The 280,272-nt window shown below is 47.1% G+C and overlaps 15 protein-coding genes, 1 long non-coding RNA gene, 1 other non-coding gene and 1 pseudogene across 31 annotated transcripts; 7 read left to right on the top strand and 11 right to left on the bottom strand.

Annotated features, from left to right (window-relative positions):
- The first annotated feature begins 39,304 nt into the window (after positions 1-39,304).
- On the top strand, positions 39,305-168,541 carry cdh4 (cadherin 4, type 1, R-cadherin (retinal)). Of its 3 annotated transcripts, none has more exons than XM_057031406.1 (17): positions 39,305-39,524; positions 40,438-40,549; positions 94,087-94,110; positions 124,018-124,244; positions 129,308-129,490; positions 139,689-139,844; positions 145,120-145,264; positions 150,442-150,614; positions 155,492-155,629; positions 158,232-158,417; positions 158,506-158,759; positions 160,771-160,913; positions 163,181-163,417; positions 164,064-164,297; positions 164,464-164,603; positions 164,935-165,099; positions 165,431-168,541. In XM_057031406.1, exons 1-17 carry the CDS (start codon positions 39,471-39,473, stop codon positions 165,635-165,637), a joined length of 2,778 nt encoding a protein of 925 aa, XP_056887386.1. In that variant the 5' UTR covers positions 39,305-39,470; the 3' UTR covers positions 165,638-168,541. The 3 variants fall into 3 exon arrangements, with proteins under 3 accessions (XP_056887386.1, XP_056887385.1, XP_056887387.1); XM_057031405.1 differs by having other exon boundaries at positions 160,771-160,922; XM_057031407.1 differs by lacking the exon at positions 94,087-94,110 and having other exon boundaries at positions 160,771-160,922.
- LOC130524915 (uncharacterized) lies at positions 78,185-79,354 on the bottom strand. The gene is made up of 2 exons (XR_008950279.1): positions 78,412-79,354; positions 78,185-78,298 (listed from the first exon to the last, which is right to left on the bottom strand). It is a non-coding gene; the product is annotated as an uncharacterized LOC130524915 (long non-coding RNA).
- A 3,261-nt stretch (positions 168,542-171,802) lies between the features above and the next one.
- On the bottom strand, positions 171,803-178,552 carry taf4a (TAF4A RNA polymerase II, TATA box binding protein (TBP)-associated factor). 4 transcript variants are annotated; one of them, XM_057029835.1, is made up of 16 exons: positions 177,770-178,541; positions 176,704-177,553; positions 176,412-176,563; positions 175,841-175,960; positions 175,633-175,716; positions 175,382-175,504; positions 175,182-175,271; positions 174,807-175,019; positions 174,570-174,711; positions 174,384-174,477; positions 174,133-174,302; positions 173,909-174,039; positions 173,577-173,702; positions 173,276-173,332; positions 173,070-173,192; positions 171,803-172,926 (listed from the first exon to the last, which is right to left on the bottom strand). In XM_057029835.1, the coding sequence occupies exons 2-16, from the start codon at positions 177,395-177,397 to the stop codon at positions 172,762-172,764; spliced, it is 2,484 nt and encodes an 827-aa protein (XP_056885815.1). In that variant the 5' UTR covers positions 177,398-177,553; positions 177,770-178,541; the 3' UTR covers positions 171,803-172,761. The 4 variants fall into 4 exon arrangements, with proteins under 4 accessions (XP_056885815.1, XP_056885817.1, XP_056885814.1 ...); XM_057029837.1 differs by having other exon boundaries at positions 177,858-178,541; XM_057029834.1 differs by having other exon boundaries at positions 176,704-178,541.
- A 167-nt stretch (positions 178,553-178,719) lies between these two features.
- On the top strand, positions 178,720-180,897 carry LOC130524087 (protein LSM14 homolog B-like). The gene is made up of 8 exons (XM_057029843.1): positions 178,720-178,936; positions 179,044-179,207; positions 179,269-179,398; positions 179,494-179,685; positions 179,781-179,852; positions 179,941-180,081; positions 180,177-180,306; positions 180,373-180,897. Exons 1-8 carry the CDS (start codon positions 178,810-178,812, stop codon positions 180,524-180,526), a joined length of 1,110 nt encoding a protein of 369 aa, XP_056885823.1. The 5' UTR covers positions 178,720-178,809; the 3' UTR covers positions 180,527-180,897.
- Positions 180,898-182,103: 1,206 nt separating this feature from the next.
- LOC130524088 (dysbindin-like) lies at positions 182,104-188,990 on the bottom strand. Its single transcript, XM_057029844.1, has 4 exons — positions 188,756-188,990; positions 183,061-183,213; positions 182,822-182,965; positions 182,104-182,728 (listed from the first exon to the last, which is right to left on the bottom strand). The coding sequence occupies exons 1-4, from the start codon at positions 188,796-188,798 to the stop codon at positions 182,469-182,471; spliced, it is 600 nt and encodes a 199-aa protein (XP_056885824.1). The 5' UTR covers positions 188,799-188,990; the 3' UTR covers positions 182,104-182,468.
- LOC130524085 (ataxin-1-like) lies at positions 188,371-194,389 on the top strand. Of its 3 annotated transcripts, none has more exons than XM_057029840.1 (3): positions 188,371-188,564; positions 192,136-193,205; positions 193,302-194,389. In XM_057029840.1, exons 2-3 carry the CDS (start codon positions 192,228-192,230, stop codon positions 193,653-193,655), a joined length of 1,332 nt encoding a protein of 443 aa, XP_056885820.1. In that variant the 5' UTR covers positions 188,371-188,564; positions 192,136-192,227; the 3' UTR covers positions 193,656-194,389. The 3 variants fall into 3 exon arrangements, with proteins under 3 accessions (XP_056885820.1, XP_056885821.1, XP_056885819.1); XM_057029841.1 differs by lacking the exon at positions 188,371-188,564 and adding an exon at positions 190,766-190,837; XM_057029839.1 differs by lacking the exon at positions 188,371-188,564 and adding an exon at positions 190,852-191,108.
- Positions 194,390-194,514: 125 nt separating this feature from the next.
- On the bottom strand, positions 194,515-201,138 carry LOC130524086 (bone morphogenetic protein 7-like). Its single transcript, XM_057029842.1, has 7 exons — positions 200,602-201,138; positions 197,354-197,543; positions 196,096-196,244; positions 195,671-195,877; positions 195,514-195,587; positions 195,320-195,430; positions 194,515-195,248 (listed from the first exon to the last, which is right to left on the bottom strand). Exons 1-7 carry the CDS (start codon positions 200,987-200,989, stop codon positions 195,099-195,101), a joined length of 1,269 nt encoding a protein of 422 aa, XP_056885822.1. The 5' UTR covers positions 200,990-201,138; the 3' UTR covers positions 194,515-195,098.
- Positions 201,139-201,461: 323 nt separating this feature from the next.
- LOC130524683 (actin-related protein 2/3 complex subunit 4-like) lies at positions 201,462-227,729 on the top strand. 2 transcript variants are annotated; one of them, XM_057031014.1, is made up of 6 exons: positions 201,462-201,474; positions 226,161-226,280; positions 226,574-226,685; positions 226,794-226,889; positions 226,974-227,144; positions 227,219-227,729. In XM_057031014.1, coding segments are annotated over exons 1-6 (507 nt in total). In that variant the 5' UTR covers positions 201,462-201,472; the 3' UTR covers positions 227,225-227,729. The 2 variants fall into 2 exon arrangements, with proteins under 2 accessions (XP_056886994.1, XP_056886993.1); XM_057031013.1 differs by lacking the exon at positions 201,462-201,474 and adding an exon at positions 225,437-225,590 and having other exon boundaries at positions 226,162-226,280.
- On the top strand, positions 202,004-206,165 carry rae1 (ribonucleic acid export 1). Of its 2 annotated transcripts, XM_057031011.1 has the most exons (13): positions 202,004-202,145; positions 202,522-202,631; positions 202,852-202,956; positions 203,080-203,172; positions 203,252-203,338; positions 203,422-203,508; positions 203,622-203,693; positions 203,784-203,891; positions 203,970-204,076; positions 204,476-204,551; positions 204,846-205,040; positions 205,130-205,215; positions 205,657-206,165. In XM_057031011.1, coding segments are annotated over exons 2-13 (1,107 nt in total). In that variant the 5' UTR covers positions 202,004-202,145; positions 202,522-202,541; the 3' UTR covers positions 205,658-206,165. The 2 variants fall into 2 exon arrangements, with proteins under 2 accessions (XP_056886991.1, XP_056886990.1); XM_057031010.1 differs by lacking the exon at positions 205,657-206,165 and having other exon boundaries at positions 205,130-205,219.
- LOC130524681 (RNA-binding protein 38-like) lies at positions 207,300-215,207 on the top strand. The gene is made up of 4 exons (XM_057031012.1): positions 207,300-207,732; positions 209,316-209,439; positions 209,732-209,786; positions 213,653-215,207. The coding sequence occupies exons 1-4, from the start codon at positions 207,520-207,522 to the stop codon at positions 213,996-213,998; spliced, it is 738 nt and encodes a 245-aa protein (XP_056886992.1). The 5' UTR covers positions 207,300-207,519; the 3' UTR covers positions 213,999-215,207.
- Positions 222,274-225,068, bottom strand: tada3l (transcriptional adaptor 3 (NGG1 homolog, yeast)-like). Its single transcript, XM_057031005.1, has 9 exons — positions 224,990-225,068; positions 224,425-224,672; positions 224,094-224,341; positions 223,912-224,017; positions 223,626-223,761; positions 223,306-223,409; positions 223,113-223,219; positions 222,840-223,031; positions 222,274-222,741 (listed from the first exon to the last, which is right to left on the bottom strand). The coding sequence occupies exons 2-9, from the start codon at positions 224,632-224,634 to the stop codon at positions 222,549-222,551; spliced, it is 1,296 nt and encodes a 431-aa protein (XP_056886985.1). The 5' UTR covers positions 224,635-224,672; positions 224,990-225,068; the 3' UTR covers positions 222,274-222,548.
- Positions 227,730-227,908: 179 nt separating the features above from the next.
- LOC130524676 (6-phosphofructo-2-kinase/fructose-2,6-bisphosphatase 4-like) lies at positions 227,909-236,160 on the bottom strand. 4 transcript variants are annotated; one of them, XM_057031003.1, is made up of 13 exons: positions 235,949-236,160; positions 232,277-232,393; positions 232,096-232,192; positions 231,873-232,014; positions 231,735-231,791; positions 231,537-231,658; positions 231,238-231,445; positions 231,005-231,151; positions 230,815-230,919; positions 230,317-230,446; positions 229,918-229,980; positions 229,762-229,826; positions 227,909-228,396 (listed from the first exon to the last, which is right to left on the bottom strand). In XM_057031003.1, the coding sequence occupies exons 1-13, from the start codon at positions 235,998-236,000 to the stop codon at positions 228,337-228,339; spliced, it is 1,365 nt and encodes a 454-aa protein (XP_056886983.1). In that variant the 5' UTR covers positions 236,001-236,160; the 3' UTR covers positions 227,909-228,336. The 4 variants fall into 4 exon arrangements, with proteins under 4 accessions (XP_056886983.1, XP_056886981.1, XP_056886982.1 ...); XM_057031001.1 differs by lacking the exon at positions 235,949-236,160 and adding an exon at positions 233,142-233,436; XM_057031002.1 differs by lacking the exon at positions 227,909-228,396 and adding an exon at positions 228,789-229,404.
- A 1,546-nt stretch (positions 236,161-237,706) lies between these two features.
- On the bottom strand, positions 237,707-251,776 carry mapkapk3 (MAPK activated protein kinase 3). 3 transcript variants are annotated; one of them, XM_057031007.1, is made up of 13 exons: positions 251,646-251,776; positions 250,049-250,221; positions 247,209-247,343; positions 245,322-247,112; positions 242,334-242,473; positions 242,157-242,221; positions 241,954-242,033; positions 241,747-241,873; positions 241,529-241,604; positions 241,320-241,444; positions 240,740-240,825; positions 240,553-240,633; positions 237,707-238,478 (listed from the first exon to the last, which is right to left on the bottom strand). In XM_057031007.1, the coding sequence occupies exons 4-13, from the start codon at positions 245,592-245,594 to the stop codon at positions 238,323-238,325; spliced, it is 1,209 nt and encodes a 402-aa protein (XP_056886987.1). In that variant the 5' UTR covers positions 245,595-247,112; positions 247,209-247,343; positions 250,049-250,221; positions 251,646-251,776; the 3' UTR covers positions 237,707-238,322. The 3 variants fall into 3 exon arrangements, with proteins under 3 accessions (XP_056886987.1, XP_056886989.1, XP_056886986.1); XM_057031009.1 differs by lacking the exon at positions 251,646-251,776 and having other exon boundaries at positions 245,322-245,605; positions 245,755-247,112; XM_057031006.1 differs by lacking the exon at positions 251,646-251,776 and having other exon boundaries at positions 249,995-250,221.
- Positions 251,777-251,840: 64 nt separating this feature from the next.
- On the top strand, positions 251,841-255,295 carry si:dkey-202e22.2 (netrin-4). The gene is made up of 10 exons (XM_057030998.1): positions 251,841-251,978; positions 252,440-252,909; positions 252,991-253,296; positions 253,565-253,691; positions 253,790-253,978; positions 254,054-254,270; positions 254,361-254,482; positions 254,564-254,632; positions 254,724-254,894; positions 254,988-255,295. The coding sequence occupies exons 1-10, from the start codon at positions 251,903-251,905 to the stop codon at positions 255,122-255,124; spliced, it is 1,884 nt and encodes a 627-aa protein (XP_056886978.1). The 5' UTR covers positions 251,841-251,902; the 3' UTR covers positions 255,125-255,295.
- Positions 255,296-255,489: 194 nt separating this feature from the next.
- Positions 255,490-257,301, bottom strand: chchd4a (coiled-coil-helix-coiled-coil-helix domain containing 4a). Its single transcript, XM_057031015.1, has 3 exons — positions 257,117-257,301; positions 256,640-256,738; positions 255,490-256,538 (listed from the first exon to the last, which is right to left on the bottom strand). The coding sequence occupies exons 1-3, from the start codon at positions 257,136-257,138 to the stop codon at positions 256,186-256,188; spliced, it is 474 nt and encodes a 157-aa protein (XP_056886995.1). The 5' UTR covers positions 257,139-257,301; the 3' UTR covers positions 255,490-256,185.
- A 443-nt stretch (positions 257,302-257,744) lies between these two features.
- LOC130524677 (protein transport protein Sec61 subunit alpha-like 1) lies at positions 257,745-262,241 on the bottom strand. The gene is made up of 12 exons (XM_057031004.1): positions 261,842-262,241; positions 261,003-261,070; positions 260,853-260,918; positions 260,679-260,757; positions 260,393-260,524; positions 260,145-260,254; positions 259,904-260,057; positions 259,663-259,823; positions 259,244-259,441; positions 258,957-259,148; positions 258,808-258,884; positions 257,745-258,702 (listed from the first exon to the last, which is right to left on the bottom strand). Exons 1-12 carry the CDS (start codon positions 261,846-261,848, stop codon positions 258,516-258,518), a joined length of 1,431 nt encoding a protein of 476 aa, XP_056886984.1. The 5' UTR covers positions 261,849-262,241; the 3' UTR covers positions 257,745-258,515.
- A 4,602-nt stretch (positions 262,242-266,843) lies between these two features.
- On the bottom strand, positions 266,844-271,513 carry LOC130523827 (inositol hexakisphosphate kinase 2-like; annotated as a pseudogene).
- A 7,049-nt stretch (positions 271,514-278,562) lies between these two features.
- On the bottom strand, positions 278,563-278,671 carry trnal-caa (transfer RNA leucine (anticodon CAA)). The gene is made up of 2 exons: positions 278,634-278,671; positions 278,563-278,608 (listed from the first exon to the last, which is right to left on the bottom strand). It is a non-coding gene; the product is annotated as a tRNA-Leu (tRNA).
- Between the last annotated feature and the right edge of the window lie 1,601 nt (positions 278,672-280,272).

Below are 280,272 nucleotides of genomic sequence, written 5' to 3'. Positions count from 1 at the left end.
ATTTTTTTCCCCCCCTGCATCTTGGTAAAAGTGTACATGAATTTGGATATGAATATGATCTAACCTGAAAAGGTCTGGCGGATTCTAAATTTGCCTTAATTAACCAGCGATAAAAGTGCAGAGAGGATCATATTCACACATGATACTCATGGTGGCATGTTTTAGCTTATAACATCATAAAATATGTAAAAGGCACAAGTAAACATAATAAACTATATTAGTTTCCTTTTGCCACTGGAAATTCTAATAAAATTAATCTTCAAATTGGATTGGATACAATCTCATGAAAGATGAGCAATAACCTCATCAATAAAGAGAGCATCCGCAGGCAGGTTTTAAGTCTTAAAGGCTCCACTACCTTCAAGCACTCACATAAAACTGAGACAGCATTATAAAAAGGCCCAAATGTTTACTTTTAATAAAAGTTGAACATCGAACATTTGAAAGCACATTGGCCGCGAGTCAGCTCGTTCCTGCTCTCAGTGCTCAGGCACGCCAGCCCACACGTCCCCAGACATTCAATGAAAGCTTTTATCAGTGTCACTTGATCCCGCAGAAGGTAAAAGTAGCGTCGGTTGAAAGGGCCGTTGTGGTTTCGGAGAGAAAAGCGCCTTCTGCCCCCGTTTGTGAAAGCCCGGAATCAAAACAACCTTCTCCCCCCCGGCCGGGTGCAAACTTCAGAGTTATGTTGCATGTTGGTACGTTTGCTGGCGTGATGAATGAACACATTTCAAAAGGAGCAATTATTCTGAAGCAAGCAAACATACCCCAGTGTGGGGTGACAAGGAGAGATTTTGGCAAAGAGCTATATCCCATGCGGCATTTAAGAAGCACAAGCAGGAATGTGCACTTTACAGGTATGGTTTCACTGGCAAATGACAAAAAAAACCCTCTAAATTCCAACCGTGGCACTCTTAACAGGTCTGTTTGTGCGTCAATTCAATTTGGGACTGAAAAGCAGAGACATATGGTGACACAGCTGGCTGCTTTTGCTAATAAGTGTAGGTGGCATCTAGCATCAAGTGGCAAAGGGAATTTAATGAAGGCAGCTTTATTCTAATATTATTTATTTTATTATAATTACACACAGAGATAGATTTCTGAGCTCTGCCTTTGAGCGGTCACATTGTCCTGCCCTGTCTGCATCTAAATCTAAATCTAAATCAAATGGTGTGAGAATAAAAAGGAAAGGAAAAGATGATTTAGGCTGTTGCATGACCTCTGAGCAACTGTATTGATAGAGATTTTATTTGTGGCCCATGACTCACAGATGCTGCTTGCGCTAAAGTAGGGGAAATATATCTTTTTTTCATACAACCTGTAGATGTCTGAGAATATATATACACACACACACACACACACACACACACACACACACACACACACACACACACACACACACACACACAATCACACACAGCAAGGACCAGCAGAGTGCTGAGAAGAGAAGTGAATCGTGAAGCAGTATGGAGGTAGGGAAGTAGCCCGAGGCCAACGCATCCTGATGTCTCCTCTTTAAAGCAGGGAAATGAAATGAGAGAAGTGATGGAGGGAAGATGCCACTCGTCGGCGCCGGCTCTGCCATCTTCTTATCACCAGCAGCAGCCTTTGGCTGGAGGGCTCCACACAGATGAGAGCCGTGCTGGTGCTGAGACCACAGGGTATGAATGATGTATGACAGAATCGAGCTAACACAATTCAGAATAGGCTCAGACGGCTGCAAATCAAGGTTCTGGGAGGGTTAAGCGCTTGAAACGAGCCAGTGTAAGGCAACGTACGGCTAGTGCTTGAGAGAGTTCAAAGGTTAATTGCCTTCTCTGCGGTCTCTGGGGTGCTTCGTTATGTTCTGCAACAGTATTATATTTTCTAAAGAGCAAAGAATAATTCTCTCTTTCTGTTCTTCTGTCCCTTGCTTGCTTACAGAGGTCCAGGAAATGTTTCAGCTGGTGCAGCAATGGTGCTGTGACCGATTTCTGTAGACATCTGTTCAATTACACTTCAGAACCTTCAGATAATTAACTCTCTTCCCTCCGGCTTCATCTGAATTACTATTGATTAGAGCAACTTCTCAGCACTTCTGTGAGGAATTTTACATGCAGGGATTATAAAGTCCTAAACCCGCCGCTCGGCTTCCCAATCAGCTGACCATGAAAGCATGTGTCTAAAGTGAGTTCTTTTGATACATCTTTACAAAGTGTGTGTGGGGCAGTTGCAACTGCAAAAACCCTCCATGGCTGTGCATGGGTAATGTGGCGTTGCACAAAAAGCCCTTTAAATCAGGCGTGCCACCACACAGGTGCACAGTGTTGGGTGGAGTGGCAACAGTAAAAGGTGTTGGTAAATACCTGCTGGCATGTTGCAATTTGGGTGCCAATCTCCGGGGGAAATTGTGTTTCTACTTTTCTAAGGAGCCATTTTCTTCAATTTTACAGATTCCTGGATGTGCCATCTTCTACCTCTGTTCAAGCCTGACAAATATTTAAATAGCACAAATTCGCTGTTAATAATCATGTAGATCAGTAGTGGCAGTGACAGCGCTTGAAATTGGCTTCATCATTTCTTCATCACAAATCAAACCTGCATGTGCCTTTGTAATTAAAAGCTCTACTGACACAGGATTTGCATTTTACCTGTGGAATTGCATGATACGAATGTACAAGACCCCTTTTCACATTGGCAACCTTCAGGCAATAATGGACACAGCCTCTATTCATGCAAGGTGGTATCACAATAAAGCATATACCTTTCTCAGCCCCTATGCAAGTGTGCCCCCGGTAGACCGGTCCAGTATGGAGTGCGTGTTCGTGTGTGCGGATGTGGTCTGAAGTGACAGCCAACTGTATTTTGCTCAGAAGCTGCAGCAAAGCTACATGAAAGACCTGTGATGTAAGAAATGGATTTCTACAGTTGCCATAGCAGCATCCTTTTGAATCATTCAAATATTGGCCCTTACGTTTGAAACGTGGTCTTGATGCTGAATGAAATTATGTGTGTATTTTATGCAGTGCTACTGCCTCGTACAGCAGATGTGGGTGTATCGAAATTCCTTCAGTAAACTGATAAAGAAAAGCTCCAGACAGGCTCTCCTCGCTGAGCGCCGTCCTGTTCCACGACCGTTCCTCACTCCACCTCCACAAGAAATCAATTTGCACCCTTTGGAATTAACTGTGCCCAATTCCCATGGATATGTTTATTTCATTTGCTCCAAATGAGATTATAGGCCAACAGAGTGACCCTGAAAATATCCGTGACAAATCCGTTTTTTGGATGCAGGGCAGAGCCACCGTATAGCTCACGAGGTGGAGCGGAGACACCGTCGATGCACTTTATGGCGAGCTGTGAGGAAACCAGCGGCTTCTTTAATGTGTTTGTAATAAATGAGTTGCTGTTATGATTTATTCCCCCGTCTAGCAGAAATAGGATAAGAAAAATGTGAATGCAGCAGGATCAGTATATAACTACCGTAATTTCCAGACTATAAGCCGCTACTTTTTCCTACACTTTAAACACTGTGGCTTATTTATGTTTTTTTTTCGTGGCGCACTATCACAACTATTGTGAATCAGTCATTCTTACTGACCCTCATCAACGTGGAAAATACTAGAAGAAAAGCATATGATGCAACTTTTAAGTTAAAAGCGATCACTCTGGCGGTTGAAGAAGGAAATCGAGGTGGCGCATGTAATCTTGGCATTACGGTAATCAATGGCGAGAAGGTGGAGACGCCCGCCTGAAGAACTGATCCAAAGCAAAAAGACGACAAAAGCTTTTAGACGTAAAAATCGCAGGTGGCCCGAGCTTGAAAACGTTCTGGAAGACTGGGTGAACACACAGAGAGCAGGCGGCCGCGGTGTTTCCGCTGTACAAATCAGACGGAAGGCAAAAGCAATCGTCAACGCGATGAAAATAGAAGATTTTAGAGGTGGGCCATCGGGGAGTTTTAGATTGTTCATTGTTTGAGTAAAAAAGCATAAACAACGTAATTTGTGTGTAACTGATACAAAGATTTCAAGGTAGCTGCATTACAGACACCGTTAGAAAAAAAAGCATTTGCCGGTACAATATATTTATGTTGCTAAGCAGATTAAATTAAAAGAAAAGTTAAAAAATCCTGACGTGATAAAAATTGGATTTAAGGTCTCTGTATAAACATACAAGTGAAAATAGTGGCTGTTGTTTCTTACCTGTCTGTCACTCCTCAGTGACTCGTCTCTTACGGTAATAAAAACATCCACCGGTATTGAATGTTTTCGATCTAATTTTTCATATTACTACGTGGGACACCTGCGGCTTAAAATCCGCTGCGGCTTGTATAAGTACAAAATTGATTTTCTTTCTAAAATTAGATTATGCGGCTTTTAATCAGGTGCGCTCTGTAGTCCAGAAATTTCAGGAATAGGAATGTTCCACTCAGATCAAACTGCTTGTAACTAAGCACTTCAAGGTTGTTTCCAATGCTGATTGACCTCCGGGTAATGATGGATAGATAGTTTTGATCGACTAACTATGAATTCTATAGGTTACTCTTTGAATGGCCTTGGTGGTGCGGCGCTCTCCAAGGTGCTGATCCTGCAGCGCCATGCCAGCCACATCAGCTGAGACTGCGTTCCAGCGTCTCAAAATAATAATGAATCGGGAATGTCCCCCACGCAGGGGTATAGTTTGACTATTTCTTTTCCTTATTCTGACAGTCCATATTTGAATCTTGCACCTGAAGAAATGTGAAATGAATTCTCTAATACTTAAGCGTGAAAACACCATTAAATGACCACACAGTGATCCTAGATGGGTTTTTTTGTATTGCAATGATATTTGAAATTGCAGTCAACAAATAATCACTCAAAACCAATTCCCCTCATGGAACCAAAGAGACCACTTTCTTACTTTAGAGATGAATAATAATGAGAGTAAATCCCCTCCTCTACAGTTTAAGCGATGCCACAAAGTCTTAGATTACAGTTCCAACCCCCTCTGAGAACAGGATCAAGGCCATGGATCAATTCCTACTTCATTGGAGACCAATTTAAAGTCACTCAGTGAGTGATTCACTCGGCTTCAGGGGAGGATCCACGCGCTCTTGTAATGAGATTCATGCTGCTTCGCCCTATCTTAAACCGCCACTATAGCTTCCTGGTTTCATTTATTTCACACACTCGGGCCACATTTCCCCACTGCATCTTATCCACAATGTGTATAAGATGTTTTTCAATGTTTTATTGAATTTAACTGTGTTAAAGGAGAAAATACAGAAGAGTGTGAGTGCAATGTCATGAACACCTCGTGCACTATGTCACCTGTTACACGGCCTCTCATCTCGCTTGGTGCTGTGGTGTTTTAACCCGCTCCATATGGTGCCCTCGCCTCACCGATCCCTTCTACCTGTGCATCCATCTTTCTGGCTTCTCTGGCTTCTTCGTAAACACTCTCCCTCACGTTTAGGGTTGGCAGGAGTTCAGGAGCCACACTTCCTGGTTTTGTCTTGCCACCTGCCCTGTGGTTTACCCTGAAGAGTGCATCAATACAGCTGTATCACTACAGCTGCCAAGACATACTTTCACTCATTATAGGAGCATCATATCAGTATTCCTTGTTGGCTTTCCTCTATCTAAATGCAATTTGCTTCCTACTAACTCCTTCCTGCTTCATACACTCCCAGAGTTGTTTTGTCCTCCTCAGCACAGAGACAAACCCAGAACTCCCTTAAAATCCTTCACAACTATACCAGCCTGTTTTGTCGTCATGTTCCGATTCCATTGCCCATCAACAATCCCTTAATTCAGCATCACAGCTTCTACTGAAACTTGAGTTTTGCTTTATATAGTGTAGCATTATTATTCATTTAAGTTTTTGTCAGCATTGTATACTAACAATAATGTGAATGTCCTCAGTATTACCTCTATTATTGAGAGCACAGAGCATGACGAATTGACCACTCTTTTATTTGCAGGACTACACAACATTACGGATACTTGGGATTCGCCTCAAGACTCAACTTTCTGGTGGAAAAATGATTGAAATTTTACAAAAAGAAAATAAAAAGGTCTGTGCACTGCCAGGCATTTGGAAATGTTTAAACCCGACGCCTTCCACAACCGGCAGCAGCAGTGGTCCAAGTATATAAACATTATGTTAGCGTTTATTGTCCTTTTCTCTTTTCCTTCCTGTCTTTCATGCCGGGATTTCCTTGCTTTAAAAAGTCTTTGACTGACAGCTGACACACCGCGTGGTGTCACCCTGTGCAGCCTTCTACAGCAGCCTAGTAATTAAACATATTCTGCAAGCTGCAGATTTACTTCTTCTTGTCCGAATATAAAAGGTTTCACGCCTAAAACGATTGGCTGTTTTGATCGGCTAAAATTCCGCCTTCTACCGATTCCGATAATACGCAACCTGGCCAACACCGATGGGCGTCACCAATCGAGCAGCACAATTAGTGTTTCGCCATATTGGATCCTCACCTGGACCTTGTCACATACTTGGATATGATTGGCGCAGAGGAACAGTGTGCAAGAACCTCACACAATTTGAAAACACAATTTGTCAAATATTTAGATGCTGTTAAAACACTGGGATTCCTGCGTGCGCTCATGTGTGCGTTATATGTGCCGAGACCTGCTGAGACTACCCCAGTGCACCCAGAGGGGAGGCATGGGACAGATGGCAGGGAGGGGACCAGAGTGGTGGCTGCCAGGCAGCATTAGTCACACCCATTACTCACAAACTGTGAGCTGGCACACAACAAGTGACCGCCCCCCCCCCCCCGACACACACACACACACACACACACACACACACACACACACACATTCACATCTATGTAGAAAGAAATTCTCATTAACAATTTTCTCTGGAAGAAGAATGACTGCGATTAGACGTGACTGACGGAGCCATGGAGGGAGGCAGGACAAACGAGGGGCGAGACCTCCTCTCCACTGTTTCTGGATGAATCACGGTAATTGTCATCATCATCATTGTAACCTCTTGTCCAGACTAATTCCCACATCATTCTGACAACTTGTCATTCAGTTTGAATACCACTTGGAAGAGCTTGCTTCGAATTTCTGGTTGGGGGTGTCACCTTGAAGGGGAAATCATTAGTATAGTTTGCTTCCTGGCCCTCTTCCCTAATCCCTCTGCTTCCAAACACTTCCTGTGCAATGTTGATCCCTCTGCTCCGCAGTGTGATCTAGGCCAGGCCATTTTCCCCTTTTAGAAGCTTGTTAATGAAGTCACAAACAGGCTGACCCGATGGGATGTGCTCGATCTCCGCTGCAAAGATGGAGGGAGGCTTGAGGAGTAATTGGCAGCACCCTTGTTTCCAGTGTAATTGCACTTATCTAGCGAGTCACCTTCGAGGGTCATTTAGGGGCTCCGGATTAATTGAGCAGAGCATTGTGAAGTGGAGGGGAGCGCGGAGCGGAGCGGCACAGACAGTTGGGCCATTACGCCGGTCGCAACTTTCTCCGAGTCTGGCACATCCGCTCACGCGGGACACTTTCAATCAGTCTGCTTTAATCGCTCCTCCAGTGTGACTAACAAATGCTCGCCTCAGTTTTCTTTTTATAGAAATCTCACTGATCATTATTTCACAGCCTCACTCCCAGCAGCCCACTCTAATGGGTCAGAGAGACCACTTTAAGAGCCGACGGAGCAACGGCAGCACTTTTAGGACAAGGGAGCACGTGCAACACATAGCGGGCTGACAAATTCTTCAAGTGGGGTATAAATTATGAGTATGAGGCGGAATGTCTGCAAGGGCAGCACGGTGCTGTGAGTCCTGTGTGGAAATTCAACGTTTCTCATTGCATCAAGGACACAAACAGAGGCGGCCAAAATAGAAATGAGGAAACCAAACTGTAATGAAAGCCAGAGCTTGGGGAAATGGCTCTAATGATGTGCTAGAAATGGCAGAAATTCATTTTCAAGGTCACTTGTCATGCTGGAATGTGTTTATGGCGGTGACACCGGCATGAAGAAGACGAGGACAGGAACGGACCCCTGGGCACCGAAATCTAAGAAGTCCCGGAGCTTCTCTATATCGGAGCAGCAGGACTGAAGAGTTCCCATTTATAGTCATTTTTCATCTCTGTGTTGTTATTTTGCACTTCTTTTGATGGTATTTCTGAATGATGTAATCGGTTTTTGCAGCTCTTTGCACTTGTTTTGCCTCACTTTCTTGTGTTTTTGTCTCCGACTGTCCTCTAACAGAGAACAATCCCCTGGGTCGTTTCTACAAGCTCAGCCTAATGTGTTTTCATACAAGCAGTTGATGTGGGGTGTTCTTCAGGAGAGCATTTCTGTATCAAAAAGAACTTTACATTCGAAGAAGCTTCAGGCCACAGATGTGTACCTGCAAATGTGACACTACTTAACCAAACTCCACCCATCCGGGGTGATGAATGCTCTTTTGGGTCATATTAGACTGATATAAACAGACTACTGGGTATGACCGATGTGATGTTATTGCTGGGGGGTAGTTTGATTTATTTTCTTTCCTGCAGTCAGCTTTTTCCATAAGCATTTTGAAGGACATTTGGGGTAGGAAAAACTGCTGGTTATGCTGCTGCTGTCTTACCCACCGCTGAAAGTTGGACTTGTAGCTACAACCCTACTGGTTGCTTTAAACCTGCAGGACAGCATCCAGCATACGTATCAATGAGTCCCTGAGCTAATTAAAGGAAATAAGTAAATGAGTTGTGCTTTGTTGCAAATGTTGGCAACATGTAAGCACGACGTGTGCAATATGAAGCACGCTCAGCACACTCAGCACATTTGGATTGGGTCAAGATCTTGATGCTATTAACGGATTAGGACGGGGCCCAGAGTTCCAGTCATGTGCCTGTACATAATTCATCCACAAATCCATGCTCATATGCCGCAGACCTGTCATCTAAGACCTTAAAACCTTTCTTTTCTACTTGGTATCGCTGCACCTGCATTGGCTGTCTTCTCAGTCATAACCAGGGAGTGATGCAGAATAGGAGGTAAATAAATCAGAACAGCAACTCATTGGGAACTGAGATGGGTTGTTGGAGAACACTAAGAACTATGAATTTTTGTGTCCAGCTATTGTTTTAAAGCTGAGGGTTTAATCTACTCCAACATGTTTTTGGATTGATGAAGTTCTCCTTTGTTTGCATCCCTGTTATTTGTTCGTACAGCCCTGTCAGCCCATCCCATCCCCGCAGTTTGAGGAGGGGATGGATGTTGATGGGTCTGACCTTTCCTCCGCCCGCTCTGCCTCGCTTGTCCCCCAATAGAGCGAGAACACGCTTGTTGACAGCCGACGCGTGAGAACAATACCTTTGTGTGCTCATTGTAATCTCTTACTACAACATCTGTAGATTTCTGAGGGAGCTGGCCAATGAAAAGGGCACGTTCGTGTCCTGCCACTTTGTGCAGGACTTAAATAAATAAATAAATAAATAAAAGTGTCGGGCTGAGCTGCAACTGCATCAGTGGGAGGGGGGGAGAGAAAATTGGCTGTAGTAAAATGTCAACATGATAAATCCAGCCTTTACAAGCAGTCTCTGATCCAAACATGCCCATGCCCCAGAATTAATAATCAGACGTATAAAATTGTTTTGGAATAATTAATTCACTGGGGTGTGTCATAGATCCCCACTGGGGTCTATAATTCTTACTAAAAAAAAAATTATGGGGACTATATCAACTGAGTCCTGCCTGGCGAGATGGCTTTTTATTTGCAGAGACAATTACATTTGTTAAACAAGCCTCACCGGACCTCGGGGTGTCGGGCTCCTGTGAACCGGATCAGTCTGTGTGACCTGTGAGGAGCCTCAGATAGATGAGGCTGGAGGTGGGAGGGAGTTGTCTGTGCTTCAGATCATTTTACCTCTGTGTGCTCAGGCTGCTGTGGCACGGAAACACAGCCAGAGTGACACGCCTCACACCTCAGCACAGCTGTCAGACGGCTGGTTTCATCCCCACTTTCAACCATTCCCAAATCCAGCCCCTCTATAAATGTTGGGATTGAACTGTAGATCTTTTTTGCAAGTTAAAGCCTGGATCCCACAAAGGGTTTTGTGTAAACTGGAATAAAAAGAACTTTAATGTATTCTTACAACAAAAACCATATCTGGTAGAATAATAGCTTATATTTTTCAAATATGTCCTCGCTTTGCAGATAAAATGCATGTTATAGCCCTCACTATGCAGCACCAAAACATCCTTGGACTTCTATCTTTATGAGGACTTTCATAGACATAATAAATTCCCTATCCTCTAATGCTAAAAGTAAACATCTAAACATGAGAAGTAAATGACGAACACTCACCCTAACACTGACCTTAATCTAAACCCAAGTCTGACCTGAACCTTGAAACCATCTGAACTCTCAACTAGGCTTATAAAGGGGTGAGGACCCACCTAAATGTCCTCCTTTCTTCCAAAAATGTCCTCCCTCTTTGGGGGAACATGTATTTTGGTCCTCAATACATAACAGGAAAAAGAACACACACACACACACACACACACCACACACACACACACACACACGCACGCACACACACACACACATATACAGAGAGAGACAGAGAAAGAGGGAGAGAAGGGGCGACAGAGAGGGAATAAAATGAAATTGAGGCAATGATAGAGGAGCAGACATCACTATTATGGACAGAATCTTTTCAATTTGCTTTTAATCTAGTTTATTATTAGACCAGGGATATATTATTTAATAATCTGTTTTCATCTCTGCAAAGGTTACAAAGGGTTGTGGGTTCTCCATATTGCCCTCTATAGGCTCAGACAGTAAGATCTATATGGAGCCTAATGAGTGTTCATAGTGCTGCACAGCAGGGGGCAAAGATTGATGGCTTTCATTGAGATACAGGTAATCTTATTACATGGTCATTAATAAAACATCATTCATTAAGTGGAGAAGTGAAACTCCAGTCTGTATTATTGACCTGAAGCGACACCTAATCAATACAGTCGAGGGAATAAAACCTGCACCACTAAAAAAAAAAAAAGTAAAGGAAGTGAGACGAAGCTGTGCCAGATCCTGCTTTTAAGAGCGGTTTGAAATTCAGGAGAAGTTCCTCTCAAAGGAAGAAACAAACGACTGCGGCAGAAGCGAGTCTTCCTCCTTTAATTCTAAAAACAGAACTCTAGTTTGAGGGCTTTAAGTTCAAGGGGTGGGTGACAGATCTGTTAGCGCAGCCACGCTCTCAGAGGGGTTCGGTTCCTCCAGCAGATGAAGGACTGAAGAGAGTTTACCTGCACCAGAGTCTGTGGCAGCGGCAGGTTACCCTAGTCAAGAAGCAGAGTTCAGGAAAAATCAGATCAGCCATTTTACTTCGGGACTCAAGCACCCAGAAAGGAGGATAAACAAGTAAAATGAAATAGAATTCAACTGTTTATCATTTAAATGTGTTCTGCTGCGACAGAATTACCAAGTAGCTGAGGTGAATTAGGGTTGGAGGTAATTTTATGGTTGACGTAGCAATTTTTAACCATCCCCTGTCTAGTCTGAGGGTGCTTCAGAGACATTTTGGTGTGTGTGTGTGAACGTGTGTGTGCATATGCGATATGTACAGGAAAAGGCTGTGCACTAGAAGCCTCCTGTGAAAGAACGAGTGTGAGAAAGAGCCGCAGCGCCGCCGGCCATGCTAACACGTGAAGCTTCTACAATTCGTTTTGTCAAAAGCCCACTGAAAGGGGTGGATTCCAGATTACGCCCCAATCTGACCACAATGAGCCCCTTTTGTGCCGGGCTCATGGCAAACGCTGCCGCTTCATTGTCTGAACTGAGGCGATGACAAGATAAAGCCGGACGAATGAAAGCTACAGGAAGTGATGTCACTAGCGATAAGCAATAGCAGGGACACTATCAGACACCAAGCTACATCATTTGTGCCTCCATCTTTACAAACGGTCTCCCTTTTTTGTCGAGGCTCTCGTGCCATACCAGTTCTTATCTTTTGGCAATAATTAAACCCCACGAGGGAGTGTTTTATGATGGACATATAAACCTATTTAAAACGGAATTAAAGATGCTATCGCACAGACCGAAATAATGAAATGCTTTGGGGAGTCGGAATCTCCCCCCTACACCTCCCCGCTCAGCCCCCCGCCACTTCTCAGGCTCTTGAATTAAGAGGAAACAAGACCTCCACGTTGAAGATTAGACAGAGCGCAGCGCTCGACTGGTTGCACTCGGGGAACTTTCGGTGTCACAAAAGTTGAATCTCTATCATGTCGTTTACGCTTCCTTGTGGAAAACAGGACAAACTCTCAGGCTCCTGTTCACATTATTCTCTAAATGAACCTTCGGATTTCTCGGAGTGAGAACATTTCAATACCGAAAAGTGAGAAGAATTTTAATCACCGCTCCCCGGGATCCATTAATCCAGACCCCCCCCACCCCCACCCCCCCCACACACACATACACACACACACACACATACAGGCCAAGAACAATTTAAGTGCCTGACACACATTAGATTTATTCTCCACTATCATTATATTTCTCCCAAACTAGATTCCCCATAATCGGTCCTCTCCATGCAGGCCTTTCACTCCTACTAGGTCATGGTAACCCTCGTAAAATTTGGTTGGCCGTGTTCCATTAGGCTCTTTCAACATTAATGGCACAGAGAGTTCCTCTCTGATGCGCAATAATGCCAGGCTGGAGGAGGATAGGAGGCAGTGCGCTCCAGAGATAACCAGTATCTCATTAACCGCAGCACATTTAGCTCTCCTGCTCTCTGAAACATCAGGGAGAGCCGGGTTCTGCTGCAATGTTTGAACCACAAACACTAAAGCTGGATTAGTATGAATCCATATGAACTTCCCCACCTTTCCAGGTTAGCGGCAGCTACAGCTTCTCACAAACCGCGACGCTAAATTTATGGTGTGTATTAAGGGCCTCTTAGATGAGTTTAGGAGGAATATCAGAGGTGAGAGTATCTACAAAGACACATTTAATTCCCCTCCAAGATGCCATCTGATATAAAGTAATCTGTCCATTTGGCTCCCCTGATGGTGTCTTACACCTCATGGAGGCAATTTGCGCTGTCTCTGGGCTTCACATTTCCCCAACATTAACTGCATGATTAAAAACTCATTTCAGCCGTAATTCCGCGGCTAAGCACCTTTTTTCCCTTTTTTCTTTCTCCCCTCCCGTGTTAGATTCCCATAATCCTCTCCCGTGACGTATGCCTGCACTTCTCAGGAGCCATTCCAACCTGCTGCACCAAATGCTTTAATTAAGGGAAGAGTGAGAGAAGTGAGAGGAGCAACATCAGGAGATGAGCTGTCACCACAAACGTCTGCTTCTCAGAGGGTATATTTATATATCCGAGCCAGAGGAAGACTCCCCGAGATGCACAAGGACAAGAAGCCGACGTTCCCGGCAGCAGGGAAGAAGTTCCCACTTCAGAAGTTAAACAACGGGCTGCACTTTACGCGCAAGGACAGAAACATCAAAAATTGATGCACACTGGTTTGCAGCGGTGTTCTTTTAAATGCTTTCTTCGAGCAGATGCACCCCCCCCCCCACCCCCACCCGACCCCCCTCCGGCTTCCTGGTTCATAATTTAGTTTTAGCGCATCCTCGAGGCCTCGACATTACAAATATTTTGTTAAAGAACAAAAGAAAAGTTTAGACCGCGTTCAGCGACGCGTCACCCTCCCAAGACCGGTGAGAAAAGCAGCAGCCTCCCCCCCCCCTCCCCTCCAGCTGCCCCGGCCCGGGCCCTCGGCAGACAGAGCCATCAATATTTTCGACTTCTTCCACCATCTGATGTGTTGTTTATCGCCGAGTCTGGAACGGCGCTGAAACGCCTGCACTTCATTTCACTCTCCGAGGCAGGGCGAGGCGTGGCATTTCATCACCGGAGCCCGAGAGACTGTGACGGTGACCTTGGTTATACACTCATATTATTCCTCATGCCACGTCAAAGTGAGGCAGTGCACGTGTTATAAAACCAAAAAGAAAAAAGGTTAATTAAGCGCCGCGGATGGCAAAAGATGAGCCGGGGTTGTCGCTCTGTTCTTTACAGATTTATTTTTCAGATGCAGGCTATGCTAGCTGCCGTATTGATCTCTGTCTATAGATGCAGCACGCCATCACTGTGCAGCAGTTTAGCATCAATAGTTTTCTTTAACGTGGAAGTTTAGTCCTTTATAGCTCGCAGTAATGAAAACATAAATAAGGTCTGCAGGGGGAGAACTTTTGCAAATCTATGTCTGTAAAAAACCTACAGGGAGCAGAACAATGTAGCAATGTAGATACTAAAATACACTGAGAAGTTCGGCGGAAGGACGACAGTAACACTAGGCTGCAGCGTCATGCACACGTGTTGATCTGTGCCCAGAGTTCACCAGCTGGGGCTGCCAGGATGTGAACAATGTCATTAAATATGCAGTATTACAGACCTTTCAGGCGCCAATACAGATGCTTGGCACAAGCCGTTGGCGGTTGGAACGACCCTCAGAGCGGACTGATCTCAGGAGAACGCCATTTGAGTGTGGGTTACACGGTTCGACCCCTTCAAAACGCACGTGAAATGCTAACATTTGTCCGAGGAGGTGGATTAGTTAGCTTATAGTAGATGGATGATTTGTGGCCTGAAGGACTAATGAAATAATCTGTTCAAACCATAATAAAGACACACAGGCGATGATGATGGTTGTTGCTCCTCAGCTCCTCTCATCCCCTCTGGGCAGAGTTGTTTATGGCAGATGATGCAGTGAAGATGTATATTTGGTATTTAATGTATTATTGAATGTCAAAGTACACTCACCTGCTCTGCTGCTTTCAGGTGGGAGGAGCTCATGCATCCCGCGTGCAGCTCCTGCAGAGCTTGTTCAGAGGAAATCCAGTGCACCACTTTAACACGTGCGTTCATTTACATGCACCATAACACACAGAACCCTTTGATCCATTTTCTACGCAATAAATTAATAACACACCTGATGCTCTTTATCTATACCGACGCCTGGTGTGGAGCAGCCTCGCTCCTATCGGGGTGTGAAATGCCGAAGCGTGCAGGGAGCTTTGTCAAAAATAGCCGACGTTTACCGAATTAGGTGGTTCCTGCACATGAAACGTGTTTGGAAAACTTCAAACCGAGCAGCAGACTGGTCCGTGTAACCTTCGCAGGCTGTAAAGCGAACACGGGCGCGATTGGAATCTGCGTCTGGCTCTTGTTTCTCTTAATTTCCTGTGCTATTAGATTGGCTGATGAAAAAAGGGAGAGATGCCATCACTCATGCCAGAGATACCATCAGGCGGGCGCACGTGTGTGTCGGGCCATCAGTTATTGATGAATCTCTGAGGCCGGTGTCATGTTTGTCATGGCGGCTATCGATATCGTGTGTGGAGTGCAAATTGTTTATTGATCAATAATTGATGATATGATGCACAGGCGCGCTGCAAATAACACATTCATGGTCGCAGATAATGTGCTCATTACAGAGCAACATGGATCAACAAGCCGACTGCAGAGAATTAATATTCATCTGTTATTCTGATGGCAGATGAGTCCGCGTCAGATTAAAGTTTAACGAGTTTGATAACATTTTTCATTAAATACGATCGTGTTTTTCGAGATTACTCAAACAAGGCGCGAATTCATTTACCAATTCATACAATTTGGATAAAAGCAACGTTAGCATAGGAATTCTCTGCGGCGCTGCATCGTCTTAGCAGGGAAAACCAGCAAATATAAATAGAATACAAACACAGAAATTGTAGGAAAGAAAGGCTTCATCAGGCAGTCGAAAACTTTTGTTTGAAACTACGAAAAAACATTGGAAGAATCAGAAGCACAGCGAACGAGAACATTTTTTTCCCCCTAGTTCAATAAAATTCATAAACTTCTTCATGAAACCTGATGAGAAATTTAAGGCGGCCCAATAACGCGTCTTCTACCAGTGAACACACACCCACACCCCCACACACCCACACACGCACCGGCTCTGATCCTTGTATTAATCTTCTCCCCATGCAGAAGCCAGAGGAGTCGCAGCTCCTCTGCAGATGTAAGCACCCCCCTCACACACACTCCGATCACTCTTCTGGACTCTCTCCACATTAGGCGCGCTCACACCAGATTAACTTGATTTGTGTTTTTCTGTTCTAGGCAATTAAACCTGCGCATGTGTGTGGTTAAATGAGGCCACAAAAAGTGATTACTGGTATCAATCAGCCCTGCGAGCCTCTGTTTTCCTTTACACGGATGCAGTCAGTGCTCCTTCAGAAATGATCCTTTCTGCCAACGATGTCTAGTTCACATTAAAATCACGACTACGTTATATCTGTTCTGTCTCACCAGTCTGGTCTCATTGTTTCAGTAATTTGGAGGCTTGTCCAGAGCCACAGGCAGGATATCTGTGAAATATAGACAATTTAAACAAATTTCAACAAGAGACAGAGAATTTCCAAGTCTTCTTGTTAATACAAAGTCTTTAATTTAGGCATCTTTACAGATGTAGCTCTATGGGTCAGGTCATTTCAGTCTCCAACTGGTTTCAACAAAGGAAGAGAGATGTTTTAAATGCTTCACACACATGACATCTACTTCTTCACGTACATATCCCAAGATAGAGGTTTCCTGGCTAAGCTAACTATGCTAATTTGCCCAGAGGGATGGATGGATGGATGGATGGATGGATGGATGGATGGATGGATGGATGGATGGATGGATGGATGGATGGATGGATGGATGGATGGATGGATGGATGGAGGGATGGATGGAACACCTGTAAGTGGACAATGGCAATGATAAATCTCCTTTTGTTACCCTCCCCGTTACTCTTCAAAATGGGAGGTTGCGATGGTGAAAAACACTCACGTCAGCGCTAAAACAAAATAAAACCGCAACACAAACGCAGTCACCTCTGCAGCAGAGCGCTACTATTAACGCCACGCGGCAGCCGTGAATACACCCGGTTGCTCATGAAATAAGCAGTGTTAGTTACAGAAGCTTCTGGGGGAAAAAAACAAAAGGGTGTTGAACGATGCTTTTCCTGGGGTGGTGCACAGCGGGGGGGCAATGAGCCAATGAAAGGTCTCTGCAGACAGAGGATGAAGGACTCACTGCAGCCCTCACAGATCAGGATATACAGTATGTATCCAGGGTGCCTTCACTTTGTTGCCAAAGGCTCAGAAATAGATGGAGAACGCTGCAGACATCAGCTCTGCTTCCTGTATCTGATTGTTTGTTTCCACAGATGCGTCATTTTAGGCTGCTGGTCTTGGTATCATGAGCTGTTTAATGTCAACAATGGAGGCTCACCAAGCATAAGCAGCTTGACCACGCACCAAAGGCAACATGAACTGAAGAAGCCTTCTGGATAGAAGGCGAAACTTCTTCAAAAGAGAAAAAAAAACAGTCCAGTTGACCCAGGAAACTACTTCGGATAAAGGAAAACCCCAGAATCCCAAATGTCCCACAATCCTCCAGGGGTTAAAACCTGATCCAGGAGCTGCCACTGTTTGACTGAGGCTCATGACTCTGAGGTCAGCAGGTCATTTAAAGACTTCAGTCAGTCTTCAACCTCCCTCCCACCTCCACCCTCTCCTACCTCCACCTCTCCACCCTCTCCTACCTCCACCTCTCCTACCTCCACCCTCTCCACCCTCTCCTACTCCACCCTCTCCACCCTCTCCTACCTCTCCTACCTCCACCCTCTCTTACCTCCACCCTCTCCACCCTCTCCTACCTCCACCCTCTCCTACCTCTCTTACCTCCACCCTCTCCACCCTCTCCTACCTCCACCCTCTCCTACCTCTCCTACCTCCACCCTCTCCATGCGATGTGAGGGTCTGCAGAGGAACTGCCAACACGATGCAAATGAAGTTGAATACTAATCAACAGGAGCCACCAAGCTAGTTAGCACCGAGCTACCTACCAGCTACTAGTTAGTTAAGTTGCAACACATAGACTCAAAGTTGGCAGCTGGCATCCCATGAAACACACACACAGCCAGTCGCACACACAGACACACACACACACACACTCGCGTGCACACACCCACCCACACACACCCACACACACACACACACACACACACACACACACAGACCTGTATAGATGTACAGTGTTAGCTGTAATGTTTTTACTTTTATTCTTGTTAATAAATGTCTTCCAAACATCCCTCCTGTGTGCTTAATGTTGCACAAGAGTGAATTCTGCCAACCTCCACACTGTCAAGAAAATTCTGTCAACCATAGCTGATTGTTAATGAGCAATTTTGGGTTCTAGTTATTAAGTTATTTATTAATCACAGTGCTAAATTGACATCTCAGTATATTTTATGAGACTGATTTAATGAATTGGGTATCTTTTCCCTTGTTAGAAGGGTGGTGCCCCAGGGTGATGAAATTTACTCACATCCAATTATTGAATAATAAATAATTATCTTGAATAATTATTAATCACTCATGATAGCCAAATCCAGCATTTAGTACCCTCAGCATAGATGTCCAAAAGGTGATTTCTACCATTCTAATTAACTCATCTTTGGACCAGGAGCCATTTTTCTCAGTCAAACAAAAGCTTTTAAACGTGGAAGGAGCAAATAGGTTTGCACGACAATGAGTCAAAGACTTTGTTCTTCTCCTTCTTTTCCATGCTGTCTTCGGGGTATTATCTGGTGTGAGGCTGTCAACGGCAGCGTCTCAGACGAACTGTGCGTGGGAGTGGGCTAAAATCGCTCTCACCCTGGTGCCCGATGAAAAGCTGCAGGATAATAAACATGGGCCGTGCTGGGTTTTTGTTCTGCCCAGTCACATCTGCTCCTTTCCCTTCCCTGCACTGATGAAGAAGTCATATCTGGGTCTTCCTATTGCTTAATAAACAATCACAAGCATGAGCTGAATTGTGTTTGCGGGGGTTTAGCCGGCTCAGATTCCTGTTGGGGGACTTCCTGCATAGCGTTTGGCCGCTACGGTGTCTCTGCTGGGCTTTTCCCTGATTTTTCTAACACTTTGGTGTTAACTGTAAACATTTTCCCTTACTTTGCTGAACCAAAGAGCAATTGAAACAGATGATTAGTCTCTCTGACTCACACACCTGCCTGAGAAATAATACATGATCCACTCAAGAGCGTTTGGGAGTGAACCAGCATTTAATATGTCAGAAGCATGTGACCCGCTGACTTTCATAATAGGACTGTGGAGTTTTTTCCTCAGTGTTGCCGTGTTAAAGAGCTGAGTTCAGCCTCCTGAATTTCAACACTGAGGACGTAACCTCGCCTGAATGAGGCTACGGCTGCTTCATGCTCGGTTAGGTACCTTCCACAGTGGCGTCTGCTGACTAATTGGCATGCAGAGGCCCGCGTTGTGGTGCAGATTGCTGAGGCAGAGGTGCTGCATTAAGATGACGGTCTGGATGCAAGTACTGAACCAGGGCTGAAGTCCAAAGGTCCAGGACGTGGAGGGGCACACGGGCCGCTCAGGGAGAGTCCACAAGGAGTAAGACTGCTTAAACTAAATGGGAACAATAAGTTCACATCAGTTCATCCTTTTCAAGGAATCTGTCTGTCTGTCCATTCTTATAACACACTATTTCTCTCTGCTCCAGGTTACATTCATTGGTCCTTCGCATCCTACCGGCTGCACGTTAAAGCATCTTCAAGCAAGAACCTGGATCCCAACCGCTCCCAGTGCCGCATCTGTGCTGTGATATCACACTGAAAGGTGTCAGAATACGCAAATTTGCTGTGTAATGTGATTTAGATAACTAAAACACGTTAAATAAATGCTGACTGATTCCATTTTACAGATACAAACAGGAGGAAAAGAAAGGAGCAGAGTGGGCCAGTGAAGACTTTGCCATATTTCAAAGCTGCAAACTTAATCCATTTGTTTGGTATCATGTGGGCTGTTAGCTTAATACCAGCTGTATGTAGATTAGCATAAATTTCTGGGAGAAAGGGAGTCAACTGTCAGCTGGAAACTATTTTTTGCCCTCGTTTACACTGAACCGTGATTTGCCGTACATGGTTTTTGAATTCTGTGTAAACTACTGAGATGTTTGCATGTCCTGGATGTGCTGCAGCCTGCAGCCACCCGCGACCTTTTGGCCCTGCAGTTTTTACTGCGTCATATCAGCTCAATGCAGATTTACAATGACTGTTAACTTTTATCCACTGCCTCATACAGTTATAAATTAAACCGCAGTATTTGGTGCATTATTTAATGTAAATCCAACCTCGAGGAGGTTGGATTAATGTTGCTTGGATATACGGGGAGATTTGGTGAGGGCCTTTGCTGAAGCCCCGGGGGTCCCGTGGCACTTTAACGCAGCTTCAATGCGTTAACAAACCAGCTGAGATGGCTCCATAAAAAAAATAAAATAAAAAAAAGCCACTAAACTACAGTCCTGGGGTCAAATGCGTTGGTTGTAAATCAATGCCATAACTGTGTTCTTTTAATCTACGTTATAAAGTCAGGGTTTTTTTTCTCCATTAATTTTCATGGGACTTTTTTTTCCTGCCATTTATCAATGAGGCCTGTGCCAGAATTAGGGCTGTCAAATGATTAAAACTTTTAATCAGATTAAGCGCAGTGTAGCTGTTGATTAATCATGATTGATCACGCTTCAAAAACGTTCTCACTAAATTCAAATTTTCTCGATTCATTAATGTTGGAATGGAAACACCTAAACCTGAACCTTAGAAATACTTTTTTAAAGTTCCTATAATTAATGTTGACAGCCTCCGTAAGGACGTGCATGTATTTCTTTATAGAATCTCAGTCTTCATGAAAAGTCAATATTTTCTATTAAAGTAAATGATGATTTTTATTTTTTGCTATTTGTTCGCCAGGGAGGCTTAGCATACTTAAGAACATTTCCTTTTAATAAAAAAGCCATTTTGCCCTTCAGTCTTCATCTTTTCTATGTCGGTGCTCAACAAGTGGCACCGCTGTTTTTATTAGGTTATCAGGGAAGAAAATATCAATAAAACTGTTTCTGATGTTGGATTTTGAATTTACCCCCAGAATAACAACCAATCTTTCCAAGCTTTTGGTGTTTTTGGACATAAGGAAAGAGACACGGGGCACTGAGAGAAATACTGATTCAGCTGTAATGTGAAAACCTATTTGAACTCTTTGTTGTTAGCGCCCTGCACCCACAACGTGATGAAAACACTCAAATGTTCCCATCGTCATGCTTCCTGTAGGAAGACGGATGCAGCGACCAGGCCAGTTAACTATGACTTCAACCAGTCAGCCACCGGTGGACTGGTTTTTCCAGGGCAGGTGAAATCCAAATGTTAGCAGCTGTCAAAAAAGGCAATAATTGGAGCCCGCTGCACCATTAGTCCTGGCCATTAGACCTGTTCCAGCCTCAGTGTCTGCTGAACCCCTGCAGCCGCTGTCTCCGTTTGACCCAGGGCGCACATTCCACCACACAGCCGAGGCTTTACGACCCGTCTACCTGATGCGGCGTCTGCACAAGAATGGTTCAGCCGAGACGACGGATAAATAATTTAGCCTCGGTTATTGCAACGCTGGTGTTCGGCCTTAACTGCACAAGAGAGGAAAGTTAATGAAAACTGTGTGAGGGGAAGTGAGACGTGAGTTTACAAGGATACAGGAAAATTAGCGGCAGGCAGGTGGAGCCCAGAACAGAAGATTTCTACTAACTCACCTAACCTCTGGCCTAGCTACTGCAGGTGCTAGCATGGCCTCATTGGTGTTTTGTTTGCTTTTCTCACATCCTGTCTCTGTCACTGTAACACAAATGTTGGGCCCACTGACACCCACTTGAGTCTAATTGCAGCTAAATTCTGTTCGCAGGGTCAGCGTCGCCTCAACAGTCCCATCATGCACAAACAAAAACAGTTTGGCTGAATCTGGTCAACCTGACACGCATATTTTTGGACTGTGGGATGAAACTGGAAAAGCACAGAAAGGCCCAAACTGGATCCTTCTGCTGTGTTTAATATTCTATCCACTGCAACCCCAGAGTGTTTGTTAATTATTTAAGGCTGTGCATTGTCTGTATCTTTGGACAGCATTCCCTTAAAACTATGCATACGGCTGAAGTGCCAGGACCCATGTGCTAGGAAATATAATACTAAATAAATGTCAGTGAAAAGTGAAATAAAAGCATGTTTCTTGTTTTATTTTGTGGTTGAACATTGAGAAATGTCATCTGATGTTATGCTAAGAAGAGGACCTAGCATCAATCTGTAGCTGCAGCCCAGCTCTGTTATACAGAATATAGCAACATTTGATTGGTTATTATGCTGATCTGTTGCATATTTACTGGATTTGAGGCTCTTTCCCCTCACGATGTGAAGGCTGACGCCGTTCCGGTGTGCTTCCTCCAGCTTTTCCGTCGGACGCCCACAGTCCAGAGACACGGTTGCTTAGCTCTGCTAAATTGATTGCAGGTGAGAGTACGAGTCGCTGTGGTTGTTTGTCTCTATCCAGCACGTCAGCCGTGTGATGAGGCGGTGACCTGACCTGAGCTTTCTCCGCGTCTCACTCAAATGTCAGCTGGGATGGGCTCCAGCCTCCCGTACCGCTGCACAGTCAGCCTGAATGGATAATGGATAAAATGGATTAGAGTCTACTCAAACAGCTGATGGAATTTTCCTTCCTTTTTTTGGACCAGGAATACACCATCCAAACCTCCAGTTCTGAGGCCATATTGACTTTTTCGGCACATTCCGGTGCGAGATTGCCAGCTCATTCTCTTATTTCCTCCAGCGCTGCCAATACATTCAAGGAAAATAAAGTTTGAGTTGCTGGAACATGGGAGACGCCATGTTTAAACCCCACCACTGTAAAGTACCTCTCATGTTCTGACAGTGTGTCTGCAGGAAATTCAACAAAGAGCGTTAAGATTGCGGAGACTTAAGGGCAGTGAGCTGCCAAATCTACTGAAGGAATACTTGTTTTGGAGGTAGGGGGGTGGGACATACCACCAGAGAGAAAACAGGCCCAGCGAGAGCCAGCCCACGCGACGCTTCAGGATGAGAGGGAAGCATATTTTCTGGATCTGATGAGCGCCAGTAGCACGGCTAGACGTGACACGCTCAATTGGAAGCCTGAGAATAACTTCTGTCTTGTCAGTTCTGCTCAAGATTTGTAGGTTTGACAACCTTCCGTCACTGTCCGGTGTCACCCCAGGCATCAATTAGCCGCTCCGCGGTAACTGCATGCAGAGCAGAGCGCACCCGCTCTCCACGCTCACGCTTTCACGTGCTTATTGGCGCCCGTGCACCCAGGACGGCCGGGGGCCGTTTGGGTTGCTAGTGAATCACCTGACACTGATTCAGAATCTTTCCATTGGTACGTGAGCTCTGTTGTGGTTAAGTTACCTGTTTTTGAGGATAAATCAGTCGTCAGAGGTTTAAAAACACATAGTTGTAGAGGGTTAACTTTGATTGGTGGGTGAACTAAAGCTGTTGAGCTTAACTGGAGTTGGTTTGAGGCTCAGACTCGATCAATCACCATATGGGACTAAATGGTGATTTATCAGGTTATTGACAACGTCAAAACATCACTAATCTTCACAACCAGCCCCTCTCTGCCCTACGCTGAGAGTCATTTCCTGAAAGGCACTGAAAATATATATCAAACCAAAAATATATGAAAACCAAAAACAAGAAAAATGTATTTACAAAACCCTTTGGTAAAGTTGGGTCTGCAAGGCGCCAAAGTCCTTCTCTGATTCCCTGTGTGTGTGTGTGTGTGGTGTGTGTGTGTGTGTGTGTGTGTGTGTGTGTGTGTGTGTGTAGGGGGGGTGGTGGTGTCAGAACTCCTTTTTTAAAGGCTAGGTCCCTCCCACTGGACCATTACAACCTTAATGGAATGTTCAATACAACTAAACTGGTTTTTCCCATGACCATACTGGGTTTAAGTTTCTATATAAATGCACATACGCAGTCAGAGGATCATGACAAGATTTCCCACATGACATAAAGCGCCTGTTTATGATGCATTGGAATGGCCTGAGCCCTTACTCTCAGACAGGCACTATAAAAGGCAGCCTGGTGCCAATCAGGGGTCCTTCCCCACTGCCAGGACCTGGAAGGAAGCGCTATGGTAAGAAGCAGAAACAACTTTATCAAGACGTCACCGACGGCAAAACTTAAATGATAAAGGATGAAATCCTAATTTTAAGTGTGACCTTATTTCCGTTGTGCCACAGGAAACAAATAGCAGTAAGATGGAAAATGTAATTAATTCTGTCCAAACTATCCTGAGCACGCTACCTGAAAAATGTATGTTGAGGATCATCGCTGCCACAATGATGGAAAGATGAATTTATCATTTAAAGGTCGCCGTTTTAAATAGTCCATCATGATTAAGCCTCTGCTCCCTTGTGATTAATCTCAAACTTTAACTATTGACAGCCAAGATGAATACTTATTAATGAATAAAGCACTTCTCATACACATCAAAGAGATCAGCTCATCTGTAAAGTGTTGACAAGTACAGATCATCTGAGATGTACTTCATGTTTACTGGTGTGGTTATTACCCATGAGACCCTGAAGGGAAACTTAATAAAAAGGGTTGAACTGTTTTAACAAGTGAGCTGTCATCAGCCAAGCAAAACCACATGACTGATCACGTTTACCACAGTTTTCACTTTATTTTTCCTGTTTTCGGCTCGAAGTCTGTATCCTTCTGTATTTTACGGCGCAACAGCTGATGAAATTCATTCACTCATGGTTGAAACTGGAGCTGTTTTTCTCGGCACAGCTCAGACGGCTGAGCATTATGTTGACAAGAAAAAAAGAACTTTCAAAGATGATTCCCTGACGAGAAAAGCAAAGCATTAGATTTTCAAAGAGATGTAGATATCAGCACTATTGAATCGCTTGACCAGGCCCAGCCTTTCCACTCACTTACCTTTCATCTCAAGAGCTGGCCGCAAGAAAGAAATGATGGAAGCCTACTCAATATTTAAATGCATCCCGGCCTAACAAGTTCTCGCTTTTATTCAGGTTTGATATGAATATTGAAAAGCCTCCTTCAGAGGCACAAATACTGGTCTGATGACGGCCTAATGGACGATTGCTCAGGTCCGCTTTCTAATCAGTCATCAGTCTGAGGGTAGATGAAGAAACCTCTTTATCACATCAATCACACGCGTTTATCTTAACATTGTAATTATACTGCACTTTAAAGTTACATTGAGTTTAAAATGATTATTGATCCCTGTAAAGAACCTACTGCTTTACAAGAAAAAACAGGCAGGCAGGATTTAAAGTGACAAATGAAGATGTTTATGTAACTTTACTGGGTCATATTTCAGCCTTCCCAGTGAAAGATAAACGGCTAAACCCAAACCATTATTTACTGGTGTTTTATGCGGGGATCCATCAGACTCGCAGCCTTTTGCTGGTGGTGTCCTGGTGTCCTGGTTCTCTCACTCCATCCTGTCCTCCGGTTCAGCATCTGTGGGAGTTTGACTCAACTTTCTTCCACATCCTTGGTCACTGTCAAACGTGCCTCCTCTGTGCTCGACCTCCGTGTTTCCGTGTCACTTGCCTTTAAATCCCTCCTCCGCCTGTCTGCCAAGGTGTCGGGACTCTGAGCCTTTCTGTAATTAAACTTCAGGTTCTTCCTGAAGAACCAGATGCTCCCACATGCCTGAGTTACCCACTAACCCCAGAAGAACATGGCTAGCCTCCACTTTTTATTTCCTCAGCATTAACACTTTCTCCCAGTTAGTTCCGCTCACTCCTATATCCACTGCCTCTGTCAAAATAGCTCTTTAATGATCTGCAGCTCTTTTAAGGCTTCACAGGTTTCAGAAACGACATTTTGCCTTGATCTGCAGCAATTACATATTGTCCAAGCATTTATGGTCTAAATGCTGTGTGAAAAATAATCATTTTCTTTTGAGCGTACATGCTGTAAAGTGCTTGTCATTAAGTGCTCAGTGACCATAATGAGCATGTTACCTTCACAGTGAGACAGACTTCAGCTTCTGGACCGGGCTCTCACTGTTGTTTTGGGTGCTGGTGGCTGGAATAATATGCAGCACTGTTGGGGAGAAAGTGATTAGTTTTCTTCCCGTGCTGTTGCCATAAGAGGAATGAGACGGAAGCTTGCTGCAAGGGCAACCACGCGTCTGCAGTGTGAGCCACAAGTGTGGGCCCTGGTGAGGTTTATTCTTATACTAGCACACGGACATGTAAGATCACAAAAAACGTAAGTGTAAGCGTCACAGGATAAAGCATAAGCGTCACAGGATAAAACAAGCATGATATATACAAAAGGAACATATGAAAATGGGGGATGGATGGTCAGGTTGTCTCCTACTATCCTGAGGTGATAGAACATCAGCTAAGGTAGGTCACAGGGTTCTGGTCAGGAGTGATAATAAGTAGTTACAGCATTGTTATATGAACAGTTTGAACCTAACAAGCACTGAAGATGTTTAGCTTGTAGCCTCATTGAGCTCGCTAGCGTCGCTATAATGTACGACTGGGCCTTAAAGACGCAGCGAAACGTGCAGGAATGGATGGAGCTGCGAGGGTGTCTTGTGCTAACTCCTCCCCAGAAGTCTAAAAATCGCAGCCTTCTCTTCTTCCAGGTTAAACGCCGGCTAAACGAGTGGTGAGAGCGGAGCGAGGCGGCAGCAGCTCCATTTTACTTGAAAGAATCACACCAGAGAGATGGAACTGCAGGGTAATTAGATTTGCCCACATGTTGTTAATAAAGGCTCGGCTGTCGTCTCTGCTGCTCTGATTTCATTTGGATGCATAATGTTGAACATTAATATCAATACCTGCGCTATTGATTTTTCCTTCCCCCCGCTGATCTGGAAAGAGAGGGAGTTTAAGAGCACAGAAAAGAGGGATTCAGTTGCACTGGATTCGATTTAGTGGTTTCATGTCAGCAGTGATATCCTGAAATTCAAACTTTAGTCTGTGGCCCAGTTTAATATCCTTGTCTGAATTTATCGTCCATCTTTTTTCTCTTTCTTTCGTCTCTTCAGGGAAGGGGAAAAAAAGCGATGCATCTCTTTGAAGGAAAGAAAAAGCTCTGATCTCCATCCATCCTTTCTTTCTTTCTTTTTTTTTTTTTACAAATCCCATGCAGCCTCCCCCCACCAGACAACACGGGGTTTGTGTTACGGCAGTTCCGTGGAGACGGGAGGTCAAATATGTGGGTGTTCAATGGAAATAACACTGTGTGTTTTTCCTCGGGGGCCTCACAGAGGGCACCTCTGAAGCAGGGGTGACCGGCGTGGTGGTTGTGGTAATAATCTCCCATCCTTTTCCGAGGGATCAGAGGTTGCCTGCTTAAGAGAATTCATACTTTCTGCTTCACACTTTAACCTGGAGCATACCGAGGCTCGCCGACGGGAAGTGGATGCAGCTGAAAATGCGAAATAATTGGGATTGATGTAAAACTGGCACCTCATTCATCAGAACGCAACCCGATTCCCGATACCTGCGAGCGTTCTGCGTGTCACTGTTAATCGGAAACAATTATAATGAATGGATGTACTCGACGGAGAGTATTAAAGAACAGATGTTTATTAAACATAAGTCAATATTTGCAGAACTCCTCAATTATTCTTCCCCCAATGGGGGAAAAGAGCCAGCATCAATCTGAGGCAAATGAGATCAGATTGAATCGATTACCTTATTATCAGGAAGCTTCGTTATTATCACCATAACTCACCGCCTATTATCGAGCTCTTGCGTCGCAAGAAGAGACAGTGTAAACATGATCAGGACCTAATGACCTGACCGGGCCCATATTTATGCTGTGCACTTGATTAGGTCAGATGTACACAGAGAGGCAGGCTGAGACGAGAGCGGGTATCAATTTCACCCCAGGAACATGATTTCCATAGAGAGCCCTGGGTGCTGGACGCTGCAACGCTCTGATTGGAAGCCATAAATCACCACTAAATGTATGTCCATTCGCGCTGTTTACGGCGATGATCCCCCTTTTCCAGCACCACATTTCAAATATTAAACAGGGGGGTTAAAGGCGAGGAGGGTTCCCTCAAGCAGCGAATTCCAGCAGCAGGAATGTGGGGATTGTGCGCTGATCTGTGCTCGACGTGTGGAACCGCTCGGCTTGAGACGCGTTCCTCCTGCGTGACAAGAGCCAGCATATGAGCCTCCATCCCATCAAGAGTGTGCAGGATGCATCCTTCTGACAGCTCTCTCACTTCACTTTGCACCCCAGCTCCCTCACCGGCCTGCCATTTCACACCACAGAGGTCAGGAATTCTCTCTCTCCCTCTCCCTCCTGCTCTCTCTCTCTCTCTCTGTGGTGAGGAAAAAATGGGGAGAAGCTGTCTTCCTCCTCGGCTCGTGGTGTTTTCGGTTGTGGGGCGCTAAAGAACTCTGACGTGACGTCCCCTACCTCACCTTGCTGCAAACAGGGCCTGATATCAGCTTTGATCACCGCTGCAAACACTGGACAGGCCGTGCAAGCACACCGAAGTGTTACAAGTTCGTGCTTTGCCCAGTATATTTTTCCGTGCGTGTGTGTCCTCCGTCTCCCTGTGTTGCTCAACTGTTCAATATTTATCTCGTCCATTTGGAGAAGACCAACTTGAGGGTGACTGGAGGATTAATGCAAGCCTCAAACAGAATACAACATGTCAGCTTTTCACACCATCTCTTCCCTCCGGTGGCTGGATGAGTTGGTTTTCATGACGGACAGTGAATTTATCGCCCTGGCCCACCAGAGCAGGGAGGAAAGAAAACCACCCCTCTGGAGACGCGGCGTGCTTCTCCTGCACCGTTCAGCACAGACACAGCTTCTGATAAGGCACCAAACAGAATAAGGATGCAGTTTCAGCATTGTATTGTGTGCAAAGATACGCTTTTCATTTTCAATGTTGAGCATCGGAAACAATTTTTTTTAGACTAGTCTGTATATTTGTACTGATACGGGAAAGTGAATTCAACAATGTTTTTCCTGGATAAACTAAAAAAAAAAAACGCTTAAAAAACCGCCAACCTCTTCTCTAACTGCAGCATTTGACAACGCTCTCTCAGATTCCCCTTCTATAAATGTGTTTCCGACACATCTGCCGCGCCTTCGTCGAGCTTAGCTGAAATTTCCGCGCTATTTTGACAAGAGGCTCTATTTTTGCACGCTGAGGCACGAACCTCAGCAGAGATGAATCCTTGTTTGTAACTGGCTGGTGTTTTCCACACAACCACCCTTATCCAAAACGCTATAAGTGGGCGGATGTTCATTTTTCTTTCACACTCTTCATCAACTTTACGCCAATTTTGGCTCTCTTTTTTATATCAGGAGTCTAACAATAAATACAACCAGCCTGGACTGCCGCTTAATTTCCCACTACTTTATGTTCCCATTGCATTTCTGAGTCTGAATCCACGAACTTAAATCAATGAATAATCTAAATATATAATCTAAATGTAAAGCAGCGAAGGGAAACTATGATGTGCAAAGACGCATGTTCATTATCATTCAGATAATCATCTATTTCCACTTTTCATCATATGCTGAAATCTTGCTATTTCAAACTGAACTGCATGATCCCATCCATCCATCCATCCATCCATCCATCCATCCATCCATCCATCCATCCATCATCCATCCATCCATCCATCCATCCATCCATCCATCCATCCATCCATCCATCCATCCATCCATCCAGCATCCATCCATCCATCCAGCCATCCATCCATCCACCCACCCACCCATCCATCCATCATCATCCATCCATCCAGCCATCCATCCATCCATCCATCCAATCCATCCATCCATCCATCCATCCATCCATCCATCCACCAACCCACCCATCCATCCATCCATCCATCCATCCATCCATCCATCCATCCATCCATCCATCCATCCATCCATCCATCCATCCATCCACCCACTCATCCATCCATTCATCCATCCATCCACCCACCCATCCATCCATCCATCCATCCATCCATCCATCCATCCATCCATCCATCCATCCATCCATCCATCCATCCATCCATCCATCTTCTGACTCTTATCCAGAGTTGGATCACAAGGGCACTATCCTGATCTCCTGATTCGTTTGGCCCTTCACCCTTGGGTGGTGAGCTCATGCGAAGGGGAGCCAAGTTTCTTCTTCGGGCTGGGCCCAGCCGGGCCCCACGGGTGCAGGCCAGACCACCAGGCTCTCAGTAATGTGCCCCACTGATCCTGAGGGCTCAGTGGGCCAAGCAAACTCACTCACACTTTGATTTCCTACTTTCACCTTTGCCTAAACTATTTCTTTAGGACCACATGAACATATCCCCCCCCCCCCCCCCCCCGTGGTTGTTTCCGTGTCGGAGCTGACCACCTGCCCGTCCTGTCCCAGGATGCTCCCTGACAGAGAGCAAACAGAGGCTGACAGGTGGCCCGGCAGTGTCACAGGTGACTGCAGAGAGCGCCGCCTTTCTCCTCTCATCTCTTCTTTCCTGCTACCTTGTACCTGCCAAGACCTCCGGCAGCCCCCCCCCCTCCCCCCAGGAAACACGATACCTAACAGAAGTTTCCCTCTTACATGCAAGCTTTCGCTCTTGATAACACATATTGCGCTTTAAAATCCTGCACTGGAAACTGTGCATTCTTCATTGCAACAGCAAATGCTTTAAAATGAGATTAAGAATAAGAGGGCGGAAAAGGGAAAAGACATTTTTTTTTTATCATTACCATTTTTCACATCATCAAATCAGGATGTCTCCCAGCAGGAGAGGGTCTTTATATGCGCTAGCTGTCGCTTGTCTAAAAGGGAAGTTTTAGTCTTATCAAAGCGCAAGGCTTCTCAGATGATCTGCTTTATCTCATCACTCATCCATCCCATTCTGCTGCTTCATTGTGATATGTTCCTCTTCATCTCTCTCTCTCTCTCTCTCCGCTGTTGAATGAGACATTTCCCTCAGCACCCCCTGTAATTGGTTTTCATGTAAATTAAGATCGGCCCGGAGATCGGCATAATTCCACTGCATCCGTGATTCCCACTGCAGGAAAAGTTCATATCTGAATAAACACACAGATGCAGGATCTCCTCTTTCATGGTCCACAACTTTAATAATTCAAAAACCTGGTCTTAGCCCTCAAACAGCCCTTTAAAGGGGCCGGGAGCAGCCAAAATGTCCTCACTTTGCTAGTAAAATGCGCCCTCACTCTGCACACAAGAACACACACAGGATTAATTGGTTGCCATGGAGGTTTTCCTAACGAGGGCTGAAATGACAGATGAAATGCACACATTATACTGCATCACTGTAAAGGTCCTGGAAAATCGTTCCATCTAAAACGGGGAAAAAACCTCTGCTGACTGCGATACGTCTAGCAGAGCCAGTTAAACGGCCCTAAATCAACCTTACAGTGAATTGATGTTTGATCTTCTTCACCCCTAAAGCATAATGGCCTTGAATATGTGATGCTGTCCATTCAGAAAAAGATGAAAGTGTCCTGACGTCTCCGCCCGCGCAAAGGTGGGCTGTTAGCACGGACGCTCACATAGCAGTGGGTAAGATGGATGGGCTGCAGCGGCTGGCTCGTCAGGGGGGAAGAGATATCTTTTCTTCCCCAAAGCACTTTTCAGATTTTACAAGCATCTTTTCACGGTGTCCATATTTCAGAAAAATAAAATAACAGGCCGAGCCTCCCCTGCACCGTTTCCCCTTCACTGCATCTCTGACTATAAAGGCTGCTGTTTGACTCCAGCACTGCTCCTAATGGCATTTTTACTCTGGTACTCTGGAAGAGGGGAGGGTGACCCCTCTAATGGAAGGACTCATCAGTACCTGCCATGGTAATTAGCCGAATTAGCCGATGCCTCCATCTTGGAGGTGACCCCTGTGTTAGAAGAGCATTTCACATGCGGAGGATCTTTGTGGCGGCTATCGACCTCTGGCTCCGCTGTACCCGTTGGCCCTGATGCCTTGTTTATTTCACAATGTCAGTGTTAAATGAGGCCGAACAGCTTTTTAGGCCCAGGTACATGTCAGGATGCTCTGATGCATTAAAGAACCATAATGTTCTGGCAGTCAAACTAATGAACAATCTTCTTAAATGTGTTCCAGCTACTCTGCTGGGTAATAACCTCAAATAATGACAAACTAGCTGAAATGCAGCCGACGCCGGTGTCTGCGCAACAAGCTTTGTACGGGCTCACCCACACAGGTGGAACACGCAGTGACTTTTGCCAGTTTTGCGTAATTCACTCTGGATTTTAGCGCGTCCTGACCTCTCAAGTACACGTGTGGGACCGTGGTGCACTTCGTGTTTTAGCACAGATCAGGAACCATTACTGGACGTATAAAACGTCCCTGGGTCTCTTCTGCCTGTGTAACCTTTCAACCACCTCGGGCGTCTCGCTGCGGCCGCCTTCTCCATCTCTCCGAGAGGAAGCGTAACCTTGGCGAGGCTCCTGGAGCAGATGGCTGGCCCTTATGTGTCTCCAGCACCGTCCGTAGCTAATGACATCTCAATAAACACCTGACAGCGGGTCGGACCAGCGTGGACGCGGATGGTCTGTTCTGGCCCTCAGAACAGGAGAACACTGTAAGGTTCTGATTTGTCCAAACACGTAGAAATGCTTCTAATTCCATTCAAACAAGAACACTGGCACAAATACAGCACTGAGTAAACCTGTTTTCTTGCAGCTTGTAGAGCAGAGGAGGAGGATTTCCTGACATCGCAAACAGACGGCACGCTGACGGCAGCGACGCCAAAATGAGACACAATAATTACCCCAATAAAATTGATTCTGCGTCAAAAACTAATGAGAAAATAGGTTTCCCACACCACACACACACACACAATGAACTGATGAGCTGTCCTGGGTGTCAAATGATAAGTGGTGCTGGAGAGTTGATGGATGGTTTTATTTTTGCAATGATTACAGATTTTACAGCGCAGATGTTTGCACTCAAACATCCTTTTTCAGGGCTGTTTACTCATTTCCACACTGAGGCTGTGACTATAAAAGGCACTCGTGTCAACAGAACAGGATCTCCAATAGCCAGAGTCCAAACTAGGTTGCAACACTGAAAAGGAGCTCGGGCACAGCGCTTTAGTTTTACATTCTGGCTGCAGCTTCAGCGTAGATGTGCATTGTTTTCTTCACTATTGGGGAAGAATCATCAAAATCGATCGGCTTGTTATTATTGTGAGACGATTTAAAAAGAACAGTGAATGTCGTGTTTGAAGAAACGCTTGAAAATAAGTTTGAACACAACTTGACCCCATCATGCTGCAAGAATCTCTACACAGCTCCTCATTTAAAAGCGGTGCTCTTATCAGTGGTTTGGAAACAAGCAGGGGAACAAACAAACACATTTAACCGATGAGAACTAAAGTCAATTTTTTATTCATTTATTGCTTTTTTATTTGGATTTAATAGTACCCAGTGATTCAATTATAAAAACAGAAACAGATCATTTGAGTGACGGTTGGAACCCAGCACCTTGGTGAGCTGCTCGAATCGACCAACTAGCTTCTGTTGCTTCACTCGGGGATCCGAGACTGTTTGTTGTCACGTCAACATCAGTATCGCCTAATTCGTTTCCCCCGTCATCCATTATAAATATCTTTCTCAGTGCACTGAAGACAACAGTGTGATTTGGTGTTTTTTGTCTTTGTTTTCCTATTGATCCATATATGTGCTGTATTTTTCATAAACGCCTTTGCAGTGTATCTCTCCCCCCCCCCCCCCTCAGTTTGCTGTGCCAGCACTTTGATAGCGGAGTTGCTGGAGGTAGTGTTTAATGCAGGGAGGGGGCTGCGGGCCCAGATGAGAACGGTCAATATTTCATATCACTACCTGGAGGAGACACGGAGGGCAGTGCAGATTCAAATAGGGTAAGATGTATGACATACGTGGCTTTAACCATCCTGTCAGCGGGGGGATGCTGCAGGAGGCCGAGGCAGACTGCCAGTGATGGAATGAATCCATTAACACCAGCATTTGCAAATGGAAAAAGGTTTTCCAGAGAGATGCTAACACCTGCACCATAGAAACTGGAAAATGGAGTGTAATTACATTAGCATGAATCAAATAAGCAAACTTTTACATCTTGGAATGCATTGTGCATATAATGCCGACATGAATAAAAGTCCTGTCCTGGGGAATCAGAGCATCTTTTCCCCTCTCCTGCTCAGGTTCAGGTGTGATTATATGTTCCTGGATTCAAAGACGTATTGTCATGAAAGTTGGCGGCTGTGGATGAAAGGGGTGTTACCTTCCTTGCTGCCCAGAGTCCCATTCTTCCATCTGAAAGCAATCAGCCATTCAGCACGTGTAGGCAGGGCTTACCGCGGCTCCTCATGCTGGCTACCAGGAGAATAACTCCGCGGCTCCCACTGTATCAGGCTGCGGCTCTTATTTTGCCACCAGCAAATGATCTTCAGTCTCATCAGACTCCGAGCAGGCACCCTGAATGAAATGAAGTGATTTTCCTTTACAGTATCACAGCTATCCGCGAAGCTGTTAACAGCATAACCGCAGTGAGCCACGCAGGCATATTTCTATGCTAATACAGCTATTCATATGCCATTTCTAATATTTGCTTAAGGCAATCAATAACAGCAAACGTGCCTACAGCGTTCTCCAGCAGGCAGACGGTGTTGGAAATGTATGCACAGACAACAGCAAACATGCTGCTGTACAGCAGGCAGCAACTCTCCATCACAGGAGTATCATCACGTGTTAAACTGCTTTACTATCAGGCTGAAACACATATCACTGGTGTCATAAAGTAAACAATGCAGCCACCTCCTCAGGAGAAAGATGCTGGATGCACTCTGCCGACAGAGTCGTATTCATTTCTCCACGCAACAGTGAAGAAGAGGAGTCGTCTCCTCTGCACCTGCGTCTCTGTCAGGCCCCTCAGTTAAACGCCGGCAGCAGCGTTTTAATCCCAACACGAACACTCCTTGGCTCCTTCGCGGGGGCCTTGTCGCTCTGGTGCTGAACTGCTCCACTCTCCTCGACGGTGTTTGTTTGTTTGTTTGTTTAATTTCAGCCGCCGCTTTCACACAGTCGTAATTAAATCAAGGCTAATCCAGTATTTATGCGGGCTGCTGCTGCATTATTCACCAAACTGTTTTTACGTGTTATTGCATTTTCCGCACAGACATTAAGAACTTATGGGCCTGCCGTTATTGAATAGAGCTTCCCTGAAGATTGCTTCTTTTATTAATTACACCCCCCAACATGAACGCACGCGCACGCGTGCATGCGCTCACCCACAGTGCACTCATGTAAGAGCTGCGCTTGCATTTCGTTGCTTAAGCAAGTCTGAGTTTGCCTAATGCAACGACACTGTGCGCAACAGCAGTAATTATATTGTGTCTGGGGAGTATATTCTCTTTCCAAAATTGTTTTAATAATACAATATCCACACACACGGCAGGCACGCCGATATGAAGAGATACGAGAGCTCCACATTTCATGGTGTTCTTCCAGTTTTGATTGGGGGATAAGGCAAAACAGAAAATGTCGCGCTTGAAGATGAGCTGCAGACGAAAAAGCCAAAACCACAAGCTCGTGTTGTTTAGTCTGAGGTATTGCTTCAACCTTTTTGAGAAAGCATGATTCCAGGAGGAAAACCCCCAAATTGGTGTGATAAGAATGGTTTGACCTCAGCGACAGCCAGAAAAAATGGGAGAGACAGCTGTTTCCCAGTGGGTGTGGGGGGAGAGTGAGACGTGGGACATGTTTCTTTCGCCAACATGTACGTAAACAAACAAGCATTTGCACTCCCTCGCTCACATTTAAGTTTCTGCCACGTGCACATCTTTGGACAGTGGGAGGAAGCCAAAGAGACCATAAGTATATAATGGACTCTTGTCCCCTAGCACAACCAGTATGTTTACTGTAACCTGTTTACTTGGCAGCAGGGTCATGTAGGGGCTGTGCCTACCAGAATGGCCTCAACAGGGCAAACTAAGGATTCCATGACTGCTGTTGACTGGGATCCACATTATTTAGAGTAACTGAAAGCAAAGTTTCCAAGTGTGTTCCTAGAGGACAGAATTAACATGCAGGGTAAACCGTCTCTAAGGAAATCTCTTTCCTGTGACGAAAGCTTACCTCGGCAGAATGCAAATTGGGCGCGGAAAAGCTAGTCGGGAAGTTGCTTTATTTTTCATCCCAAATGAGCTGTGGAAGTCTGCCAAGTGGAGGCAGACAGAGGGGTTAATTAGGTGAAGTAGATTCTGATGTCCCGGTTCAAATGAAAATCAAGCGGCCTCCACCATCATCCATCACCATCACCATCTCTGCTTGCACCTTCCCAGCAGTCACAGCATATTGGAATGGTGGCGGAAAGGTTAGGGAGGGATGAGGACGCTCCTCTTTGTCTTACATCAAGGAGGCTTGTTTTATTAGTTTTGTTGTTCAGGCTGCCACAGAACCACACCGTCGCCTATTGATTTCTCCCTGTTTGGACACGGTGGTCCCCGCAGAGGTGGAAGGATTTGCTGCACTGAACTTCTAAAAGATTTGGGACGCTCAATGCAACTGAGCGGAGAGATATTATTATCCAATCCTAGCTTAATTAGTAAAATCAGATCATGGATGAAATTGCTTTATATTCACTCCACTTAGTTCACTCCTGGGGGTGTTGGGTAGCTGTTTACGCTGCTCTTTCACTCACTGTGGTCTTCAAGCATTTTCCTTCTCATCCCTGACATAATAGAGGTACGTATGGGTAATACCCTGCCCCCCCCACATGTAGAGATACAAGTTATTACATGGGAATAATAATTGAGGGTATGAATACTCTCTGTCTGTGCAGCCGTGGTGATCTGCAGAGTCGCGGGGGAAGCGACAGGCTTGTGTTGCATCATGTACAAAAGGCTGTAAAAATGTCGACGCCTCGACTAGACCAGTTTGCATTTCATGTTCACGTGTCAGGAGATAGCTTTTCTCCCAGCAAACGGCGGAAAACGTGAGACGCCGGCGCACTTCCTTTCAAAATCAGGAAACCAGTTCATCAGGACAGAGATGAAAGTGTTCACATAAGGCTGGGAATTATGTATCACGTTCCTCTGGAAAAGGACTCGCATTGATGTGCCGCTCGAATCCCCCCCGCTTTCATTTGGATGTGATGCACATTTGAGTTTTAACACATTTCGGGATGGTTTTTTAAATTCTTTTTCTTTTTATTCCTAAATGCTTAATTTGTAAATAAAAGCTCAATCATTGACCAGGGATGCTGCTCACCAGTTACTATGGCATTTTTGGAAATGACAAGCGGGAAAACACTTTTAATCACACAAATGAAAGCATGCGAGGAATATTTCAGGTCCTGGATCAGAGGAGAGTGTGGCCGTTTCTTTATGCATTATAATTTAATGTAGACGCCGCTCAAACCAAGTCAGTAACCTGGTTGACTTGACTGGGGTCAGTGGTTAAAGACTGACGATTCTTCATAACATTATCATTAGCATTTGCTACCATTCCAGCCTCTTCAGTCATTAGGTTGAATAATTCACAGGCGGGATTGATGGGCACGTATTCCCGCAGCCGTGTGTAACGCCTCCTAAGATGAGCGATGACAGACAGACAGACGGACAGACTTTGATGGATGACCGATGAATGCTTTTATGAAAGAGAGAAATTAAAAATGTTCAGTTCATCGCGATAAAATCTACTCATGGCTTCAGTTTTCCAATAAGACCACAGGGAAAAAACAGTGTTGTGTCTTGCTGTTAAATGTCCATAAATGCCTGCTGCAGCTCTCAAAGCTAATTTCATCAAGAGAGATGCTATCACATGATAAGTTCTGCTTCCAAATTTGGTCTCCATAACAGAGAGAGAGCAAAAAAAAGAGAAGAGATGCCTTTGAGAAAGATGTAATGCCCTCACAAGAGAAGAGAAAAATAAATCAGAGCCTACAGTTAGGATAAAATAGAATTTGTCGACCTGCTTGTAAGTTGCTCCAAGTCTTTCTCTCCCATAAAAAGCGAACAAGGACAAATTTTGCGAGATGTTTCAAAAGATTCCGCTCAGCCCATCCTCCTCAAGTGGCCAAATGTTATTTTTACGGTGTAAAAAAGAAAAAAAGGAGAATTCGTAATCTTTCTTTCTTTCTTCTCTTGGACCTGGCAGCACCCGTGAGTCATGTAAAATTTAGTGAACAGGGAGTCGGGCTAACGCTTGAGCTAAAGCAAAATGTCGTGAACACTGTGGTGTGTGCCAGGATAGGGATGAGTCAGGGTGACCGGAACCCTTTTGTACAATCTAAAGCAGAAAACAGATGCAATGTGTCACTTTGAGGTGTCCCCCCTCGTGGAAACAATGGCCGCTGATTCGCAGGTGTGACATTTGAGTCATTGTTGGTGATATTTATTGAACCCTCTGTCAGCCGATGCTGTTTCTGACAGGGATCTGGAGCTGTGAGACGGAAAACACCGCTTGGAAAAGAGATGACGGTGACCTTTCCTGATGGATTTGACCTTAAACTCTGACCTTTGGACTGAACCCACCTGCTGAGTCAATGCAGCTGATTCTTAATTATTGGCCACAAACCACACACAGTGTAAGGGATTTTTATGGGAAACAAGGCTTTACAAGCACCCAGTAGAGCCTATGTGTTTATTTGAATCTCATCCAGGTTCTGGTGGAACTAAAGCAGCAGAGTGGATGGCAGGAGCAGGGGCGGGCATGGAAGGTCCTGATTGACACTGTGCTACTATATTCTCTTTGATGGGATTAAATTGTCATGACCTCTCAGATATGGAAATTGAGGCTCTGATATATGGTCTTTAGAAATGTCAACATCTTTTAAATTGAGAGAGCAGTTAAAGGCATAGTAAGCTCACTTGTTCAAAGCTCTATTTTAAACCAGGGAGGAAAGTGGAAGGCGGAAGGGGATTCAGAAGGTCTACAAATGCAATTGAGCGTGACAAAACAGGCAACAAATGCATCAATGGGCAAAACAGACTCGAGATTAAAGCATTGGAGTCTTTACCCACATGAACAGTTTTAAAATAAATACATAAGAATGGTGGTAATAATAAAGTGAAGCCTTGCTATTGCCCAGAATCCGAGGCAGAGGGGTAACTGGGGTGTGAAATAGACTTCAGTCTGCTGATGGATGCCTGGAAGACTCGGATGGCTGAGTGTCACTCACACACAGACCAGCCTTTGCTCCATCTCGAGTTAAATTAGGAATCTAAATAACATGGAAAACATTTTTTCCGCAACTTTCTTTAAATCCCAGCGGTGTGTGGAGCATCATCGCAGGGGAGGCAATTGAAGCGCGCACGCACATTGCTCCACGTCTCGCCCTCCGCGGTAGGAGGGGTTGTAGTGCCGCCGTTATCCAATGGGCTGCGCCCCCCCCCCCCCCCCCCCCCACCCCGCACGGCGCGCAGCATCTCTGTCTCAGCGGCACTTTTGCGCCAGACAAGCAGGGGCGGCCATTCACCGAAGCACCGACGAGCAGGACCCAGGCTCCGGGAATTACCGAGGTGTATTTGGCGCAGAAAACGCTTCTCTCCGCTGTTTTTACCCTCCGACGCGCGTCTTTGCAAAGATGAACGCCGGCTGCCTCGTCCTGGCGTGCAGCTTCCTCGTGGGCGCATCCGTGGTAAGATGAGTTCATTGCACTACATCTTTTTTCGGCTAACTGTGGAGAGAAGTGCTGCACTGCTGTAGTTGGGCTGGCTGCGCGCTGCGGGAGCCCCTGAAAGTGGCTGCGAGAGTAGACGCGCAGCGTTGCGTTAAAGCGGCGTGACGCGTGTAATCGCGTTTGATACGGCGACTCTCATGCTCGGTTTCTTTCTCTCTCTTTTTTCTCCAAGTCTGATATCAAAAGTAGCTGCAAACTCTGAGCCTTTAGTCTCTCCCTCTAGCAGCTCTGCCCCAGTCAGCTGCGGTGCATTATTGCGGTTCGTGGAGGCTTCTTAATTTGTCTGCGACCGACTTCATTTACGCACCTGCACTTTCTCCCCGACTGGACGTGAGAATACACAACTATTAATTTTGTGGTTGGTTAAAGGCTACCCTCCACCCCGTTGCTTATCTTCCACGATTCATTTAGGGCAGGTTTGATCTGCAGTTTGAGGTGCAAACCAAAGGAGAGGTGCTAGATGAGGTGCATTGTGGATGTGAATCATTTAAACTATTTCCCTGCTACTGGCCCCTGTTTCCTTCACTGCTCTCCCTCTCTGCTCCCACTCGTTGGGTCTCCACACGTTGCCCGACAGCTGTGGTCATCGTTTCTGAAATGCTCAATGCACGACTGGGCTGTCATATTATTCATCTTATCTAACATCTGCAACAGAGGCGCTAATGATGAGGGGGGGACCATTACTGTAATTAATCCTGCTGGTGAAGTATCACATGGAAGTTCACGATAACTCCGAGGTTCGAAGCGTCCAGGTCCAGAGCCAGTCATTGAGTGTAACCAGAGCTTGTCTAAAGCCAATGAGAGCTGAGACTCCGTGGTCACAGTCGATTTGCTGGCGTTTAACAAAGCGTCCCTTTTTTTCATTCCCCAGGAGAGTAAGCCGAGCCAGCCCATCAAACCTCCATGCACACCAGGCTTCTCCCAAAACTTCTACACAGTGATTGTCTCCAGGGACCTCCTGCATGGTCAGAGGATCCTCAAAGGTAGGTCTGCCTGACATCAGCTCCTGTTTGCTGACTCTTCCTGTGTCATTGAGCTGCTCCGATGCAAAGATTCACATCATGTGGATCCATTTTAAGGTGTTCTGCTTACATGATACACTGTATTTTGATGGACTGAGTAGGAGGTTGTCTCATAAAAAAAAAAGCTTTGGTTCCTGCTAAAACTTGTATTTTATTCCCATTGTTCATTGTAATACATTTTTCATCCCTTTCATGCGTCGTGTTTTTTTTTTTCAAAGGAAATCAATTCGGGTTTCTTGTGCTTCCTTCAGAGGAGGCGGCGCTCCGGATCCCCCGCGAGCTTCAGCCTCTGCCATTTGAAATAATGCTGTCGTTTCATCTGGGTGCTTTTTCAATTTACTGATTAATATTTGCCTTAATGGATGAAAGAATACCTCTCATTAGCATTCACATAGCTTTAAGTGCTTGTATAACCAGCCTGTTTTATATCCATAATGTCCAAACTATAACTGCAACAAGAAGGTAGGTGCTGCCACCGAATGAAGCACATCAGCGTTTATTTCCTCTCCAGATTTCTGCTTTTACAGTTGCGTTGGTTGGTTTTGATATTTTTCTGGAAGCCCCACGCTTCGCGCTACATGCGGCGGCGTGCAATAAGCCCAGCTCTCCTGTGACACTTTGCTGTTATTGCCTTTATGGCTAAATATTTTTCCTTTCCAATGTGAAATGCCATTTGCCTGGAGGAAACAGCACTCTCATTGTACCAGCTGTTTGAACATTTTCCGCCTGTGAGCTAAACAATTGAATTATTCGGGAGGTTATTTTGTTCTTTAGGAGGCTGATGGGGACGCTGCAGCCGGTCAGCAGGGAGTCTGTTTGCCTGAAGGGGCTCAAGGTCTCTGTTTGGAAAGTGGCTGAAGTGTCCAGACTGGCTCCAAGAGTGTTAATAGGAGGTGATGGGGTGGAGGACAGATAGATCTTGGCTTTCCTTTGCTCGTATCCAGAGGATTGGAGGGGGTAGATGTCTCTGCTGACACTTCATTGCAGACAGATGTGGTAGCAATGCTTAAAGGGGTTGGTTAGATAATGCCTGTGTGCTTCCTCCAGCTCTGATCCCCGATGGCCTCTGGTTCCTCTTGCTAGCGTTCATTTTGTTAGCCTGTGTGTTTAGTCTTTGAGAAAATCAATCTGAAAGCCACACCACCATCCCACATGACCGCTCCGAGGGATGAGGGGCACGCGCCGCTTATGTACTCCCGCAGTGATGAATGTGCAGCATGTTTGTCCGTCTGGAGGTGCCATCCATACGGTCGGACGCTGAGGTTTCCTAAAGGCCTTGTGGTTGGATGTGAGCTGCTGAGTTTGTTGAACAGCTTTTTATCAGCAGCGATCTGAGGCGCTGTAATTACGCCTCTGCCATTCTCGCAAGGCGCACTGGTCTTTTTAATTTTCTATGATGGTGGGATTTATAATCTCATTCCATATGTTGCTTTGTTTACCTGCAGACACAAGTATAAGCAAGCAAACAAACATCTCACTTCTTCTGGAAGTCTGATTGGAGCCAAAAACTGCTGTGAGAGTAATTTGAGTTCAAAAGAGGTTTAGTTTTATTTCTTTACGCACATTTATTGTCTGCCATACACCTCTGGTGTTTAAAAGTGATGTTTACATGGAACCTGTTTGTTGCAGAGTTTCAGAAACTCTGACATTCAGTTGTTGTGAACTGAGTGGAAATTATCCCTGATCACAGACTGGATCAAACAAACACGGTCTTTGGTTTGATCAATACAGATTGTCTCGTCTGGATTCAACTCAGGCGAGCTTTTGTGCGCGTGGAAAGAGTTATTGGTCTTTGGAGCTGCACATCTAACCAATAATGAGGGAAGAACAATTTAATCTTTGATTTTTGTTTCTCACAATCTTTTTTTCTCCTTTCTTGACCACTTTATCTCCTTCGGGGTCACAGGGAGGGTGCTGGAGCCTATCCCGGCTACATATATTATTATATATGTATTTCGGGGTTGGGAAGCTTGCTCAAGGGTACCCTGGCACCTCCCCCTGCTACCATAACACCTTCCATGTTTTGTCCTCACCGGGACTTGAATCATGATCATTTGAACTCGGAGACCTTTGTGGGGCTAACTTACACATCTCAATGCTCTGGTCAGGTGGAACTGAATAAATCATCACGTGCTCCCATGGAGATGCTTGCCTAACACCCAGAGAAGCGAGGCCACAGCACAAAGGCCGGCGGAGAGGCTGAGTTAAGCCTGCGGTCCGGGCAAGGTCCCGCTGTGGGGCGATAAGCCATGAAAGGAAATATTCCAGCGAGTGCACACGCTTGTATAAAGTGCCACCTCTCTCCAGCAGAACAGAGCCCTCGGAACACAGCGGAGGACGTGGCCTCGGCACAAAAGAGACTGATCTGAAATAGAATGTCGCCTCTCGAAGTGGCGGAGGGTGCGTGTTAAAGGCAGCGGGAACGAGTTGATAAGATAGGACTTTTGTGCCCTGCGCCAATCCTGGGAGACGCTGAACTGCACACTTAACCGCCTCGAACAGATGCTCAGGTGGACGGCCGAGGATGCGGCTGATGAATCATATATGTGGCGTACACACGGAGGGGGGCCGGGGGCTGTCCTTCTGACAACCGAGGAGATGGGATGTGGAGCAGCTTTTGTGTGGAGGAAGATAAGTTCTAAATATTCAAAAGTCTGACATCAAATCGGTCCAGAAAGGAATAAAAGTGCGCATGTGCCTTACTGTCAGAGAAGGAGGTTCACAGCAATGTGTCATGCACTTCCTGTTGCTAATGCTGTCCCTGAAAGTTACACATCCAAATGACTCTTCACATGACCCCAATTAAACGCTGGACAGGGCGTCTGGCAGGGCGCCATAATGGCCTCAGACAGGCAGCCAGCCACTGATTGGCTGCACCTCTAAAACTTCAGCTCCTCGGCCCGCTTTAAGGCTCAACAGGGAGCGATCGCATTCACGTACGTACCCGAGGACTGAGACAGGCGCGAGGGTGGGGGATTAATGCTTTCAGACGCCCTGATAAGCGGCGCGCCATTTCTGTGGTGTTCGGGAGCGTCTCTCCTGTCCTCCGGAGAGTCTTTCATCTCCGCAGCCAGGACCTGCAGTCTGCGGTGGACTGATAGAATACAGGTGGAGAAGATGAACCACATCATTTCTCTTTATCTCACACTCGCGATGGAGTCAAACCTGAGCTGTGCTCTCTGATCCAACCCCCCCCCCCAAAAAAAAACAAGTAAGCCACCCAATATATGGAGCATGGGCCGGGAGAGTGCTGCTATCCTCTTTTGCAGTCATTTCCTCGGTGGCTGTAATGTGTCTGTGTTGGGGGGGTGGATGTGAAACTGGCTGTCAGCAGATTATCTATTGCCTCTTGTCGTGGCTTCAGCGTGAACTTAGCAGTTGTAGCGGGCTGATCTCCACTGAGCTCCCCTCACTGGGTGCCGGCATTACATTTTCCCAGTCTTCATGTCTTTGGCGCACGGTTTCTTGTCGTCTGCAGCGGCTTTTATTACTTTTTCATTCGTCTGCTGAGAGATCGTTCAGCTGTACCTCTTTGCGTCCAGCTTGAGAAGCTGCCAGAAGCTGCTCCGAGTCTTTTTGCTGCATTTTTAAAAGCCCTCTAAAAGCCCACTTGGCCTTCATTTGTATCCTCCATGGTGGGAACTCTTGGTGGATCAAGGCTCACAAAATAGAGGTGAATTAATTTTGTTCTCTGGTCCGGCCTTCAGGTTGAGCCATTTCTGATATAATCAGGTGTCAGATTGCATCAGCAAGAGCTGATTTTTTTCTCCGCCCTTTCTTTCAATCGTGGAGTGATTATACAGAAAAGAAGAAGAAACCGAGCATGTTTGATGGTGTTAGCCAAAAAAAAAAAAAAGCAGAGTCCTTGGCGAGGGATTAATGGATAACAAAGAGGCTGTGTTGGCTGCAGAACTGGAGGTTTATTGGTAAAAGTCTGGAATTATGTGAAGGGTATATTCAGAAGCATTAACAATAAAGTATTTTATTTGTCAGTATTCATCTCCATGTTACAGTTGAACAGCCCCACTTCTTAAGATCACCTTACCCACTGCTGTTGACCTCAATCCTGTTTGGATCATTTATTTAAAATCATTATTTGACTGACCACCTTATACTGTAATTGATGTGAATTAGCGATTTAGCATCCATGCTTGTGCTTTATTGTCTGCTGGCCTTGAATACAACCAAACTGGCTTCATGTTGCTCAGCATGAACTTCCATTTCACCTGTTAACTTCATGCATAACCCCACAATCTACTAGTTCCTTCTCCCTCTGCATAAAATAACAGCCTGCTTCACAGCACAACACTAGTATCCTTATTCCAGCCCAAATTAACTCACTTGCAAGCTGCATAAAAAAGAATTAAAGTGAGGGAAGAGAGAATTTTTTGTTCATTTGTCAAAAACGACCTCGTACAAAAGAAGCATGAGATGAGAGTGCAGACAAAGGTGCAGAAATGCTCAGTTCGAACCTCATTTCAAATCTTATTGTCAGTGTAAAGATGGAGCTGTGATTATCTTTGGGAATAGAAAACTACAATTACTGTCTGATGGTTGCATGCCTCAGTGAGGCACACAATTACCGGACAAAGAAAGTCCAGCGTTGGGGCAAGAACGACAACCTGTGTTGTGTTTATGGAGGAGAGATCGGTGGAATCTGCGACTGTCGTTTGAAGACCCGAATCATTTTATCATGGAACACTAGAAAGACAGTTTGTAATTGTTCTCCATTTTAAATTAATTCCTCCAGCTACTGCTTATTGTCTTTCCAGGGCTGTGTGTTTAGTCTCGGGGGGACTCTATTTGATTGGGAGGGGAATGCAGTGAAAAACTTTTATTTTGTCCACTTCCTCTTTGGTTCACTTCCTGTCTTTGGTTCACTTAATAGACCGTTTGTATTCACACCAGAAGGAAACCGGTTCAGGGTTCTCATGTCAGTGAACAGCTTTCACACCAGCCCAAACAAAGCGGAATAAATTCTGGTTCGTTTAAGCTGGACCAAACACCTCTGTTGTGAGAAAATGAGCATTTTCCACAGCTAGACAACAACAGACAGGCAACCATTTACAGTACAGCTTTTTATGCTAATCTAATGTAGTTTATTTCCTGTGTGAGCTTTGGGCTTTGACACCATGTGATCAGAACACGATCAGCGGTTTGACTATCCTCCTCCGTCCCCCAGCTTCTTATTCCTGATTCTAAGGCCCAAAGTGACACACCATTTCTCACTCCACCAATGAAATATGGCCGTGCCGCTTGACCTTGCGTCACCATCTGACCTTACATGTGCTCCAGCTCTCAGGCCCTTGGTCCAAGGTGTCGCCAGCGATGAAAAACACGACCCAATCAGGAAGATTTACGTTAGGTTCAGCTCAACACTAAGATCCAAGTCCGCTCTGAGGAGTAGGCCGCTGTTTCGGCTGCCTCTGGACTCTGCCTGTACCTTTGTTCTGCAGATTCCAATCTCAAAAGGTCCATCCCTGGAGAACACCTCGCTCTTTACTTTGTCATAATTTTAAAGCCCCGGCTGTATATTTTATCATGGCCCCACATGCACCTATCTTTTTCAGCCCTGTCTGCTTTTAAATATTGGTTTATATGAAAAGAGCATTTATTTATTCACGTGTAAATGTAGCATATTTTCACGATGGCGTGTGATTTTTGTATTTTTGTAGCCTCGTGTTTGCATTGAACGCTTCATCCTGTGGATGATTATCTTAAACGGTGAAATTAAAGGATTACAAAACAGGGCTCAGTAATCCAGCTGTCAGTCACACAGCTCATTAGCAAGCAAAGAAGGGGGATGTGATTGTGTGTGTGTGTGTGTGTGTGTGTGTGTGTGTGTGTGTGTGTGTGTGTGTGTGTGTGTGTGTGTGAGAGAGAGAGAGAGGGAGGGAGAGGAGAGAGGGAGAGAGCCTTGTCATCAATGACATTCAGATTGTCAAAGAGAGTTTTTATCTTTTAATTACAAAAACAGAAACTTCCATTCTGTTTTAATAGCTGGTGTGAATCACCCCCACTAAACAAATATGAAGTGGATTTAACTGTAAAACCATAATAAGAATAAAATAAAACTCCACATTGTGGTTGTAATATCTCCCACCTGCTTCTATCAGGGTGAGATTATTTACATTTCGTGTGTGTGTGTGTGGTGTGTGTGTGTGTGTGTGTGTGTGGTGTGTGTGTGTGTGGTGTGTGTGTGTGTGTGTGTGTGTGCGCGCAGCTGACTGGCCTGCGAGCTGAACGTTCTGCCGCGTCTCTGCCATCTTTCACCAGCTCCCTGGCACATAAAAGAAACAGTTTGGGAAATGATGGCACCATAAAAGAAAATTGAAACACAAATGCTGAAAAAAAAGAAAAGAAATGGCGTTGCTGCCTCTCCCACTGCGTTTATTTTGATCTTAAATAGAACCACGCGCAAGCATTGCCCATCTTTTTTGTTTGTTCCTGTTGGATTTCTGACCAACTTCCCAATCAGTGTTTGCAGAAAGCCACCGTCATCATTTTGGTTACCTGTTACCTCCACAGACCCACTTATTCTGCTTGGAAGCCACCAAAAGCTCCTCATATGACCACTTCCTGTACTGATTTGCTTATTGAACAGGTCATTATGGGGAGAGTGTTGGAAGCCAAACGTTTCCTGTTCCCTGTTGTGATGGAGACTTGTCCGTGGGAGGGCAGCTAAAGTGAAAACATGGTTTTTTAATACTAGAGTGAGATATTGACATCATACATATTCTATTTCCTGTTTCCTCTAATCGCCAGCTCGCTGGCAGAATCGGACTCTCTGAGTGTTTTCTGCATTCTCTGCTGTATGTGGGAGCCTTATCTCCATCTGTCTGACTGTGCTTTCCTCTGAGAACCCGGGGGAGCTCATCATAGTCTTTCTGACTCCCTCGTGAATCCATTTCCTCAAGTCAACAAACGAAGCTCGGCTCCCTCGTCTGATTTATATTTAGAACCGCGTTCAGGGTAGAGGAGGTCACACACGCTGCCAAACGGGTGCGGCAGCAGAGGTTAATTTAATGTAGTGGGAATTGCTGTAGGTATTTGTCCAAATGTTAAATGTGGCATTATAACATTAGCTTTGACCTCCAGATAGGTTCCTGTCCAATAATAGTCCATCGGCAGAGTCTGCTGGAGAGACCGCGCACGCTCTTCTCCCGCCAGCTGCAGAAGAGAAAGATTAATTTCTAAATCTGATGGTGCCTCTGGTAGCGCTTGCTCACTTCTTGACATATTTGTGTGCGATGTGGAGAGCGGCACACTGAAAATACCCAGGAGAAGATTATAGCCATCAGCTATCAACAGTCAGAAATCCACATGAAACTTCATTACTATGCCAAAGATGTCCCAGTTGCAGATACAAACGTGTCTTTAGTCGTCCCTGCATAACAAGCTGTCGGGTTATTTTTCTTTTCTTTGTGCTTAAGCTCGGCGTTTCCCATTCGCTGCCGAGAAATCGCAGAAGAACAGTGGGAAATCTGCATTTGGAAAGCAACTTTTTTATTTTATTTTGATTAAAATGTGGAAGCGAATCAATAGAGCCCCCCCCCCCCAACACCACCACCACCACCGCCTGCAGCGTGCGCGGCAGACACGCGCTTGTAGCATCGATTGTACCTTCAGAAGAATCACAGTCCCCCCCCCTCCTCCTCTCCCTGTGCTCCCCCCTTGCTTCTTGCCCCAGCTTCATATAGGCTTTCAGATAAAAATAATAGCTCTGAGAACTTACAGAGAAGAGGGGCACTGGGGGAGGACGGGGAGGAGAGGCGGGGGCTGCGGCGGCGGCGGCGGTGCTGCTGCTGGTGACAGCGTTTGTTCTCCCCACCTCCACCTGCCAGGGAGACGGTGAGGGGCGGCCTGATAAAGTGCGGCCTCTGGGAATAGAAGCCTTCTCTTGCCATAAACACCAATTTAGCGTAGGCTTAAGAGAAAAAAGAAAACAGACGACTTGTTTTAACTGAGTCATCGTGATTGCAGCCACAAGCGGGGCCGTGACAAAATGAGTGATGGAACATATTTAAATACGGCGGCAGATTTATAGCGGCGTGAACCAATCTCGCGTCAAGGCTAATCCCTGCGGTGACATTTCCGCGTCACAGATAAATAAAAGCTGTTCGCCGGCGGTCCTGCAGGTGGTTGCCCGTTTGTTCCCGTCCTCGCTCCTTTCCTGCGCAGCCCACGTGTTTGGGGGCGACCGCCGGGTGGTCCGGTCGGATTTGCCCGTCTGAATTCTAACTGGAGGACACGGAGAGCTCTTTAAAGTCAAGCCCAGAGTTAAAGCGAGTCCGCCTAACTCACCTGTCATGAATAAACATCTGCATGTCCACGGGTTTCTGCTGGGTTTCCATCAAATGCTGGATTTGCATCTTTTTCATCGCACTCACAAAGATGGCGAGAGTGGACCGCGGCGATTGTCCTGGCTGTTATTTTTAACCAATAGCGTAACACACGGGTCGGGTTCAGGGGCTGCAGAGCTCATTATCGTACAGCTAGGGTAGATGTTGGCAACGGTACAATCCCCTCTTCCACCTCCAGGCCCTGCAGCGCATCACAGGAAATGCGAGGAGAAGTTGGCTGTCGGCCTGAACGCCAGTGAGCTCATGTGTGATCAACATGCTTAAATGGAAGGACACGTGAGTGACGCAGGCCGCAGATAGGTGAATTCCTTAATGTTCTGTTGCTGTTGTGGGAGTAACATGCGTCACAACAAGTAAATAAGCACGGATAAAGAGCTCTGCCTTATTGCAGTAGAGCTGTGTCAACCTTGTCGTGTTTATTTCACCAAGTTTACAGTTGCTGTTGCGGCCCAGATAAACTGGAACTCGTCTCAACAGCAGTTACGGCCTGGAAAACAGAGTCCCCGAAGCAGCCAAAGTTGATTTTGAGTGAAGAGAATCAGCTCAGTTAATCTGGTGGGAGGTTTGTTACGTACGATCGCAGGGAAAAAAAAAACCCCCAAACAAACACAAACTGCAGACCATGAGTCGATTTAACATCGTATCCACACGTTCTGCCGCCGAAGTGGCTCCGCATTTAAACCGAAGGCTTTGGAGGTAATGATATGGGGAACAGCTTGGGAAAGGGCTGGTTGATCACTGAATCCGTTTGATCGGTTGTAACCAGAGCCTGAGCGTCACCGTGGGGGTTCAGGAAGACTGACAAGTCTGAGAGCCCTCGCTGTCAAGAGCTTCATCTGCAGAGGCCCGAGAGGTGCGCGGGGTTATAGCGGAGACGGGGAGCGTTGTGGAAACACCTTCGGCGGCCACGCCAGACGCTCCGCAGAAGAGGCGCACGTCAGCGTGCGTTTCAGCGCGACGCCACCAGGGCGGCGCTCTCGCGTCTCGCTACCAGAGAAGCGCGGGAGAGGCAACGTTTGCGTTGTTAACGTTTGACATTAGCGGCGACTGGTTCTGGTGTCAGGAGCAGCGCTCTGCCCTGCAGCACTTCAGAGCGCTGCTCCCACAATATTTGCGCGTTTGATATGCAGGAGCTGCATCTGCTTGTCACCGCGGTTTAACTGCAGGAGCTGCGCCCAAATGCTGCTGTAATTGTTACAGACGGGGAGGAACGCTCTGACGGCAGAGCCTCTGAAGGTGTCAGCCAGACAGACGCGGCGACCATTAACTCCGAGCACGAGTAGCAGCATTTATTATCTGCTGCCTGCCTCTGCTTCATGTGTGCTGGACTATATTTCCCAGCTCGCAGGCGATGATGCACAGAATCAAGAGGCAGATGTTTGAGCGCCAGCGTCGGCATTCGTAGCGCCCGTCGCGGCTGTTCCCCTTAAATTAATTGATAATAAAATAAAGCAAAGCTCGCTTGAATGTGTGTGTGGGGAGCAGTAACTTAATCAGAGTCATTCACAAAGACATAAATGACGGCGCTCTCCGTTTATTTCCCGCTCAGTGTCTGACAGATAAATATTCACATATAAAAATATGGTTGAAATATTTCAGTTCTGATGATCAGTCAGTTTCACACACACATCTACACACACATACTGATATTTCTATCTTTGTGGCAACTTTTGTAGGTATAATCTATCCCCAGATCCTGACAATAACAGCCTAATTGTATTCTCAACTTTAAAACCATCTCTTGACCCTCAAACGGTCCTTTGAAGTTGTGAAGACCGTCCAAGACGTCCTCACTTTGGTGGTAGAATGAGGATTGTAGCAGATACAAGGACACACACACACAGACACACACACAGACGTGACGGTTTTATTTGCTGCTGTAATTCTATCAAAGACATCATCAGGATTGGCTCATATGTGAATGACTGGCCTCCAGCATCCCTGCTCCATTTTTTTCCCTCCATCCCTTTGGAAGACTTTTAGATTCAATTTACCGCCTTCTCTGCGCTTCTCTCGGCTCCGGCGTGCTCACCAGCCTGCAGCTCCGCGTGAACTTCTCTTCACACTTTGGAGATCCCATCTAAGGTTCCAGGGAGAGATGGAGCAAACGCTTGATAAGACGTCAACAACATATCTGTTATTTGCTCCTTTGTAGAACACACAATAGGGTGTGTGTGTGTATATATTTATACGTATATGCGGATGTCTTCCTGCATGCATGTGCTCCCATGGATCCACCTATGTTCAATAGTCTTCCACCAAGTCAGAGGCTGGCTGCATTCTAAATACTGTCAAGGCTAGCGGCAAAGCAACATGAATTTCAATGAATTATTAAACAGGATTATTTATTTACTTGCTCAGCACCCTGAACCACCTAACTGGCAAATCTACATAGCATTCTTTTTTTTTGAACCTGTGGCATATTTGTATGCATAATTTATGGTTGGATGTGAGCATTTTCTTTAGAAAATTAAATATATACACATACAGAGAGAGAGAGAGAGAGAAACATATAGATAGTAGCAGATAGGTATAGATGCTTTAGTGTCACTTTGATTTCAGATGTTTACCCACACATGATAAGCGATGCCATGGATTGACTCCCTCATGCATGTGACTTCATGGCTGTCAGCCGCTGAGCCTCGGAGGAGCGAAGCACTTGTTTCCGTGATGATTTGGCGATTTCTGCTCACTTTGTCGGGCGGCTTGTGTGAAGCTGTCAGTGGAAACACAAACAGTGAGAGGGAATCACCACAGTTTAGAGCCGGTTGCCTCGGTGCTGCCAGGACCTGGGTAAATACAGTAGTTTGTTAGCGTAATCTTCTGGGTCTAGGTGGGTGTTGGTATGCTTTCAGGCATCGAAAGGTATCCTCCCCATTTTGATGTTCTTCCATTTTTAAATATGCTATTATATTTTTATTCAGTGCAACACACTGCTAGCCACCTTAGGACGCCGCTGGTACTAACCATTGGCACGCTGTAGCTAATTTACTGCTACTTCTACGATCCCATTGGACTTTTCACCCATTATAATTTCTACAGTAGTGCAATGGGTGTGCCAAGTGTGTGTGTGTGTGTGTGTGTGAGAGAGAGAGAGAAAGAGACAGCGTTGACTGTGGAAGAGAGCGATGAATAAGCTAGCGGAGGCCTGGAGTTCTGCCAACCCGCGAGACTACGACGCACTGCAGATGAGCCAAACCTCCATCCATTCACATGCGGCTCTTTGCGGCGGGGCGACAGCACGCTCCCGTTCGCCACCCCTGCCAGACTTTGTCTTCTGCCACATTGTACGCTAATGCGCGTTGTGATTCGGTGGCGCTTTCCATTAGCGGAAGTCCTTTCATCTCCTGGACAGCTTTCCAAACCGGCGCCGTCGTCGGAGGCTGCGGCTCTTTCAAACGAGGTTCAATGGACAAATTTCTCTGCCACGATGCTGTCAAAGCTTTGGTTCGTTTAAATCACAACGCACGTCATGTTTGGTTTCTCGGGAACGGCTCCCAGAGACCTAAAAGGCCTCCATCCTGAGCCTGTGGAGGAACTTGCCCCGCTTGATCCATCATTCATTGGGCGTGTGAGGGTATTTGTTGTGGTCGGAGACGTCGGGAAGCCTGCAGAGGTGCAGCAGGAGGAGAGACTCCAGCAGAATATCCCTGCCAGGGCCGCAGCATATGCTCCATAACTGCGTTATGAATGTTTTGTTGCAGGATGGAGTCCGTTAATGAATGGAGCCCTCTGGGCAAATAAATGCACATATATTGTGCGGTGTCATATGGGCATTCTCTTGTACCGCAAACAAATACGGCGGGTAAATGCATAAAGAGTAAACTCTTGTCAGTTTTAATGGAAGCGCTGTAGATCTGCACAGGAAGAAAAGGATCCCATAACCGGAGCGCGTTTGGAGTGGATCTGATTTGATTCCGCGCTCGTTCCCACGCGGCGCTGTTGTTCAAACACAATCTTCACCTGTCAAATGGTTCATCTGGAAGCCTGCATCTTCCACTTTAATCTTCATTTCAAATGCAAGGTCACGTGTCAGATCCTGCTCTCAGGAAGGATGCAAAGCGGTAGGAGGAAAAGGACTAAAGTTGAGAGCAATTTGCTTTCTTTTTTTGGACGTGAACCCCTGAAAGCAGCTTTCAGAAGGTGAGAGTTTGAACGGCAGTCAAACATGTCCTCCCACGCAGCGGCAGACGTTAGCATGGTTGCAGCTGTACAGCTGCCACCTATGACAGAGAGATCTGCTCTGAGATCTGATAATGAGATATTTACAAGCGGGCGAGTCTGTTGATAATGAGATGTTTATTTCACTCCGACATGGTACTTTCAGTCCGCGAGTTGTTGCGGCCGTCGTGGCAAAATTATTATTTCTGTGTAAAACATTTCTTCACTGTATCGTACAAAATAAATGAAGCAAACAAACAAACTTAACATTGAAATAGGTAGAGTTCATATGTTTGTAGCATCAACATTTCCTTCATTTATCAAGGCTGTTTATGAATTAAAAACTAACCCAAGCCCAACAAATCTATATCGCTGCATCAGCAAATATAAAACATCGAAATGTGTGAATATTTGATCAAAATACCCAAGTTAACGAAAGCAGGTGGAGAAATTGAAGTAGAAAAGCGGGAAGTAGCTGGACAACTGATGCACCAGAGAAGTAGGTTTCACTTTCGCTTTCATCTTTGGTGCTACTCATCGATCTCCACATCCCACAAGTTTTCTCTTGTGCTATGTTGAACATTTCTGAACCGCAGATCCTGTCCTGGGATCTTCAGCCACATCGTTTATTTTAGCGCAGACATAAAAGCATGAAAAGTTAAGTAGACGTTGTTTTGAAGTAAGTTTGAAAGATCTTCCCCGACATTTCGTAAAGTAAGTTCAGATGTTTGTCGTCACGGTAAAGCGAGATACTCAGCAGATTGGGTGTGAGGGGGCCTCTGCGACCCGACCTCTGACCTCCAGCGCTCCCCCACCAGACGCGTCTTCTTCGCCCTGTGAATTTGAGCAGAGTCGCAGAAACCGGTTTGATGCATGAGCTCGGCGCTGCAGCTGACAGCGCTGAGCTCAGAGTCCAGGGGTCTGGCGGCGGGCTTCCCCGGGGGCCCTTACCTCGGAGCTACTCACCTGTGAATGCCTTTTTGAAGTGCTGGGGGAAGGTTAAGTGCTGACTCTTGTCATATGTAGACCTGTAAATGCAGTCGAATCAGATCCAGCCGAGCCGTCCACAGTCACGCGGTGCTACAGTCCTGATAGAAACAAAAGAATTTTCAGGCGTGTGAGGAAGGCTGCTTTAAATATCTCAGATGGCTCTTTTATTGTAACTCCAGTCGCTGCATGATGGGGAGCCCTCATGTAAGGATTGGGTGGCGAGGCTAACATGCTAACAGTGCTGCATCCTTTTGCATTTCTTACACCAGTTATGAACAACTGCTAGCTACAAGTATTAGCTTTTCTTAAACCTTTATGCAAGGCTTCTGCTTATTTTTTATTAATTTTTCTAGATTGAGGCCATGACTTTGGCCTCTGACAGGCCTCCACATCAAGCGCCGCTGAACGTTTGAACTCAAACAGGCTCTGGGAGTAGAAGAAATCAGGAAACAAACATTTAGAGCTTTCCACCACCACACTGCTCTTCAGTGCCTTCAAGCAAATCAAGCAAAAAAAAAGACCTTTTTCTTGCTTGTTTTTAGCTTTAATCTCTCTCAGTAAAAGCCCTTTCATACATACTTTAGATTGGGCTAAGCACCGCATTAGCATGTTTGCTTTAGCCCTTTGGAAAAAACTCAACATCTTCCATCCAACTCAATCATTCATGCCGGCTGATGCCAAGATCCACCTCCAGTGTAGAAAGGTGGCTGCTAGTCAGGCGGGATGGCAGCCCGCTCCTCAGACGGCCTCTCCAGGCCTGTTTACCGCCTACGCCGCCGGACGGCTTTAGCGCGGCTACTTTGTGCGTACAGTCGGTGCAACTCTCCCAATCAGCCCTATCGATCTGTTACCCGCTTCCAGTGTCGTGACCTAGATGAAAGCCTCTCACCGTTGTCCGCATGATTGAGGCCACCACGAGCTGATCGCTCTTACACAGAGGACACTGCGGATAACAAATGATAGCAGTCAGCGCTCAGAAGGATGTAGCGGTAAAATGGCCGGCTAATTTGGCAGATTGCCGTGTCGTGTTGAGAAAAAGAACACGCGGGCCTCATTACTCCCCATGAGCAGCGTGGACGGACAAATCGTAGATGCCTGATCAGAAAGTCTTATTTTCTAAACTCTTCACGGCTTTCTCTAGTTTACAGGCAACCGTAGTTATGGACCCCCCCCCCTCCCCACTGCGCCACTTCATCCCATTAACAGTGAGCTGCTCCGGCCCAGGATGTGATGGGCACACATATAAGGTCATCTTTGTTAAATTATTCCGCCGAAAAATCCAATAATTGCATTCACACTGGCCACAGGAGCGCGGCTCTCGCTGCTGTATGACAAGAATTCCCTTTGGTTGCTCATTATTGTTGATCACTGAGACGCCACCAAATGTGACATTTAAACAGAGCCTCCTCTTCAGGGCTGCGCTGGCTGACTGTCAGCCCCTTTTAGCAGGAGGCCTTTGAATAATAAATAAAGACTCCTTATTGACATTTCGTCCCATTGAGCGCAAATGCGGCCAAAGTGTCCCAGATATGTGGCCTAAATCTGGACACGTCGGAGCTAAAGTTCACACAGTTGTGGGCAAACGTCAGCTGTCAGTCTGAGGCTCAGGACGAGACGTGGCCGGTGAAGGGGATTTTTCCGTTTCTTTCCCATGGAATGCTGAGAAGATGAGAGAAGATTACAGGTGATTTAATGATTAGAGGTTAGGTGATTAGAGGTGTTTTAATTGCTCTTGCTGTGAATTTGGTGACTTGCTGTAAATAAATGTGTTTTTTGTTTGCCAACAGCAAATGTCACAGGTTCATATTTACCTTTTATAGGCAAATTCACACATGTTGTATTTAAAAGTGTGAAACAAAGAAGTGTTATCTTGATAACTATGAAGGTTTCTCCGGTCCATCTGTTCATTTTTCTGCCGTTCACCTGTAGTCCGGCCATAAAGACGCAGCGGGAAAAACAGCGGCACCGATCGTTCCTTCAAGTACTTCGTGTCCTCAGTCTAAAATGCCTCAGGTGCAGGGGGGGTCGGGGGCTTCTGCTCTTACTGCATCACCGAGACGATCAAAAGCGTCTCCCACCGCTCTCCGAAGCTCTGAGCTCGGTATTTATAGTGTTTGGGCGGAAGCTGCAAGATCCTGACTCTGTAACTGCATCCAGGTTTTCCTGGTCGATCCATCAACACGTGCACATCGGTGAAAATGACGGGCTTGGGGCGGAAAGGTGGAGGGAAGCGTGTGACGTCACCATCGTCTGTCCCAAGCCTGGTTTAATGAATGCCCAGAACTGGCCTGTCGCTCTGTAATTGGGAGACGTGCACGACAATAGGCCGTGCGCTCACAAGGAGCGCCGAGCGGGAGGGCTTCAATTTGCCTCCCCTCTCCCGCGGAGCCTGGCATTCAGCGGAGCGTTCCTCATTCAGGGGGAGCATCCGCGGCAAAATAAAACTAGTGCCATCTGCTCCATCTCTCCTTGCCTCCCACCACAAAGCAGATGATTATCAACTGGAGCCCGCTCGGCTCCAGCGGAGCATCTCGAGCCTCGGAAAAATATCAGCGGCGCGTATTTGGAAACTTCTGACAAGTTGCATACTTCCTGTTTTTCCCCTTCTTTATGTCATGCGTTTGTTTCCCCCCCCCCCACCACACACACACACACACACACACACACACACACACACACACACACACACACACATATGCAGGACTCAGTGAGACCTTCAAGCAGCCAACAGTACATGTGTAATTGCACTTTACGTAACACCCTGAATGCAGCCTTCTGTACCCGCCAGATATTCGCTGCCTTGGTCCTGCTAACAATGTGCACTTTGATAGCTGGTGGTTCTTCTTTGGTCATCTCTTCTTGTCTGGGAAGCGCAGACAGACATCTATCACCAGAGGACGCTCAGCCGTAATGGAGGCTGATAGAAGTGGAGGCCGCAGGAGGCCGTTCACGCCCCGCCACGTCCACCTTTATGTTGTTCTTTGTCTCAACAGGCGACTCTGTGACAGGTAATGAAGTGTTATGAGAGACTTTCTGTATGGAGGAAGCTCCTAAAATAGATTTTATTGTTGTTGAGCCGGAGAGTGAAGCCCGCTGCTGGATTCTGTGGGTTCTGTACCCACAAGAGGTGCATTTTTTATTATTTCAGTTTTCAGTCCCAACCCCAGAGATTAAGGTCAGGCTTGGGGGGGTCATCGGCGGTCCCCCAAACCACAACGCTGCATTTCATCCATTCTGACACATGTATGAATGTATTATTTTGGCTTGTCACCTTGCCTTTGTTCGGGACGTGTCCCCGTTGTCCTTATAAATACAGTGACCGCCATCACAATAGGTGTTCTCCCGAAAACGTGCTCCTCTCCCCTCTGCCTTAATCCCATTTGGGGCCTATTTGTCTTCCTCATAAAAGCCTGAAAGAACGGCTCTGCCAGCTATTCTGTTGTTCTAATCACGTATCTGCGTGACAGAGATGACATGAGGACAGGGAGTAGAGAAGCCCGTATTGGCAGGGGGACAGGGGACAAACATGGGGACAGAAGAGGACCGTGTCAGGACGCCCAGCGGCCGCGTCGCCCGGAGCCGCTCCGCCCTCGCTGCTCGTCTCCCTGCTGAGGCGATAACCTGTTTCCCCCCACAGGAGCGTACGAGGAGACTCGGCGACGAGCGAGCTGCCTTAGCGTCCATCTGTGTCAGAGACGCTGATGCTAGGAGGCGGAATTAGGAGACGAGGGAGAGGCGGCAAAGAAGAACATCACACACTCGCAGACGACAGAAAGGAAAAACAACGCAGGAACCGCGATGAGATGTTGACTAGCGTGAGCGGCCGTCGCTGAAGACGCAGCCCCAACATTATTTGCAGGCGGTTCACATTCATTAACAGTTCATACAAGAGAGTATAATTAAAAGCACGCTGTGTTTGTAATTAGCCTGTTGCACCTGTTCCCCCCTCTGCAGACCTCCTGACGCTCGCTGTCACATCCTCTCAGCGCCCGTGTGAGGGCTTGGGGGCAAAATTTATCCTTTAAAGTTTGATGAGCTTCATCAAGTTGAGTCGTCTCATTAAAGGGGAGGTGGCGTTTAATTGGATCAGGACAGGAAAGACTTAAAGGGGATGTAATAACGCAGGGGCACAAATATTTAAATGCAGCTAATCTAATATTTATCCTGTTGTTGCATCATAAAGCTTAATGGAGAGTAAAATGAGATGTGGGACTGTGCCAGACCTGTGCATGCGTGCGCGCAGACCCGTGCAGCGGCGTGATTTATGCCAGACACGGCAGCCGGAAAACAGCTTTTTAAGGAAAAGTCACTTTGGGGATTTTTTTTTTTTAAATCAGAAGGCTCATTCCATCCGAAAACTGCTGGTTTAGGTGAATCTCACATCTCTTTTAAAGGTAATTAGCACTGCATTTTCTCCTAATTTGATGTGTTTGACTGCTGCTGCAATGAATTTCAGGGATTTTCTCTTGGTAAATGCCAGCGTTTGAGGTTTTTCTCAACCTTTGAGGCGAAAATTTCCATTTTTGTGGCACTTACAATTACCAGCCTTGATACTTTCATACCTATCTGTGTTTCATAGTTGTTCACACGTCATTGACAGCCTGGCGCGACATGAAAAAACAAAGATTTCCCAGTGCCTGAAGTGATGAAAATGGTGTTCAGCCCTTTAGCTGCAGCAACAAAAGTGAACCAATAGTCTGAAGTCTGGCTGAGTTACGTGTTAATATTTAACAAGCCGAATTTGAATGTTGCTCTGATCCAGAATCAACTGTGAGTTTTGTGCTTGTGGCTGTTGGCTATTGTTTTCTCCTCTCTCCATAAACGAGGAAGGTTCGTGCCAGGACACGTGCACAAACATCCAGAATAATCACTTTAAGAATATTGTCGCTATAGTTGAAACAGCTGCTGAGTAACTGCTAAAGTCATCAGTCCTGCTCATAAATGAAGCTGTAGGCCCGAGCATCTCTGGTGAATCGCATGTGTGTGTGTGTGTGTGTGTGTGTGTGTGTGTGTGTGTGTGTGGCATTTAGACAGATACCTGTGAGGACACACTTTTCACTCAGGGGCCTCTGTGACGCACAGCACTGTCTTAATTTGTTGGCAGTGATGGGAGGGGGCGGAGCCAAAGGCTCGGTCTGGGACGCCTGTGGACCAGTTTGTGGAGTCAGGGGTCCTCATGAGGACTGAAAGTGGGAGATGAGGGTGAGAGTGGTGGAGTTAATGGAGTGGAGATGAGCTGCAGGATGATGGGCCATTATTTTTGGCATTATTCCTCAGAGCCACGGGTTTTTCTCTCGCCCCTTCTCGAGGGTTTGAAAGCAGGGCGAGCCGGAGGGAGGAAGCTCACTGGATTAAAAAAGTCCGTCAGTGAATTATCCACTACAAAACTGTTTCTCCACATCTGCGGAGCATCTGCCCAATTATAGAGAGATCCCACATTGTCCGCGCGATTAAAAGATGCTTGTTTGTGCATTTGCTTTGAAAAGAAGTCGCACAATGGCAAAACTCAGCAGAGCTGCTCGGAGAAAGAAAGCTGGTCGTAATTATTTAAATGACAGCAAATTCACCGGACAGATTCCAGAGGTTTTATTGGCGCAAGTGCTTTTTAAGCTCAAAGCAATCTCACTTATTTTGTCAGCGAGCGATGATGAATCCGTCCCGAGCCCAGTGAGGACAGAGGTGGATGAGTAATGGCGAGTCGGAACCGTTCCCGAGCCGATAAGGACTCTTTCCTCCCGCTCTGACTCTGATCTGATGGGTTTTAATCGGTAACGCCGCTAATTTCTTTCATGCTGCAGTTTGGATCTCCTCCCGCTGTCTTTCACGGTAATTTCGAGATAATCGCCGCTCACTAAATTCCCTCTTCACACGCCCAGCACGCCTCAAAAGCCTGTGTTTATATGTCGAGATTAAAGGGATGGTCATACTAAGATGAGTAAATTGTTTTTTTGTTTTTTTTGTCACCCACATCAAGGTGGTGTTTTTCACACCACGGATGCTGACTGTTAGAGTGGGTGAGCTGAAAAATGTCATGCTTTAGCATGGATGGAGGCTTCTCCAACGCCGCGATGCAGGTCTTTACGCCTACGTCGACATGCTGCTGAGAAAGAGACGTCATCTGCAGACATTGTGCAGCAACTTCAGCGGCACCATATATGATGTAGCCAAATGTCAAAGTATCCTTGAGATACTGACCCCCCCCTTGTTGACCTTTTGCTGATAAACTGTGAGCCCGGGCAGATAGCTACGCTAGCTGCTAATGCCTCCCGCATACAAAAAAGATGCCAAGTGAATGGTCATTTTCAGTTCCTCTGTAAAACTGCAGACATTTTTATTTATTTTCCTGTCTCATCGGGGCAAATGTGACAGCTGGCAAACATCCGCAGTGAGAAAGGTCAAGGTGGGTCTGAGGGGATTAAATATGCCCTCCACCAGCACGCCGTTGTCTTATTGTGCACAGCACAGCTACAGTGTCCACTCGAGGGACTCAATAATAGTTGAAATAAACCAGTCGTGCTCATGAAAAGCTTCTGACTGGCCAACATTTTAATCACGTCCAGTTGCTGAGTCGAAGCAGCAGCCTTACGCGACTTTCAGGTAGAAGCAGCCACGGCGCCATGTTGTCCCCACTGTGTTCAGAGAGCTGCTGCTAACACGCGCAACATCGTATTCGACGCTGTCGCGCTTTGTGTCACACCTCTCTATTTACAGAACAGCAGCTGTCTGCGAGTCATCTGTCTGTGCCGTCACATTGTGACGAGGTGTCTTGACTTCTCCATGTAGTTTGCTGGAAGCTAAAAGAGGAGGTTTAATGAGCGGCCTGCTGAATTATCTTTTTCCTACATTTGCCGGGTTTCTGCAGGATGGGGCTCTGCAGCCGAGAGGTTTCTGTCAAGAGCACAACATCTGGAGTTACATGGGAATTATTCAGCAAAACGTCAGCCTTTTGCTTTTGTTCTGCAGCTCCCTGCCTGCTCCCTCTGGTCCCCGCTAACGCTCTGGCAGGGAACAAGTGCTTTAGCCCACCTATGAACAGGTGATCCTTCACAGATGGACGAGGCTGCACCCAGGGGAGTTCACGCTCTATCGTTTGCATCTTTGGCTCATAAATCTTTCATAAAAGATGTCAGTTTTGCTTATACAGGGGGAGAAAAGCACCCCCCCAGGACCGCAAGGAAATACAGATACAAAAGGCTCCTGCGTGCCTCTGCACGGGTTAGCGGGAGGCGGCGGGGCCCAGTTTTGTGTTTGTGCTGCACTTTGCGCAGTTTTTTTCTTTTTTTGCTGTCTTAATTCATTACGTGCTGCCATTTAAATGTGCTTATCACGTGTAACAGCATATTTACCATACTAATGGAAGTGGCCATTGTGATGCAAATGTGGAAAAGCTGTTCGCAACATGTCCAAATCGCCTCCGCGCCGGATCCCTGCATAACCCGAGTGTGAGCAAAAATCCTGCATTATACTTTACAGCACAAAAGCGGCGGCGGCGGCGCGTAAGCATCGTTTCATTCAGGCTGACTTATTTACATGCGTTTGGATTGATTCGAAGACAAAGAGAATGACAAAGCAGATTTAATTTAAGATGCTGAGCAGCAGCTACAGGATCCAGCCTTTGGCCTTCTCCCTTTAAATGCAGCCTGTTTATGCATCTTTTTCTCTATTTCTTTATCCCCCCCCTCTGCGGCCTGATAGAGGTGATGGCTCATGAACTGTCTGCTACCTCTAGCGGCTCATGATAGCGACACCGTTTGCGCCGATTGAACCATTTCTGCCAAATGGCTTTTCCCCCACTGATGCAGTGGCGTTTGGCTAATTTACCATGACATACAGCTCCAGGTGATCATATGTTTACAGTCTTTTCCTGTCAGACAAAGGTGTGTGTGTGTGTGTGTGGGGGGGGGGGTTATGGCGTTCAGAGCGTTTACATGCGTGGCAACAAACGCTGCTGGACGGAGCCGTTTAGTCGGGCTCCTGTTTGTCCCAGCACAGGAGTGTCATTGATTTACTGTTGAAATCACGTCGCCGCCATCACGCAGGTGGTGATTTTTCCTCTTTCAGCCTGTTCGTATTGGGACGTTTGGTTGTTCTGCAATTTTAGACCGCTACGATTGTCAATAGGAAGCTACCACGTTAGCATAATGGTGTGTTAATAGCACAACAAGTTTGGTGAAATAACAACAAACAAGATTTGGGCTGATAAAAAAGCACAATCGGGGAAACGGGTAATGTCCCTTCAGTCGGCCCCTAAAACACACACCAACTCCCAGGAAGGTCTCTGCCTCCAGCGTTTATGTCCAAAGCTCCTCCCTTTGAGACAAACTGATACAAAACACCTAAAATACCTCAGTTTGACAGCTCAACCTGATGACTGAGCATATATTTCCAACCCTGCATTAACACACAATGTACATTTTCTGAACGGTTTCTCCCCCTTTAAATGAAAATGAATCCTTCCACTTCCTGTCTGCCATTTTTGAGCAACTCCAGATAAGGTGAGTGAAGGCTGGTGGTGTGAAATGTTTGTGTTACAAATTAAAGTCCAGTCCAGGTGCGGAGCCTGGCGATAGATGGAATATTTAGGGTTCAATAACCTGATTTCTGCTAATTGATGTGAAAATAAATGAAGCCTCTGACAGCTTTAGCTTGCAGAAACTCATTTGTACTGTCGCAACATGCTACCAGTAACAGACGACACGACGATAATGAGCAAACGCTTTAGAGCTGCAGGCGTGTAACGCAATTTCCTTTCTGTGTCCGCTGCCACCTGTTGCACGTAGCAACAGAGTCGCGCTGGTTCCTTTTCACCAATAAGAGCGTTTAAATGCAAACAAGTGAGCGCCGACTGCTGCGACTCGCCCTCAGAGGTAAATGTCAGTGTGCATTTGCGCCGCAGCAGAGCCGCTGGGCCGCTTCCGCCACCTTGAAGTTGTGGCTGTGTAATTGCATTTTCAGAATTCACCTGTTTTCCTTGGGGGGGGGGGGACTTGTGAAAATCAAATGATGTTGTTCATTCTGCCACTAATGAGTGATTTAATGATGCAAGTGTTTCTAGTCTCACGTCAGGCGTCGGGAGAGGAAGCGACACGCGGTCGCCGCACAGGTGGAGCTGATGGGCGGTTTCTCTCGCCGTTTCTGGGCGTCTTTGCTGGTGTCTCCGCCCACCTGTGTGAGTCGCGCACACTTCCTGCTCCCACACGCTCCGCCTTTTCCTCTGCTCTCGTTTGCGTTTTCCCTTTGACCCCTCTTGATCCCGTCCCTCCATCGGTCCAAATCAGCCATTTCTTCCTTTTAATAACATTTTGCCACAGCGAGGCGATGGTAGTCGACACGCATCCCGGCCTCTTTGCCCAGATATTGCAGAGCTGCCGCCCATGGCGCATCAATAAACTGCCACCAGATGAAGAGAAATGCAGGCTTTTATTATCACGTTTCCCTCAAGCTCCTGAATGCAATTTTACTCTCATCATGCTCCTGTAAACTTATATTGGATTTCCACGGTATGCTATAAGATGATTAGCAAACACAAGTCTCAAATAAACATCTGTGCTTGAGAGAAGCTGCTGGGGTGCAACATTTCTGCAGTTTGATCAAGTAGAAGGAACTTGAAAGTCTTTTTTCCGCTGGCCCAGCCCTGAGGAAACAGGAAAGAGGTTTTAATACCTTTTATTCTCCGCTGAAATGCAAGCAGAGTAAATAACTATTGATCGGGCGGCCACAGGGTCGGCTTCTGCGGTCGGCCTGCTAACTACCAGTCTGGCGGGGTGGTTATTATTAGCGTGACTCAGGATGCACGGCCCAGGTGAGCAGCCGCCCCTGACAAATGCTGATCTGGGGGGCGACCACGGCGTCCCGGATGAAGAAGAAATCCCGGTAAAGAGCAAAGGATGTCAGCGTAATTGACGAGCCAAAACCGGAAGACTGCCCCCAAGTGTCCAGGTGCGGAACAGACGGAACAGAAGCGCCGCCACCCTGACGAGGAGACACGAGGGGAAAGAAGAAAGCGACTGATGCCGACTGTCGCCAGTTTGTTCATCTGCTGACAGTCGCGGGCGGCGCCTGCGTTCCGTCGCTCCGGCGCCACGAGACACACCCAGCCTCGCGCTCAGCGTGGATGTTGAGGCTGCGTGTGTGTTGGAGCCATATGGTCAGGCCCTCGCACAAGCTGTTCAGCCAAGCGAGTCTGAAAGGGAGGCACCCAGAGACGCCATTAAGGACGGCTATTTTCAACTTTCAGCAGCACAACACAACTGTTGATTTTTCATGAACATATTTGATACACACACACACACAACCTGACTATTTTTAATAGACACAATACTTTACCCAGCTTGTGAGTAGAATAAACCTCCTGTCTCTTAACAGTCCAGTTGACCCTAATGACGAGGAGAATGAGGACTTTGGGACTCAACATGAGCAAATATGAGGGGACACACGCGGTTGTAGTTTTCTTTTTAGCTACTTCAGTTTTGGAGAGCCGGGTCGAAGTTGATGTGTTTATTAAATGCCGACTGTCTTCGCAGCCTCACACACCTCAACACACACGTCGAGCACGGAGGTCTGAAAACCAATTTAATATCTGTCATGTCCCCATTACAATCAGATCATTAATTACATGTTATAAAAAGCCTGTCATGTTTCATAATCCTATAAGCAGCAACAATTTAAAGCCAATCAGTCGCTCTGATGCAGCGCTGCATTAGCGCCCTGTCACCCTGTAATTGAATGTCTGTCGGGGCCACGTGCAAGGATGTCTTTTTAAACACGTTTATTATTCCCCATTTAGATCTTTTCATCTGACCTTGATGCTTTAAAGCCTGGTTTTCCCCTCTCTTCTGGCAGCTCTATCTGAAGGAAGTGGTGAGCTGCTAGTGTGCCAGAGGACAAGCGCTTTGTTGCCCCTCATTGAGATGCAGATCACGTCAGGCCGCCACTGGCTGCTGAGAGGCAGACTCCTGCCATGACCTGGATGTTCCTCTGGAGTTTGCATTCCCGTGGTTATAAAGAGGCCTTTTTGAGAGAGGAAGCATTACGAGTCGTCCCCGTCAGTGTTTTTGTCGGTTTTCGCTGAATATTATTTCATTTAAATCCTGAATGGCATCAGGACATTCAACAGGTGTCAAAAAAAATTGTCGATTATGCTAACGATGGATCTTTTTTGACTCTTTAGCGTAAAATGTCAATTGAGTTTTTATATCAAGCTCACCTTCAAGCTATTTTGTCCACACCTCTTTATATTTGACATGTCATTTCAGTTCCTGTGACTGTGATTACAGGTGTTTAAGTATAAGGTTCAGCACACGTGCACGCTGGACACGGAGGAGTTCATTTAAAAACACAGCAGTCTGAAAGATTCAACCCCGCTGGTGCTAACTATAGCTAGCATTAGCATAGCCACAGTGTGGCCATTTCGCCACTACTATATTGTTCTTTTCATGATGATAGTATCATGAGAGTGGTTCTATATATTCAACCCATTTGTACTATAACATATCATGATCTATAGGTAACAGAAGCGCGAGAATATTCCTGAGAGGGGCAGTGCCCAAGGCAGGACATTTATGGCCTTAAAGGTGGGATTTTTTACAAAAATGAATGCATAAAATACATATTTCAGTTTTCTAACGAGCAAAAAGAACTTGTATGTAAACATGAGACAGTGGGGAAAGAACCACATTAAACTGGTGAACATTAGAGACGGAGAGATTCAGTCTTCTGTGGCTTCGTCTGCAGTGTATTTGTGTTTGTCTTATATTCTGATTTAAAATCCACATTCAGCCTTTGCAGCAACTCGGGAGACAACAGCAGCTCCTGGGTCATCGTGGCCAAGCCACCAGTGCCCGTGGGCCTGTGCGTCACCTGCAGGGAGTGGTGCACATAACAACGCACTTCAGGAATCTGGACTAGTTTAGAGCCAAAACAGTCATTTCATAGCCCATTCATTAAATGGAAGCATTGCATTACAACCCTAAATATAATACACAGCGCCACCAAGTAGTTTGCCTATCTGCAATACTGAGGCCCTGTTTCTGGCGTATCAAAGAGGCTTTTGTTTCCAAGGAATGTCTGGCACTTGTTTGTTGCAGGGAAAATCGCAACTGCCAGAAACTTGGAGCTCTTTCTTGACACTGTCCACCATGTGAACCTTGTGAACCGTGTTTACATTCTTAACCAATGAGCGATCAAATGATGCTCTGCTCTGGTTAGAACGGAGGTCTGACTGCGTTGGAACGTTCAAGTGCAACTTCAAAGAGGAGAAATATGCATCTTGCCTAAGGCTCAGACAGATGTTGTACAGGGCATTTCAATTCCGGACTGGCCCACCTAAATCTGGTATGCCCCAGCCCCCCCCCCCCCCCCCCACTAATATAGGGTGTTTCCCTCTCAGAGGCCAAGATGGACTCAGACTGCAGTACAGCAGAGCGTAAATGAGACTTTAAATCGGAGTAAAACTATTCTCCTTCATTTCTTTTCCTTTTCTAATCTGCATGCAAATCCATTGATTAAATCCTCCAAATCCATTCCTCTAACAGTGGAGGGGGGGGGCACCCGCAGCGGTTTCCCTCTTGCACTCGTCTCTCTAACACTTAATTCTCCGGAGAGAATGGTCTCTGCGTTCCCTCGTGTTAACCTCCTGCGTTATACGCTGCTTTCATGTTGGCAGCATTGTGTTCAAGATGCTAATAGTGCACCAATGTCCCCCAACGTTTCTTATATTCTAATATTCTACATTTCCTGGAACATTGTCTTTGAAAATCTAGTGGCGTTGAGACCAATTAAGCAACTTTAAGCCCAAATAAAAGTATTTCAGGAAATACAAAAGCTGGTTTAATCAGATGACAAATTAATGTGATTCAAATGATTCCGCGGTTGCCATGGTTGCAGTAGTACTTCTAATAATCACCTCAGTCAAGGATTTGACACACCTCGCCACACTTGGATCAAAAGAAATGACATCCTGCCGCCGTCTCCCAGGAAACCACAACCAGTGAATATAAACTGGATGATTTAAACCAACGTGATGTGGATTAGAACATGTTGCTAACATGTTGCTAACGTCTGTTTTCTGTTTTTTTCCTGTTTGTTAAGCTGCTTCGCTTTACTTGGTGCTGTCATTCACACATTTACCCTGTAATGTTTATTTATTGTCATTAATCCATCAAAAGAATCAATATATTCTTTCACTGAAGGAGCATCATTTTAAAAATGAAAGATTTAACCCCCCCAATCCAGCCGATTATAGTCTTTTAGGGACTGGAGTTGCTTTTATCCTGAAGCAGACAGACCTTTTTTTTCTATTTATAAAGAAAACTCGACGTAAAACCATATCAGCCAGCCGGAGGCTCTAAATGTTCATTTATCCCTCAGATTCCTGTAATTTAAATCAAAGACCAGCCTCCGACTTCAAAACTTAACCCCAATTCCCTCTTCTGGAAAAACAGCATTAGCATAGCTCCTCTCTCCGCCTGGCTCCGAGTCGCTCTTCATTCTCTGCCAGGACTGTTTTTTTTTTTTTTCTTCCCTGCTGTTGTCCACTCACTCATGGATGAAATGAAGTATCCTGCTCTGTGTGGACGGATACCTGCCCAAGCTAAACTCCCTCTGACAGCTTCTAATGCCCCCGCCACCGGACTAAATGAGGTTTGGGCAGAAATTGAAAGGCTGTGTCCATTATTTGACAGGTTCGCTGTCTGTTTAATGCAGGAAAAACCTTCTTTCCATACATCTTAACAACCAGACATATGGAATCGGAATTTCACTCCTCCGGCTTGAGCCCCCGTACAGTAGATTGGCTGAGTGTGTCAAATAGCTTATCGGCTGTGGTGTGAAATCAAATAGCTATTTGGGACTTGATTGATCGTGATGGATTACTTGAGGGACCGCCCGTGGAGATCTAAGTGTCGAGAGGAACTGAGAACACGGGCAGCAGAGCGGATCATCGAGGCAATCGACCGCGTGCGCTGCGTTTAATTTAAATGTGAGAAGCTTAATGCGTAGAGCAAAGGTTTTCTTTGGGTGGTGCAGCCTAACACGACTCTCCAGCGGTTCTCCATCTGCCTTTATCCACATTTCCTCCTGAACCTCAACCATCAGCCACACGGTTCCGCCCCATTTTTCCCAACACGCAGGCCTACGGGGAAGTTTTTATGTTAAATTAGCCTGGTCGTTGTCACAGTTTAAATAATTTCAATAGAATATTCATCACATTTGCAGTTTTCACAGCATTTCAGTGGGATTTGGGATGGAAGTGAGTGGATTTGAAGCCCCAAACAGATGCTGGCGTCCCAACAGAACCTTTATTAGCATATATACGCTACATATGCTCCATAAATGCAAGTGTTAATTGTACGGTATGTGCTGCTGCTAACACAGGCCGTCTTCTGCTGCCTTCAGAGAGATCCGACAACAATGTTGTCACCAACATTTCTTTTTGTGTAACTTTTCATAAAGTCATCGAGGGTACAAGTAACCACAGTTACCCCTGACGTTGTTATGGTAACTGGCCTGTCCTGGTAGGAGGGAAACAGACTCCAGCTGTGATTAGTTCAGAAAGCTTGAAAAAATGACCCCGGACAGACGGGCCTCCCGGGGCTATTATGACTGTCGCTTTGTTGTCATTGTGCTGTCGGACCGTCCAGACAGTCCGGAGCTGGGTAATGCGCCTGTAACCAGAGGTGTGACGGCTCTGACGTTACCTGAGATTGGTGCCTTTGGTTACAGCCCTGTCAGCCAAGCGGTGCCACATCTGCACACTCGGACCGATAAACAACAGCAGACTTAAACTCACTGTAGCTTTTGATTCATGAAGCTGATCAACAATGAAAAGCACTCCTGTTTGGGGCGTGAATACTGAGTTAAGTACAATATAAAGTACAATATACGCCTGTAATAGACGTTACAGGAGCTTAGCTCAAGGCCTGACGTGTGTTGTCATCGTGATCGCCATCTGGTGGTTGTTGGCAGTGTAGGTCTTTAATCCCAGCCCTCAGCGTTATTAATGTCTACTCATTTGGCTTCTTTTGTGGTGAAAAGTAGTTCTGAACCAAATTCTTCCAAAAAGAAAATTTCTCGCTGACATTTACAGGTGAGTTATGCAAATGTTGTCAAAAATCCAAGAAAACTCCCTCTAAAAGCAAGTAGATGTGAAAATGTGTCGGCTGCTGTGGCGAGCCAGCAGGGTCGGGCTGTTTGTCATGCGTGTGGCATGTTGCACGGGCTGAGGAGACCTTGTCATTGGCCGCTGTTTACACTGCTGTTTATCTCGCCGCCGGTGCAGACAGGTTGCGCCGCGCCATGTGTTTGTGAATGTGATTAATACTGCATCCACACACATCCATGTCTCTTGTTTGACCTTTGGCTTATGTTTGAACTCATTATCTCTGACAGCACAGCAGCACGGCTGCTCCCCACCACTCACCCACCCACCCCCTTCGCCGTCTCGCGCTTATCATCTGCCACTGCTCGCCCGTCACGTCGCCTCATGTTCAGGATGAGCTTGACGTCCCCACTTTGACCCTTTCAACGGCGAACGAGGCAGGGGCCTTTTGAAGCATGTCCCAGCGCCTGGCCGTGCATCGACAACCGGCGTTTATCAGCCAGCGCAGATTAAGCTGGGGGAGACTCCACCGGATGGAGAAATAGACGGGAAAATCAATGTGGCGCTAGCAACTCGCACGCCCTTAATAAGCATGCGTATTTGGTTGTGCTGAGTCACAGTACATACAAGTTTTGAAAGAAAAGATAATCCTAAAAGATTTAGACCATGCAAACATGAAAACATGTGTCAAACTACCCAGTAAAAGGTAATTTTATTTATATTATTCCTGTTCCATCAGTCTATAGAGCCCACACCCCTTCTACTACAAATCCCACAATGCATTGCAGCAACTGTGGAGAGATTAAGGCTGTTTCCGAAACCACACACTCGTTCCCTATTCACTACTCACTACATGGGGGACATGGACTGAGTGAACTATGTAGCGCACTCAATTTAAAGTTAGTATTCAGACAACAGTGTCATTTACGACGCACGTAAAGTGACGTCATGGTTTCGCATAATAATTACGAAGCGGTCGCTGGGAAAAGTGGCCAGGTCCATTTAATTATTTTAACCCATCAGAAATACATTCAGCGGTCATTTTATGAAAATGCAATATTTTACCCTATAATTAACTTAACTCAATTGAAATATTAATGCCAATAATAATACAATAATAATTACTTATTACCTAAAATAATTAGTGTCCCATGACATTTTCAAGCCAAGACGTGACGGCACATTCTCAAGTCATATTCTGCTGTCGTGAAAACATTTAATAAAGCAATTTTTCATCAAAAAATGCATCCAGAGCTACTTTTCATCTTTGTAAATATTCTTTTACTGAGATTCTGTCGCCTGGTGAGGAGCAGACGATTCTGAAGAACACAACTACTGAAAAAAAAATTCTTATTTCCAAAAATTTCATATATCAAACCGCACAGTAGAATTTACGTTAAAAAATGTATCCTGTCGGTATCACGTGATACCGTAAAGGCTGATGGGATACATCTTCCGAGTTAGAGTGCTCGCTTGTACACTACTTTTTGCAGTGCATTGTGGGATACATTGAGTGCACCACATAGGGTCCAGCGATGCTCACTAACAATTCGGACACTATTTCAAAATGGCGTCCACACTATTGAGTGCACTATGTAGGGTACAGGGGGTGGTTTGGGAAACAGCCTAAGTCCTCTCTGTGCAGTAATCAGCAGTGATTGGATGGTTTGGAAGAGCTGCTGCCTGGTTCGTAGAGCTAACGCAGAACTTTCAATTCAATAATGAACCCGTGTGATATTTGGTACGTTTTAAGATAAGATAAGATAAAAAAAAACAACCTTTTATCACATCTCACCCTTGAACCGACTCTGTCTGTGATCTGCCAAAAGTGCCTCTCTGAGTTAAAATGCAGCGAACGCCTTCTGAGCTAAAATAGGTTCACGACACCGATGACGACGAAGTCAAGCGTGGTTCATCAGGCAACGTTACGGCAGGACTCCAGCTGATTGGCCATGTCTGGAAGCTAGTGCTGCTGGGTAGATCACTGTTTACTTTGTTATCTTTCGTCTTAAAGTCTCAGATCTTATATCGCTCCCCCAAAACCCTCGTTGTGCTCGGGGGAGGATGTTTTGTGTGGGTGTTCGATGCATCCAAAGTGGCGCAAGTATTGATCACACAAAGGAGCAGCTATTCAAAGGGGATTGGATCCAGATAGAATCTGCTTTTTAAGCTTTCCCTGAGCTTTGGGAGAGTAACTGCTGGTGTTATTGACCCTGAAGTCTCCACTGGTCCAGGAGAGGATGGTGTTGTGGTTGGTCGGTGTCGTTTAGGTGCAGAAAACAATATTTTAAGTATAGGATCCATCAACCCGGTCAGAAAGCTCATCTTAACACAGGTTTTTTGAAACTCCGTCATCGGACATTGCGATCTAAAGACGGCTAAAGCGAGACATTTTCACGCTGTGTGCGGCACCGTGGCGCCGGCGTCGCGTGTTACAGTGTGTTAAGTGTGAACGATGTCCGCCAACGGCTTTTAAAATGTAATGGTTTTCCAGCGTCCGGCCGGAGTGCAGGGTGCGTTCGCAACATTGCTAAGGTGCCGCGAGGGGGATGCGCTTAAATGGATGGTACAAATGAACGCATCCGGCCCGACTTCCCTTTGAAAGGCTTCGGTGATGAATAGGGAGCCTGGTTATTCTCTCAGTGTGGGGCTCTAATAAGCCGAGGGATCGAGTCGGGGCCCAGAAGAGGAGCTCGATTTAAACCATTCTAAGAGTGCAGGGAGCATGATTTACGACGTGGGGCCGACCGTGGCGTTGTTTCTCTCAGACCCCCTTCTGTAGCCAATCACAGTCAAAACGCTGGCCACTTCCTGGCCACTTCATGGCTGCGGACCCAATGTGGTGCCGCTGCCTACGCTGTTGTCACGGACTCTAATCTATTTGATTGATTATGAGTCTAATCCCTGCATTAAACCCTGGATTTCCTCTTGTGCTTTCACCACGAGGAGGCTAAAGACCATTTCCTGTGTTTTCGATCCTCTCTTTTCTTCATTCAGGGCCTATTTTGTGTTTTATTGGTAAAGGTCAGATTTGTTTTACCTGTTTAACACATTTAACAAACACTATTCTCCACTAGTGAGGTTGAAGGCGGTTTGAAACGAAGGAAAGCAAACGATCAAAGGAAACTCATAAAGGCGCTCACAGTATGCTGGAAGCCTACACAAGGAAAGAACCTCAACCTTTGAGCGCGTTGCACGAACAAGAGCCGAGACACTGACCCGCACCGACAGAAGGGAAGCAGGAGAGGGGGTCTTCCATCCGGCCAAGGTGTCATGATACAGAAAACACATTCAGCTCACCTCAAAGTGCCTCACTGCTGCTTTTCCACTATCCTCCTCTCCTCCTCTTCAACAGCCCGCTTTGAAAATACAGTTAGAATGTGAAAGAGAAGAGGAAGGACATCTTCTTCAGTCTGGTTCCAGGGATTTGCTTGGAACTCTTGAGTGCTGCTAGAAATGGATACAAACATTGTGAAGCCTCTACCATTAGTACGTCACGTCTGAGCCTGGCTTTCAGAATCTCAGTGTTCCATCTTCTCCAACTCATTTAAAGGTTTAGCCTTCAGTGACTAGGGCTACATGCACAGCCAGGTCGCACTACAAACCAACACAACGGTAGCTAATATTGAGCTAGCGAGTTTGCAACGCAGACGTAAACTAGGAAAACCATGGACAGTATTGCATATTCGTATAGACGGATATTAAAGTGCAGGAGTCAAATTCTGGAGTTTGATTTACACTTACATGTGCTTTTAGATTCCAGTTTTAGTCAGACTAAAGCAATAATTCCCTTTAGGTGTCACCTTAACCTACCGAGTGTGTTCTGTTGTTGGTGTGTTTGAGTTAGTAACTAAAATGTAAATAAGTTTGATTTTAAAGAGACGTGAAGGCCGAGCTGTGGCTCAGCTTAAGGATAAAAGCAACAACTGAATCCCTGATTAATTGGAAAAAGCTCTAAATCAGAATGAACAATTTCCTGTTAATGTGCGCTGAATCTGCTCCTATGATAAGAGCAAACGTTCCGAGGACGTCCAGCTGCCCGCCGGGCAATCTGCAACAGTGGGAACGATTCTTTCAAAAGAAACGGAACAAAGTAAAGGCGTCCTATGATGTCTTAAGCGGATTGGAAGCAAATCACGTCAACCTGGGAGTGTGTGAAGTGAGTGGCAGCCTTAGTGGACGGTGACGTTAATGGAGAGTGGGCTCTGATGGACGGGGAGGTGAGAGGATGTGAGGCCCGCAGGAAGCGTGGTTTGAGTTTCTCTAAAATTGGCGTGTGGCTTAAAGGCAAATCAGACGCACAGGTGGGTCAGTGGCGATAGGATGTGGAAGCCCTTGGAGGCACACTCGAGGACGGAGGAACTTAATTAGTTTTGACAGAGAGACACGGCAACCTTTTGGCTCGTCTGTCACCATTTCTGTAACAAGTTGAGATAAAAATGTATTTTCAGGCTGCAGCTCTGGCACTGGATAGAGGGAAGGTGTGTGTGTGTGTGTGTGTGTGTGTGTGTGCGTGTGTGTGTGTGTGTGTGTCTCATTACCCTAAGAAAATGAAACCAAAATGTTTGCACGCACACACCCATTAGTGATCATGACTTTGACCTTTGACCTATACACTCCAGTTGTGTACGCCCCAGGTGAAGGGAAGTGGGCAGCCCGGGGAGCAATGGGGATTGGGTGGATTGCTCAGGGGCACCATGATCCGTCCCTGGATCGGAACTGTCAAAATCCCAGTTCCTTTTCAGTGAGTTATGAGCGTTTGCTGTGCATTGATGCCGTCTTTGAAACAGTTCAACAGACTAAAGTACGTCTGGTTTTGGATGATTTGCATGTCATCGACAGCTGCTGCAACGTTTCCCTGAACTGTCCCCTCAAAAATGCCAGTTCTTGAAGCATTTTTAACAGTTGGAAGCACATTCTTTGCCAGTGAGTAAAAGCGTGATTAGTGTTGATTAGAGTCAATTAAGGTGCAGCGTGATGGTGATTAAACTGAAGCCCTGAATAGAGCTCATTTAAATCAAGGAGCAGATTTTTCTTTGTCAACGCTCATATGCAAATTTTGGACGTGCCGTTTAAAGCCGTTCTTGAGATCTCCAGAAAGCTGCCGTAATACGCGTGAACACAAACGCCAACAGGCGTGCTCCGGTTTAGCAGAACCTCCAAATCCTCACCTATGGTGGTCTCGAGTGGGGATTCAAGAGGCTTGAGTGTGCCTGTTGGAAGGAGTCAGGGAGACACCTGTATGTTTGCTGTGTCGTCATAGCAACAGTAATACGCAGTAGCTGCCGAAACATGACTTCTTTTATGTAGTTGTATGAAGCTCCACATGGAGGTGCCTCAGTAATATGTGTCTTCTGGTGGTCCAGAATCTCATATGACAACAAGCAATAACAAAACGCTTAAAACCAGCCAGCTTTATGGTCACAAAATCTATGAATAGTCCCGTTTGTTGTATTTTGTATCTTCGCATTAATCAACAGCATTATTTTATTCAGCCAGTGGCTAGTTCATGTAATGTTTGAAGAAGCCAGTCTCCTTTTAACGAGCTTTACTGGCCTAACAATCTTTCCAATCATGTAGCTTTTGCTTCACGTTAAACTGTTTCAGTTGCTTTTTCTTATAGTCCAAAATTGCAAAATGTCGCGTGTTCATTTTCTGAACTTTAAATTCATTATAATTTCAAATGAAACAAAGGGGGGGCAGCGTGTCCGGCCCAGCATGTAATGTGTGTTAATGTTAGCTGGACCTCCGGGGCTGCTCGAGCGAGGGGCTGGATCTGCCCCCCGAGGAGGGATGTCCACTCCTTCCCCCATCCTGTGTGCAATTCGCCATATGCTGATGCATTATGTTTTCCATTATCTATTACCACTCCTCTTTTTTATGTCTTTCTTTTACTGCGTCGCACCTCCCACGGTGCCAGGCAGTGTTTGATAGAGCGTGTTGATTAAAGGAAATGTCAGTGCATTCATTAGTGATCCCACGGAGCCTTCTGGCTGGGCTCGCCTGGTCACATCAGGAGTTGTGCAGATGTTAGCAAACGCTTCTGTCTTTTGTTCCATCAGCGTCCACGTGCAGCTCTGTCTGCTTGAGCACGGACCTTTAACTTCACTCTCACAGCTGGACACTGTTTCTTTTGCTTGGGGGGGGGGGGCACAGCTGGCCAGACGTCCATGCGGAGCGACGCCTGAGGGAGCGGCGTGCAGCTGGCGGAGAGCGAGGTTCTGCAGCGGAAAGAGGGCGAGAGAGATTGTTCTCGATATTGTGCAGTGTTAGAGAGGAGCCACCGTTGTGGATCGTCCACCCGGACGAAAAACGCTTTATTTAAAACGGAAGGAATAAAACTGCAAAGATGAAAGTTACAGAAGTTAAACTGATGTGAGAACTCGTCCAGGTCCCAGTCAAGGTGGTTTAAATGGAAGAGCTTTGGAGGACGACTCCTCCTAGGTGAGACCGCTGGGCTTTGAGTTAAACCACTTCATTTTTTCAGTCAGAAACGAAAAGTAATCAGATGAAAGCGGCGCCCCCGGGGGGAGGCCGGTGTAGCTTTAGGGCACAGTGTGGTCGGAATGACGATCTCGGTCTCTTTCCAACCAGCAGTACGTTGGAGATACAGAACTCTGCCTCCCGTCGGGTCCTCGGTGCTGCTGCTTTCATGAATCCCTGCAACTTGTGAGCTCGAGTCCCGCTTCGATGTCTTTGGATGGAATTTGCTTGTGTCAGTGTGGGTTTTTGCCAACCTCTCCAAAACAGCGCACATGGCCGGGAGAGCAAACCTCCCCCGTGGTGTGAGCGTGTGGTGTGGGCATCCTCACCCCTGCTGACCGCAGCAGCTCGGGGAGCGGACCGAGGGATGGATGATGATATTGAACTGCAGAAAGAAGCTTAAATTGATAATCACTTGACACCAGAGTGGAGTGTGGATGGACAAAGGTCATCACGCCGTGACGGACTGTGGCTGGACAGAGAAGCTTCAGCACTCAGGCCTTAAAGTGTGTGTGTGTGTGTGTGTGTGTGTGGTGTGTGTGTGTGTGTGTGCTCAAACTTGAACAATCACCTGCAAGCCAAGCACAACTTTGAAAAGCTTGTTTTTGTAAGGGATGATGAGGAGGAAGCTGCCAGCAACAACAGCGCTGAAAAAGCCAAAGGTATCCCTTAACTCTTCGCTAGCAGCTACTGTAAGACTGTCATTCTGAGGGAGGCGGTGGCGAGCCGCTGCTGACAGCCGTGGGTTCTCCAGAATCTCCTCAAGGCAAAATCCACAATTCACGTCGCAAAGAGGAAGAAACTCGGAACGATATTTACCGAAAGGGAAAACGTGCGTTCTGGTGCCTGTGGGTGTCGACAACAGGTGCAGTGTGCAGAAGATGGACACGCACGACACACAAGCAGTTGGAGATCGTGACCTTAAGGAAAACCTGCAGCTCCACTCTCACAGATGGGATTTCTTAAAGATTACAGTGATGTGGGCACATGATTGGATGGAAATGCTTATTTGGGAGGCAAAAAGAGTGAAACCTTGTGGAGTTTTTGGTCAAAAGGTTGTTACGAACCCAGCTGAGGCAGATTTTTCCATGTTGAACACCAGTTTCTGCTGAAAAAAGAAGACCGTTTCGGTATAACCAACTGGAAATATGTACTTTGTGAGCATTAATCCTAGAAAACGGGGGAATTTAATTGGTATGCGCACAATTCCTGTAAATGCCAAATGTGTCACGCACATCTGTGCGAAAAGGCGAGAAGAACCTTGTGAAAGCATCAGGTAACACAGGGCCAAATGAGAGCAACGAGACTGGAACAGTTTCTTGATTTAACGCCATTATTGAAGCACAATGACCGCAATTAATCCTGCGAGTGACGCGTGGGTTCCACATGAGCCGCCTCCCACGTACATTCAGTGTTGGTTAGTCGGGCATTATCATGGATTCCCATTAGTGTGTGTGGGGAACAAGACGGGCCTGCTGGAGGCACAGAGGGGCAACCTGCCCCATGACGCTGAGGCAGAACAATAAGTACAGAGGGGAGAAGTTCAACGGGATCCAGCTGCGAGAGACACAGATGCAGCTACAAAATATAGCAGAGCGAGAGTGTGTTAATGAGGAACCACATCACAGCAGCGCATATGGGCCGCCCTCGCGTTTAGTTGTGGTTTTTAGTCTTCAGATGAGCCTTTCAGAGTCCTCCATCACAGTTGAGATGTTTTACAGGGCAGACTCGACTGGAATGCTAATCAAATAGCATTTGCTATATCCTCAGATTTGGGGGTTCATGCTGCAGTGCAAGGGGAAGGAATCAGCATCACAGAACAGCCTTTGTGAGCTGCTCTCAGCTGGAATTCCATTTGTTCCTTCACCAGGATGAAATGGCATTGATTGTTGGCTCAGATGTCTGATAGGAAAGAGGGAGGAGGAAAGCGGGGAGGCGAGAGAGAGAGTCAGATAGCGTGGCTGCAGACAGAGATGTGGAAAATGATATGCGGAGGCAAACAGTGAGAGATGTGGGAAAGTGCGACGCAGCCGATACGGCTTGAAAGGGAGGAGGAGAGAGAGAGAGCGAGCGAGGGGAAAATATGGGATTAAAGAGGGGAGCTGGGCATTGCTGCCATGGAAGCAGGTGGCGTCTGTGTCGGCCTCGTCGTTAGATCCTCCTCGGTGGGAAACCTCATCAGCATTCCCGCCTCAGATGTAACTATTATCAGAGAGGAAGAGAGGGAGGAAGGAAGGGACCTGGCTGCTCAGAGGGATTAAGTGCTCGCTGTGTACTCATGGCACCTTTGATTCCTGAAAACTTCTGAAAACCCTTCCTGTCTGGAAAATCAGAGCGCAGCCTGGCATGGGCAGCATCTTTGCATGGATTTGACATGAATAAAAGAGTCAAAGCAGTTTTCTTCCTCTCAAAATTCCTCTCCCTCCATCAGTTTACAGCAAATAGGAAGATTCATACCTTTTACACACGCTCAAAAGCTTTGTGGTTCCTTCACTAAAGCAGTCAGGTTTTAAAAGCAATTTAATTACAATTGTAATACATATTTAGACCTTATAACTGTTTGTTGGGGACATCGTGGCCTCAAAACAAAGACTGACAGAAACCAAACTTGCAAATCTGTAAGACAAGAAAAGACAAACTCAGAAAATAAAGCCTAGCCTGGCTGTTGATTGACTTACTCCCACGGCGAGCCAGCAAACATAATGCATTTGATTTGTTTTTAGCAATACCTTATTTTAAGCAGACGGCCTAGCCTGAGTTTGTTTTCTTTTTTTGGTATTTTCAACTAATCCCAAATTTAGCTTCCTTCTGGATTTCCAGACCTGAGCATCCAGGTCTCCTCGGATCCCCCTTCAGGACTCGAAGGATCCCTTTAAAAACCAACGTCGTCTCATCAGAGACGCCGTAATCAGCCTGAACAGAAGCCTCCCTGCTGTTGCTCCTGTGATCCCAGCTCTCAGGCTCTCCTCGATCTGTGACACCATCGCAGATGTGAAAGGCAAATTGAGCTGAGCTCTGCCGGCGCGTTGAGTCTGGTTTACAGGCTGAAAGCCCACCTGCGGGTGCTGCAGCGCACACAAGCTGGGGAGCAGCGGGGGAGTCCATAGAAAAAGGCTGCATAGAGGACAACAGAGCCAAGCGGTCAAATGTTTGTGAGCACAGCTCCTCAGCACATGCAGTTCCCTCCTCTCTCTCAGTCTCTCTCTCTCTTTCCCCTGTTTTCCTCTGTATGCTAGTGCAGACGGCAGCCTTCCCCCTTTACTTTTCTCCAGGGAGACACGGTCGACATGCTGACGGCTGAAGGGAATTTGTTTGGCACATCAAGTATGAATCGTGTTGCTGTTATTCTGGACAGCACTTCTATAAATCTGAACTGCACGGAAGCGTGTAAAGCTGCGCCGCATGCTTTCTTCCCGACGCTCCCCTGAAAAATGGCAATATAATAAAGGAATTCTTGCATTTTTGGGGACCGGCGCTAATATTGTCAAAGACGTTGATACGCCAACAGCTCAAAAGGAGCTCGTAACATCTCATCTGTGCTGAGGAAGGACCTGACGGTGAGCGCGCCAGTTTAGCTCCCAGTTGCTAACTTGCTGTGTGTACAGTTGTGGATTGTAAGGTCGTAGGTCAACCCAGGACGAACAAACTGGAAAAATCTCCTCTCATAGTCGGTGAAAAGAAAAAATAGAACAACGTAAATCTCCTTCATGGCTTAAACACTGAAAATGCTGATGTCACCCACAAATCTCGTCTGCGTTTGCAGTTAAATCGAGCAGCACGATTATCTTGGACATGTTTCAGACGTCAGTCCATCTAATGTTAATGCAGGAGCCAGAGAGTGAATCTCCTTCCTGCCTGCGATGTCAGTCCACTGCATTCATTTAATTAGTGACTAATTTACTGCATTTGTGTTTGAAAAGTTGTCCTAAAGCCCTGCTCTTGCTGACTTGGCAGACCTCCCTGGTTTCACGCTGACTTATTTAGTCAGCACAGCAACGCTTCAACACCCACGCAGAAAAACAACATGCGATCCATGCTAATGCCAGCATCTCTTTTCCTCCCTCCCTTTTTTGTGTAAATATGTCAGTTCAGTGAGACGGCTCAACGTTGACGGGCGGCTTGGCGGTCTGAGACCGCGGCGACTCCTCGTCCGGCGTTTGTTTACACTTTAGAGAGCCCATTATCATAGGACGGCTGTTAGTGGGGGTCAAGGCCCCCTAGACCTGACAATCACCTCCCTGTCTGCTGACAGACGGCTGAGTGTTCCTCACGCTGAAGGTCAGAGGTCAATCGACGATCACATGCCACCACATTATGCACTGATATACTGTAATGCACCTGTAGGCGGACATGCACAGTGACTTAATTTTACTGGAATTGAAAAGGCCTGAGTTTTGATCAGTTCCTCGGTGAAGTTATCAGAACATCACTTGTTCCAAAAACATTGGTTTCATGATAAATGTGTGTTTTTGTGGGTGTTTTTCTCTCCACCATCACTGAGCCAAACGAGCCGTATCGAGTGTAAACAACAGACAGGTGCAACACATGAATGACTAAAAGGGCCCTTTCGAGGTTTGAGGGATTTGAAGACTTATTTTAGTTGTAATTCTGGAGCTGGCCAGCTTCTGGGTTGCACCTTTAATCGTGGTCTTTTAAGAACTACAACTACTTTTTTTTTTAGCGCTAAGCTAACTGAGCGGCCATCACCTTTGATGTTCTCTGATGTTTCGGGCCTCACTAAACTGGCCGCGTAAGAAACTCCGCTGCTTGGCAACTATTTAATTTGACATGAGTGGATGTCTCCACGGATGAATGCTGCATATAATTATACATAAGAAAACAGTTTTGTGTGTTTTAGAGATAAGATGAAGGGCAGAGTGTTATAATTACGCACAAAGACTGGAATGGAATTAGACGGCTCCACTCCGCGCTCAGGAGAACCATCTCTCCCAGTTGGAATAACGCCTGGGACTGAGATTATTGATGAACCTTTCTTTTATTGTTCTGCTGACTCGATAAAACACGGCCTGGCGGCAATATCTGTGATTCCAAACGCTTTTGCCATGTTGGAAATATATACATTTTTTTTCCTGTGTGGGAAACGAGAGGATGTAGGAACAAACGCAATAAAAACTAAACACAGGAAAGAGGGGGTGGGGGTTACAACAAGGTCGATTCCATTAAGAGGGCCTGAGGATGTGTGTGTGTGTGTGTGTGTGTGTAGCGCACGGCCGGCAGCCATGTTGAGGCTCAGCGTTCATCAATCATCAGCTCTTACGTTGGGGCCGTGACAAAGGAGGCAGAGGGGAGCTGATTTGATTATCGCTCTTTCTGAAAGGGCGTCAAGACCATCGCCACAAGCAGCATCGCAGTGCACGAGATACCTTTCTGCGCCCTGTAACCGTAGATTTTTTTGTTTGTTGTTTTTATTGACAAGCGCTACCAGAATCACATCCCTCCCCGTCCACTCCACCAGCTCAGTGGAACCAGCGAGTCTCCGGGGAGAAAACAACCTCTCCAACGGCCAATTACACCATTAATTGCTAATCAGATCAGATTTGGTATAGCAGTAAATGAAGCAAAGTCTGTGTGTGTGTGGGTGGGAGTGTTTGTGTGTGTGAGTGAGTGTTTGTGTGCGTGGGCGGGTGCGGGTGCGTGTTTAACCATGTGCCTCGATGCAACGCTTGCTCCTGTCATTACCAATCAGTGGAACTGGATCAGCTAATTGCAAAACTCCCGGCCGTGTTTGTCTTCCAAAACGTCCCTTTGTTTGGCGACTTCAGACGCTCCGCGCTAGCGCGGTGCAACGGGCGGCTCTGGCAGGACCGCGCACAAGCATCTGCCGTTCGCTGAAACCTTCAAAGCTGTATCAAAGCCGGCCCGTCGTTGTCTGATCAAGCTGCTGCCTTTTTTATTTTAAACAAGAAAAGAATTCTCACACATTTCTGTCCTTCCATCCCCGACTCATCTACCTGCCCCCCCCCCCCGGATCTCTGGACCCTCTGTATCTCCGGGGGACCATGAGGGCTGAGAAACAGCGCGACAAGTTAAACCTTTTCTTCCGCTGATGGTGCAACAAATTGTCTGTTTCAGCTTCCATTTTCCTTTCGCCAGTAAACAAGCCCCAAACAACTCAACCTACACACCCAGAAGCCACAATCCAGGTGGGGTTTTTGTCCCAGCCTTGGATTTGAGGCTGTAAATCCGTTGGCAATATTGCAGCTGCTGTTGAATCCTGACACCATAAAACTACCAGCAATTCTAAATCAGGTGTAGTCATTTGATTCATTCGTTCATTCAAACCAGGAAGGAAACATTCAACATCTAGCAGTTGCCTCCATGTTGTATTCAACACCACCCCTGGCCCCTGACCCCCAAAGCAGGCTCCACAGGAACCTGAGGGGCCCCCGGTACAGACTTTCCTCACATGTACTAAAGAATTTCCTGGATTAACGAAATCCTTTGTGTCCTTCAGCTGACCTGCTGGGTCACTACCAGCGGTCCTCCCTCCTGTACAGAAAACTTTGGAGTTCTGCCCCTGAGTCTGAGGTTACGGCCTCTAATAAACCGCCCCTGGTAGTCAAGCTGGGAATTTGGGGAATTGGAGCGCACACCTCAAGCAGCCGACTTGTTTGGGATTGGAAACAACCACTTTAGTTTGCCTCACAGAAGTCCCGTCCCCGACCTCCTTGTAATGGAGAGGGTAAGAGTGTGTGTGTGTGTGTGTGTGTGTGTGTGTGTGTGTGTGTGTGTGTGTGTGTGTGTGTGTGTGTTGGGGGGGATTAACCTGAACCCACTGTGCAGCTGTTACCCACCTAGACGTTGCTGAACCATGTGGAATTGAGCATTGAGGCAAATTGATCTGTCTTACACACACACACACACACACACACACACACACACACACACACACACACACACACACACACTGTAGAATAACATAATAACCCCCCTGTTTATAAGCCGTTTCATTGTACTCGAATCGACTCGTTAGAGACACGACCATTGGAGCATTCAGATTTGTCGTGTCAATTTTTGATTGAGTTTCCAGTTGATTTATTTTCTTGGGGAAGGCGGAATCAATGGAAATCTCATTAAGGTAGCAGGTAAAGGTCACGGCAGATGTGTAAATGTACACCCCGGCGATTCTTAATGTCCTTTTTTTCCTTCTTTTCTCGTCAAAGGCACGCGGTTGAATTGCGTCCCGATCAAAGATTTAGTGAATACGTACCGTCGGCTATGAAAACTGTCTGTCATGGATCATTAATTAATACGATCCATCCGTGTGAAATAACAATCAATTTTAGCTGCAGTTTGAGTTTTAATGTTAAACACACTGCTGAGCTTTGACAACTCGTAGTAATGCGTTTATACAATCATTTTTTAAGATAATAATGCGCTCATTCATGTTCACTCATGGGTGTGATTATGTTATTTATTGACCATAATAAATAAATAAAGTTCCTTATGGCCTCTAAACTGATTTTGTTTATCTTTAGTCACAATTTCAAATATGTGGTATTTCCAACCCGTGTGCACTGTTTTCCTGCTTCATGTCCGATGATTCTCTCCAGCCGTCCTCTGTTTACCCTCATCGGGGGGGGGGGGGGGCTTTCTCAAGGGAGAGAGGACACCCTGGACGGGTCACCAGTCCACCGAGGGGACATGTGCAGGACTGGGGCAGAGAGCAGGAGAAGACTGATAACTCTACAGAGAAGGACCCCCAAACTTTGATACCAGGCAGCTGCACTAATCATTTTGCCATGTCCAGTGCATTCTGGGTAAACTGTTGGATTGATAGTGACTAAGCCACCCGCACGTTGGCATTTATTAACTTGTTTTTAAAGCAAAATGGGCCGAGCAGTCTTGCAGTTGCTGCTCCTGGAGGCTCCTCGCTTTTGTCGAGTGCCTGAAAGTTGTCTGACAGATCCAAACAATCCAAACACTCAGACTCGTACCTCCTCAAGGGCGAGTGTTTGCCCTCTGTTAGCCACTCTGTCCCACCAGACTTTAGTCACTGCAAAACTTGCTCTGTGGACTGCGGCAGCTGAGCACTGATCATTTGAACCGGGTCCAGTGACCCACCGATGCTGGGTGCTTGATGCTCGTGCACCATCGTGGGGTCCACACGGCCCGGATTACTGCCTGTTCCATTTGCCTTAATAGCAACACCCAGCATGCACCACTGATTATCTCCATGGCTAAAAATACTGACCCTCTCCACGATGATGACATCAGTTATCCGCTGGAACCTTCCCACACGTGCGCCCTCACATGTGCCACAACTCCCCCGTTTCTCACCTCCCTTATGCTTTTTACACGGATTTCAACCCCGGGGGCTTGATTTAGATGAAATGCCACTTTTAATGGAAAATGTGATGGAAGCTAAACAACAGCTCGCGATATTGCTTGCGTAAGTAGGAAGGCCAGTTCCATGGCGATATGAGCACAGGGGGCTGGTTTCTCCCTTGATTGTACTCTTTAGTAATTCATTGGGTCGCTGTGTGATATTAGTGCCAGCGAATGTAGCCCTCAGGCAGGCACCGCGCCTGAACGGGCTTCTGCAGGTCCAAACAGGCAGAGCAGGTGCGGGAAAGTCACGATAAGTGCGTCGGCAGCTCTTCACAACCCGTTTCATCCCTTAATTGCTTGTATGTCACAAATGCGAAACAGGCAAGCTGGCAGTTTTTACACGGTTCAGCCCCCGAACGTCACCGCTGCAAAAAAAAAAAAAACATTTCCAGAAGCGCAGAAAATGATCCCGATGCGCCGCACATGCGCGTCTCAGCCTCAGAACTGTTTACAAGAATCTCTTCAATTTTGTTTACATCAGCTGCCATGCAGCAAGGGTTTCCATGGTAACTTGGGCCACCCAGAATTCCCATTTGCCTGCGTAGTAATTAATTTATTTCCATTGATCTTTGTACGCCCTGAGCTTTTCAGCGGGGTGGCCAGGAAGCCAGGAGCTGCATTGTGATTGAATGCGCAGTCTATCTTCACAAGCCATCGCAAACCAGCCCCCACCAGGGAGCATCTGGGCGCCCGCCAGACGGTGTTCTTTCATGCTGCAGCGGTAATGATTCATTTCATCACACGAGACACAAGCCGGTGGGATGCACGTTTGGTCGTCAGACTGCCGCCACTTCCTCGCCCGTGGTCACGTCGGCGGTGCTGGCGGCCTTTCTCACCCGGTGTTTGTCCGCCCTGTTGCCTGAGCCTCAACGGTGAGCGCCAATGGGACGCCATGTGACCACATCATCAAACATTGTCGCTAGCCGGCTGCTACATCAGCAGAAGTAAAGTGAAGTCACAAACGGGCAACATGCCGTCATTAGTAGCGCTAGTTGCCATGGTTCTGGCCTTACTTGCAATGAATTTGCCATCGGCGTAGCTAGAATTAGCTTCATTAGCTCATTATAATGAGCGATTTTAAAATACTGGGAACGATTCAAAACATGGCTAAATATTTACATGTATTAGCTAATGATTTAATATGGGACTGCAAAAATATGACTTTTATTACTGTGGAAACCAATAATTGTGGTTAATTACATTTATGTGCGTCCTTTTCTTCATCTGCTCTCTGCCATGGCGTCAGTGGGCGCCGCATATCGGAGAACATTTCTCTACGCCTCGTTTCAAGTATGGCCGGGGTTCATCATCAAGGGCAAGGGCTAAGGACAACACAAGGGCATAAGAAGGATTCAAGCTAATTTATGTGCCATCTTATCTTGATCAGCTGAGGGTTCCTCGCATGCTTCCTTCCTTCCTTCCCTCATGCACATCTGTGATTCCTAAGGCCAATTTTCCTGCAAAAGAAGGAAAACCGATGAATATAGAAGGGAAGCAAGAGTGCACCTCCATGTCTGCTGCAGTTAGAGAAGTGACTCGTAAGTTTAAAGCCTGGTGTTGTCATAGAAACAGATTTTTTTTTCCTTTGTGCTCCTGACAGACAGGTGGGCTCTTTGTGTGTGTGTGTGTGTGTGTGTGGTGTGTGTGTGTGTGTGTGTGTTGTGTGTGTGTGTGTTGTGTGTGTGTGTGTGTTTGTGTGTGCGCGTGTGTGCGTGCGTGCGTGTATTCAAGGCTGATAATAAGGATAAAGATGTCATACTGGCATAAAGAAACGTCACCGTCCCCGAGTGCCGAGGTGGCGTTGGCCAGCGCTGCATTGTCCCGGGCGGCCCACCGAGGGTTCTGAAAGCTGTTCTTTGTGCCTGTCTTTTAATTGAATTTGAAGTGCGTTCCCCATAGGGCCCGTTGGAGATAACACACTGCGGAACCGGAGATGTGACGCTGTATTAACACGGTTCTGCGTTTGGCTGTTGATTATGAGACTTTGATGGGAGCGACTGAGCGGTGAGGAAGGAGGAGACAGGAAAAAGTCCAATGTCGCCTTATCACAATTCGGTCCTTGTAGCTGCACAATTATCTACTCAAAGAGAAGGATAATAAAACTCATTACTATTAGATCGGGATTAAAAGAGAGAATTGCTCTGTAATCCTCCTGCCGACCACTGTCACCATCATTTTCCAGCATGTGATCAGCTCCAGAATCGTCCTGGCACCGTTTCCGTCCTGGGGTAATAGGTGGCGTTTTGTCTTGTTCATCGTGACGTCAGCACGGCCCGCCATTGTAATTAAAACGTGCGTCACATCTTAAAACGTGCCCCCCCCCCATTATTAGACGAGCTGGGGCTGTTGTCTCCGCGACACTTGGAGGTGTGATTCACGTTCGTCCCGAAAACATGTTTATTTTTGGTCACAGATTCGTTTAATGGGGCTGTCAAAACTGATGAAAATTAGAGGTGATGGCGGCAGCCGATAAGCCCCCCCGTTATTAGACGAGCTGGGGCTGTTGTTTGCCGGCTTTAGTTTAGCCAACACCATGAATTAATGCCTGTTTGCGGCTCGCCGGTGAGCGGAGAAAAGCACCGTAAAACCGGCCAGTTCTGAGTGATTAAAGTTTGTTCACGAAAAACTTTCAGGAGCAACAAAAATATAATTTTTATTTTTAATGAAGGGCCAAAAACGTCTATAAATGTTCAGTAGTACCGGGGTTATTCTTAAACCCATTTTGACCGACTATAGATTTTTACAGAACAGTAGTAATCTATCCAAGCTAGATGGGTAATTAACAAACAGCAATGGCATTTAATAGCAATTTCCTGTTTCTTTTAATGCACCATTAAGTTTCAAATTACCGGAAAGGTATCATTTTTACTTGGAAAAGCTTGAGGAATGGCTGCAGGCCCAGTTTTAGTTTGCATTTGCGGATTAAAAAATGTATAAATGAACTATGATGAGTCTATAAAAGCGCTTGTCCAGCTGAAACTGTGCCAACATGCTGCTGTGTGTGTGTGTGTGTGTGTGTGTGTGTGTGTGTGTGTGTGTGTGTGTGTGTGGTGTGTGTGTGTGTGTGTGTGTGTGTGTGTGTGTTTAACCCAACGTGTGGTTTTATCCAGTCTGAGCAGAAGGTAAAAGCTAAAATAAGCAGCATTCAGATAGTTGACTTGATCTTCCGGAAAACATGGTTCATGTCATGTTTGACTTCTTTCACAATTACACAAGGAAAAGAAAAACGGGGGGAATTATCGACCTCTTCACGATCAATAACAGCAATCTTAGCGATTCACTCCTATTGTTTGTAATTGGGTACACTGGCTTTGCGCTACTGCTTTACAATTTGCGGCGCGCGCACACACACACACACACACACACACACACACACTCAAAGCATGTGAAGAGGCCACAGACGGTGTAAAACCAAACACGCCTTTTCTCCTTTACAAGAGCGTTCTCAAGCATGTTCTCTGTCCACTTAGTGGCTCCTCGTATCTAAGTGCTCCGTTTGACCTTCTCGCTGCGCCCACAACTTAGACTTGTCACAAAACTTGATCCCGTCCTCCTCCTGCTCTCTGCCATTTTCCTTGAACCACATGCAAGGATAATGGCGTGGAGGCAAGCGTGAGCGCTGCTGCTGAGCCATTACACTAACGGGTGCAGAGATAAGCTCACCTTAGGCTTAGAAGGGTTTGTTTTGTCCAAACGGTAACTTCAGATTCCAAATCCGTCCCTTTTCCAATCACCCTATAAATGTACTTCCACAATCTGTTACCTCAATGCTGCAAATTAAAATGGAAATGTGCTTAATCTCAGCTAATTCTGCTCTTTTCTTCTGTAAAATGTCCTGATGGCAGTCATTTATTTGCTTCTACCTGTCAGACTGTTCCTCTTTGAGGATGTCAGAATGAACCATTTTCCTGGGAGTAAATGGACCTCGGCCATTGTGACAGTTTTGTGCCAGTTTTCTTCGGGAAAATAAGCTGCTTCGAAACACAGCACACGGGCTCTGACAAAGCAGTTTCTACTGTAGATGTCGAGGCGTCTCATAATGTGCCTCCTGCACACGCATAATAGATCTGTAAGAGACCCAGGAGAGATTGTTAAAATAGCGCGGGAGGTTAGCTAAGACTAGCAGGCAAACGTTCCCATGTGGGAATCATCAAATATGTGCCTGAGGGATTGACGGCAGCCTTTAGCCGCCTCCTAATAGTCCGTCATTGGACAGATGCGACTGCTAAGATGAGTCCCAGGTGAATACGAAATACTTCACAGTACCTGCTAGTTGTCAATAGCAGCGGGCAGAGATCTGAGGGAGGAGAGAGAGGTTGCTTGGCGAGGAGACAGCACTGCTCTTTGTAGCCCCTGATGGTTAAATGGGGTTGGGGGGGTGTAGGAGGTGAAGTGGTTGATAGGCTGACACAGAAGAAATGCTGCAGAGGAGCAGTTTGTGCTCGCGTTTTTCTGCATGCAAGCAGCATCGCCGAGAAAAGAAACGAGCCGCGCGAGGCCTCAAAGTGCTCGTCAGCGTCCACTTTTCCCTCCATCATCTCTCTCTGCGAGTCCGCCTAAAGCATCTCTTGTCCTCCCAGGCCTACACAGAGAGCCCCCCCACCCACCCCAGGGCCTTCCTGTGTCCTTTACCAGTCTTAATGGCAGCCATCTATTTAATTTAAGCTATAGTGGGAAATGCGATTAGTTTCAGTAGGCGGGAGAGAGAGAGAAATTTATGGAGAAAGAAAAAGGGTGGAGAAGCGTCTGATTCTGCCAATGAAGCCTCACGTGGAGGCAGTTTAATGCTTCTTTCCATCGCTGCGCTCCACACAGTCAGCGGGATCACACAGCAACGGGCGTGACGTCGAAACAGGAACGACGACGCGAGGGTGTGCGTTCTGACCAGGAAACGGTGCTGAGTGCAGCCAGGAACGCGTGTGTGACTGTTTGTGCGTGCGTTGTACCCACAGATTTGCGCGCGCCGCCGGCGTTCTGTGCGTTCACGTCTCTGCCTTCAGAACACACGGATGCCTGAAACCCCTGCAGCACCTGCCAGCTCCTCCCTGCCTCCCACACCAGGGCTCTGCTTTTTAACTAAACATCTGGCTGTGTCAGCACCAGTTCATCACAGCGGGGACCCCCGCCCACCCTCTCCACGTCTGCATGTCGGAGAACAGCACTCGGAGAACAACCGCGCCACGCGTTGTGACTCACAGCGGTTCCGTCCTCATGAGTGAGGGCTGCGCATGCATATTCATGTGGCGTTAATCGCGCCGCCGCGGTGGAAACTGCTACCTGTGACGCATCGGCAGAGCTTTCAGGCATGTAAACGCCAAATGTGCCAAAAGGTCTCTACATGCATGATGTTTACATGCTAGCAGGCTGCAGAAATGAACTAGCTGCTACCTGGAGTGCATTAACATTAAGGTCGAGTCGCCCCCATTACGGTTTATAGCCTCCCGGGGAATCGCTGTTACTCATTTTAGCTCCGAGAAAAGTACAAATAGGTTGCAACGAGCAGGATCAATTTGAGATTTATGGCCTGACAGAATATATTACACTGTTACGCTTGTGAGAAGAACAAGAGTGCTTTCTGTCCACCTGCTCCGTGTTGCTGGAAGTCATTGCTCTTAGACAGATTTCCCTCTGTGGGGGGGGTTTAGGGTTTAGAGGGGGTTTTCTGTTTGATTCTTGCCTCTTGAATATGATAATCAAACCTCTTTAACGGTTTTTACTGGGTGTAACTAAGCAGCGATTATTTTATCATGTCCCTGGTTGCTGACAGGAAGAACCGGTACCTTTGCCCGAGCCGCTCCAGCATCTTGTCTTGAAGCTTCTTTTTAATTGGTGGATGAGCTCCAAATGGGCTCTCTAAGGAGGATACCACTCTGTTAGCATCTGTGGCGTTCCCTCATAGACGGTGTCAGAGAGCCGTTGAGAAGCCGGTGCTGAGAACAGCCACAACCTGAGGGTTTATTTACTCCACTGAAGTGCAAAAGTTCACCAAAACTTTCCGAGTCTCTGATTAGAAAAAAGATTAAATCATTAAACCGCTTGGAAATGAATGATGTTAGATGGGATCGGCCAAGTAAACTGCTGAAAAATAATGTCAAAGGTTAGAATCTCTGCGGTCGGAATGATGCTGCTTTTATCAGCTTCTTCACCTCACCCCCCACCCCCCCTTCATTCACTTTAGACCTCTTCAAGCTATTTTGAGCACATTTGCAGAAAGAAGCGCGACAATTCCCCCAGCGATTGTTCCCATTATGTAAATCTGACACAATATTTCTAACAGTGGTTCTTCTCTGTCAAGGAGATATGAGTGTTTGTGTGTTTACAGCTAATCACGTGCGATGACCCGCCTCATGCACACGTCAGATGTTGAGGTGTGTCTGTTAGGACTAGACGATACGTTCCGCTCCAGCTCCAGAGCCCCGGGGGCTGGGGGGGCGATGGGACTGCAGCTTCACACGAGCAGAGACGTTCTGTGTGACAGGAGCCCTCTGCCGTTTTGAAATATTTATTCTGGCAAATGTGTTTATCACACTTGGAGAGAGGCGGCGAGATTTTGTAGCCCAGTGGGCGACGCACGTGACCTCTGATTGATGGAATCCTAAAGACCTCTCTCTTTTTTTTTTGTTATTACACATTTAACGGACCGATCAAAGTGAATAATTACACTCAAACTATAGAAGAGAGTGTGAGAGCTGGCAGCATGAGTACAGTCTGGAGCGAGACGTTTTAAATAAATCAGGATGTGCTGAAGGGTCTCATTAACCATCCGGGGTTCTGCAGACGCGCCAGTTTTGCCGGCATGACAAGTGTTGCGCGGGTCACGTGATCACCGAAGCAGCACCAGCGGAGCATTTGCCTGGTTTGAAGTGCTGTTTGTCATTTGTGTCACGTCGCTCTAAACTGTCAAAGACGCACATGTGCGCATCCTGTTCAGTATATTTACACCCACGCAGAAGCAAACAAGAACGTCCAGAGCTATTAAGCTAATTCAAAGCTGCCATCTTACCTCAGGCTGAGGTTTTAGGTGGCGTCGCCGCTAGTTACGGCACAAATGAACTATAAAACAAACACAGGAGCGGCTAAAAAGATATGATATTTCAGCGCTGAGCTAAAGTGAATTTTTCCTTCTTGAAAGCAGCGCGGCAATCATCCCTGAGTGTGTGTGTGTGTGTGTGTGTGTGTGTGTGTGTGTGCCCGTAGAATAACACGTCAGGGGCAAACGCAGCAGATGGTGTTAAAAACTAAAATGGGTATTTAGGAAGTGAGAGCACGTTTTAAATACACGTCTGTCTAATACACAACCTCTCTGGGCGCTGGTCACGGTTTCTATGTGGCGTTTAGAGTGTGGACGGCACGATAGCTCGCTCCACGAGGGCCCTATTACCAGCAAACGTTAATGCCCCGTGTCATTGTGCTTCCATTCACTCACTTTAGTGCAGTAATTAATCAAAATAAACATACAGCTCTTGACAATAAGGCTTTTATATTCAGTACTAATCAGACAACTCATTAGGCAGTAATGAGCCGACTCTGCCTGCTCTTGTCGTGTTTGGGGGGAAGTTGCCACATGGGGAGAAGTGTTTCGTGCATGTGCGTGTGTGTGTTGGAAGAGTAGAAATAAACACGGGTGTGCCCACACACACACACACACACACACACACAGGAACAGCCGGCACTCCTGTAGTCCCTCTCCAATTATGGCAGCATCTCACCCGGGAAGAAGCCCACTTACCCAGCATTCACTTTATGAATAATTGATTGTTTGTGCCAGTGTTGTATTTGTAAACATACGTTTGCTCTGTGATTAATAGTTTTCCAGACATACTCATTTGTTCAATTTGATTAGACTCTCAAATGTATTATTTATTAGGTGAAAATGCTCTGCTGTTATTAGTCATCAGGAGGGCAACGGGAGCGTTTGGCAAACGGCCCAATGTGAACGCGGTTTACGTTGAGTGTGTAATAAATAAGCCGGCGAGGTGTTTGTTTTTCCTCTTTTTGCTGTGTAATTATGTCCGCAAGTGCAAGTTTGCCTTTCACTTAAAGAGAGACACCACGGCTTCATTTGGCCCCCCCGAAGGTCGCAGAGGGAAGTTACTTTGCTGCCTTCTACGAGGCCACATATGCAATCGGGGGCGTTCATATGCAATCGGGCTGTGTTTCCGTGCAGAGAGACAGAGCTCGTCGGTCATGGAAGCATCAACACGCACCATCTTGCTAACAAACGCCATCAGTATCACCCCTTCACTTACATTAGCACTCTTCCCAAACATCTATTCAGCTCGCCAAACTTAAGAGAGGTCACAGAAAAACTATTTTCCTCATTCTCACCCCAACCAAATCAACTCTGACGGGAGGGCAACGCATCCAGACCCTGATGCAAACGCCCTGTCCTGCAACTCTGGGAAAAACCCTGATGGAGCTGTTTCATCATCGGTGTTTGCGGCCGCGTCTCTGACTGTTTGTGCATTGTGGCGCCGCCACGCTCCTCGGGAGTTCTAGCAGGCCGAGCACACACAGAGAGAGAGAGAGAATTGCTGCGGCGCTCTGCACCATATGCCAAATAAGAGCCTGTCTGCCAATTTGTGAGGGATATGGGCAACTGCTAGCAAGGCTGAATTCTTGACAGAGGGAGATGAATAATTTAAGATGTGGGGAGCGAAGTTCTTTATATATGAAGAGGAGGAACAGAGACAGTTGGGCTGTCTGGGCAGAATAGCTCTCATTTAGAAAGAAATGTGGCTCTTAAACAAGTCAAAGCTTTTCAAAAGAGTTTGAATGCATTTAGAGCAAAGAATGCCCCTGTTATTATCAGCCTGTGTGTCGGATTCAAAGCAGGAAGGTCAGCGTATTCATATTTAATGGTACGCTCAAAACTGTGACTGAACCACAGAGAACAGGAAAATACTTTGCACAGCGCTCAAAGCACAAGTGGCACCGTTTTTGTCATGACCGCAAACGAGAGTCCAGGCTCTGCTTCTGCAGGCGGCCCCGCTGCGGCCTGACAGGCTCCGCCCCCAAAGCCCTGATTCACTCATGCAGAGCTGATGTTTGCTTGCATGTCCTCTGCAGTTTCACTTCATTTCCATCTTCTGGGGTGGTCGGAGTGGAGCGGCTGAAGAAAAACAGGCAGGAAATATGCACCAATATCAACGCAGAGATCACCAACATTTGTATTTTCAGTGACAAATCATTCAAGTTTGAGGACTTGTGAATAGAGAAATCCTTGCAGTAAAACTTCTGAACACCTCGGAGGACGCGAGAAGGTCAGGGAACCAGCAGAACGGCGTTCCGCTCTTCCTGTCATCCAGCTGTGGCGCCAGTGTTGGTTGGCGTTGTGAGAAGAATTATTGTTGTTATTACTATTATCGTTTCAATGCTATAGTAAGTATAGTAAGTAGATTTAGAATGTTTAATCAAAAGGAATGTATGAGTGTTTGAACCAAGTATTGAAGCTGTTAGGTACCCAGCACTGAGAGGTACCATGTTCAAGGACACGAGGAAGTCGTAGAGATAGGAGGAGAAGGAATCATGAGGTCAGATTGACATAAATCTTGTGTGCACCAAATAAAAGAGGAGAGTGAGCAGCAGACGGACGGAGTTGAGAGAGGAAGCTTGAACTGCTCGTCAGCTCTCCCTTGCAAGGCCTCCTGTTGTTTGCGTGGTTGATCTGAGTCTAGTGAACGAACAGCGCGGGTGACCAAACATCACCCTCACAGCGTATTTATGCGTGTGCTGCTATTCTCCTGCGTCTGGAAGATCACAACGAGCGTTTGGCGACATTGATAAATCCTGCGGCTCGAGGCAATGACAAGATGTAAAAGAGAGAAAACAAAGTGCATCCTTGGTTGAACGGCGCCGCCGGGATAATCAGCAAAGACGAATGTGAATGATTACACAGATGTGACAGAGAGATAGTCCTCTGTACGTGTGTTAGCGTCCAGATAGTCCCTCTGGCCTCGTTTAGCATTAGCAGTAGCGCGCCACTTTTCCCAGTCCGTCATGATCTACTAACCCCCCCCCCCCCCCCCCTTGTCTCCCTCTCTCTGTTGCAGATTCCACCCTGTCCAGCGAGCGTGGTAAGAACCAAAGTCGCACTCTCTCCTCATTAAGAGCGTTCTGCGCTGTCACCAGCAGCCGATTGGCCGTTTGCACTAATTTGGAAGGAACCATTCTCTAATGCTGATCTTGGCGGGGGGGGGGGCACAAACATCACCGGCACCACCAGGAAGCTACTTTACCGCGGCATCACTCTGTGTGTCACGACCGATGTTGAAAGTAGGAGGGATGGAGTAGAACGCAATAATGAGAGCAGCATGCGCAGACCCATGTGGCCAATCAGAATATTGAGTTTGGCACATCTTCCCTGCACGCCTTTTACCTCCACCCACTTACTCAATTTACCCCCTTTTGACTCGCGCTTTTCAATAAGAAGCCAATAAGGAATATCGCCTTCCAGCTTTATTGGAACACTTCTCCACGGAGGAGAGGTTTCCCTCTAAAGCTGCGCGTCTTCTCGGTTTATTTACACGTCCTGTACTCGCTCAGAAGAACCTCACAGTGGCATCAAGCAAACATCTCCTCAGGTCTATTTTTATGTGTGGAATCCACTGGGGAAAGCTTCAATGATTTTTTTTTCTTCTTTATTGTCCAAAAGGCAAATATTTGGCGCTCCATGAGACGTTAGCGCCGCATCACAGCCGCCGTCTTCACGGTTGAGTGACTCCTGCTGGTGGAAACGTTGCCAATGAATGAATAAATAACACAGTTAAAATAGATTCCAATAGTTGAGAGATGAGGGGCAGAGCAGGAGGAACCTCCGTTTTATGTTCAGAATGTGGCCAATTTGTCCCAGTGCCCACTGGATTGAACCCAGGACATGTCCTCGACGGCCCCTCACCAGCTCCTTCTGACGTTCTCGATGCCGGAAGTGTGAAAGACTCACCTGGAGCATGAACGGAGAATCCCACTGCATTCTGAACCCGTTTTCGTTTTTTTTTTTTTTCTTACGTTGTGAATTTTAAAACAGATTTTGATGAGTTCTGGATCCTGATTCTGATCTCTGTGAGGCTGTTTTGCTTCAGTCAAGCGCTCCAGGATAATTAGACCTTGCTGGTAAAACAGCATTGATCCTCTTAAATGGGCTTCTGAAAGCCTTTTGCCTCTTTTGTATCAGTAAGTTCTTGATTCTCCCAGGAATAATTTTTAAAACCGTTATGTGAAAACTTTATCTTTTCTCCAGAGGTGGATATTCGTCCCCGAGTCCTTCAGTTTGACCCGTTTCCTCTCCCTTTAAAAGCCTGGTTTCTGTCCTCTCGCGCACCTCTTCTCCTTTTCCGTACTGCTGAGTAGTCACATAATGGGAACGATTCTCTACAATGAAAGGCAGAAAAAACGGAAGCGTGGATGTGAAAAAAGGATTAAAAGCAGATGAGTGAGAGAAGGCGGCGTCGGGGCAAGGTCTGCGTGCCCTTGCTAGCTTACTCCCTGCATTGCACCATCCAGGACACCTTGATTTGCCTGGTGTGCATATTTGTTATTGGTGCAAAACGAACACATGCCTGCGGTGCAACGCCAGCCGGCAGAGGCCTCTCCACCTGTCTCCCGGAGGCTCTTCTGCTGGACCCTTGGAGTTCTGTGATAGGACTCTTCAGCAGGAAGTGGACGCCACCGCCTCCTCTTCTCGCTTAATTGACTGTACCTGAAGCGAGGGGGAAGGTGTAATTGTGATAAGAGAAAACGCTCCGCTCGACTGACTTTCAGGTTCTTATCTATAGTCTCCGGATTGATTATGGTTTTTCTGCCAACTTTGCAAATTGTTCAAGCGCATCGAGCGCCCCGAAAAAGCTCCACGACCGTCTGGGCCAAATGCAGAGCCTGCACACAGTGAAGAGACGTGGGTACTGCTGATTAGCCTCCTGCTGTATGTTCTCCTTAATCTCCAAAGGCCTGATAATTTATTTATGTAAAGCTCTCACTGCTATATCAGAGAAAAGGGAAAATGGAGACGCAGGATCTCCTCAAATCTAATTAACAATTAACTGCTTTATTAGAGCACAATAGTTATTTTCACTTCCATAAATCACTTTCCTTTTAAACAACACTTGAATCTGAAGTTTGAGACTAATTGGTTTCATGTTATTAACAGAAAGAGGCGCCGGAATAGGATCAAAGAGCTTGGTTAGCTTATCTCGTTAGATGTGGCTCAGGTGGTAGCTGATAAGTGATCGCCTCACTGATGCAAAGGATGCCGGGTCGATTCAGCATAGGAAAGTGTCCTTGACCACAATCCCAATGACAATTTTTGGCTGTATCGTTGTTAGAATGCAGGTCAGTGGGTTAGCCTCTGTGGGTTAGCCTCTGTGGGTTAGCCTCTGTGGGTTAGCCTCTGTCACCAGTGTATGATGAATCAGATTCAGGTTTAAAAGAGTTCTGAAAATATTTCCATCACTCATAATTTATTTTTTTATAGAACGACAGTGCTGGATTAGCAATTCTTGCGTATACAGACAGCTAAAGTTTAGAGCAATTATTAGCTTGGAGCCAAACTTTCTTTTTAAAAAAGCACACGGTGAGAGAGCTTTAAAGGTCAAGAGTTCTTCTCTTTCTGCAGTGTTTAATACCTTTCCTCCCATCAAATGCACGGGAGGTCTCAAATACTCCCGCCAAACTGAAAATTAGCTGTTTACTCAAAACCTGTATAATTCAGCTGTTGTCTTAAGGGGATTCTTCTGCATCAGAGGCCAGTTGGTCGCAAATGTACCAGCATGCTGGTGAACCCCCCCCAGAACCAGTGACTTGCTCCCCGAGTGCAGCTCCAACGTCTTTCCCCCTACTTCACATTTGTAAGCACAAATCCCAAACGTGCTACTGCAGGAGGAATAAAATAATGGACCCAACAGGCCGTCTGTGCAGTATGAAAGGTCAGCATTTCTGTGATTGATGAGAATGGAGGGGGGAAAAAAAAGGCCAGAACAAACGACTGCCGCTCCACAGCTTTGCTTTCGCCTTTTTTTTTCTTTTCTTTTTTGCCCAGATAAAAGCGAAAACCTTAATCACAAATCGGCACTAGAACTGGACAAACCCCAACTGTTTGTCAGGACCTGGTTCAAGAGGTTCTACCGGAATGCTTTATTCAACCAGGTTAAACTGCTTGTTGGCTACAAGCACAATAAAGGATGGACTCGAACCAAACCACGTCCCGGAGCGTAGAGAGAGCCATGAGGAGGGAGACGAGCCACAGTGCCTCAGCTCGCTGGGTCCAGGCGTGCTGAAGCACTGTATCCTAGTTCCTCGGTGTTCCTCATGGCGTTTGTGCTAACGCTAGCTCATACTCATGTCCTTATTACTGCTACAGATCTTTCCTCTACACCTTGTTGACTTGTATGAAGGTTCCTGGAGGCTTCACTCGGGTTTAAGCTCAAATTTTAGCTCATCGCTGCTTCTTGTTTGCGACCAGCTGCTGAATCCAAGGTAGTTTTCTCTGTCAACTGGACTGGGTTTCTTCTCTTTGACGTTTCGCCTTCTATCCAGAAGGCTTCTTCAGTTCTGAAATCGCTGAGGAGAGAGCTTGAAAATATATAGCCCCTGTGGACCATCTGCATGCTAATGATCTGGGTGGTCACCTGAGAGTCGTTAGCAGGGTCGTTGGTCGGGTCGTTCACCTAGTTTCCTGAATATTTGCGTGCACGCTTCCAACCAGAGGCAGGCTGATTACACCTTGTCCTCAGTGTTACTTCTGTGCCAGATTGCTCTAATGTTCTGTACGGTCTCCCTCCCCCTCGAGCCTCCCTCACCCCCCTCTCTGGTTTTGAGTCGTGGTTGGAGCTGAGAGAGCAGCTAATGGACTGTGAAATGTTTCCAATGCTACAGCAACAACAGGAGCTAATGTCTCAAAGCCCCCCTGAAACAACACAAGCAGCGAGAAATTCTGACAGTGGACTGAGAATAAAAGGGGAGGAGAGCGTTCCAGGTTACCTCTGATGTGTCAGAGAGGCCACTTCTGTCAGCCTAATTGTGGAAAAGCTTTCCGTCTGGCCCTGGTGAAATTGCAATTGGGTCCTGAAATGGATTTGGCCTCACTCCACGGGGTTTCCTTTTTCTCTACAATGTCACACAAGTTACTGAATTTAGCTCAACACAGTTCTGACATCTGTTATTTAAATCTTTCTGGCTGCCGAGCGGGGGGCTTCCTGGGGCAGATTCAAGGCTCGTGGAATATTGACAGGGTAAAACATTATAGTCGGCAATTTTAGCACTTGTTGATTTGCCTTTGCCTCTTTGGAGCCTGACGGCTGGTGTTCCGAGCAATCAGCAGGCCGTAGCTTCTGACACGTCCCATTTCTGATCATTTGAATGTGTTTTCATGTGACGTAAGCGGGGAGTGTGTGCCGGTATATTTTAGGACTGTTTTAGGAAATGCTAGCATTAGCAGCATTCGGACCGGAAGCAATTTTTGATTCTCTCCGACATGTTTCCCCCTCAAACGTGCCAAAGCGCGCGACCCTTCTGTTCGCCTCCCCCCAGCACCAATTAAAGCTGTTTTTCTGCAGCAGATCTCGGGCTGATGAAGACAGCCACTAAGTGCTCTTGAAATAAAGCCACACAGGACCTTCATGGCAGATGGTTTATGCAAGAGTACGGGGAAGAAAGACGGCAGCAAAGAAAGAAACAAACAAGCGTAAAGATGGCAGCCTGTCTCCAGCGAGACGCTCTTATTTCCTATTCAATTTAAGACTTGCCTCTGCCACGTTTTCAAACTTTTCCTCAAAAAGACGTCAAACCCACAGGAGAGCGCGGAAAGTATGAGGCGTTGTTCTGCCGGGAGTTTTTGCAAACCATCCTGCAGAAGCTAGAGCAGGAGCTGCTTGATGCTGTGGATTTTGCTGTCTGGACAGCAGACAGACTTTGTTCTGGTCATTTGCAGACAGCGAAGGTGCCCAAGACGTTGCCTAGCGGTACTCCCCTGGGTTCTGTTTCACATGGATCAGTATTTTCCCTGGGAATTTACAGTTCCAGCTACAAATTCCGTTTGTTCCACGCAGTGGCGCCGGTTTTCCAGCTCTGTGTTAGCATCATCTGTCATCTCTCCTTTTAATTAGCTCAGTTGCTGCTGGAAAAGCATATGTGGTCATTTTTCAACATTATCTAAGGTGTAGAAGAACCGTCGTCTCTGCTGAGTCCTTTTTTTCCCACAGAGAGCATTTATATCTCCTGGATCTTTGTCATTTCTGCCAGGTTGTGCACCAATTAGCGCTCACTTCATATTAGCACCCTAGCAGGAACTAATAAAGTCACATTTCCCGGGGTTAATTACACTAACATTAAGGGTGATTCTGGGGAACAGGAAGTAGAATTTCTCCTCTCCCAAATAGTTTTAGTTGTCCAATCCACGTGTGGTGCTTCTCCAATAGGAGGAGCTCAACCCTCCAAGTAACCATGCTAATGTACAGAGACCCTGCTGGCTCAGGCAAATCCCATCACACATTAAAATCTTGGCTGCCAGCTGGTAAATGATGAGAAGGACGAGAAGTTCTTCTCAGCCTCTTTTCCCTCCCTGGCAGAGCGACGTACTGCAGGGATAGGAAATGCGTCGCTCCCGGGTTAAACTGTTCTAAGTGACTAAGGCACCGTCGGAGTGAGGCCTGACCCTCAAACAGGCACACTTGATTGGCACTCGGCTTTTGCAAGCGGAGTGTTCAGATTTTTATTTCTTTCAACGCAAAAAAACCCCCAAAACACATTCCTCCCTCTAATGCTCCGCTTTTCAAAGGCGCTCAAAATATTCCAGTTTGCTTTGAGGCCATTTCCGCGGCTGACTTTCAACTTTAGCGTTTGCTGCTTTTCTTTCTCACGCGGCCGTTTCGGCATGAATGATTTGCCTGTCAATCACAGCCACCTCGCAGTGTTCCTTAAACTCCCAGATTACTTTCCTTCTTTAGGCGTGTTTCCGTGTGTGTGTGTGTGTGTGTGTGTGTGTGTGTGTGCAGCAGACATTTTATGTGCCATGTACTAATCTGTCACTGTGTAGGATTAGCATTGGAGCCGACTTCACGTGGTGCACGTCAACACGCCAGATGACAACACCTGCTGGTTTCCTCTTTCCGTGACGTTTATTACAGCTTCCTGTCACGCTCTGGAACTAAATGCCTCTAACTTGTCAGTTAATCTCATTTCAACTGTGACTTCCTTTTTCCAATAACCAATATAACACACTGGTGGAATTATTTAAAGATTTTTCCGTCATTTTGAGAGGGAGCTGGAAGAAGAGTCTTGGGAACCATGAAACAATCTTCCTTCAAACATCTTAATCAAAATACGCATTTCATACAAAACATCTCCGGAAGGGGATTTGATCATGAATAATTTTGCCTGGTTAAATAAGAACATCACTGTTTTCGCTTAATAATGGCGGGATTCTCTGTTTTGCACTGTTTTATTCGTTTAATGGAGAAAAAGATGAACATTTCCCGTTAAAGCTGACCCAGTTTTGGCGTCTGTCTTTATGAAATGTTTATTTAAAGACCTACATCAGTTCTGGCGCTGCTACAAAAGAAACCACCACCAAACAAGTTCCCCGCTACTCCTGAGGGCTCCGGCAATAGCTGCAGGACTGCAGAGCAGCGTGGCATATTCCCTCGCCTTTCACAGGCGGAGGAAGGGAACGCCGTGTAAAGTATTCTCCCTGGAAATGAGGAATGAAACGGCTGCTTCCTGTGAAGTACGGGCAGGTGTGTTTTTCACACCAGCGGCGGCGTCTCAGTTCGTCTTCCCCAGTCGCTCATCCGTCAGAGCTCATTTACCATTCTTAACCTCCCCTTTGTCAATCGGACACACTGTAAAGGCCTTTAAACAGGTTTTCTTTTAGACAATTGATGCCTTTATTGCTTTATGACTTCTTTTTATGACAGATCTCTGACATTAGAGCGGTTGTTAATGGCAAACATGGCAGTTTTGACTGCTTCGTAACACAAAATTTCCTTTTAATTGATTGGTTTTGGAACAGGTTCAATGTAATACAGGACAGGATATTCAAGCTCTGCCACCGTTTAAGGTGTTTGATGTTACCTTTTGGGCCCCAAAAACAACCTCCCTCCTTTTTTTTTGTATTGCGGTGGTGTCACCATTTACGAAGGTCACTTTCTGTCCCAGTCACCAGGATGACCTGATCACCATCCCAGGAGGTCATTCAGGAACAATGCACGAAGGTCAACCATGAGGCTGGATGAGGTCGGGTCACCGTGGGTTGTCGTGGGTTAAAAATAACCAGCTGATCTTCATTTACCATCAAACTAGTCTGCTGACTAAAGAGACGCTTCATTATTCATGACTCCAAACCCGTTTCCAGGAGAGTAAATTCCCCAGCTCTCTTCTGTTACGTGCGCTACAAACTGCTTTTCTGACCCCCGATGTTACCCTGAATTGTTTTCATCGCCTCTTTGCTGCCTTTCCTATTTCGGATTGATTGGACGGTTCCACGCCGCCGACATTTAGCCACCGCAGGGTCGGGCGACGTAATGCCGGCTCAACCTTTTCAAACGGCGCCTGTGCACACGGTTTCTCTTCACCCCCACGCAGCTCAATCGCTCTCACCTGCTCCGCAGATTAGCTCTGCGTGGCCGGAGAACGAGGCCGGCTGGAATCAAACATTAATCAACCGCTGCTTTATAAGACAGAGGGCGCCTGATCTCCCTGGGTCCCCGTCTGAGCTGCCCTCAGCCTGCACCCCCAGTTTAATGTTAATGTGGCTGCCATTACTCATTTACGAGCCGGCGTCCGCGCTCCAGCCGGCGTGGCGGACGTCTGAGCCGAAGCTTTCGGGTCGTGACAGGATCAGGTCTGTTTTCAAGGAGGAGCCAGATTGAAGGAAAACACGGTCCAATTCAGCAGCGGGGGATAACGGGAATGGCTGGAATTGGATCAAAACCTGGGTGAACAGCTTCATTTGGCCCACCTGAGTCAGTGCTGTTGTCAGTACCAAGCCGGTCCAAAGTGGGACACAGCTGCACAGTTGGGATTCTGACAGAACCTTTTTCCCTCTATTTCAACACGGCCAGCCCGTGTTGCGATGACGCGGGAGGTGTCGCCCAGCGCGAGGCCGCCGGTGCTGGAGGATCCCGCAGACGGTCACGCAACCCTCCTTCCCCGACAGCTCCGCTCTCCTGCTCCGGTGCCGCTTGAGTGGAACCGTAGAGTAAAGCTTTCAATGTTTCCATGCATGTTTAATGCTTCTATTAGAATTTCCACTCTCCGGCAAATGTCAGGGTTGTTTTTTTGTGTAGCCTCCCTTCGGATAAATCGTTACTTCCGCAACCCGGGACGGAGCTCCGAGCAATGTTTTTAGGTACCGGGAGATCAACCCAGAGTGAAACCACTTGAGCCTTTCCAGGCTTGACCGCGTTAACAGGGTTTATTATTTATATTGAGAAACCTCGCCCGGAATGGCCGTCTCCTCCCGCACCTTTGTCTTAACCAGGGTGCATCGTGTATGTGTGGCCTTGGGGGAATTATCCGAATTGAGCGGAACCAGGAAGGATGTAGCCTGTGGCGAAATGGTAGCTAGCTCTCCTGGAGTGTTCCACTGCACCCAGACAAACATGAATCCTTCGCAGCCATGGAAGTGCTAATCCCCAGAGATGAAAGGAGGCTCCCGCCGCTCTCTGATCCTCATGTCCTGCTGCGGTGGTTCATTTGGTGCCTGGCGGAGAGAGACCGGGTCGGCGGCTGCTCCCACACACAGTGCCCTTGACCGTATCGCAGAGAAGGGGGTTAGGGCGAGCCCCCTGCCGGCCCAGGAAGTTCTCTATTAGAAATCGATGTCCTTTTGACGCCCCTTTCATTCAGGCGCTCTTTGTGGTGAGCCGGTATCATCGCGAGCGAGTGAGGGAGTGTGCATTCATGCAGAAGACCGCTTCACACCTCTGTGAATCTTGAAGGCTTCTAATGGGAATTGAGGCATTAATGCTAGATTAACAATCTCCTCTTCATTATAGGAAAGCCAGTCCTCTGTTCGACCTGAAGGCTTTGAAGAATAGTAAAGGTTCACACAGAGTCCATCGACCTTGTCTGCCTTTATTCGGCTTTTCACGCCCGCCTGTTGCCTTTTACAGGTGCAGCCGCTCGCATACAGTTGCAGACCTGCACCTTTTTATAGCAAAGAATGCTCATGAGGATCCATTTAACTGCTCCCTTGAGCAAATGGTGTGGGGGGTCGTTTGTTTATACACAGGTGTATAGCTTTTTCATCGCAGTTTTTCCTCACAGTGACGGAAATATGCTGTAATTGAAATTGCTGTGACATTTTAAGTGTGTCATTATTGCTGACGTGATTATATGTGGGGATCATTTGTCCTGCATCTGTGTAGGAAGGGTTCTCAAAGACAAGGATTCCTGTGCAGCACGTCCTCGGGGATTGGGCCGACATGACCGAGGCTGTGCAAGACAGACATGTTTGGTATTCCAGCCTGTGCCAGGAGGTTCTTGTTAGGGTCTTGATATTTCCAGGCGGTTCCCAGAATCCTCCACAGAAAATGTGGAGTTGCTCTTGGTGGGTAGGAGTTGTCCCAGACTCTATCCGGGACCGATAATTCGCACTGAATGTTGCACATAAAAATGTGCAACATTCAGTGAATGTGTGTGGGAGTTGTTTACCATCAGAACCTCCTCCTTGGAAAATCCCAAACGTGTATGTTTATCTTCGTTTGTCGATTGCCAGCAGTGGTTTCATTAGCCGACCGTGTTACTCTCACGCTCCACCATGATCTGGGCATCTGCGCACGTCTGGTGCGGAACGCAGCCGTAGGACTGCAGGCAGGCGGCGTGACTGTTAATCACAGTTTTTCACGTCTCCCTTTAACTTCTGCACTCGAAGACTGGGACTGATGTCGTATACGCGTCAATAAGAAAAGCTGCTTCGACATTTGTGGATCCTCCAACAGCACCTCCGTCTTCCCCTTGATGCAGCCCGTTGTCAGAGCTCTATTCGATGTCATTAATTCTCAAGTGCAGATAATAAACCCCAAGGGTCCTTACTCGGCACAACAGCGTGTAATAAGGAAATGGCCCCCTACATTTAATCACAAATGATGGCTATCTTTGCTTCTGATTACATCCTCAACCCTCTGCCTGACTGGGAGCCGTCAGAGAAAAAGAATAATAAAAAGAGGTAAGAAATTGTAATAACGTTCCTTCAAAGGTCTCCAGTCATTAGAAGATTAACCTTGAAGTAGAGGGTTTTTTGGAGCCCCTCTTATAAATGATGGCCCATATGTTGTAAGAGCAGGATTCACAATGACTGAAAGTTTAATTATGATGTGAAAAGCTGCTTCTGTTAAGATATTAGTGTGTGTGTGTGTGTGTGTGTGTGTGTGTGTGTGGGGGGTGATCTTGATTAGTTGAATTAGCAAGTACCTGACTGTATGTCTCATGGGTCAGGAGAGAAATTGGTCACCCATATTGACGTCTTTAGCTTTTTTTGGCGGGTTTAGCGACGTCAGACGTCCATGATTGATTCCTTTGGGTGGATGTGAATCTTGATGATCTGGTTTTATCACCATTTAGTCGCCGATGTTGGAGACTCCCTGCTGGACTTTCAACCCATTCCACTCACTTTGCTCTCTATTTTTGATAGGCTCACTCATATAAGGAGACTTATCTTCTGTTTGTTCTTGTTAGCTCTTCCACCAAACTCTTGTGAATCAGGTTGTTTCATGTTTTGAGTTGTTTCCCCCCGCTGGAATCCTTGATTAGCTTGTGTACTCAAGCTGTCTGCAGTCATTTTTCACTTTCACTTGTGAGGCATTAAAAAAAGCAGCTTCTGATTCTGGTTCTACAGCAGGAATTTGTTCTGCATTCCTGCAGAAACGATGTCGGCGCTGGCAGGCAGATTTAGCCATTAAAGACTCGGTGTTTGATTCTGATATTAAACAGCAGTTGCCTCACCTCCAGCCACTCATTTGCACGCTGCACTGCTCAGCTTTTCCATCCGTTCAGTCTGGCTCAACCTGCAGCTGACCGCTCCACGTTCCCCACGGTGCTTCACGCACACCTTTAATGGATGATCCAGTCTTAATGGGAGTGCAGAAGCCGTCTTACTGCACCGCCGTAACGAGCCACTCCACGTATATGGAAAATGCCCATTTGTGTTCGCACATAATAGCAATATTGATTTCCTAATCGCACGCTAGGCAACACATGTACGGGGCCCAAGTCAATAGAAGCCATCAGGTTTGCAAAACAATCCCTGCTCCTTTGGGGGTTTAACACCAGGATCTCCTGTATCTCATCTTGCCGTGAGAGAGCTGCACTAACACCCCCCCTATCCTTTACTTTACATCATTAAACAGGTGGTGCACACACACACACACCCCCCTGCAAAAGAACACCTTTGCAGGCTCATAAATAACAACGGCGGATATCAGGGTCGTGTAGAACACACTGGGGTCACCTCCGCACAAGTAGGCCATGTGGCCCGTGGAGGGTTGGGCCTCCTCCTCCGCCTGTTCCCTTCGTCCACGGAGAAGTCGCTGCCATCAGCAGGTTTACGGCAGGAGGCAGCTGGTAAATATTTAGGACATTGCAGGTTGAACATTAGTTCCCCCCCAGGCTCTCCTCCACCCCACTTGTGTTAGCGACAAGCGTCTCCAGAGCCAAGGATGCGATAAATCAAACAGGCTTTGCATCTAGCAGGCAGGCAGGCGGGCTAGCAAACAAAATATCTCAACATCCTCAATAAACGTAACTGATGGCTAATTGTGTTGACACATCTGCTGTCCGTGTGTTTACTCAGGTACGAGCCGACACGAGAGCCTCCTTAACCTCATTTCACCCGTGTGTGTTTTTGTTAGCATGACTGGGTGAGTTAATGGCGTTGAAAGAAGGGCACCACTCCGTGTTACTGGGACAGATGACATGCCACTACCTCCTCCTCAGACTCTCATTAGGCAACTCGTCAATCTCTCGGTCCTCGGAGGACGGCGTCCGCCGCATATTCACACCTCTCCGCCTTATGGTGAAACAGAGTGAGAGTCTAAAGAGTCTTGTCAGTGGATGTAAAATGGCACGTTCACCTGGCACCGCGGCTTCTGGATTTGTCATCATGAACCATCGCAGGTCCCTAAAATCACTTGTAAAAGTCGTGTCCCACTTGTGAACCCGCGCAGCTGCATGAGGCTCAGGGCTGCGCCACAGTTTCAAAATAAAAGCATTCGATTAGAACCGGGGAGTTTCTCAATAGGCACACTCCCATGGATTTGCCCTCTCAGGTACAGGTTTCGCTCGAGAACTGTTCCATTTGTAAGTACTCACGCTGCCAAGTACACTCCAAGATTCCCAGATGTCCACTGGGAATCACGTATGCATCAAACTTGGCCTGCATGGACTCGGAGCAGCTAGATGCATATTTCAATGTACCATGACAGCTATTTCCTGGTCTGGCTTGAGTTTTCTGTGTAAATGGATGTAACCAGAACCTAATCATTTCTGTAATAATCACAATTATTCCATTAAAGGAGCAACAGTAAGTCCTTTTTCATTCTGATTTAGAGCTTTTGCTGCTAAAACGACACGTGACTATGGTTTATTCCTGCTCCTCCCGCATAATGACAATAATTAGCTGCCTCGGCTCTGATTGTGCTGCAGCGTTTTCAGCCCTCATTTCACTTCCTGTGAGTGAACTCAGAGTTGTGTGTCGAAGGCAGAAATATCATTATGAACAGATATTTTTGGTTTTTCAAAACACACAAGCACGTCCCAATCCCGTCCACCCCCACACACGTTCACCTGGTGGAACAGAGTGACCTCGTTCTGCCAAAACCCTTCAGTCATCCGTAGCACACACACACACATGCACACACACACCCACGCACACACACACTCACTCTTGGTGGACCTGTTCGGTGTTTAGCTCCATGCTGTTTGGTGTTTATGCCGTGTTTTAGCGTCTGTGCCGCTTTGATGATGAAAAGGGGAAATAAAGACGACATCAGCTGGTTGTGCCTTCGCTGGTAAATCGGGAGAGGGTGATTTCGGGACACCCAGTGCCCGCTGAGGGTTCCGACAGCCTGCGGGGACCTGGAAATGTTTGGATGACTGATAATGTGTCCGCAGAAACGGCCCGCTTGTGCATTTGTACGTGAATGTTCATCGGGTCAGGAATAAGCACGGACATTTTAAGGGCATTTGATTCATTCCCAAACAATTGTCTGCTTTGGTTCTCCTGGTGCTCTGCACGTGCTCGCTGAAAGGATGCTAACGTTTATTCTGGGAAAGTGAGAATGAAATGACTCAGAGGCTCAGTAGCTTTAGTCCCAATCTGCAGGTTGTATTTGTAAAAATGGAATTCTCTCTATGTAAACTCTCTGTCTCTCTCTCTGTCTGTCCCTGTCTGTCTCTCTCTCTGTCTCTCTCTCTCTGTCTGTCCCTGTGTCTCTCTCTCTCTCTCTCTCTCTCTGTCTGTCCCTGTCTCTCTCTGTCTCTCTCTCTCTCTGTCCCTGTCTGTCTCTGTCCCTGTCTGTCTCTCTCTCTGTCTGTCCCTGTGTCTCTCTCTGTCTCTCTCTCTCTGTCTGTCCCTGTCTCTCTCTCTCTCTGTCTCTCTCTGTCTCTGTCACTGTCTGTCTCTCTCTCTGTCTGTCCTCTGTCTCTCTCTGTCTCTCTCTGTCCCTGTCTGTCTCTCTCTCTGTCTCTCTCTCTGTCCCTGTCTGTCTCTCTTGACAATGTTCCATCAAGCACACACACTTGGGCGTTGGCACATTTAAAGTTTGTCAATTAAGTCGCTCAAATCGCTCTAATCGCTTTTCCTTTCTACTTTTGTCTGATCTGGCTCTCCTCAGACTCTGGGCTAATCTTCATATTTTTCCCTTTTATTTGGTTCCTCTCCTCCTTTTATCCTCTCCCCGCATCTCTTATTTATTGCACTGGTCCCCTCTCCTCACTTTTATCCGTGCCGACGCCTCTAAAATGTGGCGCAGTGACGCTTTCAGTGTGAGCTTTTGGCTTTTAAATGGCTTCAGAGGTGAAACGCAGAGACCAGCTCTGACTCTCCTCCACGAGCTCCTTGGTTTCTGTCACATAGATGGTTTTAATGTCGTCAATGATTGATCCAGCGACCTCAGAGCTGCACTTAACAGTACAGTCACTTTTTGTGGCTGTACCTGTTGATTCTGTAGGTTAACGATGCATAAGCTCAGTTTTGAGTGGCGTGTGTGGGTGTTTGTATAATGAAGCGGAGCAGTCGTGACACATCCTCACCTCTCCGACTGCCGTGGTCATGTTTGCTTTAAACGGGCTTTTGCTGCAGCAGAAAATGCTTCCATAAAGTTCCGTTTTGTGTTGATAACTTGGATCTGAATCCATTTAAGCCTTCAGTTTATAATCATACGTGTTATGTGAACAGTGCACATGTACGTCATTCGTGCATCCCAAAGATGCATGAAATATGGAGCTAACGCAGGTGGCCATGACGACAGGTCTACTCAAACAGTTAAACTACGTCATCACTGAAACTAAGGGCCAACATTTATGTTAATATTCTGATGCAGCATTTGCAGGAGTGGGCTTGAAATGCCCAAATTCCTCCCAAAGAATTCCTCTAATTAACAAAAAAACGACTTCAGACTGTTTCAGAACTGCTGCTTGAAGGTGCTGAAGGTTACACCAGCAGCCACATCTTCGCTTTTGGATGCACGAGCGCAGACAATGTTCTTTATTTCATGATTGCCAGGCAGAAAACAGCTCCAGCCACTTGTGCTGTTTAAGTGCTTTTCTACTCCAGAAAACGCTGATGGCGCTGCGGATTGCAGCTGAATTAGTCATCAGAAATATGTTTGGGTCTAAACAGCCGCCGCGGCGTCTGCAGGGAGCTGAAGTGCTGCGAACTGTGTCTGGCCCGGGGTCGGCTCCACCCGCCCAGCTAACAAACACACGCACGTGGTGCCTGACAGGCCGCAGCGCCGCATGTTGCCATGTTCGGTCTGGCAGGAAGTAGACGTCTCTGCCTGGGAAGTCGTCCGATGTGGCGGGACAGCACTTTCTTCAGTGTTTTGTGATGCGTCAGTGGTCTGACACGACGGCGTCTGCGCGGGTGGTTCTGGGAGTTGGACACGTTCTCGCTGCTTCCGTGTGTGAAATGTGCCGATGTGTTGATGTTTGGAGCAAACAGGAGATATTTTATAGATGAGCTGAGGAAGTGTGTGATTCCAGCAGCAAGAACACACAGGGATGGATGGGTGGATGGATGGGTGGATGGGTGGATGGATGGATGGATGGATGGGTGGGTGGGTGGATGGATGGATGGGTGGGTGGGTGGATGGATGGATGGGTAGGTGGATGGATGGGTGGGTGGGTGGGTGGATGGGTGGATGGATTGGTGGGTGGGTGGATGGATGGATGGATGGATGGGTGGATGGATGGATGGATGGGTGGATGGATGGGTGGGTGGGTGGTGGGTGGATGGATGGATGGATGGATGATGGATGGATGGATGGATGGATGGGTAGGTGGATGGATGGGTGGATGGGTGGATGGGTGGATGGATGGATGGATGGATGGATGGATGGATGATGGATGGATGGATGGATGGATGGCTTTCTCAAAGCAGAATTTCCAGGAAGTATAACCTGAATTCAGGACACCATCTGAAAATCATATATTTATAAAGGACTTATCAGAAAAGTGATTATTTGTTGTGGAATTTAACTTTGATTTGAACTTTTCTCTTGAAACGCAGGCTGGCATTTTGCTGTTGAACACCAGGAAATCAGCCTGTTCAGTTGTTCCTGGCTCCCAGATTGTGGAGCAGATGGTGATTTAAAATCAAGCTTCGGCTGTTTGAATGAAACGACTTTGTCAGCTGTTAGCAGCGCCGAGGTTAGCGGTGTTAGCATTATCGCAGGCTTCAGCAACGCTTTTGGGGGGGGGATTGGCACGTTTCAAGTGCGTCGACTTCACCGCTAAATTCGTCTGATCTGGAGCAAAGAAAAATCTCACATTTGACAAATGTGAGATTTTTTATTTTCACTTTTTTTTAGGTCAGTTAACTCACGTGAAATGTTTCATGCTAACAAATGCTAGTCTGGTGAAGCTTCTGGTTGAAGGTAAACATCTACTGTTGACATTTATCTCTTTTCCCTCAACAATCAAGAAAGAAGATTGTCTGGAGTGGGACTGAACTGAAATGGCCCCCGGAGGGGGAAGCTAGCATGTCCAGGCTCTGCAGCAGCCTCTCAGAAAAGCACAGCCTCCCTCTTATAAGGGAAATATGAATATTTAATGGACGTTCCGAACAAGAAAATTGAGCGATGGGTCGAGGGGTTTAAGTCAATTTCAATATTTCTGGATCACCATCCCTGCCCTCCCCCGTTCTATCTTCATTATCTCCCCCCTTTCAATTTATGGAGGAGCAGCGCAGAAGCAAAGGGAGCGGGAGAGATTCCTCATCTCCTTCCGAGAGCTTGACGTGGCTCAGGGAGACACCGGCGGAGGGGAGCAGAGCTGCTCCTTTGTTTACAGGAGCCGGGACGGGTTCATTCTTCACTCCCCACCTCCAGGCAGGAGAGAGCCGAGCGTTTGAAGGGCTGACACCGCCAGTCGGGGCGGGAAGCGCCGTTCCGGTTTAAGCGTCCGCGCTGACGGCTCTCTCCCGGCGCCTGACACCTCCATGCAGAGGAAGGCGGGTTTCATTCACGCCGCCGCCGCCGCAGGTGCCCGGCCCTGACCTCTCTGCGCACGCCGTACAAATATTCAGCTGACTGCTCAGCCCCCGCCAGCCTCCGCCCACCGTTGAAAACAGGCCGTCACGTGGTGACAGGTGGCACCCGCTGTCAGTGCAACGCCATCAGAGAGCGGCGAGGACGCCCGTCGCCGTCTGGGAACCCGCAGCAGAAACGGGGCCACGCGCGTCACATGACCTCCTGCCATTCGACACTCAATAAGCGCAGAAACTGTTCGATTCTCTTTACTTTTGACCATCGAGCACATTAACTCTGACACTCGGGTGCCGTTGAGGCCGTTCCCTCTCTCCCGGTTCTCTTCCCCTCCGCCGGTCCGTCACTCAATCACTTCCCTCTCTGCTGCACTCGCTCCTCCTCTCCGTTTTCCTGCCTCCTCCCTCATCTTTCTTCGGCTGTAGTTAAGCAAAACACTCCGGAAAAAAATGAGGTCCGGAATCCTTCATCTCTCTCCGTTCACCTCCTCCGCTGCTCCCACATGGGATTAGATTTAAACGGGGAATTTATTGTTTCCTTCATTCACTCGAGTCAAAGAGTAATTTGGTTAATCTCTCTGGCCTTTGCCAGCCGAGGAGCCGGGGAGATTAGGGCCTTTGTTTGGAGAGATGGAATCACAGCTTCCAAAGATGGAAGGCAAATGTCAGAGTGTCTAAAATGGAAGCTGGAGTGACATTTTCCAAGCCGGATCTTTTTGCAGAGTCGTCGAGAATGTGGTGTTTTTTTAACTGGCAGGAGTAAAAAGATCTCCATTCATCATCAGAAACTCTTTATCTGGCCATAAATATGAGCGTTTTAACGAAGCATTGTTCGGATTACAAACTGCTCCTCCTGGGAAAACGGTCCGCCTGAAACATTGCGGCGAAATCATGTTGACACGTGGAAAGAGACGTCAGGCATATGACAGCCCTGCAGAGCTTCCAGGCCGCGCAGGAATTTGCTTATCCTGCCGAAATGGTAACCATGCCAACATAGCAGTTTTGCCTAATGGATTTTTACTGCACCATTATTGCTGAATACACAAATAGGGGCAACTGAAAGGCTTTTCCCCTCCCCATGCAGCGCAGTTTTACATGTCCCAGCGGGACAGTACAACTTCTTTCTAGATGCATTTAAAGGCTTTGGGCTTGTTGCCGCCACGGCTGAAGGTACAATACTGATTACCTACGTTAGCCGCGCCCTCTGACTGAAAAAGTCCTTTAGTTTTATGAGTAAGGGGGGGAAAACAATACATTTTTCTTGCTCGTCAGGCGCCATTGCTCTTTTTGTAGCATGCTAAGATATGCTAAGCTAACCAAACACCGGCTGTAATCTGAACCAGCTGTGTTTTTGTTCTTTCTGTGCCTAAAGCCGAGTACCAACAGAATACCCATAAATCCTACACACCGGATCTGTAAGTGTATACTTGACCTTGTTTGCCTCAAGAAGATGCATCACAGGAGGAGCAGTTGGGCAAAAATCTCTCCTCTCCAATCTCTCCATTTAGTGCTCACCGATGAGTACGCACTAAAGAGTCGGCGCTTCCAGCGAGAGCAAACAGGATTAAATGAACTGAAGTGTTGTGAATCTGCTAAGTATGTGAGAGAGGAGAGAGCAGAAGGTCTCTGGGTGGAAGCGAAGCGAGCTGAGAGATTAATGAGACAAGATATAAACTGGTGTACATAAAGAGTCACCTTAGAAGACAAACACCGGCTGCCTCCAGACGACAGCGCGTGCTGCACATGTCCACCTGTGTAAATGCCTGTGGATTAGTGGGATTAGGTTTCCCAGAGAATCAGTTGGCAGCTAAATTGGACAAACAGGTGCTGGAGTTTTGAGGCAAACTCGCTCCAGCTTCCCTCCTCCTGTCGGTAAATATTAGCTGCAAGTTCATAAAAAAGTGAAGCGCTAATTCAGACGATCTCAACCCCACCTGTCTGGCTCCAGATACATCAGCGCCTCCGCTTCCTTTTGTCTGGCTTCTTTTTTTTTCTTTTCCCCCGCCTCTCTGAAGGAAACGTCATTAGATGCAACGCTGAGCCGAGCAGTGCTGACAGAGCCGGAAAGCCGACGAACCTCGGGTTTCGGGAGCGACGGGATCGATGCAGCGCCATCGCCGCGGCCCGGGGGATAGGCTGCCACCATCCTTCATACAGCTCAGGATGTCCTCATCCACCTCCCCGACACCTCTCCGCCTGCAGCGCGACAGAGATTTATGCACCGCAGACAGCTCGGGCTTAAACATACGTTACACGTTAGCGAGCTACAGCACACGACACATCATGAGATGGCTGCTGGCTAGCTTACACAGGCTCCCGGCTCGCCGATACACTGACAAAATGATGCCAGCGAAAGGCCATTCTCAGTTACAGATTTGGCAGGGAAATTACGCTTAGAGTTGAATTTGATGTCTGCAGCCGGAACCCGGATTGAGCTGGAGCTGCCAGACTGCTGAATATATACAGTATATATACAGTATATGTTCCTCGGGCACACGCAGCCGCTACTGTTGTAAGATCACTGCATTTTTAGTTTGCACGACACTGAGACTCTGCTTTTATGTCTGAAGATGTACTTGACTTCATCAGGCAGGATTAAAATGCTCTTTTTAAGGCTTAAAACTTTGATTATTGAATAATGATGCTAGAGCACCTGCAAAATAATCTTATTCAGCCACTAAACAGTGAGTGAACAGATAATGCTAATTTAATAGTGATGTAAGATCAGGCTGAAGAGCAGGAACTACAGAATTTGAAGCACATTAGGAGGCAGCTCGCCTGTTAGCATGTTGCTATCTCTACACGCTTCCTTCATGAGCCGTCTCAGGCATGCTGTCACGTCAGTGCTCTCTCGTGTTGGGAAGTTCAAGCGTTTGTTGACTAGATTCTAGAAGCACTTTGTCAAACTGGCAACCAGTCGATCCCATTTCTTTTGCCAAAGCAACAACTTCAATAGCAATCATTTGGCTAATTTCAGTACTTGTAATTAGACTGGGGAGCATTTTTAAAGGCTCCATTTTTCCAAACACGGTTAGCTGCTTTATTTAATTTTGGCCTCACGTTGGTCTCTGCCTCTTTATCATCTGACCTCGTCTGTCTCCGTGGAACAGCTCAGATAAAAGCACAGCGTGGTGAAGGGAGTCTGCTGCCGGGTTTTCTGATGCTTTTTATTAAAAAAAAGAACTTCCCGTCAGCACTCCTCATTTGTGTTGGGAGACGACGAGTTTGAGGTAATTTGGAGCTCATTATTGCTCAATAAACCTATTCCCGACTCATTTGCTGCTGAGATTATTCTGTAATTAAAGCGTAATCCGTAATCCATGATTTATTCGTGTCATGGCAGGGATTATGTCAGGATCCGCCGGGTCAATTAAATCAAATGTAATGATCGAACCCTAATTGCGCTTGTTAAATCCATCCAGTCCCGTTGCCAGAAAATGAAGTCGCGTTCCTCAATGGCGCCGGGCGTGATGGACGGGCGTTACCCGCTTCCACTGTGCATAATGACGGCGCGAGAAGAGCGATTAAGCCTCGACCCGCGATAGCGCGTACACCCGCTCTCACCTGATAACCTAAACAGTCCGATTCTTCCCAGATTAACCACTCGTCTGCGGCTAAAGTGCTTTTATCTCAAGGTCAGAAGCGATGTATTATCAGTTAATGAGAAATGCAGAAATGTGCAGCACGAGAGCGGGTAAACACGGCGAGAGGGGCGCTCGTTTCACCTCCCAGTGTTCCCTTTTCTCTCCTGACCTGCGGCGAGTTGTCCCGAAGCGATAAGGATAATGGTTTTGGCCGCCGCCGCCCGACGAGACGGGCCTCCCTCTTCCCTCCCGGTCAATAGGTGAACAGGGGTGTTCGGCCTCTCCCGTTGTGGCTCCCCCCTCTGCAGCTAGTCAGCGAGGCTTAACTCTGCCCACTTACAGGCGGCAGGATGCTCGTATTAAGCGCCGCCGATGATCACTGATAAACGCCACAATGGGATTCACACAGGCGGTGCAAGGGGCCGCAGGACACTGGTGGGGACGGAAGACCTTGCCTTGGATTACTTATAAACCGTCCAATGGCAGGAGAGGACATTGGCAGGGTGCTAGCTGCTGCTTCATTTAGCCTCTTGTGTGAAAACGGCGCAGCTGGAATCCACTGATGTCCTCCATTACTCCCTTGCACATAAGCAAGGGTGCTCATTAAAATCCTCCTGTAACTGCCTCTGTGATCTGAACATTTGGACAGAGGCAGGCGGCCAGCGACATCAAACGCCCCAGGAGAGGAAGGGTGGAGCGCGTGGGGCCCATACGTACCCCTCGGGTTCATAATTGATTCTTCAGGGCCGACCGGGGTCACTTCAGAACAAACAGCCGTTGACGGTTCTCCACATTTGCAGATCAGCCTGCACACATCCAGTGGCGCCCGTTCCACAGATACTTATTTCCTCTACAACACAACACGGCATATTGCATTTCCTAACCACAGCGGGCATCGACGTACCAAACGACTCTGTCCTGTAATGTGGGACTCTTTATCACAATTCCGCAGCCTCTCCCAGCATTACACTTTTATTGCCTTTTTGCCCGCTTGGATTTATGGCCTGTGCCCATTGCTTTGTTGCCCCTCTCGTGGCTCCCATCTGCATTTCCTAGCAGCAGAAACCATCACCTCCTTTATTTAATTTAAAACAAACGCTGTGATAAATGCACTGATTGATGCGGTTGACTCATTCGAAGGTTAATGCTAACGCTAACAAATGAGCAAATGGAACAATAGCTACACCTTCACAGGCAGCAGCTCTTCAAATGAGATTCATCTGTTTTGCTAGGTTCCGGCCCTCCAGCATCGGTGTGGCACAAACCTGCTTCAGAGGAGTGGATAAATGCATAAATGTTGGGTTTGATTAAGTAACTAGCATCCCCTTTAGCATTTCCCGCCAGAGGCTGATTCTTTGGTACGGTCAGTACTTGTGCAGCTGATTACCGTCTTATATTCATGACACATAATATGACGGTAAAATTGACGACTCCTAAGTCCTGTTCGATCCTTCAGAAGCATGACTTTTCAGTCCTGATGCTGATAATTGACCTGTACACATTTACAGCGTCTGATAGCCATGTTGACCTCATCTTTCCCTCCCCTCCTCGCACGTCACGTGAAGTGAAAATGAGAAGCTCGTGGGATTAATCAATCGGTGATCAGTGGTAGTAGCGTGGCGAGCTGACCTCTGAGACGGCCTTCAGCTTCTCCCACAGACGAAAACAGGACAGGTTTTGCCTCCGCCTTGCGAGCTGGAGCCTAATGAGCGACCCGGCCTATCATTGACACAGGAAGCTTTGGAGCAGAGACAGGATTAAGGAGGAACTGGAGAACGGTGGATAATGAGAGAGCCCCGTCTTAGGTCTAATCACTGGCTTTAGAAAACATGGTCAGGGATGGAGAGGGCAGCAGCAGGAGAAGATAAGAGCTACCTTTCCTCTTGTGATTACACCTTTTATCGCGTCCAATATGGTCCCATTGATGGCTGCTGTTTTATTTGGCTGAAGCAAACAGGCCATTTATCGATTTACACAAATATAGTGAAAGTGTAGCTTCAGCAGGCTGTGATAAGATTCCTCATTATTGTGAGGCAATAATGCACCTTTTGTGGCGCCAATCTGGCGCTCCCTTTTCCTTTTCCCTCCATTCCCGTAAATGAGTGTGTCAGGAATAACAAATATTTCTGCTCCTCTCTAAGTGTGAATTTGTAATGCTAATTAGGGCAATTGTGGGAAAATCAAATCTGGATGCTGAACACGGCAGCTAAACAATCAGCGGGGACGGATGCAAACGTGTTTATGTTAATAGCAAAAGGAGGAACGGAGGGGTGGAGAGGATGGAAAGATCAGGGGAGTGGAAGGTGCCGCTGATTAGCCGAGTCAGCGAGTGAGCAGGGATGGAGGGAAACAGAAGGAAAGACCGAGATGATTAAAAGGTGATTCGATTTGCGAGGGAGGCGCGGGCCTTCCCGAGGAAGAAGGGGGAGGACGACCAGCTGCATTTCTGCTGTGCGCCGGCTCCACTCGGAATCCTGCGCCGTAGCTTCAGAAGAGCTCTGGAGCCGAGCACTTTTTCACAATTGATATTTATGGACATTTCTCCCCAGCGGTGCGTAAGATTTGACGGATTTATTTAATAGATCTCTTAAAATCGACAGAGAGCTGGAATCAAACGATCAAAGCAAGCCATTTGACGAAATCATAGCTGGTCCGGAGTCGGACGCCAGGAGACTCAGGGCAGTCAGAACTTTACCTGGGCCGGTGCACATTCTGCCGCGGTAACGCTAGAACCCTCAGAGGGATCGGTGCAGTAACGGGCTCCCTTGGCGGATATCTCTGCTAGCACGCCGGCTGCTTCCACGCCGCGTCCTCACATAACAGAATCACACTCTGAAGTCAATAGGTTTTCACTAAAGTCATCATATGGCAGAGCGGGAGCCTCTGATATTTCCCAGGGGTCTCCTAAAACTTGGCCCCGGTTTACTCAGGTTCCCGGTTCTGAAGCCCGGCTCTCGCCGAGGTCCCGCCACCTCGCTCTGGGCTGTGTGGAATGATGATATTGTACTGGGAGATAACAGACAGTGTGTAGCCTTGAGGCGGTTTGCACGCTTCGCCTCCTTAAAGAAGATATCGCCGTGATAAAACGCGGCTCCAACTTTGCTCACACTAAATTCGGAGGGGGAGCCTTGAAGGCAAGGCCGGATGAAAGGAGTTAAAGATATGTTTGCACAGTCGATGTGTTTGTGTTTCCAGGGAGGAACGTTTCTCATTAGTGTGGCGGCGGGATCAACCCACAGTTCCACCAGGGGGACATTTTTCATGCGCATGTGTCGTCTTGAGGGTTTTTGTTTCGTTATTTAAGGCGGCTCGTGGATTTGAATCCAGATTCCAGAGTTTTGGCTTCATCTGACATCTCTGGCTCAGCATGAATCAGCAAATCAGTGTTGTTTACAGGTATAAACACTGCAAACATCAGCAAAAATGGTGACCGCAGACCAGCTTAAACCAGAATAATTGGTGGGTTTTATATAAATTGGCTCTATTGTGGGGCCTTTTAGCGCTGAGCTAATGGTTTGATGCAGATGACGGCCGTTGTTCATGTTCCAAAACTCAATATAAAGATGAAGCTTGCCACCAGCTTCCTCACCGCCCAACTCAAATGTGCTTCGGTACAATACAAATCAACTAATTAGCCTCTTTTCCGCCAACGCTTTTATTTCCAGGACTTTATTTACCTGGGTAAGTGTGAACGCTAGCAGGCAGCCTTCAGCCTATAGCCCCGCCCCTCAGATCTGCTTCAACGTGACAGCGTGTCTCTCCTCTCAGGTGTTTTAAAGGAAAACCTTTGAGAATGCTGGTGAGGAGGTCTAGCATGGGCAGCTACAGCAGTGCTCCATCGGCAGTGGGGTGATGTGGTCCAGGGAGATCACCGCGGCGTGCTGGGATAGCAACAGCCTGATTGTTGAATAAGGCAAAGCCTCACGACCGGGAGGCTGCTTAATCACGATCTCCATGATCTCCACCAGCTTTGGTCGGGGAAAGAGACGAGGAATCAGTTGCGATGGTCAGATGTAGCGCTGGGCGTCGTCTGCATAGCGGTGGTATGAAAACCACGCAAGTGGACGGTCCCGGAGAGGTCATGTCTGGCGCTGACCCGCAGGGCGCTGACCCTGCCGGAGTGAAAGGCCAGAGAGGTAAGATTCAAAGCAGGAACGCCCCTGTCGGAGGATGGAGAGCAGGGTGTGCAGGGGTTGGCAGCATCAAATGCAGCTGATAGATCCAGCAACACGAGAGCGAAGACTGAGGAGACGCTTCGAGTGTCTGTCACAGAAAACAGAGCCGAGTGGCCACTCTTAAAACCAGAATGGTTCGGGTCAAGGAGGAGGGTTTTTGACAGGAACTCAGCGGTCTGCTTCAAAACCGCTCTCTTAATGGTCTTTGGCCGGGGGGGCAGGCGATGGTTTCCCACTTGAGTCGATCGTGCAAAACGATGCCGCTCAAGCCCGAACAATCACCTCCCTCCGGTTCTTCGGGCTCTACGCTATCAGAGAATAGATTTTAGAATCCTTCTGATGGTTTAGTGCAGGGGTGTGGAACCCCGGCCTCCGGGCCGTATACGGCCTACGAGACCATTTCTACCGGCCCGCAACGCAATAAGATTTTTATATTTTATATGTGCACTTATACAGTGGGACCGTTCGCTAAACTCCGCGAGCTGCGAGTAGCAGCGGTAGCGTATTTTTGCCTTTCGTATCCTGAAATTCTTTCGTAACGAGGAAATATTTTCCCGTTTTCTGACATAAAACAGACGGTTATGTTATGTCCGAGTCAAGGTCAGGGTCAGTGAACACAGCATGTGAGGTACGTAGTGGGCTGGACTGATTGACACGGACGAATAATGCCTAGCGAAACACGCTAAACTCTATGAGTTGAAAGGACAGATGCGTTTGGATAAAATTAACGCTCTTCGCCGGAGTTTGGAGGCTCAACAAGCAGCTTTCACACGACCATGTACCGACAGAATATTACGCGTGCAAGTTTTGTGGTGAGTGAATTAATAGCCACGAAGCTGAAACCTCACGCCGAAGGAGAGTTCGTGAACGTGCCTCGTAGCCGCCGCTGAGGTGCTCGCGCCGGACAAAGTAAAATTGTTTCAAAGCGTGAATTTCTTTTTGTGAATAACTATTGAACTAAGACATATATCGTTATGATTCCAGTGGCTAACTGTATGTTTTTATGGTCAAGGAATCTAAATATGTAGTCAAAGTATGTGTGGGACTAATATTTATGGTGGAAATCACAATATGCCAGGAATTGTTGCGCTTGGCGGAGGTCTGCGCTCTCCGAGTGCTTTCTAGTTGTTGTTGTTGTTATTGTCTTTATCTTTCTTTCTTTTTCATTTATTTTCTTGATTATCTTGTTGTGTTTGCAGTTTTTGTGAGAAGAGGCCTCGAACAGGCCCTTACGGGTCTCTTGCCTCAACTCTGCACCTCTTTTTATTTTGTATGATCATGAAAACATATTTTACTTGTCATTTTATTCTATTTATTTGGTGATTTTATATGCATGTGTGCTAAATAAATAATTCAAACTCAAATGCAGCAATCATGAGACTTAGTAACACAGTGGTTATAGACTTTTTTTTTTTCTTTTTTTTGCATCCCTAGGTATGTGTTCATAATAGTATGGCCCTCGGAGGACTTTATAAAAATTGAAATGGCCCTCGATATGAAAAGGGTTCCCCACCCCTGGTTTAGTGCATCGTTGATCTGCTGTGACGTCTGTGAGAACGGGGGGTGGGCGCGCCGGCGCCCCCTAGCTGTGTTTCTCTCGGAGGCCTCATAAACACAACTCTGCGTGCACACAGTCACACACTGATAAAAACCTCCAGGCTGAACGGTGGTGTATTAATCACACTGACGCCTGGCACTGCGATTTGTGACCTGCTCTTTTAATTGCGTCCTCCCCCCTTTGCCCCTGTGCTCTCTCTTTATCTCCCCCCTCCCCCCATCCTCATTCCTCAAGCGCTTCTCATGCCAATGCCCACAAGAGGAAGCTAATACAGAGATAAGAGCGAGGGGCCCCGGATACGCACAGTCCGGGAGCTCTGCCTGGTGTGTGACAGGGCCGGGGGGGGAGATGGGGGGGTCTGTCTGATCTCGATGATCTGAGGCGTAACGGAGAGCAAAGTCTGTTCAGGATGGAAAGAAAAACTGAAATATCCGTAAAGAAATGTCACACAAACACCTCCGGAGTCACTGATACTCACGGCCGCACACTCACCAGCTGTAATAATCGTGTAATAACCAATCAAAAAGCCGGTGACCGACAGTCCCACTCCTGTGTCACGCCACCTCAACTCAGTAGCTCGGGATGGGGGGGTCCTAATCCTGTTCAGCCCTATGACAGTAATATTTCCTAGATCATTCCTATGTTGCTTCTCTTCAGCAAGTGTTTCTCTTTGTCATTATATTTACTCACTGCTAATAAAGGATTATCTCATCTTAAAGACGTTTGTTCAAATCCTCCCTTTAATCCTCAAAGCTACTTTACACTGTTAAAATCATCAAAACTTTGGCACACACCGTTTACATTTAATGACGCCCTCTTAAGACGCATCGCCGCTACTTACAGCCTCTCAGGCGCGGCCTGTTCAGGGTTTGGGTGTCACTCGGCTCATCGGCGGGCTAACAGCCCGTCAGGCTGAGCTAAAACAGCAGCCAGTGTTTATTTAGCCAAGTGTCCCAAACGGATGGAGCGGTGCTGCGACGGCAGCAGCCCCATACGCTCTACCTGACCCCAACCGCTGCTCCCATTTATCCGACTCCTTAATTGCCACTGAAAGACTCACTGTTTCATTTAAATTCCCAAGTGGGTTTTTTATGTCTCGCACCAAGCTATTTATGAGCAATTAGACCTCATCTTACAGTGGTTTAGCTCATCTACGCACGCCTTTTTAATCGCACAATAAAGCACTTTTAGCTCATCAAGAAGCTGATCAAATGACCAATAAAAACAAGGCAAAACTGGAGCAAATCATAAAGAAGAGGCTAAGAACATTAAAGCAGTTCTATTATAAGATGAGCATGGAAGTGATCTGTGGGAATCTGTCACATCCTGCTCCCTTTTTATCTTTATTTGTCTCTGCGTCGCGTTTTTAGGCACCCTTTTTTTTTTTAGACTAGCGCCGAGCAACTGTCATGGAGAAACGTGGCTGGTGTAAGGGGAGGGGAGGGACAAGAGAAGCAACGAGGACAGCGGGCCTGGACGGCAGGGACGGGGAGGAGACAGTGACAGGATGAAGGGAGCGTGCCGAGCCGACAGGTGAACATGAGGGGGACATGCTCCGCGGGTCAGGCCCGATACCCCGATACTTCCTGCCATCTACTGTACATCGCGCACGTGTAGCGCTCCTATCCATGGGCGGTTTCCGCCGTCTCCAGGGGACTGTTGTGACTCTGGAAGCAGAAACAAACAAAAACCACAAAGTGTGTGTGTGGGTGTGTGTGTGAGAGAGAGAGAGAGAGAGAGAGAGAAAGCATGCAGGCCACAGCAGTCGGCAGTCACAGCTGCTTGTCCGCTCTTTTTTCCCGCCAGGCCTCTGCAGGACGGCGTGTTCATCTGCAGTCATGCAGAATGGCACCGGGCTCAGCCAGATACCAAGCTGCAGATGGACGGACTTACGGAAACACGCAGGAACCGCATTACTGTAGCAGCAGCGCGCTGTGGCGTCTCTACACCCGTAGTATCTATAAAAGAGGAGGCAGAAACGGGCAGCAAGTTCAATCTGGAACCAAAGCCGCTTTCAAACCTATTATTTTGAATGAGAACTGCAGCTTTTGAGGAAAACCGGGGCTTATCTGAGCGGTTGCTGCTGCACTGACGCTAGAATTCACAGGTGTGGCGACCTTGTTAGCATCGAAACCACCCAGAGACCTTTTTCTACATCCTCACACTCTCCGTGGGGCGATGCTGCAGCTTGCTGAGCGCACTGAAGAACAGCCATAATAAACAGGGACTCCATTATGTGTGCCAGTAACTAATGGCACGCGTTTGCAGTCATTAGCGCGTCACTAGTTTAAGTTGGTGTGGCTCAAACCGGGATACTACTGGCTGATCTGTGGAACAGGAGCCCGTTGATGGATTCTCATGTTGAAAATGGAGCAGTGTTCGCATCTTCTTCGCCCTTCCTCAAAGCCGATGTCTCTCTCCTCTCTATTTATGTTCTTTGAGTCTTAACGAAGGAGGCAGCTTTCATTCAGGTCTCCACTCGGGGGCCCACTGGGAATCGGCTCCACGGCCCCCGGCTCCTCGCGGGTTCACACCAGTAGACGGAGAAATTTAAACCAAGAGGTGCCCTCGTGAGGAATCAAAGGCAACAATGGCCAGTGCCTGGTGCGCCGCGTGCGTTTCCATGCCAACCAGCACGTACACAGCAGGCGGGGCCGGAGACGGACCGCAGGGACCTCTCTGGCTTTATTGTTGAATTAAGATTGAAATTACTGGACGAAACAAGCCCAGGACATAGGTTCTTAAACTTTAACCTCCTCCGACGCCTGCGCACACGCGTACGTGCACACGCAAGCGGCGTTTTGAAGCATATGCATCTTTAATCTTTGCTCCTCTGGCTGAAACACAGGAGACCCGTCTAAGTGACAACAATAACCCCGCTCGGTTCAGGCTAATTGAAGTCATTTGCATAATAGACGCCTGCCATCACAATTCATCAGCGGCCAGTCTGAGCAGGTCAGCGCCGACACAAACTCTCGTTAAATAACCCCTGAAATGAGCTCGTGTGGCTTCCTTCGCCGCCTTTCTGCATCCATCCGTCCCATTACACACGCAATTACTCAGCGGCTGCAAACAAGTGGCCTGGTTTGGGTGACGCTGCTCTGCAGTGGCCGGGTTGATCTCTGACGGCAGCCGGGCCCTGAATTAATTACACGTCCGAACAAAATGCCTGCTTAGCAGAATTCCTCAGGATGGATTTCTTTTTAAAATAAAACTGAATAAATAGGGAAAAAATGAGGCGTTGGTAGCGCGAGCTGTTCCCTGAGTGAGTCATGAAACCACTTTGTTTTGTTATCAACCGGAGCCGACGGGATCCAGCACATATGGGAGGAGATAAGCTCTGCTCTACATCTGTCGTGGTGTGTGTTAGAAACGATTCTTCCCCCTCTGCATCTGCGTCACGCTGGAAGTCACGTAGCAGCGACGCGTCGACCATTGATTCGATTTGGCAACGGAATGAGCAGATTTTCCAAACAGTCATGCCTGAGACCGCGTCGGCGTTCCGTTTGTCCACGTTTTCATCTCAGCTGTGCACGGAAAATCTACGGCGATGCACTCTTCAAACCCCCCATCCCTCTGTGATGTAGCCAAGCCCTTTTCCCCCTGTGCAGGGCAGAAACACTGCGAACCTCTCGCCGTCCTCGCGTGGACGGGACTCCATTTCTCTAGTCTCGGTGGAGCCACATGCTCCAGATGGCCCTCGTTCCCCCGTGTTTCACAGCAAAGGAGTCAGACTAATGTGTTTTCAGACCCTGTCTTCACGCTCTCCCCAGAGGAGCCGCCCAAAATGCTGAATCTGACTGGGTCTCGCTTGATTTGAATACAGAGGCGGATTTCCTCCTGGTTTAAGCTAAAGAAGATCCGTGATTTGTTGGGGCTAATGCAGCACAGGTGGCAGCAGAGAGGATGAGATCTTTCCACACGCAGCGCTCTAATCCTGCTCCCCCTCTCCCCCCTTTTTTCCCCCCCAGTGAAGTTCGAGGACTGCCAGCGCGGCAGGGAGGTGGGCTTTGTCACCAACGACCCCAACTTCGGCGTGAGGCACGATGGGACGGTGTACGCCGTGCAGGACGTGTCCAACCTGTCCGAGCCCGTCCAGTTCATGGTCACGGCCAAGGGGCTGCACGAGCCGAGGGTTTGGGAGACCACCGTGAAGCTGGCCCTGGCCGGACATCCCCACCCGCTGGCGCTGTCCAAGGTAACGGCACAGATGTGTCAGAATCAAGTTACTGAGCATCGTTTACGTCTACATTTACACCTTTGACCTAAATTTACATTTCAGGCTCGACAGGAAGTTTGAAAGACTCGTTTAAGTGCAGTGTTGTTGGGGGGGGGGAGGAGGGGGGCACTTGTTTTGGCAGCAGGGACAAACCTGCTAGGTGTTCCCCAACTCACAGCGGGGCAGCACAGACCCGTTCCAAACAAGTCATTTCCCCGACATAAGGCGACTTAACATCACAGGTTGCTTTATGATCAAAGCACCTTGGCGTTTTCATCTTTTGGAAGGTCAAAGGTCAAAGTCCCTCTGGAATCCAGAACATTACGGACATGTAATGAGCTTTTTCCTTGGCCCACGAGTCCTGGAACATAATTCCAGTCATTGTGCCTAAATGTAGCGGCATGAATTCAGTACTGTGGCGTCCAGATTTGCAGAGATAGAGCATCAATTCATGCTTCAGAGCTTCAGAGCTGGAGGACGAGACACATTTGACTTTTTATTATTATGTTGACGGGATTTGTTGTGGCTGCAGTCAGATTATTTTTGTAAGACCGCCTAAATCCTAATGGATCCCTCTTTAGACTCACTTTCTCCACCTTAAAGGCGCTGAATGCCGAAGCTGACCCGGAGGCTTGGAACGAGATCAAGTCCACCAAACGAATCAATTAATCCCCGGGACTGTTTCAGTCAGGCTGGTTTTCCTCGTGTCTCCGTCACCTCGCTATCGCCGCTACATAATTGCCTGTGTTTCAGCCGCTGAGGGCCGGGGCTCTTCTAGCCTGTAACATTGTTCATCTTCAAGTGTTACCTGGCTGCAGTAACACTGAAAAATCATAAAGTTGCGCACCATTAGGTTTAATGTTCAGGCGGGGTTTTAATCATGAATGAAAACACCCAAGACTCTTGTGGCTAAAGCTAGTTCAGACTGGAGCATTAGCATTAGCTGTCCACCACTATATACTGTATGTCATCTTGCCATTGTGCTCCTGTCACTTTCTCTTCAGTGAAGGAAAGCTTATTTAAATAAGTAAATGTAATTAAAATGAATAAATAAAAAGGATTATGTCTGATTCTTTAATTAAGACTTGTAAAAAGGGCTCCTGCAATGGCCTAATGTCAGTCAAGAAAATACCCTTTAAACTACCAGGATTTGACAACCAACCAACTTTACGAGTTATTGACGCATTATAGATGAGACTTAAATGTAGAAAATGATCAATTTTGATTTGCAGCGTGGCACAACCAGAAGCAGCGGGCGTTCCCGACACTCGGAGCCTCTCGAGTATCAAAAAAAATCTCTCTTTAAACATTTTGTCTTTGCTAAAATCAACTGCATGTGAGTAGGAAGCTTGACCCCTGAGGTGTTCAGGTTCCACCTGATGCACAGGTGGACACGCACCCTCGCCTCGACGCCTGTCCACGGGGGGCAATCTGGGGTCGAGTATTTTGCTCAAGGACACTTTGACGTGCTGACAGCAGGATCGGAGGCTGGACCGCGCAGCCTCTGGTTAGAGAACGCAGCCTGGTAGCACCTGAGCCTCAGCAGCTATCACGTCCTGTGCTGCTGCTAACTCTTTGTCAGCACGGAGGTGACAGAAAATCAATGCAGGGCAGCTGAGGCCGGTTTGAATGTGTAACCTGCTGTAACGTAAGTCAGCTCGGTGGGCGAGGTCATAAGAGCCTTTTACACATCAATCCATAACGCACCGGTGCCTTGAGCGCTAATCTGAACATGCTAACATGCTCGCAGCACCTTTATATAGGAGATACTGCAGAAATAATCTAAATGAGGTAAATGTTTGATATATTCCACACGAACTAAGTCACAAAGCCGCTGTTTTACCTGCTATATATGGAACCTTAACAGTGCCTTTAATTGATCCTGGCTTTGACATTGTGCTTTTAATAGACATTACAGTTTATTCTTTGTGTTTGAAAAGAAAGGCTTCCACCGTTGGATGCGTAGCGGATGGTTGCTACGGTATTTTTAATTTGTGTGTTTCACCCCACATCTGTGAATTATTACACATAACACCCCTCACGGGCCTGGCCACACCTCTGCTGTGATGTACTTGCAAATTGAAGTTACTGAAGTGAGTCAGGGGTCGATTTTAAGGACTTAAACAGGGCGGCAAAAAGTTATTTTGGTAGATGGGTGTTGGGTGTTCTCACTGTGCTGCTGCATCACAGCAGAGATGTTGTTGAATCTGCATCCTTTCTGCTTTTAAAATTTTTAATTTTTTTCCTTTTTAAATGTTTCACGAATGATAAGATTTGCTCCTGCGACGGCTAAATAACGCAGCAGAGATCCGTGTCTACCCTTAGCACATCGACTTAACAGCGCTATCGCTGCAGCGCTGAGTATTTTATTAGCGCGGCTCGTGTTTCTTCTCCAGCTCACTGAGCACACACGGAGGCGATCATTATCTGACCACATCCCTCCGTTCGGAACGTCAATAGTTATTTTCAAAGTGAGCTAATCATAATCACCGCTCCTATCCCCAACACATGTTTCCCTGCACAACAGCCGCTCAGGAGATAAACTGCTTAAGATCTCGTCTCTCTCCCAAAGCCCATTAAAAGGCAGCTGAAATAAGAACGTGTGTGTGTGTGTGCATCTGATAACCAGCATATATACAAATAATTACAGGCTGATTTCTTGGCCGTGTCTCCAAAGAAGAAATATCCACCATTCTGAGGCCTTGATGCTGCTCTCACGGGGCCACCGCCGCTCTCTCAATGCTCTTCACTTCCTCTCGATTTCACGGGGCACGTTGGTTCGTCTCCCCACCAGCTTAGAGTCTATCAGTTATGCACCACCAAACTGGGAGCTGACTGGTTGCCGTGGTGGGGTTTAGTGCTGGCTTGATTAACATGTTACCCCAGTCCTGTTCAAGGTAGATTACGATGAAGGCCAGCAATGGAGGTGAATGGTAGGGCCCCGAGGCCTTCAGCGTGCAGCCCTGCATGCTTTCACCATTAGTACTTAATTGCACTGACAGTCTTGTCCGGAAGGCTTCAAGTCTGAACTGGCAATGAACACCTGTAATATTTCAGCGCTTCTTTGCAGCAGAGGATTTACATATTTGTTCCATTCGGCGTAATTTATGGTTTCAGGTTTTTAAATCCGACTTATCCATCAAGGAAATCTGCTCAAAAGACCAAAAAAACAACATCAAAACCCCAAATTTAGTCTTCTCAGAGACCCTCTGGACAGACTGCGAGAGCCATGAGAGCCCACTTTGATTGTTTTGCGTGGCCTGTTTGTCAGACTGATAACCTCCAGATGTCAGCTCCCACACCCGGGGGCTACAAGGCTAAAGAATGCTCAAGCAGTGCACCGGCTGCCCGGGAGCGGAGAGATGCCAGCTGGCCGCGGCCGCCTCTGGGTCTCAAGGACACAGTAACTGGCTCTCTGTCATGTACTGGGGCCTCACACACTGGGGGACACACACACACATGGGGACATATGTTTGTGGGCTATTTTGACACATTTCTGCATGTGCATGCTTGCGTCAAGGCCAGCAAATGAACTCCCATGTGTGCACGTGCGTGCTGCAATTCCCATAATCAAACAGATATCGGCACCGTCTAACGTGGCCGAGGCTGTCTCGGTAACTCTGCGCTCCAATTTGAAAAAAAAGGTGCTAAAAACCCAGAAACAATTCTCAGCGGTGACAAAAAAAAGTTGTGTTTATCACTAGCAGAATGCTAACACCGTCTATATCGCCCTCGTGAAGAATTATGGGGTTTTTCCCTGTAGAAAAATACATCTCATTTAATTCACGGCAGCAAGAAGTCATTATAAAATAATCCCACAGAAAAGGATCACCTTGCAAAAGCAAACATACTCTTAAGATTAATAGTCGGTCCATTCGCCCGTGTCGTGTGTTTGGATCTTTTTAGCCCGACAAATGGGTGGCTGTGCTTTTATTTAACATCTGGGCGACAGGTGAAGACAAAAACAACCGAAACGCCAGTGACGATACAGTTACAAATGTGTCCCAGTGACAGCAGACTTGCCTGTAAGTGCCGTTCTGAATACTAGACAGGAAGGTCAACATTATGAATGCGTTCCATTATTAAGCTTCAAGAATATTCCAGAAGATGGGACCGTGGCGTGCTATCACGTAGGTGCACACACCCACACACACACTGACCAACAGAGGTTAATTTTGCCTGCTGCCTGTGGACGGGTGTTGCCAGCCCCCTGCCGTTCTGCCTGGTGCCACTTGATGCCTATTTTGGTTGAGCGATGCTGCAAACGAGAGTTAGCTTATCTGGGAAACACATCTGGTCCCTTCATTCCCCCATTAAGTCCTGCAGGCATCCGCGTGTCCACGCCGCTCCCGCCATGCCAGCCCGCCGCTGTCCAGAGCTTTGCTGAATCCTATAAGCCGCGAACAAACGCTACGACCAAAGATGGAAAAAAAATCCCCGAAATGGTGTGTGTTCAGGTATAGCTTACAGGAGGTGACGGGATGAGCTGCTGGCCCGTGTTTGGCCTCAAAACACACGCGGTTCCTCGCGTGCATGTGAATCTTGAGCTTACTGTTGTGTTTTCCAGTTGGGATAAAGCTTCAGGTGACACTATCATACCAACAACTGTGTGTCTGGGTGTCTCTGGTGTGTGTGTGTGTGTGTGTGTGTGTGTGGTGTGTGTGTGTGGTGTGTGTGTGTGTGTGTGTGTGTGTGTGTGTTCACAGGCCACAGAGACAACAATAGGATTAGCAGGATTACAGAAATACAACCAACTTACACAGAAATATATCTTACAGCATGAGGATCAGCAGCAGGAACATGCTACATACACATTTCTACACCTTATTTCAATGGGAAAGGAGAGGAATAACGCTGTGGGGGGGCTGGATGGCTCTATATATACACCTATATGTTCCAACACAGAAAAGACAACTAATGACTCCATCCTGTGGCGGTGGGATATTGGAGAATCCGGTCTGGGATACAGGAATACGACATCCTGACGTTACCGGACAGTGACGCTGTAGATGTGAGCTCTTTCTTATGTTTTTTTTTCCCAGGCTGGCATCACAGAAATGCTGTCCAGAGTCTGGGACTCCCAGCCCAAAGTCATCAAGTTCTCGCGGAAACATCAGAGGGGCTCCGCCGCCAACGGGCTGAGAAGACAAAAGCGAGACTGGGTCATCCCACCGATCAACGTCCCCGAAAACTCCAGAGGACCCTTCCCGCACCTGCTCGTCAGGGTGAGTGACGCCACGGATCTTCCTGGCAAATACGTGCAGACGCCCCCCCCCCCCCCACAAGCAGAACATCTTTGGTGCACTTTGATATAAAATAGTTAGGAATTCACGTCAAACTTCATCCAACCTTTTTTTTCCCACTCGAGGAGGTGGAAAATCACCATGAGGCCTCTCTCTCTATATATATATATATAAATATATATAAAAAAAGGGGAAAACTCAGCTGAATGTTTGTTAATGATGGAAAACACACTTGCTGATTGAGACCCGTAACTAATTAAACTGTGCAAACAATTCCTCCTGATGGATTTAATTTGACTTTTTTCGCCCGGAGGCATCGCGGTGCGTCGTCTCTACATAATAAGGTTGCAAACTGTAGCGGTGTAATGAATTAAAAACACCAACCATCGGCAAACATTTGCATTCCCTGCTCCGTTTCGGGCTTTCGTAAGGTACAAAGTGACATCAACCAGAAAGATTATCCGTTAATCATTGGTGTCTAGTGTAGTGTTATTACTACTTTATTACCTACACTTGTAATTGGCTAGATTGATCATCATCTTCCTCTTCTATTTGCACCATTTCTTCGCCGCCTGCAGCTGTTGATGCTTTTCTGTACAACAGGTTAATGAAATGGATGCGATGATTGCAGAGAAGCTCCAGCAGATTCCTCGTTACCCTGCTACTGCAGGTTAAGCACGCGCAAGAAAACTTGGTTACCGCTATGAACATATTGTTGTAAATCATTTATTCTTCAGGTAGGTAACATGTTCCTTATCCCAGCTGAGAATGTTAGGAATAAGGACCATCATCATTTTAGGAAAATACTAGCAGCTGTGTTGCTACAATAAACTTCTCTTTACTCGGACGCTCGTATCAGACACCCAGGCATTCGGCCACATTCTGCTGGTATTACACACAAACACACACACCCACACACACAGAGTCTCCGATGCCCATTTGGAAAGTGAGACATTCCCGGATTACGGAAATCGCTTTTTGCCAATACCCTGCAGAGAGGGAAGATTGTCCATGAAACTGTGGAGTCACACTCACCATCACACAAAAGCCCACAGCTGGACTGTGGGGAGTTCAGAGAGGCACCAAATGGTGGGTGTAAGATCATCGCATTAAACTATAAGGTCTTCTGTTGGGAACGTGTGTGTGTGTGTGTGTGGGAGACACGTGTCGGCTCTCGACCATAGCTCAGAGCAGTGGCCACTGGGGGGGGCTGACTCATGCCATCCGGTGTGGTGCGAGCTCGTCCCTCCACTCCGCCCCCCTGAAGCACACGCCTCCGATCTGAGGGGCAGCCGAGGGAGGAGGTCTGTGGGGAGTTTGGGTCCTCCAGGTGTCAGAAGTGGCCAACAGCCCTTGCACAGGGGACCACGGATCTCCGGGGATGTGGTAGAAGCTCAGAGCGTTTCTCACCTCTGCTCCCACACTGAAGCCGGCACAAAGGCTTCATCCTGAGGGGGTTATTGTTTGGAGACCTCACTTATACTGTAATAACAGCAAAGGCTGCCTGTGGCCCCCCAGAGCCTCCTGCAAGGACACAAACTGCAGATGAAATTCTACGTGTCCAGCTAGATTTCACCAAGATGACAGAATATTTCAACAAGTCATACAAAATGCACATATGTTGCAGTTGAATGACAACTAAGTGTATCCTTTACCATCACACACACACATACACACACACACTTGCATTTTAAAGCTGACAAGGTACAAGAGCTGTTGTGTATCTTTGGTACCACTGAACATGTTTGCAAGTCATCAGATCATCTGACGTGACAGATGGAGGTGAAATGTTGTATTTTGAACAGGTAAAATTATTATTTACTCACACAAACAGAAACAGAACACAAGATTGTGGGTAGGAAATACAGACAAACGGGCCGGGCGGGATTGGGAATTAAAGGAAGAGAAGAAAAAACTCAGTGAAGAGTGCTGTAAATCTGCAGGATGAGGCAGGCCAACATTAGTTTCAGGCCATTTGAGGCATTCTCGTCTCAACCGTCTCCTGGGAATAATGAGGCAAGCCTGATGGAAAGCCGTCTGAATGTGGGAGAGAAAAGTCCTTTCATTTAAACAGGCCTCAAACACTGGCTGCGCCACTGACCCATGCTTAGGTGAGGACAGGGAAAGGAGCAATTTGAGCTGGAAATAATTGAGCACATTGTGGCCTCTTTTTTTAGCCTCATGTGCTTTTATATAGCTGGGGGAGAAAAGAGAAGATGTCTCTGTTTGTTTGTCATTTCATTCTGGACGTGCATCAGTTGGAGTGGAGCTGCAAACACAAACGACGTATGGATTCCCTCCTGCAGAGACGGGCTCTGCGACAAGGACAGAGAGCATCTCGATGCGATTGGACGCCCCTCGTTAGATCGAATAGCCCGTCGTGGTCGCTCTGACAGAACAAACCGGAGCGCAGGAATGAAATAAATGTCAGATGTTTCAGGCTTTTGACACAAAAACACCAAAGAAAGCCACTGAGGAATGTGCAGTGTCCTGTTAGCTGTGTACGTGCAACAATATGCTGCTTAAGCAAACACAACAGAAGTGTGTGTGTGTGTGTGTGTGTGTGTGTGTGGTAGGGAGTGCGGTAATTCAGCTCAGGATAATGTCCATAATGCTGTTTGCTTAGTCACCAAAATGAAAACTGGTTGGTTTATAACCATGCTGGTGTTGCCAGCTGTATTTCATTACAGCTTGTAATGAGAAGCTAATATGCTTTTCGATGTTCTGGACGCAGTTTTATTGCACGGGAAAAAATTGCTCATCGTCATCTTCGAGGCCACATGAGATGCCAATCGATTTTCGTCCCGTGCTAACAACAAACAGGGGGAAAAATCCCACAGAAGAGTATTTTGGAGTCCGATACGCTCCTCTTTCAGGCAAAGACGCAACATTTTGTCCACACCTCTGCTGTATTATCCTCAGGAGGTTCAGGAGGGATGTTGTCAGGGCTCACCACACAGCTGAAATCTTTGGTACCATGTTGTTGGCTACAGGAACGCGTTAGACTGGACGTTAAAATCCTTATATGCTACGTTAAAGGCTTAAGCGGAGCCGGACCGTCATACAAAGGCGGAGCGCTGCTGTGTGCGGCAGGGTCTGTCAGTCTCCCTTCATCAACTGTGACCTCGATCCCAGCCTCCCTCTGAGCCACTCGGAGCCCCCCCCCTGCTCTCTCCGGACTGTCGCTGGCAGCCCCTGTGGCTCCCTGACCCAGGTGTGGCCCTGCTTTCAAGCCTGGACTCCTACTGATTGGTTGGGCCGTGCTTGCCTTGGGCATGCCAGGGGGGCTTTCAGCTCTGGCCTCTGGGTGCTGCTGATTGGCCAGTCTCGGTGGGGGCCACTGGAAGATTGCGGCAGTAGCTTAGGTTTCAGTTTGGCATCGGTGGCGGGGGTAGAACGGGGGTAAAGAACAGAAGGGGGGGGGGGGTAAAACTTGCAAGAGAAGCGGAATCCTCCCTGCCGCAGCCCCTCCTTCCTGCTCTATGTGTGTTGCTCCATATGGTTTTATCTCTAGCCAGCCTTCCAGCAGCCGACTCCAGCCCCTCTTTAATTATTGAAGATCGCTCCTGTGCCTGAGATAACCCTCAGTATAGTCTGCATGTCCCCGTTCTATCGGGAGGCCTTGGTTAAAGCAAGAGGATGGGCGCTATTTAAGGAGCTGAGGCTCTCCAGGGGTCCTTGTGCGTTTGAGGCAGGTAAGACAAGGTCATCCTCCCCCGGTCCCACTGCGGAATCAGACCACACGGCTTCCCTTCCAAATGAGATCGAGGAGCCATTCTTTCCCCCTCTTTTGTGGGGGGGAAAAATGAAACCAATTGTACTGTTAATGCAAAGCGGCTGCTGGTCTACGTTTCAGACGGAGCCCCCCCTCTCACGCTGCTGATTTCAACAGCCTTGTTAATGCTGTAATTGGGTTTGCGAGTCACATCTTAACTTCCATTAATATTTGCTCTCTCACTAATTGCCCCTTACTTCCAGCCTTACATTTCATTCCTCTGTCGGATTCAGGTGTGTGTGTAGGTGTGTGTGTGCGTGTGCAATAATGTCTCACATCTAATTGATTTTTGAGTAGCTACAGTGTTTTATCTGCTTCTGGCCGCCTCTGGTCTGGGTAATGATGACTGACACCCTGGATGGAGGTGAAGCATTTTAGAAAAATTCAGCCACATTCTCCGTGTATCCAAATGATATTTTACAAGAGGCCAAAAATAATTTCTTAAAGGTCATTTACTGAACCGTGATTTCTGCTGTCCATTTAATGGGGTGTCGTGCCTGTGGCCGTTTCCTTGGAAACGTCTTTATCTGTTGTGTTTTTTATCAACATAAAAGAAAACCCCACATGCAGAGAGTCTGGGTGTGGTTTTCTAAAACTGCAGAGGAAAATGATTCACCCAGTTATCTCTCAATCTTCATCTGCATCACACAGCGTGAAAGTGACGTGATCGTAAGCACGCCTCGCTCTCCTGCTCCTGATGCCCTGACTTTGCCATTAAAGTGACTCGTAACATTTTTAAAGTCAAAATCCAATAATTCCGTCCTAAACTACAGACCCCGTTTTCATGACCATTAAACTCTGACAACTGGGATCTCATCATCATTGATCTCATCATTGAAATAATGGAATCTGATGCCTTAATGAGCACTTTAAAGATGTGATAATAGAAAACGCTGGTGTAACGTGATTTGGGTCAGATGTGGCTGTTTGTCACTGTTGTCTTACGCTAACATTGTAACAATTTCACCTTCTTTTTATCTATGTTTTCTTTCTTTACAATTATAAAGAACAACAAATTAGATTACATACACAAAGATGTCGTATTGAGGAGAGATCTAGCTGCGATCTATTGTCTAATGATTAATTAGTAAAATAAATCATGTTTACGCTCATGGAAACATATTGTTCATTTACTATTGTTAGCATTGATGTTAATTGTAACATTTGCAGCTATTGTTCATGAATGAAAAGCTGGAGAAACTCCAGTGTTTGTGTTTATTCAGCAAACATCAAGGCTAGCTCCACTCTACAAACACAAATCTTACCTCAGTCTAACCTCTTTAAGATCGGAATCAATACAAAATGCAAATCAGACTCTTTAGCTTCTAGTTGTCATTGAGAGTTGCGACAGAGAAGGTGAGAAAGGAAAGGAATTATAGCGGCAGGACAATTGATGCTGCAGTAACACAGGAGAGCATAAAGAGTTCGTATTTAGAGGCAGTTACAGCTCCATAATAGACAAGTATCTGTGCGCCGAGGCCCGAACATGACTGCTCTTTGTACATATCTTCAATAACTGCACTCAGCACTGAATTCCATCGACTCCGCCATGACAGGAGCTTAAAATATTTACTTCCTCTCTTTTGCGATTTCTCCTACGTGGGGTCAATAAACGCCGCCGCCCCGCACGTTGCTGCATTTCAGCTGGAAAGGAATCGTTTCCATTTAGTCGCATCATGTTTCGTCCACTTTCATCCCGGGCTGGATGTGTGTGAGGACGTCCTATCGTCCCTCCTTGAGTCCCTCTTCCCTGTCAGAAGAGGGGCCATCGTCAGCTTTGAAGAGTGACGCGTGGGGCGGGGGGGGGATCAAAGCGATGCAAAAGTGGAATTTAAGCGTGAGCTCAAAAGCATGTAGCTTTGCCACCTATTTTTTAATGTGCTCAACAAAAAGGGAGTAGATGCCGTGTAGCAACAGGGAAAGATGAGACGCCATCAAACGGCAGCCGTTCGGCGAGGATGTCGGCGTCGCGTACGGGTGCACGAATGCATCTGATCTGAAACGGCGCAGCCATTAGCTGCGACTCGCGTTAGCAGCCATCCGCGGGAGAGCAAAGGTTCATTATCACATCTGAATGTTTTAATCTCCGTAGTCACACTGAATTCCGCCTGCTCAAGATAGAAAAATCAATATTCCGCTCCTGCATATCCTCCTTAAGCCGCCCAATAAGGTGAAAGCTGCCGCGGAACACGCAAACAATAAATGATTCTGAGAGCAATGAAAAGGCGGCCAGACGTAAAAAGAGCAGGAAAGAAAACATAAGAGTGACGACCTGGACTCTGCTTCAGCCGTTAAGCTTGACGCAGAGGAATCTCCCCCGACAGGAGCATCAAACGCATTCCGATAAACGACATAAAAACACTGGCGGGAACTGTACGACACTTCCTGATTGGACTCTGGACAACACAAATACCGAAACCTTCGTACTTCCATTTAAAATGTGTTTTGCTTTTAGTCTAAATTCCTCCGGAGTGCTGAGGACACCTCGCAGGCACGTGCAGCATCCACGCAGATTCTATTAAGAGCATCCAAATATTTGGCAGATGCCGTTTTAATTTTCACAGTGACGGCAGCTCAAGCGTGACTGAGGCTGCCAGACGGCCCCGGCGAGGGCCTGTCTATTCTCTGGGCGTCACTTGCTCTCTAAATATACCCCTTCGCAATTTTAGTTTTCCTGTTTTCCTCCTCTGTTGAGAAATGTTGCCAAGCTCAACCTTTTTTTTTATTCTTAACCAGTTTTGTTGTGTTGCCTGATGAGAGCTTAAGCGTAGCAGATACGATGCTGCGCTGCGTACTTCATTTGAACCTGTAACGCTCTAAGTTGGAACTCATCTCATCCATCATTTATCGTGTTTTAAGGTCTCTCTCAACGCCATCACCGTTGGACAATGCAGCAATGTACATGTGAAAAACACCGAAGTTCCTCTGACAGGCCACTAGTTGGCAGCGTGTTTTATATGGGGCATGAACAGGCGCGCAGACAGACGCGGAGCATTTTCAGAAGTCGTTTTTCTCCACTCACATGGAAACGGAGACTTGGATGCTTGCGAACTGCCAAAAAGCGTGCCGATTGTCAGGCTCCGACCACGCCGTTGCGGTGTAAACAGACAGCCTAAAGTTTAGGTTGTACAGCAGAAAACGGTCTTGAGTAAACTGGGACTGAAGCAGCGTTTTGAAGGTCATGAAGGAAGAAGGTCACAACAGTTGCAGGAGCAGCTTTGCACTTTCAGAGGACATTTTTTTCAGAATGCCCAGAGTAAAGACTGATGAGCACCAACGCCGTAATAATCGTGCTGTGGAAGCCTTCAAGTACAACAATAACCGCTCGCGCTCTTCTCTGAGACCAAGAAACCAGATGACCTTTGCGACAGCGGCTCTAATGGACAGGAGCCTGCTGACTTATTGTCACTTATTTACAGTCTCAGTGTTTCTATACGGGCCTAATTCCGCCGCCGCGTGTGTGACATTTACACAGGTTCGGCGGAACGATGCCAGGCTGGTCCTCTTGGTAATAAAGCAATATTGGGGAGTCAAAGACTGTCCTTATTGTGCTGGGTTTAGGTTCTGTGTCACCTGTGGGAGGGTTCTGTGTTCTGAAGGCAAAGTGAGGTGAGCGATGACGTTTGGGGGAAATATAAAATGGGCTGTCAGGCTGTGTAAACTGCACAGTCCCATTATTCTGTGGTGTCAGGCTGTGGTCCACAGTAATGTCCACGCTCCCATGTGTCTGCCTGCAGCGCCCTGTCCTTTAATAACTTCCTGGTTGAGTGATTGTCTTTTTCTGGAAGCAGAGTGCAGCTCCGCACATGCTAGTTCCCTCTGCATGTGGAATTTTTTGTTCCTTTGCTCAACAACCGCTAAAATAATAGGTGTCACCCAATTTGTTCCTGTTTAGATATCTGACTTTCTCTATAAAATGGACTGATGGCGCCGAGTCAACTCCTTTAACGGACATTCGGCCAGCCTGAAACTTCGCAGGGCGCTAATTAGGCGGCTAGCTCAGCGGCCCAAACTGTATCATATTCTGCTGCTTGCATTTTCATTGTGTGCCTTGTCTCACCCCAGTGGGCTCAACAGAAGACTAATTTTTCAATTTCTTTTCCCCAAGTCCCTGTTTCTCTCGCTCGGCGTGACTGGCTGCCTCCATCCCTCTCCATCTTTCTTCTCACGCTGATAGCCTGTCCCGCAGGATTCCAGCAGTTGTCAGTAATCAAGGAACTCACTCTCAAAGAACTACAAATAGGTCACTTATCTGATGTCTGCTCTGGTCTGATCTGACAGCAGCAGACAGCCTGTTAAGTCCCTTGCATCTGCCTCGCACTGCTATTCCTAGTGTGATTAGTGGCCATTAAATCTGTCAGGAGCCACCGGCGTAACCGAGACAATGATAGAAAACCCAACTTTCATCATTAGCATTCAATCCAAACGGCTCAATCGAGTAGATGTCACTCTTTTCAAGTCCCAGGACAGCGAGGAGTCATGCTTCTTCATTTATTCAATCTATTGATGTAAAGACTCTTCATTACCAGACGTCAGCAAATGTGACATTTGGTCTCAGGTGGCCCCGATGTGGAAGCTTGAGCGGGCAGAGAGGCTGAACGGCACGCAGGCGCTTTGTTGCCTCCTCCCGGGGGATGTTGCCCCGACGTGCCGCCGCCCGAGATCCACTTCAAGCGCTCTGATGAGGGGGGGGGGCACTTGGTTCGGCCAGTTCCCCTCCACAGCCGATGAATTGTTGACCTGGGGCGCCCCTGTTGATCCACGCTGTGCACGCTCTTCCCCGCAGAGACACACATGTACACACTCAGCAGCGTCCCCGTGCACGACACCAGCACGGGGGGGGCTCAGGTGGGCCTCGTCATAAGAAAAGTGGAGCTTATTACGGGACGTAATCCATTTGTTCTGCTCCACGTTATCTGTCTGTTATCCGAACAGATGACTCCGATAATGAGGGTGAATAATGAAATTAGGGGATTATTTATGCCTCGCTTTTTTCTTCCTTGATTGGCAGATGGTGGGTGTCTTGAAACTATGATATAATTCGCCCCACGGTGTTATTCTCATGCCGCAGTGCTCCTGTGACAGCAGGGGAACCTGAGCGTGCCGTACTTGAATGTACATCGCTCCACACTGGAGCCTGCGGGGGGGCATGTAGGATGGTTCTGGAAGGGGAGCACGTGAAGTCATGGAAAATGCGATGAAGAGCACAGAGACCGAGGCAGGAATGCTTCGGATGTCGTACTCAGAGCTATTTAATGCAGGAGCCGCTCTGGCTGCTAACTGGATGAATTAATTTGATTTTGCCGATCTTGATCGCTGTCCCCGGAGACCAGAGTCATTTATAACGGGGGGAACGGAGCGCGGTGAAATGATTTCTTTTGTTTTCACTGTAACAACCATGAAAACGCACTTAGAACAGACATTTGACAGACAGAAATCTGTGTTTTCAGTCATATCGGGTGGTGTCGATATGGAAAATGCAGCACAGTGGCACTGATGAGTTATTCCCATATGGACACTCTTGGCCATGTGACACTCTCATGGATCCCATATGGAAGTCCCAGATCCTCCGTAAAAGTCCAGTTATGGTTTATATGTTCTGCAGTGATGTGATGATGAGTGCTAAAACGATCTTATAGATTATAATAGGATCTACAATAGTTTTACAGGAATATGACTTCATTTGTTGTGTGTCTGTGTGCGGCAGCAGGTTGGTTGAATTTGTCATTTTCCTCCACGCTAAATCAGAATTTTATCAGCTGGTGATGAAGGGTGCGTGCCCAATAATGGAGTGAAATTAAAAGGAATGAAAGGAAAATAATAATGAAGAAGGTCAAGAGGTCACGGCCTTTGTGTGTTTACTCCCAATAGAGAATGAGGTCCGGTGATTAAAGTCGCTTTCACTTCTTGAGCTGTGGTGTCGTGCAGCCAGACGCCTTTAAGGCTAATGAAAATCAATGCGGCAGAAAGAGCCGCTGCTATCTCCCTTTTGTCTGGGTGGACAAACATTTTCCAGGCTGGTTTTGCTGCCGCAGTCGACGCCACATGTAGAACAGTGTGTGAGATGGCGCCGAAGCTGTTCCCAGCGAGGCTACGCGGAGACAAAAACCTTTTTTGCTGCTTGCCTTCTAGCTTGTAAACTCTACATGCAACAGGTCGGATGAGCTGTTCCAGCTCGTCTGCTCACCCCATATTGTTCAGTTTCAGTCGTCTTCCTCGGGCTGGAAGTTCAATGTGTTCCCACGCATTCCATAAACTTCCCGTCTCATTCCGAAACGGGTTTTTCGACGTTAATTTGTCGCTCGGGTTATTGTTTTGTTGTTTTTTTGCGCATGAGGATTGTGACAATCCAGGTCAAACGGCTCACTGAAAAAAATCTTTCTTTGTGTTGTGTTCTACTTCCAGATCCGCTCAGATCAGGACAAGGACGTGGGGATCCGCTACAGCATCACGGGAGCCGGCGCCGATCAGCCGCCGAGCGGCATCTATAACATCGACCCCATCAGCGGCAACATGTTTGTCACACAGCCCCTCGACAGAGAGGACAGGGCCTCCTTCCATGTGAGAACAAAACAAGCGTTTCTCTTCCTCCTCATTGCCCCAGTTCTGTCTGACTCATTATCCCCCATTTCGCCTTTCCGTTTCATCATCCACATTTCATTCCTGCCTCCGTCTCTGGCTTCCTCCAGCCCGCTCACTGTATCCTACATACCTTCACAGCAGCCATTCCCGGCACTGCTGATGCCGGAGCCAGCCGCGGAACGCTGATGAATCCCTCAGAAAAGTACACAGCACTTACTTCAGCCGTCTCACACACACACACACACACCACACACACACACACACACACAGACACACACGCGTGCACACACACACACGTTTTGCTGCATTTGGGGTGGTGGAAATGCAGGAAAACTGTTGTCTTTGTTCCTTCCAGCAGACATACGGGCATCGAATGCTAAATGATGCATGATGTGTGTTCATTAAACGCGGCGTGGAGGAGTGGGTGGTGGCGAGGCTGGAGGGAGTCGAAGCGTGCAGTCGGTTTAATTGAAATCTCTCCATGTTTGGGTGAATTCCCAGGACGAACCGCGATGATGGACAAAGACACGCCTCGTCCACAGACCTCTGGATTTTCTCTGTCCTTATAAATTAGCTCTGACTTTCATTATGTGTGGAGCTTAAAATGATTTGCTAAAATAGAGCATCTTTATCTATTTGAATGGATGTAAAAATGATTTAAAAAAACACCAAAATGCCACATATTAATAAAGAGCAGGCAGGAGTTATGCTGGAGAATATGAGAGCATTATATTATCATTATATGAGTAATTATGGCATCTTAGTGTGAAAAAGGCCACAATGTGAGAGAGATGCTATGACAGCAGAGCAGTACCAGTTGTGCAGACTGGGATCTGATGGGGATCTTAATTTTGGGTGTTGCCCTTTCGACACCTGAGCTCCTGATGTCTGTGTAGATCCTCCTGCTTCCAGACGCTAAACCGACGCTGTGCGGACAAAGATATGTGACGTTTTTGTGGACAGCGCATCCTTTGTAGGAGTGGGCGGTAATGGGCAGGGATCCGCTGGGAGCTAGCAGGAGCTCCGTGAATAAAGGAGTCCGAGGCGGCGCTGTAATTGAGGGCTCTTTTGAGATCCCACCACTCAGACAGCGGTCGGAGATGGACCGTGGCGTGCGCGGCTGCAATGGCGTCCTGGAAGACGCGGAAGCCCACCCACTCAACTGAAGTCCCCTGTGATAACGAGGAGTCACAGCAGAGTGGATTATAGTCTCCGGTGATGTAAATGGCGTGTTTGTGCTGCAGAGCTGTCAGAGAACAGTGTTTCGGTTCCCTGAATGAGTAAATGTAACACCGAGGTAAAGCATGTAATTCAGAGAACTGTGGATGGAGGAGGGACGTCACACACCCTTAAAACACACCCGGCTAATGCCAAACAACCCATTCATCCTCGGAAATCCGGTAATAATGAAATGGTTTCTCTCCGTTGAGATCTATCGGGGTGACAACTGTCCAATCAGTCCACGTCGTTGCCTTGGTAACTGCACAGGCACACCCGTAGGTGAGGTGGATGCAGGAAAAGATGGACCCGCATCATTTTGCTCGTGCCAGGTCGGTTCCGTCACAAAGGGAAGCTCAGCGGAGCTCAACCATGTGAAAAGACCACTTCGTCCTTTTCAGGGTCACGGGGAGGGTGAAGGCAGGGAACACCCCCGGATGAGTCTCCAACTCATTTCAGGGCTCTTTCTGAGCAGGTGTACCTTCATCACGGGTACCTTGGCAGCGCTCTGAAGGTGTTCTGGTACCTCCACTCACTACCATGTCAGCACCAGGGCTTGAACCGTGACCCCACCACGTCTCAGCCCAGCCCCCCAACAGACTGGGCCACCCCTTCCAGTCTGAAAGAAAGAAGTGTGAAAGAATGGACATATTAAGAAATGGCCGTTCAGTGTGTGTAGGTGTGTGTTTTCTTACACATGTTGTGGACCGTAATATCAGTTTCATCATCAAAGTGAGGACCTGTTGGGGAGGTAAGGACAGTTTGGGTGGTCCTCACAGGTTCTGATGGTTGTTTGAGCATTCACACTTGGTTTTAATGTTCAGATTAGGTTCAGCTTTGGGGTTGGGCTAGGTTAGCATGGGGATCTGGGGACATGTAGCACGTCTTTGAGAGTTCTTACAATGGTAGAAGTATGAGGATGCATGTTTGTGTGCGTGTGTGTGTGTGTGTGTGTCTGTTTTATTCAGTGTATACAACAGGGATGTGAGATTACCATTGATCACAAACCACTTGACGTGTATGTGTAGATGCATTTTAATGCCGAATGTAAAACACACACACATTTTCTGTCTCTCTCTCTCTCACACACATACACACACACACACACACACACACACACAGAGCTTGACTTCACAATAAGCCCGTCTGAAGTCTCGGGTTAAACAGCTTTGTGAACCCGTAAATGAATATGGAGCCCAGCGTCGGACTCGGCTGGGTCATTAGTTCATAAACACACGTGGCAGGTTTGGCCGCAGCGTCCACGTCCCTGTCTCCATGATAGATGGTCCGTGCTGCTGGTGGTAGAGCAAATTCAAATGCTCTGTCCCATCTGAGAGCACGGGCAGAATAAAAGAGAGTCGATCCCTTTGCTGACTGAGTGCATGCTCAGCAGTACACACACACACACACACACACACACACGCAGTGACGTGCGTTTCCGTGTGTGTTTCATTTAGTAGTTTGAGCTGAACCTTTTGTTAGCTGCTGCTGGGTTTCTTGTCCCTCCACCGCTGCTCTTACTCTCAACCAGCAAATTGGGATCAATAAAGCGGCGAGGTTACTGGTCCCTGGGAAAAGACGGCCACTCAGCAACCAGCCCCGCACTTCCCGGGGTGAGAACACCGTGTTGGTCCAAAGTCATTTTAGATTGAACTGTTCAGCCTCCTGTGGACAAATGCCGCTTGTGATATACGGTCGAAGAGAACGCAGCCCGCGTTTTTATTTTGCTTCCACGTTAGCGGCGAGTTCTCTGGGCCGCCGAAGCCGGCCAGACGTTGCTCATTAGGTCCAGTTTCATGTGCAAACAGAGACAAAGCTACTGTTTTTGACAGATCAGCGCCGGGGGAGACGTGATCTGGGAGGTGAGGAGGGCCGTCTCCAGCCCAAACTTCTTTATTCTTTAAAGTCCGCAGGGCTCAGAAAACTTCAAGCGAGTAAAAAGGTCTGAAATATTTACTACTGATGCGCTTCCTCCAAAGTTTGGACACAGCGTGTCTGTTTTACACAAAGGTCTTCTGGTGTTCTGTATTGATTGACCTCCAGACCCCAAAATACAAATGATAACATAAATATATGTGTATGGAAAAAAAGCTATTTATCTTGTATACTTTCCCTGCTCATGAGACTGCCACACGCTGGTGAACCCTATCGATCATTTCTTTCACTCCTACAAATGGTACAAAAATCACAATTTTCTGTATACTGTCATTTCCTCTGAGGTATCTGATTTGGTATTTGGATGTTAATTGAGGTTGTGATTGGCTGACACGGAAGCATCCGGGAGGTTTGTATAACTTTAGTCGAAGGATGAGCTGACATCTCAACAGGACTGCTAATCGATCCCGGACTGCTAATCGATCCCGGACTGCTAATCGATCCACGCCCGTTCCACCGAGGCATGCTCCAGACCACTTTTTCTTCAACCATGTACGAGCACGCGCTCTCGAGTACTCGCCGATAGCAATAGTACTTTTGACCGGACTAGGATTTACACCATCAGGACCTTTGGGGCCCATCACCGAGTTTAAATGGAGTCAAAAACCTTATTGTTTATCACTGTTATCAGACCTCAGAAGAAAACACCACAGAGATGTAAAAATCAGTGTCTATATTGGGACATTTTCGTTCGTTGGCAGAACCCGATGTTTGAGTTGAGTTTGGGTTTTTCTGCGTTGCGTATCGGTGGCTGGTGTGGACGGCCTTTAAGAGCGCCGATGCTTTCACATGAGGCGAGCATCCCTGGACCCGTCCCTGGTTTCATGCATACTCCAACGCAACGTGTCAAATCAGAGCTCAGGAAGCAGAGGAGCGTCAACAGCAGAAGCCGTCCGAATGTGGAAAAACTGGAGTTGTTTTTTTGATGGATAAACACACTTTGCACCAGCTAGCTCACTATTGACTATTGTTGTGTCTCTGAGGTCGTAGGTGCACTAGAAATTGTCCGACAAGAAAATGAAAGTGCAATTAGATGCCTATCCTGGCTGAGGCGACGTCATTTTATCAATAAATTGATTCCAGTCTTGCGCATGTGTACTGGGACCACAACAATAATCCAGTTTAAGATGTGAACTCGTTTCTTTTACACCACTTTTTGTGGTGCGTGTCCTGACGCGCTGGCAAGAAAGCCAACGCATTGAGTCGTGTTTGGCTGGTGGGCGCTTGCCGCGCCTCAGTCCTGGCGTCCCACGATGCATCAGGACTTCCTGTAGAGCTGCAGCTCTCTCTCCTCGACTGCGAGGTGACAGACGAGACAACAGCCCTCCTCCGGTGGAACGATGCTCCTGTGGAGGATGAGAGTCATGACGAGTGCCGGTGTGGCTTCGGGGGCAATTACAAAGCCTCGCCTTACATTTGATGTCATTAGCGTGGATTGGTGGGGAGTGGCGAGTGTGTAATGGTGGCGGCGCAAATTAAGACATCAGACAGTAGACGATGATTGCTTCTGCCAGTCCTCTGTGTCCCCCCCCCTTGCCGCCTCTTTGTGTTTACCTCTCTCATTTGCTCACACTGGGCTCAGTCCCTCTAATTCTCATCCCATTTGCCTTTTTTCCCAGCGTCTTGCTGCATTTTACGCCTTTCTTCCGCTCCCTCCTTTGTTGCACCTGTGAAATCGCAGGAAGGGTTGGGGGGGGGCGGGGGGTGTCACAGTAGCCATTTGGTGGTTGAAGCTCCCACGCACATTTTCCAGACCAAAGAGAGGCCGCGTGACCGGGGCCACCTCTCTGATGCTTTTTATCCCCCTGCTCTTCAGGCTTCCTGCTGCACCGTCAACTAAAAAGGTTTTGTTTGTGTATTCCGAACATTTCAGCACCTTTCTGTGTCGCCGCCGTCCTCGCCAAGATCGCGGTGGGTGCTCGTGCCCTGTTGGCAGACGTGACACGGAGCATTTGCCAGTTGAATGAAGTTGCCAATTAACAAAGTTGGAGTTTGTTGGGCTCCAGACAGCCAGCAGGGTTTCCGGCAGCCGTCCGGAGCCTCAATTCATGTAGAAAATCAGCACTGACCCCTGTGACCCCTGTGTTTTCTGCACCCACAGCTGCGAGCTCACGCCGTGGACATGAACGGAAACCAGGTGGAGAATCCCATCGACCTGTACATATATGTGATCGACATGAACGACAATCGGCCCGAGTTCCAGAATCAGGTGTACAACGGCTCCGTGGCCGAAGGCTCCAAACCAGGTAAAAACAAACAATAAATGTCCGTGTTTTTCCAAATGAAAGTGTGATGCTTCTTTTTCGAAGCATCACCGAATGCACATAAGTCTCAGCATTAATTGAGGGAGTTTCACAGAAACACAGCATTAACTATTCAGGAAGTGTGCGTTTTTTTTAAGCACAGTCTCTCAGCTGTAATAACTTTTAATGCAGTAGCCTGGCTGAATAATAGATGAGGATAGAGCAGCGCAAATGTGGCTAAATAACGTCTGCAAATGGCCGAACGTCCCGACAGCAGGCTGTCTGTTGCTAGCATGCCATGCTAGCCTGCTTTAATCACAAAGGCGTCTGAGTTGTGTCCAAACCCATCAGCAGTCCTCCAGAGTCCGCCTTTGTCGCCCAGGAGCTGTTATTTTGTGAATTTTTGTCATTTTTTTCCCATTCTAAAGCCTTTTTTTCCCCATTAAGTTGTTCAGATAGTCCTCATTTGAATATGCTTCAGCAGACAAGAGATACAATTATGAAATGTTCTGCAGAGCCTCCAGTTCTCAGAGAAACATAGAAGGGACATTTTTCTGCAGTTATCACCTTAAATTCCTCGCTTCCGTTATTGTTCCGCTGTGAGGATGGAGTTGTGAATTCAACAAATAGCCGCGGAAGCGTGTGCCGTCGGGGACTACATCATGTTCCCGCTTAAGTTTGGTTTGTTTTTCAGAGTCTTCCTCCCTTCTCTGTCCCCACCGGACCTTTCAGAAAACCCTAACTTCGATCTTTCTCACGCGTTCTCAAATAAACTCGGACCTGGCGCAGCCGGCCGACATTCCGAGTTGTGGGTTTCGGCCCGGCGCTTGAAGTTTCCCTCTGGTTCAGTCGAGGGTGAGCTCGCCAGTTTCTTTGTTGCAGCATCGGAGGGGGGGGGGGGGGGGCGGACGGATCATTATCAGATTCCGTGGAGCATGGAGGGATGTAAACCTTCAGTCAGAATCAGCGGGCTCTGGGTCAGTGCAAAGCCCGGGATGAGAAGGCAAGGCGGGAGGAACTTTCATGTTTCGACTGGAAGAACTCTTGTTCTAACAATCAGGCCCCCAGGACCTGCCTGCGTCTGTCTTTACGGCTTCCAGGCGCCGATCTGCTGCAAAGTTTAATCTCGGGGGGATTTGTAAACAATACACAAACATGTGGTCCGCGCGGCGGGTGTATGGATGTACGATTGAGGAACCGTGGAGCGTGCAAGGAGGAGGAGACGCTGCCGGTTACTCCTCATTGGAGCATGAGTCTACATACAGAGCTCCTAATTAGCAAGGGCAGATTTCGGAAAAGCTACTTTCTCTATTTTTTTTCCTCCCCTCGTTGATATTCTCGGCTTGGTTTGAAATGAACAGGCGATGACAACGTAAAACTTTGACTCAGAAACACTGTAATTAACAGGAAATATAGTAAATTGCACAATCCACAGGAAGGCTTTCAGCCTTTTGTTTTGCGGCATGCAAAAACGGAGAAAACGCTTCTTTTGTGTAAAGTGCTGCTCGCTTTTTTGTTTTTTGTCTTCGGCGGTTCAATCATCAGACTCTGAATTGAGTTTAATTAGAAAAACAGGCTTGAAAGCTCAGCTCGCCTAATTGGCTGTTTAGCAAAGAAATCAAGAAAGACGGGAATCTAATCTTCTGTGTAGGTTCAAAGAGATTTCTTTATACACTTCTGGCCACATTTATGCCTTTTTTCCTCCCCTGTAGCACCAACGCTGGGCCAGAACCCAAATGAGAAGCTGTTTAGTAAAGCAGGGGATGTTTTTATCAGCGGAGTTCCAACATTCCCAATGACAGAGCCCACAGCGGAATATACATCTGAAGCAATGCAATTTATCGACATCAAATTAAAATCAATTTTCGTCCCGTGTTCTGACCCGGTGCAGCACTTTCATTTTTCTTCAAGCATAACTTAAGTTAGACAGACACTATATCTTAATAATTAGCGACGGAAGCATGAAACAAACAGGTTTTCAAGGTTGGCGGAGAGAAGGAACGTCGAAAATGGTATCATCGATCCATCCGTCTTCTGTTCACCGCCGCATCCCAGCGGACATCTGCCCGGAATATAAGCTGACCAACAAAGAAGAATAACACGGTCGGCAGAAGCCTCGGAAGACGGGAGCTGAAGCTCTCGGCAAAGGAAGGATGAGATCGTCAGTAGGATCTCGCTGTTTCATTTATGGCGGCATGTGTCCGCTCCGACGATAACGCGCCGCAGCGCTTCCTGTGTGCCTTTCCTCTCAAATGAAGGCGTGCTAAATGAACTGCAGATGTGAACGCAGCTGTACGAATCCCACATCCGGACACCTAAATATCACCGATTCTGTCTGGAAGCCGTCGCTACCAACAGCCTCGCTCATCTGTCTGCCACTGGGCCCGTCGCACCACATCCAGCAAGCCTGCGACTAATTTCATTAGCGAGGGTAATCATTTGTGACAAAACACTACGTGACACTCTCCTTAATGGAAAATAAATGGAGGTAAATCAGGAATAAAGGGCGGTTTATCCGGGGAATCTTGATAATTCCTAAAAAGGTGGGTGTGACTCTCGGCTCAGCCTCTGCAGCTGCTTCTGTCCCATCTCTGAGGCTGTGAAACAAAATGTCCTGGACTCAAGCGACGAGCCCTCGCCTGACTCCACAGTTCACCTCAGTGTCATGCGGCCCCCCCCTTCCCTCCCCGGAGCGAAAGGCCAGTCGCTTCCTTTCGGAAATGAGCATAGGAGATGAAACCCAGCAGCGGAGCATCTTCTCGCACACTCGGTTTGTCCTCCCCCAGGAGGGAGCGTGGGCTGCGTCGCGCCGCTCCGCTCCGCTAACTCTCCCAGCTTTGCTCCACACTCCAGTCGCCCATCGGCGTTCTGTCCATTAGTGTTAACAAAGTCCTCTTTATTTCATTCTGCATGTTCGGCTCACCGCGTCAAATTTAATATTTCCGAATCAGCTCAACACAAAATAAAAAAATGAAGTGATATTCACATCAAACCATATATATAACTCGCATGTTGCTTAGTAACCGCATTGGGCCCGATGAGTGTGCTGTCATCACAAGGTGAGATTAGTTAAGGTGGGCGCTGCACTCTTGTCATCTCCTTTGTATTAAAGGTCTTTGAATACCCACAACAGGCTCCATTTAAGGCTGCGCAGGAAATGACTTGACAGGTTGTCTCCTCCACCGCTGCTGTCTTCATTGCTCCACCAAAAAGTGGAATGTTCTGTGTCTTGGAATGTTCTGTTCTTCTGGATGGCTGACAGCGGGGATGACATTACCTTAACCTATGCGTACTGATCTTATGTTCATGCTGTCATTTTAACCTTTATAGATACAAGAACAATGGAAACAGCCGTTTTATTCCCCATAGACTCTCCTCTGTACGCACTTTGGCTCAGTCATTACACACAATAAATCCCGAGCCTCCATGCTAGCTAGCACCATGCTCGTGGTGGAGAAAATCCCGGAGTCATGCCGACTCATTCCAAATTCAATCAGGTGGTCATCAGCCATCGTATCCGTAGCTTTGAATTGCTCAAGGCTGCTTTTAAAAGGGTTAAAGTCCTTGTTATAGAATCAGCAGATGGCGCCCCCCAGAGACCAATCAGGGGAATACACTATCATCCCAAAACATGGGGTTGGAGAACTGTGTGAACACAAATAATCATCTTTTTTATTTATAACTGCACACACACACCTCATTTTCACACTTCACCTTGTTTCTCTGCTTTCCAGTCTCTCCTTCCCGTCACTACGTCGTTTCCTTCGTCTTGCTGCTTCCTACATCTGTCTCTTTTTCTTGCTCACCATCCCACTAATTGGTGTGGGGGGGTCGGCTGTGGCTCACTAATGTCAAGGCTGCGGATCGGCTTCGCCGGCAAATCACGTGAGCGGAGCAGCCAACGGCATCAGCCCCCCTGCCGCAGCCGCCTTTACAGCTCCAGCGGTTTTGGTGGGAAAAGCAATTAGGATTTGGAATTAATCTTCAAATTAAAGAGGAATTTAAAAAAAGGCTCGGGGATTAACCCTTTCTGGTGCAGAACCCCCTTCCCCATCCCCGGATGTAAAATCACCGCATCACTGAATCCTCTGCGCTGATAGATGAGGAGGATTTCTCCGTCTGGGGTTGGTTCTGCAGCGGCTAATACGTTTAGCTGCTCAGAGGAGTGGCAGCAGACCCTCGCGGGGGAACCAGCCCCCCTGCTTTGTACAAGTCATCCGGGAGTTTTGGAATCAAACGCTCTCTTTCTTTTACTCTCCTCGGCACTCATTTTGCCGCTTTGATATGATAATTGCAGCTCTGCCGCCTGCCCAGCGTGGCACTCACCACCCTCCAGGTGCCAGCGGAGGTTACCGGAGAGTTAATGGATTGGTTTTGGAGCCACTTCCGGGACAATGGTTAAGAGTTAAACGAACACGAAACACAAGCGCTCTAATTTCTCTTTCTGTCAAGTGTTATTCTTGCCTTTCTTCTGGCACTCCTCCGTTCGGCTGGTGCAAGCTAACGGGCCCGTTTCGCGCGTGCAGCCTGATGGGAAGTGACACTTCCACAGAACCTTGGGAGAGTCGAGGGATGAGCTCTTTTCTCTCTGACACAAAGTGCCCCTAATTGCCTCGCTGCCTTTGTCAGCAATCGGCTGACAAACTCATGCAAATCAATTAATTGCGGCCAGGGCGGATGCAGGGACGCGGGCCCCCTCGCCCCGCTACGTGCACATGCATACAGATGCGCACGGCAGATAAACAGCTTTTTCACACACTCACACACACACAGGTTTTCCACACCATCGGCTATGTGCTGTCGGCCTTAAATGACAGTGTTTATCTGGGATTCTAAGACAAATAGGCAGAGAGCAGCGGAGCATTATGGGCAGCCGCGGCGCCACTGAAGGCTGTAATAATGGATGGTGGAAAAGGCAGAAGATCCAGCGCCGCTCATTACTAAATGGACTCTTGCAGGGGTGGAAGCTCTGCCCTTCTGGCTCGTTAAATGACAGAGCAGCGCCGTGTGAAAGAGCAGCAGATTTGCCGGTCTTGCAGTCAAAATGGTGCCACGTGTCCGGAGAACGGGGACGTAGAAGGAGCACATGTCCGTCCTTCCCTCATTAGTTTTCTGGGTGCAGATCTTCCCATTTCCGCCTTGTTCTCCTCGTCCCCGGCTAATGAACGCTCTCTCTACAGGCTCATCGGTGATGCAGGTGACGGCCACCGACTCAGACGACTCCACCACCGCCAACGGCATGGTCCGGTACCGCATCCTGTCGCAGACGCCCCACAGCCCCATCCCCAACATGTTCACCATCAACAGCGAGACCGGGGACATCGTTACGGTGGCTGCCGGCCTGGACAGAGAGGTCAGTGGTCCGAACTGGTGTGTGGGTCAGAGGCGAGGGTGGACGGATGAAAGGGAAGGACGGCTCAGTGGTCACGTGTCAAAGGCTGCTGGTTTCTCATTAAAACACGAAGGTCTTCAAGGAAGCGGCAGTAAAGGTTTTGGAAGAAAACGCAGAGATTTCAAACACAATAAACGGGGTTTAGAAGGATGGAGCTCTCAAAAGTTCGATATTTAGGTGACATGAAACCCACATTCCTGTAAATATCAGATGAGTGATGTCATTAACAGTTGAAAATCGACCCGAGTGACCTCAAACCAAGCAAAGCTAAAGCTGCTGAATACCCGCGGCCCTTCATTAACGCCGGGCGCTCCCTGGCGTTCTCCGCTCCGACGACAACATTCCAGTTGACGTATTTGTGTTTTCGCCGTGTGAGGCTGCAAATACAGAAATGACCAGATCTGAGAAGCACAGCGGATCCAACGGCGCCTCTTCGCTGATGAGGTCGCGGGGGGATTTCACGTCTTGGCCGTTTTTTTTTCCTCATCTGCCGGAGCGTTGCTGGCGGGGGCCGACCCACACGCCGCCAACGTCAACGCAACACACTTCTGCCGCGGCGTCCGTCTTCTTCTGTTAATGAGGGAGGTCACATGGAGTTGCCTCCTGTTTATCCCGAGGTGCATCAGATGACCGTGGGCGGCAGCTTTTAATGGCCATTGTTCATCACGACGCCCCCCGCCCTTACACACACACACACACATGCTTTGCTGTATTTGTCAGGACTTTCATAGACAGAATCCATTACCCAGTTCCATACCCTGACCAGAACTGACCCCCGAACCCCAGCCTGGACCCAGTTCTAACCCCTTCAAACTACTGCATGTCGCCCCTAAAATGGTGGGAGGTTGAGAGGGAGCAGCAAAAATGGCCTCACGTCTCAAAAATGGCCTTTGCTGGTAGAATGTGGATTTTGCTACTGGTTATGTGGGCAGTACGAGGGCACGTGTGCACGGAAATATACCTCGATGTTCACTGTGTCTCCCTTTAAAATATTACAACCAATGATTAAATTACACACACATCACCATTATGGGGATAATCTCATCGCCATAACTCAAATGGCTGATTTTACAACCGACACTGAAACACATCATAACATTAATACTCCCTCTGGTCCCTGCAGACCATAATTCAATCAGGCATGTCTTAAAAACAGCAAATTGAGGGAGCAAATTTAGGCGGACTGATAAAAATAAAATTGGATCTAATTTTACAGGGGAGCGATACAAACGCGTGCCGTCGGCCGAGCTGGGCCACGTCCCTGTTACCGGCGTTGACCCGGGCGCCGGCTGACGCGTGAGGGAAGGCTCATTAATCCGGACGCGTCGAGCCGGGCTCTGTCCTACCTGCTTCCCATCCTCCCGCTAAAACTGGGACACACCTGGGACTCAACCCACCTGCTGTCAGGGTCAGCGGCGTGAAACGTGGCCAGCATACACACACACACACACACACACACACACACACACCCGCGCCGCTGTTGTCAGAAGTGCCTTACACAGAGCGCTAATACCCAACACATCCGGCTGGATTCCTGCAGCCGCACAGATGCACCCTCACTATGGGCGGTGAATAAATGTTTCCGCGGCACATTGGCGCTCTCTCCGCCTCCTCTCGCTCCTCTTTCTCTCACACTTCAGTTAATCCTCTTTTACCACGATGGCGCCTAATTAGAATATCCATGTGCTAATTAAGGGGTGAAGCAGGTTCGCTCTTGTTGAGGAGGCCAGGGGGGACGCGGAGGCTAGCATCGAATGGCTTACCTCTGACACCGCTGAATACCAATGATTCCCGCTCGCTCGCTCGCTCGCTCGCTCGCTCGCTCGCTGCCGGCAGCCCCGTGTCGAACAGCCTAAATGCTCCACCTTCCAGATGAATGCTGTCGGTTATTGAGCGAGAGAAGGCGCCAGTTACCCTCGCGTTCATCACGTTCTCCTTTAAATAGCTTATAATCCTCTTCCGTCATCTGGGCGCTTGTTCTGAGCTGCAGAATTCCGCATTCAGGGATGTGAGGGGCCATATTGTGGCGCGGTGAATGTCGGATGATGATGTCCGTCCAGTTGAGGAGTAAGGGAACCGGCGAGGGGCGCCGGTGCCAGGGCTGGCGCGGGACTCCTCCGATTGTACCCTTTCAATGTGGCTCAGGTTCCGCTGGCAGCTGCAGCTGCCGTCCGCTGCGGCGTTCCAGCCCGTCTCGGTTCTGTATAAACCTTGATTGGAACGGCCTGCTGTGGCGAAGCCTCGTGTCAGGCGCTCCAAAACACGGACGCCAGCTCGGAGCTGGATTATTTTACTGACAATTAGAATCCTGTGAGTGCATCCCTGAGCAGAAGCAGTGCTGCTGTAGATCCACATTTCTACCGAGTTTGTGCATAATGAGTCCTTTTATGGTACTTAGGCGTCTTAAATTAGATGCAATTTATGCCGTTTTAGAAATCTACCTGTACCGAGTGTGTGTGCCTGCGAGTGGGAGGTCTGAATTTAAAAAAAGACACATTTTGTGTGGAGGACCTGCATGGTGAAGCTTATTTTGGGTGCTAAGAGATGTTTCACCTCTTCCAAAAGCTTGAGTTTAGTTGGGATGACACCACAGAGATGTTTTCCACCCACCAGGTCAGATAAGTGGAGGTCTAATTGGAAGGGAATTCATGACCGCACTGGAAGTGGCTCGTCGTTGATGTTCCCATTTTAAACCTGCTTCTTCCCGTTTGACTCAAAGGCCATTAATGTCTGGAAGCAGCATCTTCTGTTCCACACAGATGAACTTATCGCATACATACGCGAGGAGATACGCAGATGAATAATGCAAATGCCCATTTGTGCTTCATTTTCGATTGGGACTAACAAATTCTTAAAGGTTTGCTGCTCTACAGTGGCGGGATAATGGCGGCCGGGTGGACCTGCTCCGCTCTTTAGGGATCCAAAGTGATTTGATTATGCGTAGCAGGATTTCTTCAGCGGACGGTGCTGCAGACACGCAGCTGCATAATTCCAGCCCCTGCAGGATTTATTTCTATTTGTTTTGCAAAAGAGTTTTCTGTTCAGCTTTCTTGTGGGCGGGTGAGAGGGGGACCGGGGGGGGGGGGGGTGCCTGTGAGACGTGCGCCGTCTGCAACTGCACCCTCCTCTCAGGTGTAATTAGCGTAATTCAGACATCAGATCGCCTCAATCTGCTTCTTGCTAATAAGATCTTTTTGGTGATGATCCCCAACAAACACCAATAGTTCCTGTTTTTTTTTTACTTCCCTGCACCTGTCCTGTTGGCCTAAAGCCGTTTTCCTATTTTATTATTCTGCTAACTGGGTAGTAAACCATCTAATTTGGCCTCGACGGAAAGGGGTTTTATTGCTGGCAGCGCTCGGCGGACAGGTGTTCCTGTGGCCCACGATGGCGTTCAGACTCTACAGAGGAAGTCAGCCTGGACGCTGCACACTTGTGAGGAGTGTTACTGTTGGACTGAGAGATTTTCTGTTGAACACATCTATAGAACTCATTAGAGAGCCTGTTACTCAATTGGTTGGACAGGAAAATCTCTCTCTCTCTCTCTCCCTCTCTCTCTCTCCCCCTCTCCCTCTCCCCCTCTCTCCCTCTCTCTCTCTCCCTCTGTCTCCGTGCATGCACGTGCCTGAGTGTCACACCTATTCCCAAAACCCACTGAAGTATAAACGCTATGTTTGTGTTCACTGGGAGGGTTCTCAACTCACTTCCTTGGATGAGTGACGCGGCTCTGCAGGACGCATCAGCCACACCTCCCACTGTGTGACAGCGCCACCTGCTGGATGAGCTCCAGTCAGTTCACCTGCCCAGAGACGGCAGGAAAACGGGCATTACTCAACGCTGCATGTGATTGGGTGTTTCTTCAGCCATCTGGGGCTATTCCTGGATTGATGTATGTGACTGGAACTAAATGAGTCTGCAGAGGAACACATTTATTGGAGGGTCTATTTACTAAAGCGCTCTATGAGGGGAGATAATTATTGATATTTCATTATGAGTCTAATAAAGGGCAGGCAGCATCGAGTTTTCATTAATAGGGCTGGTTTGGTGCAGATTAACACATCTGCACACTTGATAATGGCTGCTGAATGAGTCCAGCCGGGTGTCTTAAATGGCCTCGCTAGTCCGACTGATCAAACAATCAACTGCATCCTTCACAGCTGACGGGCGAGCAGGGAGAGATACGAAAATGTGCCAGAGAGGCTTCGGTTGGGGGGGGGGGCAGACATAGAGTGAGAGTTTTAGAGAGCAGACAGGCATAGATCACCGCAGCCGATGCGCGATGAGCTAGAAAGAGATCAAAAAAGCAAAGAATTCAAGTTAACGATCCCAGCGGATGAGAGGCGCAGCGCAGGGAGATGAAGAGCAGCACTCCTCGGCCGACCGTACACCCCCACGGCTCATATTCTTTTGGGCTTGCTTGTTTTGACTGACACCAGTTCTCAGAAAGCACAACCGCCATTAAAGTTAGCAAACAGCAGCCACAGTGCCAACCACTGAAGCAGCCAGTGCAGTCAGCCGGGCCCGGGCTTGATGTCCGGCAGCTCACCCCCTCGCACCCAGAAACGAGTGAACTCTGGGCCAAGTGATTAAGAAGAAGCATAAACCACAAAGCAGATTAGCTCCAACACGGAGAGAGCGATCTTTGCAGTGGAGGGTCTGGGGACGGGTTGAACTTTCAGCACCACGGACAGCGGCGGAGCCCCGGGAGCGCCGCGTTCTAATGCTAGCGTAGCATTTAGCGCGAGAGGAAAATAGCATGTTGTTAATAGTGTGTGATTTCTGTACCAAGTGTTATTGTGTGTACATTTTTCTAATCCATGATGTCATTCTGGTTCCAGAAAGTGTCCCAGTACACGATCATCGTCCAGGCCACGGACATGGAGGGCAACCTCAACTTCGGTTTGTCCAACACAGCCACCGCCCTCATTAGCATCAACGACATCAACGACAATCCTCCAGAACTGACCGTCAGAACGGTGAGCGGAATCAATCACTGACTGCCTCCCTTTGTTTTCTGCCAGAAAATATCACGTCAAAGAAGACAATTATTTCCTTGGACATTAACATAGTTTACACAGCCGGTGTCCCCCCTCGTATTAACCTCGATAATTATGATTCACTCCTTTTTGCGGCTCATTTGATGAAGAGCCTCTTATAAACATCACTCTGTTCATTCCATTTATCACCTCAGTTTCAAAATTACAACAATCCTGCAACAATAGCGCTAGCAAAGCGCTCATAGAATCCAGAGTAGACAGAAGATGAAGAGTACTGGAGCCCCCACCCCCCCCACCCCACGCTTGTCAGCTGGTTCCTCCTGAGGCGTTTGGCTGCGGTTCCAAATACCTCCACACCTGACGGCAGCAGCTGCCACCCCTCGTTGTGGCAGTATAAACGGAGAAAGTTGCGTGTTTGTGCTGGTTAAATGAGGCTGTTACCATGGCAACGACGGCTGATCATAATGGACTTTTAGTCTTCTCATCTTCTACAGTCGCAGCTTGAGGTAGATGTTTGGGTTTTTGGGATTCCCATGAGAGACAGAGGCCGTCTGCCACGGAGCCCAGAGGTTCCGCACCACTGCCGCACGTGCCCAGAACCCACTCTCCCCGGCCGGGACGGCAGCGCCGCGCGCCAGGCAGTTCCAGCCGCACGGCCTGATAAGAGCCCCCCCAGCCGTCAGGGGCAGAACCCGGAGAACAAGTGGGGGTCGTCCTGTCCTCTGTTAGCAGGACTGGATCTGTCAGCGCTCATCAGGGAGCGGCTCCGGGGCCAGAGTCCTCCCAGTCGCCCCGAAGAAGCACAGAGGCATTCCGAAACATATGTTCATCTCCGGAAACGTGCACAAGGACGTGCACGGAGGAAGAAAATGTCTGTTGTCTCTTCAGGGTCTCATTAGCTCCCTTTCAACCCTTTTCGCTAGTTCAGTGCACATTTGCCTGCGCTTGTAAAAGTGTAATTCCCATAATTTGAGGTGTGACTTTGAGATCATTTCTGTCATTTGCTCTTTTTCTCTGAATGTTTCACGCCCCCCCACGTGCGACTACTTGACTCGGAGAGGCTGAGTTGTTACTGCACGCCACCGGAATAAGCAGATTTTTCTCCTTCCTTCTTTCTGTGGGAGGGGGGCAGAGAACAGACACGGATGCTAACACTGAATGTGCCCCCCATCCCTGTGGAACATCTCAGAGGTTGTTTGTGCCGTTGCTATGTTCTATCTGAATGTACTGATTAGGCCGGGGTGGGGGGTGGGGGGGCAATGATTTCAACATGCCTAAAATGAGGCATGTGACCGGTAGTTTCACATTCTAGACTTTTAACCTTCAACCTTTTAACCGACATACTTCAGAATGATTGAGGATTTTTTTTCCAGCTCTAACAAACAAAACTAAATAAACAGGCTATTTTTTAACGTATTCGGCCCAAAGCTGAAGTCACACGGGACCAAATTGTATCGGTTTTCAACAGTTGATTGAAATAGCTTCGAGCTCAACAGTAGCGAGTCCTGAAATCCACATCTTTTGTCCCGAGTTTGGCTAAATTTTGTATTAAACTCCAGACAGGCCAAAGAGAGCCATGACACATATGGACCGGAATTCTATCTTTTTTAATTATTATATGCATTTTTGTGCTGTACTGAAGGAGTCCCATTGTGCTGCCACATAATACGTTCAAATGTTGCCTCCCCTGCTCATTTCCTCTCCTTTGTACCAAGCAAATCCTTCTGAAACTGTGTCTCTGGTGGCTTATCAGCAGCTCCACATTGCCTCTAGAGAGAGGGGCCATTTTGGAAACGGCCTCCCCAACAGTCGCAGGCATTTGTCTGCCTTCGAGGGAGCGTGTCCTGTTTCCCCACTGACGGCTTCGGCCAAGCGAAGTTTGGCGCAACAGCTCGGGGCGGAAATGAAACGGAGAAGCCCACGCAGAAAATACGGGGGGGGGGGGGCTTATTTAATTTGTTCTGAGCTTACGAGAGGAGGCGAGGAGAGAAGGATAGGGAGGATAAAGTTATTGATGTGAACAGCAGCTGGCGGATGCGCCACATAAACAAGTCAATGCTCCAGCGGAGGAAAGCCAGACATGGTTCAGCTGCGTATTGGAGATCTCGTCCCAGCACGACCGTCGGGAGCAGAGCGGCACCACTGGGGGGGCTTTAAACTCTCTCTTCCGTTCAGACTGCAGTGATACGGAGACCATTAGCCACAGATTATTCCAGTATCGCTTTAATTACAGCGCTAATCTCACGGCCTGGGTGTGGTTTGTGCTCCGAACCTCCGTTAAATGTGTAAACACCTAACTGAACGCATCCGTTAATTCAAATAATGAGTTTTATATGAGCTGGTGCTGGAGGGAGGGGGGGTTGGAAGATGTCGTGTTTCTGTTGCTGCCACCTCTGAAGAAATATTTCTCAGCTTGCCTCTCTTTGCCATTCATTTCCGGCGTAACGGCGCTCCGCGTCTTTGTTTTCATTCGGGAGATTATGGGGAATGCTAAGTGGACGACGGCGGCGCCAGGGCGAGGACGTCATATGTCCTCCCCACATTTTCACCACCGTCTGCTCTTCCCTCTCCCGCTCTACAGTTTTCAGGGGAGGTCCCGGAGAACAAGGTCAACGTGGTGGTCACGAACCTGACAGTGGTGGACAGGGACCAGCCCCACAGTCCCAACTGGAACGCCGTCTACCGCATCGTCAGCGGAGATCCCACCGGACACTTCACCATCCGCACCAACCCCATCACCAACGAGGGCATGCTGACAGTGGTCAAGGTGAGAGATCGACTGGACGAGGCCTCTGTGGTCGCCAACCCTCCCCCCTCCTCATTGACCTGTTTCTGCCCCACCGGGTTTCCTCCAGCCAGTCGACTTTGAGATGAACCGCGCCTTCATGCTGACGGTGGTGGTCTCCAACCAGGCCCACCTGGCCAGCGGCATCCAGTCCTCGCTCCAGTCCACCGCAGGTGTCACCATATCCGTCCAGGACGTGAACGAGCCGCCCGTCTTCCCCGTCAACCCCAAAGTGATCCGCTTTGAGGAGGGCGTGCCGGCGGGGACCACTCTGACTGTGTTCGCTGCTCAGGACCCCGACCACTTCATCCACCAGATAGTCAGGTACACCTCAGGCATCGGCTCGGACCCCCCCAGTTAACCCAGCAAAGCTCAGCGCTACTAGAACTTTTGACTGTTTGTTGTCCTCAAACCATTTTGGTGTCCAAATGAGCCAGAGATTCTCCTCGGTACACAACTTCCCTTCTATCCTCATCCACATTTGTTTCCCATGTGTGTCTCTACGGGCCTTTTGTGTTGTGTTGTGCGTGTTTTCGTAATTTCTCAAAACCGTCGCCGTCAGTTTTTTCACTCAGGGAAAAGATGTCTCCGTAGTAACCGCATCCGCTCCACATTCCTGACCAATCACGCAGCAGTTGTTGGACACCAGACGAGACAAATGACGCGTCGAGGACATGCTCGGGAAAAATTTAAAAAAAAAAACAACAACATGGAGCAGAGAGAAGCCGACAGGAATGTGTCAACGTTCGTCACGTCGCGGTGGCGACGACAACGGCTGGGATGTGGTTGCCTGTCAGATTTCTTCGTTTTGCCAATGTAATCAAATCAAACCGATGCTGATTTAGACGCCACTTTCCTCAGTGTGACACACGACACTGCACAGGAACAACAAAAAGCTTTAAAAACAACCCAAACTTTACTGAAAATGTAGCACAGATTGAGTCGTTAACCGTGTTTTCCAATGCTGTCAAGCTCCGCTTGTCTGTTTCCTTTTTAGAAACGGGAACATTTTCGATCTCAGAGTTTGTGTGTCTTCTGTGACATTCTGGTCTGACGTCCTCACCTACGTCCCAGTCTCCGGTCACCCCCCCCCCCCCCCCCCCGTTGCTAGGTGACTGGGCGTGATGAGGTCATCCAATAATGAGTTGGACATCAACTGTCTCCCCTCCTCGGCTCGCGCCGGCCTTCTCCTCTTCCTCCTCATTGATCTCCTCCTCCCTCCTTCCTAACAGGGACCCTCAGTGGCCGCTGTCATCGACCCTTTGTGATACAAACTCCCACGTGGCCGCCGTGTTCCGCCGTGTTCCGCCGCGCCGACGAGGGAGATTGATTTTTCTTAATGTCAGTGAGATGGCCTCTTCTCACCGAGGGGCACAGTGCAAATGTTACCGAAATTGTTAGCGATGGCAGACATGGGAGATGTACTCGTACATACACTGCAGAGTCGGGGCTGTGCTCACGTCTCGGGTTTTGTCTCCTAAAAAGGCACGCCGTGCGAACCGCCAATCCTCCGAACCTCGCCGCTCCCCTTTTTCCCCCCCATTGATGGGACGTCAGAGCTGTCTCCGCAGGAGCCAGCAGATGCTGGGATGCTGCTCAGACGGTCTCGCGGCTGCCGCTGGTGTATTCTCTGAGCGTGACCTCACGCGAAGCATCGCTAAAGCGTGCGCATTAATGCTCCAGGGCCGAGACGAGCGCTCACAAACAGTGAGCCACGGTGGGAAACATTAGAGGGGAGGGGAGGGAAGAGGTTTTTCAGGGAAATCAATGTGAGGTTGATGACTTTTACATGCTAATTTTCCTGTTGTTACAGGAAATGGAATTCCAAAAAGAAGTCAGGATGAAAGCAGCTGAGATGGGAAACAGCCGTTTCCACTGTAGAAGCTGTAACGTCCATTAGCTAATACGATGTTAACCATTACAGCTACATGTAAAACAACTGATGCCGAATTAACTCAGTTTAGCCTTAGCTAGCTTGATCGAATTGTTGCCCAGACTGTTGAAATCCTGATTTCGATTAATGACGGAGAATCTCTGGTAGAATCCCTTGTAGTGGGCCTCAAACCTCTGTCACCATGGTGACAGACAAACCGTTGACCTCTCAACACGATAAATAGGAATCATTATGGACTTCATTGTGCAGCTGTCACTTTTTACATTAATAGCCGCTGCGTGGGTTGTGGTGTAAACAGCACATCTTGGTTTCACAAGTTACCGAACATATGCGCTTCCGACACTAATGCGATATTTATAATCCGACATTTTGAAGGATTTGCTTATTGGGAATTATCGTGGATTTTCTTCTTCATTATTCGATTCATCCCTCTCCCTGCAGATACTCCAAGCTGTCAGACCCAGCTAACTGGCTCAAGATCAACAGAACCAACGGTCAGATCACCACCATGGCCCTGCTGGATCGAGAGTCCATCTTCGTCAAAAACAACGTGTACGAGGCCACGTTCCTAGCTTTCGACAATGGTAAGTCTGGTAAGTCAGGCTGATACAGTCCGTGCTGAGCCGTGTTAGAGCAACACCTGATGAGCAGTTCCTGTTTCAATCGCTCCTATATGTGCAGGAACGGCGGAGTTGATGCAGCGTTTCCCTCCTCTCGCCTCATTTTTCCATCTTTGAGCTCATGGAGCTCCAGCTAATGGCAGTGTTTGATATCACACGTTGGCAGGGAGTTCCAGCAGCCGAAGTCGGGCAGCTCTTCAGACGCCTTTTGTCCTTACTGTGTGTAGCTTATTCCGACGCAACAGCGTTTATCTTTGCAGACTCTGGGGCTTTGGGAAAAATACAGAGAACCTCTGCTTCTTGTGGTTTACAGTAGCTGCACAGAAACAGAAGAATATATTAGACTGTTGAGAGAGAGAGAGTCAGGAATTCAGATCAAACTCCCCAAACGAGGCAGCCCTAATTAAAACAAAGGAGCCCAAATGCTTTTGTCAAGCCTCCCGTTCCTTGTTTTACTGTTCAGAAGCATATTTTCAGCACGTGTTGGGGTAATACGGGACAATTTGCCAGGCAGGTTGTCTCATTTCTGCCAAACTCCGATTTAAAAAATAAAATAAAACAAAAAGTGAAGGGAAGGGAAGCTAACACAAATCAATATGACTTCACAAATAGATTTTTTTGTCGTATTCATGAAAATCTCTTGCGAGCTGTTGAAAGATCACATATCTGACCTTTTTTTCTGCAACGACCTTCTCACCAGATAACCCAGTAAGTGGATGAATTGTGTATCGATGGTGTATTGTGCATAAACTATGCTGTGTATAAATACCCCGACCTTCTTCTGAAGAGGAGATCAGTGACCCAAGGTCTTCATGCAAGCTCTCAGCTGCTGCAGCCGTGCACAGAGCCAAAGCCCAAAACACTGCAAATAGAGACACTTACTGTCTTGGTAGGAGGCATTCAGGTGTCTCCTACTCTGGTGGGAAATGAGGAAACAGTTGCCCCGAAGCACACAAAACTAAGCCCAGAGTCTTGACTGACTATTGATCATAAAGCCTGGCGTCAACAAGGGGATAAATTCCACTTTTGATTGAAATTCTTCTCGAGCAAGGCACAAGAGGCAGCGCAGGACGCAGTCAATCATGACTGACAAGATGGCCGATGGGCCCTGGGATCTGGGAAACAGGCTTTCAGATACTGTAGCTGACGCGCAGACTTATTATCAGACACGGGGGGGGGTTACTGTAGTGAGGTCTATCTGTTCGGTACTGCATGAGGGACTTGGCTCAGTGTGTTGACAGGCTGTGTGCCGGGGGGTTGTCAGCCAAGTATCAAGGCTACGATAAATCGCTGCGGCCTGTTCAGCAGAGCAGCGCGCGTATTCGTTTGTAGAAGAAACCCACGATATTATCACAACTCGCGTGGCGGAGGGTTGACTGCCGTTGCGTGACGTAGCCTTCAGTCCTTTCTCAACTAGGGATGCAACTCCCAAATTTTGCAGAACGACGTTCTGAATAAACACGACTAGCTAAAAAGCTAACTACAATAGCGTGACTTGTAGCATCATCCTCTAAAGCCCGAACAAGCTTCGATATTGGACCAAAAGAAACACATTTACGTCGAATATGTTGTTGGTTTAACATCTCATGAAGAAATGGTAATGCAGAGATATAGATAGAGCGAGATCTGCTCCAGGAGTGAGACAGCAGCACTGCTGGGGTCAAAAGTGCACGAAGATTGTGACGCGACAGATTTTCCCGCTCTCCTTTTAATCAAGAGGCGTCGCAGAGCATCAAATCTGTGTATCCCCTCACTCACTCGCCTTTGTTTTGGTCCGACAGTTGTGAGAAAGCCTGAATAAGTTATGATGAGATTATGTTGCCGGATATAGTGAGAATTTAGCCTTTGAGTCGTTTCCCAGGGGGCTTTGCAGAGCACAGACAACACTAATCTTCATGTGAGTGTTTCCCCGTTCAGCCTTTTTCAGAAGGCAACCCGTTCGGAGCACAAAGGCTCTAAAACGTGCGACTCTCCGTTTTCTCCTCCGTTGTTTTGCGTCTCTGCGTTAAATCGGGATTTGTCAAAATTAAATTTTTCCTCCATTTGCGTCCTTTTCTTGCTTTTTTCGAGGGGTCTCCCGGGACAGCACGAGGATTGTGTTGCCGTCTACTCACTTTTGTTGCTCCATCTCAACTCATTCCATCCCCTACACCCCCCTCCCCCCCCGCCTTTGGTCGCCACCATCACGCCGTCTCCGGCTCTGATCCTGGTCTCCCATCTTTCTCCTCCAGGGTCGCCTCCAGCGAGCGGAACAGGAACGCTCCAGATCTACCTGATCGACGTCAACGACAACGCGCCGGTGCTGATCCCCCGTGAGGCTCAGGTGTGCGACCGCGCCCGTCCCAACTCCAGGATCAACATCACCGCGGCAGATGCGGACGCCGACCCCAACGTCGGGCCGTTCGTCTTCGAGCTGCCGTCTTTCCCCGCCAGCGTCCGACGCAACTGGACCATTTCGAGACTTAACGGTAAAAAGAACGCCGCAAATATCGGAGCGCTCTTTCTGATGAGTAACACCAAACAGGTACTTAGCGGTAATCCATCAGCGTTCCGAAAAACTCCAGCTGAATTAAAGCGTCGAACTAACAGATGGGACGCGAAAACCCTCAACGGAACAAATGACAACATCAATCAGCGCGTCCGCGATGGCCGCGAGCTGTGAGAGATGTCCAAGTTTAACAAAACGTCTCATGAAGCTCACAGTGAGAGGAGCCGGCGCCTTCCAGTGTTGACACACGATCTATCGCTCGTGACAAATGAGGTCCATTCATCTCTCTGTCCCCCGAGCAGCCGACCTGGTACCTAATCCACCCAGATGGATGTACGGCAGCAGTTGTCTCTGGGACACATCTGATCACATAACTGGCTTCTTTTCCACTGAGCCTCCTGTCCTAGCTTGACTGAGTGATGGATTTATTAGCGCTTTTAGGGTTTGGGGCTTCTTTTCTTAACTTTCCCAGATGTGCACCTTCATGTCAGGATGAGTTTTATGCACTTTGTTTCGGCTCAACTTTCATTGCTGACCCATAATACCCTGAAGACAGTAATAGTCGCACTACTGTGGCGTATTAATTCCTTTTTCCCAACCCTTCATGTGTTTCCGTGCGCGCGTAGGCGACTACGCGCAGCTGAAACTTAGGATCTCCTACCTGGAGGCAAGCGTGTACGAGATCCCCGTCATCGTGTCTGATTCCGGAAACCCTCCTCTGTCCAACCGCTCCACCATCAGAGTCAAGGTTTGTCCCTGCGACGACAACGGGGACTGCAGCGCCACCGGAGCCGTGGCGGCCGCCGGCCTCGGCACCGGCGCCATAATCGCGATCCTCATCAGCATCATCATACTGCTCAGTGAGTACCGGGGACTCAATATTTAACTCAGTTAAGGTCACAGAAGAGAATGAATGTCCATGTCGGGGCGTCCTGTGCATCGCACGCAGGGAGGACGACTGTCCAACTGATGGACGCGGTGACAGTTAATGCTTCTGCTACGTTGACCTCGGTTGTGTGTGCACAGGCATGGTCCTGCTGTTCGTGGTGTGGATGAAGCGGCGGGAGAAGGAGCGGCAGGCCAAGCCGCTGCTGATCGACCCCGAGGACGACGTTAGGGACAACATCCTGAAGTACGATGAGGAGGGAGGCGGAGAGGAGGACCAGGTAGGGCCAAGGTGGAAGACAGCAAGGAGTCCCAAATCCTCTCAAGTACAACAAATAAGACATAAAGAAGTCACATTTCTTCATACGTCTATCGGTGCTGATTACATTTTAGGCTTTTTGGTTTGTGTAAAACCTGAGAGATTAAAGGAGAGGAGAGAAATATCAGCCGAGAGTGTGAGGATTTGTAAAAGTGAACTATATGACCACTCAGAGGTCTGAGTGACCCCCCCCCCACCTCCCTCGCGGTGTGGCAGCTTTGCCAGATTAGCTTGATTTGTGGACTTTCTGACCCAGTGGTCACTGAGATGTTTCTCTGGGGGTCTCCGTCCAGGACTACGACCTGAGTCAGCTGCAGCAGCCTGAGTCTTTGGATCACATCATCAATAAGCCGGCTGGAGTGCGCAGAGTGGACGAAAGACCCGCGATCGGCGAGTCCCAGTACCCCGTCAGATCCAGTCTGCCCCACCCTGGAGATATAGGAGACTTCATCAATGACGTAAGTGTGTCGGTCTTATCAGAGATGTGAGCTTTAAGGACTGATGAGTCGCAGTGCATGGAGCACATTTGGGATTTACTTATGGAAAAGACAGTTGTTTGTTGCTGGGCAGATTAATACCAGATTAGAAGAATGTCTGATCACCTGTCATGATCAGGATGGAATGTTTATACCATTATTTTTGGGTGAAAAACATATTTTATAAGGTGCAAATTTTCCACCAACAGAATTGGAATTGGAAGAAATTCTTTCTCCTGTGGAAGTTTGTGCTTTTTTATTACGCTCCTGTCAAAATGGTGGCTTATTCCGGGTCCAACCTTCCGTCCTTCAGGGTCTGAGAGCAGCGGATAACGACCCCACGGCCCCTCCCTACGACTCCCTGCTGGTGTTCGACTACGAGGGCAGCGGCTCGACAGCCGGCTCCGTCAGCTCGCTCAACTCCATCAGCTCGGGCGACCAGGACTACGACTACCTCAACGACTGGGGCCCCCGCTTCAAGAAGCTGGCCGACCTGTACGGTGGAGGGGACGATGACTGAGAGCGGAGATAGGGAGGGGGAGGACGGAGGGCTGTGAAAGAGGTTTGGGGGCAGCATGGACGGTATCAAAAACCACCGATTGGGGGGGTTTGGTGGGGTCGGATGGACACGAGGCAGGTTCCATGTTGGACGTATGAGACGCAGACTCCTAACATTTGCTCACAGTGACCAAGCCTGCAAATATCCACTGCAATGCAACTGTATTCTGGCTTTATATTTTTAAGTGGCGAGTTTGTAGTGTGAACTTTTATTTCCCTTTTCCTTCATTTGGTTGTTCTCTCACCGTGCTGGATCCGGAGCTCTCTGGGAGCGAATCAAGGCGGCCTCGAGAGGCGCACGCAGTGCATTTGTGCTTTAATCGATCGGTAAATCAGGACCATCTCTTGCTTTAGTCTCATAACGAGGAGAATGTTTTTTTGGGGGGGAGGGGGGGTGGGTGGGAGACGCTGATCTCTGACTCTCTGTTTCACTCTGTCAACTTGAATTTCCTTAGAAGAAGCACTGTCATTTTATAAAAGTGCCTTTCGTGGTGTGTTTTTGTATCAGACTCCTGCTATCTCAGGATCGGTTGCCATTCGTGGAGGCACGTCTCTCTCGCCAGACCCTGCCCCTCAGCTGTGCTCTGCCCACCACCCCCCACCCACACACACACACACCACACACACACACACACACACACACCACTTACTATGGTACGGACGAAACAACCCCAGCAGCCAATCACAGTAGGGAAGGACACAATCTAAGAGTCGGGTGGGGCAGATCGGACATCACGACCAAGACGAAGCCAATCAGAGTCATTGTGGGGGAAGCCCCGCCTCTTCTCCCCAACCTTCACCTGTCAACACACTGACTATTTAGGACCGTTTTTATACACGTGGGGGTTTTCTATTTCCTGGAGAATGCCTGCCTTTCCTCCGTGGACTGACTTTAGGAGTCTTTGTGTTGACATGCTTGCCCGCCCTCTGTGGTCGCGTGTCGCTGTCTCCACCATGTAAAGCTTACGTAGGCACGATCCTGCCAATCAGACGGACGAAGGAAGTGGGACTGGGGGTCAAAGGCACTTGACCTGTCCTTTTTTCAATTTCATTAATTTATTCTTTTTTTTGTCGCCTTGAACATTCCTGTTTTTATAGGCCAACAAAACTATTAAAAGGTGCATGATGATTTTTTTTTAATGTTTTACTCAAAGCACTTGTTACTACGTGGTGAGAATGTGAAAATAGTCAGCAGAAATTACAGTATATGGATATACTCTGTATATACAAAGTCACTGAAAAAATAAAACTACTGTAAGACACCTATTTTTGAAGTATTGATGACATAAAGGTTGCTGCTCTTTCTCCCATCCCTCAAGATAACAGTTCTTTTTCTTGTTTGGACATCTTTAGGAGCAAAATTCCATTTTTTTAATGATGCCTGCTTAAACATGATTTGCTCCTCCTCAATCTTGTATTTTCTAAAAAAAAAAAAAAAAACAATGCCGTATTATGGATCATTTCTATGCGAAACTGAAGCCTTTCACCTGTTCTCTCTGACACTCGTCTGTCCTGGTGGCCACTGGCTCGATCCGGGGCTGCTTCTCAGCCCGGTTCAGCGTCCTAACGTGGGTTTTATTCATAGGTGTGTGCTTTGGAGAAGGTTTAAAAACTGTGCCATCTTTATTGAATGTGTTCCCCTCTGTGTGCCACATCCTCACCTGTTCTATAGTGGTCATTGTCACCCGGAGCTTTAAAATAAAATGGGCCTCTGTCAACTTTAAAATCCTGATTTATGACAGCATTATGGCGCCTCATGTGGGCTCAGAGCGGCCGTATCGATGTGTCTGACGTTTTAAAGTACTGTGTTATTGAAGACGCTGGGTCAGAGAGTGGCGGCCTCTGTCCCTCTCGCCCACACGGATTGACCGGGATAAGGATGATGAATGAAGTAACACAAAAGACTGCGTCTCTTTGCACCAGCAAATGTATCACAGATGTGCTGTGGAAAGTCCTTTTAAATGTACTGTTTTTGAATGTGAGTTTTAATGATTTTTTTTTTGTTTTTTACGCCTTTTGCATTCGTGAATTCGACCTTTGACCCCTGTGGTGTGGATACAGAAACATGTCCAGTCCAGCAACAGAAGAAGGGCAGGGCCCGAGGTCACCAAGTATATTTCCGTCCATTCCCGTGATTTCAATTACTCGGCTAAAAAAGAAAAAAAAAACCCACTAGGGACTTAGAGGGTCTTAATCCTCTCCCGGCTGTGTGTCTATCAATTAGCCACGCTATTAATCCCAACGGCGTAATCTCATTAGATGGAGCTCCTTTAATGAGACGCCCAGAGAGAGCGAGAGGGGCAGCGGCAGAGGGAGGAATGAAGATTAGGGGGAACATGCAGGTAGGAAGAGGTGATTAGGAGGTGGGGGGGGTGGTTAGAAAATGGGTTTGGAGGAAAGGTTAAATGTGAGGTGGAGGAACTGAGCGCTCCTCAATCACTTGTTGTCCAAACCGAAATGAAGCGGTGAACCGGCCTGCATGAATGTGCAGCATCCTGGAGTGTAACGATGCTTCACCCTCAGCAGGCTAACGAGAACATCCGCTAATAAAGCTACATTAACCTTTACTGTAACGGCCAGGGCCCCCACGTGTCTGGTTTCATCGTTGAATCACCAAAGCCAGAGAGGCACGTATACAAAAGGTCACCCCGGGCAGCCGGCAGTTAAAAAGATTAACTTGAGAGCGGCGTGTTTGATTGGTTTATCTGTAATGGCTCGGGGCCCCGGCAGCAGATCGGCGGAGTGAAAAGCAGAAGACAAACTCCACTCAGGCCTTTGATAAATGGAGTCTGCAGACTGAGAGCTCTGCTGCTGGCTCCCAGCCAGGGTTTGTGTGTTGTAAATAAAGTTCTCCTCTTCAAACGCGTCCCAGCCTGGCAGTTTTCATTTTCCTGTGAAATGGAGTCTCCCGGGCCCGGTGCTGGGAACGGTCCAATGTGGGAAAAGTGCCTCCGGATGTTGGTGATGTTCTGACGGCTGCTGGGTGATCAACTGTTGGTGTCCGTGGAAGGTGCCGTCAATGACGGAACGTCTCTGAGCCTCCCGCTATCTGAAGCATCAAAGGATTGGAAGAAGCGGGACGCTGGTAGAATATCTACTACTGAACCGGCAGATGTTCCGGCCACGGATGGCTGGTCCGGTGAAGACGCTGATGTTTTTTGTCGGTCAGGGCCACAGATCCTGTTTCCTGTCACTTGTTGTCTTTTTATGCTTTCATTAAACCGCTGATTAATTACTTGAGCTGATCTTTGTGTCAAAGGTGTGAGGGACCCTCAAGGTGACACGTTGTCCTGCACCACCATTGTGTACTTCCGGTTTTGGCCACTGGAGGTGCTGGAATCCATCCAGGCAGCCACTCGGAGGCGGGAATACACCAGGAGAGGTCAGAGGGCACCAGATGTGTGATTCTTGTGCAGTATCATTTTTGTAAACATTTGTGGTGAGTAGGTTTAAAGACCAACAAGGGCTCCAGCACCTCTTTGACCTGGATTATTAACAGGAAGCTTAAATCCAAACCGATTTTTGTCTCATTTTTGACAGTAACACAGCCTGAACTCACCGACTCTCTCCTCTCTGACGCTGATGGTGCACGTGGACTTCCTCGGCCCGGCTCCGGCTGCAACTTGCAGGCCGACTTCTCTGGGTGATTACATGCTAGAGTGCATTCGGATATTTCAGATTCATCCCCGGGGAGGCGCGGCGGTTCCAATCAACTGGCTGCCATCCTTCACCTTGGCCACAGGTTAACTGCCTTTCCGGGGCCGCACGTCTGAGCGGTAAGAGACGGCTCCTGCACAGCCAACTCACTCTGGTGTCCTTAAGGCTACAATCAGGCTTCCACTCTCATCCACTCCTCCATTTCCTTCTGTCAGCATCACTCCAGGATGATGGGCCACCGCTGCATTAAAAATAACGGATGTGCCGCTCTGCTGTTATTATAAATAAACCTGCTGTAACAGAATTACACTAAGAGTGTGTTGATGATATTCCGGCAGGACTTGTCTGGCCACGCACCCACTGTAAGCTGATTAAACACATTATATACGTTTGACTTGTGCACATGAAATCCTCTTTAGATTTAAGAGCTTCATTTGCATACGGTGACATTTGGGTTTAATGGCACCTCAAGGCGAGGTCGGCGCATCAGGACATCATTTTTCCCTTTGAGTTCCAGGAATTTAAGCTCTTGTGTTTTTAGTCACGTTTTTTTTTCTTTATTACGACACAAATGAGTGTTATTTTAAGATATTTGCCTGAAACAATTCCAAGTTCAAGTTCACAGCTTGATGCGTGTCTTCCGGGGCCTCCTCGTGTTTGATTTTTGTGCTGCCTGATGTCTGCTCCCGACTGATTTGACATTGGTTAAGGAGGATAATAAACATATTCAGGGATCACAGCGGGATTGCCATTCATTCGGAACCCGTGCTGCAACAAACCATTTAGTATCTCTGTGTGAGCTCCTGCCTTCCAGCACGCGTCACGCCTCCCTCCATGTTTCGTCTGCCAGGACCCTCAGCGTCCTTCCCGCCCCGCCTGGACATCCACTGCCTGCGTGATTCAGCTCCATTAAAGAGGCCAAAGAGGCTGTTAACCCCTGCATCAATACCTCACAGGTCCAGCCCCTCTCAGCAGAGCACCCGAGCCGACCCCGTCTGAGTTTGCATTTACAAGCTCCGAGGAAGTTTTGGAATAATCTGTCGTGAGCCTGATGTGGCCCCGGGTCAGAGTCTTTCATTTGTCCTATGAAGTGCAGAGACAGGATCAGAGTTTGTCACATCGGTTTATCCAACCTTCTCGGAGAGAGTTTTATTCATAAGCCGCTTAATTGTCAAAATACACGGAGGCACTGAAAAGGATAAATGTAATTGACTTTTTTTACTTTGAATTTTTCTTACAGCGTGAATAGGCAGTTGCATTGTGAATACATTAAATTATTTGGTTTGGAATATATCCACCCTAAGAAAATGTAACTTTAACCTTTCTTTTCATCAGAGTCTTGATTTACTAAAGATTCTTTTTCTCATAAAAATGTAATTCGTAGATTCAGACAACAGCATCGATGACTAAGTTCAATGCAACGCACATAAATGAGGTTTTTTGAAACCGTTTTTCATATCCTCCCCCCAAGGTAATAGGAGAAAGCAGAGCAAATTAAGAAGTTTAATATATCTCACCGAAAATGAATAAATAAAGAAATAAAAAGGGGAAGATGTTAGCTTTCTCTTCTTGCCTGTGGCAGGCTCAGGGTGTTTACCTAAAAGCCTCAGGTGCAGCGACTCAGATGTCGCCATGGCAACCACAGCATCACAGTTGTAGCTCTGGCACTCGAGTGGGAGCTTATGTGGACTTAAGTCTGAAAGAGCAGCGGTGTTGAGGAGTGGAAGGAGGATTACCAAGAAAAATATTGAATTGGGCCGAAGCACAAAGGCCAAAGTCGAACCAGAATCACCGGCACAGGCAGACGGTTGGGCAGGTACTGAGCGCAGCCAAAGCCTCATTCTTTGTCACAGCACAGCAGCTGCGATATTGTCCAGATGACATCTTTCTTTCTGGATTGGTTGTTTCCCACTCAGTTGTTTGGATAGAGAGGATTAGATAGATGTGGACAATCATTACAGTCCGACCAGTAAGGTTTGCACTATTCACCACAAACAAGAATCTGGGAGCTTAAGTCCACTGCAGAGCCACCACGAACGAACCACTGTCCCCTAGCGGTCGTCTGATGTACTGACATCATGGAACCCATCACCTCTGAACTCTGCAAATATGCACTCGCCGTTCCTCTCACACACAAAAGATGACCGAAGATCACCGTACCAGCAGGTGGCTCAATCTGAAATCGCTTTGAGTTGGTCATAGGTTGGAACGTTAACAGCGGAGGTTGCAGCTGTCGCCAGCGACAAGGGTCGCAGAACTATGTGCTGAAATAATGTTCATACAGACCCAAAGAAGGAAAAACGGTGTGCTGCATGTGGTTTTATAGCCACTAACCGATTTAATTATAACCTTGGACAGGTACAGTATTATTGAATTAAAAGGCATTCGACACTTCCCATTTGAGTTAAAGCAATACTGCCCCCCAGTGGTCGCCTTGGGAGTAGAAAAATAATGCACCAAACTAATGCAGTTCACATAAAATCATTTTTATTCCAACTTTACAATAGAGAAAATGTGTTTATATTTCTTCCATGACTGGTAATATTTTATTCTTTACAAAACTGCAAAATGTCAGATGTGCCATTTACAAATATACAGGAAGAAACTCCATTTTGTTGAGTGGAGGCGCTGTCAGTCATTATTAAAAGAGTAAAAATGTGGGCCGCTACAAAAATAGTTTCCAGTAGATTAGGTTTGGCATGGGTCTACAGCTTGGGAGATGGTTGTATTCTCTACAAATCAAAACATGTATAATGATTTAAAAACGACGACAAAAAAAAGAGCACCTTTCTTTTTAGACACTGAAAAACACACCCGATGAAATTTAAGTCATTTTGGCTTGATTTAAAATGTACACAAAACAACTGAGATGATGATTTGAAATAAATAACTAAATCATTAATTTAAGCTCCAGTTCAGTAAATAAATATGTGAGAAAAAAAGACAGGAAGTGACAGAGACAGGTTAATTACTTCAGGGTGGCTATATGGCTTATTCATAGTTAGGAAGGCAACTCAGTAGGTTATACAGTCTAATCCAGTTAAGAGAAAAGTAAAAACTCCAAAAACAGCTGGTGATCTAATTTCTTTGCTTTAAATCGAAAGCACACACAGACATTTAAAACCCACACGGTGCTGCAGGACAGTGCATTAGTTGTACATTAAGTAGTTCCACACCCAGCAGGTCAGCAGTTTCTGCACAGGTCAAATAAACACCATCGGGGTTTGAAAGAAAACGGGCATTAACTAGGGAAAGAGGTAGAGAGGCCACCCAAAATGGCTACCACGCGTGCTGTAAATCTCAAACGTCCTAAAATGTGCCTCTTCTTCGTTTCCATTTGTTTTTCCAGTCTGGTCTCACCTGCTGTGGAGTGGGACCAGTTGCTCTCACCACTCACCTGGGCCGCCCTTCACTTCTCCAACGTGAAGCCTATTTGAGAAAGCTCTTGTAGAGGAAATGGGAGCGGCTGGTGAATCTCTCGTTCTCCAGGCAGAAGAGCAGGTCCCTGAGATTGACGCGTGTGATGCGCTGCCTCGTGGGCCTGGAGCCCGATGTCCCAGCGCCGCTGGAGAGAGAGGGACACGTCCCTGATCCCTGCAAGATACACACCAGCAGGAGGGAGCAGGACAGAGGGGGTGTTTGTTTTTAAAACCATTGCTCAACAACAGATGTTACCCTGAAAATATCTGTGGGCTATTATTGATAGACTTTGATGGCCTAAATGAACTGTGTCCTACCTCAGCACCAGAGGAAGAGGATGGAGAGTCCAGAAACTTCCTCTTCTTCCTGGGGCCGATGGCAGCCAGGGCCGTCAGGTTGGCCTCCCTTTGTCTCAGCTGAGCCAGCTCCTGCTGCTGCATCTAAAAAAACCCCAACACCAACGCCAGTGTAAGCCGAAGCAGCTCAGGTATCAACGAGACAACCCTCCGTCCTCACAGCTCACCTCTTTTGCCTTCTGTTTCAGACGCAGCTGTTCTGGGTCCTCCTGCCGGGATCTAGACTGCAAAGGCCAACAAAGATTTTGAAGTTAGACCAGACTAGAAGCCAGACTGAAATAATGAAGTCAGAAACATTCCACAAACTGATATTCTCTCAAAATCTAAATCAAATGCTGGTTTTTGACTCAGCAAAGACTCCACCCGTTGGCTGTGTGTGATCGCTGCTTATGCTATAGCTGAAATATGGACCACAGGTGAAAGAAACCCTTCTTGAGCATCTTAAAGCATCATCTGTGGACGCTGTACCTTAGCTGCCTTGAGGAGGATCTCTCTCTCCTGCTCCTCCTTTCGCTGTTTCTCTAACTGGTCCAGTTGCTCAAAGAACTTGAGCTGAGCCCGAACATCGCTGCCCTGCTCGTAGTTGTCATCCTCCTGCAAACCAGCAGCGTTAGACTGTTAATCCAGCCGATAGCCCAAGATTACAGGAAGAGAGACGAGCGAATATCTGCATGTGAATGGAAAGTGCCTCGGGGCAGAAATCTGAATTACACTGAGGAACAATAATCATTATTTGTGTTATAGTTCCTGAAATGAATATTTTACAAGAATTTGCATCTTTATTGGTGCTGCCAACAAACCTTGAAGCTGATGTGCCTCTGCTGGGCCACCAGAGAAACCTTTTCCAGCAGATTCTGAAGTCTCTGTTGAGTAGCATGTGAAACGTACTTTACTACTTCAGCTCCCAGGTCAGTCACACCGTACTTCCTGCCTGGAAGAGAACCGGCGCGATGCGTTTAAGCGTGACAGGGACGATGGCCGGACGGACAGATGGTCCGTTGCAAATGGATTTTCAGATTCTCACCGATCTCCAGGATTCTCCTCTGCAGCAGTGAAGTGGAAAGAAAGGCCTCGTCTTTACAGGAATGTGTCACCACGCCGACAAGTTCAGAATTGGTTGCTAGGATGTTAGCACTTTCTTCTGAAAGGTTAACTCCAGCCATGGAAGCCACGTCGTTGATGTCATCATCATCTCTGAAACATCATTGCAGCATGTAAAGGTGACGATAACATCATCGAAATAGAGTCAAACCATTTGGGCTTTGTCGTTCTCACTTGAATGTTCCGCCAGCCTCTTTTAGCTGATTCTTCTGTGCTGGGGTAAGAGCTGTGGCAGAAACCTGTTTGGAAGCCAGTGGTCTTACAGGGCCTGTAGGACACAGCACAGTCCTAATAAATACGACCCCCCACACACACACACACACGAGGACACATGTGATGCTGTGAGTGTGTCATCTTCACCTGGTTGCAGGTCTTTAAGTTGGACCCGCTGCTGTCCCAATACCATGTGACCAGGGGCCGGGTTCCTGAGAGTCACCATGGGGGTGGTTGCTAAGGGGACCTGAGGACGCAACACTGCTCTCTGCTGCTGAGGCTGGAGAACCTGGAAGGAAGCCACGCAGAATATTTCACACGATGGATGTAATTAGTGACATCGAATGTTTATGTTTATTAAATGTCTCTTTTAGATCTGTCTACCAGTGAAGTGGTCTGTCCTAGTTTGGTGACTCCTGGTTGGAACTGGGGCCTGTTGACTGGAACAGGGAGGCGGGGGGCGGGGCTGCCCAAGACTACCGTGCTGGAAATGGGTGAAGCAGAGGTGACCGGAGCTGAGGATGGCTGGGGGAGCTGACTCTGCTGGATAAAGGCTGTGGAGTCTGGGGTGAGCTGCCTTAAGGCGGGGAGGCTTCTCTAAAGAGGAGAAACATACAGCTGGCTGAAACAACAATATACAATCCCAGAACAGTTCCATGCCCCAAAACAGATGTGGAGGATTTGAATTTATGTTGACCTCAAGAAAGTTTTAGCTACGTTCTGGTGGAGAGAGCTGACAACAAAGCAGATGTTTCCTACCATCAGGAAAGGCACAAGGTAAGGTTGAGGTGATGAGTTGAGCTCTTTGTATAATCTGCCCGTGAACTCCTCAGCTTCCAGTTTACCATCCTAAGAAAAAACACAGGCAAATAAAATATGAGTGATTTTTTTTTTAGTGCAAAAAGATCCTTCTCTGTGTTGAAGTTACAGTGCAACAGTTCTTTTCAGCACTTACTCACCAGCAGGTCCTTGACCAGCTCTCTCACAAGTGCTGCAGTCTCTGGTGACTGCTTGCCTGTAGATGCCAACTTCATCAGCGTAGACAAAAAGTTCTTGCATTTCTTTACATTCTCTATTGTCTCCTGAAAAAACATAAAAATTAGAAATGAAATGTTTAACCACTTAGAGGTCTGCAGCACTCTCTGCTGTTGTTTTTGGCGCGTGCTGGTTGTTCTGTCGACAGTTACACCAGTTTAATAGCATGACTTACTTTGCTCATTGTTACTGTGGTAACTGTGGTCCCAGCTGTTTTGTTGATGGTCCTGGTGATCGTTCCTGAGGCCCCGATTGAGCTCTGTCATGACACAACATCGCAGTTAGTTTTGTTGAAATGTTCAAATAATAAAACATATAGTAAAAATATAATAAAGTCCGAAACATTTATAAGCGCCTTGACAGGGGTTTTCTGGTTCCACTACCTGAAGGACAGGCGGTCTGTGAAGGGTGGTAGTCGCAGGGAGTGATGTCGGAGCTGGACAGCCCTGATGGATGATGGTGCTGGGTGCAACCGGTTTGCTGATGACGGTGCCTCCGGGAGCCTGAGAAGAGCCACAAATTGTCAAAGGGTACAAAAGGTTGGTCGTTAAAAGTGAAAACCACACAATTACATTAGGATCTGTGAATTACTACAGTGGAATTGTAGACTCTTAAAATCAGACAGCTTCAAAAACAACTCAACACCCCAAAGCAGTGGCTTCTTATCCAAGGCATTGACTTATGGCTTCAAATATGTGTGATTATACAAAGTAATCGCTCAAAATAGTCCAACTTATCCTGTTTTCCAACATATCCTGGTCATTTTTGTTCTATTCTTTTGATGACATGTACATAGTAATTAAATACGTTATGTTAGTCTTTTTCTTCCTTAGAAGAAAGATATGTGAAAGAGGCTTAAAAAGACTAGAATCAGCTGTCTATAATGAGCACTAGTAGTCTCACTGATTACATTAACAGAGATGACAATGCTCTTGTTGTCAGGAGGGACCTCACCTGGACAGGTGACACGTTTGTTGGCGTAGCGGTCCGAGGTGCCCCCCCTCCCTGTGCCTGAGCCTGAGCCTGAGCCTGAGCCTGCACCTGGGCCAGAGCCTGCTGAGGAATCATGAGCAGCTGTCCGCTCTCACTCTGTACAAGCACCATCCCTAAACCGAGTAAATACATAAGCAAAAGCTTCAACTTACAAACCATGAGCACTTTCTTTAAGACTATTTAGCAATCACGAGAGGTCAATTCAAACCCATTAAACATGAGGATTAAACAACAAAAAAATAATGCAACCAACCTGGTGGGATTTGGATGTTATGAACACTTGGTTGTCCTGGAGAGGTCTGGGGAAGCCTCGGGGCCAATGCTTGAGGTGTCAAAGCTCGGACTCCTCCTTGGCCGGCAGCCACCGTCCCCAGATTCCGAGGAGTGCCGGGAATGACAGCCAGCTGCGATGATGTCTGTATTGCTTGAGGCGGCTCTGCCTTGATGACATGCAACCCTGTACTCACTGTTACAGAATTGGTCGGCTGGTTGTTGTTCAGAACAGAGGTTTGTACAGCAGTCCCTGCCTGGCAGGAGGTGCTGGGGGTCACATTATTGTCCCCATTCAGGTTCATGCCTGACCTCCCCGATTGCATAGGTGGCCTTGCAAGTGTCACAGTGGGTCCGGCTGCCTGGCTCATCGGCTGAACTACATTCTGTGAGGTCATGACAGGAGTCTGAATTACACTGTTCGATGTTGGTGGCGTTACCACACTAATCAGCCCTTTTGACATCGGGTTCTGCCCAGATTCACTTGTCGACCCCTCGGTGACGGCAGTACTTCCTGAATTGTGAGAGTTCATAGTTTGGCTCCCACTAAAAGTCTGCACTGGGTATGAGCCTATTTTCCCCGAGTGGCCAGTGAGAGCAGTTAATCCGCTACTAACAGGTGTTTTGCCATGGTCGCCTCCTGCTTTGGAGTCCGTGCTGATCGTCGGTGCATCCATAGTTGGACCATAGGGAGCTCTTCGCGATGAGACCCCCCGTAATTCAACTTGTTTCGGAAGAGCGCGAACAGTCTTGGATGTGATGGGGCAGGTCGCTGACACATCTACTTTTCTCTGTCAGCTCTGGCGCTTGTTTGACGTGTATATTTGGAGAGACTAAGAGAGAAACAACACCGGTGAGGTTAGTTACCTGTTTCAGCAATCGTGTTGACCAAGTCCCGGCTGGACATTAGCTCGACCAACCCCTTGTTTCGGAACTATAACCATGTAATTACCGGCTCCCCCGCAACTACCCCACTGGTTGCTGTGACACGGTAACGACAGCTGTGACCCTACACGTTGCACAAAACAACAAACTATCGTTTTATTCACCTTTGAATTTAAAAAAGACCCATTCAGCAGCCAAGCCCCAACCGCCATCTTCACGGCGCTGCCAGCTTGTGAGAAGTAAGGCACTTACCGACTGACATGCGCATGCGCACTACGGCCGGGCACCTCGGCGAAGGGATTTCGGCGGGCTGTGATTGGCTGGAACTCATTGTAAAAGGCGGTACCAATGGCTTCAGCCGTCATTCCTGGGGATGCACGAGACGGAACAACATCGCAGTAGCCACGAAATATTTTCCTTCAAATATTTCCCCGTCGCCGGCCTGTATCTGTCAACACGAAGGCCGTTCGACTTCAGAATTGTCCCGCCCAGCACTCGGTGAAGCGATAACGAGGTTTACAACAAGCGAACACGCCTAATTTCCTAGTTTAATCACTCTCGAAACGCCGTGCAAGATGGCTGCAGTGTTTTAGCCACCGAGCGAAGTTGTAGTGAAGAGGCGTATGGGGACGCCCCGCCCACTTCCAGGACAGGAAATACTGTCGCTGTCAGTAATAAATCCGATTAAAAGTGCTGTTAATCCCATATCCAGTTTACGGTTTGTCCCCAAATTCTGTTAATCAATAAACCACGTACGCTTAAACACTTTTGGCTTACATTTAAAAATGTTGCTGTTGATATTTACTCAAAAATCGAAAATGATGAATCAATAAAAGCAAGGTTGTTTACAAGGGGGAAAGTACGGTCATTTGTAGACACTGAAGCTGGAGTTTTCTACTGACATTTGAGGAAAAGTTAGATAAATATAAGTACGAGAATTACATTATGTACCACTAAGCACCTTTAGCTCTCGTCCGTATATAATGCTGTTTGGGGGGGGGGGGGGGGGGGGGTACAAGATTTTTTTTAAATCACGTTAATATTCCCTAATGGACAGATGTGATCGTGCAGCCAAGAAGCGCGTCACCTGACTTCCTATAAAGCGCGCAGGTGTTTGGTGATTGTGTCTGTCGTCGGTTGCATCAGTGGTTTGTGGTTGAGCGGCTGCTGTTTTGTTCCGAAACGGCTCCTTTTCTCTGCAAACATGAGCGCTGTGGGAGGAACGCCTTACATCGGCAGTAAAATAAGCTTGATTTCCAAGGCACAGATTCGATACGAGGGGATACTGTCCTCCGTTGATACCGAGAGGTCCACGATTGCATTAGCCAAAGGTAGGTCAAGAGGCCCGGAGGCGACACATTTTATTTATTTTATTATATTTTTTTAATAAGGTGCTGCTGAAAGAGAAAGCTCTTTGGTTACTTTTATTTCTCTGCAGTTAAATCCTATGGTACAGAAGATCGACACACAGACCGACCTGTGCCACCTAAAGAAGAAATCTACGAATATATTATTTTCAGAGGAAGTGACATTAAAGACATCACTGTGTCTGAACCACCAAAACCACAGCACGGACTGCCTTGTGATCCAGCTATTGTACAGGTATATGGTGCATGTGAGCCAAGTCCACTTTTCAACTTTGTTGATGTGTTTTTCCCCTCAGTCATCGCTCAGCAGCTCCTCTGTGCCGTATCACCCACGCTGGAGTCCGTACAGAGACGTGATGCCTACCTACAACCAGCTGGCTGCCAGCTCTCTGCTGAGTCAGCAGTATAATACAGCACTGGGACTAGGTAACACTTGCTCCGGTCAGCATGCTTGTCTGTCGCCACCTATCGGGTCCACAGTTGATCAAACCCCGCTGCCATTTTTGCACCTGTCCTCACAGTACCTGGACTTCACGGCCTCCCAGCCAGAAGGGCTCCCATGGTGGAACAGGCTGTCCAGACGGTGCCATCGGTCAGTGCTGCCCAGAGGAGGGGGAATGCATTAACTCAGCCTCAGAGCAAGCAGTCTGTCCGTCCAGCCCAGCGCTCTGGGTGGGAGGGTTCCCGGGTTCAGAAAGAGAACATACCCACCAGTAAGCAATTACAGATGCGGCTCAGACCACTTCAGCTTTGCTTTTATTTTTTTCCCAACCCATTTTTGGGTTTACTACAGCTTCTCTTTCTTTAGATCGGACACCGTTGCAGACAACTGCAGCTAAAACTGAAGAACAAGTCATTGCAAAACAAAAGCCAAAGCAAAGTAAGGCACAAAATGAAAAGTGGAAATGGATTCGGACCGTCGCTCTTGTGTTTCTTTGTGTTAAACACTTTCTTCATTTGAACTGCAGGCGGTCGCCGGTCAAGGAACCGAATCAGAGGTCAACTACATGTGAAGAGCACAAAGGGCACAACCCTGACATTTGAGTCAGATTTTGACTTCGAAACGGCCAACGCCCAATTTAATGACGACATCACGAAGGATGCTGTAGGTGTGTTTCAAGGATGTTGCTTGCTTTTAAGTTTAAATGTATATAAGGGAGGTTTAAAGTAACGGTCACGCCTCGTTTCTGGTGAAATGCTGCAGTGGAAAAGGCTGATTCGGCAGAGAGCCCAGAGAGCCCAAGCCTACAGGAGGAGAAGGAAATTCTGGGCGAGAAATACTACGACAAAACCAAATGCTTCTTCGACAAGATTTCATCAGACCTTAAACCTAGGTAAACCAATCCCAACCAATGTCTCCGGTTAAGATTTGCCGTGCCATGAAGTTTGTTGTTCATCAGGAGAACCTGGGCAGAGGAGAAGAAGCTGAACATGGAAACGTTTGGAGTCCCAGGACGCTTCCTGAGGGGAAGAGGATTCAGGGCCCGAGTTCACGGCGGGTCGGGCGCCGCTGACCAGCGAGCCCTGCCCAAAATTGGAACTGGGAGGGTGTAAAGACTTTTTTTCTTTTTTTTTTCACTTTTTGCTCCAGCCTTGTTGGCTTTTTGTGTAAATACTGTAGTTTTGTACTTATTTAAAAAGCACCTCCCTTTTTTCCCTCATTAAATGCACTTTTGTTTGATTATCCCAAATAAAGGAGATGGGAGAAGCCTTTAATTTAATCCAGCAGCTGTGTACCAAACCTGTATTTCGACCTGAGTCTCATTGAACAGTTGAGATGCATGTTTTTGTTTTGTTTTTTTCATTTGATCAGTTGCGCAAATGCAACTCCGAACAGCTGGATTGTTTTGTTTCTTTCCTGTAAATGTTAAAGGGAAACTGTGGGGGTTGTAGCAACAGTTGCTATTAAATTGAAGATTAAAAGATTTCTTGTCATCTTTGGTGCTGCCCAAAGTAGAGACACAATCTTTGTTAAAGATAAATCAATATTTGGGGATTTTGCTAGATGTAAAATGACAGAGTTCGAGGTGAGTTACAATAAACAAAGGTGCTGGGGAACGAACTGCAAATGGAAATGAATATAAACATTGAGCTTGTTAAAATTAATCGGCTAAAATGATAAGAAACCGACAAATTATGACTGTATCCACATTCACTTTGAATATTTGTGGTTGCGTTTCCACCTTTTGCAGCAAAGAGTCCAGGATTAAGGACTAACAACAGTTATGGCCAACTCAACAAAAACAGCCAAGACCATCTGAAAGGGTATCGAGGACCCTTCCTTAATGTGTGTTAGTTTAAACATTAGCTTCCTCGCCTGCTCATAGTCCACAGGCCTGAGGATGTATACCTTTGGCTCCTCGTCCACTACTTCCCCAAAGAGGTCAGCGTATTCTCGTGTTGTATCCTCGATATCTATCTGCAACACAACACCTCTGATGCTAGTCACATCTCAAGTCTATTCTTAGATAAATTCACAGGTGTTTCACTCTGTAAAGCAAAGATCAGCCTCCATGCTTCACCAGGCCTCATCTCGCCCAGCTCATATGGGAGGGGTCCTTGATACTCTTCATCTGTAAAAGAGGTGACGATCCAAGTCCTCCGGTGGCAGCCAGACAGCCAGCAAAGCCTTAAATGGATTTAAGGCGGTTGGTAATGAAGACTGATGTTATTTATCATATTCAAACAGGTCAAAGTTCAAATCCAAATCTAATAAAATTGCGATATTTTACACGCTTTGTTTTCAGGAAGTCGCTCCAGACAAAACAATGACCCGCGGAGACCCAGATTTTTTCCAAGTCGTGAAGTTTATTTCATGACGTTTTTTCACTCTTGAATGAGTGGGAAAAACTCAAGAACTGGGACAGAGGTTTAACGTCAGGGTGGACATACATACCAAAAAGGTAGAGCAGAGCATCGTGAGTGTCCAGCGTCTCCAGGGACGTGTGTGACAGAGTGACGGAGGAGTTCTGAGGAACTTAACATTTCTTTTGTGTAACAGGCATCGTCTCACTTCCAGGGAACTGACTTTGCTCATTTTGTTCCTTTTTCTAAGAACAACGCGGGCTGAAGAATCGGATAAGACTGAGCTGGAAGCTGTTTCACACACCGTGACTAGAAACGCACAAAGGTGAGGTGAGAACTTTATTCAAACTTAGTGGCAAAGTGCTTTTCATTTTGACATATTTTCCTCTTCTTCTCAGCGCTTCCATTAGTTTATTTTCAATGTGCAAGAAAAAAAAAAGAATTCATCACCTGCCGGAACAAAGAAACAAGCATGACCTCTCAGAACATGTTAGAACTGGAGCAGGGATGTGGTGAGAACAGGAGGTCTTCGTATTTACAGTTTGTGGTCCATATCTCTAAAACACTCAACTGAACATACAAGTCATAGAAAAATAAACAGAAAAGAAAGAAAAAGTGCAAGTCAGAAATCCATCCTTCATTCGTTGGGTGTCGGCTGTTGTGCTGCAGGTGTGTGGAAGGAAACTTCATCTTAGGAAGGTGTTGATGGAGTTTGACTTCTTGCTTTCTCTGTCTCTGGAGCAGCAGCCCGCCGATTTAGAGCACCTGTGTGCGTCCCGCCGCTGTCTGCCCTGACTGTGGGGGTGTCTCGCTCGTTGGTGTTGGGGGTCTGACTGTCAGAGGAGGAGGTTGAGGACGTAGAAGACATGCGGGATTTTGCCTCAAGACCTTCAAGGACATGCCGAAAGAGTCCATTACTGATGACGTCCTCATTTTTGTTGTGTCCCTGGACTGTGGGAGAGATGCAACACATGGTTAGGGAAGGTGGGGGGGTGGTATACAGTATACGGCCTGGTTGTCACCTCATAGTTCCAAGTTTCATACCTGGCAGTGGAGACATGAGCCCCCCTTCTTCTCCACTGGAGCTGAAGAAGACATCTAAGCTGTCCTGGTCAGAGATGTCAATCAGCTCCATCTGGTCCAGCAGGTCCACGTTCACCTCCATGGATGAGATGCTGCCGATTGGAGCTGCAAGAGGGAGTGAACAGATGTGATATGCAGATATACACGGTGATCAGTGATCTTTTGTCTGGATCTATAAACACTCTTCCGGTCCAACTCACGTCTTTTGAAGTCACGGATGCAAAGGTGTGCTGAGGACAGGTAGACATCCACGTCGTGCTGAAAGACCTCCTCAAAGAAGCGCTGCCTCTCTCGCAGCTTGAGCTGCTGTGCCACGTCCACATCAGTGAGCCTCTGGCCGTGCTCGGTGTCCGCTGGTAGGCACGACAGAATAAAAGCCAGGTGTTAAAAAGATATTGCAAGGTTCCTGAGCTGCTTGTCAGGCTGCAGTCCACCAGACGGCACCCAAGAATTTTACAGCCTGGTTCCTCCACTCTGGTGTTGGTGAGTGTGCTGCTGCGCAATGTGATTTTACATGTAACCACAAGGGGGAAGCACCGAGCTATATAGAAAACATACTGGAAAGTACCGTCTCATTATCCTGATGTGCTGACATGGTGTTTTTTGATTTGTACATGGATGAAGACAATTCTGACACTAAAATGTACACACATCCCTCCAGTATGAGTAGGTGCACACAAGAGGAATGAGAAGCAGAGGTATTGGCAATTGTAACCACTGATGAAGATCTGCAGAGATTCAGTCACAGCATATTTTTTCAAGGTGTTCTGGACTACATTTTCTTGGTAGTGTGGGGGTGTGTGCTCTGATCACCTGGACTCACTAGTTTTGACCCTCGGCCTGCATTTGGAGTAAAGTCGTGATACAGCAATACAGGAAGTAAAGCTAATTTATGAGCTTTGGCTGTGGATTTCAGTATCCCTGTATAGAAATGTAATAAATAAATATGTAAAAAATACAACAGGCAACAAGTTACCCTGATTGCTGCATCAGCGCAGCTCTCCCCACATGTCTGGACACACACCTGCCACAGCAGCTCTGCCCTCCCACTGTTTGACATCCTGCCCCCTGGGCACGGAGCCTTCGCTCTGAGATCAAACAGGCAGCTTTGAAAGGGAGGGAATAAGAGAACAAAGCTCGGAGCTGGACCAACTGACAGCACAGGCGGGCGTGCTTGGAAACCAGAATCACAGAGATCTGTGGACTGTTAGCTCTGCTGCTAACTGGCACTAAAACAACACAGGCTACTGGGGGACGCTCTGGGTATTTTTGTTTAAAGCTGTGCAGCAGCTCTGTAAACACTCCCAGCTGATGACTGTAGCTAGTGCAGCTCTTCTGTTGGTAGCATCTCTGGACACAGCTTGGAGATAAAATCCCCTTGAATTGACGAAACCAAGTCGCACATCCGTCGGTTTGAATCAAGTTTGTTCCATCAAACTCAGGTCTGTGTGGGGGAGTTTTGTTCCCCCTCGGTGAGCAGTGATTGATCACAGAATCAGCTGCTCCTGCCTAAAGGTTGAGGCCCTTACGTTACCTATCCTCACATTGATTTTGCTTCCGTGTCCGGTTTATTCATTTATTTACAAATCACGTCACTAGTCACAAGTGACCCCGTGACCTCTGATTAGCTTGAGCACCTGCAAGGGGAGTCCTGCAGGCCTTGATCTCAGTGGCTATGTGAGATTCCTTCAGCTCCAACGCTACAAAGTACCTGCAGAGATCTATTTGAACTAAAATTCTCTTCTCTCACTTCTATTTTTATCATCTGTCTTTCGGTCTCTGCTGCTCTGTACTTCCTTCACTCTCTATCTGCCTTTCCCGCCCCCTCCTTCAACCCCACCATCCCTCCAGTGAGTGTTGAGGGAATCTGAGGAGGAAAAGGTCACAGATGAAGTCTCCGGACCTGCTGGACATGCAGAATGGCTGAAGAGGACGGGCGGAGGCTCACGCCATTCTGCCTCCCCGCATTAGGACAAACTGGAGGCCCCGGCTCCGGGGTCGGGCAGAGAAAAGCTTCATTCAGGACCCGACAAAAGCACTGATGCAGGGAGACGGGATGATCCAGCACTCTTTAGACACAAGCCCATTCTTGGGTAACCATTTATGATGTAAGAGGCATTCCAATAAAGTGCTAAATTTGATAGTTAGATCATTGAAGGAGGATGAAAGAATAAGTTCCTCCTTGTCTGCCAGTCCTCTTGGTCTCACTTGAATCATTAAGTACATTCAGGAGACAGATGAGTCAATTCAATCATCTGTTCTATTTTCAGTGTGAATTTACCACATTGAACAGAAACGCACGGACTCGGGTCTGCATCTGAGTGTCATGTGCCTCCCGCTGCTGGGTTTGGGACACCTCCAGCCAGTTCTGTAGGAGCAGAGCATTGATCTGAAGGCTAAATGGAGCAGGAGGAGTGTTGGGTGTTGGCCACAGGCTGCCATTAGCACATCACTGCTGAAGGCAAACATGAGCTCAGACTCCCCGGTGACAGAGGAGGGGAAGGTCAGGAGAGGAGGGGAGAGGAGAGGAGAGAGAGGAGAGGAGAGGAGAGGAGAGGAGAGGAGAGAGGAGAGGAGAGGAGAGGAGAGGAGAGGAGAGGAGAGGAGAGGAGAGGAGAGGAGAGGAGGAGAGGAGAGGAGAGAGGAGAGGAGAGAGGAGAGGAGAGGAGAGGAGAGTGAGAGGAGAGGAGAGGAGAGGACGAGGAGAGGAGAGGAGAGGAGAGGAGAGGAGAGGGGAGGAGGGAGAGGAGGGGAGGGAGAGGAGAGGGAGAGGAGGGGAGGGGAGGGGAGGGGAGGGGAGGGGAGGAGAGGAGGGGAGGGGGAGAGGAGAGGACGAGGAGAGGAGAGGAGAGAGGAGAGGAGAGGAGGGGAGAGGGGAGGAGAGGAGAGGAGAGGAGAGGGGAGAGGGAGGGGAGGGGAGGAGAGGGGAGAGGGGAGGAGAGGAGAGGGGAGGAGAGGAGAGTGAGAGGAGAGGAGAGGAGAGGAGAGGAGAGGAGAGGAGAGGAGAGGAGAGGAGAGGAGAGGAGAGGATGTCTCAACATCATTTCCGTCTGTGGGATGATTATAGAGCCCTTTTGTTTGGTGACTTCAGGTTAAATTATTGTTTGCACTGTTTTGTGGAATAGTTCCATGTACTGTAACAACAGAAAATGAGAGGAGGTTTGATTTGGTTTCAGGACTTTCTTCCCTTCCCCTCCTCCATCAGCAGGAGGTCTCCCCATGTGAGTCTGGTCCTGCTCAAGGTTTCTTCCTGTTATGAGGAAGTCCTTCTTGACTGTTATTGCTTGTCGGTTCATTCTAGTTGTGTATCTGCGGCACATGTGACGTCTGTCCTGGGGTTTATTTGACATGGACAGACTCCCACCTCTGACTCTTCTCAAAGTAAAGCTAAAAATATGAAATATATATACAAACTTTGAACGTGATGGAAGGGGAAAAGGCTGCAGCTGACACAAGGGTGTAGTTTGCAGAGACGGAGGGGAATTCTGCCGCGGCTCATTACTTTAAAAGGACACTTTGTGATATTTAGTGAACGTGGCTTCCGTGCGGCCCGGCCTCCTCAGTGGCAGCAGCCTGTCAACAGTCTGCAGCTGGTCATTACTGGAGCCTTCTCTCTGGGGCTGTTGCAGTAATTAATGAAAGATGGTGGAGTGGTGAAAGGCTGCGGTGGCACGCTCGTGTGTGTGTATGTGTGTGTGTTGCATGTGCTGAAGCTAAATATTGGATTTATTCTGATCTGTAACGGTCTCTCCTGCTGGTTTACACATTAGTCTGTCTGAACTTCAGGACATCGGTGAAACAGGCTGTCACTGCCGAACGCACTTTTACTGCTTCCTTGATGTTTTTCTCTTCTAAAACCTGCAATTTCCTGGATTCCACTCGCAGGGAGGGTAAATAATTGATGCCAGTGGGCGACATGTTTGTGCGAGTCTGTCTGCTCTGTGATTTCGGCTGTTTACGGTTGGGGTTTTGCTCAGGCTGTGGGACAATGGTGCGTCCGGCACCACGGGCCCGGCCGACCAGGACCACAATGACATCAGTTTTAACCCTCGGCTTCCTTGCCTCCCGCCTGGATTACACCCAGACTGACAAATAGGGATCTTTGTAGGTCAGTGTCCTGTCCCACTGCCCTCCATAAGCCCACAATGAGACTGTGAGTGCGGATCAGCACAATAGGCTTTACTAGCAGACAGTACCAACAGGCTAATGATTTTTCCCAACAAAGCCTAATCTCTGGGAAATTTAACCATGTATGGGTGTTACTGCAGCCAATAAGATTTATGATGATCAGAAAGTTGGACACTCTAAATCCCACTGCGCTTCATCAGGTTAAAATAATCAGTTGCTACAGAACTCAATCACCCGGGAAGACATGGAATTCCCTTGGGAAGAATGAACATAGTTTCATTTTTGCACTTTAAACAAAGTGTTGCTGTTGCTATACTTGGAATTTGGGTACACTTAGCACGTTATTTAAATAATCTACTGTCTGGCATTTTGTACATATGCGTCAAATTCTTTTAAAAGTGTATGCTAGAAGCCTTCAAACATGGGTATTCTTTCAGATTTCTAATGTTTCTGAACCCAAATTTGAGTAGTTGGTCTGTTTTTTTCCCCACACATAAATGTGCTTGGAACCAAATATGCTGTCTGTACGTAACTGACCCATTAATGTGAAAACACCCAAATCAGTGTGACACAATTAGGACAACATGGGACTTGTCACGTCATTGTCTTTAAGGTTGGACAACACGGCCAACACGAGCAAACAGAGGCCTATTTATAATTTAGACCGTTAAATGCAAGTGTTTGTTGAGTATTTGTGATGCCTGAAGTGGCCGGTTTTGCTAAAAAAAGACCTGCGTCAGTGAGCCAAAACAGCTAAATTAGAGCAAACTAATAACTAACTAAACTTGTGGAGCTAAACTGAATTTGTGCAGCGCATAGACGGGGTTCACATGGGCCGGGCTCGAGTCAGGCGAACCGCTGAGCCTGTGGAAACCTGCTACGTTTATCTAAGCGAAGCTGTTTATATAAATTAAATGCGTAATCAAATTAGAGCTCAGGCGATAATCTGCGATGTGGTAATCTGAAGCCATCCAGGCTTGTGACCCAGACGGCAATGATCCAGGTAGTCGTTCAACAGTGTTGATTAGTTCATTGGCTGCAAGGCGCAACAGTTGCTGCCCTATTTCATGACTTATGGGGCGACTTGGTACAAATCAGTGTCTTATCCAACTAATTGTGGCAGCAAACGAGGAGAACATGACCCATCTTAGGTGGAGAAGAGCGAAACTGCAACAGATGGGAGTTAGCATCATTTTAGCCTCATGGAACCATCTCACAGGAACTAGTTCACCCTCGAGTCCGAGGGCTCGACCCGAAGTCGACTGTGATGAGCTCTGTGGTTCCAATCCTATTAGAAATAAGCAATCTTTGTTCGGAGCTCTGCAGTGGCCCCAATCCAAGGCTGCTTCGGCCTGTGCGTGTGTGTGTGTGTGTGTGTGTGTGTGTGTGTGTGTGGTGTGTGTGTGTGTGTGAGAGAGAGAGAGAGAGAGACCTATTCACTTTGTTACCATTGCATTAGTCAGGATGATGATTCAACATTCCTGTCGGATTTGTTGTCACTTCTGGTCACATCAGCGTAGCGGCTGTTGGACACTGACTGAGCTGCTGACCAGCCTGTCCTTCACATCTCTCACAGGTACCACTCAATTAAACACCCATCTGTGTATCTGCTGTACTGACAACCAAGCCCGGATGCTAATTCTGTCTTCCCCTCGCTGCTCCGCATCTAAAACAATACGATGAGTTCTTGGCTAATCCTCAAACACGAAGAGTTGAAATACGAGAGCGCTGTCTGCAGGAGATGTGGAGGGTTGAAGAAGAACTTACACGGCAGGCGTTTGTTGTGGAGGTTGGCGGATGAGGAGCTCATGACGTGGTCGGACGCGAGCGGGAAGCAGAGACAATCAGAGCTGATGAGTGTGTAAGCCCTGCGAGAGTCCAGCGGAGAGACTGCGGATCATCTCCCACCTCCTCTGTCCCGGGTGGCTGATGCTGACTTCCCCTCTCTCCCTGGATGGGCTCAGAGCCTGGAAGTTTGTGGCTGTGTGGAAGAGGATGAGCTGACCAATGACAGTGGGGGGGGAGGAGCTCAGGGTGAGGGAGGACGGGCCTGGGTTGAAGGAAGGAGGGATTTAATGTAACAGAGTGGAAAATACCAAAGAGAGACAGATGCATGCCTTTGCTATTTTTGTCCTCCTTCTCTCCTTTCTTGTTCCCCGTCTTCCGTTTTTGCGCCGTCCCTTTGGTGCCACCTTCAGGGTCAGGCGATGACAACTATCCTGCTAACTGGGGTTTCGTTTCCTCGGCAGTTTTAATAATACATGCACGGCGGTGATGATTCTGAGCCGTTCAAAACCATTTTACTTAAAGTTAATGTCTTTTTTTATTCGACATGCATGAGCCAAAATAGAGAAAATAGCTGTGCTTCAGCAGATGTTCTTAGAGTTGTTGATCAGATGCAAACAGTTATTTCACTTGGATTACTTCTAACACTACTATAAGTATGCGTACAACGATAAAATTTGCGTTTCTTTTGTATGTGCATGCTCTTTATGCAAAATTCATGTTCCATAGATGCCTGTTGCACAGAAATGTGAACTTGCTACTGTAAACCCTGAAGCGAACCGACCGCAGGATTATGAAATATATCAGACATGTGTAGAAGGCAAGTAAATGTAAATCTATCTTAAATACTCATATATGCAGTGCTTAAATTTGGGGGGGATATTCTTGAATGTATCAACATGCAGACTTGGCTGCCAATACTTTTGAGGCAGTTCTTTGTGATGACTGCGCCATCTAGCGTTAGAGTGTGGTATGGATACTTTTGTAAAGAGGCTAAAGGTGCTTATTACAACAGAGGCTTCACAAAGCTTCATTCCGTCATAGGCCTTTTTTTGCACAATCATCACATCTGTATTTGAGATGCACATCTGGTCCTCTTTCAGCCGTGGGAGGAAGATTCTGTTTTGTGCTCCGGAGCCTCCATACAATTACAGTGTTTATTATTTGAAATAAATGTGTGCAAGTCCATACATGTACTTGCTTTCAAAAAATTACATATAAAAGATAAAGTAGGAAACTCTAAATACAACACAAGAATGAGGAAATTGGTGGGTGTTTTCAGTGTCTGGTCTGCAAACTGAACATGTTTCTCTGTAAATGTCACTAGTTGTGGTTAAATTTCAGTGATCTAGTTGTGGCGAGTTTGTTTCAAGTGTTTGAGTGCCTGTGAGGGAGTGTGTGTGCCTGCCTGTGTTTGTGTGTGTGGGCAGATGAAGCATGTTGTGAGTCAAAATGAGAAATAAAATCAACATAATCTAAAGGTCTGTGTGGGTTTCTGGGTGTTTACCTGCTGAGATGGTGCAAAACACAGTAGCTGTGACCCGAACCGAGACAGCTGTCAAGCAAAAGTCAGGCCTGGCTGCAGAATCAGACCAGAAGGGAAAAGAATCTAAAGAAAGAGACCAGGCAGCCTGGCAGAGGTGAGGGTGACGGAACATTCTGTAACCTGTTTGGTAAAGGAACTGTTTTCTGCAGCTGAATGGCTTAAGAGAAGAGTGCTGACCTTTGAACCCTAAGCAAAAGCTGTGTTTTAAAGCATATATCATACAATCGGGGTTCTTGCTCATCGTGCCACATCTTCCTGATTAAGGTCAGAATATCTCAATGCAAGAAGAGGCCGCAAGAATTCAATAGGAGAGAAACGGTGGGACTAAAGACGTGGTTTCTCAGCCCTCTAAAGAGCCAGGCAATCATACGCCCACCATCAGCTGAGGAGTTGCACAGCAGTCCCATTTCTAATTATACACCTAACAACAGAGAGATGTGGAAGGAGAGAGGGAGAGAGAGAGCTGCAATTACAGATGGAAGAGGTGCCGAGAGCGCCACTCGGCAGCAAAGCCACGGGTGAGCTCCTTCAGCTGTGAGAGTTTTACAGTGTGGCAGAGACTGTGAGGGAGGGACTTTAAATCTGTCTGAGAAAGGTTAACAGGGCCGACAGACAGACAGACCAAACAGAGTGGGAGTGTGAAATGTAAAAAGCAAGTGGGAGGGAGGAGAGGAAGAGAAAGAAAAGGAGGAGAGCGTGTCCGCGAGACAGTCTGTTGAGCTTGTCTGGATGCTTCATTCTGCTGTTTTTGCACCTGCAGCCTGGGAAGACGACGCTCAAGCCAGACAGGTGTGTGTATGTGTGTGTATGTGTGTGCATGTGCACGTGTGTGTTTCATGAACATGTTCTGACTTGCTCAGAAGAACCGATAGAGAAGTGAGCACTCCAAAAGGTGTCTTTTTTCCCTCTCTCTAACATCATTCGTGTTTCTCTTAGTGGTTTCCAGAGGTTAAATTTAGACGATTGTAGGTGCAACATTGCTGCCTGTGACATGCAAACCACGGTGCGTTCAGATCCTTTATCAGCACCGTGCCGTGCACTAAAGCCTACTGTGCGTGCATTTCATTCCCTCTGATAATGATGTTTGATGGCTACATATGGTTATTCAGCCTGGATACTGTTACGGTCTGAGCCTGTTTGGGTCATAATCTCATCCTACCTGTGAGTCAGAATTCCACCCACCGGAGCCATTTGAATGTATTTACATTTGCACTGCAGGCACAAACAGATATGCATTAATGTCTCCGGGCGTTACACTGGCTGCTTTTCTTTGTGGGGTGATAGGATCCGGTGCGGTCCAATTCCTGAAACGGGCGGACAAACAGCCACAGCGCTCAGTTAGATGGTGATGTGATGTAAAGTACAGAGAAGAGTTCCGCGACGTTTATGTTTTCAGGATCTTCAGGTTTAACGCCACGCATCTCTTTCTCCTTTCTGGAAAAAACGTCTGCATGAAAACTTCACAACTTGCCTGAGAAACAACATTAGCATCGTGATTTCTCCCACCCCGACCTTTTTGCTTTAACTACAGCGATGTGTTGTTACCATAGAAACATTCTTTTAAAGGAGTTAATTATCCATCAAACTAAATGACATCGGATCATGTTTGATGTTTGGAAAGCCTTCCATTGGTGTTTTAAATGATAATGATGGCAGATTTAAATGGCACCCAAACTGTCCTGTAATCTGGAGCAACGATTAGTGAATTATTGAAGAGGAAAGAAGTTGCTGCAGCAGCAAATCTTACTCGATTTCGGATGGTGCCGATTAAAGCTTCACAATCAAATATGCACTCATTGTTTCTTCTACTGTTCAGCTCTCGGGAACACCTCCCAGTTAGCTGTGATGTCAGCGCCCCCTTCACTTCTGCAGTAACAGTCATGCCCCAGTGACCCCACACACGAGCCAATGCTCTCCAGGACGAGCCCAGCGGCGGGCCCGGACAGGGACAACCTCCCGCTCAAAAAGAGGGACCAGAGGTGGAACTCGCCGCCATTGTTGCAGCGCCAGCAGCAGTCTGACGGAGCAACGTTCAAGGCGCCCTACCCCCACAGGAGCTGCGCTGAGTCCAGGTTTAAAAATGCGAGCCCGTTCCAGCCCTTTCCAAAACGGGTCCCTTCGTTGCACCAGCCCTGGATGCACGCTTACGCCCCGACCAGATCCATACCTCAGGTTGTCTCTGCCTTTGGGGCACACCAAGGATGGGCAGACTGGAGGGAGTCCAAACCCCTGCGCCTTGGATGGGAGAGGGGTCACTCTTTTCCGCACCACGGCCACCCGTCGCTCCCTCTCCAGGCGGGGCAGCGCCCCTCCAGATTCAGCGCTGCTTCCGGGATCGGCGATGCTTTCCAAAGCACGGGTGACAGGGAGCAGCCGTGGGGCCACAATTTCAACGCACGGAGAAACATTGATGAGAGGAACGGAGGACCCTTCTTAAAGAGGAGCAGGAAAGCTGAAAGTCATCCCAACGCCGGTCACCCATCACTGAACACGGGCCCGACACGCTCGCCACAGCAGGTCCTGCAGCTGCAGTCATCAGCAAAGCTCTTCAGAAATTCCACATCAGGACTTTCCTTTCCAAAAGATTGTGAATGGGGCAACACGAACGTCTCCGTGAGGGAGGTCATGTCAGGGTCTCCGCCCCCCGGCTCCCGAGCTCCCAACCGTCTCCCCTGGCTGCTCCCCCATTTTCTAGCGGGCTCTCTCATCGAGCTCCGGGACGGACGCTTGAGGAGAGTGGAGCACCTGCAAACGGAGGACTTCCTGCTGGGAGCGCTGGCCTGTCCAGACCTGCGGCTGAGCTGCTGCACCGTGCAGAGCATCGCGCTGTCCACCTCCTCCGCCATCTCACGTCTCCTCATCCTTCTTCACGACCAGCAGTCCCAGGTGAACAGTTGTCTCACGCTGTACTTTTACCATCCTTGTTGCTCTTTTGAATATTTCCACTTGTCTAATCTAATGTTAAACTGTGCACGTCTCCAGGAGTTGGTGGACGTCTATGTGGAGTACCCGTTTTTCGTCCAGGACCACGGCTGGTCCTCTTGCAGCCCTCAGAGGACTGCCCGCCTCTGCGGCCTTCAGTGCCGCCAGCTGTGCGTCGGGGACATCTGCCTGGCTCTCACCCCGCTCTCGACCCCACAGCGACCCCTGCCGACGGACCCACAGCCTGAAGCATCACCCACCGATTTGGAACAAGCGCGCGAATCCCCGAGGGCGCCGCAAAGCCGCGTTCCCACGGGGCCTGGACAACCGGCAGGACAGCAGAAAGAGCTGATCCGGAGAAGACATCGATCAGCCCCTGAACTGAGCGAGACGAGGACAGAGTGCGCATCGTAGAGACGGTTTCTTTTAAGCTTTGTCGTATCTCTACCTCCTGATTCATATTTCATTGCTTCACTGTTCTTTGACCTGCATTTTAAAGCATATTTGGTGTGAGTTTCCCTTCCAGGTTAAATAAGGGATCCAACATTTACGGGTCCATTTACGAGGCCAGCAAATGCTTTAAAAAGCTTCATTTCAGATCCAATATCAGGCGACATTACACAGTAAAGGAACATTTACCCACTGATGATGAAAAACGATCCCGACAATCAAACAATTTTCTCAGATTGGGTTTTTATATTATTTGCAACAGCAGTGTAATAACTCTTGTTCAGGTCCTCTGCTCCTTCTATTTTAAACTTCTTTTTCTCAGAATGACTCCTTGTCAATATTAAAACCCACAATGTCTCAGATTTAGGCATCAGAAATAGTTCTGTTGGAGGACACGGGTTTACGGCGCCGACTCTGCAGCTGCATGTTCGGAGGTCCTCAGTGGAATTCCCTCATTGTTGCTGCACGTACAGCTGCTTGCTTCTGCACCAACACCCCTCTTAAAGGGCTCCCTCATTGCACATCGGATGCAGCTGTGCCAGTCAAGGCTCTTTACGTCCAATATCCCAACATGCTTCCTTTGCTAAGCGCGTTCCTTTGGCGATGTCGCACATCTCCAAACCAAGCAAGGTGCTAGCACAGAGTGGAAACCCATGAAACATTTTTAAGCTGTTAAATAAACACAATCTCTCCAGGTTGCTCTTGGATCTCTTCTTCAAAATCCATTAATCACTCTGAGGATGGTGATTAAACTCAGAGGGGCTTTGAAAAGCGCCGCAGACGACATTGTTGAGGTGATCTAGAACAAAACACACACCTGCGCTCCATTATTCGTCCGCTTTAATCTGACAGCATAAAAGCACGGCTTCCCTTCACACAAATGCAGCTCGCCGTGACGGTGCGGGCCCGCAAACCTGCCACCGTGAAGATGAATTGCTGACATCGTTGGAGAGTGTACGCATGTGGAGGGCCCCACCGATGTGTATCAGCTCCAGGCAAGCGCGTCACATTGACTGCGGGGGCTTTTCACTCCCACACACTGTTATTAGCGCTCTGACATTCACTTCCTGGAAGATGTTACACCTCCAGAAATGAATGTCCTGTTCAACCGTTTTTCCAGCCGGTTTAAATGGGGGGGTGTAACAGTTCAATGGGAAAAATGGGGATTCATACAGGAATTCTGCCAGATAACGGTTTTTACATGATGACCGCTTTGTTGAAATACTCTCACATTTCCTTCTAATGCCCTATTTTCTAGCCCCAGCCAACGTCTGATGGTTGTCAATAAGATAAGAGATAACAGTCAGCTCTCGATCGGTACTTCAGTTCTTGCTGGCAGGAGCTTCTTAAAAGCCGTCACTCAATTTCCTTTTGTCTGTGGATCCTTCGCTTCCTCGAGTCGGCGGCTCAGTGGCACCCACATGCCCTGACCACCATGTTGCGGTACTTCTTCAGGATGACGTTGGAGCTGTCGTCAAAGTAGAGGACCGAGATGCCGTGGAGCTGCGTGGGTGCACAGCAGGGCTTGGGCACCGTCTCTGGGTTGATAAAATGGACCTGTTTTTGGAATTATACATCAGTCAGTTGGCGGGAGAGTGCGCGGCGCTTACGAGGTTACAGATACTTACCAGCGTTTGCACGATGGCGTGATTGGTGGCGTTCATGTAGGAGTTGAGGGGGAAGGCGCATTCTCCGTCGCAGTAGTAAGCTGCGTAACCCTCTGGCGCTATGATCCAGTCCTGGTCGGTAAAGCCACACGTATGTTAGCGCAGTGATGCTACGGGTTAAAGCTGTGAAGCCAAAGGAAGGCTGGGAGTCATACCTGCCACCCCAAATCCCTGAAACTGACGTACAGCTCGTGTTTTTTACACCCTTCTTTTGAGACACCGAGGTTCTCTGGAATTACACAAGCGGGAGCAGTGTTAAAAATCATTTTGTCTCTACCGACAAACTGATAACAGACTGATGCTTTAAGGCACCTTTTGCAGCTTCCACCGCCCTCATTGCATCCTGGACCGTCCTCTGTGGTTTGGCACCTTTGGAATGGCGCCCCTTGTGGCCGTGGGCAGAGCGGACGCTGCGGAAGCGCACCCCATTGGCTCTGAAGAAGGCGACCATGAAGGGCTGCTTCTCCTGTGGTCTCTTGCTTGTCACCAGACCTGCCAGCTGGGGCTTCCTCCTCTGGCCTTCATAAACAAAGAGATGGGGGACATGAGACATTAGTCTCAGTTAACCACAGAGAGTTGACAGTAAAACAATCATCGGTTTATTTTAATGCGACCACAAAACCCGCCACCAGAGCTTGAACGCCTGGAAGCATCTACTGAGCTTTACTAGATGTCTAGTGGTTCTTTTCATCTTTCACATGTGTGTGTCTGTGTATGTGTGTGTGTGTGTGTCTGACCACGACTGTCCTCCAGCACCAAATGCAGACCGAGGTTGTCCTCAGGATTGTCCAGCCAGAGGTTACTTGTGGCGGTCAGGTCAAAGGCCAGCCAGCCTTCCTCTGCAGGCCAAAGTTCTCGCTGTTCCAGCAGCAAAAGCTCCAGATCACTGAGGATCAGACAAAGACTCTGTGATTGGCCGACACACAGCTTTCAATTCAATTCAGTGAATCTTTATAAAGCGTCTGTTACGGCCCAGAGTGTCTCTGCACACATTACAGAAACAAGACCCCCCGGAGCACGTTACAGTGGCAGGAAAAACTCCCCTCAAACAGAAGAAATAACGCTCATGCAAATAAGAGCAAAGAACTCATAAATGTAGAAATAAGCAGGCGTATTTTATAAGTTAAATGTTTTTTTTTCAGTTTCAAACTTTCAGGGGGGGAATGCAACTTAATATTAGGTTAACAAGGCCATTGTTTTATTATTATATTATTTATAAAGCTAGACTCGCAAACAAAAACGCTCGAAAAGAACCACTGAAAACCACCAAAATAACCAATTTTTATAGATGTGAAGCCTAACAAGGGGGCTTGCATATTCATGTACTTGCAACCACTTTGTTGTGTTTAGTAATTGACTTTCTGAGCTCCGGGCAGACGTCTGTCCTGTCTGCTGCCTGCCCGTCTACATGAAGCAGCCTGCGAGCCTGTGAATGACAATGGCGTCGCCCTCTACAAAGTCCTCGGCCCTGCAGCCGCTGATAAAAGGCCCCCAAACGCTCGCTTCCTCCTGCCCCCACACGCCTCCCGCCCCGCAGCAGCGAGCACGTTACAGGGAGAATTCAGGTCTCCTAACGTGGGTGGTAAAAACGTTTTTGATGTGAGGTGAGGGGAGCCTAATTATCCTCTTACAGATGTGGCGGGATTGATGACATCGGGGGTAACGTGTAAGCTGGAGGGGCCACCAGAGAAAACACAGCCAGCGTGATGGATGGAAACAAAAAGAAAGAGAGTAAGCTGGCGATTAAACATCTGAGAGTGTTCTGAGGTCCAGGCTCTGGAGTCTGAGCGTGTTAGTGTAAACCTGCTCCGGAGAGAACCGCCGCCATCCAGTAATTGACACTAATGTCTGTGTAAACATGGCCGGAGTTGATGCTAACACCAGTAGAAATAATAGTTAGAGGAGTGTAGTAGAGGCACGGCGGAAGAAGCCAGAGCTGTGAAAGAGTTTGGATCAGCTTGCTCCAGTTGTTTCCTTCTGCAGAAAAGAACAGACCTGTTTGTTGATTCCTGCAGGACCTGGTAGAGGCTGACTCGGAAGGTTTGGTTATCGAAGTGTTCCCGGGTGAACTGTTTGTAAATCCTGAATTCAGCCCCTGTGATGACTTCCTCGTCTGGGATGCCAGAAAGGTCAAATCGGAACTCTCGTCTGTGCTGCCGGTGCGGGAGATCCTGCTCATGTTCAACTAGGAAAGAAAAAAAGAAAGAGAAGGAAGGTGTTATTGATCATTTCACACCAACTTTAGAGTTGTTGTCGCCACATTAGACAATAATCAAGCAGGCACAGACTAGTAACCCTTAACGGGCCCTCTCAGGTGGCCAGACATCATCAAATAGCTGCAACGTTGTCACTCCAGCCCCGTTGTGAAAAATAGGAGGGAAAGGGGGGGGGGGGCAACTCCCATAACAGAAGTAAGCGATTTAATCATTTTTCGAGCCTTCCATAGGTTCCAAAAAGCTGTGGGAGAAAAGCACAGACTGGGTTTGGGAGCCTGTTTAAACCATGCACATGTGCTCACCACAAGAAAAGGGCTGTTAAGGCATCGCCCGGAAAACCACAGCAGCCCGTATGTGCTTCTACAAACACACTCCCAGGAGAGACCCACAATTTCATGTGAATTAACTGGGACAGCCAGCAGCCCCCACCGATCATTTTGCCCTATATCGCCCGATGATTTCATCCTGAACACAGAGGGTGAAGGAAAGCAGCAGTGGCCAAGAGCACATTGGGATTCCCCACCCGGGCTGGACCGGCTGGCGCTCCCCAACACTCAGACTTTCCACAACGGCGGTGAAAAGGAGCCCCCGAAACCTTCCCGCGTCTTGTTATTACACCGCTTGTCTATGGAAAGAGGGTGTCTGAGGGGCGCAGCAATTACCCAGCCACCTTAAACACACCACGCTTCACTGACATGCACTATTACATCACCGGCATGACATCATCAATAGTTATGGTTTCTTTTCACTGGCAATGAATAAGTTTTTTTTTTTTTTATTTCAGGCAAATCACATGTGTAACAACTCCAAAATAATCACCCTGAAGCCTCGTAACAATTTATTTGACCGCAATTAAATACTGGAAGGGAAGGACGGGTGTGTTTTTATGAAAGCAATAATTGCTTTTAGGACCTTGGTGTGTTTACATTAGGGGCCATTAGCGGCAGAGACCTCAGATATGCAAACCTCCCCCTGAGAGGTATTTCTACACTTTGGGTCAGTCCCCATACTATAAGGCTACACAGTCACGCTGTCAGAATTAGTACTTTACCATTATCAAGCCACTTTAACTTCAAAAATATAATAATCAATGTTGCCTTTTAACTCACATTTGAATTACTAAAATAACCAGTTCCATACATTTTCACAACTTTGTAAACAGGGAACTCCATTTCACAGCAAGCTTTTTTTTCCTCAGTTTGTTTCCTCAAGCATCAGCGTGTGTGTCTGTGTGTGTCTGGGTGTGTGCGCGCTGCCTTACATGGTTATTTAGAGACAACATGACACGTTCAAGAGCTTAAATAAACATGATTATGCTGCGTGGCAGAAGCACTGCGTCTACTGACTGATGACAAAATCCGTTACTCTTTGGAGAAAGCCTCTTTAATGGCCGTTCCGGACAATAAAATGAATAAATAAAGCAATGATTCTTGCACAAGAATGTTTACACAAAAAGAGCCTTAATGAGATTTTCTGGTGGGGTGAAAAGAATTCCTCAGTGTGCTCTCCCGATGATTCCTACTGACCAGCTTAGCAGGACAAGCGCATTTCTTCCGGCTTGTTCTCAGAACCACAGTGCACCTTTTGTTAGTCATTCCTCTGACTCTTGAGGGAACGTTTTGCACTCTTTCTAATCTAATGAAAACCAGTGACACACACTGCTCATTAAGCCCCCTCGCATGCTCTGCAGGCACGCTGCACTCCCATGTTGAGCACATATGTCTCCATGCGGCGACCGTCGTCAGGCCAATCTGACGACAGAGAGCAGAAACTTCAGATGCTTACAAAAAAAAACAACAAAACCAAGTGGCCTGTCTATGACGATGGGGCACAAACTTTAGCATGTTGAACTGACCCTCTGATATTAACCTCTGTATGCCCCTGAAGGCATCATTCATTGACAATGCATGTCTTCCTGGTGAAATCCACCAGGAATTTATGAATGAAGGGGACACATGTGCTGCCCCTACCTGGGGTGTGGTACTACTAACAGGCTGAAAACGTGCCTTTGATTTATTTTTTTTATTGTTAGCAGTTTTGGGTTTACAGTTTAGTTTTATTGGGTGTTCAAGACGGGGAATCTTGAACAAGAAAGTTGATCACCAGCCAGTCAGGGCCGATAGCTGCTTTCCTTATGCAGGAACCATGATTAGATGAAAGTTTAGATTCTCTGTGGACATTCTTTGAATATCACCATGGCTAGCCATATATTCACATGGACAGTTTTCTCCAGGTATTTGCCTTGATTAGAAAGAACCAAGCACGCTGTGGAAACACTACTGGGCTATTGGAGCTTTTTTTCACTACGCAGCCAGAGTGGAAAAGCAGGTTTTGAAAGGGAAACTCCTTAATCCACTCCTGAAGTGATGATCCCGGGACCACCTAGCAAGAATAACGCAGCTCAGAGACAGGAGAGAGTCGCAGAGACGACCTTAAAAACACTGTCAACCGGCAGCAGAGTGGCTCCTATCTCACTGACAAACCTTCACACAGCCAAAAGGAATCCACCTCAGTGCACTGACCAATCAACCCTGGGGCAGGAGAGGGGGGCAAAGGGTGCAAAGATTGGTTTTACATGTAAGTACATCCATGCATTAACCGAAAATACCAGAGCGTGTTGTGATGCAGTTTTGCTCGTGCCAAAGTTCCCAGAGGGTTCAGAAACCCTCCTTCAGTTCCCAGTCAAGTAAAACAAAGCCTAAAACTTCTGGATTGATGCTGCAGTAATCGGATACAGACGTGTTGTCAAAACATTTACAGCTTGGAATGCATTAATGTCGGATTTCCAGTGAGGAGTGACCTGTGAGCCGCAATATCAAACACACACACGCACGCACACACACACTCTTAACTAATGGACTCTTGCATCTTTAGCCAAGCAGATAAGAGATAAAGCCACATCAGACACGCATTTAAACTTCAAGGAAAACATCAGTAACTTGGAGATGTGGATGAGACAATGAAGCAGGATTTCCTGTGTCACACGTGCACAACTTCAACGATTTGAAAGATTTGCTTGTAACTTACTGAGATTGGCAAAGCTCATCACCGTGTCCGCATCATCCAGGAAGCGGTTGTCCTGCGGGGTCACCAGTGAGGAATGATAAACGGGTCTGTAGTAGGAAAACCTGGGGATCTCCGGATGCTCTGAGATGGTGTTGTACAGGTCCATCATGAACATCGGGGCCGCGGTGTGTTTGGTGTGAACCTGAGGCCGCGGCCGCTGCGGGAGACCCAGGATGGAGAGGATTTCGCGCTGCATCTCCCTGCGCTCCTGGCTTCGCAGCCGCCGCTGGATGAAGCTGGAGCGCACTTCGTTGTCCGTGGAGAAATTCGAGAACGCGATCTGCGCGACCAGAGAGCCGAAACAACAGCACAGGAGAAGCGTTACCGCCGCCGGTGCGCTCGCCACCATCGTCTCTCCGTTGCGCGCGGCCGTTAAAGGCAGAGTAAAGCGGTCCACTGGCGGCCAGAACAAAATCAAACACTCAGAACATCTTTCAAACGTCACCTGCGTGCGCGCCGTCGCTGTCCGTGCGCTCCTAATGGCACGTTGGGTATGGGTTTTATTGAGGCGCTGAGGGAGGGAGGGGAGGGGCAGCCGGGGGGTAAAGTGGGATAAAACCAAGTATGGGAAGATTAGGAGAGTGTGTGAGTGGGGGGTGCTCAGTGCATATCGCTGCTTTATCACTTAGTGCACGTCTCTATCTTGGTAATAAGATTGCCTGGGTGTGGACCCTTTAAACTGAAGTGCTCCATCGGTGCGTCCATTGTTTGGACGCGCTTGATGAAAGCGCGCACTCACTCCAAACAAGTAATTAGCATCTTATTTTCCTTAAATCCCAGTGGTTTAAGTCATCCACATCACAGTTTATCGGCCCTGTCATTACGGCACAAAATACGCTCCTTTGTGTTTCACTTACTTTCGCTGATCAGACTTAAATGTTTGATTTAGTATCTTCAGGGAGACCCAAAGGAAAATCCCCTGATCCCACCTGAAGTTAGAGGCATTTGAACTCCAATCTCAGGCCCACCGTAATCGTTAAGTGATTCATTGTACAGCAGACAGAAGTACGAGAAGGGACTTGCCCGCACTTCTCCAACGTATATTCCCAAACGGTGACTAATGGGAGTTAATGGCATTGGGTGGGAACATCGAATAACAGAGAAAAGCTGATCCAAACAGAAAAGTTAGACAAAATGGACTCGCAGATTTTAAGTTTTTATTATTCTTTTTGTGGAGATAGTTTTTAAAATGTCATCGCAACTGTGTGTGTGTGGGGGGGGGGGAGGCCAACAGACACTATTCTGACCATATGAGAAGTGTGTATAAAACATACAACACACAAATGTAGAATCTAGAATATAGTTGAAGTTAATAGAATCGGGTAATTTCGTTGTAAGAATTCGTTGTAAATTGATTTTCGGTCCTACATTGGCCCCTAGCGGCCGCCTCGAACCAGAGACGTCATCAATCCGCGACTACCGGAGGAACAGCCGCCACATTTTTATTACGGCAATTTTCTTTAGCGTTTTTTGGGCTGCAACCTTCTATCCATTGTGAATTTTTGGTACGTACATTAAGTGCGGGTTATGAAAAATAATCCAGTGCATGCAGTTTGTTGTTTAAATGAATAAATACATTTATTTGATATGGCGTGACCAACGATAGAATAGGTAGCTGGTCCTAAGCACCAGCTAATGTTAGCCATCGTTGGTTCGTTAGATCGGCAAGATGTTATTATGTATTACATGTTTGTGTAATGTTACCTAATTAGCGTTTCACACTTGGCTACAAAGCTAGATCCTGTCAAGTGTGAGGTGTTTACCATTATTTCATCAAAGTGTTGCCATCTTTAATGTGCTTAATTATCCCTTTTAATGGATGACACATTGCTGTTTCCCTGCTTTTATGTGGATAAGTTCTAATATGTTTCGTTCTTTTAGGCTATTAAGGTGAATGCAGTATGAGTTTATTTGGGACGAACACCGGGTTTGGCGCTGGTGGCACCGGTGTCTTTGGAAACACGACGACAGACAGCCATAATCCCATGAAGGTATGTCTGGGTCTGCACCAAACCCGCAGAACATGTACCTGAGACAAGTTACTGAGGGCTTTATTACTCCCCTTTTGCATGTAAGTTGGGAAATATAATTGAGCATGTGGAAATTCAAAAGAAAATTCCTCACTGTACAGTACACTGTCTCAAAAGTGACATCTTTCATGAGTGTGAACATGTGCTCAGTGTTATTTGTCATTGTGAACTAATGCTGCAGGATATTGAGGTGACCTCTCCTCCAGATGACAGCATCAGTTGTTTGGCTTTCAGCCCCCCCACCATTCCAGGCAACTTCCTCATCGGAGGATCCTGGGCCAATGACGTGAGTTCTTTAAATAGTGGTGACGGTAGCATATACCTATACATTAGAGGGATTTAGTGAGCATCAGTGAATGGTCATTTTAAATGGGATGCTTTAAGGTTGTCCTCCATCTAACTGAAATAGGTCCGATGCTGGGAGGTGCAGGACAACGGTCAGACAGTCCCCAAAGCGCAACAGATGCACACAGGTCCAGTGCTCGGTGCATGCTGGAGTGACGTAGGTCCTCAGGCCATTAAAAGACTTGTATCTGAGGCGTCGCCGTGGGTTACAGACTAATGCGTGTCTCTTTAACCAGGACGGAAGCAAAGTTTTCACTGCCTCCTGCGACAAAACGGCCAAGATGTGGGATCTTAACAGCAACCAAGCGATGCAGATTGCACAGGTCTGGATGAGCGGCAGCAGCTCAACTGTGATCCTAAGATAAGAGCTGAGTCGTCTTACACCTTTCACCGTATTTCTTCACAGCACGATGGTCCAATCAAGGCAATTCACTGGATAAAAGCCCCAAACTATAGCTGTATCATGACTGGCAGTTGGGACAAAACACTGAAGGTATAAACGTAGCTATAATTTAGTGCTTTGGGGGTTCTTTTTGCAATATTTAATTGTAATTATTATGGCCACTAAAAGAGTTTTTTGTCTTTGTTTCCTGCTCCCTTTCTCAGTTCTGGGACACTCGCTCTCCTAATCCCATGATGTCTCTCCAGATGCCAGAACGATGCTACTGTGCAGATGTTGTGGGTGCTCAACTGGAACATGGGCAATGCTTCATGAAGGATAATTATGCATTTTCTGTGTTTAATTTTGTACCCGACCCTAATGTTTAGGAGTACCCCATGGCCGTGGTCGCCACAGCTGATAGGGGCCTTATCGTGTATCAGCTGGAGAACCAACCTTCGGAGTTTCGCCGAATAGATTCTCCTCTCAAACACCAGGTGAGGTTTCAGGCGCTGATGTTTCTGTTGTATTAACAGCCAAGCTTTTACAGTTTACTTCTCGTCCTGGTCTTGCAGCACCGCTGTGTTGCCATATTCAAGGACAAGCAGAACAAACCTACAGGTTTTGCACTGGGAAGCATCGAGGGTCGAGTGGCCATTCACTATATCAACCCCCCAAACCCGTGAGTAACGCCTGAAAATTCTTGATGACTAGGAATATGTCAGAAATGACAAAAATTTGAGTTTAAAGTTTGTTTGTTTTTTTTAATTAAGAAAAAAAGATGCTGTAGTTTTAGCTGTTTTTGAACACAGAACACATTCTTATTTTGACTTTATATGATTCAATTTTGGGGCGGTCTGTAGGGACTTGGCTAAGAAGCAAAAGGTTCTCAGTTCAAGTCCCAATGCAGACAAACCTTGGAAGTTTGAACCCCTGAATGCTGCAATGAGCAGGGCCCTTTGTGAACGGCTCGAGCACCCTCCCTGTGTCCCTGAAAGAGATAAAGGGGTCAAGAAGAAAACAAACAAACATGATTACATTTTGCATTGAATATAACTCAAATTCTTCTGGTCCCGTTTAGAGCCAAAGACAACTTCACCTTTAAGTGCCACAGATCCAATGGAACCAACACCACCACCCCACAGGACATTTATGCTGTAAGTTGTCTGTAGTTTTAATATATTTATTTCAGCGTGTGCATAGTGCACCGGTTTGTGGATTATTATTAACGTTTCGCCACTTTAATGGAATCTGCTGCGACAACTATTGAGCTTTCGATATTTAGTTTTATGTCACAACTGTCAAATGATTCGACTGCCAACGCTACAGTGTTTTGGATTATGTTACATTTCCATTTACGAACAGGAACTCTCGGAAATCTCAACTGGTGGGCAGCACTGATGGACTCATCCTCTAGTTCTCACCTGCTCTCCTGTTTTCTGTTCCATTAGGTGAACGCCATTTCTTTCCACCCTGTGCACGGCACACTGGCCACTGTGGGCTCAGACGGACGCTTCAGCTTCTGGGACAAAGACGCCCGCACAAAGTTAAAGACCTCAGAGCAGCTGGACCAGCCAATCACGGCGTGCTCCTTCAACCACAACGGCAACATTTTTGCATACGCCTCCAGCTACGACTGGTCAAAGGTGGGACCTTCAGAGCCTGTTTGTTGTTTGCCGCCGCTCTCACTGCGCTCCTGTGCTCATTTTTCCTGTCTGAATCCGATTCCCTTCAGGGCCACGAGTATTACAACCCCCAGAAAAAGAACTACATCTTCCTGAGGAACGCTGCTGAAGAGCTGAAGCCACGAAACAAGAAATGGTGAGAGAAGGGCAGCGTCTGTAGACGCGGAAGCTGCATTCTCAGCATGGGGCTGCCCTACTTCTTCAGTGTGCCTCTGACCCTGAGTAGAGCCTTTAATGTCACCCACTGACCCCAACACATGGATGTCACGCTGTGAATAGACATATTGATCTCCTCTCTGCTGCACATCGCTGTCAGTATGACTGAGCACTGCTCAGAGGTCATTAGGATGGCTTGAGTGTTTTTAGCTGACCTTTAAGTGAGAACTAACGATGCTGTGATAATGAAGACTCCTGTCTTAAATAATGGGGTCACTATGAAGGGATTTTTTAAGCAGCAGTTTTAAGATGTTTGTTCGGTGGGAAATCGGATGTTTGAACCCCAGTTTGGTGAATAAATGGACCCAAAGCTTTAAAAAAAAGTTCTCTTTCATGACTGACCGCTTCTTCCTGTCCTCAGATCCATCGCGCCGCCTTGCAGCTCTCGTGGAAAAAACGTTGAAAGCCTGCTGCATTTGTGTGTATACGCTCGAGACCGACTTCCTTCCTTTGGGTAAAGGCCTGGACCAACTGCCACAGTTCTCCTTACAGTACACGGACCAATCAGAGGAGCCCACCCTACCTGGGGTAGATGACATCTGTGTGACAGTTGGTCGGAGAGGTCAACAAACATATTGCTGTCCTGTTTTCCTTTTTTCCCCCAGCTTGTTTATTTTTTTACACCTTCCCAAAGACTGTTCTTGCTGTGTCTGCTCGCTGTTATTTCCATCAATTAGCCCCATTAATGATGTAAAATAAAAACTCCATATAAGATTGGAATCTTTTTATTCCGACGAGTGAGTTGACCAAATATTGGCTTGTGGGCCTTGTATTAAAAGAAAACTGTATTATGCATGCAAACCTTCATCTGTAAATCTTTACATCTTTAAAAAGCTCAGACTCCCAATCATAAACTTCGTTTGCCTCCTGCCTCTGCTGTTTGAATCCATGTTAGCCGCCAGGTGGCGCGCTTTCCCTTCCCGCCCGTAAAAACTGACCTGTGAGCCCGGTCAGACCCTTCAACCCCAAAAAAAGACATCAAAGCAGGGCAGTGGGGTTCCTCCAGCCAGGAAGAGTCAGCTGGAGACGCGTTTACAAGAGGATATGAGTCAATGGCGACGCTGGTGGCTACAAAGGCCATGTGTGAAAGGAGAAGCAGATCAGAGAGGGAGGTGTGAGATAGATCTTTTTATTGAGGTCATTAGACTATCACCTCGATGTCGGATTCATCTGAGCAGTGGAGCCGGTGGGGGGTTATGCAACATTTGCTTCATTCCTGTCTCCCTTGTCAGGTGGGTTCCAAGCCCAAAACCAAGCCTGCACTCAGGATTGTCAGCATGAGTGACAGTGAAACCATTGGAAAACTCACTGTTGTGAGTTGAGTTGAGTTGAGTTGTGACCCCCCCACCCCCCTGGGTCTGACCTTCCCCTGCAGAGGTCATCGCTGTTTGTTAGAAAGCTGGGGGGAGGAAAGGACGTGGGGAGTATACACAAGCAGTAAATTTTAGGTTTGGCAATCATTCGCTTTTATAATGAGGTAATAAGTGTTTAACCAGGGTTGTACTTTAGCCAGTTTTGAAATGGATTTCGCTGTTAGGATTTAGGTCCACTCGGATGTATATATTAGAAAGGTCTTCTGAAAGTAAGTATGGCCCTGTTGATATGACAGATATTCGTAAGAACACCGCCATAATCCCATAAACGGCGAGTCTGTATGGAATTGCATCACTTTTCATGGTTGATTTCTGCCCGCGCCGTTTGTGTTATGTCACGGTTACATTGCAGAATTAAAGATCTCTGTGTAATTCCGTCGAAAAGGAGATTTTCCTGGCTTGAAATGGATCTAATTACTTCCTCATTACCGCCGAACTGGGCACCATGTGGCCAAGCTGCGTTTACAGTAAAGTTTCTTTGTGTTGAAAAGGACAAAAGCAGGTGCAGAGCAGCGCCGGGAAGGCGGACCAATGGGAGGGGCGGCCGCGCAGGGCGGCTCACCGATTGGTGGACGCTTTTTCCTGGGCGTGGTTTTCTAGCGGCATATAAATACTGTGCGCTCGCTTCTTTTCGCCGGCTTCAGAAGCGACCCGTTTTACCGGAGGTTCCCGCCGCGTGAGCCGCAGCTGTCACCGGGTCGCCGCAACTTTTGCTGAAAAAAAGAAGAAAGGCGCTGCACAACAAAGAGAAGTTCAAGTTTTTCTATTCCGCCGTCGAACTGATGCCGGGGCATTTTTAAAGGCGTTCGTCGAACCCTCAGCGTGCCTCAGGTCCTCGCTCCGGCTCACCAATGCTTCTCCATCAGTACATGAACGGAGCCCTGGAAGTCATGCATCCCACAGCCATTCAGAAAGATACTACTTTTACCAAAATTTTCGTCGGCGGGCTGCCCTACCACACGAACGATGCCTCGCTCAGAAAATACTTCGAGGCCTTCGGGGACATCGACGAGGCTGTGGTTATAACAGACAGGCAGACCGGTAAATCCAGAGGATACGGCTTTGTGAGTACAAGCAGTCACACAGATCTCATTCACAACTTTTATTTAAAACAAAAACCCTTTAACATGGTCAAATCTGTTGCTCCTTTACATTCGTGTCAAAGGTAATCCTCTAGATCTTGCACGGATAGTTGCACAGAATCTCAATTTTTACGCTTGGCTAGCTGTTATTTTAGCTTAATAAGGATGAGGGATCACACAAGTTGATGGGTAACTAAGCAGATTATATTTCAACATATGTCTGATGTCAACCCCCAACCTCCCTAGTGAAGTGAAGCCCCCCTACACACACACACACCCCCACCATACCCAGCCATGAGTATCCCCAGCTTACGACTTTGGCAGGCTGTTTGTATGCTTGTGACAGGACTGCACCACTTTCTGGCTTTATATGGTTATTTTGGAGAAGCGGGGAGGTTTGACCTTGCATTGTTGAGGACCACAACAGTGGATCGTAGCACATGATTTACATCACATCTTGGCTGCAGAGAGGAAAAAAAAAACCTCCCAGCGTCAATAAATTAGCAGTCTTGTGAATCCAATCCATGTTTAAACAGAGTTCTACCTAACGGGTTTTTTTGATCAGAGGTCACGGGGTTAGGTGCAAAAACTGTCCTGAGAAGCTTCAAAACGGGTCGATTTGAAAACGGCTGAGCAGTTTAAGCCTGCGGGTGAGTTCTGGGTGAGTTCCAGACAGATGTTGTCACCCTGCTGTTGACACAAAGAACAGAAGCAGCATCAAAAATATGCAAATATTTACCAGAACCTCAGAAAGGCGCATCGACACTTGTGTTGAGGCCAAAGAAGGAGCGGAAACCTGCTGCGTGTGCATGTTTACTCCTGAAGCTCGGCGTCTAAGACAATTGCTCAGTGTTTACACATCAGGTCCCTAACTTCACCCAAATGCGTTCCCAGAGTGAGGTCGTGTCACGCGGCTGGTGTGCCAGGAGGCTTGTGTTTCAGGTTGAGCAGGCTTGTTGCTGCCGTGAGCCAGTTTAAGGGTGGGAAGTGCACCAAAGCCGATCATACCCATTTTACTTTCCCTAAACACAGTCGGGTTGGTGTTTCAGGCTCTTCCCAGTGTAAACAGTCGAGGCTCCGTCGAGTCGACGTACTTCTGAATCCTTGAAGTGCAGACGCACACTTAGAAATACAGGCTCACTGTTTCAGCCACATGCTCACCGAACCTTCTGAGTTGGCAGAATGTGGCAATCAAAACAGAAGGCCCGCTTCTAATGCCAAGTGGGAGAGGGGAGGGGTAGGATAATGCCAATCGCCTTAATATTTTGTCCCTAATTAGATAAGCTGCCTGTTGCACTCCTCAGATCCATATTTCACCATGGCTGCCAATGGTTGGTGCGGTTGCTGTGAGTTCTTCCACCTGTTTTCTGGCACCAGAAAGTAAACAACAAAGAACCACGTCATGTCATTTAATTTATTAGATTTATTTGGGAGTTGGGGTTTAGCTCAACACCACCAGGGATTCCATATTGCAATGTGTTTTTTTTTTAAATTGATTTTGATTTTTAAATGATTTTGTTTTATATACTTTAGGGGACCTATTGACACGTCTGATTCCCTATCAGGTGACAATGACAGACCGAGGAGCAGCGGAGAGGGCCTGCAAGGACCCCAACCCCATAATCGACGGCAGGAAGGCCAACGTCAACCTGGCCTACTTGGGCGCCAAACCCCGCAGCATGCAGACAGGTGAGCTGTCAAACCTCATGTAAATCCAGCCAATTGATCCAGAGCAGAAAATGCAAATGCATAAACACCAGGACTTCAGCGTCTGAGCTCGTATTGACTCATTTTTCCAAACAATGTTCTGTTTCTTAAAGCCATGTTTTGCTGCTCATTGTGCGTTTGAGACTGTTGTTCCACTTGTTGGAGGTTGGAACAGGCACTGCCTCTGTCTCCCCGTGCCCTGTGTGTATTGTTCTCTGGTCCTCCTCTGTAAATGCAAATGTGTGTGTCTAACAGCCGGCCTCCTATCTTCCAGGCATATCCATCGGAGTGCAGCCCATTCACCCGGCGCTCATCCAGAGGCAGTATGGGTAAGCGAGCGAGCGCGAGTGGGCGCTTGTTGTGTTCGCTCGTGCTTCTCTCAGTAGGACACCACTGGGGTGCTATCTCTTTGACAAACATGGCCCCTAGAAAGTCCATGTCAGTTTCCGTGTCCACACGCAACTCTGCGAGTCAGCCATTAGCATATCGGAGTTTCGTAGCTCTGTGAGGGCAGAGAGATGTTTCACATATCTGGGCTAATGGAAGAGCATTCCAGAGATGAATGTGCGACTCAGCCGCTGGTCCTCTGTCACGGCCCGCCCAACTCGGGGGCCTAGCTTAACAGACCTCGTCGCTGACAAGACTCCTGAGAAGTTGCTGTGTTGCAGAAAAGGCCTGTTAGCATCTAGGAATCACAGTCGGCCGAGCAGCTAAGGAGCATGTTGATACTCTGCAGTCGAGTCAAGTATGGAGGTCACTTAGGTCGTGGAGATTGAGTAATGATTTCATCCTTGTAACACTGTGGACGTATATTCTTAAAGATTTAAATCAAGCCTACATATTCTATAAGACCTGTTACTTGAGCCTGGTTTCTGAAAATAATGACTGCTAAAGTTATTGCATTCATATCTGCAGCATTAGGAGTCGAAGCTAATCAATCAGATTTGCCATCTCCTTTAAATAATGATTAACCTTCAGATTGCTGGCAGAGGAAAAGGCATAAATGATAATTGGGGTTAAAATGCTACCCTTTACGCCCATCAGTCAGGGACTGTACTGAAATGTTATTCAAATGCTTTTATTTTGAAAGGCCAGGCTGTCCTGCTGGGTAATACTGATACTTTCTACTCGTCCATGAGTGTTGTAAATATCTAATTGCAGACAGAGAAGTGAACACATGGATACAAAGTCCTAGACAATAAAAGATACAATTGGGAGGCCCCAGCCTATGCAAGAACTCCAGAACACCCCCCCCCCCCCCCACCCAATTATCTGAAATCCTATTGCTATAGTGAGCAGGGATGGTGCCACAACCCTATGGGGTTTGATAAATGAAGCGCTCTGAGGCCCGCTTCTGGCAGGTGCTGGCTCCTGTTACAGCTTTTACACCCCCTTTTAATCTCCCATGACCCCCCTTTCCCCCCCCCCCTACCCCCAAGAGGCGCAGGGAACACCTGTCTGTTCCCTGTAAAGTTCCTCAGTATGGTGGCTGACAGGAGCAGGCTGCTCTGAAGAACATTTTCAAAAGCCGCTTTTTGTCCCCCCCCCCCCCCTTTTTTTTTGTTACAACATATGGCCTAATGATGTGCTGTGCTCATCTCCACGCTGGGTCAGACTTTATTCTGGTTCCTCACTGAGGAACCACATCTTTTGCCCCTTCGTCACCTCCCTGCGTTTTTGAGCCGCCTTCCTCTTTTTTATTCTCAACACCCAGAAAAACCCAGTTTCCACTTCTCGTGTTCAACTGCCACGAAAACTGACACCTCAGCCAGCCAGACGGGTTGGGGGGGGGGGGGGGTGTTAAAGAGGAGATTGCAGAGGGTACCAGGGGGTGCATATTGGGAATACAACTTAATGAGGCGGTTTGCTTCCTTGGAAACCACCTTTACAGGTGCCAAACAACACACCCATTGACCCCCCCCTCCTGTTATCAACGAATATTCCCTATCCAACAAAGAGGTACACATTCCCACCACCCAGGCCAGTCCTGCCTGTTTTCACACTTTTTTTTTTGCTGCAGTGAGTCATGTGCTAAAGGTCGTTTATTGGGCGGAAGCATTTAGCCTGCGAGTGTGATAGCGCCGTGCCTTTTTCACACAAACTCATTAAGTGGATCCTCACGGGGACGATTGCTCCGGTCTGGATTTGTGATATTTAAATGTTTCCTCGTAGGCGCATCTCTCATTTTTCTGTCCGGCTCTATGTCCAAAATATATATATATATATATATAAAAAAAAGTGCAGAGATGCCAGTCAGCAAAAAAGGGAAAAAAGAGCTGACCTATTTTTTCTGTCCATCAGCCTCTCTGCCACATCCTCAACTCTCCCCATTTTCCCAGAATCTCAAACGGAATCCAAAACTGCGGCCCCCGCCACCTCGACACACGCTGGAGTCGTAACAGAGCGGCGTTCTTGTCTCGTTTCGTTCCATGCATGGTTGCGTGTTCTACATCATCCCTACAAGGTCGTTCGGTTGCGTTCGGAGCGCCCGCGGCGGCACGCCTCCAGGGATGAGTCGGGCTCATTATACACCTCCACCCCACCCCCTGGTGGCATGAATGTATTGGTCATGTCTGATTCCAGTCAGGCTGCCAAGCCTGGCTCACCGGTGGGGGGGTTCATCACACCCACCTGTCACATGACCCCACTGTCTGGTTTTAACGTCTTACCACTTTGCTCCTGATCAGCTCACGGACGTCTCGGTACTTTTGTTGACGCCGCAGCCTTTCTCTGCGCCGCCAGCTGACCAGACGACGCCCACAGTTCAGGACTGCCCTGTGCCGCCCCCCCCACTCCTCCTCCCTCCCCAGGCAGCCTCTCTCCAAGGTGCCATTGATGGCTTGAGAGTGCAGTGCAGTGTGCTGTGATGGATTGGAGTGGCTCTGTAATCTCCCCCCACCCTTCTTGTGTGATATGAACTGAAGAGGTTTGGCTGATTGCGGTGTCTCTTCCCCTATTATGGCATGGTTGGGTTTTTGCAGTGGTGGGGTGTCAAAGAGGTCATGTGTGAGAGTGAGAGAGGGTTGGAGTGATGGCGTCCTCATCTGCATGCTCCCATCTTTTGCTGCGTTGGCTCCACGGCTGCCTCTCATTGCTGATGCTCGGCTCCCAGTTTTAAAATACAAGTAGAAACAGTGCTGTAGAAGTAACTAAAGTAAAGTGCACGGATAAATCCCGAGGTAACTAACGACAGGAAGATTCTTCATCAGCGGTGGGATGCAGCTCCAGAGTGGAAGTCAATGTGACATTTGTGACAAGCTTGTGTGTGTGTTTGTGTGTGTGTTTCTTCCAAAAGCTAGCCATATAGAAACCCAGTAAGGTTGCATCACCTATTTAAGTGCAAGTGTGTGTGTGTGCGTGTGTTTGGATGGGGGGGGTTCGCTTCTGCCAGAACCCCGCAGAGAGGAGTCCTGACCATAAAAAGTCCCCTCTCTTCTGGATCGTGTGACAAAACAAAGCTCCGCAGAGGAGGAGAAGCGGCGACGCTCCCCAGACTCCGCAGCTTTAATCAGCCACATCTCGCAGACGCTCCCGGAGGCTCCCCAACGCCGCTCGCCAAAACCTGATGAGCTCCCCTGCTGCCATTACCTCCCTCACCTAGCATCATCACCTGTGATTGAGAGTAGAGAAGTGGAACTTTCAAGCACTTGTGTGTGTGAGAGTGTGCGTCTGCATCTGTGTGTGTGTGTGTGTGTCTTTGGGGAAAAGCAGCAGCTGTTAAAACACTCTGCTGATGCCTGATCTTGAAAACCTGCCAGTAACGGCTGACACCATCATTCACCCCCACCCCCGACCAAACACAAACACACACACACACACACACACACACCACACACACACACACACACACACACACCACACACACACACACACACACACACACACACACTCACGCACTCACACACACACACACACACACACACACACCAGTCTTCCCACCTACAGGTCCAGCCTAACAGGTTTGGTGGGTTTCACTAACAGACAGCGTTGAGTCACCTTCGGTTGCTAACCACCGCTGCCTCGTGCCTGTTGGTTTTCAGTCCTGTGCGTATCTGTGTGAGCCTTCGCTCTTCAGAGAGACAGCGTTGATTCTTTATGACGCTCACATTTGAGAAATGTAAACAATCGGGGCCAGGTCTGTGAAATGTTCCTTTCCTGTGCTTACATGGTTTCTCTGCTCTGCGTCCATGTGCAGGATGGCCCAGCCGTACATTTACCCACAAGCCTTTGTGCAGCCCAGCCTGGTGATCCCGACCCAGATATCGACGTCCGTCAGCACCAGCCCCTACCTGGACTACAGCGCTGCCTACAGCCAGTACGCCCAGGCAGCCTATGAGCAGCAGTACCCCTACGCCGCCTCCCCAGCCAGCTTTTTGGGATACAGCTACGCCACCACCAGCCCCTCGGCCACGGCCGGTCCCACCGCTGCCGCTGCAGCCCAGGCGGCCGTGCATCAGAACCTCTCGTCTGCCGCCGGCCCCGCCGCCACCTTCCTGCACTACGCCCCACAGCAGCACATCCAACCAGAGCGTATGCAGTAAGGGAACGGAGGGGCAATAGAACGGGACAATTGCGGGATTCTGGTCGGAGAAATCCCCCCCAACACACACATCAGCCGGGGGTTTCAGGAAAAAAAAGACAGGGACTTTTGCACTAAATGATCAGGATTAGCTGCTCATATGTTAAAGGAGCGGGGGGGCGGTCGGAGGACTGTCGAGGTTCGAGTTAGGATGCGGAACAGCTTGTTTGTACGTGGTTGCTTGCAAGGGCTTCCAGAAGCTGACATTTTTTTAATTATTTTGTTATATTATTGTTATTTTGTCCTTTATTATTGTATTAATGTCAATGTCTATTTGTATGACGTCATTGTTAATGTTAAAATTCTCTAGGCTCAATCAGAGGAAAATGTTCGCGGTGTGTATCGGTGATGTTTAACTAGCGGTGATGGGCTCCGGAATGGGGGGGGGGGGTCCACGGTGCACGCCGCCGTGGGGGAACTTTTCATCTCATCTGTGCTCACGTTGGCTTTGTGATCAGACGTCCACAGGAGCGACGGCCAGATGTTGCACCTGAAGGACGTGTCGGAAATGAGTACAAGAAGAGGAATTCCATTTTCTTTAAACCTTTTTTTTTAATAATACCTTTTAAATTAAAGACGCCTTAATAATAAAAGGAAACTCTTTTTTTTTTTTTTAAAAAAGACCCCTTCTGATTTCTGAAGCAATCCCCTCCACACAGGCCTAAACTCTATTTTCTTTTGAAGCCAGGGAGAGTAACCTGGCCTGTCTGGGTCCTGACGTATGGATGTAGATGAGGCCTTGCGGTACGGAGGGGCCGGGGGGGGGGGGGGGTGACCATTGAAGAGGTAGCTGACACTGAGCAGCAGTGTGTTTCATTCAGACTTTCATGTACAGCTTTTTAAAACTATATTTTCAGCCAATAAGTACATTTACAATATTTATATGTAGGTATTTATACAAGGTACTAAGTTAAAATTGTCTTTTCTATACATATATATCTATATATAAATATACTATAACTAGTTGTGCCACTGATGTCCTTTAACCTGCAGACCCTCAGGTGTAGTAGTCAACTCTTGTACCCTGCCGCCACTAGATTTTGACTGATTTAGTCAAAACTTCTCTCCATATTCTCTTTATCCCTCCAAACAAAAATGTATTTTACAGATTCCTCCAAGAAGCCATCCAAAAAACAAGCAAACACAGAAATAAAGACTTTGTACAATAAGAGTTCTGCCTCGTCGGTGTTTTGTGGCCTGTTTTGTTTGATGTTTTTGCAGCGTCACAGGGTGACGAGGTTCTCTCGCGTGCATCTGCTTGTTATCGAGCAGCGTGCGGTTGAATCCTGTGCTGGGGGGGAGGGGGTGGGGGAGGGTTTCAGGGTCATGGGGGCCCAGACTTTTATCTAGCCACAACACCGGCAGCACCTGTCAGGAACGCTGGGTGTTCCTTCAGACTGACGCGTTCAGTCGCTCTTGGAGAGCTTTCAGAAAATGTCAGCCGTTAAAAGCGGCGCCTAGCAACGTTTCGCTTTTAAAAAAAAAAAATGTCACGCTGCTGAACTGGCACGGCGAGTTTTTCCTCTCGCCCTCTCCCAGGCAGAGACATGTTTGTGCTTACATCAGCTTTGGAAGAAGCCGTCATTCTGAACGCTCTTGTTGTGAAGAGAAGCACATTATCTCTCTGTCTTTAACACTTTAATCTCTTTGGACTTTATTTGCTGGGGAGGGTCCCTGCTTAATTAACCCTGAGGGGGGGGGGATTCTCTCTCCAGTTAACCTGATTGTTTGCACTTGTGAGATTATGGATTATGTGCATGTTTGTCAAAGCGGTGCCCCCCTATGATGACAAGCTGGGTGGGTTCATCCTGTCTGAGTGTCAACCATCTCTTCCCTCCTCGCCCACACGTCTCTTCTCATCGGTCATCCTCCCGTCGCTCTCTTCACGCTCCCCGCCGTCTTTCTCCCGTTCTCATGAATCACGCCAGAGACGGGCAGGAACCCAGCCGACCGTCATCCGGACAAGCAAGGTCATGCAGGCCCCGCAGACGCCGTTGTGCTGAGTCACCGGACGCCGTCTCTCCGTCACAGTCGCTCACAAAGTGGCTCCGGTCAGATCTCCCCGGCCTCGTGCTCGTCGCTCTGTCGTGCGACATTGATGTCAAGGGATCCCTCGGAACTGTCAGGAAAGCAGTCCCGTCTTATCAGGCCTGCGCTCTGCATTGACCAACACTTCCTGCTTGACCTTTGTTGGTGTGGGAGCGCTCTCTGCACCTTCATCAGGATCCCGTTATGGTTTCATCATCTGATTGAGGTGAGCTTTTCGAAACGGTCAGACACCCACGACGGATGACCTCTGACCCTTTCGGACAATCTGGTCTGTGGAGCGTCCGCCGACCTCAGGAAGATAAAACCTGTTGCCCGCTAATTTACTTTCAATGAGACTCTTTGTCGAGCAAATACAGGAGGAACGCGTGGGACCACTGAGGCCGCACCACCGCTCAGAGCAACAATGGCAACCAGCCTGCATTGTTATTAAATACCATCTCAACGCATAGCAGCGGGAGAAATGGCGTCGCAGAGGGCGTTGTTTAGCTTAATAACATGCTGTAGGCTCGACCTACGTTGCGTAAGAAGCAGAGAAGGGTTCTGAACATGAACATTTGTTCAGTACTGGGACCAGTTCACTCCAGTGAAATCAGCACGATGAAGCATCTGTAATCCTGCAGCAAAGGTTTATCCTGTGAATTGTGACAGGTTTTGTTAACTGTTTAACGTGTCATTTCTTCATCCCTTCAAGTTCTCACGGCTTTCAAAAGAATGTAAATGTGCTCATTTGACGCCCATCATTCACTCCTTATATGGCCGCCGTCCGAGTTGTTGATAAAACTCTGAAAATATATATTCAAGTTTATTACTTATGCTGAGAAGTTGTGTCAACATGTTCTTTTTAATCCAGACTTGAAGAACCTGCAGCAAGGAGCTCAGAAGAATTTGGCAGTTCAAGTGTTCCTCTGGAAGACGACCAATGACGGCAACCAGAGCTGCCGAGTTCGGGTGGGGGTCTTGACAAAACCTGCGATATCCCTGGATCGGTGGGAGTTTTTTGGGCTCTGGCTTGTGTCCTATCAGCTGCTCTCAGGGCGACACACGTCACCCTCGCTGAGGCTGATGATAACACAAGTTAACTGAACTGAGGTTTATCGGGGTGATCTCTGGGGCACTCCACGCCCGGAACCCGAAACGTGCCCTCCCCTCTCGGTGGTGGGATTTGTGCTCCTCTCCAGGTCCTTTAGAACAGACCCCATCCATAACAGGCACTCTGGCCACTTTTGGATCTCACATCGCTCCCATGTGTCCACTTCACGCCACGCCAGTCTGGCAGTACTGGCATATACACCCCCCCCCCCCCCTCAAACACACACACACCCCAGAGTTGAAGATAGAGGGTGTTTATCCTGTCAGTTTGTATAAGAGCAGCTAATGTAGCCCGCTCTCTGGAGTAAAGGCAGGGATGGGGGGGGGGGGGGGGGGGGGGGGGCTGTGCTGAGTGGTAAACATGTGCTAAAACCTATGAATGGAATAAATTACTTGACCTTATTCTGTAGTAACTCAGACTTTTCATCTGCTTTAGTGTTTTTCTGTTGCGCTCGGCCCAGAGGGATGTTTTTCTGGTCCAGGGCCACGTTTTTCTTATCTGCGGCCAACATGTTTCTGCAAACGAGCGCCTCCACCTCGACCTCAAACCCAGCCAGTAGCTGTTGTGGGCCGCAGAAGGAGGAGGAACACAGCCATGGAGGTCGGGGGGGGGGGGGGGGGGGGTTGACTACAATAGAAATAGAGAGAGGAAGGGGACAGTGTCTGACGAGTACTGACAGCTGAGCTTCCTCTCTCGGCAGGACTCTCACAACCACACACACACACACACACACATTCTGAGTGAATGAGCTGCCCAAGACAGGAGGATATCTTACTCAAGTTTACCTCAGCACTGTTCTGAAGCTGTCCAGCGCACTTTCCAATTCCAGCTGGGGCTTGAGCAGACAACCCTCAGCCACTCAGTCCCCTACAGAATGAGAATCCACCCCCCGAGGGTAGAGTTTGACTGTCTGACTGGCCTGTGTGGTGCAGCGTTAGCATGTGTGTGTGTGGCCACAAACATAATGTACAGAGGGGGGGGGGGGCAGGCAACAGGTGTAACATGCAGTTTGACTTTTGAACTTGTGCTGGCAGTAAACAGCTGCAGTAAAGACCTCCTGCGTGCATCCAAACAGAATCTGAAAAACCTTTTTTACTCCAGTAAACAGAAAGGTCCTCGATCCAACCCGATGAGGCAATTACAATGACCACTGAGCCCCTGTAGTACCCATGTCCTTCCTGAAATAATTAGCAAGAGGGGCTTATTCTTTAATCCAGCTCTCCACCAGCTGCTACTGTCCTTTCAGTTCCACTGGCATCCATCTTTTCTTGTAGTCTATGACTATAAAAATTGGAAAAACCACATAGAAGAACCCTGCGAGACCCCGCGCTGATCTCAAGCCCACCCAGTCTCTCCCAGACCTCACCCCCCAGTCACAACAGTTCACCTTTTGTGGCACCAGCCTTTGAAAAACAAAGTGATCAACAATATTCATGAGGAGGCTCAGACTTGAAGCCCACGTGGGGTCAGATATCTTAATGACTTAGCTCTGGTGTCATATGGTTGTTTTTGTTCAGCCGTTGTTAAATACCTTTAAAATATGAAAGTTGCTGGCATAAAATATCTGGTTGGATTTTATTGCCAGGTAAATATTAACATATTGGTCAAAGGCTGTTGGTTATACTTTAACAGTTACTTAACATGAGAACTTTATTGATATTGCTAGAAAGTAAATGAGTAAGTCGCCCTTTAAAAAAAAACAAAAACAAGAGCCAGAATTAGACCTTAAGAAACCAAAACATTATGAAATGTGATGACGTCCGTTCGGTCTCCAGTGTTCATTCACGGAAACAAATTCATCTGTGTTCTGGTTGCCGATCTCTCTCCCGTCCCTCCATTTCTCCTATCACATCTTTATAAAGTTTCCTCAAACCTCTCCTATTTTAGTATGTTCCACTACACATGATTTGCCCACTTGCTCCCCATCCTATCTCTCTCACAAACATGTGTGTGTGTGTGTGTGTGTGTGTGTGTGTGTGTGTGTGTGTGTGTGTGTGTTTCCATGCACCAGCAGTTGTGTTCCCATTCCTGGAGGGAGGGATCAGCTCCCGGTGCAGCTAGGAAGACTGTCCATCCGGATTCACCACCAGCTCTTTATAAGGACACGGGGAAAAGGGCCTCACAGCCTCTATATTTAGATGGACTTTATTGGGCCTCTTGTCTCCGTCTTCTCTCCTGCCGCCCCCCCCCCGCGGTGCCGCAGAAATCTCTCACCAAAGCCATGAGTCTGATAATGATCTGGGTGATAATAACAGAGGAGAGGAAAAGCGAGAGGGAGAGAAGCGGAGACAGGATGAAGGGAGGATGAGCAGAGAAGTGGTGGTGAGGGAGTGTTTTCGTTCATTGTTTTTTTTTTTTAATGTTAGTGGGTCTCCTTCACACATCACTAAATATTTCCCAGTGAGGCTGTGCCTTCACCATCCTGCCAGCCTTCACCATCCTACTGCTGCCATCACACTTCTCCCTCAACCTCACCCCCAGCTTTGACCTCCAACATACAAATCTACAGCAGTCACGTGACACTCTTTCCACTGCTTTCAGGGGTTTTTTCTAGGTCACTGAAGGCACTCATGAAGCTAAGGGAAAGATCATTCCGGAGAGGATCCATCCATGTCCATATCGCTCACCTCTGTGGGATCAAGTCTTTTGTTTCTCTTCTTCTCTCCCTGCTCCAATCACAGTCAGACATGAAAGTGTTTACTCTTTCCCATCATATAGCTGCCATTCCACCTACACACACCTCTACAGTGGTCATCTGGCCTTCTCCCGGTCCAATAGCTCTACATTTCCATGTCATCTTGACCTCCACCACTGGCGTGCGGTCTCTGGAGCTGTTTCAACTGGAGGCTTTCAGGAGGTTTATCCTATCAGAAACGCAAACGTCAACGGAAGCAGCTAACCTGCCAGTTAGCATCTGCCTGGCTTCTTTGATTCTGATGCAGAAAATGAAGAGCTTCTTGCGGCTGATTGTGCTTCACCAGCAGAAACATGGTAGAGGCAGGACCCTGGCTCACCCACGAACAAAACACCAGTCTGGAAGATTTGCATGAAAGCTACCAGAAGACATGCAAGAAAATCTTCAACTGCCATGCAAATGAGAGGCAAATAGAATTCAAATCAGGCCTAAGGTAAAGAGGGTCAGGAAGCAGCAGGGTTCCCTGGTGGGTGGGTGGGTGGGGGTGATGCATGCTCGCGCCTGCCGCTCGCGGGGCTCGGAGGTCTGTCAAGTTTCACCACAACAGCAACAGCGAACCTCTGGGGAAGGACAAACCATGATCTCAGAAGAGTGGAAACGGCGCTGAAGACAATGGTTCTCTGTGAGGGAGAGGACCTAAGGCGTGGCCTCTACGGACAGAGGGTCTTCACAGTGGACAAGCCGTCCTCAGCAGCTGTCTCAACCTCTGTCTGGCTCCCATGTCACACATGCAGTTTTAATTCAGCATGACGCTTACATAGCATTAGCACAAAGGGTCGACAGATTTATGTTAAGTCCCTTTAACCCTGATTGTCTGTGTGTGTGTGTGTGTGTGTGTGTGTGTGTGTGTGTGTGTGTGTGTGTGTGTGTGTGTCAGCCTGTCTCTGGCCCCTCATGTGTCATGCCAGCTCGAGAACGCAGAGATGGAGGTGGAGTAGGAGGAAAAGTCCCAGAGAAGGAGACATCGTTTGTACAAAGAGCTAATGGACAGAGAGGCCTCAACAGACTGGAGATCTGGGCTGTTAGTGGTGTGGACGTGTGTGTGTGTGTTTGTGTCTGTTAGGTTTGAGGTTATACTCTACAAATGAGCAGACAATGAACGGTGATCAGCCCCAAGGCCCAACAAAGGTAGCTGCACAGGTTTGCGTGTGTACACAACACACACTGGCATCATCGAGTGTGTTTCCATTGTTGTTCTCCAATAATGGCCCAAGTAGTCGCACAACAGTCTGTCCCCCACACATCTTGACTCATCATTGTTAGCTACCAAATATTTACCTTCAACCCATTAAAGGGTAGAAACATGTCCGCGAGCAGAAAAGGAGCTCAGACCGACGCTGGGGGGAGGACGTGGGGCCGATCAAACTCCACAGATCCTACAGAAACATCAGCACCTGCACTGGTTTTAGAAAAGAGTCTAGCACAGGCTGTGGTGTGCAAACAGCAGATGAACATCTTTACGCGCGTATGTGAGCAGCACATCAATAAAATCCACCTGCACTTGGGCCTGGGTCTATTGACACAAATGCAACAAAAGCGATGTGATGTGCCCAGGCTTGAGGGGCCACCACAATCCCCATTCAGCCTCCCATTCACCTGCGGGGATGATTCAGTGGAGGTGAATGTCATTAAAAGCCTCCACACGCATTTAATGGTTTTATTTGCATGGAGGACACGAGGACCCAAATCTAAACTCTGTGTGTGTGTGTGTCACATGCGCTCATCTTTGTCGTCAGAAACAATAATAGCTGGCCTTTGCACAAATATACTTTTTTTTTAAGACTTTCCATGCTTTCGCAATGCTGAGGTCTGGCAATTTCCAGAAGTCAGGGAGTGAGACTACATTTTCAGGAAGATCTGACCACAATAGGTGATTAAAATATCTGTACTATTTCCCCACAGGCTGATACAACAGGGGTGTCGACCACAAATTGGTTGCGAGGCTTGAATGCGTTCAGCGCCATCTGGCGGTGACCGAAGACCCTCAGGTGGATATCGATTTAGATGGAAATTCGATGGGAAAGTCAACCGTCTCGTATTTCAAAATGGTGGTGACGTGACAATTTTGTGCCACACCAAAAGATGAATGGTGTAATAATGCTGTAACTACTGTGCCTTATTATCCAGACATGTCCAAATCAAAGCTTCCATGCAGGTTTAACATGTTTCACAGGTTTATGATTAGCTGCAGCAAGAAAAGCCTGAGGGGTGTGTGTGTGTGTGTGTGTGTGGGGGGGGGGGGGGGGGGGGTATTTCCTCCATACCTTCTCCTTGTTGAAGTCCTTGTACAACATTCTTTTCTCAAACATTATTGTGCATTATCAGGTCCTGTTGAGCTGCTTTGGTGTTGAAATAAAATGGTATTAAAATCCATAGAAATACAAATAGGGACAATATGATATATTTTTTTTACAATATGATTTTATTACTCAAAGATTTGTGTGTTGTTTTAATAATTAAACCTGTAAACAAAATTCAAACAAAAGTCACCTCACAAACTCAAAAAAAAACAGATGCAGACTAATTTTTCCAGATCGGGGGAGCTTTCTGTTGCAAGTGACATGAAAACTTAAAGACAGCATAATCATGCAGGCCTGCAGCCAAACCTATCACATCCCATCATTCATGCAGCTCTTCACTGACCATGTAACATTATTGGAATCTTTTCCTGTCTCCCTCTAGCCGTCCAGGAGCTTGAGGATGCTTTCCCTTTCCTTCAGGGCCTTCCAGGCCTGGTCCTTCTCCTTCTTGGTTGGAGTGCGTTTCTTCTGCCTTGCCGCCATGATTCGCCTGAATCCCTCCATCACCTCGTTGTCAGCCACCCTGACTCTCTGCCTCAGATCTTGTTTGCGCATTTCCTCTTTTGCCAACCTGCGAGGCGGTGGTAAATACCACGTTAAGGTTGGCAGCATACCTGAGTGAGCGGGTCTGAAAGCGTTCCCACTCTATCAGCCTGTCTTTACCCTCACCTGAGCAGCTCATGCTTGCGGGATCTGTTGTAAGTGATCAGGGCTTTCAGCTCCGCTTGCCTCTTCTGCAGCTCTGACAGGACTTCGTCCTCAGAATCTCCTCCTGGCCCAGGTCGCTCCTCAGAATCCAGCAGCCCCTGGGCCACAAGCTCTTCTTTGATCCGGGCCTCCAGAGAACGCGTGTGAGGAACACTGAAGCAGGAACAACAGAAATTTAAATGAATATGTAACATTTGCTTTCATACAGATACCTAAAGACTTTCACACAAATACCTAAAGACTTTTCCTTGGCTTCGAGGAGAGGTGCCGGCCCCGTCGTTAGCATCCTTGCCTAAAATGTCCGGTATCGGAGAATCCTCCATGGGGGATATAATGTTCTCCTAAATCAAAACAATTACAGGCTCATCTTCTTTATTGATGTTAAACTTCCAAAACAATAGACGTTTTCAACGCATTTAGGACAAACCTCTACAAGGGCCTGGAGCAAGCGCTGCGTGAGAGGACCGAAGGGACATCCGTCTTCTGGAGACTCGTGCTGGGACTCTGACTTTTTCAACAAGGAATCCACCTCTACAGTAGAGGTGCACAAACGGGAGTATTATGTAGCGTATGTGGAAGATTCAGACGTCAATCTACATGACTGTGAGTAATAAAACGTATTATTGTGTATTTGCTCTATTAAGAAAAGCTACTAGCAGTAATTGTGTACAGTCCAAGAGGAGCTTTGGCTGCATATATCTGCTCTACCACTTAGGATAAATGATAACTGTTTAAGTCTTCCTTCACCTTTTGCATCCAGCTCAGACAGAGGCCCCCCCATGAGGTTCTTCTTCTTGTCGTTAGCCCGTGCTCCTTCCCTCTGCTCCTCCAGAAGATCTTCCTGAGCCCACCGCTGTGAGTAGTGCTTCCCCAGTGCTGGGATCTATGGTCAGCACAGCCGTTACCATGGTTTCACACAGCAGTTAAAACAGGTCATTAAACACAATTACAGCAACCACAAAGGTGTTCTTCAAATGAAGGATTGAGTTTTAAAATTTGACCCATGAGCAGATTTTTTTTTTTTTTTGCATACTTTGAAATACTCTGCTTCGTCCTCAGGAGGTTTCAGAAGCTCTTCAAGCAATCGGATCTCTTCGTTTGTGATGTCAGCGCAATAGGGCTCGACTGATGCCCAGAATCTGAAATCATTAGCTAGATATTAGCTTTTGTAAATGTTGCACACTTGAGATGTCACAGGGAGTTGATATGGGTCACCTGTTGGGTGCGTCGTTTTTGGGAGTGCGAGGAATGTCTTGTGGATCCTCTGTAAATTCATACTCCTGGACTTTAGGCTGCAGGTTTTTGGATTTGGGTCTCCCGGGACCTGGACCGAGCCCGTGGCCACCTTTGCTCTCCAACTTTTGCTTCTTTGGTTTGTGGCGAGAGGAGGCGGCGGGGTCTGGATCTTTCCCCAGCTTCAGAAAGCGCTTATCCCCCTTCTTGTCTTGCCAATCTGTGAGGATCTAGGAAGAGCAAAGACGACGGAAAGAATGAAAGAACCTGTGGTTTCGCCAGGGATTTAGACACAAAGATGACTCCACGCTACCTGTCTCTGCTCTTCCAGGGCTCTGAAGCGGCGGTTGGCTGAGGACAGAAGCGTCTCCAGCTCCAGCTGCAGGGTGTCCAGCTCCTCGATTCCAATGCCATCGTCTTCGGACCTCCCGAGCACAGCCGTGTAGCGGGGACACAACTTCACATGCTCCACGGGCTTGAAATCATAGTATTTAAGCGGGGGGCAGTCTTTTAATTCACTCATGATGCTGGAAGGCACAGACCCAGCAGCGCCTTAATAGCCTGATAAAAACACAGACGGGAAGCATTAATGGGGATAACGCTGAAAATGAGTCCTGACTTTTTATGTGCGTCTCCCAAATACATTCTAACAATGCACCGAGTAGAACTAGCAAAGACCCAAATACAGGTTTAGTGTTGGGTGCTTCGTGGAGCCAAAGCCCGACGGGCCCAAACTATTGGTAGTAGTCGATGAGTACTGGCCACAATGATTTCACACTGTACACATGCATATTGTGACTTTAAATGGAGTTAGTAGGATGGTTCCACGCTAAAGGGAATGTAATCATGTTTAAATGTTGAAGAACGTTGATAATTACCGTCAGTGAATGGCATCCATGCTGGAATAAGCCATTATGATCGGGGGAGGATCAAATACAAAAAAAAATCCTGTAATATCTTATAACGAATCAAGAAATGTTAATTATAGTACAAGTACCCTTTTATGTACGATAATTAGACATATAATATCAAACGTTACCATTTATTAAAGGAGTTAGTATTACTTCAACTGAAAAGCGGAATGGTATCGTCGGATTGTACCATATTTTGTCGTGTTGGAAAAATATTATCTTCACAGCGATTCCTCAAATAATTTGAATCTTTAATGAGTCCAAGTGGTTATATAAAACATTTATGTTTAAAATTGTATTACAACCTGTCTAAATAATGGTAAACTATTCCAAAATGTCTTCGCTTCCAGCAGAATGGATTGTCTCAAGGGTGTGCTTGGTTTTATTTACACCTTTAGACGGGGTAATGGAGCAAGCACTCTCAACACTGGTGTGTGGATAAACATGCTTGTTCATTAGAAAGGTAAGGTAAAACAAGCGCACCCTGTCTGTGTACGACTATGTTGGATTTACGGAAGAGGAGTCTCAGGCGTGGCTGAGGAACTTCCGTCTTTTACAGCACAAAATGGTAAGTCTTGTGCTCGCAAAGTATCGTTATACTTTAATATTTAGCCTTCTTTAGCTGGCCCCAGCTGTAGGCATTGTTTCCTCTGTCGGTTAGCTTGCTTGGTGTATTTCACCGGCGGCGGTTTCTGGTTTAATGCAGTGGAACGAGAGGACGGGCATCCTTGATAGATTTTGCAGAAACTAAACTAAACTAAACTGTCTTCCCTTGTCAGCCCTCTTTGTCATTCTTTCTACAACTTAAGACTTAAAAAAAATCTAACGTTAAAAAGATTTCTTATTTGATTCAGACAAGCCAACTGTGAACAGCTACATCCGTCATCAGAAATAATCTTACTTAAGACATATGCATAACATCCGCTACAGTTCACAGTTGTAGCATGTCTAATGGTTGTTTCTCAATCTGCGGATTGCAATTGAGCTGCAGTATCTCCTGCATCATTCTGGCTCCCTATCTTTACTGATCTGCTACAGTTAGCTGAGATTCGCTCATACACCGAGATCGCAATAATGGCTGCATCATTTAGGAAGTTCTAATTGAACTCTGACATTTATCATGTCTGTTTCTCCTGTAGACAGCGACTCTGCGTCCTTATTTAAATGCCGTAAAGGCAACCTTGCAGGCTGCTCTTTGTCTGGAGAATTTCTCCTCTCAGGTTGTGGAACGTCACAACAAGCCAGAGGTGGAAGTCAGGTATGTGTAATACGTGCAGTTGTCGAGTCAAAGACCCCGTTACTTAGGCGTCCAAGTTTCCAGCCCCTAAGCTGTTTCAGTCATACATGTGTAGACTTGAGCTAATGTGGATTAGAAAAGAAGAAAACAAAAAAAACAAAAACCAAGTGTGGGTAAAGCTGTAAAATTAGCCTGTGCTGACTTGCCACATCCTGTCTGTGGAGGTATTTCACAGAAATCTGCAGGGTCAAACAAAAGTGACAAAGCCTGTTTTTTTTTTTACGTGTCTTGGACTTACGGTGATGTTGTTACAGGAGCAGTAAAGAGCTGCTGCTTCAGCCTGTGGTCATCAGTCGCAATGACAGGGAGAAGGTTCTCATTGAGGGATCCATTAACTCTGTCAGAGTCAGCATCGCTGTCAAACAGGTACATGAAACGGCCACGGCTGTGGCGTGTTTTTGGTTTTTGTTTTTTTTAAATTGCTCCTTTCACACAAACTTAACATATATGCATGTTTTAAAAATTCACCTTCAGGCTGATGAGATTGAGAAGATCCTTTGCCACAAGTTCATGCGCTTCATGATGATGAGAGCAGAGAACTTCTTCATCCTGAGGAGAAAACCAGTGGAGGTAAGAGCAGCGGTGCCTGATCTGCTCTGGAGTCCCGGTGCTCAGGAGTCTCACTAATGCATTTTTTGTTTGTTTTTGCTGTAGGGATACGATATTAGCTTCCTGATTACCAACTTCCACACGGAGCAGATGTACAAACACAAACTGGTGGACTTTGTCATCCACTTCATGGAGGAGATCGACAAGGAAATCAGTGAAATGAAACTGTCGGTCAACGCCAGGGCCCGCATCGTCGCCGAGGAGTTCCTGAAAAACGTAAGCCGCTCGCTGCTCGCGTGTTTTAGTTCGGGAACGTGGTCCTGTCTGAAATCTGACTTCTCTTCCTGCAGTTTTGACGGCATCGTTGTTTGTGCTTTCACATGAGCTGGGAAACGCCTGCAAGCGCCAGTCGGCACAAGGAGTAAACAGCCAATCAGCGTGGCCAATGAGACCAAACTGGCGACGACACCCGCATCCATCATTCCCCTGTACTCATGAATATTGATGACTGTATATATTGAAACATTTGCCAGTCTCATTTATGGATCTTAAAAGCAAATCTCCAACACAAAGGCAGGTCCTTAAACTCACCATCAGGTTATTTATGAATACAGGGTGATTGGAAGATGTGCTGTAAACAAAATGGCCAGTTTTTTTTTTTTTTATTCATTTATGTGTCTGCTTATTACTGTCAAAAAAAAATGTCTCCAAAATTTCCCCATTCAGGAAACCCATTGATGGGTTAGAAAAGTCTTGAGTGGCATTTCAGCGCAAACATAGAACCAGAGCTGTCTGCAAAGAAGCCACCAAAGCTGTTTCATGAGATGATGCAAGATAATAAAAGTGTTTATACCTGCGTAACCGTTAAAGTCCTGTTTGTCTTTTGCTGGTCTTGAGCTCAGACCACCCACATCTTTATACCACAACACTTTCAGTCTCTCTTCAGGCGTCACTATGACAACTAGAGAGCAGAACACTTGCAGCCACAGAAGAGACCTGCTGGGTGAGTTGTTAGAATGACTAGAGGGGCTATGACAGGATGATTTATAAAAATAATCTTTATTCTGGAGAGGACTTGAGACCTTTGTAGTTCACATTTGTACGATGAATTCTTCACCGTGAGATCTGTGCGGAGAATCGGCTGAGACTAAAGTGACTGCTAATAACAACGGAGGCACGTTTCTTCAATGAATCACTACAGTTGAAGAATAATCTCTTCATGGTCGCCACAGACCGGGCGACAATTGCACGAACAAAGCTGAACACGTTTCAGAAAGACACGCCGACAAATTCATAGTTAAAATGTGCAGAAACATTCTGTGCAGCGTCCAAACACCCAAACACGCAGGTCGGTCTGAGTCGGCTCCTTCATCTTCAACTGCTCCCGTTATTGCAGCGTTCCGAGGTGAGAGAGGGGGAGAAGCTTCGCCGGGAGCAGGTCGGGCCCGAGGCAGGACGCAGCGGGAGCTCAGAGGTGAGGAGGGACGGTCTGCAGGGCGTCTTCAGGCGTGCGGTGGATGTTCACATTCTGAAACAGGAACACGGCATCGTCAGGTGCTGTTGGGGAAAATAAAACCGCAACATAGAAACACACCAGGAGCTGAAAATAACCCCGATGATGCTGCAGAAGAGGACTTTAAACAGTCACAGACCTGAGTTTTACATAAATGAGAAGTCATTTTGAGGATTTAATCATCCACCAATTGCAGCTCAGCAGGATTTTTTGTGTTTGTTTAATTTGACGGAATGGACCAGTTTTGATTCTCAGCTTGTTTACAAAGCAGGAAGTAGACAATGCTGGACATTTGTAGGCGATTAAAGGGGAAAACACTGCTGCAGCAGGATACCTGTGCACAGATGCTTCAAACCCGGCTCCTAATGTTTGTGTCAGATGCTCTAAAATGATGCACAGGAAGCGTGTGAGGAGTATACAGGACAAGGAAGAGTCAAGTTTATTTAGCAGGTATTTGACAGAGATATCTCCACTCTGAGCAGACATTTTTCAAAAGACTAAACAAAACTAAAAAAAACAAACCCAAACTGGCCGCTAAGTGTCTTCATTGTTACAGTGTTGGACACCTTAAGAACATTTCATGAGGAGACAAACATGGAATTGATTCTCATGTGCAACATTTAGCCTGGTGTCATTGTGCAATGCATTTAAAATTATGTCCACTACCAGAAATATGCATCATGTGATATTAAAATTAGTTTAAATTAAAACAAAAATTAACGCTAACATTAACTGCTTCAACAAAAACGACTGAGTCACAGTCAGGTCTGCCGCAGCCTATAAAAGAAAAACAAGTTTGATTTGATCTCCAAAAAATAGGAGAATGATTGTGACACGAGATTCGCATCATAGCATTAATAATCCAAGATAAACTGGATCACAGGCAAGGAGATAAGAGTAACGTGGAGCACTGGTGAGTCTGTGGGAAAGGGGGGAGGAGTGGGAGTCGGGGGGAGGAGCGGCTCATTGGTGAGCTGGCACCGTGATCAACGCCTCCTCCGACATCCGCGTCACCTCTACGTTCTGTTTGATCAAGACAAAAATGAAGAATCACAGTGATGGGCAAAGTTCACGGGACACATGCAGTTCAAAAGGAAACGCCGAGGCCGAGGCTCGACTCGCTACGGGGGCCTTTCTCCCACGCACCGGCGGGGCGAGGAAAACAGTCTCTGCTGTGTTCTAACAACATAATCCTCCCGTAATCCCGTACAAATATTTGCTGGTTACCCCCTTACAGCAGGGGGTTATACAAACATCAGTGCTGGCTTTTCAGACTGGAATCAAGATTTAGAACTGTGAAGCCGGACACCTGCCCGTGTGAGTCACCCTGACCTGAAAACAAGGCGTGTTTCTGCTACACGGCTGTGAATTTACACCCACCTCCGGTCTCTCTCTGTGCGTGTTGACCGCTTCCACGTTCAGGCTGATTGACTCCACCTTACAGCCTGGAGAATATGGGGCAACATTTAGCTATATGTTAGGCAGGAAACTCTATTTTCTCATGGTGATTACTGTGACGGTACGGGGCAATCCTACCGTAGGCCACTGGCGTTAGCTTGAGCACGGTGTGCAGGGAGCACTTCAAGTATGGCAGCTCTTCTGTGGAAACAGAACAAAGACATCCAACATCCTCAAACAGAAGCGAAAGTAAGATTTAGAAGTGTGTAACTCTAATGTACACACCATATCAACCTGTATAATATATATATATATATAAAACTCAAAGCTTTCATCGAGTCATAATATGGAGCTGAGGGTGTTTAGCTTGTGTGGGAATGTAGCCACAGTTCATCTGTTTCCAACAATGCTGCTCAGCACTTAAGAATTCAAAGGCAGCACAACTGTTTTGTGTGTGTGTGTGAGTGTGTGTGTCTTTAATGGCATTGTTGTGTTCCAGAAAAGCACCCCGTGCTTCAGGTCTGGTCAAGAACCGACCTGCCGTCTTGTCCAGGAAATAGGCGAGCAGGCAGCGCATGACAGCCTGGTGACAGATGACCAGCACATTCTTTTGACGCTCCAGCTCCATGATTACTGGCTCCAACCTCTGCACCAGATCCTCGTAGGACTGGGTCAAAAAAGAAGACAGGATCAACCCAGATCAAGGCGTTGAAAACAGAACACAAACTTTTGTAGCATTTCTTCAACACTAACGGAGGAATAACAAGACAAACACAGCAGACTGCATGTGTGTGTGTGTGTGTGTGTTGGGGGGGGCTGTCAGTCAGCCATTCAGCAAACAACCTTCCACATATTTGGCAGAAACAGACACCGACATGAAGTCTTTGTTTATTATTCGTCGGTGTTCAGCCAAATCCAGGAGGCTGAAACCTCATTAGCAGAAATGAATGGATGCACGTTTCATAATCGTTATGGTCTGATGTGTTCTTACAAATGACACAGCTCTGCTACACAACTCCAGTTCCAGCCACTCACTTCTCCCTTGGGGTATCGATAACGGTATTTGTCCTGGTCCCTCAGAGCAAACTCTAGAGGATAGTGGTCCTGGATCTCCTCGTACCTCATCTCCTCACAAACGCCCTGAAACGAGGCGGCGTGCGGGTTGGACTCGAGCGTTAAGAAAACCCCAACCGTGGCCGTGCGGCAGCAGAACTCCACCACTCACCGCGTCGATCTCGTTCAGGACCTTCCACTGTTCGTAGGGCACGCTGAGACCCTCAGCCGTCTGGATGGTCCTCTTCATCTGACTGGTCCACACCTTCAGGTCTCCGATACTCTGCGAGTGGATGAACTGACCCAGCTTCTTCGCAAACTGAACGGAAGGGGAAAGAAATGTAAATAAACATGTGCGTCTTGGGTTTAAGACAACGGCACGGCAGGTATTTTGCTTTGGTGTACCTCTTTGCCCCTGGACGTGAGGCCCGAGTCCCCCCCGATTCGACCCTTGACGTTGAGCTCGCTTTCGCCGTGGCGGCACAGGTAGATGGAGCGCGGAGTGATATGAATGTTCATGAGGTAATAGACGATCCGACTCTGGATGTGGTCCAACACCCGGTTCACCATGTACCTCTGGCCAACATCCATGATTTTGATGTATGAAAGATCCCTAAAACGTCAGGCAGCAACCAAATCCTTTAATCCTTTGAATATAAACGACATTATCCTGAAGCGAGCGTTTCTGGAAACACGCATCTCACCTGTCCAGGGCTTCATCCAGGGTCTCGTAGGAGTTTTCGTAGCACTTGATCCTCTTCATGAAGTCTTCTACCGCTTCTTCCGTGTTGCAGTTTGTGTAGTCGGGACTACCCAACTTCACTTGCTACAGAACCGGAAACATAAGCCGAGTGAGCAGGTGGCGAAAACGGGCTGACTAAAACAGGATAAACGGCACTCACCACGATGTTCTCCTGTATCACATCTGGATCTTCGCACACAGACTCAACAAAGAAAACCTAAATTTGAGGGCAGGGAAGGGCGAATCAAGCTTAGATACTGGCAACAACGTGACGCCATGCTGCGGCGCGGCGCGCTACCTTGAAGCCGTTCTGCTCTGCAAACTGGATGATGGTTTCTCTCCTTTCCCTGGTGGTGTTTGTTGCGTCAAAAACCGCAACCTGTCCTTCTTCTTCCGTGAGATACTGTCGAACGTCGTTCAACGCAGCAGAAGCACACTGTCTGTAACCAAAAAAAAAGAATGAAATCCCAAGAAAATGTTTAAATGTAGGTATCTGTAGCTCTGCGAGCGTGAGCCGTTACCTTCTGATCTTCAGCCCTTCTTCGTTGTCTGGACTGAAGAACTCGAAGGACTTGTAGATCTTCACGCACTCTCTCCTGTACTGCCCAACGTTGAACTCTACGTAAAAAGAGGAAAAAGCACAAAGGATTGAGTTCCTCGGCCCAAAACGCCGAGATCCATTCCGCTCAGCCGAGCCGGTACCTCTGGTGGGCACTCCGATCCAGTTCAGGTACCGCGTCAGCTTCTTGGAGATATAGGTCTTCCCCCTGGCGGGAAGTCCTACTGTCACGATCAGGGTGGGACAGTTGGTCATACATACTGGAATGAAAAATAAAAGGGAGAAAGGGCTCCAGTCACGTGTTGCTGAAAGAGGCACATCTACATTTACTGAAAATGGTTTGTGCTCAATTCAACGGGAGCACTTGTTTAAAGTTGAAGCCAGGAAAACATCCCATAATATAGAAAGTCGTGTTGTCGGCTCGTCCTCGAGTGGACGTCCACTGTAATCAAAGGTCTGCATTATTATCGGACTGTTTTTAAATCGAAGGTGGATCGGAGCGTGCATGTCACGGGCTTTGCAGATGTTAATTCCCTAACCAACCCAACCTGTTCCCGACACTGAACCACCCGAACCAGCCGTTTGAAGCGAGTGAGGATGCACTGAACTCCCGGTGACCACAGATCGCATCATCCACGTGACTGCGGGAACACAATCCCTGTTTACCAACAGCTGGTGCTTGACTTGGCACTCGGTAACAATGAGACGGCCGCCCCCGGTACCAGTCTTTTCCCCTCGATGCGAGCAGTCTTCATCTGTGTCCGCGGCTGGTGAAACCTTGCATAACTGTGTAGCAACGGGGCATCGGCACAAGACACCCGAACTCCATGAACCCAACTGCCCCCTCTGCTAGCTAGCACATCGGATGACATTGAATTGAACCCACGTAGGAGCGGATTAACATTATTATAAATGGGACTGGTTGTGTAATTTCAGTTCAGAGTTCACCGATTATCCGACGCCGGGTTGACACCATGCTAGCAAACGCCGCCACGTTGTCATACGCACCCTTCCTCTGAGAAATGTGTTTTTCGGGAAGGCCGTTTTTATACGGCATCCAGATCTTCTTGAGTGGGTTCTGGGTGAGTTCGCGCGGGTTCGACGGTGCTTTGTCCTCCATCGTGTCTTCGCGGGACGAGGAAGAGGACGCGACGGGAAGCCGGGACCTTTTCCCGTGATGCTCTTCTGGAGGTGACCGGTGTTTCATCAGCGATGCTCCGCGAGGATGGAGATTACCGAGGACCCGGCGGCCTCTCTCCCTCTCTTCATACCTCTCTCTGCCCCCCTCTCTCTCTCTCTGCCCCCCTCTCGCGCTCTCTCTCGTGATCACGTGCTGCTGTCAGGCCACCAAAGCCGACCGTAATTACTACAGAAATGGCGCAAGAGCACCAAATGTAGCGCAAGGATATTTTTCATATGGATTTTTTTTGCAGCGACAAAAGCACAAAAGCAAAGTTGTCCATAAAAATATGTTTCAACCAGTACAAGCGGCTTTCACACCTGATGCATTTTCATTCGGTAATTTAGTTGGATGGCTTCTGTTTTTTAAAATTAATAAATTAGCTTTTATAATGTGGACATATCACAATTTAAGATGCCAACACGTGTTATGTGGGTATCTTAAGAAAGAGGAAATGCCTGGTGTGATGTTGCTTCAACATTTAGATACAATGAAACTTTTTTTTTTATTTTTTTTTTTTTTACAGAATTAGAAAAAAGCACTTGGAGAGCACGGTCTCCTGACACACAGACGTATATTCCTGCATATTGGACTTACACCCACTGTACAGGGAGGTTGCTAAGCCTTCTGGCTTTGATCTTTGGAAGAGCAAAGTTCAAAGCTCCTTCAGAATCCAAGAACATCATCAAAATTTAATCTCCTTTTTGAGATGTTATTTAATTTTGGTCATAACTTTTTGAGTTATTTTGCTAAAGGTCTAACACTGACTCACTAAGCTTGGCCGCAGTCTTATTCTGCATTAAAACAGATCTCCAGGCGTATTAATGCAGTAATTTTCAGCACTACTTCCTTGTTCCAGCAAACAGGACTCATCACTGCCAATAAATTGACATGGCCGCTCTGACGCCCCACATACTTTAGCAAACTGTCGTCCAAACATGCCGAAATGTGGGATGTAACCAGAGTTTCTCTGTGATTCTGCGTGATAGTTGAGTAATCTCCATTCCCGGAACACTCCGGCGTGCGCCTAATTAACTTGCTACACTCATGTTTACAGAGAATTACACAAAAAAATAACACAAAAAAATCTCTTCACACAAACACTCACACACACTGTGTGTGCATGTTGTGTTGGTTAAAATATCACAATATCAGTGCTGCAGGGCTTACTGGAAAATAAGCCCAACACCCTTGAATAATACATTTCTCTTCTTAACGTCTCAATCTGAAGACTTGCTTCTCTTCCTGGGGATGAAACGAGCTGAACTGGTGGCAGCATTTAGTCGCAAAGCTCCATGAGATGGCAGCATTGCCCCTGTCCCGAGTGCTTGTTACACCTGTGGCACAGCCTGGCAGCTCACCCCAGTTTATCCCACAGGAGCAATTCTTTTACTATTCAGTTGCTTCCTCCGCCTCAGATCAAGTGCTGAACTATAAAGTCCTCTGCGCTCCGTGCTCGACTGTGTGCGCCCTGTATGGCCTCGTCTTTTGCACGATTATATTCATCTTTGGAGTCGTCTCTGCAGTGAAGGGCGACCTAAATATGGCAGGATGGAGGGTTCCTAATTAAAAGGCCTCTCTGTCCTGTGCTGTCATGTTCCTTGGGTCTACAAATAGGCTCAACGGCACACTTACGCACATTCACGAGCACACAGAGCATCGCTTCATAGAACAAACCAGAAAAAAGGGAGTCAGCGCGTATATTTAAGGGTGTTAAGAGTCACACACAGAAGATAAAAATCACAGCGTGTCCTGAGAACAGCACCAAAGCTGAAACAACAGCTTGCTTTACACAACACAAAAGGAGCAATGGCAGATTACAGATTACATTGGGTGTTGCAAATGGTAAATAGGGAAGAGGTGGCGCCTGTCTTTCTGCAGTGGGCGCGTTCTGGCTCACGCACTGTTTTGGACCGAAACGTTTCGCACCGCGACGGTGGGAAATAAGGCAAGTGGGTCAAAGGGCATCATCATTACGACAAAAGTTGAGCGCGCACTGCAATCTGATTCAGAGGTGGCACAAGCGCGCCGGAGCGGGCCGGGCAGAATGCGTTCATGTGCTATTTTCAGCAGTTTATCTTATCTGCTGCAGCCACACACCCGTGCGTGAAATATGTGAAATGAGGCGATCCGACCACGCTGCCGACTGCAGCAGGACGAGGGTCTCCTCCTCCAGTGCCAGATTGTGGTTGAGTTCAGGATGAGGAGGTTCCAGAGTCGCCCTCACGGTAACGCGGCTTTCGGGAGCGCAGACTGAGACTCTGCTGACAGAGTCCGCCACCAGAAAGGAAAGGACAGGACCCTAAACCCACCCATCAACCAGCGTCTTCAGCCACATTCAGCGCCCGGAGGCGTCATTTCAATCATAACTAACAGGAAGAATCCGAATTTCTGTCTTTACTCTCTAAGGCAGCTCATAAACATCCGGATGGATCTTCATCCTACGCGTCACAGCAACATCTGCCGCTCCTTCACATCAGTCTCGTTACAGTAAAAACACAAAGATTGTTGCTTTTATTTGTTTTGTAGGGTAAAGGTCTCTCGGACTCTTGTTTACATCGATCTTCCCCCCTCCCGTGATCCCGTTTGCGCCCCAACTCCCACTTCCCGAAACCCCGACAGCGATCACTCTTACCCGCTCTGCCCTGGTTCTGCGTGGCTTTCGGCCGGCTGGAGCAGCCTCTCATCGCGGACGTCTGCCTGGAGCGCTTGTGGTTGCGGGAGAAGCCTGCTGAGCGCTGACGCTCGCTGTGCGCGCACACCCACCAAGTGTGTGTATGTGTGTGCGTGTGTGTGAGACTCGGGGTCAGGAGGAAGGCTTTCTCCTCCAGTGGATGGAAGGAGGCTGCGGTTCACCTACTACCCTCACCGACCCTCCCATATACCCGCCCACCTGCCCTGGGGGATGTCCGACCTGGATTAATTCCGAGGATGCACAAACCAACCCACACGCGCACACGTACACACCCGCCCAAGTTTATATTTGGAACTATAATATCCAGTGATACATGGAATACATCCACACTAAATTTAAAATGCAATTGAAATCTAACAAACTAAAATTAAGACATTAAACTTCGTGGTGCTGAGAAGGAATCCAGGTTTTGGTGTCCATGATTATTCTCCAGATACTTGAGGAAACTTTGAAGGGCCTGAGACGGAGGAATATATTCAAGCTGCTTGATGGGTGTGTGCCCGGCCATGTTCGAATGAGCTGGTGAATATCAGAAATTCCGAACATCCAGGAAGAGTCTTACTTGCAGAACTTGTTTCCCTGCTTCTCCTTGCAACATTCATCCACGTAAACAGCTTTTGTCACTCAGCACCAACCCAAAGTTTAGATTAACCCCTTTTAATGGAGACAATTTCTGTCTTTATGTTTGTGCAATATTGTGTTCGCTGTCCGGTGCAGCAACATTGCTCGGACCTCTGCAGGCGCATGCCTCAGCACAGGAGATCTAACCCCCCTGGACAGGACTCAGCTGTTCGCCTGCACCTCAAGAGCGAAGGTCACTCGCTCGCAGACGGCAGCATTTTAGCCAGGAAAGACGAGGAGTGTGAAAGAGGGGTTCAATAAGCCGCCTTTGTCAGGCGGGGGCAATGGGCCTCACCTTTCTTCAGCTAAAAGCCCACCTGGGCGTAAACGCTCCACGTTCATCAGGGACATGTGACCCTAACGACTCACCTGATGGGTACCCCCATCGTGTAATCTCCACAGGCTTTTGTCTGACTGACGACCATTAATCACATGGTTTCAGAAGATACTGATATTTGTGTGTGTGTGGACCTATGTGACTTTTCACCTGAACCTCAGCATCACCTAGCAACCGAGGAGCATGACTCAGGCATCAGAGGGACTTTTCTGTTCCTGTAATTCCGTCAGGTAGCAGGTGAACCAGACGACGTTGCGTCAACCCGTTTCAGCTGTAAATGCTCTTGTCTGTGAAAAGCCTGACCGAACAAGGAAAAACACTGCGTCACCCCATGAAGAAACACGCCGTTTTGCAACAGGCTGTAAAATTCCACAAGGGAACATCTCTTTGGGTTGTTTTTTTTCAGATCCAGTTGGGGATGATTGATGAGAAACGACAGCTGAGGGCTCTGGAAGGACCTGGATCTGACACGTCCTGCGCTTACGTCACGGAGCCCGAGTCGTTGTTATGACCGACCCTCCCTCACCTATCCCCTAAATACTGCACGGGCACCATGTGATCCAAGTGGGGGAAAGGTGCGTGCCATGTAATCTAAACATATTAATGCTGACCTTTTTCAGTTCCAGTCAGATGGTCGCGTCCCACATAACTGTTCTGCCGCTGCTATTTATAGCAAAGGACTCCACTACAAAGGCAATAGTTCCAAGGAGCACATGAAAACAAAACACTAAACAAGCATATTTACCTCAGTTTATACTTTATTCTCAGCAGTTTGGACCATTGAGGTTTTCACACACTGTTGGTTTCAGCTTGGATACGAAATTTCCGCCACTAAAGGCTGCGCAACTTAGCTTTGAAGGTCAAGACCGCAGCCCTGATTGAAAGAAGTTTACTCAACTGCGCTGACTACACACACACGCACGCACGCACACACACGCACACACTGAACCTTTGTCAATATAAGTGTCACAACCCCAGAGATCCGGGGCTCCACCGTGAGGTCAGAGATCTGCAGCAGTCAGGATCGAGCACAAAACAGACAATAGCAGGACAAAACATAAAACCAGACACCGTGTTCAGCACACTCACAAGTTCACACACTCACGGAGACACGCGCACACACATATTCAAAACAAACACTTCACGTCTGCAAAGAGGCACTTTAAAAACACGTATGGTCTAAAAAAAACAACATACAAAGATAAAAACCTTTAAACACAGTTGAGGCAGCTGACACGTTCGTCTCCACACCTCACTACCATCCTGCCCCCGCCGGTGTGAATCTGCCGTTCATTAATGTCAGAGATTATCCCTCCACATCGGCTGTCCTTGCGGCCGCGGTTCCCCCTCGTGCTCTCATTGATTCTGACAGCCCGTCGAGCCCTCCTTGGCCCCCGCAGCGGCTTTCTTGCGCCTCTTGTTCAGCAGTGGGTTGCTGGAGGTGTTGAGATCTTTGATTTTCACCTGGTCGTAATCCACGCGCATGGTGGCCAAAGCGCTGGTCATCTCCTCCTGTGACAGGGGGACAGGAGGGTTAGCGGGAGGCGTGTACAGGACAGGAGAGCTTTACACACACTACACCGTCACCAGGTGGGCTGGTGCCTCCTCAAACTGATCCCAATCAAATGCTGCCCATCTGGGCACCTATTTCTGCCTCCTCCACCAGATGATCGAGATCGAGACCCCGTCTTTATGGGAATCTGCTGATTTCGTCAGCAGACAGGTGCGTTTCATGTGTTTAAACCAGAGGAAATGACATCACACGGAGGGGGAAAATAACTTTAATTATTAATTTATGACCAAACTAGCTGGAAAGGATCTTACAATTTCCTTTTTGTGGATCATATTTGTTGAAGAATAATTTTGAGGAGGTTTAAGAATCCCTTAATGACAAATATATTGGTTGAAATCAAGTATAGTTCAGTCTGTGACCTTTGTTGTGTCAGTCCGATACAAGAAAATCACAAAACAGGGAAATGTTGCAAAGCTGAATGGAGAAACACAGACCGGTTATTGTTTGAGAAAGGGAGATAGGATTGTTACGGTAGCCATGTATTGCTCAAAAAGTTAAACGCAATGTATTGCCCCAACATTTAGACACACGGCACCTTTTTTTGTATATGAGTGAAATCATTTCCTCCATTTTAGAAAAAAAAACCAACTGTTTAAAAAGAATCCGCTGCAAATCCGAGCTGTGAGCTGGTTAAAGCCTTGTTTTACTGGCTGACACAACATTATCAGACACTATAAAATCAGTGTGCGATTCATCGCATTGACGCCAGACTGAACAGACTGTACATGTTAGTCCTTCTGTCCTCAGACGTATTGAGTATCAAGCCTTTAAAGTCTTGGTCGGCATGTTTTCAGTGCGGCTGCACAGCCTCCGCAGGTGTGAAGGATGATTTCGACATAAATGTTTGTATCAGTTAGGGAGACGATATCTTGGGGGATAAAGAATTTATGACAAACTGTCCTGCTTTGGTCTGTTTTTGTGCTCCTCGGAGACATTTCCAGTCAATTCTGATTCTGTTCTTATCGGACTAAACACTGAGAACATGTCAGCTGTACCACATTAATCAGAAGGTTGGACTTTTCCAGCTTTTATACTTAGCTATAAGGTTGAGAGAAAAAGTTGATATGCTTTACATTTGAGCTATTTAGCAGAGGCTTTTGTCCAAAGCGACTCGCAGTGAGAGATATGAGAATAGAAGGCAAGAATCTGGAAAGTACAATGTGATATTTTTAAACATTGCCAAATGCAGACCTAAATAATGGTGTATTGTCTGCATATATCTATTCACACATTTGTATACTCGACAGCCTTCACTCAGCTGTGAAGGAATGTTATTTTAATCATGATTTTTTTGCTGACATTTACAGAAATGGGGGATTGCGTAATTGTACAACGGATATTTCACAAGGCTGATATTTCAGCCCAATGTGACTATAGGAGAGCAAACAGCATATGGCTTCGTTTAAAAGTATTTTACTTTGGAAAGAGCGGCAGCATTTTGTATTTTAAGATTGTTTTGATCTGTCTGATACGTATATGAGCGGATTGTGTCCTCTGCTGCCACCACGTGGAGAACTGGAGTTTTACACATTGATTAACAGGCAAAAAGTAACCTGTAGGATTTTAATGATTCCACTACACTAAAATACGTACATATAAATTTAAACAAATGTTAGACGTAAACGTAGCTCAGCTCAGAAAACTTTATTTGTATATGTATTTGTATTCTACCCTAAATCTTCTTTACACTGTTTATTTACTCAGGGCACGTAAAAACGCTGTTGCTTAGGCAACAGATAAAAGTCCAAATTTTATCAGAGGATCTTTGTAAACCCAGATGATGTCACCGTGACGCAACTGCACCTTGGACTGTGGACATGTTTGAAAGCAGAGAAGGCAAACAGATGTGTGCTTAGATGTTTCTCAGTGCAACAGCATTAGGGGGAAATTGTTTTATGAGATTTACAATGTTGATAATAAGGGAACCTCTCCACATTTTATTGTGTGCACCATGGCACCAGGCTGTAATGCAAGTGTCTGACCAGAGAGGGTCAGTGCTGGTGCGGTTCTAACCTTCACGTCCTCCCACATGGCTCTGTCCTCGGTCAGGACGCGGGTGGTGTGGAGCGGAGTGGAGGGAACAACCATGGACTTCTGCAGAGCAAAAACACATGCAGACACCAGTGAGCAGTTGCGCAAACAGACATCAGCACAGGAAGTGGACGTTTCGGTGCACACGGGCACTGAAACGCTTACGTACGTTGATCCAGGGGTGGTTCATAAACTGTGTGATGGTCATTCTCTCATTAGGGTCTGTCTTCAGGAGACGGTGGATCAGGCTTTTGGCTACAAAGAATAAGAGAGTCAAGAAAATCACATAAACAGACACTGATGCTTACAGACTCTAAAACAACAGTTAAAGATGGTGAGTTGACCTCCAGGTCAATGTTACCAAACAGGAAAAGAAATCTTCAAACCGTTGCTCGCTACTGGCCCTGACAGAGCTGACGATCAGTTGCCTGGGTTACGTAAGTGGCGGCGGAGTTTGGACACAGTAATACGCTGAGCCTATGGTTAGAACTGGAGGAACGTGCCGGGAAGTGCACGTGGGAGTGGGGCTGGATCTGATTACATTCAGAGGGTTGGTTTATGAGAATGTCTTTGATGAGGACAAACAGCTAAGTCGCCGGGGCGGACGCAGCTGCGCATAGGTTCTCGTTCCAGAATAATGCGTCATCCTCAAACGTGTATATCATTCATCCAGGCGACTTGTAGCTGTGGACCGATCCATCAGAAAACCACCATCATGTGGTGTTTATCATACGTGTTTGCTCTCTCACCTTCCTGCGACACCTCAGCCCACTCCGGGTTGGGGAACTCATACTGGCCCATCCTGATCCTGCGTTTCATCCCTGGAGAGATGGCCTGGCCAGTGTTGGAGTAAAACGGAGGGAAGCCACACAGCCTGCCAATACAATTCTTTTTTTAAGCACTCATAACCACATTTATTGTCCAGTACCTCAACATGTTCGGCTCCGCATCTACTCACAGGATGTACATGATGACACCCAGAGACCACATGTCGCATGACTTGTCATATTTCTCTGGCCCCAAAACCTCGGGAGCTTATCAGCGACAAACAGAATCAGTCAAAAACGCAATGCAATTGTTAACGAAACGCACTTTTATTGACACACACCGGGTGTATTTCACTTGCTGGTTGCTGTACGTGGGGGAAATACACACTTTGTTGTCACACTTACTCACCCACATAGTACGGCGTGTAACAGGGGGTCTGTAGGGGGTTGTGAAGTGTGGTCTCCTTTGCAAAGCCAAAGTCTGTTAATTTGAGGATGGTGTTTTTATCTTTGGATGTGTACAACAGGTTCTCTGGCTGGGGAGGAGACAAGGAAGAGAGAACCAATGAGCTGGCCGTCATCTCCACCGGTAAAAGTGACCTCCTCCTCTCTGCACCTTGATGTCTCTGTGGGCGATGTCGAAGCGGTGGAGGTAGTCGGTGGCCGTGCCGATGTCCCGCATGATCTCAGAAGCCTCTGGGAAGGACGGAGGAAAACAATGTCTCAAACCGGCAGCACTCCCAGAAAATAGAAAGCACATAAAGGAACAGGCCTGCAACACGTTCCCCGCGATGCGTTTGGGGACCGTGCAGCTCTCACCTTTCTCAGTGAACGCCTGGTCTCCCTTCGCCTGGATTCGGCTGAACAGCTCTCCACCCTCCATGCTGTCAGACACACACAATTCCATCACCGTGAATAAAGAACAACGTGTCATAGCGTGTTCGTGCTGTCTTGTTCCGCCAAGCAAACAAGACGGGAATAAAAGGGGGATCCTACCACTCCATGATGATCAGCAGGCATTTCTTCCCGTGATACATGTTCTCGTACAAGCTGATGATGCGAACGATGTGCGGCCCTCCGGACACCCGCCAGTGGAGCTCCACCTCTCTTCTGGCTTTGGGGCAATCGTAAAGAATCTGGGAACCCAAATCAGAGGACGACTTATGTCTTTCAGTAAATAAGTCACATTAAGTTGTCCATCTTTGATGAAGACACGGGACAAGAGGAGAGAAATAGAAGCAACACACAGGTATAATACCGGAAGAGGATAAAAGGATTTGAATTAATATTCCATTATTAATATTGGTAGTTTGATAAATGAAAAGAAAGGGTTGAAACTTGGACATTGAAGATTAAAGGAACTTTGAAATGCCCATTGCTCGCTAGCAATCGTAAACACACACGCACACACAGCAGCAGGTGGTGGGCCTTGACATAGCACACACCATCGGTCACGGTGTATTTTGGGATATGACAGTGATCTTAGTGATCCATCCATCACACACTACCATGCTGCACACATATACTGCACACAGGCACGTGCACACACACTCACACACTACACCTGCGTGCTGTAGCTGTTCCAGCAACCAACTTGTCTTCAAAGGTCAAAGATCGATTGATAGTGATTTCAAAGGAAATGGCTTCAATCAGAAGCTCCCGGATGGTGAGACAGGTTCGCTCACAGGGTCTTATTTTTAGGTCAGTGAGGGCAAAGAGGAAGTGAAGGCCGCTTTTGAGCAGTAGGCGTGTGGAAAATACAAGCTGAGCACTTCCGCTGGTTTATCTCTCGGTACTGTTGCTTGTGCAAACGCAGCAGGCAGGTTTTGTTTCTTCTGCTGTGTCCTCTGAAGATTTACGACGGCCATGCGAGGCGGGGGCCTTAATTTCCTGCCGTCGGTGAGATTGGCTACAATAAAAAGGGAGTGAGTGGACCTGGTCGGCTGTGAGAATGGCAGATAATCTGATGGGCTCTCTTCCTATATGAGGCAGCATGGAGGAGAGCGAACAATCAAACCCGTCCTCCACGGGCCCCTACCTCAACCTCTGTCAACAGACACACTAATACGGCCTTAGAACACGCGTGCGTATCGGTCCGACATGTTTGCCAACTATTATTGCAGTCATTGGATTGTTGGTCAAAATTTAAGGGTTCTTATCTTTACAATGCGCGCTAATAAAGTGGTGCCAGTGAAATACAGTTGATAATTATGGTTTTTGTCTCCTATAACAAGCAGCTTTGCTGCTGAGTCCACATGCTAACAACATCAACATCAGTTTTGTGCTGTCAGATAACTGCTGACACAAACCTTACAGGTTTTTTAGGTTTGAAGCGGGCTCCCAGGGCTGTACTGGAGCACAAAGGCAGCACAGCCGTTCCGTATTACTAATTAACCTTTTTAATTCACTAGGGTTTTAAGCTTAAATTCAGTTGAAAGTGGGTCATTAGGTTCTTGATCAGAACATCTGAACTGATTTGGGACTCTAAATTAGGACCAGTCGGGGCTAAATGTAACGTACTACTGCAGGAAAAAAAAAGAAAGAAATTAATGGTCTACATGTTCGACACAAATGAGACAGAACGTAGAAGAAATGAATGAATTCAGGAAGTTGTGGGAGGTGTAAAATCTACATCCCCTCACAAATGAACCTCTAGCTACTATCTGTGGTTTTATGTGTGTATACAGCCTTGTGGCAACAGGCTTCAGCAGTCCTAAACTTTAAATAAGCTGATAATAACCTATGACTACTATCAGACTATCAGATGTATAATTGGCACATGATTGATTTGTGTTTTCTTGTTTTCTTGACATCATCGGTGAATTCCAACAAAATCCCCAGTCAGCACAGCGCAACACCACATGACTTCCACGTCCTACTGATCTTCTAAAGAAACTCATCAAATGCTCTGGAACTTGAGTCATGCTGGGAACGAAACACCAGCTGTCTGAAGTCCGATCAGCATCAGGACGCAGCGGTGTCCAAACGGCCCATTAACGGCACGGTTTCCTCGCGGTGCCCAGTTATCCACTGTAAAGATTATTTTGAATTCTATGACTCGAGACTGAAACCCAGTGGCCCAGTTAGGCTCCGCGCAGGCTTGCCTCATCTCCAAACATAGATCATTTGTCAGTGCCGCTGACCTCCTTCATACCTTCATGATTCCTGTAACTCTATTTTAGCATCACCGTCTTCTTCAAACTGTCCAAAGAGTTGTGACCCGCTCGTTATGATGCGTTACTATCATGTTATTATTCACCTTACATCTACCAGTTCTGATGACATTAATGACGGTGCCGGGACGTGCAGGGGAATCCACACATATCCTGATGAGTTTAACTGCTCTACTTAAAACAAAGGGCTCTCTTCCAGCACTACAAATTAGATTGAACCTACACCCATCTGTGATGCTAAGCATTAAGAGCAACACTTAATTAACGCACCGTGGACTCCCCCACTCCTCTTCCTCATGTTACAGCCTCATATCGACATTATAACATCAACGCAGTGACATTATGATATCAAACTACAAACTCTTCGCTTTGTGTGTGTTTGTGTGTGTGTGTTCTGGGCTCGGACCCAGATGGATCACAGTTAACCAGCAGAATCCCAATGATTTTGCAGCCTGGTGATGACAGCTGGTAGCCCGATGACCCCTGCAGCTCAGGTGCATGAGCACGGTGCCAAAGCCTTTTCAAAAGCCATCTAAGCCCTATAAACTCAGCGTATAGACAGACGCGGTGTTGGAAGACCTTCTGAGCACCTGCGGCAAGATGTTGAAGGAATTATTAAGCGGAAGGAATATTTGAACTAAACTGCAGTTGTGGAAGCATTATGAATGTTCACCTTAGTTTATTTACATGTTATCCTTCACTGCAGCTGTTTAAACTGTGTTACACGGTCCTAATGTTACCCAAGAACCTTTTATTGACCGTCAGCCCGTAATGAGATGAGTGGATCTTTGGCTAAAGGTGAGTTCGGTACCTTCAGTGCGCACTTCTCCGAGCTCTTCTTGTTGAAGCACTCCAGGACTTTCCCATTGATCCCTAAACCCAGAACCCGACTGGAGACTTTATAATCGTCCGTCACTGCGTGGCGCTTTATCTCCAGTTTGGGATAAACGGGCAGCAGGAAGTGCGCGGAGCCGCCGCTCGCGTCCCCCCGGGGAACGACCGGAAGTCTCGGCGGTCTGGCCTCTTGGGAGTCCGGCTCAGGCTTCAGAGAGACCTTCTCCGTTTCGTTTCCATTCTGAAACATGTTCACGCCGGCTGGTCCAAAGAGGGAAAAGTCAACAAAAACAAAAAAACAAACAAACAAACAAAAAAACTCCGACAAAGAAAAACACTTCCTGGAGTTCAGAAGCGACCACCGCGTTGTCACGGCGCCAAAGCCCGCGAGGACAGTCCGGTAAACTCACTCTATTAATTGTCCAACTCAAACGCCTCTCCAGGTCAATCTTTCTTTTCTTTTGTAAATGGATTTCTAAATATTGAAGAGCTCCGGAGGGGCGGAGCGGAGCGGCGCCGCGGTGAGCGTCTTGCACGGATCCCGATGACCTCCTGCTGATCTCGGCAGCCCCCGGAGTCCTTTCCTCACATGGCCTCCTGTCACTGTCACTGGCTGTCCAAGCGCCACCCTCCGACACACCACTCAGATTTCTCGAATCAACCGGTGTCTAGTGCCTTAAAGGAGCCCGGCGTGTCATCAAGGAGGTCCGGGGAGTCAGAAGCTGGAAACTTTCCACTAACAAACTTTGTACGTAAATCCCGAGATTATTAAACAATCCTATCACTAATAGTTAGCTGGGTTGTAATAACTGAGTGAAGAGAACACAGTGAAATTCCCCTTTTAAGAAGTAAAAACCAACTCTCGGGTAAGGAGATTCATCTGTAAAGTGAATTTTATTCACCGATCCCACTACACAGTGGGTGGAATCACCCATGGGTAACAGACTGCGTGCAAAGAGACAAAAACTTTGTTCCATTCACAAAAAAAATCACACATTTGTGGGGGTTTTTGGTTTGTTTTCCCCCATGACCGCTTCGGGTGTTTCAGAGACACAAACATGCCGGCACAAGATGTGGACAACAGGCAGCGGGGTGGAAAATACAGAGCATGAAACAGGACACTGACAAATCTATTTTGAGTGAGTAATAAAACCGCAAAAAACAAGAGCCACGCACCCATGCGCGACCCAAGCGCTCTCCTTTCAGCTCATTAATTTTCCTGAGAAAAGACGGACCTTACTGAATGTCTACACTTGTTCTAATCGTAGGGTTAAACCTGTTAATAAACCTGGAAAACTCCTGGAACACCAACAATATCACATCTGGTTTCTCAGTTATCTCAGAGCTTGACTCAATCATTGAATTTAAAAATCAATCACAGCAGAAATAAACAGCAAGAAAGGATCCCTATTAAATCTCTTTTACATAAAGTTGAATCCAATTTGTCAAAGGAGCCCTCAGAGTGAGAAATCTGAAGGGTCCCTGTGAGAAAAGCCTGAGGGGAAGACAGGTGGAACACCACCGGTGATCCAGCTGTGCAGAAGTGGATCCTGAGATAGGTGCTTTAGTGAGTTTAGGTTTAGCCTTCATTCACGGAGAGGCGTCAGAACCTTCCTCAAACCGCTGCAGCAACTGAATGTTGCTGTATTGTGTCTTGTGCAGAGGTGGTTTTTTTGTCCAGTTTACCCCTTGTCATGGTGTCTCGGACCCAGAACAATTGCAGTAATATGACCGGCCTCTAGGTGGAGCCAGAGTTGCTTCGAGTTTTCTGTTGACGCCGAAAGAAAACATGAGGAATATAATTAATGTTCACAGTTTAATATAAAAACGTGGCGTGAGAAAATGACTGGAAATACACACAGACCTCCGCATCTGTCTCACATGCGCACACTGGATCTTGGGCTGATCTGGGCTGGGAAGCATAAATTCTGTAATGATTCTGTGATTGCTGGGAGTTGGTTCCAAACTCTCACTTTCAACAGAGCTGCAATAGTCAAGCCTTGGAAAAAACATAAAAAGGAGCGATAATTTCATTTTTTAGTACGTCTCAGAAGCAGTATGACTTAGAAATGTACATTTTGTGCCTGTGAATTATATAAGAACCCATATTCTCGAGTTTGCACAGAATCCAGATTGAAAACAAATTACTGCTTCCACTAACCGGTTAATGGTTGACTCAGTTTTACCTGGACTGGGACAATACCTCCGAGCGTGCACAAAAACAGCCTATGAACCCAGATGTTGGGCTTGGTTGGTTAGCAAGCACCAACCTCTGTGTTTGCCCACCCACCGCGGCCTTTCTCAAGATAATTCCTCTAAAATAGGACCTTTACAGGCATCACAACGCTCCCATCTCATGCTGTTGAAGATAGTGACGATAATGATGGTCATGATGAGCTGATGGAATTGGAATGGAGAGCATGCTTTTACATGCTGTGCATCGCAGGCCCCCCTCCTTTGAAAATTCGCCAGCGCAGCCTGAGATTGGTTATCCAGGCAGGAATAAATCTCTCATTTTGTCTGACCCCTTGCATGTCATTTCTAAAGGATACGGTGCCACACGGAGGCTAGCAGGAACGAGTGGATGTTCGGAAAGTTGTACTGGTCTAAAAGGCTCACATTTGTTTTTGCAGTGGAGCACAGACCCAAACAAATCATCTCATCGAGGAAGCCTAAGCCAGATCAGAGATCTCCCAAAGGCCTATAATCAAATTACATCAGTGGTCTGAAAGCAACCTGATCACAGCACCATATTAATCGTTAACATGTGTTTAACGGTCCTGAGATCCAGCCAATGAGGCTCCCAAAAGGAATGATGAAGAGGCCAGGACTGTATATCAACACCATCAATATCAGAGTATTGATTCACACAGATCAATAAATCACATTTCATAGATTAGTTCTTAAAAATTATCCACCTCTGCTAATCCCTCTTTTTCAGGTTTACAATCTTACCAGGGTCACATCTTTCTTAACAGCCATTTTACACTAATGACATCGGCATGTGTGGCTAACTTTAGCTCCTCCTGCTGGCCAGATGTTGGTTAATAGGATCAAGGCAATACCCTTTTTAACATAACATTGTTGGGCATGCCAGGAGGGTCCGTGTTCTTATACACCTTCTGCTGACACCCACATACTTAGACCACAAACGTGGGCGCACCCTGAAGCCCGTAACTTCCAGGAAAGTCTCATTAAGCTAACTTCAGAACGGGCTGTAATTCTGCATAGCTACGTCAATTGAGTGTGTAAACGGGGCCAACGTGATTTGCCGATTTTAGTTTCTTGGGGGGGAAGCACGACAGGAAGGTGGGGCAGTAAACCATGAAGTCGCCCTCTTGGCTAGCGTGACTCACAGGTGGACCCTTGGCGTGCCAATAACTACCTTTAATGAGCCCAGAAGGGGGCCTCATCGTAACAAACCAGCCAGGCACAAGAGACATGCAATGGAACCTCTAACCTGGCCCCGGACCTCAAACAGCTGCCTTTGATTTTTCCTTTCATTTCAACCGTTTCTTTTTGTGAATTTGAGAAGCGGAGTCCTAGTCAGACAGAACAGGCTGTAAAAGAGGAAGAATGTCAGCGGTGAAGATCTGGCCAGCATCCAGCACTGCTGTCAGCCACAGTTTGTCTTGTTCAAACTTGGGAGCAACAGTAACATTTTGGTGGCACTGACATGAATAAAACCAATTGGTCACTGGTGCGTTTATGAAAGAGGGAGATCCCCCGTTACATATGCTGAAGTAAATGTTGTAGATTCTGCCTAAAATCACTGCTGTGTGACTTAAAGGCAAAGCTCATTCCAAGTAGTCTATGGAAAATTGCTAGATGTGAATGTATTTAGGTGAGTGATGCTCAAAATTCATAATTTGTTTTGTTAAATGATATAAACGGCTGTAAAAATGTCTGATTAGCACGCTAACAGTCAAAAGTGAAAGATCCTCCCCGAACAGCGTTCTTGAGACATTATAATGTATAAATTGTCTATTTTACACTACATAAACTTTGAAATTTATACAGGATTTTTAAAAACCTAATCGTGTTTCCACAATAAGTTTTCTTTCTCTCGATCTTCTCAAACTTTCCTTGGAAAAAAAACCTTTTGTGAGAAAAAGCAAATATGTAAAGATTTGACGAATCTCAAGGTAGATTATAAAGCTGCGGTGCGTCACACCACCACAACACCCCATAATTCCCCATCAGCCTGACATGTTTCAGAACTTTGAGTCATGGTGAAAAACACAAACCACACAGATAACCAGCATTCTTTTTAAAAAACCTGCTAAATAAATTCCAGATTAAAAAAAAAATTCCTGGTAATTTTGGTGTAAAAGGTAAAATGAACGCAACAGACGCGACGCTTTGATTGGACCAGAACTTGCATCTGACCTTCCTCCTTCTCCCTTTTTACTTTGAGCTGTCTGAAGCTAAATTATGTAAGTATTTAGTGACGATTCCATACAGTTGATTGAGCGTTATCCTACAGATGAGATGGGTCGTTTCTTGATCGATATGACGTCACTGTAGCAGCCTTTACATGGTAAAACCAGTGGGTCCCACTTTAAAAATACAGCAGGGTAATTAACTCTGACCTCAGTTATTAACTCAGACGCTGCCTATTAACTGTGGCTGTGGTGGGTGGATACCTACACATTAGATCTCACCGCGTGCGTCTGTCTCCATAACAGAAGAGCCACAACAAACCGTCTGAGGTGATTATTTCCAAATGCCCCAACACCGGCGATGATGACGTAGAGATCCAAAGGGAGCCTGGGATCATGTCCACGTGCTCAGATCATGACTTGGACAAACAGTGAACATTACGAGGATGGGGCGGGCGAGTCCCTGGTTCCGTTGACCCCGGCCTCCGGTCGAACCTGTGAAGGAGAGAAAAGGGAGCAATTAGAGAGGCAGTCACGGGGCAGGTAGGAGATCCTTTTGACCTTCCCTGGCTGGTATTTGACCCGTCACAGCAGGGGGTAGCCGCAATTGAGACGTATGGTAAGAACGTAGAAAATGAATTCAATGAAAAAGAGAGTTACTGCTTTTTTTTTGCTCAGTGCAACATCTGTCGGCAGCTGCAGCGTGCACCAGGGTTTATTTCAATTCATCAATCCTCCCTGTCGCGCGCCAAACAAGGACTTTATTAGATGCGGCTGCGCATTCCTTTAACCCAGAAAATTACCCTTCATTAAGATTTACTCAATTAAGAATTCAACGTGTTTTGCATTTTCAGGCCAAAAGGAGCAACCACACGTAGTTTACTTTCACTTCAAATGGCAGCTTTTAAAAGAGTTTATTGCTCAGTTCCAAACTTGACCTCAAACCTCAACGAACCACCTCCGTCTTATGGACTGTCGTTGGTGTAGGTGACGCCAAAGAACAACGATTCATGATTTTAGAGTGTAGAAACGATAGAAAGCATTTTTAGGGTGACAGTTGTGTAAAATCAACACAGAAAAGAAAAACAACAAATCAACAAAGAAAAGAATGATGACGGTCGGGATGATGAGGGTAACCCCTGGAGACCGCCTCATAAACAGCCGCATATCATATTCTATCCAAGTATAAATCAGCATCACTGACTCATTTATTATCCCTTTATCATTCTGCTTTTGTTTGTCTCCAGAGGAAGTCGGATCTGGAAAAAAATGTATTTAAAAACGACAGAGATCCTTCCAGCTCAGTCGGTGGTTTCATTAATCAGCAGGTCCAAAGATATTTTGTCACGTAGGGTTTATTTCACTGTCCAAATAATTGCGTTAAAACTCCAAGCTGTTACTTCTCTTCCCTGTAATCCTGCTGCAAATAGCACCGGCCTCTATTTCTGTCCCTCCTCTCGGATTTCTTGTCGCTGAACCTGAAAGGGAGCCGTAACTTGGAATTAGTGCGGATGAAACCCAGGAGGCCAGAAGCAGATAAACTAATTTCCTCGGCCTGTAGTGCAGAGTCGTGCCCGGTGTATCCGTAGTGCGCGTCCTCAACATCTGGGTCTCTGGATTTCAGATTATAAAAGACAAACAAAAGGCTTTTTGGGGTGTATGCGTGTGTCCGTGTGGGTGTTGTGGGCGGGAGATGTGAATAAATACTGCGCGCACTCCTGTCCCGTGCGTAAAGGCGCTGAGCGTCAGACACAGCTGGTTGGTATTCAACGGGATTCTAACATCACGAGGGTTGGACCGGGATAGGAGCCTGAGCATTTATCGATGCCATCATCTGGACTCGCGTGCGCACACTGAGCAATACAGATGTTTGCGTGTGTACGAATGTTCCGTTAAATGTACAGATTTATGGGGCTAACCTGGAATTAGCAGTTCCGTTTTCGCTTTTGCTCCGGAAATTCATCAAGGAGTTTTTTTTAATCAACGCTGTTCCTCGGAGGACGTCGGTGTGAAAATGTTCGGGGAGTCCTCCTGGCACTTTGCGCATTGCGTAATTGGCAGAGGAATGCGCTTGCCCGTCCGATAGACTCCACAGAATGCTGAGGACAGCCGTTTGCTGGGCGGTGTTTGTAGCATCGTTGGCGTAAACAGCGCGTAAACAAAGAAAGTTGTTAACATGTTTGGGAACGACCGACTCCGGCTGCTGGCGACGAAGTGGTGGCTGTTTTTAATGGTGACGCACAGCAGAGCAGGTGAGGTGCATTCTGCTTCTGCTTTGATTCAGGCGCCTCATTTGCTCTCTCATTGTTGCTTTGCTGACTAAGAGGACTAGACTTCTTCTATTGAAACATAGATTTATAGATCCTTAATTTTACCTCCATGGGGCTTAGTTCTGCTGCATTTGATAGCAGTTCTGAGGCGTGTCCATTAAATGCAACCTGAGAGGATGCTCTCTGAGCCCGTGTTAGTGCGTGCGTGGGCGCGCGCGTGTGTCCTTCAAAGGCAGCAGCTATGCCACAATCACAAAAGTCTGGCAAATAAAGTATTCATCACAGAGACAATGAAAAGTCTATTGATTCGATTATGTCAGTGCCCCCCCACCCCCCAGTCCTTTTCTATTACCAGAACAAATGAATACAAAAGCACCCACAGATCCTCATTATTCCTACACAAAATGACATCATAGCTGATCCCCTGTCACCTTGTGTGTCAGTCTCCAGGTGTGTTGACCGTGCTTGCAGTCCACCCATTGGGAACCTGGCGAGCGGCAGAGCCCTCCGAACTCTTTCAGGATGCTATGGAAACCGTTCCTCTCCCAGCCTCCGCCTGGATCCTCCTGCGCACCCCCACCTCTGCATCGAGGACACCCACCCGTCTTCTCACATGGCCGACGACCCTTTCTTGCACCCGGATACCTGGTGGGCGTCGAGCGCAGCCACGGGCGCTCCGGATGAGATCCGGCTGGACTTGGAGACACGCTTCGTTCTGTCCCATGTGATTTTGGTCTTCAGGTCACCCCGGCCCGCTGCCATGGCGATCGAACGCTCGGCGGACTTTGGGAAGACCTGGGAAACTCTGCGGCTGTTTGCGCAAAATTGCAGCGCAGAGTTTGGTTTGCCAGACGACGAAGGTTCTCTGTGCACGTCCCGTTACACAGCGGCCACCCCGTGCACAAAAGGGGAGGTAAGAAAGCACCCGTTTGGGTGCAGATTCTCAATGCTTTACAGAGTTGTGGCGCTTTATTTGCTTTGCTCTCCTCCTCAGGTGATATTACGTCTACTGGACCCAAGCACTTCCAAAATACTGGACCCTTATAGTCCCGAGGCCGTCGCCCGCCTCGCCCTCACTAACCTCCGCATAAGGTTGCTCAAAGCTCAGACCTGTCCGGATCCTGCAGAGACCAGCTCACCAGCCTCAGCTCTGACCTCTGCCCCCGTCACAGAGAGCACAGCCGCTGCACCTTATGCCGTTTCCACTTTACTGGCCAGGGGGACCTGCCTGTGTCACGGACATGCTGGGTCATGCGCACCTCACAACAACAGTCGAGACACAAGTCAGGACCAGAACATGGTAAGCGGGTTCTCCTTTGAATTCAAGTCAAAGGGCGGGTGTTGGTTTTCACTTTGGCCAGGCTTCAGAACCTCGAATGCATGTTCCAGGTTGTCCTGTCCAGATGTGAAAACAGTCACCGGTGGAACGTATCACCCTTTAAAAACCCTTTCTTATGCTTTACAACACCGGCCAGGATCTATTTTAGGTTTACAGACAAAGGCCAGCGCGTGGCCTGGGTCTGCTCCTGTAAGTAAAGCAACTGAGGATGCCCAGATGTGTCTTCCAGGTGTTCGGCAGGTGTCAGTGTGCTCACCACACAACAGGCCATCACTGTGAGAAGTGCGCCCAGCTCTACAACGACCGTCCTTGGAGGCCTGCAAACAGCAGCAGCGGGGAGTCCAACGCTTGTCAGAGTAAATGTGATCATCAGGACTGCAGCGCTTCTGTTTCCAAACAGTTTGAACTGGAAGAATATTTTAACTCACTTCTCTCTCCACCGCTGTGGCTGCAGAGTGCCAGTGCCACGGCCACGCCGACAGCTGCCACTTCTCTGAGCGGGTGTGGCTCTCCTCGGGCGGCACCAGCGGGGGCGTCTGCCATAACTGCAAACACAACACGGTCGGCCGCAGGTGCCAGCGCTGTCGCCACGGTTACCACCGTCACCCGTCTCTTCCCCTCAGCTCCCCACTCGCATGCAAACGTAAGAGACAGGAAACGACCTGGGACCACGAGAGGACTTTAGCTGTGAAGTTTGAAGTTACGGTGCGTTTTTCAGGCTGCTGGTGTGATCCGCGGGGCTCTTTGCCACCCCATCCTGGGGAGGAGAGCCCCTGGTGCCACCCGAGGAGTGGGCAGTGCCGCTGCAAACCGGGCGTTGGCGGTGCAGACTGCAGCCAGTGCTTGCCTGGTTTTTGGGGGTTTAGCGAGGAAGGTTGTAAACCATGTACCTGCCCTCGCAGTTGTGACCCCACCACTGGGCAGTGTTTGACCAGGTTAGCCACACGTGTAACACAATCGCATTCCCTAAATATCCATAATAGGACCAAAACTGTGAGGTTTATGCTAGTCAACCACTTTTGCAGCTACAGGGACAACCATGTGGTCAACGTCCCCATCGGTGGGAAGGTTCCTGATGTGGATCACACATTCGAAGATGATGTGCAGTGGACAAAGGGCCGCGCGGTCTCCACCCTGCACCACACAGGTGAGCGCCGTCGCACCTCACCTTGAATTTCCAGAGCGCTGCAACGTCGAGGTTCTGTTTGATGCAACTGTCGGTACACAGGGAAGTGTAGCTGCAAGGAGAAAAAGCTGAGGAGTGCATCTGAACTCTGTAGGATCAAACACGATTACGGTAGGAAAGCTGATCTTAACGTAACTTTAGATGAACCTGTGGACTGTAGACAGATTTCAGTCCTCTGACTCCACGCGTGTGATTGATGCAGTTATCAAGGCCAGTGTGCTGTCCGCTCATGACAAAGGGACCCACGCAGAGGTGCAAGTCAAAGTTCGGAAAGTCTTTCAATCGGGTCAAACGGAGCTCTCCCTGGCCACCAGCAGCATCTATCCTCTGTCCTGGACCAAACATGGCTGCACTTGTCCTGTCTTGAACCCTGGTAAGACGGCCACCAGCCATGGCATCAGGTTCTGCTAGTTTGATATTCAAAAGAAACAAAAAAGGGTTACAGTATCTTTAACTCTGACACCAGGTATGGAGTACCTGCTGGCAGGCTCTGAGGAGGCTGGGACGGGACATCTGCTGATCACCATGCAAAGCGTCGTGGTCCCGTGGACACCCAGGATCGGCCTGCTGGTGTCCGAGGGCCTGCGGAACGCTTGTCTGTGAACTCCAGGGAAATAGATTCAGAAAAGGAACCAACATCACTGGACAATGGGATGGATCCTTTGTGAGAATTGATTCATCAGCTCGGGAATCCAATATTTTGTAGGTGGGCGGCAAAAACAAGACTTGTGTGATTATGTGAAGACTTTTAATAAATAGCTCCTAACATTGTAACCATTTCTAGAGTGTTTGCAAGCAAGATCCATTCAGAATGTAGACTTAAGTTTAAGAAAAGACCGAATGAACTAATTCCAGATAGGCGACTTTGAATACTTAAACCATACATGGAGGATACTTGAAGCAGGTTCTAAATACCTTGATGTGATTTTAAGCTTACCATTTTCAGTAAAGCTCACAAAACAAAGATGAAATTTTGAGGCAATCACTTTAATCTGCGCATTGTTGCTGGACATAGATCTCTGAAAACAAGTCCAACGCCTGACAGATAATAAAAGATGGCAACAACACCAAGCAGAGAATTTAAAAAAAACAACTGTCAAAGCATTTATGAGGGATGTTAATGTGACAGCAGACGTTACCTGACTAACGGTACAAAGACATACAGGAAGTGACGTCCAGGAGGTCAAATGAGGGGTTAGTAGTTAAACATAAATGCACAGTATTTACTGTCTTTATTTTGGTCGTAAGTGATTGAAAGCAAATGGACTCGGGTGCTTATTTATGGTAAGTATTCAAACCTAATCAAAAAAATGGCTGCATTTCATCCCAGTAAATGGTCAGGACAAACACAAATAAATGCCAAATGCTCACCGACATGACAAAACAAGAATCTAATAAAATAAACATTGCATATAAAGGGAGACTTCAACCTAACATCCCTGCAGAAGATAGCTTGATACCATTATTAAAACATAATCAATGTTTGAGTGCTCAGGAAAACCAAACAGCCTGTATGTTTGTACATTTCCCTGCATTGACAGTCATGTTCATGAGTCCGATCTATAGCAGTAAACCTTCTATACTAGCCTAAGTCGTAGTACGGACAACACCAAGCTGTTCGCTGAGAGATCGAGTCTGGGTGATAATTGATCATCGCAGGCAGTCTAGCCGTCTTTAGGTAGCGTGCTGTCAGTCTCAGGTCTTGAAACTGAAGAGGCAGAGTCACTTTCAGAAGCTACAGCAGAGTCAGGAGTTGTGGCATCAGCGGTTGTGGCAGAGTCAGAGACTACTGAGGTTGGGTCCTCTTTCTCTTCCTCTTGAGGATAGAGCTCAGGGTACCTCTGCATGCACTCTTGCATGTTCCGGAACTGGTCTATGCACTCCGAGCCCTTCACCTCCTCCTTGCTGTAGTGGAAGCAGGAAAAAGCCTCTTTGAATTGGGAGCCACATGGACCACTGGCCATGCCACCCAAGCATGGACAGTTCCAGTTGATGTCTCCATTTGGCAGGATCAGCCCTGAACATGCAGACAATAGGAAAAGAATCATGTGAGCAAAGCATATTTCTAAGGTAAGAAATACTTTGAACTCAGATTAATTTCCCAATTAAATGACTGACCTTGTTCTTCATAGGGATCATCGGGGTCCTCCGCAACAAGCTCCGCATTGCTAGGTGTGTCGTGGTCCTCCTTGGTCACAAAAATGATTCGGTCCTTGCCTTAGACAAGACACCATAATAAACATTACACATTCCCAATTAAATGTCATTCATAATTTTAATTTCAAGACAGAAATAATGAATAGTTCCATTTGGGTTTACAGTGACACCTGAGAGGAGCACCGTCATTAAAGCGTCTGATTTCATTATTATTATCATTAATAAAGGAACATTTTCCGATGAACGACTGTTTAGCATATTTATCACAATAATGGGTGGAAGAAATCAATCGAGTACGAGGTTAGAACCAGTTTTAACACCACTTTTCTAAACCTAGCGAATGGGGAAATGCTAACCCCACGTTAGCCTAGCATCGTGACTCTCGATGACATTGCCCTGCCACGGAGGGGAATAAAATGAATGGAAAAGACAAAATACCTTCTTGTTTACAGTACGACATCTTCGGTGACCAGTGCCTTGGTTGTCACGCGTCCACAGTGGTTAAAGATAACTGGAGCGACAGAATTTACTCAACAATTGCAAGAGTTTCATTGGAATAACCAACCGGCAGCCGACGGCTCCGTACGCCTCTGACCTGCCCACATGTGGGCGCACAGTGATGACGTCAAACACCGCCCCTTAATGTTAATAATAGAAATTTGGTATTTATTTCGTTAAAAGCTACTTTGATCTTATTTTTAAGGCAATCAAAATAAACTTAATCTACAAAAAACACCACCAAGGAAGTGTTATATTCTTGGAAAACAATTAAAAGCGTAGCTAAGGAGACTCAATCCTAAAGGCCCATCTGTAGTAAACGTTAAATTCGGCCTGTTCATTTAATCTGTAGGGATCATGCACTATTTTGCAGGTATTGAGTGATGACTTGCAGGTAACGCAGCACACTTTACCTGAGATATCGAAGAAAGACAATATGCACTAACACATCTCACACACAAAAACTCACTACACGTGGAAGCTAGAACAGAAAACATGATACAGCGTCATCTTGTGGAAGCTAAACATTATTGGACACCGACGTGTGACAGAAATCAAATCACGAGGGTTGGAAAAAAATCCTGTGTTTTTAATAACACAATTATGTTGGTTACATCAAGTAAAAACCAAAAAAATGACCCCCCTTCTTTTTGTCCCCATCAATCCCATTTTCCTCCCAACCGTTTCAGCAGTATTGTGCAGCAATTCAGTCTTGGAATAAAAGAACATGAGGAAAGACAACATTTCTCCTTTGAAAACTGTGAGACAGCCTGGACACTGTGCATTGAAAAGAGTGTACAGAAATGTGCTGTAAAACAGCAAAACATTTAAAACAAAACCACAAACAGCTAGTCTGGGACTGCCAGAAACCACGTTAGGAGCCCAAGTATATTTATTTATACTTTCACACCCTATTACAGTCGCTTGCAATCCTCGAGTGTCATTGCTACCTGGCGAACAGGTAGTTCGCCTGTTTTTTGTTGTTTTTTTTCAAAAGTCAATTCCCCGTCAAAATGTCCAGGCACAGTGCTTTCAGCTTGACACGAGCACTAAGGTTGTCGCTGTCTTTGTGTTCCTTGCACGATGCCTGAGGTAAAGGCGACGCCGCACACTTGTGTGCTTTTAGGCATTCTTCGGCTGATGAGAGTCAGTGGCGACTCACTGTAGGCAGCCAGCACAGAGATAAGTAATAGCTATTGGTGTAACTGAACTGAAGAGACACAATACTATGTGGAGCCCTGGGAGTAACCGCAAGAGTTTCCTCAGCATTGACACGCCGGAGGTAAACGATGGAAAACAAAGGTGGTGGATGTCAGAAGGTTGTTGTTGTTGTTTTCTGTTAGAACAGCAGCGCTGTCATGCTGCCCACTTCGCTCTGCTCCTTTACAAAGATTTCAAAGTACTGGTAGATGATGGTCACGGCCAAGAGGATTCCGGTACCCGAACCGATAGCGCCCAAGAAGTCGGCCATTACCGACAGCCCTCCTATACAGAGGCCACCGAAGGCGGCGGCTGTGGGGATGTACCTGCAAAGACAGGGGCAGTAAGAACACACAGGAAGTGATCTGAAGGATGGAACTCGTCATATTCTACTCAAGCAATGGAAATGTGTTTTCCAGAGTTCCTGATACCTATTAAGCTCGTGCACCATCGACGTCTCCCTGTGCCCCCTCATGACCATCTGCTGCTCCTTCAGCTGCTTTGCTACCTGAGGTGAAACATGGATCATTAATATCAAGTGAGGCTGGCGTGTGAGAGGAGAGCTGAAGCACAGACGCACATCTTTGGCGGAAGATCCAGACACTTCGATCCATGTCTTGGAGAAAAAGGCGCAGGAGCCCAGCATGAAGAAGATGTAGATGACGGCGTGAATTGGATCGTCCAGAACCGAACCAAACGACTCCGGGGGAGAAAGGTAGTAGCATAAGCCACCCACCGGGTAGGCACGCGCTGGTCCGCCGCTGGTGGCGTCCTACACATACGACACAGGACAAGCTCCTGAGACAAGCTCCTGGAGTTTAAAACGGCTCAATGATGCTGGAAAAGGGGGAAAGTTCTGATACTTACAGACCAGGTTCCCAGGAGATTGACCAGGATGTTGCCACTGAAGCGTGTTGAAAGCATTTGTGAGATGACGTAAAGATTGGAGACCAGAGCAGACTGCAGGATGATGGGTATATTGGAGGTGTAGAACAGTTTGATGGGGTAAGTGTTGTACTGGCCGCGGTACCGTGCCGACTTGATGGGGAGGTCCACTCTGAAGCCCTGGTGAGATAAGAAAAAAATAAATAAAAGAAAAGTCTGTTAGCAAATATTTGGCAAAAACAAACGAACCGGCTTTTCAGGATTTCTATTGCAACTTTCAAAACAACGTTGTGTTAAAATAAACAGCAGTTTGGCTCAACGTGAACAAACGGTGGCATGTGTAGTCAGGAGGGTGACGCTCTCTTCACCGCACAATACCGCCCTCGAGATGATCTGTTTACCTGGAAGTATATCACCACCGCGAAAACGAAAACGGTGGCGAGGAGGTTCATGAGGTTAGGCAGGTTCTGCCTGTAGAAGGCCTCTCTGAGGGCGCGGACCTTATCAGTGCGAGTGGCCAAGAGGTGAAAGAGAGCAATGATTGCCCCCTCAAACTCAGTCCCTGGGACAAATGGAGGCAGACGTGGGGTTATTAAGCGGAAAACAAATGTGGTTTGTTGTGTTCCTGTGGAGCCTCCGTACCTCTGCCAGTGTTCACAGTGGTGGGGCTGAAGGCCTTCCAGACAATTGTCTCACAGATGTTGGTGGCAATGAAGAGTGAAATACCAGAGCCAAGACCGTAGCCCTTCTGGAGGAGCTCATCCAGCAGCAAAACAATCAGACCTGCCACAAACAGCTGGAAACAGAAACATAGAGTGTGTGGTAACAAAGCCACACAGAAGGGATTCAACACACACAAAGATAAGTTTCAACTAAAACCAACCTGGATGATGATGAGCAGGCATATCCCTGCACCCATCTCTGAAGGGTCTCCATACATGCCGGTCATGACGTACACAATTGCCTGTCCGATAGTGATGATCATTCCAAACACTGCAGGCAGACAGACAGACAGACAGACGGGGGGGGGCAGAAACTGTGTCAGTGTACTATTGAGCGTGTGTGGCAAAGGGGACACACTAAAATGCTCTCAAAACCTTCAGAAACAGGTAAAGTGAGGAAAAGACCTACATTTCTGAGCTCCATTGAAGAGGGCTCTGTCCTTGGGGGTGTCTCCCACTTCAATGATTTTGGCACCAGCCAGCAGTTGCATGATAAGACCTGAGGTGACAATAGGCGAGATACCCAGCTCCATCAGAGTACCTGAGGTACAAAGTGAACAGTGTTAGACTGGCAGCCGCACAAGGAACAATGTAGTAAGAGCCAACAACAGGTGACCTTTGACTTCTCACATGTGGTGAAGATTGTTTCAGGTCAGATAAGAGAGAAAACACTAAAAGAAAATCATTTCAAGCACCTCGGTTTGAAGCCAGAATTACTCTCATCCAGTAGAAAGGATCCGCTGAATCTGATGACATGATGCCAAAGAGAGGAATCTGAATCGACAGCACACAAGAAAAAAACATAAATACAACAGTCTCACAACTGTGAAAAGCTTCTTTATCGTGCAACATTATCAATGGACACAAACCTGGCAACACACTAGAAAGATGAATAAAGTGATGGCAGTCCATAGCACCTTTTCTCTAAATTGAATCTGCGGGAATGGAAAACATAAAGTTCACATCAGATAATAGCTTAATCCCAGCGCATACAGTGTTCTTTAAAAGCTGAAGCATACCTTTCTTTCAGGTTTCTGGATTTCTGGCAAGACTGCGCAGAACGGCTTGATGACTTCCAAAAATTTGACTGCAGAAAGAGATGGGAAAAGTTAAAACGAGCCCCCACTTGTGTGATTAAACCCCAGTGCAGGCCAGCAGGTTCCAGTTTTCTCATCTTGTTCTTCACAGAAGGGTTCGTTCAGGTGCTACGTCATCACTCAGGAGCAGCGAAACAGCTGGCAGACACATGTCGAGTTCTGCAGCGTGCACCCAGCTAACTGTGCATAAATAAACTCAAGACAGCCATGGTGTCTGGAGTGATTAAAAATTGCCCGCAGCCCCAAGGCAGCATGATTTACTCAGATGTTAACCAACTATGCAAAATCACTGAAATTGACTTTGACATCAAGCGATTTTTAAAGCCATCTAGCTATTATCTCTTCCTCGGCTGGTCAGCGGAATGCACGTAAATCCACGTATTTACGTCAGAAAAGCAAAGCCCGGGTGAAAATAAAAATAAAATATGTAAGTCATACATTCATTCATTTAGCCATTAGCGTGATGCTAGGTAGCGTCAAAACGAGCGTGCAATTTACAACAGGTCACTTTGACCCATAACTTCAACAAGAATCAATTACCCAGCGACGTTTAACGTTGATTTAAATGGAGCAAAGCACAATTTCTTTGCAATAAAAACTTTAAGTTATCCCTTATAACCCTGGTACAACTTGCCCCTAACCTAACCAAGGCTAGCTAATTAGCCTGATGGCAAAAGCTCTCCGTTTACTATTGATAGAGATTAAAAAGAAGGAATATTGAATGGCTGCAGAGGCGGGGATATAAAAGAAATATCACGTACTCCCCATAGTGTCCTTAGGCCGACTCCTGCCGCGTTAGTGGTGCCCGTGTGAGTGCTGAGTGGAGTCAGTATGGTTCCATCCAGCCTCTCCGTAGGAAAAGAGAGTAGTAGAGACACGTCACCAGACAAGCCGCTAACACACGTCACTTTTCTGAGACACACGTAAACGTCATGTATGAATGGCAAAAATAAAACAGTGCACGAGGCCAGCCGTGCATACGCATATCTGTGGTGCTGGGTGCACAGGACGCTCAACTCGTTTCCTCAAATTATAAAAGACGCGGCTGCAGTTTTCGCGGAAATTTAAGCTAATGCCCTGTAAGAAGCGGAATTCCCCCAGCCACTAGAGGGCGCCATCCCCCAGGTTCATAAGTAGATCACGTCGCTGGCTGTAAGCCACGCCCCCTTCTCTCTGAATGGACCAATCAGAACGACCCATTGCTGATGACCGTTATTAACATATTATTCATGGATAAAAGCATCACATAGTGTCTGTATCTTCCTTTTTTTAGTTTTATTTTAAATTGTGTTTTATAATTCCTATTTTTTACTCGATGACCTGGACTGTCCAGAAATGTCCCTATAAATAAAATGTATTCCTCCTATTATTGTCTTTATTTTCTTCCTATTCTGCTCGTGATGTTGGTGCAACAAGTGATGCAGTGATGGTCACGTAACATAGTAGATTACTTCATGATCAGAGGTCCCATGGATTTGATCTATGGAAGATCAAGGCTCAAAGTGCCTTGGGGATCCGGAACATCCCCAAAATTGAGTCATCTGTTCCTCTTCCCCTTATCAACATTTACTGAAAATAAGTCCATTCATAAATTTTCGAGTTATTTTGCTCACACACAGATAAACGCCGGTTGTCAGTGTCACATTAGCTCCTTGGCGGAGTTAAAAATAGGAATTAATATTTTCATTTCCCCCTCATTCATAACATCTACCACCAGAGGTCGCCGCTACAACAGCAATGAGTGATACGTTTGGTCTATTTGTTAAAATAGAGTAATTAATAACAGATTTTTTTTTTAAACACACACATTAAAAAAATAGTGCTCAAATAGTAGTGATTCTGCATCAGTATGTGATTTGAAATTTCAGGTGTGATGGGCCCAATAAGAACGGTAGCATTAATGGTGAAATAATAGCTTGAAATAATAGTAGAATCCTCAGCTGCCAATAGCAAGCACAGACACACACACACACACACACACACACACGCACGAGCGCGAGGGGAGGCTGGGCAGTGGGGAATGTTTGTGAGCGCTCATCTGCCCTCAGATAAAGAGATATTTGTTCCTGTGGTTATATAATGATGACAGAGCTGTGAGCCAACACAGGGGGGAAGACAACCACACTGGTCACCACCTTTCACACACTTCTCAGTACAGTTCCCCTACCAACTGTCTGCTTTTTAAAAATTAGTAAGGAAATTTACTTCCTATTCAGTAATTCAGTGAATTGACAGTACAGTTGTGAAAATGTGTTTCACTGTGTGTCTATTTTGGTTTGACATGGAAATGAACCTGCATATTTTCATCTAAGTTTGCATAGAAACTAATATCTATAAGGAAATGTCATGTTGAGGTGCTTTTACACCCAGTCCAATGCAATGGCCTTAGCTAATTCTGAAGATGTCATCATTTGCCTCATCATTTCAATTAAAATCACTTTGAATCACAATTAGTGATTTAACAACCCCAACAAAAACACAATATACATACATTTTAGAGTAGAGAAAGATTTTATACTATATTCACGACCTTTTCTTACATAAAATAATAATAAAATTATATCAGTTGCACCAATGGCCTACAATATGTAAAGAAAATATTTTTATGTGTTCAAATGAACCTGGACCCTGCAACTGACGCAGAAAGACAATAAAGATTATTGTCTTTACCATGAGAAATATTTTGTTCTTGCTCATATTTGCTATCAGCTTCAGTACATTTATTAAGATACTGGGTTTAAAAAACAAACAAAACAATTGCCGCGGTCAAATATAATATTTAAACTGCTTATCTCAGAGAAGACCATTGAAGGCAGGGTCTGCTGTGTCCGTCACATAATGTTTGCAGTGAAACCCCTGGAGCTCCGAGAGACTCTCCATTATTTACAGCAAAAGCAGGACTCGGCCGACGTGTCGATGAACCCGCTCCTGTTTGCAGGATTATATCGGTTTCAGTATTCTCTCACTCTCAGAATGAACACTTTGATCTCCTCTACAGAACCAGACGAGCCCCCATATATGAGTGTGACACGGACAGTGTGTGTGGGAGGACAACACAAACTCACAGGGATGTTGATCCACATCCCATCAGCGTGTTTCTGTTCCAGATGAGTCAGACTGGATTATTTTTGGAGATGAGCGAGGAGCACCTGCGGGTAGAGGAGGGTGCGGACGGATTTGGCCACTTTCAACAGCCGCAACAGGATGAAAACAAATTAAATAAAAGCCAACTGGGGTTCATTACGCTTCATTTGGTCACAGCAGTAACCAACTCAAATTAACAAGCAGTGAGAAGTGTTACATTCCTGCCCATCAGTATTTCCAGAGTTGATGGCAGAATATGACCCCCCGGCACACACACACACACATATAAATATTATCCATGTGGAAGCACTTATGTAAACCAGCACACACAGACTGCTGCTACGTCTGTTTTCACGATTTATTGTCCTTCGGCCTCTGCAGCCAATCTGCTGTAATCCCACTAATCCAATCAAAGCCTGGCTGTGCAGGGGGAGCGGGAATAGCACCCAGATATCGATTAAATGGGCCAGAGCCACTTTCAGCCTTCCTACCTTCATGGCTGATTACAGAGAGCATGTGGGACTGTTAAATCATGCCCTCGGTGGTTCATTACTGGTATTAATGGGTCAGTGTGAATGAATCTGACGGCAGGCGCTGGCAGGCGACGAGGGCCCCGGGGACGCTTCCAGACGCGTGGCCTTGGCAGACAGCTGTGCTGCAAATATTACGCAATATTCTAATTTCATCTTGGCTTAATTTTGCTTTTCATTTCCCCACGTGGAGTCTGATGTGTTTGGGTTCTGGTCCTGGTCTGTGCAAGCGTTGGGGTCCCACGCAGGGAGGATGCAGTAATGTGGTTTAACTGCAGGGGAAGCAGGATATGGAAGAGATCAAGAGGAAATGAATGATTGAGTGATTTAGGTTGGAATTTGCTTATGGCATCATTGCATCTTACAGTAATCAAATTAATTTCTGTTACATAATATTGTAAATTATACGTTTGTTATATAATTCATCTCTGTTACCTTCGCCAACCAATCAGGGTTTATGAATTGGTTCAGCAATTCACATCATTTCTAACCTGAAAAACCTGCACCTGACATGGCTAGAAAGTGAGATTTTAGCACATTCAGATGCCAAAAATAGATTTGCCTAAAGGAGCATTCTGGCATTCAAATCTCTGCAGTCTAACAGGTTTGAGAACACCGTAGCCTGTTAGCCTTGTTTCATATTTATTACTGCTGACTTTCGATGGTTGTGACCTGATTAGAGGAACCTCTGTGCCAATTTAATCAGGACATCAAATTAGAGCAGAAATGAAACAGATTATTGTATTAAAATAGCTTGGAAATGATGGCAAGTCTGAGCTGCAAATGATTAATGCAGCATCAATCAAAGTTCAAATGAACGTAATAACATTTCTGCAAGAGAGAAGCCTGGTGCAGTTCTGGGTGGGTAATGGTGGGAGGTCTTCTGGGTCCCATATAAAAAAAGAGAAACTGAATAGCACCTCTGCACCAGAGCTGAGCAGCCCCCCCAACTCCACTTTCACAGCCTCAGGCAGCAACATTCACTGGCATGCAAGCCTGATTGTTGAACAGAACAATAGAGGAGTTCTAAACAGGCAGCCAGAGTCCGCAGTGAGGCAGGAAATCACGAGTCAGAGGCCAAAATCGATGCGTCATCCGAGCATGCAGAAATATTTATTCTTTATTGAATTAATTTGCAGCATCTAAATGGAGCACAAACCAGTTTAAAAATAGATTTTTGCAACGCAACAAACAAAAACAAGCACTGTGGAATCGCTGAACTCAGACATGCCGCCAAAATAGACACATGCAGAAGTGTAATTAGCTGCAGTTGAGGTGAAGAAAGGGAGGCACAGCTGTAAGATCCCCCTCAGCCTGCTGCAGAAACCAATGAAAGGAGCAGAAATGAGCAGATGGCAGCGAGGAAACTACATTAATTTTGCATTATTAGCTGCCGCTGGACGACTTATGAGTGCAAATTAGTGCGATTGTTGCTTCAGGAGATGGCACCAAGGGTGCCCTGGAGGCGGCGTGCACGGACGTTTCCTGTATGAAACCATGGCTGGCGTGCCCATTAAATAACTAAATGAGAGCGAGAGAGTTCAGTATAATATCTTTGAGGCCCCAACCATAAAGATATTACACATTTTACTTCCCATCTTGGGCTGCTGTTGCCATAGTGATTTTAACCACTGTTATGCAACTGCCCCACATCCAGTGACATCCTCACACCCTCCACAAAGCAAGAGGGTGAGAACACACACACGCACGTGACAGAGAGTCCCTTAAAAGCTCAGGATGAGAGTGACCGTCGTATAAAATACTGCACATACGGTTTAAGCACACACAATAAAATAAGAGAACGGGATCATGTGGACGGTTAAAAGCGGGCTCTTACACAACACTGGCTAACTGCCACCCCCCACCAGGCAGAATGGAGATAAAGATCATCTTCTCCATCTCTGGCCTGTCAATCTTCATATCGCTCTCTGGAGCATCACATGCAAATATTAGCACGGGAAGGGTTGACGTACATGGGCATTAATCCCCCATCCTGACCCATACTCTAAGAGATTAGAAGTCACTGGGTTACCATGGTTACTGTAAAACATTTAACCTTTCAGCCTAATCTTCCAAACAAGCAGATAACATTTAGAAAAAATCCTGTTCAATGGAAGCAACATGTGAGAAAAGAAACATTTGGGGGGCGTTTGTCTGCAGAGATGTTTATTTCCAACGCAATATGGAGGAAAAGACATAGTGTGAAGTGGTGTCATCCTCTGGAAACATCGTCCATCTATATTTAATCCAAAAGCCTGGACACCATCAGAGAAACGCTGTAGCGGTGGCAATACTCCATATGATATTGCGTATCTCCATCGGGACCTTTACATACAAAACCTGGCATTTGAATTTCGTGTAAACAGGACACCCACGGTTTCCCTCTCCACCACCATCACCTCGACATGAATACTGACGCACAAACCCAAGGCTTTATTCAGTTTGTGAACAGCACACAAGAGGTATCCAAACATGTCAAATAACAATATTAATCAATATCATTATTACAACATTAATAGCATGGAATGTACTCATTCAACCACATTTTTAAAAAGAATTTTTTGTTTATTTTTATGAAAGATGTCATATAAAGAAATAACTATTCTCTGGCTCTGGTAGGCTCGTCCATATATTCTTCACGAGTGACCAAAGTCAGGATGGCAGGATGACGAGATGGAGAAGATTGGGTGTGACATCACAACCTCGCCCCCTCGGGAAGGTCCTCATAAGTATACAATCCCTGTTCTCTCACATCGCCCCCTTTCACCTACATTATTTGTTTCAGTGCATGTTTTTGTGTGCAAAATGTTTTCTTTGGACTTGCGAAGCTGCTGCTCGTTCTCTGCTACCCTTTTTGTCCTCGTGATGACTTGAGTTAAACGTGGAGGCGGCGGTAAATCACCACGCCTGTCGCACAGAGGCCATTTTCTATTCTGTGTATGGCGTATGGAATTATGTCTGGGTAAAAACATGGACGGCATCTGGTGGTAAGTCAGCTGCAGCGAAAAGCTGTGAAATCATCCCGCGTGTGAGTTTTTACTCTGTGCTCCGGTTCTCCAGCTCAGAGATGATGGTGATCAGGTTCTGGAGACCAAAGAGGTAGCCGCTGTCCAGCCCCTCGTACACCACGCTTTCCCCCTGGAAATGTCTGCAAGTGGTGTGGGCAAAATCTATCATCCTTACGTCCACCATTGGATCTGAACAGGGTGAGTGGGTCTGGCTGACACCTGGACCCCCCCGCCACCACTGTCGTCGCCGGAGGTGGAAGGGCCGTGCGGAAAACTCAGAGCGCCGGCTACTTCCTCCACTACCTCCGCCTCCTCTTCCTCCGTTTCTGGTTCAGTCTCTGCCTCCTCCTCTTCCTCCTCTCCCTCAGAGAGGCCGTCCTCGTTCTGCTGGTGCCCGCGCTCACGTGGGGACGCCCCATCGTAGATTATGAGCAGGGAGCTGGAGTAAAAGCGGTAGGATTCGCAGGCTTCCAGGGCGGCCTGCATATCTCTGAGCCTGTGCAGCACCGGGGAGAGGAGCTCACGTCTCAGTCGGTGTCCGCTGTGGAAGAACTGGAATAAAGCGTCCTTGAAGTCCTTCAAGGTCAGCCTGCGGCCGTGGAACTTGCTCATGAACATCAGCTGACCTGTGTCGTACCGGTACACCTGAAAGGATGAAGACATGTGGAGATGACAACCAAGTAAAACAGAACAATGCAACTTCTATAGCGGCCACGGTGTGGTTGCAGGGCTGCATGGCTGATCTGGGATTAAGAACCTTCTGCAGGCAACGGCATCAACAACAACAAAAAACATCCCCAGGAAATATTCCATAGACTTTATGTTTACATCTCCCCTCTAAAACCACTCTTGTGACAAACTTAAAGTTGCATTTTTCTGTGATTTTGTTCATCCATATATATCAAATCTTATATTTAATTCAAGAAATCCCTTCCCTGCATTATTTTTTAAGGCATACAAACACAGATGGCGTCCGTGGCATCGGGCTCTACCTGCATGCCGGACAGGCAGACCCCAATCGTGGATGCGGTGCTTTGCTGACACTTGCGGATCTTCCCGGCTTTCTTTTCCTCAGTCGCATCGTCTCCATGCTGCTGCGTGCCCATCTTCAGGTCTAAAACGCAGGGCATTGTATGCCGCCATGTCAGGTTTTCCAGTAAAATAAATTCTGCAGCTGGAGTCAAGGAGCCCACACCTTTCGATAACCTCAAATAAATAACCAATGCGATGTGGGACGCTGTTAGCAATGAATATAAAAAGCTGCTGTGAAAGGATACTGTATTGGTTGCGGTGCTTGGCGTTCTCCTTCATCTTCTGTAGGTGCTGCTGCTGACACCTGAGGCTCCAGGGGTTGTGCTTGAGCTGTGGCAGCGCGTTGCTGTGGCTGCGCTCCAGTCTGTAGTAGACCACCTCCGTCTGCCGCAGCCACTCCAGCTCCACGTCCTCCTGCTCCGTGTGAAGACTGGAATTTTTTCAAGCAAAAGACAAATGTCAGCCAATAGTCTCTGCTTACTGAAGATGGTAAAACACACACATATTAGTAGCCAGTGCAGCTGATTACATCCATCTTACTAATAAAGTAAAAACAAATTCACGTTTTCCTCTTTTCCATCATTGTTAGAGACAGAACTAGCCATGCATCAGCTGCAGTTATATAACCCGGGGGGGGGTGACCATCTGTCTGGCTGCCAATACTTGGGATCAGCCTCTCAGAGTATTTACAGCCTGTTTTTCTGTAGGTTGCTCATGTAAGTCAATGCGTGCGTGGTGGGTCGATTAGTGTGAGTCTTCAGATTACACCTCCATCCATTCAGACTGGAGCAGAACTCTAAGCACATAATGGAGGTGCGACAGCTCTTCAGTCATCAATGCATCATGTTTATTTCAACCTAAATGAGCTTTTATGTGATTGGATGCTGTTGCTATCTATTCTTTTATCTCACCTCTCAGCCTTGTCTTTACTGCAGTGGCGGCTTCGGGCCTCTTTGCTGTAATTTTCGCTGTCCACATGCAGTGGAGGTGCCACTGCTGAACCCCACTTATGCACCTCACTTTTAGGTTTGCTGTCAGATAGGGGGTCCTTGTTCTCAAGATCCGCTGCTGGGTCACTCTGTGGGTATGCGATGAGGCAAAGGTTCCCTTCTCCATCCTCCTCGAAGCTCACTGACACCACACCTGAGTGGACGCAAAGGCAAACAGAAAGATGGCTAAAGAAGAGAAGTGACCAGAACCGGGTCCTGTTAGCCCAGGACTCTTTTACACCGACCTCACCGCATTTGACTTACAGTTTGCACCTTTACGATGCATTTCCTCACAATGCCTGAACAGAACTATGACAAAGCAATAGGAAAATTACTGTTTTAACCCACAAAGAAAAGAGAAGTAGCAATGTTTAACAGCACCCATAGTGTCACTCAGTAAATGTCAGCACACACAAATGACAAAAGGCTCTAAATTTTCTTCAGTTTTGTTTATTGCAGATGAAATATTTAAGTACAAAGTAATCCAAACACTATATTTACCAGACAGAAACCACCGCATACACTCACAGACAGACAACTGACATGGAGGTAGTCTTGAGCTCTACAAAAAGGCAAGGGTGAACAGGACAGCGAGCATCAAGAAGATTCTTAGAGCCATCAGATCAGTCGCGCTACTGCTCTGAGATCAGATCAGGATCAGTCTTTTCTCACAGCGATGTGCACCAAAACTGCAGAGGACGACGCACACATGAAACGTGACCTCTCTGTGATGTGTGTCAGAGATGATTACCAAGTCCTGCAGGGTCTGTTTGCTAATGTCATTCTGTGTTTAATATTTAATTTAATGGGTGTGGACGTTTTTGTTTAGAATGTGGCCTGCCTTTAAAAAGGGAGTGGAATTCTCCATCCTAATAGGGAAGAATGTGTTTCTCCATTATAGTGTGTCCCAGAACTGGGGGAACGATGCAGGTTCTCTGTGGTAAAAGCTGCAGTTAATTGTTCTGGCAGCTACCTAGAGACAATAGGTGCAAACCCAACAGTGCTGCAGACCCCAAAAAAAGGATGCACGACAAAACCCACCACGACTGTCACACGGATGTAAAGACCAGTTTGCCTTACCTCGATACTGGGGGGTAAACTTCCTCACTGCTGCAGGCAGACTCTTGTAGAACTGATGTTCTCGGGGGATGAGGGGCTTGCAGATGGTCTGTTCGCCAAAGCGGAGCACGCAGCAATGTCCCCCCACCTGGTGCACGAAAGGCTCCAGCATCACCCCTTTCTCCACGTAACGCTGTTGGTGCTGCAGCTGATTTTGCTTTTGTTCTGCATCTGTGGCCTTCAGTGCCTGAGCCTCCACAGCTGGACCCATCCTCCTCTGGCCCTGGCCACACCGCTGTGGGCATTAGACTCCTCGCACACGCACACACAATTTGGGGGGGCCCTATCTGGCAGGGACAAGCACACACTCGCTCGCACACTGCGGATTCACAGAAGACTGGTTGCGGTGCAGGGTTGTTTTTTTCCTCCAGATTATTCCCACGATGCCTTTGGAGGCAGTTTTGTGATGGTAATCAGTTTCCTCTGTGCTATTTAAGGTTCAGTTGGTCAAAAAAACAAAGAGCAGGAAGGACGAAACAGGACAAGAGATAAAATAATCCAACCACTTTGGTGAATATTTAGGTCCTTTGCAGCTCCTTGTCATGCGGTTCTTGTAGCTGATGACAAACTAAACATCCACAGATAGAATGGTTTTTGTTTTGGGGTCTTGAGCAAAGGCAGCTCCTGCTCATTCCTCGGCTGTAGATGGGATGTGGATTGGAAATGAGAGCTGCTCCAAAGCAGATAAAGCTCTGACGCTCAGGCCACCCCCATCACAAGAAATCCACCAATCAGAGGGAGTCAAAGCAGGTTGTTGGGTGGTAACTATGGGAGCAAACACAACAGTGGGAGGAGAATGACAGAGGGAGAGAGAGCAAGAGGAATAAAAACAAAGGCAGAGGGTATGCTGAACCCAGCTGTTTTTTCCCTGAGCTGTCAGCAGGGTTTCAGCAATCTGGCAAAGCGTGCAGCATTACTTCCTCATATATGAAGAAGGTTCGGTGGAAAAAGAAATTAAGGAACAGAAGACAGTACAGGACACAAAGAATTGTGTCACATACTAACACAAACATGTGCTTCTCTACTAACAAATCCATCCCACATTGTCACCAAAAAAGAAGGAGCCTTTGGTGTCTTTATTTCTCCCAGTATTCACCATCATCCTTGTAGATTTAACACATTAGAAGTGGATCCTGATGAGGTCGGGTCACTTTAGACCATTAAAGTCAACTATTGGGATTTTCATGTACATTTTTCCTCTATTTAAAGTAAGCCACAGTGATAAAATGGAGGCCTAAACTCATTCTTACTTAGGCTAGTATCATGATATGGTCTGAGACCTAAAATGGCGTCCCTCAGGGATCTATTTTAAGTCCTGATTCTTATTTTTAACCACTGTGGCAAAGAAACTGACTACATATCTTTTTCGAACAGGTATGTATAAGGTATAATATGAGATTTACATTTAAGAGATGTAATATTTGCTGTTGCCATGTACAAATCCAGCTTTTCGCAGTCCTACGATCCGTTTCCCCTCCAGCCACCAGGCAACAAGTACTGGAAGATCACGGCTATAACTAGCTATAACTAGAGATTCAACTTCTTATCTATAGTATCTTAGTGTGCCATTATTTTACTTAACGTGTGTTGCTAAATGAATTGAACAATGAAATATTTTGATCCTTCCCGTAGAGATGGGGTTAAAAGGGTAATCTGATATCAGAGGGGTTAAATTAGGTTTGTTGTGCAGTCAGAGTGGAAAACTGTAATCCCTGTGTTGCGCCCTGCAAGACAGTCTTGACACAGATTATTTTAGCAGGCTAAACATCTGATTGAGCCTGTCACTCACCATCTCCTGTCATGTGAGGTTATTTACGACAACATTGCTAATCCATGTAGTTGGAGTTGCATATATTTTATATGTGCGCACATTAACCTGTGTACAGAAATAGTTAGAACGAGTTACACTAATCTGTAATCCCACTGAGAACATGCAGAAAATAGACCAAGGACGGCAGAGGTATGAAATAGCCACAGTTACACGTCAACATGTACAAATGTTGTGTCTCTTCCTACAAATGTTACATTTTGGTTCTTTTTTAAAATATTCTTATGCTGGAAAGGCATCAGTGTCATAATTTATGACACGCCACTTTCTTCAACAACTATGAATGTGTTTTTTAAGATGATCTGTAGAAGTAGGAGCTACATTTTATGCTGTAACTAACAATTTTATTTACAGAGTTAAAAACCAATTTTGAAAAGGACTAACAGTCAAATGGTGGAACCGAGAGACCGCAGAGAGCCACAGAAAGATAATGAGAGACAGGAAAGTGAAAGCCATGACCTTGAAAAAAATTCCAGTGCGGGGAACTTAGTGGGGGCTTTTCACATGTTGCGGAAAGTGTTGGATACAGAGACTCTGAGATAAACATCCAGCCGGAAATTGGAATCTAGCCGCGCGTGTGCACACACTGCTTCCCGAGATGATCTCGGCCTTTCAGGGGACAGATTTCTAACTACGGTACGTTTAAGGAAACTTATCGTCAAACACGTGAGGATACCACCCTAAGGCCCTTTTAATTTGTATGAAAAGCTGCATTTCTTGGCCCTTGAGCACATTTTCTGTTAACTGAAAGGTTTAATAAAGATTAAGACCTGCGCGGTTCCCACTGCTCCAGATTCTTAGTTAGGCAGAGGCACGCAGACAACTGCTCCGACATTATCGCTGCGATCAACACTCGTGTGATCAAAGGATTCAAACTTAATCTGTGAGCTTTTATCTATCAACAATAACAGAACAGCTAAGGGGAAGAGACAGAGGTGGGTTGCCGCTAAGGTTATCAAGCGGCTCAATGATCCATTGGACCGAGGATGCAGCAGCTCCACGAGGCTTAGCGGCACGCTTTGTGTCCAATAAATGGAGTCTGCTGACATGCCAGCGATGAGAGGACCTGAATGGAAGAATAGTTAGTAGGGGTGAGGGGAACACAGGAAGGAAGGGTGGATGAGGCGTATTTTTGTCCTTGTGTGGTGATCATGGTGCATGGAAACAAAAGCTAGTGCAGAAGTGCTAAATGGATTTAGGTTTTAGCATAAATAGGTGCATAACTGGATATAACTTGTGAGCACAAACTTGTAGCTTTTTTTTTGTTTTTAAAATTACAAATTCTAACTAACCAATGCAATATTTTTTCCATACTTTGATTTTGTGCGGCTGACTGTTTTGGCTCCAGGGGCTTTAAAAGGTGGAGGATGAGACAGATAATCTGAGCAAGGCGGCTCCAGGCAGGATTGACCTTGTCTAGCGTAGTGGAAAAAGGGCTGATCTTACCTGTGCGCTCATTTGAAGGGTCATTTTCCAGACTGGCCGCTTCACATGACATCACAGCAGATAATTCTGCTACCCTCCTGGGTCACCAAACACAGAGGCCTGCTAAAAATAACAGGCTCCAGGGCTGCTATTAATATAGAAAATCTGCTATATGATAAACACGGTCAGGGGAATCACGGGGGGCTGCTCACAAGGGAAACAATGCAATGACCAGCATCACCTGCTAAAATAGGCTTTAAAAAGAGAGCCGCTCATAGTTGTCAATTAAAGGTGGCAGTTTCTTTTTATGTCTGCATTAACAAAGCTTGAAAACTATGCACAAGGACTGACCTCCGACTGTCACAACAGTGCTCGCAGCCATTTTATAACTTGTATGGAAACCATATTTGTATCTATGTATTTATTATCTGTTAAGGTATTGAAAAGAGTCATGTCTTTCTAACCCTGTCCTGTGAAAATCAGAGTAAAGTACATTTCACATATACATGACTGGGTTGGACTGAATGATTGAAATAGGGACTGCATTAATGTTACATCCATGATTAGAAAGTAAAATTCCAGTGTGAGGGATGTCGCGACAGTTGTTCCTGCAGAGGATGAAGCTTGTAGCGGGAGCAGTGAGGACCATTTAAGAAGAAATATGGCTTCTGGAAGAGAGACAAGTCTAAAAGCAGGAGGTGAAATTTAAAGCTGTGGGAGAGGGGGTGGCATTAGACAGCCAAGGGCTTCATAAAAGTTTGATGAAGGTGCATGGCAACCAGCAGCTTGCAGTCCAATGAGCATTTCTTGCTAAATGGTCTGGTAAACAAATGACATCACGTCAATAAATTAGCTAATGCATTACCTGAGGCATAACATGTATCACTCTATTGCTTTAGGGAGCATTATTTAGATCTTCACCAAATCTAACACAAAAAGTTAACAAATACTTTTTGATAGTGGACTGTATGAAATGAACATTAACACTAATTGCCCCGCTGCTTTAGCCTGTTAGTAGTCCAGTGGGATAGCAAATCTGTGGCAGACAGTAATCACGGAATTACAAGAGTACCTATAAAGCTGTAAGACTCGGCCAAGCCAGACAGGAAACAGGTATGTGGCCGTCACACACTTCCTGGTTACAGGCTTAAACTGTCAACGTTTCTCAGAATCATTAGATACGGAGACTCAGCTGGCTTTAGTCTAAAGCTCCACAAAGTCTTGGCTGGTAGCTAATAGGTTCCTCACTGTTTCACCAACTTTTCTATTGTTGCAACAGGATTGCACATCTGCTGAGGGTGACGTCAAATTAACCACAGCTTGAATAATCATTTTGTCAGCAAGTTATAACTTCAGACTATTCACTTGAAGATTCTCCCTGTGTTGTCCTGGTGTAGCCTGACATTAATCCTGCTTTTTCTGGGTTATTCTAGTTCTGGCACTATGCTCTACTGGACAGGAGCTGTTGGGTCTTTGGTTCTGTTCTTCTCCTCCAAAGAAGGCCAAAGTTCAACCCACACGTTCTGGTTCAGTTTCTATGAAGCTGTGCATATGCGTGGAGCATACTTTAAATTACTTGTCAGCTACACAGTGAATTACCGGTGTGACACGGTAATTTTAGCAGTGTGATAAAATTGGGTCCTAGTCTATAGAGATATGGTTTGTGTTAAGATCAGACTGGCTTATACTAACCACAGGTTACTGCTAGGTCCATTAAAGATGTCCAGCCTTTTCTTTCTTCCTTTGCGGGAGACCTTAAAGCAGGGCTTAAAGCAAATTAGTTAGCTTCTTATTACTAGTACTGTTGATCCTACAGAAAGGGCTGCACATAAGATTGGTACTTCCGTTGAGGGGCTGCATAGTCTGTCAAGTCTGGCTTCATTCTAGTTGGAGTTGTTATAGTCTCCATGTGCCTGTGAAGGTTTCCTCCAAGTTTTCTCTTCCCAAAGTTGGGTTGATGCCCAAAGGTGTGAGCCATTGTGTAAATAATGTGTGTGTCCGTCAGCTGACTGCTGATCTGACCAGTGTATTCTGACCTTTCGGCAGTGGTCGCCTGAATCAGCTCCCTTACCCTGACGAGGATCGATGGTTCTACCCACCAGATCCCAAAACTAATTTATAGAGCTTGTGTAAGCACATGAGGAAGGATGTGTGTAAAAAATTACCGAAATGCCCGTCCACACACACACAGCCCTAAAACACTGCTCTCTTCGACAACATCTCGCAAACAGCTTATGTTTGATCCATGCTCTCATTGCCTCTCTTTGCTCTCCCTCACCTGTGCTTCACGGCTCAGTGTCACTCATGATGTTTGCTTGAGTTAAAGAACCTGTTAAGAATCTTTGTGGGTAATATAAGATAATCTTTTATTTGTTCTGCAATGGGGACATTTTCAAAACACACTTGTCAGGAGAGGGATTTGAACCCACGCCTCCATCTTGAGATCAGAAACCGCTGTTTTGGAAGGTGAACGCCCTTGAGTCTGGCACCATAGACCACTCACTGTTCAGAGCTGAAGCCAAAATATTCACTGTAGGCTTTAGAAGCACCCACTAATCTCAACACGTTGACGTGAAGTTTTGAAAGGACGCTACTGGCTCTGAGACTTGGATTGGCGTGTCTAATGCATGCTGTCATTGGATGGTCTCTGTAACTTATGGATTTACATGCTCAAAAGCAAATGATAATTTGTGTTTCTATTTCAATATGTTATATATATTTTAGCCTTTATATTTCAGCCAATTTTAAATTGTTTGCTTTCCAAATAACGTGAAACCCCATGTTATCAGCAGTTAACAGAGAATTAGCTTTAGCCAAACACAAACAATAAGATGAATGTGATGTAAGCTGATAAAAATAATAAATATATAGGTGAGATGTACCTGATGACGCCTCCTTCAGCTCAAACCACTTGCTTTCGTGACATTAGGCAAAGGCCATGTGAAGTATGTGTGTGTTTACCTTTGCCTGTGTGAACACAAGCCATGGTGTCTCAGCAGATTATGAAATGCTTGACATTTCAAAATGTATCAACAGCATCCATCACCTGAAGTGCAGAGACACATTGGACTCGCATACTCCTGAAATAAACACACTTGTGCACCTTATCGCATACTATTAAAAACTACGCCCTGATATAAACACAGAGGCATTTCCTGAATGAAACTCTCCAGACCAGAGCTCATTCCAGACACTCGGAATGCTCTGCATTTCCAAACAGCTTTCATGTACCCAGACCGTCTCATGGTTGACAACATACATTCAAGCTCAATAATAGCCACACACCGATAGTAAGTTAGTTACGCACAACAACAATGGGATGGAGACGCAACTGGCTTATACGGAATGCACTGAGGGAAATATGAAGCCCAAACCTGAGACCTATTACCATCATATTAAAAGAAATGTGATCATTGTGCTGTGAGAGGGCATGCAACCGGTTCAAACAGGATATCTAATACAGCAAATCAGCTCCCTCACACTGACTCGGTCCCCTGTTGACTGCCAACAGATAAATATTAATCCATGGAAAAAGCCCACATATCACAAAATGGTAACTTAAATCTCTAACGTGGGGTAGAGTTACAGCGACTCACAGGCTAAGGTGCAGTGTTATAATGAGCACAGACACAGACACACACACACACACACACACACACACACACATACAGCTGAAAATTTATTTCGTTCCATCTGCCACATGCCTTTTTGTGCTGCTGTAACGTTTCCTGGTTAACAAGTGAACAAATAAAATCAAACGTTGTCCTGGAAATGCTTTATATCTGTAGATTGATTTAAGCTGCCTTATATGGAAACATATCAGTTTGATAGAGCTCTTTGCAACTGTCTGCTTTTCTTACCAAACTAGGGAAGGCCCGTAAACATCCCCAGTGGCATGTTTTGATCAGTCAGACACTAACATGCTGTATTTTATTTTAGTTTTACAGTGTTTATTCTATTTCTTCTGTTCTACTGACAAAACCCCTAAGTAGGCCACATATATAGAGATGTCTCTTGGTGTTTCTGTTTCAGTCAGTGCTTCCATACCACAGTTATGCCATAAAGTTGCACGAGGGCAAAGTGAGAAAGCTGTGAGATTCCAAACGTAGGGTTTCTTTACAGACTGTGTGGGCTTGAATGTTGGCTGAGAGGTTCCAGGCTGGCAGCAGCGCAGCGTGTTTCTGTGCCACAGCCGAGCTCTGCACTGCAGTACTTGTGTGTGCACGTGAGGGAGGGTGCACATGTCCGAGGATTACTGACGAGCCCGTCCACACACCCCTCCTAAAGAGGCTGTTGATGCAGAGCTCTGTCCTCATTGGCTCGGTGCACTGTTTGCCTCCGAGTGCTCCGCATCGACTGTAGCTCAGCATCATTTCGTGACTCTCTTTCTCTAATATGAGTTAAGATCTGTTACAATCAGCTGTGTGGGTGATTTAAGATAATCCCATCAAATTTTCAAAATGCCCTTGTCAGGAGTGGGATTTGAACCCACACCTCCATCGGGACACCAGAAACCCCTGGTGTGGAAGGCATTCATCCTTGAGTCTGGCGCCTTAGACCGCTCGGCCATCCTGACAGGTGAAAACAGCTGACTACATGTTTTCTCCAGATGGAGTCTTCCCACAGCCCCAAAACATTGACCTTAGCTAGGTGTGAGTGAAGTGCATGAGTCCATGTTGCATTCCTGCCCCTCCACTGGGACGAGCCCTCTGATCCTGTTTAAAGATATACATGCAGTGATACAGGGACGGCGCAGTGGAGAATTTAATTAACCATCGCAAATGTGCGTGTCTAAAAAGGTTTCTAAATTAGACCCTCCCCTTGACATTGTCCTCGTGATGGGCTCATAGCAACCTGAAAACAGGACACGACATACAAACTCTACCTGGCACACAAGGGTCGGAAATCTGTCTGGCTCAGAGAGGCTGCTGTCTACCTGCATTTGGCACAACTCTAGACAGACTTCCTCAAGTGCTGACATGTGCACAAACAAAAACAGCCCAAAAATAGAAGAGTTGTTTCCATGTTGCTGGCCTCTTCTCCCCTGATAGTGCTTTTGCCATGTAGGAATTTGCTTAAGTGCATCCTCCAGCCACCAAAAACTCTGACACCAAAAACTATAACAGACCTTTGAAGCTGGAGTCTGGCCCAAAGAAAAAGTTATTGTTTCTAAGGCAAATATGCCTCGTGCGCACATCCAGAGAGTGTGCCAGACAGACCAGTCGGGTATTTGACCAGTCAGAAGGAACAATCATCAAATTCTCTGGGATTCAAGGGCCGAAACTGGGTCCTGTTTTGCCAAAAATAGTTAAAGTGGTGACTATTATCAGGAGAGAAAGAAAAGCCATGGGCAGAGAGATGAAAATATGGGGCTAGAAATGAGAGAGGCAGAGATGGAATCACAATCAGCCGGGAGCACCAACAACTGCCTGAAGCGTGGATGACGAAAGGCTAAATATAAACACATTAATGCTTCATCACAAGGACCCTCAAAAAAGCCTTAAAAAACAGAATGTAAACTAGTTGGACAGATGTTACTTGCTTTATACAAATATTACTGGTTAAGAGCCATTCTGGCATATTTGAAAATGAGTCCAGGGTGATTAACATAAAAATTAGTCCTATGAGGTGACTGTATGTGGCTGAAGGATTAACACTCATTGCACTCTGTATGATAGGTAGATGCTGACTTACTAATATATGGAGTGTTCCAAAACTTAAGCCTGTCATAAACCACAATGTTATACTACAATAGGGACATTCGAAAACTGGTGAAAATGAAATAAATGAAAACTAAAAAGGTTTTGTTAATGCACCAAGCAGAAACTTGATTTGGCTCAAACGTGCAGAGCAGGTGGACAGTCGGTGAGAACAGTGTTTGAAATTCTCCTCCATATTTATCCTTTGTCTCTTCTAGGAAAGAACTGGAAGGTCAGCCAGCACTTGAGCATTGTTGGACGGAGACAATAGAAATCCTCAAACGCGGCTTTGATGCGGTGACGCAGGATGGTTCCCCCAGCATTCGCAAAGGTCGGCACGCTGCACAGAAAGAGCAACAGTGGTTTGAGCAGCATTCGCACGGATACCGCAGAGAAACAACGATGGCAGTGTGACGCCGGCCCGTTCAGGGAGCAGCGAGTGGGTTTGTTGCCTTCCACGGAGAGAGGAGACAAAGCC

This window comes from Takifugu flavidus, chromosome 4, assembly GCF_003711565.1.
Source record: "Takifugu flavidus isolate HTHZ2018 chromosome 4, ASM371156v2, whole genome shotgun sequence".
NCBI lineage: Eukaryota > Metazoa > Chordata > Actinopteri > Tetraodontiformes > Tetraodontidae > Takifugu > Takifugu flavidus.
The sequence above is the reverse complement of the archived record's forward strand: the minus strand, read 5'-3'. Positions and strand labels throughout refer to the sequence as shown.

What these genes read in the sequence shown, in the direction of transcription:
- cdh4 (XM_057031405.1), top strand. Translation starts at nt 39,471, where the DNA reads ATGAACGCCGGCTGCCTCGTCCTGGCGTGCAGCTTCCTCGTGGGCGCA. An exon ending in TCCCGCACCTGCTCGTCAGG is followed by an intron (nt 129,491 to 139,688) that starts GTGAGTGACGCC and finishes TTCTACTTCCAG; the next exon opens with ATCCGCTCAGATCAGGACAA. An exon ending in GACCATTTCGAGACTTAACG is followed by an intron (nt 163,418 to 164,063) that starts GTAAAAAGAACG and finishes GTGCGCGCGTAG; the next exon opens with GCGACTACGCGCAGCTGAAA.
- taf4a (XM_057029834.1), bottom strand. Translation starts at nt 177,397, where the DNA reads ATGGATGCACCGACGATCAGCACGGACTCCAAAGCAGGAGGCGACCAT. An exon ending in CAAACGTGTCACCTGTCCAG is followed by an intron (nt 175,961 to 176,411) that starts GTGAGGTCCCTC and finishes GGCTCTTCTCAG; the next exon opens with GCTCCCGGAGGCACCGTCAT. An exon ending in TCCTCCTCAAGGCAGCTAAG is followed by an intron (nt 173,333 to 173,576) that starts GTACAGCGTCCA and finishes TGGCCTTTGCAG; the next exon opens with TCTAGATCCCGGCAGGAGGA.
- LOC130524087 (XM_057029843.1), top strand. Translation starts at nt 178,810, where the DNA reads ATGAGCGCTGTGGGAGGAACGCCTTACATCGGCAGTAAAATAAGCTTG. An exon ending in GAAAGAGAACATACCCACCA is followed by an intron (nt 179,686 to 179,780) that starts GTAAGCAATTAC and finishes CTCTTTCTTTAG; the next exon opens with ATCGGACACCGTTGCAGACA. An exon ending in AAAACAAAAGCCAAAGCAAA is followed by an intron (nt 179,853 to 179,940) that starts GTAAGGCACAAA and finishes TTTGAACTGCAG; the next exon opens with GCGGTCGCCGGTCAAGGAAC.
- LOC130524088 (XM_057029844.1), bottom strand. Translation starts at nt 188,798, where the DNA reads ATGAGCTCCTCATCCGCCAACCTCCACAACAAACGCCTGCCGT. An exon ending in CATCCGTGACTTCAAAAGAC is followed by an intron (nt 182,966 to 183,060) that starts GTGAGTTGGACC and finishes TCCCTCTTGCAG; the next exon opens with CTCCAATCGGCAGCATCTCA. An exon ending in GCTCATGTCTCCACTGCCAG is followed by an intron (nt 182,729 to 182,821) that starts GTATGAAACTTG and finishes TCTCTCCCACAG; the next exon opens with TCCAGGGACACAACAAAAAT.
- LOC130524085 (XM_057029840.1), top strand. Translation starts at nt 192,228, where the DNA reads ATGCTCTCCAGGACGAGCCCAGCGGCGGGCCCGGACAGGGACAACCTC. An exon ending in TTCACGACCAGCAGTCCCAG is followed by an intron (nt 193,206 to 193,301) that starts GTGAACAGTTGT and finishes GCACGTCTCCAG; the next exon opens with GAGTTGGTGGACGTCTATGT.
- LOC130524086 (XM_057029842.1), bottom strand. Translation starts at nt 200,989, where the DNA reads ATGGTGGCGAGCGCACCGGCGGCGGTAACGCTTCTCCTGTGCTGTTGT. An exon ending in GGCGGTGGAAGCTGCAAAAG is followed by an intron (nt 195,588 to 195,670) that starts GTGCCTTAAAGC and finishes GTGTAATTCCAG; the next exon opens with AGAACCTCGGTGTCTCAAAA. An exon ending in ACGCCATCGTGCAAACGCTG is followed by an intron (nt 195,249 to 195,319) that starts GTAAGTATCTGT and finishes TTCCAAAAACAG; the next exon opens with GTCCATTTTATCAACCCAGA.
- LOC130524683 (XM_057031014.1), top strand. An exon ending in AAGCCAGAGGTGGAAGTCAG is followed by an intron (nt 226,281 to 226,573) that starts GTATGTGTAATA and finishes ATGTTGTTACAG; the next exon opens with GAGCAGTAAAGAGCTGCTGC. An exon ending in TCAGCATCGCTGTCAAACAG is followed by an intron (nt 226,686 to 226,793) that starts GTACATGAAACG and finishes ATTCACCTTCAG; the next exon opens with GCTGATGAGATTGAGAAGAT.
- rae1 (XM_057031010.1), top strand. Translation starts at nt 202,542, where the DNA reads ATGAGTTTATTTGGGACGAACACCGGGTTTGGCGCTGGTGGCACCGGT. An exon ending in AAGCGATGCAGATTGCACAG is followed by an intron (nt 203,339 to 203,421) that starts GTCTGGATGAGC and finishes ATTTCTTCACAG; the next exon opens with CACGATGGTCCAATCAAGGC. An exon ending in CCCCACAGGACATTTATGCT is followed by an intron (nt 204,552 to 204,845) that starts GTAAGTTGTCTG and finishes CTGTTCCATTAG; the next exon opens with GTGAACGCCATTTCTTTCCA.
- LOC130524681 (XM_057031012.1), top strand. Translation starts at nt 207,520, where the DNA reads ATGCTTCTCCATCAGTACATGAACGGAGCCCTGGAAGTCATGCATCCC. An exon ending in ACCCCGCAGCATGCAGACAG is followed by an intron (nt 209,440 to 209,731) that starts GTGAGCTGTCAA and finishes CCTATCTTCCAG; the next exon opens with GCATATCCATCGGAGTGCAG. An exon ending in CTCATCCAGAGGCAGTATGG is followed by an intron (nt 209,787 to 213,652) that starts GTAAGCGAGCGA and finishes GTCCATGTGCAG; the next exon opens with GATGGCCCAGCCGTACATTT.
- tada3l (XM_057031005.1), bottom strand. Translation starts at nt 224,634, where the DNA reads ATGAGTGAATTAAAAGACTGCCCCCCGCTTAAATACTATGATTTCAAG. An exon ending in GTCTGAGCTGGATGCAAAAG is followed by an intron (nt 223,410 to 223,625) that starts GTGAAGGAAGAC and finishes CCTCTACTGTAG; the next exon opens with AGGTGGATTCCTTGTTGAAA. An exon ending in AGCCAAGGAAAAGTCTTTAG is followed by an intron (nt 223,032 to 223,112) that starts GTATTTGTGTGA and finishes TTCCTGCTTCAG; the next exon opens with TGTTCCTCACACGCGTTCTC.
- LOC130524676 (XM_057031001.1), bottom strand. Translation starts at nt 233,340, where the DNA reads ATGAAACACCGGTCACCTCCAGAAGAGCATCACGGGAAAAGGTCCCGG. An exon ending in GATCGGAGTGCCCACCAGAG is followed by an intron (nt 232,193 to 232,276) that starts GTACCGGCTCGG and finishes CTTTTTACGTAG; the next exon opens with AGTTCAACGTTGGGCAGTAC. An exon ending in CAGAGCAGAACGGCTTCAAG is followed by an intron (nt 231,792 to 231,872) that starts GTAGCGCGCCGC and finishes CCTCAAATTTAG; the next exon opens with GTTTTCTTTGTTGAGTCTGT.
- mapkapk3 (XM_057031007.1), bottom strand. Translation starts at nt 245,594, where the DNA reads ATGTTTCAGAATGGAAACGAAACGGAGAAGGTCTCTCTGAAGCCTGAG. An exon ending in TTACACGCCGTACTATGTGG is followed by an intron (nt 241,605 to 241,746) that starts GTGAGTAAGTGT and finishes GTCGCTGATAAG; the next exon opens with CTCCCGAGGTTTTGGGGCCA. An exon ending in TGAACCACCCCTGGATCAAC is followed by an intron (nt 240,634 to 240,739) that starts GTACGTAAGCGT and finishes TTTGCTCTGCAG; the next exon opens with AAGTCCATGGTTGTTCCCTC.
- si:dkey-202e22.2 (XM_057030998.1), top strand. Translation starts at nt 251,903, where the DNA reads ATGTTTGGGAACGACCGACTCCGGCTGCTGGCGACGAAGTGGTGGCTG. An exon ending in CAAGTCAGGACCAGAACATG is followed by an intron (nt 253,297 to 253,564) that starts GTAAGCGGGTTC and finishes TGTGTCTTCCAG; the next exon opens with GTGTTCGGCAGGTGTCAGTG. An exon ending in CTCCCCACTCGCATGCAAAC is followed by an intron (nt 253,979 to 254,053) that starts GTAAGAGACAGG and finishes TGCGTTTTTCAG; the next exon opens with GCTGCTGGTGTGATCCGCGG.
- chchd4a (XM_057031015.1), bottom strand. Translation starts at nt 257,138, where the DNA reads ATGTCGTACTGTAAACAAGAAG. An exon ending in GTCGTACTGTAAACAAGAAG is followed by an intron (nt 256,739 to 257,116) that starts GTATTTTGTCTT and finishes GTCTTGTCTAAG; the next exon opens with GCAAGGACCGAATCATTTTT. An exon ending in TGATCCCTATGAAGAACAAG is followed by an intron (nt 256,539 to 256,639) that starts GTCAGTCATTTA and finishes CTGCATGTTCAG; the next exon opens with GGCTGATCCTGCCAAATGGA.
- LOC130524677 (XM_057031004.1), bottom strand. An exon ending in AATTCTGGCTTCAAACCGAG is followed by an intron (nt 260,525 to 260,678) that starts GTGCTTGAAATG and finishes TTTGTACCTCAG; the next exon opens with GTACTCTGATGGAGCTGGGT. An exon ending in ATGGTGCACGAGCTTAATAG is followed by an intron (nt 258,703 to 258,807) that starts GTATCAGGAACT and finishes CTGTCTTTGCAG; the next exon opens with GTACATCCCCACAGCCGCCG.